The following is a 282,994-nucleotide window of genomic DNA, read 5'->3' as shown; positions in this document are numbered from 1 at the left end:
TCCTTCCCATGCTTGACTTAGTGGTTGATATCTAGTATTATAGCAATTTATCCAATATTAACATTGATAATCTCCCATAACAGTTTCATTTGTCTGGTACCAAACTTTTGATGACTTAAAGATAACATTTCAATATTTATTTTTGCTTTCTTTCTTACCAGAGAATATTTTTTTTTCTTTTTAGGTGAAACTATCATACATTTATTTATTTATTTTTCAGAAAAAATCTATCCTGATATGGAATATGAACTCTAGATACCTAAAACAATCTCGAAGAAGAACAAAGCTAGAAGATGTATATTTTCTGATTTCAAACCATATAAAGCTACAATAATTGAAACAGTGTAGTACTGTTCTAAAGGCAGATATATAAACCATTTGAGTTAAGAAAAAGCCTAGAGATAAATTCTTCCATATATTGTCATTTTTGACAAGGTTTCCATGAACTTTTGGTGGAGGAACTACTGGTCTTTTAACTAAATATTGTTGAAAAATAATAATACATGAAAAAGAATAAAGTTGGACCCTTACCTAACACATATACAAATATTAACTCAAAATAGATAAAAGACCTAAATATAAATCTTAATACTATAAACTTTTAGAAGAAAATCTGGGTCATAAAACCTCACAACATTGAAATTGGCAGTGATTTCTTGGATATGATTTCAATGGCACAGGCAACAAAAGGGTAAATTAACTCCCTAAAAAATAAAAAAATATTGTATATCCAAAGACAATGTAAACAGAGTTAAAAGTTACTGATCCTCTTCCAAGAGTTCCTCCTATGACCCATTTCTCCCTAACTCTCACGTATTAGGGAAAGCATCTGATTTCTTATTTTTTGTGACTGACTAATCTCACTTAGCATAATGTCCTCCAGTTCCGTCCATTTCCCTGAAAATGATGTAATTGAGTTTTTTTAATGGGTGAGTAAAATTCCATTGTGTACATATCCCACAGTTTTGTAATCCGTTCATCTGTTGATGGACATCTTGGCTGGTGCCATAGTTTGGCTATGGTGAATTGTGCAGCTGTGAACATAGATACACATGCATTAGTTTGGTAGTTTGGTTTCTTTTCTTTTGGGTAGATACCCAACAGTGGTAGTATTTTTATTTTATCTTATTTTATTTTTTGTGGTACTGGGATAAAACCCAGGTGCATTCAACGTCTGAGCTACACCCTCAGCGTACTTTTTATTTTTTATTTTTTGAAACAGGGTCTCACTAAATTGCAGAGGGCCTCACTCAGTAGCTGAGGCTGTCCAAGAACCTCTATCCTCCGGTCTTGCCTCCTGAATGCTAGAATTACAAGCATGTGCCACTAGGCCCGGCTGCTTTATTTTATTTTATTTTTATTATCTTTTGAGGTACTAAGGATGGAACCCAGGTACATTCTACCTTTAAGCTATACCCCTAGCCATTTATGTAAATAAATGTAAAGCCAATTTTTTAATCTTTTATTTATTTATTTTTATTTTTTTGGTGGTACTGGGGGTGGAACCCAGAGGCTTTCTACCTCTGGGCTATACTCCCAGACCTTTTTTATACTTTATTTGGAAACAGGGTCTCACTAAGTTGCTGAGAGCCTCACTAAGTAGCTGAGGCTGGCTTCGAACCCGTGTGATCCTCCTGTCTCAGCCTCCCAAACGCAGGGATTACAAGCGTGCACCACCACACCCAGCTTTATCTTTTTATTTTGAAACAAAGTCTCACTAAATTTCAGAGATCCTCACTAAGTAGCTAAACCGTCCACAAACTGCAATCCTCCTAGGAGTCTCAGCCTCCCAAGTACTGGGATTACAAACTTGCGCCACCACTCCCGGCTTCACCTGCTTATTTTTTATTTTATTTTATTTTATTTATTATTATTATTATTTTTTTTTTTTGGTGGTCCTGGGAATGGAACCCAGAGGCTTTCTACCTCCGGGCTACACTCCCAGACCTATTTTATATTTTATTTGGAAACAGGGTCTCGCTGAGTTGTCGAGAGCCTCACTAAGTAGCTGAGGCTGGCTTTGAACCCGTGCGATCCTCCTGTCTCAGCCTCCCAAGCGCTGGGATTACAAGCGCGCGCCACCACGCCCGGCTTTTTCTTATTTTTATTTTGAAACAATTTCTCTCAACCACAGTGCACTGGCTTTGAACCTGAGATCCTCCTGCCTCAGCCTCACAGGTACTGGGATTACAGGTGTGCACCATGGTGCCTGGTCTTTTTCCCCAGCGGGTCTCCCCTATCTGTCTTCTCAGGAGTGGCCCCCTCTGCCCAGTCCCACACGCAGCTGGGAAGCCCCTGTGGCCTGTGTCTTGAGGGGAGGATGGCAGGGAGCCCCGTGGAGGAGGGTGGGGCTGTGATCTCGCTCCCTGGTGCCCTGGCTCCCTGGCCGCCGGCCTGGGGTGGGGATGGGCTGCTCTGAATGGAGCCAGTGTGCAGACAGGAAAAGCAAACACTGCAGTGTGGGCCCCACTGGCCTGGGGGTGGCGGGGCCTGGGTCCTCCTAGCCTCTCCAGCACCCGTCTCCTCGCTCTGGAGGGTCCCTGGCTTCCTGGCCCCTTAGCCCACAGTGCGCCAGAAAAGTGAAGCTAGGGTTTGGGGCGACTCCTCTAGGAGACGCCTTTACTCTCAGCTCCTCTACCCCCTCCCAGCCAGTGCCCTTCCTGCCCAGAGATGCCAGGAAAGTCTGGGCCTGGGAGGGCCCTCTGGCACCTGAGGACTGCCTGACCAGCCCTTTTCAGCAGCAGGAGCTGGACAGACAGTCACCTCGAGCCAACGCCGCCCCAGCAGGGCCATCTGCCTCCTGGGCTGAGGGGGACCGCAGGAGGCCCTGCCCTGGTGAGTGTTCCTCTGGCCGCATAGCCAGGCGGCGAGAGGGGGAGGCTGTCCTTGCTGGGGCTCCCCAGGACCCCACAAGCGCTCTGAATCCTCAGGATTCATGGCTTTTCTGTTTGGACTGTCTTGCCCTTGGTCTGTGGCTGCTGTATGTCACTAGTGGTCTGCTGAGGGGCGTTGAAGGGACTAGAGGTGATCTCTGGGAATGAGGAGTGGTAGGAGGGGTGTAGGACCCCTTGTTTTCAAGCCAACTTTTTTTTAAGATGGGGTTTCATGCCTGGCATGGTGGAGCACACTTGTAATCCCAACATTCGGGAGACTGAGACCAGAGGATCATGGTTTGTGGACAGCTTCAGGTACTTAGTGAGGCCCTCTGCAACTTAGTGAGACCCTGTTTCAAAATAAGAAATAAGCCGGGCGTGGTGGCGCACGCTTGTCATCCCCGCGCTTGGGAGGCAGAGACAGGAGGATCGCGCAGGTTCAAAGCTAGCCGCGCGCGCTGGCTTAGGAGACCCTGTTTCCAAATAAAAATGTAAAAATAGGTCTGGAAGTGTAGCCCGGAGATAGAAGGGCTTACAGGAATCCAAGTACCACCAAAAAAAAAAAAAAAAATAGGGCTAGGGGTACAGCTTGGAGGTAGAATGCCCTGGGTTCCATCCCAGTACAGAAGGAGGAGGAGGAGGAGGAGGAGGAGGAGGAGGAGGAGGAGGAGGATGGGGTTTCATGCCGAGTATGGTGGCATGCATACCTGTAATCCCAGTACTTGGGACCAAGACAGGAGGATCATGGGTTTGGAGCCAGACTCAGGAACTTAGTGAGATACTCAGAAACTTAGGAAGACCTACCTTCCTTCCTTTTTTCCTTTCTTTTTTTTTTGGTAGTAGTAGTGGGGATTGGACTCAGGGTCATTCTACCTTGGAGTTACACCCCCAGCCCTATTTTATTTTTATTTGGAACAAGGGCTCACTAGGTTGATGAGACTCTCACTACTTGCTGAGGCTGTCCTCAAACCTGAGATCCTCCTGTCTCAGCCTCTCAAGTACCGAGATTACAGGCATGTGCCACCATGCTCATCTTGGGAGACCCTGTTTCAAAATAAAAAATAAAAATGACTGGAGGTATACCTCTGAGGTACAATGTCCTGGGTTCAATCCCCAGTAAAAAAGAGAGAGAGAGAAAAAAAAAAAAAAAGATTCTTAACCATGTTGCCCTGGCTGGGTTTGGACTACTAGTCTCAAGAGATCTTCCTATCTCAGCCTCCCCTACAGATGTGTCCACCACAGCCCACCAATACAGACTGTTGTTCTTATTTTTATTCTTATATTTGTGAATAAGAGGCTCCTTCCACATTCTGGATTTATATTTCTTTATTTCTTTAGTGTGTGTGTGTGTGTTACTGAGGATTGAACCTAGGAGTGTTCTATCTCTGAGCTACACCCCAACCCTATTATTTTTTATTTGGAAACAAGGTCTCATTAAGTTGCTGAGCGCCTCCTAAGTTCCTGCAACAGACCTCAAACCTGCGATCCTCCTGTCTCAGCCTCCCAAGTACTGGGATCACAGTATGTGCCACCACTCCCGGCTCACCCTCTGGATTTAAAAAAAAACTCGCAGAATAAGTTCAGAGCAGGGTAGCAGCTCATCCTGGGTGAACAGCAAATCGGAAGAGCTGATGCTCTAGCCCGCCAGGCATTTTTTTAGCTGTATCTGCGAATCTTGGCCACCTCTCTCCTTCCTTGGCCACATCCACAGTTTTGTCCCTCTGAGTTTAAGAGGCTGTTTGGTGAGGAGAGGAGAGCAGAGGACTCTGGACAACACCTCCATCCCCCTCCCTTTCTGTCCGGGCTCCAGGCACCACACCCAGGGCTGAGGCAGGAAGCGGAGCAATCCCTTCCTGGCGCCTCCGCATTGCAGGTCTCCTCCAGTAGCCCCTGGAAGCCATGGTTGGCCTTTGATTATGGATCCCAGAGAACAGGGACCCCTTTGCTCTTGGTATTTAACCAGAGTAGTCCTTCCTGCTGTAACCAAAGCCCAACCACTTCCTAGGAAGCAGAGTCAATGGCTGACTGCGTACCACAGTGCCCAGAAGTGCCCACTGAGAGGTGTCCTGGCCAGTGGCACCTGGCTGGGAGGATCATGCTGAGTAGAAACGGCCAACCTGCGCTGAGCCGAGCCGAGCTCCGCCTCGAGCCTCACTGAATGGAGGAAGGTAGGTTCGATTTTTTTTTTTTTTTTTCGGTACTGGTGATGGAACCCAGGGGCATTCTACCTCCGAGCTATATCCCCAGCCCTACTTTTTTTTTTTTTTTTTTTTTTTTTTGTGGTACTGGGGTTCCTGGAAACCCTTCTATCTCCGGGCTATATTCCCAGACCTATTTTATATTTTTATTTGGAAACAGGGTCTCTTAAGCCAGCTGAGGCTGGCTTTGAACCTGCGCGATCCTCCTGTCTCTGCCTCCCAAGCGCGGGGAATACAAGTGTGTGCCACCACGCCCGGCTTCCCAGCCCTACTTTTTTATACTTTATTTTGAAACAGGGTCTCGTTGAATTGCAAGGGGCCTCACTAGTAGCTGAGGTTATCCGCGAACTGTGATCCTTCTGCCTCAGCCTCCCAAATGCTGGAATTACAAGTGTGCACCACCACATCCGGCCTATTTTTTTTCTTTATTTTGAAACAGGGTCTCACTGAGTTGCAAGGGCCTCACTAAGTAGCTGAGGCTGTCCGTGAACCTCAATCCTCCTGTCTCAGCCTCCCGAATGCTGGGATTACAAATGTGCACCATCATGCCCGGCTAGGTTCGATTCTATAGATCAGAAAGTGGAGGCACGGCAGGGCGTAGCGGTGTACACTAGTAATCCCAGTGCCTGGGAGGCTAAGACAGGAGGATTCATAGGTTCAAAGCCAGCCTCAGCAATTTAGTGAGGCTCTCAGCAACCTAGAGAGACCCAATTTCCAAATAAAAAATAAAATAAAATAAAATTGGACTGGGGGTATATCCTGGAGATAGGATACCTCTGGGTTCAATCCCCAGTACCAAAAAACAAAAAAAAAACAAAAAAAAAACAAAAAACAAAAAACAAGAAAGGAAGAAAGAAAGCACAGAGAGCCAGGGAAAGTCCAAGGTGGCATTCAAATTAATAGCCTGGTTCCAGGGCCCCAAGCCTGTGAATGTTCCTCCACACTCTATAATTCCTAGGTGGAGCTGGGCGTGGTGTCACACGCTTGTAATCCCAGTACTTGGGAGGCTAGGACAGGAGGATGGCAGGTCTGCGGCCAGCCTCAGCAACTGAGTGAGGCTCTCCACAATTTAGTGAGACTGTGTTTCAAAATAAATAATAGAATAGGGCTGGAAATGTAGCTCAGAGGTACAATGCCCCTGGGCTTCATCCCCAGCACCACATACACACACACACACACACACACACACACACACACACACACACACACCCTAGGAGGCCTCCACTGGAGGTCATTGTGTCCAGTCCTCTGCATCTGGGTATCCACCCAGGCTAACCTCTGTTCACAGACAAGAATCAATCTAGTTTTTAAAGGCACCTGCTCCGAGGGTAGAATTTCCCCTGGGGGTAATCAGACATTTATTTATTCATAGCCTTCTGCTGGGAGGGGAGGTCCTTCCACCAGACTCACCCGTGTCCAGCTGCCTCCTCTGCCTCCTCGCTCGGTGTCTTCCCGCCGGAGTAGAATTGGGAGTGAAGCAGCCCGGCCTTGAGTCTTGGCCCTGCAGCCGCCAAGCAGCGTAGCCCTGGCCAAGCCTCTCGACCCCTTTGAGCCTCAGTGTATCAGCGGCAAAGGAGGGAAGCCGGGTGCAGCAGTACCTGCCCATAATCCCGCTACTTGAGAGGCTGAGGCTGGAGGATCACAGGTTTGAACACAGTGTGCAAGGCCTAGCAAGACTCTGTTTGGAAAGAAAAGGGGGTAGCTGGGCGTGATGGTGCGCGCTTAACAATCCCCGCGCTTGGGAGGCTGAGACAGGAGGATCGCGCAGGTTCAAAGCCAGCCTCGCTGGCTTGAGTCCCTTTTTCCAAATAAAATATATATTTTAAAAAGTAGGTCTGGGAAGTGTAGCCCAGAGGTAAAAGACCCCTGGGTTCCATCCCCAGTACCACCAAAAAAAAAAAGGGTAACTTTTTCTACCCCTCTAGCTCAGTGGTAGAATACCCCCAATAAACAAACATAGAGCAGGGTTATGGTGCTAGCCAGAAGGTACCTGGAATTGATTGGTAAATATTTCTTTTAAACCGGGCGTGGTGGCGCACACTTGTCATCCCGGCCTCTGGGAGGCTGAGACAGGAGGCTCATGGTTCTTGGCCAGCCTCAGCTACTTAGTGAGGCCCTTCACAACTCAGTGAGACCCTGTTTCAAAATAAAGAGTAAAATATAGGGCTGGAGTGTAGCTCAGAGATTGAATGCCCCTGGGTTCCATCCCCAGTACTGGGGAGAAAAAAAAAAAAAAGGCACCCTCAGCTCTAATTTTTATTCTTTATTTTGTTTTGTTTTGTAGTCATACATCTTAATTGGATAAAAGATGGGAGAGGCATCCGTGCACACATCACTCATTTAGCCCTTCCCCCAATTCCCACTCCGTTCCCTCCCCATCTTTTCTTTTTTCTTTTTGAGACGGAATCTCCTGTAGTCCAGGCTGGGCTCAACTCCTGGGCTCAAGGGATTCTCCTGCCGCAGCCCCGCAGCCCCCCCTGAGTAGCGGAAACTACTGTCAGTATTGACATGTTTCTGAGCTGGGCATGGTGGCGCATGCTTATAATCCCAGCATTTGGGAGATTGAGACCGGAGGATTCCAGGTTCACAGACAGCCCAGGGGCATTCTACGTCCAAGCTACACCCCAGCCCTTTTTACTTTTTATTTTCAAACTGGCCTCACTGGGTTACTGAGAGTCTCACTACTTGCTGAGGCTGTCCTCAAACCTACAATCCTCCTGTCTCAGCCTCCCAAGTGCTGGGATTATAGATTTACAAATCTCAAAATTTCAAACTCTCTCAAATCCAATTAGAGATTGCTCTATGCTGGGCTTTTTTTTTTTTTTTGGTACTGGGGATGGAACCCAGGGCATTCTACCTCTGAGCTACACCCCAGACCTATATTTTATTCTTTATTTCAAAATAAAAGGGTGTAGATTGGGGATAGAATACCCTTGGGTTCAATCCCCGGTATTTAAAAAAAAAAAAAAAAAGAGGAAGGAGAAAGAGAAAGAAAAGGAAAAAAGGAAATAGGGTCTGGCTAAATTGCTGAGGCTGTCCTCAAACCTGAGATCTTCCTGTCTCAGCCTCCCTAGTACTGGGATTACAAGCCCGGCCTCATGTCTCTTTTTGCTCCCTGCCCACCTCAAGTCCTCCCCTGGTGTGCCCAGAATCCTCGGCTTGGCACCCAGTCACCCTGGCAGAACCCAGGAGCAGAGTGCGCAGAGGTCGCTGGAATGGGCGCCAGGGCCGGCCTCCGGTTCTCAGCCCCGCTCCTTTGTCTTCTGCTTTGTGATGGTAAGCGCCGCTCCTAAATCAGTTCTGTGACACTCTTATTGTTGCCTGGGGCGCAAAGAGTCTAAACTTTTCCCCTGAGGTCAAGAATGTGGCCGGTCCCCAAGCCGCCCAGCGCAGGGCCTGGGTGGCTGGGGGTGGGGCTGGGGCCTCACCCCGAGCTGGGGCAAGATGGGGGGGGAGGGGGTCAACGGGAACAAAACGCTTTGAAATGCCTCCTCTCCATCACTGCCAACATTGTCCGCTGCCCGCGGGGGGCCTGGCACCGCCTCCCGGGGCTCCGGCCCCCAGCCCTGGCCAGGCCGGGCCCAGCATCTGAAAATGGACAGAAGGTTATTGTCCCTTCCCGCAGCCCTTTGTCTATCCCAGTTCCAGATGTCTAGGCTGGGACCAGGGAACTGACCCATGGTGGGCAAGGGGAGGGGACAAAGGGAAAGAGCACGGGTCACTGCATCCTGCGGGGTCGTTCCCAGACCCTGAGACCCCAGCAGCCCAGCCAAGGCACCTTCTGGGCTGTTTAGTCCTGGGATTGTCCCGTCCCTTGCCCTTTCTCCAGACCAGGTTCTGGCCGCTGGAGAGAAGGCACAGGGGTGCAGAGGAGAGCAAGGGGCCTCGCGAGCTCAGGTCGCTGTGCGCTCGGGCACATCATGGCCTTCCCAGCCTGCTCTCCCCTTGTGGGGACCCCTGGACCAGGGGCCATTTGCAAGTTATGACAGAGCTCTCCTGTGCACCATCTCCATCCTAGCCATGGAGATGCCCATGGTGGATAGATGGGCCACCCTGATCCTTCCAGACTCTGGCTAATAGTAATACTAGAGCCGGGCGTGGTGGCACATGCCTGTAATCCCAGTACTTGGGAAGCTGAGTCAGGAGGACCCAAGGTTTGAGGTCAGCGTCAGCAATTTATCAAGGCTCTCAGCAACTTAGTGAGACCTTGTTTCCAAAGAAAAAAATAAAATAGGGCTGCGGTGTAGCTCAGAGGTAAAATGCCCCTGGGTTTGATCCTCAACACACACACACACACACACACACACACACACACACACACACAATTTTTTTAGGCCGGGCATGGTGGCACATGCTTGTAATCCCAGCATTTGGAAGGCTGAGACAGGAGGATCACAGTTCCAGGCCAGCATCAGCTACAAAGAAGGAAAAAAAAAATAGGGGTAGGGGTGTAGCTCAGAAGTAGATGCCCTTGGGTTCCATCCCCAGTACCGCAAAATAATAAATAAATAAATAAATAAATAAATAAATGGCTGGGGGTATATTCCAGAGATAGAAGACCCCTGAGGTCAATTCCCATAATAATAATAATAATAATAATAATAATAATAATAATAATAATAATGGCATGGTAACACATGCTTGTAATCCCAGTACTTGGGAGGCTGAGACAGGAGGATCTTAAGTTTGTGGCCAGCCTCAGCTATTCAGCCACTTAGTGAGGTCTTCCGCAACTTAGTGAGGCCTTTTTCAAAAAATACGGCTGAAGCCGAGCACAGTGGCACACACTTTCAATCTTAGCATTCGGGAGGCTGAGACAGGAGGATTCAGGTTCGCAGACAGCCTCAGCTACCCAGTGAGGCCCTTTGCAACTCAGTGAGACCCTATTTCAAAATAAAGAATAAAAAATAGGACTGAGGGTATAGTTCGGAGGTAGAGTGCCCCTGTATTCCATCCCCAGTATTGCTAATAATAACAATAATAATAAATAATAATAATAATAATAATACCCATAGCGCCCTCTGTGGTCAGTCCTGGGATGACTATTCTACTTGGATTATCCTTTCTATAACAAAAGATAGTATTCCCCCCCCCTGCCATGGTATACTCCTGGCCCTTTTTATCTTTTTGTTTTTTGTTTGTTTTTTTTGTAGTACTGGGGATGGAACCCAGGGGTATTCTATCTCAGAGCTATACCCATCCTAGTTTTTAATTCTTTTTTTTTTTTTTTTTTTTTTTTTGGTGGTACTGGGGGTGGAACCCAGAGGCTTTCTACCTCCGGGCTATACTCCCAGACCTATTTTCTATTTTATTTGGAAACAGGGTCTCACTAAGTTGCTGAGAGCCTCACTCAGTAGCTGAGGCTGGCTTCAAACCTGTGCGATCCTCCTGTCTCAGCCTCCCAAGCGCGGGGATTACAAGTGTGCATCACCATGCCCGGCAGCCCAGAGGCTTTTCTACCTCTGGGATATACTCCCAGACCTATTTTGTAGTTTATTTGGAAACAGGGTCTCACTAAGTTGCTGAGAGCCTCACTAAGTAGTTGAGGCTGGCTTCGAACCTGTGCGATCCTCCTGTCTCAGCCTCCCAAGTGCTGGGCTTACAAGCGTGTGCCACCACACCTGGCCCTTTTTATCTGTTTTGAGCAGGGTCTCACTCTATTAGTGAACTTGCAATCCTCCTGTCTCAGCCTTCCAAGGATTAGAATTACAGGCGAGAGGTCACCGCACCCAGCTTGTAGTACACTATTCTTATCTCCATTCCAGCATTGGAGACAAAGTGGCTGAAAAATAGTCACTTCCCAAAGCCAGGCAGGCAGGAGGCTGTGAAGCTGGGATTCTAGCCCAGGCTGACCGCAGCCACCAGGAGGAGAAATCCACCAATAAATACTTGGAAGGTATTGTGCACAGAGCCGGGCGCGGCGCCCATTTCGGCATCCCGGAGCTGGTGGGGATGTTAACTCCGTCCATCAGGCTCCCCATTTCACAGAGCGGGTCCCTGAGGCCCAAACCAGGGAAAGAGAGCCTGGGCCAGGGGGCTCAGAGAAATTTAAATAGCAGCACTGGGAGGAGGGAGGGGATTCCAGAGCCCCAGACTGTCCAGAGAGTCAGGCTGGCCTGGTTTCCAGCACAACTCAGTGTATTTGGACAAGGGGCTTAATCCATGACTCCGTTTCTCAGTTTCCTGGTTTCTTCCTCCTCCTCCTTTCCTCCTCCTCCTCCTCCTCCTCCTCCTCCTCCTCCTCCTCCTCCTCCTTTCCTCCTCCTTTCCTCCTCCTCTTCTCCTCCTCCTTTCCTCCTCCTTTCCTCCTCCTCCTCCTCCTCCTCTCCTCCTCCTCCTCCTCTTCTCCTCCTCCTCTTCTCCTCCTCCTTCTCCTCTCCTCCTCCTCCTCCTCCTCCTCCTCTTCTCCTCCTCCTTTCCTCCTCCTTTCCTCCTCCTCCTCCTCCTCCTCTTCTCCTCCTCCTTTCCTCCTCCTTTCCTCCTCCTCCTCCTCCTCCTCTCCTCCTCCTCCTCCTCCTCCTCCTCTCCTCCTCCTCCTCCTCTTCTCCTCCTCCTCTTCTCCTCCTCCTCCTCCTCCTCCTCCTCTCCTCCTCCTCCTCCTCCTCCTCTTCTACTCCTCCTCCTCCTCCTCCTCCTCCCTCCTTCTCCTCCTCCTCCTCCTCCTCCTCCCTCCTTCTCCTCCTCCTCCTCCTCCTCCTCCTCCCCCCTCCTCCTCCTCCTTCCTCCTCCTCCTCCTCCTCCTCCTCCTCCTCCTCCTCCTCCTCCTTCTTCTGGGTCTGGGATGGAACCCAGAGGCATTCGGCCTCCGAGCTACACCCCCTGCCCTATTTTTTATCCTTTGTTTTGAACCAGGGTCTCACCGAGTTGCGGAGGCCTCACTGAGTAGCCGAGGCCGTTCTTGTCCTCAGCCTCCCGAGTGCTGGGAGTACAGGTGTGCGTCCCTACGCCCAGCTGCCTGGCGTCCTCTGTAAATTCCCTACATCATAGCGTTGTTTTGAAAATGGATTTACATGGAGTTTCGCGTCGATGGCCCACATTTGTAATCTCAGTACTTGGGAGGCTAAAGCAGGAGGATCGTAGGTTTGAGACCAGCCTCAGCAATTTAGTGAGGCTTTCAGCAACCTAGGAAGACCCTGTTTCAAAACAAAAAAATAAAAAGGGCTGAGGGTATCACTTAGAAGTAGAATGCCCCTGAATTCAATCCCTAGTAGCAAACAAACAAACAAGAAAAGCACAATGGACCGGGCCAAACAGTGAAGTTTAGCTATTATTATTATCATTGTTCTGAATTGGGAACCTAGGGGCTCTCTGCCTTTGAGCTATAACCCCATTCCTTTTTATTTTTTATTTGGAAACAGGGAGACAGGGTCTCACTAAATTGCCAAGGCTGGCCTTGAACCTGTGATCCTCCTGTCTCAGCCTCACAAGTCCTGGGATTACAAGCCTGTTGCCACCAAGCTTGGCCTGATGGCCCTTTGCCCTTGGTCATCGCCTGGGTTCACCTGAGGACAGTCTCTGTGGGGAGGCAGGGGGACAGTTGTTGAGGGAGGTAAGGGTAGCAAGATTTGGTCATTGCCACAGGCTACTCTTGTGGGTCAGGGGACAGGAGAAGGGATGGGCTGGAAAGCGGAAGGGGCCGCCCGGTCTGGAGGAGTTAACAGCTCCCAGGCCCTAGCCCAGAAGGGCTGCCACGCTGCAGCTGAGCAACGATTTTAGCAGAGGAGCCAGGGCTGCTTCCTAATGGGCAAAACAGCTGGCTGCCCAGGGAAAACAGCTGGCCGGGTCCCAGCCAGCCTCCTGAGAGCAGAGGCAGAGCCTCAGCGGAGGAGTGCTCACATCTGGGGTCTTGAAAGAGGAGGGCATGGCCAAAGAGGAGGGTGATCCTGTGGAGACTGTGCGGGTGTTGGGTGTGCCCCTGGAGATGAGAGGGGTGTGGGCAGCTGCTGGCTCCAAGGCCTGGATATGCTTAGTCTAAGCAGACTGGGCAGGGATGCCTCCGGACAGGATTTGGGGGTCTCGGTCTCCCTTCCAGTAGGAAAGGGTTGCCTATGGAGGACAAGCTTCCACTCGGCCCTGCCCTGGTCCCCTTGGAACTGGGCTTGGAACCAGAGGTTGGGGACGGAGCCCTCCTGGGTTGGGCTCCTGGCTTCCATCGGAGCTCACTCTGCACCAGGAGCCGGGCGAGGGCCCATCCTCTAACCAGGACCCTGGGCTTCCTTGGCCACGAAGCAGGACCCGGACGGGTACAGAAGCCCCCAGCTCGGGAGGTGTGAAGCTGGCAGCTGGTAAGAGCTCCATCCAAGCATCCTCCCTGCTTTGGGTCCCCATGCCCAGCCTGCTTGTCTGCCTGGCCATGAGGACGCCCAACCCAGAGGCCAGTGGGTCCCGGGCACCTCCAGGTTGCCCCGTCCATTGGTGGAAAAGCGGCACTTGGGACCTCGGATGAGGTTGGGTAGGTAGGCAGATGGTTAGTGGTGTGTGGCCAGGCTTCTTTGGGCTAGGGCTCCTACCTAGGCCACTGATCTCTAAGTCCCAGAGCCCTGGCGCCTTTATTTAATTTTTCTCTTACTAAGGGGATCCTCTAGCCCTAACCTCCGGGGTTGGCCCCCACGATGTGCCAGGCTCAGCACCCTCTCTCTAGTGAAGGTCATGCTGCAAGGTCTCTGCCAGTGTGGTCAGGCTTTGGCGCGCAGGCTCTCAGCTGGCTGAGGGTCTTGGGGAAGGGGACAGTTCTTATTGGGTCTGTGGTTCTTGACACTGAAGCGAAGGCTGAGGTGCTGGCGCCACCATCTGGCTCTGTCCAGAACTACAAGGGCTGAGGGGCAGAAATTCTGAGTCCATCTGGGTGTTTGTTGGTCTAGTCTGGTTTGGATTCTGCTCAGCAGGATGGGCCCCATCAAATCATTTATTTCTAGGCATGTACCCTACAAGACCCCAAGAATGAGACCTTAGTCCCCAGAGGACAGCAATTTCAAACTTTAGCCTGTGCTGAGCATGGTGGTGCACACCTGTAATTCCAGTACTTGAGAGGTTGAGACAGGAGGATCTCAGGTTTGAGGCCAGCCTCAGCAACTTAGTGAGACTCTGTTCCAGAAGAAAGAAAGAAAGAAAGAAAGAAAGAAAGAAAGAAAGAAAGAAAGAAAGAAAGAAAGAAACCGGATGTTCAGGTATCCCGCTACTTGGCAGGCTGAGACAGGAAGATCACAGGTTCATGGCCAGCCTCAGCTACTTAGTGAGAGCCCCCACAACTGAGATCTTGTTTAAAAAAATATAGACTAGCCAGGCATGGTGGCGCACGCTTGTAATCCCTGCGCTTGGGAGGCTGAGACAGGAGGATCCCAGGTTCGAAGCCAGCCTCAGCTGCTTTGTGAGGCTCTCAGCAACTTAGTGAGACCCTGTTTTCAAATAAAGTATAAAATATAAAATAAGTCTGGGAGTATAGCCCGGAGGTAGAAAGCTCCTGGGTTCTATCTTCTGTACCAAAAAAAAAAAAAAAAAAAAAAAAAGAAAAAAGAAAAGAAAAAGAAACAAGCTGGGCGTGGTGCATTTGGTAGGCTGAGACAGAAGGATAAAGGTTTGCCTCAGCTACTTATTGAGGCCTTTGCAGCTCAGTGAGACCCTGTTTCAAAATAAAAAAATAAAAAATAGAGCTGGGGGTGTCGCTCAGAAGTAGAATGACCCTGGGTTCCATCTTCAGTACCTCAAAAAAAAAAAAAAGAATTGCCATTTCTAACAATTTTCAGGTAAAACTTGATGCTGGTTCAGGGACCATGCTTTGCTGAACTACACAGCCTTAGAGTTTCTGTGAATTTGGCCAATCTTACCTTCGCAGAGTAATTTTGGCGGGGGGGGGGGTAAAATTAAAACAAGCCTCAAGGTATAGCTTGGAGGTAGAATGACCCTGGGTTCAATCCCCAGTGCAAATAAATAAATATCACTTAGGCTGGGCCTGGTGGTGCATGCCTGTAATCCCAGTACTTAGGAAGACGAGACTGGAGGAGTTTATGATTTTTGGGGGGAGGGGCAAAGAAAGAGTAGAAGTGGAGGATGGTGCTTATTGAGTCCTCCCCATCAGTGACCCCATACTTATTTTTTAGGGAGGGAGGTACTGGAGATTGAGCCCAGGGGCACTCAACCTCCATTTTTTATTTTGAAACAGGGTCTCTGTAGGTTGCTGAGGCTGGGCTCAAACTTGCCCTTCTTGTGTCTCAGCCTCTCAAATGCTGGGGTTGCAGGCCTATGTCACTGCACCCAGTAGCCCCTAGGTCTTTCCTCGCAGATGCCTTAAGTTTCTTTCTAAGCCGGGCGTGGTGGCACAGGCTTGTAATCTCAGTACTTGGGAGGCTGAGACTGGAGGATCACAGGTTCAAGGACAGTCTCAGCTACTTAGTGAGGCCCTCTACAACTCAGTGAGAGCCTGTTTCAAAATAAAGAATACAAAATAGGGCTGGGCGGGCATGGTGACACACACCTGTATTCCCAGCGCTTGGGAAGCTGAGACAGGAGGATTGCACAGGTTCAAAGCCAGCCTCAGCTACTTAGTGAGGCTCTCAGCAACTTAGTAAGACCCTGTTTCCAAATAAAATATAAAATAGGTCTGGAAGTGTAGCCAGAGGTAGAAAGCCCCTGGGTTCTACTCCCAGTACGGCAAAATAATAATAATAATAATAATAATAATAATAATAATAATAATAAGGCTAGCTGGGCGTGGTGGCGCATGCTTGTAATCCCCTTGCTTGGGAGGCAGAGACAGGAGGATCGCGCAGGTTTGAAGCGAGCGTGCTGGCTTAAGAGACCCTGTTTCCAAATAAAAATGTAAAAAATAGGTCTGGGAGTGTAGCCCGGAGGTAGAAGGGTTTCCAGGAACCCCAGTACCACACACATACACAAAAAAAAACAGGGTTGGGAGTGTGACTCGGAGGTAGAATGCCCCTGAGTTCCATCCCCAGTACCACACACACACACAAATTAGTAATAATAATAATAATAATAATAATAGTAATAATAAGTCTGAGGATAGAACTTGGAGGTAGAATGTCCTTGGGTTCCATCCCCAGTACTTCAAAAAAGAAAAGAAAGAAACTTTTTTTGGCCGGGGGGCAGTACTGGGAATGGAATCCAAGGGCATTCTACCTCCAAGCTCCACCCCCAGCCCTGTTTTTATTTTTACTTGGCAACAAGGTCTTGCTAAGTTACCACATGCTCAAACCTGAGATTGTCCAGTCTCTGCCTCCTGAGTGCTGGGATCACAAGCAAACACCACCAGGCCTGGCAGGGTTTTCTCCTTTTTTTTGTTACTGTGGTACTGGGGACTAAAGTGGGGCGTTGTACCTCCCGGCTACACTCCAGCCCTGTGCATTTATTTATTTGTTTGTTTGTTTTAGTATTACTAGAGATTGAACCCAGGGGTATTCTATCTCCGAACTACACCTCTACCCATTTTTATTTTTAATTAATTAATTATTTATTTTGGTATTGGGAATTGAACCCAGAGGCAGTATACCTTTTTTATGATTTAAAGAAGTTTATTAAAAAGATAGAAATACAGAAGATAGTTACAGCCCCATGCCAGAATGGCATGGGGGGGGGGGTCTGAGCCAATTCATCCCCCCAGCAGTATACCTTTAAACTACACACACAGCCCTGTTTTTTTTTCTTTTTTTTTTGTTTTTTCTTCTTCTTCTTCTTCTTCTTCTTCTTCTTCTTCTTCTTCTTCTTCTTCTTCTTCTTCTTCTTCTTCTTCTTCTTCTTCTTCTTCTTTTGCTGGTACTGGAGATGGAACCCAGGGGCTTTCTACCTTCGGGCTATACTCCCAGGCCTATTTATATTTTATATGGAAACAGGGTGTCACTAAGTTGCTGAGAGCCTCACTAAGTAGCTAAGGCTGGCTTCGAACCTGTGCGATCCTCCTGTCTCAGCCTCCCAAGCACGTGGATTACAAGCGTGCACCACCACGCCCATATTTTTCATTTTATTTTTTATTTTATTTTTTTGGTGGTACTGGGGTTCCTGGAAGCCCTTCTACCTCCGGGCTACACTCCCAGACCTATTTTTATATTTTTATTTGGAAACAGGGTCTCTTAAGCCAGTATGGCTGGCTTCGAACCAGCGCGATCCTCCTGTCTCCGCCTCCCAAGCGCGGGGATTACAAGCGTGTGCCATCACGCCGGGCGCACGTATTTTTCATTTTAAAAAAGGGTCTTACTAGGTTTCTGAGTCTCACCACATTGCTGAGGCTGTCCTTGAACCTGTGATCCTCTAGTCTCAGCCTCCCAAGTAGTGGAATTACAGGCATCACCACCATGCCCAGTTTGTTTGTTTGTTTGTTTTACTGGAGATTGAACCCAGAGATTGAATCCAAGCTACACCTCCAGCCTGATTTTATTTATTTGGAAACAGGATATTACTAGGTTGCTGAAAGCCTCACTAACTTGCTGAGGCTGGCTTTGAACCTGTGATCCTCTTGTCTCAGGCTCCCAAGTACTGGTATTGCAGGCTTGTGCCACCCCACCAAGCTTATTTATTTATTCTGTGGTTCCTCCAAGCTATACCCCAGCCCTATTTAATTTTTTTTTTTTTTTTTTTTTTTTTGGTGGTACTGGGGGTGGAACCCAGAGGCTTTTTACCTCCGGGTTATACTCCCAGACCTTGTTTTATATATCTTATTTTGAAACAGGGTCTCAGTAAGTTGCTGAAAGCCTCACTAAGTAGCTGAGGCTGTCTCAGCCTCCCAAGAGCAGGGATTACAAGCGTGTGCCACCACACCTGACTATTCTTTCTTTATTTTTTTGGTGGTACTGGGGTTCCTGGAAGCCCTTCTACCTCCAGGCTACACTCCCAGACCTATTTTATATTTTTGAAACAGGGTCTCTTACGCCAGCGCGGCTGGCTTCGAAGCAGCGCGATCCTCCTGTCTCCGCCTCCCAAGTGGGGATTACAAGCGTGCGCCACCAGGCAGGCCTATTTTGAAACATGATTTCACTAAGTAGCGAGGCTGGCCAGGGACATGTGATCCTCCTGTTTTAGCCTCCTAAGTACTGGGATTACAAGCCTGCTCCACCATACCCAGCTATTTATTTTATTTTATTTTCATGGTGCTAGAGATTGAACCCAGGGACATTCTACCTACCGAGTTACACACAACCCCCCCCCTTTTTTTTTCTACAGAACTGGGGACTGAACCCAGGGGCATTCTACTTCTGAGCTGTACCCCCAGCTCTATTTTTCTACTTTTTATTCGTGTGTGTGTGTGTGTGTATGTGTGGTACTGGGTATGGAACCCAGGGGTATTCTACCTCTGAGTTATACCCTCAGCCCTATAGGGTCTCACTGAGTTGCAGAGGGCCTCACTAAGTAGCTGAGGCTGTCCGCGAACTGCAATCCTCCTGTCTCAGCTTCCCGAAGCATGCGGCACCATGCCTGGCTCCAATTTTATTTCTTATTTGGAAGCAGGATCTCATTAAGTTGTTGAGAGCCTCAGTGAGTTGCTGAGGCTGGCTTTGAACCTGCGACCGTCCTTGCTCAGCTTCCCAAGTCCTGGGGCGGACACGCCCATCCTGAAGCTGTGACGGGAGCCTGGTGGAGGATCTGGACCCGGGCTGAAGAGCAAGGCTTCAGGGTTCCAAGCACCCACATACGCACCATGCTGCTTCCTCGCCAGGTAAGGCCCTTCCTCACTGGGCCACGGACAGCGTGCCCTAGTCCTGCACCACTGCCTGTAGGGAAGGAGGCAGGTGGAGGGCCTGAGTAAGTGTGGGGGAGCTCGCTGTCCTCCAGCCCAGTGTTCCCTGGTGCAAGTCAGGCTCTCAGCACGGAGACGCTTCAGATGCATTCCTTTTCTTAAGGGATCCTTACTAAGCCTAATCCTGTTCCCTACTGTCAGCAGCCAGAATTTACCATTGCAGGATCAACTCGGAGGGAAACAGGGTCTCACTAAGTTGCCGAGAGCCTTACTCATTAGCTGAGGCTGGCTTCGAACCTGCGCGATCCTCCTGTCTCAGCCTCCCAAGCGCAGGGATTACAAGCGTGCACCATCATGTCAGGCTTTTTTTTTTTTTTTACTCTTTTTTTCTTTCTTTGAAACAGGGTTTTGCTACGTTGCTGAGACGCTCACTAAGTCGCCTAGGCTGGCCTCGAACCTGTGATCCTCCTCTTTCGGCAACCAAACCTCGGGGCCTCCCTTCCGTCCCAGCAGGTTCCTGGGTGAGGGTGCTGTATCTGCTGCTTTGGAGCAGGACTGGGTCGCCATCAGGGGCTCTGTGATGGCCTTTACCAAACTTGGCCTGAGTGGATTTTGCTCTCTTAAAGGTCAGAGCAACGCTGGCGCCGGCGACCGAGCCGAGGACAGTGACTGGCGGGGAGGCCAGGCACGGATCGCCGCGGGAAGCCGCGCCCAGGTCAGGGGACCCAGCTCCGGGGACCTCTGAGGCCCAGGGGTCGTTCGCGGTCTTCAAGTTCGCGTCTTGGCCCGCCAGAGGGCGCCCCGTCGCCGCGCCCGAGGGTCCCGCCCAGCAGGGTGTGGCCGGACGGCGGCAGAACCGCGATGCCGGACCGTCCGGGTGCAGGGGCTGGACGCTGGACGCTGGACGCTGGACGGCGCGGGAACCGCGATGCCGGGCCGTCCGGGTGCAGGGGCTGGACGCTCTGGGCGCGAGGAGTCGAGTGCTCTCCGGGGCCCAGGCGGCTCCGAGGCCGTCGCCCCGGCCAATCCCTCTGCCCCCCTTCGCCCCATTTTTGGCCCGCGTCGGGAGCAGGTCTCAGGCCCGGGCCCCCTAGTGCCCTGGCTGAGAGGGTGCCCACTCCGCAGGGGGCTCGCCCCGCCCCCGGCCGGCGAGGCCCCGCCCACTCTTAATCCCGAGGCTCCGCCCCCGCCCCAGGCCTCGCCCCTCCACTCCGCCGCCGGAGCCCCCCGGGTCCGCCATGGGTGCCTCCGGCGCCGCCGGTCTGCTCCGGCTGCTGCTGCTGCTGCTGCTGGGGCCGCTGGGGCTGCGGCTGGAGGCTGCGGACGGCCCTGAGCCGCAGCTGCCCACCGTGGTCCTGGCCATCCTGGCCCGCAATGCCGAGCACTCGCTGCCCCACTACCTGGGTGCGCTGGAGCGGCTGGACTACCCCCGGGCCAGGCTGGCCCTCTGGTGAGCGCCCTGGGCTGGGCACCCGCTGAGGCTGCAGGTCGACCCGGGGCACCCGTTCTCCTCCTGGCCCCCTGCTTCTTCTCTTGGGGCCGCCCCTTGGTATAAGTCGGGCCCAGCCCTTCCTGCCCCAACCCTCAGAGCCCAAACGGAACCCCATTGGGCCTTTGAGGGGAGCACCCAGGGACCTCTGGAGTCCCCTGGGACCCCACGTGGCAGGGATGGCCGGACTGGAGGTTCTGGGGGGGCGGGGGTGAGTCTGCGCTGAGATCCGAGTGTACACGGTGTCAGCCCGCGCCCCCCCCCCCCCCGCTGCCAGCCGCTGTGGGTAGAGGGGTTGTCCTGCCAGCCGGGGGCAGGGTCCCCTCCCTGGATTTCCCGATGGTGCCTCTGTACCGCACTGGAACCACTGTGCGGCCACAACCTCCAGTATATAAAAGCCAGAACAGGGAGGAGTCCCAAGCTGAGGTCGGGGATGAAGTCAAAGAGATGATAAAGTGCCCGGGGAGACAGCAGAGTTGGGCTGGGGGTGGAGCCGTGGCCTCCCCAGCTGCCCACAGTCTTGCAGCTTGGGAGTTTGGTTCCCACCCCTGTAGGACATGACACGTAGTTAATCTAAACTTCTGGGAATTGGCTTAAAGGGGCAGCATCACATAAAACCCTGGCTCCTGGCTGAGCCCCCCACCTCTGACATGAGAGCCCCGTCCTCAGGGAGGCTCAGTGCATGGCGTGACCCTTACTACAACTTGCAGAGAAGGCAAGCAGCGGCTCTTTGGTCTAGTTGGGATTCAGAGAGGGAAATAGCCTCTCTTGTGGACACACAGCATGGAAGGAAGGTAGCCAGGGAGTGTGGCAGGTGCGAACCTTAAAGTCATCCTTAAACCCGGGTGTGGTGGCGCACGCTCGTCAACCCGAGACAGGAGGCACGCAGGTTCGGAGCCAGCCCCAGCAATTTAGTTAGGCCCTCCACAACTTAGTCAGACCCTGTTTCAAAATAGAGTAAAGGGCTGGGCGTGGTGGGTCACGCTTGTAATTCCAGTATTTGGGAGGCTGAGACAGGAGGACCGCAGGTTCACTGCCAGCCTCAGCTATTTAGTGAGGCCTTTGGCAACTTAGAACCTATTTCAAAATTAAAGAATAAAAAATAGGGCCGGGGTGTAGCTTGAAGGTTGAATGGCTCTGGGTTCAATCCCTAGTACCCCGTGCATGTGGACACACACACACACACACACACACACACATATGCATATGCACACACACAGAGAAAATAATAATAATAATAATAATAATAATAATAATAAAATAGGGCCGGGGTGTAGCTTGGAAGTAGAATGCCCCTGGGTTCAATCCTTAGTACCACACACAGAAAATTTAAAAATGCACGTGTCTTTACTGTTGGTCGTTACATAGGATAGCTTAAAGGTACAGAGGGAGGCAGTGATGCCCAGAAAGGGAGAGGACTTGTCTGAGATCACGCGGCAGGTCACGGGCGGTTACCAGCTCAGGACCTGGCTGTCCTGCCTCTCCTCTGTAGCAAGCCAGTCCTCCACTGCTCCTGGGAGAGGCCGGCCCCTAGGGTGCGTGTTCTCCGGAGTTGAAGCCGCCTTGGGGTTCAGTCCTTCGGTGGCTGTGCCCCCTCATTCTCTCCCCTTCTGTGTCCCCAGGTGTGCCACAGACCACAATGTGGACAACACCACAGAGATGCTGCAGGAGTGGCTGGCTGCCGTGGGCGATGACTACGGGGCTGTGATCTGGAGGCCTGAGGGGGAGACCAGGTACTGATCCGAGGGGCGACAGAGTGCAAGGGAGATGGGGAACGGCTCTGTCCACTGCCTTACAGAAAAGAAGGCCTCATTTCTTTACCCACGCAGGTCCTACCCAGATGAAGAGGGTCCCAAGCACTGGACCAAAGAAAGGCACCAGTTTCTGATGGAGCTGAAGCAGGAAGCCCTGACCTTCGCCCGGGACTGGGGGGCTGACTACATCTTGGTAAGAATTCGGGCTTAGGCTCAGGCTTCTGGAAGCTGGTAGTATCTGTCGCTTACAGACGTAGTGGTATGACTGAGCCACAGAGCTGGATCTTTCAAAGCCCAGATCAGATGTTGAACTTGGATCCCTATGTTTGAGCTCAGACTAGGTACTAAGCCTGGATCTGTGAGACAGCTCATAGGGTGTATACTGGGCTGAGATCCCAGGGCCAGTGCCAAAGGATAAGCTGAGCCTGGATCCCTGGACTAGAGCTCAGAATGCTGGTCTTGGGATCCACTCCCTAAGTCAGATCTCAGATCAGGTTTGTAGATAACCTAGTGAGGTCTAATCTCTGGATCCAGTCTCTAAGCCAGCGTGCTCCACTAGATCCTTGGTTCAGAAACACATCTACCGGGCTGTGAGCTAGAGCTCTCCTACAGCCCTCCCGTTGATCCTCGGAGCCAGTCTGCGTCCCTGGCAACCTAGAGGGATTTCTCCTGCAGGGAGCCCCTTGAGGGGCTGCAGCCCAGGCGGGCCCGGGCCTATGACATCCCCCTCCCCAAAGTTTGCAGATACAGACAACATCCTGACTAACAACCAGACTTTGCGGCTTCTGCTAGAGCAGGGGCTGCCGGTGGTGGCTCCCATGCTGGACTCCCAGACCTTCTACTCCAACTTCTGGTGTGGGATCACCCCTCAGGTGAGGCGGGGCTCTGGAGGAAGGACTGGGAGAGTGGAGGGCCCTTTGGGGTCTGCGGGCTGTGGAGGGGGAGCCTCTCACAGCACCGAGGACCCCCCCCCTTCCCCAGGGCTACTATCGCCGTACCACCGAGTATTTCCCCACCAAGAACCGTCAGCGCCGGGGCTGCTTCCGGGTCCCCATGGTCCACTCCACCTTCCTGGTGTCCCTGCAGGCCGAGGGGACAGCCCAGCTCGCCTTCTACCCCCCTCATCCCAATTACACGTGGCCCTTTGACGACATCATTGTCTTCGCCTATGCCTGTCAGGCTGCTGGTGAGGACCAGCCCTTCTTGAACGTGCCTTGGAAGCCTCTGGGCCTTTGCACACGCTGTTCCTCTGCTTAGCATGCCCTTCCTCACTCTGCAGTTTCTCTTGTCAAGTGCTGTTTGTCCTTTGGGTCCTAGCCCTTCTCAGATTCACTCTCCTAGCGGGTTAGGTTCCCTTGGGCTGTCCCTGTTGCGGCACATTCCTGTAATCCTTTGCTAGGCAAATATTTATGGAGCATCTGCCATGTGCCAGGCACTGGGGAGACAGTGGTGAGTATCAGGTAGCCCCTACCCTCTGGAGCCTCCAGTTCTTTTTTTTTGGGGGGGGTGCTAGAAATTGAAACCTGCCATTCTAACCTCCAAGCTACACCCCCTGCCCTATCTTACTATTTATTTATTTATTTATTTACTGTACTGGGGATGGAACCCAGGGGCATTGTACCTCTGAGCTACAACCCCAGCCCTATTTTTTATTCTTTATTTGGAAACAGGGTCTCACTGAGTTGTGGAGGGCCTCACTAAGTAGCTGAGGCTGGCCACGAACCTGTGATTCTCCTGTCTCAGTACTGGGATTACAAGCATGCGCTATCATACGTGGCAGTTCTTTCTTGTGTATATGAGGTACTATGGATTCAACCCAGGGCATTTTACTTCTGAGCTATACCTTAGCTCTCTTTTGAGTTTTTATTTTGAAGCAGGGTCTCACCAAGTTGCCGAGGGTCTCACTACGTTGCTGAGACTGGCACCTATCAATCGGATCGGACACAGGACCTGCAGGGCAAGGCTCTGTTTTTCAGGGCCAGAGATGAAGGGCTTGGAAAGCCAGACTGCACACCTTTGTGTTTAGAACAGGTGCTTTCCAGCTGGCAGAGAAGCCCAAAGTCTTGGCCCCTTTGCAACTCAGTGAGTCCTTGTTTCAAAATAAAGAATAAAAAATAGGGCTAGGGGTGTAGTCTGGAGGTAGAGTGCCCCTGGGTTTCATCCCCAGTAACACACACACACACACACACACACACACACACACACACACACACACACACCATACACACATTGGGCAAGGCGTGGTGGTGCACCCTTATAATCCCAGTACTGAGACAGGAGGATCATCGGTTCATGGCCATCCTCAGTTACTTATTGAGGCCCTCTGTAACTTAGTGAGACCCTGTTTTAAAATAAAGATTAAAAATAGGTGTGGTAAAATAGGTGTGATTAAAATTAAAAATAGGTGTGATTAAAGCCAGGTGTGGTGGTGAACGCTTGTAATCCCAGTGCTTAGGATGGTGAGACAGGAGGATCGCACAGGCTCGAAGCCAGCCCCAGCTACTTAGTGAGGTTCTCAACTTGGTGAGACCCTGTTTCCAAATAAAGTATAAACTAGGTCTGGGAGCCAGGTGTGGTGGTACATGCTTGTAATCCCAGCATTTGGGAGACTGAGGACTATGGTTCAAGGACAGCCTCAGCTACTTAGTGAGGCCCTTTGCAACTCAGTGAGACCCTGTTTCCAAATAAAAAATAGGGCTGGGGGGTGTAGCTTTGAGGTAGAATGCCCCTGGGTTCTATCCCCAGTACCAGAAAAAAAAAAAAAAAAAAAAGGTCTTGGAGTATACCTTAGAGGTAGAAAAGCCCCTAGGTTCCACCCCCATTACCACAAAAAATAAAATAAAATAAAAAATAGGTCTGTGAGTATAGCTCCGAGGTAGAATGCCCCTGGGCTCAATCCCCAATCCCCAGTACCATAAAACACTAAACTAAATAGACACCATGCACCTGCCTCTGAAGATAATTACAATATACAAAAGTTTTTGTTTTTGTAGTCCGGGTCGGAAGCCAGGGCCTCGCTAGGCAAGCAGTCCCTCTCACTGAGCTGGATCTCCAGCCCAAAGGAGACAGATACCAAAGGGAAGGCTGCCCCTCCAGCTGCCGGAAGACCAAGTGGGGCGGAGGAGCGCCAGCGCGGGGTCAGCAGCAGTGGTGACGCGGGGACTCGGCGTGGGGCCACAGGGGATGCCGGCATCCCTGGGCTGCAGTCGGCTGCACTTTACCTGCTTTGTTCTGCTCTGTCTTGACTCTCAAGGGCAGGATTGCGTCCGTCTTCCTCACCACCATCTTGGTCACCACCACGGCCTCGGAGCCGGGCAGGCGTGCGAGACGGCTCTGTCAGGGCTCCTTAGGTGCTGTGCGGGCCAGTCCCACAGGGGAAGTGGAGTCCCAGAGAAGACCACCTAGCCCTGGCCGTGCTGGGCCTGGGCCGCCCGGTCCTGCCTCCTCGCCTGGCTTCAGTACGTGCTTGGCCTCTCTACAGGGGTCTCCGTCCACGTGTGCAATGATCACCGTTACGGGTATATGAACGTGGGCGTGAAGTCCCACCAGGGGCTGCAGGAGGAGAAGGTCAACTTCATCCACCTGGTCTTGGAAGCACTAGGTAAGGGCCAGAGCCTGCGCGCCGCCGCCTGCTGGGCCTCCCTGCCTCCCCTCCATGCGCCCTTCCTAGGCTCCAGGCTCAAACGCATCGGGCTTGGGGTTCTAGCCTTGCCCCTAGCTTTTTCTGTGACTGACCAAGCTCTTTTCCCCGCGGGGCCTTGCTTTCCCCATCTCGACCGTGGGGGTAGGCAGGTTCCGTGATCTCTGAGCCTTTCCTGGCCAGTATCTGCTGAGGGGCAGGAAGGAGGCTGGGGGCCGGGACTCCAGGGTGGCTGCTACCCGGAGCCACAGGGATTCACCATCAGGGATGCTTCCCTCTGCAGTGGACGGGCCTCCCATGCAGCGCTCGGCTCATGTGTCTCTGCCCCCTAAGAGGCTCAGCAAGATGGGGTTTGATGAGGTATCTTTCCCAGTCTGTGGGTAGGATTCAGGGGGCTGGTGGGGAGAGCCCCCTCTCCGTTGACCCCTGCTACCCCCGCCCCCTCCACTCCCCACCTTTAGGTCTTTGTCATCAGCCTGGCCCGCAGGCCCAGCCGCCGTGAGCGCATGCTGAGCTCACTCTGGGAGATGGAGCTCGCCGGACGGGTGGTGGACGCAGTGGACGGCCGGTGAGGCTTCCAGGGGATGAGGCCTGGGGGACAGTGTGGGCCATCTGGTATCCAAATAGGGCCTGAGTAAAGCCGGCTTAGGAAGTTCCAGGACAGGTAGATGCAGGACAAGACCCTGCCGCCCCCAGAGGGAGGAGGTACAGGGAGGGCCTAGGCCCTGGGGCCTGGCGTCCAGCGCTGCCCACGTGGCCTCAGGCCCCTGCTCTCACTCCCATTGTATAAATGGCAAATAATCCTGCCTGGCTCGTATGGTTTCTGAAGAGGTCAGGGAAGATTTACCAAGGGCCCGGCACCTAGAAAGTAGCCTCCCAAGTACTGGGATTACAGGCACGCAGCACCACACCTGGCTAGTACTAGTCTTTTTTGGTGGTGGTGGTGCTGGGATTGATTCTAGCTCCACGCTACACCCCCAGCCCTTTTTATTTACTATTTTTATTTTGTTTAATTAATTTATTTATTTGGTGGTACTGGGGATGGAACCCAGGGGCTTTCTACCTCCAGGCTACACTCCCAGACCAATTTTATATTTTATTTGGAAACAGGGTCTCTTAAGCCAGCTGAGGCTGGCTTCAAACCTGCGCGATTCTCCTGTCTCAGCCTCCCAAGTGCGGGGATTACAAGGGTGCGCCACCACGCCCGGCTGGCCCTTTTCATTTTAAAACAGGGGCTCACTAAGTTACTGAAGCTGGTCTAGAAGTTGCGGTCCTCCTGTCTCGGCCTCCCACGCGCGGGGATTACAGGTGTGTGCCACCTCCCCTGGCTAGTACTATGAAGTCCCCGGTGGGTGGGGTGGCCCCAGGCCAGCCATGTTCCCCAGGGAAGGCCAGAGGCCAGGCTCCTCCAGCCACCAGGGTCAGATTGCTCATACGTCTGGAGCTGTTTGCTTTGAGCCTCCGGTTCTTTTGGTTTTGTTTTTAGCAGTGCTGGGGCTGGAGCCCAGGGTCTCGCGCAGGGTTGGCCAAAGTGTATCGCTGAGCCACACACCCCAGCTCTTGACTTGCAGGGTGTCCATGCTCTGCCTGGGTCTCTGCGTCCCAGGTGCTTCCCCCTCAGCCGGCCCCCTGCCCCGCATGCCTCTCTCTCAAGGTTCCCAGGCCCGGTTCTTGACAGCTTCAGGTCACAAGAGTTACAAGCTGAAGCCTCCTTCCAACCGGGCTGCAGGGTGCGTCCCCAGCGTGCACAGCCAGGCCCCTCTGGAGGGTCTGCTGGCGCCTAGCGCCCGTTACGCTGTGTCCCCCAGGACGCTCAACAGCAGCAGCCTCAGGAGCCTCGGCGTGGACCTGCTCCCTGGCTACCAGGATCCCTACTCGGGCCGCACGCTGACCAAGGGAGAGGTGGGCTGCTTCCTCAGCCACTACTCCATCTGGGAGGAGGTGAGGACACTGCCCCTGCGCCCACCCCTCTGGGACCGGAGGGGCTGGCTCCTCCTAGTCACCACTGCTGTTCGCCCAGCGCGTTCCGAAGGCCTGGCCAGCAGCGAGGGCCTTCTCCGAGGACCTCTCATTCATTCTACTCTATGGACTGCCGAGCTCCTGCTGTGTGCAAGTGGGAGGCGCCTTGTTCTGAGAACACAGAGGGGCGCGGGATGAATGCATGCTGGCTCCTTCCTGCAGGAGAAGGGTCTGCGGGTCTGCCTGGGGCTCTGGGACCCGAGAGGGGGCACAGAAGTCAAGAACCGAGTTTGCAGAGGGGAGAGGTGCTGGCTGTTCCCACAGTGCGTACTGGCCCAGGCTGCTGCCTGCCGGGGGTCAGCGCGGGCCTCGCTGTTAGGGGGCAAGCGGGGGGGAAACTGGGGCAAAGGCCTCAAGGAAAGAAAGTATATTCGGGAGCACAAAACGGGAAAGCCCGGGGCTGGGTCCTCAGCCAGCCTCGCCAGAGTGGTGGTCAGTTAGGTGGACATCACTCTAGAGGAGGGAACGAGGCCCCCAAGGTGCCCCCCAGGAGATGGTATGTAGGCTTGTTCCTTCTTCTCCACTGTGTATGTGGGAGTATTGGGGATTGAACCCAGGAGCATTCTGCCTCTGAGCTATATACCCCCAGCCCTTTTTATTTATTTATTAATTTTTTGTTTTGAAATAGGGTGTCAGTAGGTTGCTAAGAGTCTCCCTAAGTTGCTGAGGCTGGTCTTGAATCTGTGATCCTTCTGTCTCAGCCTCCCGAGTACTGGGATTACGGGCCTGCGCCACCAGGCCCAGCTTGCTCGTTTGCTGTTGTTGTTTTGGGTACTGGGGATGGAACCCAGGGGCATTTGACCTCCAAGCTACACCCCCTGCCCTATTTTTTTATTCTTTATTTTTAAAACAGGGTCTCAGTAAGTTGCAGAGGGCCTCACTAAGTAGCTGAGGCTGTCCTTGAACCGTGATACTCCTGTCTCAGCCTCCAGAATGCTGGGATTACAAGCGTGCGCCACCACGCCGGGCTGTTTGTTTTGCATCTGGGTCTCCCTAGGTTGCTGAGGCTATCCTTGAGCCTGAAATACTCCTTTCTCAGCCTCCCACGTACTGGATTAAAGGCCTGTGCCTGCACACGTGGCCGCTGTGCACTCTTTTTTTTTTCCCCAAAAAATTTTTATTGATGCCTTGTAGTCATACACCTTAGTGGGGTACAAGTTGCTGGAGGCTGCATGCACACATCACCCAATTAGCCCTTACCCTATGCCTGCCCCATATCCTCCACCGCTGTGCACTCTCAGTGAGTGATTTCACTTCTCCCAAGGCCTGTCTTCTTGTGGCAGGGGATCATGTTCCTGCTTCCTGGGCATCCTTGAAGATAACCCCTTGGGATATAGCAGTGCTCCATGAGTGTAGCAAGGTGGTGACTGCCATCATCATTCTCTTCGGCAGCCTCGTCTGGGGACCTAGAGGGCCTTGAATGCCAGAAAGAGCCTGGGATGTCAACCCCTGGGCAGCCCCAGCAGGCTTTGAAGTAGCCGCGTGACAGGGCCAGGGCTGAGCACACAGCATCTTAACGGAGGCCGGGCCGAGTCTGTGGGCTTTAGGCAGGTGGGAAGGGAACAGCTGGGTTCTGCAGAGCCATCTCCCACCCCCACTGTGTTCCTATCACAGGTGGCTGCCAGGGGCCTGGCCCAGGTGGTGGTATTTGAGGACGATGTGCGCTTTCAGAGCAACTTCCGGGGGCGGCTGGAGCGGTTGATGGCGGAGGTGGCATCACAGAAGCTCTCCTGGGACCTGATGTAGGCAGCCTGCACCCCAGGGGCAAGGGAGAGGGCTGGCTGGCTGCTTGGTCTGTGCTTCCCGCTTGGAATCCAGGCCCCGGCCCTGTGGGAGGGGGCCCATGACAGCCCAGAGCCCACGGTGACTCCTGGGACCCTTGATGTCACTTGCAGCTACCTGGGCCGGAAGCAGGTGAACCCCGAGGAGGAGGTGGCTGTGGAGGGGCTGCCGGGCCTCGTGGTGGCGGGATACTCCTATTGGACGCTGGCGTACACACTGAGCCTGGCCGGCGCCCGCAAGCTGCTGGCCTCCCAGCCCCTGCGGCGCATGCTGCCAGTGGACGAGTTCCTGCCCATAATGTTCGACCAGCATCCCAAGTGAGGCCGGGGTGGGGCAGGGCAGGGGCGTGGCATCGGGAGCCCCCTCGAAAACTGGGCAGTTGGGGGAGATGGCGGCTGATGGGGCTCTGCTTCAGGTCACCCAAGAGCAGCCCAGGAGTCGGACCCAGCTAAGTGCCAATGCTGGGCTGCCCTCACGGCGGTTTTTTTTTTTTTTTTTTTTTTGCGGGCCTGGGGATGGAACACAGGGGCATTCGATCTCCGAGCTGCACCCCCTGCCCTATTTTTTATTCTTTATTTTGAAACAGGGTCTCACTGAGTTGCAGAGGGCCTCACTAAGTAGCTGAGGCTGTCCGCGAACCGCGATCCTCCTGTCTCAGCCTCCCGAATGCTGGGATTACAAGCGTGTGCCACCACGCCTGGCTCTTTTTTTTTTTTTTTTTTTTTTTTTTTTTTTTTTGGTGGTACTGGGGTTCCTGGAAACCCTTATACCTCCGGGCTACACTCCCAGACCTATTTTATACTTTTTTTTTTTTTTTGGAAACAGGGTCTCTTAAGCCAGCATGGCTGGCTTCAAACCTGCGCAATCCTCCTGTCTCTGCCTCCCAAGCGTGGGGATTACAAGCGTGCCCGGCCCCTCACGGCTTTTTTTTGTGTATGTTTTTTTTTTATTTGTTTACTTTTGCGGTACTGGGGATGGAACCCAGGCGCATTCTACCTCCCAGCTACACCCCAGCCCCATTTTAACTCTTTATTTTGAAATAGGATCTCACTGAACTGCAAAGGGCCTCAGTAAGTAGCTGAGGCTGCCCATGGACCGCGACTGTCTGGTCTCAGCCTCCCGATCCTCTTGGGTTTTAACCAAATGATTTCCCTGTTCTGAACCTTGGTTTCCTAATCTGGAAAGTGCAGACAATGGGGGGCGGCGGGGTGCTGCGGGCGGGGGAGGCACTGTCTCCTGGCTGGTGAGGGCCTTGGGGAGCTCACCTCGGCCACTCTGAGCCACGCTTCCTCCTCACAGTGCAGAGTACAAGGCACACTTCCAGCCCAGGGACCTGCGGGCCTTCTCAGCCCGGCCCCTGCTTGCCGCCCCCACCCACTACGCGGGCGACGCTGAGTGGCTCAGTGACACTGAGACATCCTCTCCCTGGGACGACGACAGTGGCCGCATCATCAGCTGGACTGGCTCCCAAAAGACCCTGCGTGGCCCCCACCTGGACCTGGCTGGCAGCAGCGGGCACAGCCTTCATCCGCACCCCCGGGACGAGCTGTAGGTGAGACTGGGGCCTGGGCTGGCTCCTGCGTTGTGATGTAAAACCGCTGGGGAGACCGTGCAGACCCAAAAGTTGCCAAAAGAAAGTCTTTATTAATCGGTGGTGACAACACCACAGGGTGATTAGTCCTGAGTGCAGCCCAAACCTTTTTTTTTTTTTTTTTTTGTGGTTCTGGGGATGGAGCCCAGAGGCATTCTACCTCCAAGATACACGCCCAGTCCTATTTTTTATTCTTTATTTGGAATCAGGGTCTCACTGAGTTGCAAGGGGCCTAAGTAGCTGAGGCTGGTCACGAACCGAACCGAGACCGAACCGAGATCCTCTGGTCTCAGCCTCCCAAATGCTGGGATTACAAGCATGCGCCACCATGCCTGGTTTATTCTTTATTTTGAAACAGAGTTTTACTAAGTTACAGAGGGCCTCACTAAAGTAGCTGAGGCTGGTTGTGAACTGCAATCTTCCTGTTTTAGCCTCCCAGATGCTGGGATTACAACCGGATGCTGGGATTACAATCGTGTGCCACCACTCCAGCCCATGCCTTTTTTTTTTTTTTTCCTTTTTTCTTTTCTTTCTTTTCTTTCTTTCTTTTTTTTTTTTTTTTTTTTTTTTTTGTGTGTGGTACTGGGGATGGAACCCTGGAGCATTCTACCTCTGAGCTACACCCCAGCCCTATTTTGTATTCTTTGTTTTGAAACAGGGTCTCACTGAGTTGCAAAGGGCCTCACTAAGCAGCTGAGGCTGTCCATGAACCATAATCCTCCTGTCTCATTCTCCCAAATGCTGGGATTACAAGTTTGTACCACCACGCCTGACTCACAAGCCTTTTTTTTTTTTTTTTTTTCTTATTTTTTGCGGGTCTGGGGATGGAACCTAGAGGCATTCGACCTTCGAGCTACACCCCCTGCCCTATTTTTTATTCTTTATTTTGAAACGGGGTCTCACTGAGTTGCAGAGGGCCTCACTAAGTAGTAGCCGAGGCTGTCCGTGAACCGCGATCCTCCTGTCTCAGCCTCCCAAATGCTGGGATTATAAGCGTGCGCCACCACGCCCAGCTGCCAAGCCATTTTTTAGAGCCCTTTTAATACAGAAAAAGTGTAAACTTATGGGTGAAAAGTTCAGATTCTCATAGCAGGTCGTACGGGGTAGCACAGCAGGAGTGGTAGCCAAGCGTAACATTCAGAAGTCACAAAACAGTATTGTGCAGGGCTCAACAAAGCACGTGGACCCCTTCCGTTACACCCACTGGGCATGACAGACAATGACCCTTCTATTATACATGTCCCAGTCCTGACGAAGATGGAAAGTTTCTAGTGGGTTTTTCCTGCAGGTCCAAGTTAAGCAGAAATTACAGAAGCCAAAAGAGCAGTTATGCGTGTCTAGCGGGGTCATCTATATAGCAACATGGCATTGCTCACGCCAAAGCCAAGGCCTCAGATTGGCCCATAACACTCGCCCCCAATGGCAACAGTGCCTAGGTCTCCATTCCTGCCTTCTCGGCTATCTCCTACCCCGTCTTTCTCTCTCTGTCTTCGGCTGTTTCTGCATCGCTCGAGGTTCCTCTCTGCCTGTGTCTGGTGGTTCCTTTGCGTTGGTCGGTGTTTGGCCCCCTCGGATTGCATCTGACTTTGGTTCTTCCTCTTTCTCCCTTCCTGTCCCCTCTGCCCCTGTCCCACCAGGTCCAGGTGGTAACTCCAAAGGAGAATCCAGGAGCAGAGGAGACGCAGGCAGGAGCCGCCCCGGGGGACCCAGATCCAGCGGAGACCGAAGGCTCGGCCCCTCCAGGCTCTGGATCAGTCTTAGTTTGGAAGAAACCACTTGGAGAGGGGTCCCGTTCCCCAGAGGCCACATCCCGAAAGGGCAGGACTCGAAGGCCCCTCAACCTGCGTTGCCTGATTCAGAGCCAGGGGTGGAGGAAGGAAGTGGGTCCTCAGTGGTCAGTTGCACACAGAGCGCGGAGCCCTGCCCTCCCTAAGGACTCAGTCCCTGGGCCCAAGGCCCCTTCTACCTCCACCTTGGCCCCGCCCTGCGACACCTGGGTCTCCCAGCATCTTCCCTGGCCAATGGAAAGAACAGGGAGGTGGAGGTGGACCCTTGCAGACTTGGTGCCCAGCACACAGTAGGCCTTCAATAAAAGCCAGGTGTATTTGCACTTTATATATGGATACATTTTTTGGTGTTGGGTGGGGATTGAACCCAGTGGTATTCTACCTCTGAGCTATACCCTCAGCCTTCTTTTGTGGTACTTGGGATTGAACCCAGGGGCAACATATGAGCTACACCCCCAGTCCTATTATATTATTATTATTATTTATTATTATTATTATTATTATTTTTTTTTTTTTTTACAGTATTGGGGATGGAACCCAGGGGCATTTTTTTTTTTTTTTTGGTAGTACTGGGAGTGGAACCCAGGGGCTTTCTACCTCTGGGCTATACTCCCAGACCTATTTTCTATTTTATTTGGAAACAAGGTCTCACTAAGTTGCTGAGAGCCTCACTAAGTAGCTGAGGCTGGCTTCGAACCTGTGTGATCCTCCTGTCTCAGCCTCCCAAGCGTGGGGATTATAAGCGTGCGCCACCACGTCTGGCTTTTATTCTTTGTTTTGAAACAGGGTCTCACTAAGCTGCAGAGGGCCTACTAAATACTGAGGATGACTGCAAACCTGCATTCTTCCTTTCTCAGCCTGGAAACCCTTCTACCTCCGGGCTACACTCCCAGACCTATTTTATACTTTTTATTTGGAAACAGGGTCTCTTAAGCCAGCGCGGCTGGCTTTGAACCTGCACGATCCGCCTTTCTCTGCCTCCCAAGTGCAGGGATTACAAGTGTGCACTGCCATGCCTGGCCCCAGCCCTATTTTTTTATTTTTTTATTTTTTGGTGGTATTGGGGATGGAACCCAGAGGCTTTCTACCTCCGGGCTATACTCCCAGACCTTTTTTATATTTTATTTGGAAATAGGGTTTCGATAAGTTGCTGAGAGCCTCACTAAGTAGCTGAGGCTGGCTTCGAACCCCTGTGATCCTCCTGTCTCAGCCTCCCAAGCGCGGGGATTACAAGTGTGCGCCACCATGCCCGGCCCCAGCCCTATTTTTTATTTTTATATTGAAACAGGGTCTCCCTAAGTTGCAGAGGGCCTCACTAAATACCTGAGGCTGTCTGCAAATGGCGATCCTCTGTCTCAGCCTCCCGAATGCTGAAATAACAGCATGAGCTGCTGCGTGTGTCTTAATTTTGAAACGGTAAGTTTCTGAGGCTGGTCTCAAACTTGTAATCCTCTTGTGTTAGACTCTCAAGTACTAGTATACAGATGTGTGCGGCAAGCAGCCGCACGTCATACTGTTTAACTCCTGGCTGAGCCTCTTTGCCTCCCCACAGGCCTGGAATGGAGGTCTTCCCTGTCTAGGGATGAGCACTTGGGGGGACCGAGAGGGGAGGGCACCCAGAGGATAGGTCAGGCTACCCTGGCATCAAGTCCTTGCTGTGTAAGACAGGTGCCACCCTCCTGGGCCTTTGTTTACTTTTTTCTTTTTCTTTTTTTTTTTTTTTTTTTTTTGCAGTACTGGAGATTGAACCCAGGGGAATTCTACCTCTGAGCCAAACACCCATTTTATTTTTATTTGGAAACAGTCTTACAAAGTTGCAGAGGGCCTAAATAGCTGAGACTGGCTGCAAATCTGTAATCCTCCTGTCTCAGCCTCCCCAAGTACTGGGATTACAAATGTGTGCCGCCATGCCCAGCTCTTGGTCTACTCTTTGATAGACTGAGGGTGGGAAAAGAAGTATCTCGTGGCTGGGTGGGTATAAAGTGGCTGGGCAGTGAGTACTCACCTCTCTGGTGGGGCTGACATAGCCTTCACCAATGCCATCTCCAGCCTCACTTTCTGGTCAGGGTGAGCCCAGGCCAGATGAAAGCTGCTGATCCCATCCCCCACTATGGCTCTGCACTGGGAGGGACTGGAGAAAACCCAGGTGCCCTAACCAGCGAAGCCACCAGAGGGCGCCAGGTGGCAGAGTTTGGGCCTTGTGGGCCAGGGCACCCTCTGCTGGTGCGGAGTCGACAGTGGGGAAGGAAGAATGGGGCATCTGGAACCTGTCAGTCCTTGGGGTCACCCCCAGCAGCAGCTGGCATCTGGACCGGCCCATCTTGGGAGCACAGGCCCGGCGTGGTCTAGCAGCTGTCTGGGCTGCTTGCTCGGTGGCTGGAGGCGGCAATGGAGATGCACCTTGCTTGATGGTGGCTGCCACACAGAATCCTGGCCCTGGCATCTTCAGGCCTCTTCCTGGGCAACCCTATTCCTTGCCCTCTTCTGTGGCGGCACCTTGACCTGGTGGTGTGAGCACCTCTGTCCTGGGGAGGCCAGCAGGCACTGGCTGTGGTTGGGCTGCCCTGAGCTCCAGGACCTGGCATGACTGAGAAGCACTTTGGGTCAAGCTGTGAGCCTGCAGGTCCATTCTCTCCAAGAGTGAAGACCAGCGCCGGGCGTGGTGGCGCACGCTTGTGCTTGTAATTCCCGAGCTTGGGAGGCGGAGACAGGAGGATCACACAGGTTCGAAGCCAGCCTCTCTGATTTAAGAGACCCTGTTTCCAAATAAAAAATATAAAATAGGTCTGGGAGTGTAGCCCGGAGGTAGAAGGATCCCATCCCCAGTACCAAAAAAAAAAAAAAAAAAAAAGAGTGAAGACCACTGATTCAGATGGCGCTGACGTGGGGCAGTCACTTCTGGGTGTGTCTGCGTGTCACGTGGGATTGGACCCCGGGTTGCTCTACGCTGAGTTACATACCAGCCCTCTTTATTTTTTATTTTTATCTTATTTTGTTTGTTCACTTATTTATTTTGCAGTACTGGGATTGAACCCAGGGGCATTCTACCTCTGAGATACACCCCCAGTCCTATTTTTGATTATCTTGAAACAGGGCCTCACTAAGTAGCTCAGGTTGGCCATGAACCTGTGGAATCCTCCTGTCTCAGCTTCCCAAGTGTGGAGATTACAGGCGTGTGCCACCTTGCCAGCTGAGGGGTCTTTCATTGAGGGGGCGGGCAAGAAGAGGCATGTGAGGGTAACCTCATTCATCAGTCACAAGGTGATTTAGTTGTTCCAGGTCCTGCCAGTTCACTATCTTATCTGAGGTTTCCCTTTTGTTTAAATTATTCAAGGTCAGCCAATAGTGCCCAAGGAGTTAACCCCTTAGTTGCCGGACCATCCCTACTCACTGAGGATAGTCAACAGAAACTTTTGGGTATAACAGGTCTTGTCCTAAGATTCCATATTGAAGTTACATTTTAGCTGGATGTGGTGGTACACATTTGTAATCCTAGTATATAGGAGGCTGAGATAGGAGGATAAAAAGAATAAAAAATTGGACTGGGGGGAAAGCTCCGGAGTAGAATGGTCCTGGGTTTAAGTCCCAGCGCCAGCACCAAAAAAAGAGTTTAAGATGGCCGATCCTTAAAGGGTCCTGGGAGATTTTCTCTCCCAGCTCCTCCTCCCAAGACTTGACGTCTCTCTAGGCACAGGAAAGAAAAGCCAGACCCACTTTGAAGCAGAATTCCTTCTCCCCAGGGCAGTGCTATGGCGGTTGCATCAGGGCCCCGGAGGCCCTGTTCCTGGATAGAAACAACCCATAATCAGGCCCATGGGCAAGTGAAAAGGGAGAAGCTGAGCCCTGAGGACTCCAGTGCCCCCTGCAGGGAGCTGCCCAGGCTGGACCCAGTGCTGGAGCCTGCAGCTCCTCCTTCACCTCTGTTTAGGTCGAACAAAAAAGAAGCACTCATCCATCTTGTAAACTCAGAAAAACATGAGTGGAAAGGAAGCCAGACATGATGCCACATGCCCTTCATCCAGTACTTGGGAGGCTGCGATAGGAGGATCGCAGGTTCTAGGACAGCCTCAGCAAGTAGTGAGGCTCTCTTCAACCCAGTAAGACCCTGTTTCAAAATAAAAATAAAATAGGGCCGGGGGCGTGTCTCTGAGGTGGAATGCCCCTTGATTCAATCCCCAGTACAAAGGAAAAAAAAATTCCTTTTTCTTCCTCATCCCATGGTCTTCATACCTTACAGGTGAGTCTGAGGCCCTGTCTTCAGCACCACGCCCCCTAATCCTGTCCTAGTTCCCTGATCCTGACTTCTTAAGTTGTTGTTGTTTTGTTTTGTTTTAATTGGTACTGCAAATTGAACCCAGGAGCTGGACCCCTAACTCCTTTTTTAATTTTTAGTTTGAAACAGGCCCTCGCTAAATTGCTGAAGCTGGCCTCAATTCTGCGATCCTTCTGTCTCAGCCTTCCAAGTACTGAGGTCACAGGTGTACACTACAGTACTATGCTTGGCTGTCTCTTAGTTGCTGCAGGTCTTCGCTGGGCCCAGTCTCCTGTCTCAGCCTCCCAAAAACTAGGATTACAAGCGTGCGCCACCACGCCGAGCCATGGCTGCTGCTTAGTTTTTCTTTACTTCCTTTCTCTCACTCAGCTTGTGTGTGTTGGGGGTGATGTGACTATGTATATATATATATATATATATATATATATATATATATATATATATATATATATATACATACATAGTACTGGGGGGCATCCTACCTCTAAGCTACACTTCCAGCCTTTTTTTTTTCTTTTCTTCTTGCGGTACTGGAGATGGAACCCAGGGGCATTCTACCTCTGAGCTACACCCCCAGCCCTATTTTTTATTCTTTATTTTGAAACAGAGTCTCACTGAGTTGCAAAGGGACTCACTAATAAGCTGAGGCTGTTTGAGAACCTGGATCCTCCTGTCTCAGCCTCCCAAATGCTGGGCTTACAAGTGTGCGCCACCAGGCCCGGCTCACCTCCAGCCTTTTTTCCTTTGATAGTCACACTAAGTTGCCGAGACGGGTCTTGAACTTGTGATCTTCCCATCTCAGCCTTTTAAGTTCTGGGATTACAGATTCGTGACATCATGCCTGACTTGGTGTGACCTCTTGATCACGAAAGCCCAAAGAGCTGCCCGGTGAGGCAGAACCCTTGTTAAATGGTAAGGAGAGGACAAAACCACATATGCAAAAAATCCCTTTAGGGTGGGGTGGAGAAAGCTTTAATAATTTTGTCTGGTTACATTAGAATGGTAGGCCGTGGGCTCCTTGGAAGCTGGCTGGGAGATGCTGGACTCAGGGTCCCCTTGCACTGGGCTTGGCACGCAGTGTGGACTTCATGATGATTCAGGGAATTTGGGAGCCCTGGGAACTGATCAACGATGCTGTCTTGGGTGTAGCAAAGGGAGATGTTTACAAAGATGTTTGACTTAGCCTTGGAGCAGAAGTTTATCTCAGGCAGAAAGAAGCACATCTCTACCTTTGAAGATGGAACTTGTGGATGAGGGAGGTTGACGATGAGAGAGGATGGGGAGATTAAGGCAATCCCACTGGATTTTTCTCCATGAAAAGGGAGAGTTGGGAGTATGGGAAGAGGAAGAGACAAAAGTTGGTACAAGTCACTGTTGGGAAGGGTCAGGGACATACAGAGGACTTGCCAGATCATGTCCAGAGGATCAGCTGAGGTGGATCTGATCTTTGCAGGACCTCTGATGGCTGGGTTACAAGAGGCATTGGGGAGCCATCACTCACTAAACATGGGGGCGGGGAGGACGGTTTAAGGAATGAGGTGTCTCTCTAGCAATGAAGAACATGGGTAGCCAGTAAGAGTGAAGGCAGAAAAAACAGAATCTGTTTAGGAGAGGGGGGAGTTAGAATTTAAGATTTCAGTGGAACAGTTGTGTGAACCCAGGAGTGCATGGCTGAGGTGCTGGGAAGGGTCACTGGTCAAGGAAGCGAGGCCTGGTTGCTAAAGTCTCCCAGAATCCAGGGCGGCATCGTGAGCCACGTGCCAGCGCCTCATGATTGGCTGACATTGAAGCATAGTCGAGAAGATGGCGGCTCAGGGGGACCCTCATCAGAATAGGTCTGTACAGAGGGCGGCGTACACTGTGCAGGAGGGCGGCGAGGGGCCTTCTCGCGTGTGGGCGAAGACAGAGGTGGTGAGGGAGGCGGACGGAGCCCAGGGAGCGTGCACAAGCCAGTTCCATCTCTGCACGGAGCGGCCGGGGCGCAGGGCTGCATCTCCACCAGCCGCGCGGTTCCGTGGCCCCTCCCGGGCCGACCTCCCTAGTAAAAGAGTCAAAGGGAGCGCGGCGCGGCCCTGGTTCTCCTCCGAGTCCGGAGACCGAGGGGACCCGGGCGGGGAAGATGGCGGAGGGGCAGCGGGCCCTGAACGGCGGGGCGAGCCCGGGCAGGCCCCGGCGGCGTCGCCGGTCGCCCTGGCGACGGGACGCGTGGCCCGGAAGTGGGCGGAGCGTGCGGCGGGGCGGGGCGTCTCTGTGACGCCGGGGGCCGGGTCTAAATGGCGAAGCCCGAGGGGCTCCGGGGGGGGTTTGAACTGGCCAATGGGCGAGCTGCCGACCGGGTGTCGGAAAAGGAGGCGGAAGCGGGGAGGAGCCGCCGCCAGAGCCGGACTGCATCCGCCGCGGCGTCTCCATGGCACGACCCTGGCCACCGACTTCAACGACTTCATAAGGAGGCGTTTCTGGGCGCAGCCGTGTCGCTCCTGGTGAGAGGCGGCGGCGGGCGCCATGGCGGGCGCCGGCCTCGGGCGCGCTCGTCCCGTCAGAACCCGCCGCCCGCGCGGGCCGCTCCTCCTCCCGTAACGGCGGCGGCCGCCTGCCTCTGCTCCGCGCCCGCCGGCAGGGCCGCGCCCTCTCTATGGGCGCAGAGCCCCCCGCCGCCGCCGGTGGGTGGCCGCCCCCGCCCCACGACGGAGGGCCGCCTCTGCCGCCGCTTTGCGTGGACCCCGGCCTCGCCCCGGCGCCCCGAGCGCTGGCCCCGGCCCCTGGGCCCCAGGTCCCCGTCGTCTTCGCGCCTCCCTCCTTTAAATCCATTGGTCCTCCCTGGCATCTGTTCTGCCGGGAACGCCCCTTCTCCTAGGAGACAGTTGCCCCGGCCCCGCCCCGAATATCTCTCCACCTCCCTGCGCGGGTTCCGGCCCCTGGGGGCCCACTTGGGGCCTAGCGGTTCTCTCCCGCCCTCCTCGCAGGCCAGCCAGCCCGCAGGTTTACCCCCTGGTAGTCACTCACCCGCCCTCCGTCCCGGGTGGGGCCTGGCTTGGTGGTCCTTTCCCTAGAAATTCCGTCCCTGACCCTTCCCAGGGAGGCGACCTGTCCCCACTTGCCTGCCGCAGCCCAGCCGGCACCTCGCAGGTCGCTCAGCCTCTCCTATCTCCCCCCCACTTTGGCAGGACAGTTGCTGTGCGACTTGGACAGTAGAGGAGCGCCTCCCAAGTTTTCATCCAACTGCCACCCCCAAAGCTTCCACCCTCCTCTCCTCAGAGAGGACGTTTGATGCCGGGCCCCTGAGATTCTCTTTGACAAGCCCCTCTGGGTCCCCCTGAGCAGAGCCTGCTGACCCAATTGCCCACCTTTGCGGCTTTGATGCCTAACCATGTCTGCCTCATCCTCAGGCGGCTCCCCCAGGTACTGCCAGTGTGGGGGGCGCCTCCGCAGTAGGGCAGGGAAAGGTGGCCACGGGTCCCCAGGCCAGGCTCGCTGGGAGCTCTGCAGCTTTCCTATTCTGTGTACTGAAGTCTGGACCAAAACATTTAAAAATCATTTGTAAAGGGGAGGAGGGAAGAGATGCACACATACCGTCCCAGCTCTCCCTCCCTGTCCTTCTTTACCCAGGTACCACAGCTTCCTGGTATCTATCTTAATAGAGGACTAAGCTCAGAGCCTTGTTGGAAATAAGGCTGGGTGACAGGAGCTGCACGCACAGTTAGCAAGTTGATGGTGGGATCCAGGTGGCCTGATGGCCCTTTCCCAAAGCTGTTGGCTTTAAGCAGCTAGAAATAAGTGGGGAGGGGGAAAACCCTATCTTCACAGCTTTGATATTCCTTGAATAAAATGATTAGGAAGAATATCTTTTTTTATTTTTTATTTTTTGGTGGTACTGGGGTTCCTGGAAACCCTTCTGCCTCCGGGCTACACTCCCAGACCTATTTTTTTTTTTAATATTTTTATTTGGAAACAGGGTCTCTTAAGCCAGCGAGGCTGGCTTCGAACCTGGGCGATCCTCCTGTCTCTGCCTCCTAAGGGCGGGGATGACAAGCCTGCGCCACCACGTCCCGCTAAGTATCTTTTTCTTTTTGACCAAGTTGTGATATACAGACAGGAAAATGCAATATTTTTTTTGTTTTTTTTTGTGTTTTTGGTACTGGGGATTGGGGAAGTCTCCAGCCTTTTTATTTTAAAACAAGGTCTCACCAGGTTGCTGAGGAGCTCATTGGCTAAGTTGCTGAGACTGGCCTTGAATTTGCGATCCTCCTGTCTCAGGCTCCCAAGTACTGGGATTACAGGCATGCACCACCTCGCCTGGTTGTAAAATTGCATTCTAGTTTTTTTGTTTGTTTTTTTCAGTACTGGAGGTGGAACCTAGGGATTCTACCTCCAAGCAACACCCCGAGCCCTTTTTGTGTGTGTGTGTGTGGTACTGAGGGTGGAACCCAGGGGCTTTTCTACCTCTGGGCTATACTCCCAGGCCTATTTTATACTTTATTTGGAATCAGGGTCTCATTAAGTTGCTGAGAGCCTCACTAAGTAGCTGAGGCTGGCTTTGAATCTGTGAGATACTCCTGTCTAGCCTCCCAAGAGCAGGGATTACAAGCGTGCACCACCATGCCCAGCTCCAGCCCTATTTTATATTCTTTATTTTGAAACAGGGTCTCACTGAGTTGCAAAGGGTCTCACTAAGTAGCTGAGGCTGTGTGCAAACCTCAATCCTCCTGTCTCAGCCTCCCAAATGCTGGGATTACAAGTGTGTGCCACCCTACCCGGCTTGCAAAATGCATTTTAAAGTGTTCAATTTTTATGTTGTATTATTTCTCCCAAGAATTTGTGGGGAGGGCAAGGTGATATTTTGGGACTGTCAGGAGCCAAGAGGACAGATCAAATAATCATTCTGATACCCCTACCCATCCTGAAATTAGATGTATTGGCAGATTTTGGAGTGGATTAAATCTCCCCCCTCTCCCCCTCCCCCCCCTCTATGTGTTTGTGGTACTGGAGATTAAACTTGGGCATTTTATCTCTGAGCTACACCCCAGCCTTATTTTATTTTTATTTTTGTATGTTGTCCTGGGAATTGAGCCCAGGGGCATTCTACCTCTGAGCTACATTCCTAGCACTATTTTACGTTTAGTTTGAAATAGGCTTTCACCACCACGTTGATGAGAGTCTCACTACTTGCTGAGACTGTCCTTGAACCTGTGATCTTCTCGTCTCAGCTTCCCAAGTACTGGGATTACAAGCATGGCCCACCATGCCTGGCTTTTTATTTTTGTTTTGAAACAGGGTCTCAGTAGGTTGAGGAGAGTCTCACTACTTACTGAGACTATTTGAACCTGCGATCTTTCTGTCCCAGTACTGCGATCTTCCTCCCAAATACTGGAATACTGGGTACAGACACGTGCCACCGTGCCCAGCTAGATAGGGGTTTTATATGTATAAGCAAGATTAATTAAACATGGCATTAATAACAACTAAAAAAGAACCTCCTATTTCTTAGGCCATTAAAGAGTAGCAAGTGGAATATTTGGAAAGTAGATAATTTTTCATCCTTCTAGGTGAATATTGGAGCCTTAATTTTTTTTGTGTGTGTGTGTGTGGTACTGGGAATTGAACCCAAGGACATTCTACCTTTAAGCCATACTCCCAACCCTTTTTCCTTTTTTATTTTGGTGGTACTGAGGATGGAACCCAGAGGCTTTCTACCTCCGGGCTATACTCCCAGACCTATTTTATACTTTATTTGGAAACAGGGTCTCACTAAGTTGCGGAGAGCCTCACTAAGTAGCTGAGGCTGGCTTTGAACCTGTGGGATCCTTCTGTCTCAGCCTCCCAAGCACGGGGATTACAAGTGTGTGCCACCACGCCTGGCTTATTTTTTGTTTTGAAACAGGGTCTCACTAGGTTGCTTCGTTCTTGCTGAGTTGCTAAGGCTGGCCTCTAACCTGCAGTCCTCCTGTCTCTGCTTTCCAAGTACTGGGATTATAGGTGTGAGATACGATGCCCAGTTTGAGCCTTAATTTTATGAGTTTAATTCTCAGTGACTTTGTTCCTGAGTTGAATCCATCCATCTTTCTTTTCTTTTCTTTTCTTTTCTTTCTTTCTTTCTTTCTTTCTTTCTTTCTTTCTTTCTTTCTTTCTTTCTTTTTGTGTATGTGTGTTTAGTACTAGATATTGAACTCATGGGCATTCTACCTTCGAGCTACACCCCCAGCCCTATTTTATTCTTTATTTTGAAACAGGATCTCAGTAAGTTGCTGAGGTTGGCCGTGAACCTGTGATTCAACTGTCTAAGCCTCCCAAGTACTGGGATTACAGGCATGTGTCACCACACCCAGCTTACTCTTTCTCTTTTTTCCCTCCCTCCCTCTTCCTCCCCCTCTTTCTTTCCTTTTTCTCATTTTTGTGGTACTGGGATTGAACCCAGGAGCATTCTTTGACTCACCTCCAGCCCTATTTTATTTCTTTCTTTTCTTTTTTTTGGTGGTACTGGGGTTCCTGGAAACCCTTCTACCTCTGGGCTACACTCCCAGACCTATTTTATACTTTTTTATTTGGAAACAGGGTCTCTTAAGCCAGTGCGGCTGGCTTTGAACCTGCGGGATCCTCCTGTCTCTGCCTCCCAAGCATGGGGATTACAAATGTGCGCTACCATGCCCGGCTCTTTTTTTTTTTTTTCTTTTCTTGCGGTACTGGGGATAGAACCCAGGGTTTTCTACCTCCAAGATACACCCCCAGCCCAATTTTTATTCTTTATTTGGAAACAGGGTCTCACTGAGTAGCAGAGGACTTCACTAGTAGCTGAGGCTGTCTGCGAACCATGATCCTCTGGTCTTTGCTGGGATTACTAGTGTGTGCCACCATGCCCGGCTTTTTATTTCTTATTTTGAAATAGGGTCTCACTAAATTATATAGGGCATCACTGAAATGCTGAGGGTGGTCCCAAACCTGTGGTCCTCTTATCTCAGCTTCCCAAAGTACTAGGATTACAGGAGTGCACCACTGTGTCCATCCTTTCTTTTGTGTGTGTGGTACTAGGGGTAGAACCCAGGGGCTTTTCTACCTCTGGGCTACACCCCCAGACCTATTTTATATTTTATTTGGAAACAGGGTTTCACTAAGTAACTGAGGTTGGCCACAATACCTGATCATCCTGTCTCAGCCTCCCAAGTACTGTGATAAGCATGCACCAATATGTGCTGCTGGTGCTGCCGCCGCCTCCTCCTCCTCCTCCTCCTCCTCCTCCTCCTCCTCCTCCTCCTCCTTTCTTCTTTCTTCTTTTTCTTCTTGGAAATCAAACCTAGGGGCACTCTACAACCTAGTTATGTTCCCAAATCTTTTTTTTTTTTTTTTTTTTTTGTGGTATTGAGAATGGAACCTAGAGGCATTCTACCCTGTTTTAGGTTTTGGTTTGGAAACAAAGTCATGCTAGGTTGATGAGAATCTCACTGTTTGCCGAGGCTGTCCTTAAACCTGTTATTCTCCGGTCTCAACCGCCCAAGTACTGGGATTATAGGCATGCACCACCACTCAGCCTCTCTCTGTATTTTGAGACAGGGTCTTGCTGAGTTGTCCAGGATGACTTTGATGTGTGTGTGTGTGTGTGTGTGTGTGTGTGAGTTGCTGGGGATTGAACCCAGGGGCATTCTACTTTTGAGCTATACTCCAGCCCTATTTTATTTTTTATTTTGAAACAGGGTCTCACTAAGTTTCTGAGGCTTGTCACGAACCTGTGATTATTCTGTCTCAGTCTCCCAAGTACTGGGACTAAAAGTGTACATCACCACACTTGGCTTGGAACTTTTGATCCTTCTACCTTAGCCTCCACCTTAGCCTCCTGCATCGGGGATTACAGGCCAAGTCATCACATCTGGCAGCTCTGTTCTGTGTGTGTGTGTGTGTGTGTGTGTGTGTGTGTGTGTGTGTGTGTTAGTTACTGGGGATAGAAACCAGAGGCATTCTACCTCTGGGTTATATTCCAGCCCTATTTTTTTATTGTTTGGAAACAGGGTCTTGCTAGGTTGATGAGAGTCTCACTACTTGCTGAGACTGTCCTCAAACTTGTAATACTCCTGTTTCAGCCTCTCAAGTTCTGGGATTACAGGCGTGTGCCACCACGTCTGGCTTTTGTTGCCTTAACCTTAGTCGTTCACCGAGCACTTCTCCAGTTATCTGTGCTGCAGACACTCCTGGGTACTGCCACTGTCCAGATTAGCACCTTGGCTGCTGCTCTCTCCTGTGCTGCCTGCTTTACTCACCTGGCAAGGTGACAGCTGGGCTTCACAACAAAAGGGCACAACACGGGTGATGTGATTACAGGTTAAAAGGCCAGCCGTACAGACACTCTGCCCTCCTTCCACCCGCCTTCTGGGCCCACCGTGTGTGTCTGGGGCTTATTTGTAGGGAGCTGCAGAATTCCGGGCCGCTGTGAACTTGTCAGCCACCACATGCAGGCAGTGTGGGTGTAGGATTGGGAGAGCCCCAGCGGTCCGCTTATAATCTGGTTCTTGTGCCCGGGTACAGGTTTCCATCGTGTGGGAAGAACGGAGTAACGAGTCTCACGCAGAAAAAAGTCTTGCGAACACCTTGTGGCGCACCCAGTGTAACTGTGACGGTAGGTGACATGCTCACGGAGCAGCCTCTCTGACCTGTCACCCCGCCCCAAATGCTTCTGCACGCCTTTTCTAGGAGCTGCCTTCCCCTGCCGGCGGTGTGGCCCGAGGGTCTGCACGGTGCTGTTCTGCATGTTTGCATGTTCTGCTGATTTCTTACAACTTTTCTTGCCTGAGACAAGGCTGCCAGGTGTGAGGAGGTTGTGTTAACATTGTCCTTCCAGGCAGATTTCAGAATCATTAGACACTTTAAAAAAAGAAAACAGAAAAAAAAAAGTCTTATTTATTCTTTTGCAATGCTGGGGATTGAACACAGGGCCTTGTGCATGCTAGGCAAACACTCTACCACTAAGCTATACCCCCTGTCCCTAAAACAACTTTTAAAGAGGACTGAAGGGAGGAGATAGGAGCGGACTGTAGGTCAGGAGTATGTAGCTGGGGTGCTTCCCTGCTCATGGTTTCTTCAGAATCTACGCAACCTTCTCTACCTAGGTATTTCTGTGAGTCTTCTATTTCCACAGTCCCCTACCGGCCTGCCATCTGATTTATTCTGTACCCTAACCTATTTAGTGTATTACCTCGCTAAGCCCATTCCCAGCTGAGATCACTGTGTAGAAGGCCCCTCCTGCTTCTCCGGCTTTGCTGCACTAAGTCCAAGGAGGAGCCATGCCTTACAGCAGGCTCGGAAGGCAATTCAGCTGCGAGGGACCTGGGGCCTGCATTTGGGCTCTCTCAGGGCGCTGGTGGGTCTTGCAGACCCCTCTCGTGGGTGGCTCTGGACCCTCCTGGTGGTCTTCAGCTGGGATTTCTGTGTGAGCCTGCTGAGTGGTACTCCTGCCTTGGTCCCTGCCTGCATGCCAGTAGTGGTAGCTGTCCTGCTCGCTTGGTGGCTAGGCTTTCAGTGGTCCCCAGAGGCTCTGAGCTCTGTTTTTAAGCCCAGTTTACTCGTCCACAGATCAGCCTTTTTTGTGTTGCCCTCCCCTGCCTACCAGAAGCGAACCATGAAGGACCGCTCTTCAACTCCCCCTTTACATGTTCACGTGGATGAGAACACCCCTGTCCACGTCCACATAAAAAAACTCCCGAAACCGCCAGCGGCCAGCAGCCAGGTAGGAGCCTGCCAGTGGGGCGAGGTCACAGCTGTGGATCAGGGCAGTACCTCCCGGCCCAGCCTCCTCGCGCTTCTGACTCCAAAGATTTGGGAGAAACTCCCTCTCTTCCTGAGGCCCTTGCCTGCTTAGAAGGTAGGCACTTGTTCTCTAGCAGCGGCAGCAGCACCTTAGGCAGAAGCAGCGCCCCTCCAGAGTTGGAGACGGATGCCACTGGAGCGTTACTGTGGCCAGCTGGACACAGAGTGACCCTAGGTTTGTCCTTTTCAACAGAAATCTCATAAGCGCGGAATGAAAGGGGACACCGTGAATGTGCGGCGGAGTGTCCGGGTGAAAACCAAGGTACCTTGGATGCCCCCTGGAAAATCATCTGCCCGGCATGTGGGATGCAAGTGGGAGGTAGGCCCATTCTTGTTTAGGCTTTTCTTCTCGGACTGCTCAGATTCTAGCAGGCCTCAAACTCGGTATGATTTAGGGTCGCCTGTAGCTGCTGGAGACATCCTAGGAGGCCCTACTTACTGAGCGCCTTGCTAACCCCTGAAAGTACATGACTCTTTTCGAGTCCTTACAGCACTGTTATGTGCTCGGTCCCGCTGTCCCAGCATGGAGGTGAGGGAACTGATTTGCCTGGATTCTCACAGAAAATAGCAGAGCTGGAGTTAGAAGCCAGGGTGCCTAATTCCAGAAGCTGAACTCTAGCCTCTGCTGTGCGTCTGAGAAGCCAGGTTATCCCCCATGTATCCGTCATGGGAAGCCCAATTAAAGTGCAACACACACACACACCAGTATGGAAACCTCTCTCAGAACATACTGCGTCTGTGGAGGAGTCCCCATTGGGCATCCCACAGATGCCATCAAGCCACTATGGAACAGTCTCCTGGGGACCAACTAATTGTCTTCAGCACTAGTGACCAAGGTGACTGTGTGTGTGGCACTGTAGATTGAACCAGGGGCATTCTGCCTGCAACCTACACCCCCAGAAGTGGTCTAAGTTGTTTAAGAGTCTTACTCCGGGCTAAGGCTGTCCTCAAACCTTTGACCCTCTTGTCTCATCCAGGTACTAACATTACAGGCGTGTCCCACCATGTTTGGCTCCAAGATTTTTTTTTTTTTTTTTTTTTTGGCCATGCGTCAATATGTGTTGCTTGTCTCTTTATTCATCCACCCACCCACTCATCTATCTACTCCCATCTATCCATCTACTCCTTTTCATCTGTGCATCCACTGTCTTATCTGTCCATTCATCCATTCATCCATCCACTGCCCACTGCCCACCATCCACCCACCCACCCATCCATCCATCCATCTGTCGTATGTCTATGCAATAATTCATCTTTTTTTTTTTTTTTTTTTGGCGGTACTGGGGATGGAACCCAGGGGCATTCTACCTCCAAGCTACACCCCCAGCCCTATTTTTTTATTCTTTATTTCTAGTCAATTTCAATGAAAAAATTCAATGATAAGACAAAGCTAAAAACCTTTTGGAGCCAGGCGTGGTAGCGCACGCTTGTAATCCCAGCATTCGGGAGGCTGAGACTGGAGGATTGTGGTTCGCAGCCAGCCTCAGCTACTTAGTGAGGCCCTCCGCAACTCAGTGAGACCCTGTTTCAAAATAAAGAATAAAAAATTGGGCAGGGGGTGTAGCTTGGAGGTCAAATGCGTCTGGGTTCCATCCCCAGACCTTCAAAACACAAACAAACAAACAAACAACCTTTTGGCCATGTTTTAGACTAAGATCTCACTATTGGGATAAGTAGAGGCCCTCTTGAGACTACTTTAAAATGATGATGCCTCATCTAATTTGAAGATTCACTCTTTTTCTTATAGTTTTTTACTTTTAATTAAAATTAGAAATCCCCAAAAAAGTCATATTCTGATGTTTTCTGATGTTTACTATGCCTCATAGTTTTGACTTCCATATTTACCAATTTATGCCTAAAAGACAAAGGGAGTACGTGGTATGTTCAGAAAAAATGAAAAGTGTTCTGATTAGTACAAGAAAGCACAAGAATAATCGGCATTTGGGACTGGGGGTGTTCAGTCGAAGACTTTATACTTAGCATGTATGAGGCTCTGAGTCCGATTCTCAAAGCCCCTCACCGTCCTTATAAGAAGTTTGGAGCCGGGCATGGTGGCGCATGCTTGTAATCCCAGCATTTGGAAGGCTGAGACAGGAGGATTGTGGTTTGAGGACAGCCTCTGCTATTACTTAGTGAGGCCCTCTGCAACTCAGTGAGACCCTGTTTCAAAATAAAGAATAAAGCCGGGCGTGGTGGCACACGCTTGTAATCCCCGCGCTTGGGAGGCGGAGACAGGAGGATCGCGCAGGTTCGAAGCCAGCCACGCTGGCTTAAGAGACCCTGTTTCCAAAAATAAAAAAAATTGGTCTGGGAGTGTAGCCTGGAGGCAGAAGGGCTTCCAGGAACCCCAGTACCACAAAAAAAAAAAAAAGAAAGAAAGAAAGAAAAAAGAAAAGAAAAGAATAAAAAAATTGGGCTGGGGGGTGTAGCTTAGAGGTATTCTGCTCCTGAGTTCCATCACCAATACCACAAGCAAAAAAAAAAAAAAGGATAGCCGGGCATGGTGGCGCACACTTGTAATCCCAGCATTTGGGAGGCTGAGGACGGAGGATCGCAGTTTGCGGACAGCCTCAGCTACTTCGTGAGGCCCTCTGCAACTCAGTGAGACCCGGTTTCAAAATAAAGAATTAACAAAAAAAAAAAAGGGCAGGAGGTGTAACTCAGAGGTCGAATGTCCCTGGGTTCCACCCCTAGACCCGCAAAAAAAAAAAGATTGGAATTAAATGATTAAAATGTTCCTTTATGCCGAGTGTAGTAGCGCCTATAATCCCAGCAGTTGGGAGACTGAGTCAAGAAGATCACAGTTTGAGGATACCCTTAGCAAGTAGTGAGACTAAGAAACCTAGTGAGAAACCCTGTTTCAAAACAAAAGAGAAAATTGGGCTGGGGGTGTAGCCCCCTGCCCTATTTTTTTATTCTTATTTTGAAACAGGGTCTCATTAAGTTGCAGAGGGCTTCACTAAGCTGAGACTGCGAACCACGGTCCTCCTGTCTCAGCCTGCTGAATGCTGGGATTACAAGTGTGTTTCTTAAACACACATACACAAATGCTGTTTTACTTTTTTTTTAAACTATATATGACTCCAACAACAATACTTAATAATATTTGCTGGGTGTGGTGTCACATGCCTGTAGCCCCAGTACTTGAGGAGCCTGAGACAGGAGGACCGCAGGTTCCAAGCCAGACTTGGCAACTTCGTGGCATTCTCAGCAACTTGTGAAACCCTTTTTCTAAATAAATAAAATGGTCTGGGGATGTAACTCCGAGGTAGAATGCCACCAGGTTCAATCCCCAGCACCACAAATAGCATCAATAACAACAAAAATCCCAAATATTAAAGCAATAATATTTATTTACTTATTTTTGGTACTTTGGATTGAACTCAGGGGAATTCTACCTCTGAGCTACACACCCAGCTCTATTTTTTTTATTTTTGAAACAGGGTCTCACTAGGTTAATGAGTCTCTCTTCTTTTCTTTCCTTGTGGTTCTGGGGATTGAACTAAGGGACATTCTATTTCCAGCTCTAATTTTTTTTTTTTTTTTTTTTTGGTACCAGGGATGGAACCCAGGGGCATTCTACCTCTGAGCTACACTCTCAGCCCTATTCTTTTATCTTTATTTTAAAACAGGGTTTCCCTCAGTTGCAGAGGGCCTCACTAAGTAGTAGCTGAGGCTGTCCACAAATCCCTATCCTCCTGTCTCGACTTCCTAAATGCTGAGATTACAAGCATGCGCCACCACGCACAGCTCGACCCTTTTCTTTTTTAAACAGAGCCTCACTGAGTTGCAGGGGCCTCACTAAGTAGCTGAGGCTGTCCGCGAACCACGATCCTCCTGTCTCAGCCTCCCAAATGCTGGGATTACAAGCGTTACCTAACCCAGTTTATTTTTATTAGTTTTATTAGTTTCAGTTATATTTAGGTTTGGAGTTAAGTTTAGGGTAAGGCGTTACCAAACCCAGCTTACTTTTATTTTAAGTAGGCTCTCACTAAGTTACTGAGGTGGCTGCAAATCTGTGATCCTTCTGACTCAGTCTCAGATTACAGGTGTGTGCCACTCAAATTACAAGCGTGTAATATGTACCCAGCTGGTCAGACCCTGTTTCTAAAACAAAAAAATAAATAAAATGTGCTGGGAGTATAGCTTAGAGATAGAATGCCCTTGGTTTCAGTCATGTTAAAGTACATGTGTATGTGTGTGCACGTGCACACACACATACCACAAGAGCTGAGGGTGTTGATTAGAGGCAGGATGCTACTGGGTTCATCCCAGTACCACACAGAAGGAAAAAACAACAAGGTATCACTAATGTGCTGAGGGTCTGACCAAGTTTCTGAGGCTTGCCTCAAACCTGTAATCCTCCTGTCTCAGTCTCTTGAGTACTGTATTATTGGTATGTACCAACATACCCAGATAACATACCCAGATAACACTCTATTTTGTATAACACTTTTTAACTATCTTTTTTTTTTTTTTTTTTTTTTTGTGGTACTGGAGTTCCTGGAAACCCTTCTACCTCCAGGCTACACTCCCAGACACCTATTTTTTATTTTTATTTTTATTTTTTTATTTTATTTTTTTTGGTGGGTCTGGGGATGGGACCCAGGGGCATTTGACCTCCGAGCTACACCCCCTGCCCTATTTTTTATTCTTTATTTTGAAACCGGGTCTCACTGAGTTGCAGAGGGCCTCACTATGTAGCTGAGGCTGTCTGCGAACCGCGATCCTCCGGCCTCAGCCTCCCAAATGCTGGGATTACAAGCTTGCGCCACTACGCCCAGCTTATTTTTTATATTTTTGAGGCTGGCTTTGAACCTGCGTGATCCTCCTGTCTCCACCTCCCAAGCGTGGGGATTACAAGTGTGTGCCACCATGTCTGGCCATTTTAACTATCTTTACATTGCACTTTTTTTCTCTTTGAGATAGGGTGTGTGTGTGTGTGTGTGTGTGTGTGTGTGTGTGTGTGTGTGGTACTAGGGATGGAATCCAGGAGCATTCTACCTCTGACCTATACCCTCAGCCCTAATTTTTATTCTTTATTTTTTATTTTTATTTTTATTTTTTTTGTGGTACTGGGGGTGGGACCCAGAAGCTTTCTACCTCCGGGCTATATTCCCAGACCTATTTTATACTTTATTTGGAAACAGGGTCTCACTAAGTTGCTGAGAGCCTCACTAAGTAGCTGAGGCTGGCTTCGAACCCGTGCGATCCTCCTGTCTCAGCCTCCCAAGTACTGGGATTACAAGCGTGCGCCACCACGCCCGGCTTATTCTTTATTTTGAAACAGGGTCTCACTGAGTCGCAAAGGGCCTCACTAAGCAGCTGAGGCTGTCTGCAAACTGCTGTCCTCCTGTCTCAGCCTCCAGAATGCTGGGATTACAAGTGTGTGCCACCATGCCCGGCTGAAATAAGGGTTTTAACGTGTTGCCCAGCCTGGCCTCGGACCCCTGGACTCAAATAATCCTCCTGCCTTAGCATCCCAAGTAGCTGGGACTAGAGGCATTTACCACCTTACCTGGTCATTGTACATTTTTTTATTAAGGCAGCATTCCATCGTGTGCATATTTGTACTGTTATTTTTTCAACCAATACTATTTTGTCATACACCTAACTCTAAATTTGTTTATTTTTAGTAGTAGGGATTGAACCCAGGGACTTTCTACTTCCAAGCTGCACTCCAAGCCCTATTTTATTTTTTATTTTATTTATTCATTTAGTTATTTATTTTTGTGGTATTGGGGATTGAACCCAGGGGCATTCTACCTCTGAGCTACACCCCAGCCCTATTTCTATTCTTTATTTTGAAACAGGGTCTCACTAAGTTGCAGATGGCCTCATTAAGCAGCTGAGGCTGGCCTAGAACCTGGATCCTCCTGTCTCAGCCTCCCAAGTTCTAGGATTACAAGTATACGCCACTACACTCAGCTCCCAGCCCTATTTTTTCGTTGTTGTTGTTTTTGCAGGTCTGGGGATGGAACCCAGGGCCATTGTACTTCCGAGCTACACCCCCAGGCCTATTTTTTAGTCCTTTTTATGTTTGAAACAGGGTCTCACTGAGTTGCAAAGGGCCTCACTAAGTAGCCGAAGCTGTCCACGAACTGCGATCTTCCAAATCTTGGCTTCCTGAGTGCTGGGATTACAAGTGTGCGCCACAACACCCGGCCTCCAGCCCTATTTTTTATTTATTTATTTTTTGGTGGTACTGGGGTTCCTGTAAACCCTTCTACCTCTGGGCTACACTCCCAGACCTATTTTTATACTTTTTAAATTTGAAAACAGGGTCTCTTAAGCCAGCGTGGCTGGCTTCAGACCTACACGATCCTCCTGTCTCCGCCTCCCAAGCGCAGGGATTATAAGCATTCGCCACCACGCTCGGCTTTTGTTTTGAAACAGGGTCTCACTGAGTTGTGGAGGGACTCACTAAGTAGCTGAGGCTGGCCATGAACCTTTGATTCTCCTGTCAAAGCCTCCCACGTATTGGTATTACAAGTGTGTGACACCATGCCTGGCTTTTTTTTTTTTTTTTTACTTTAAAACAGGGTCTCACTAAGTTGCTGAAGGACTTGTTAAATTTCTGAGGCTGGGCTCAGACCTGTGATCCTCCTACCTAGCTTTCCAAGTATTGGGATTACAGGCATGCACCACCAAACTCTGCCAGCTATAAATTTAAGTATCAATTCACAGTTTTCTTTTTTTATTTTTCTTTTTTTTTATTTATTTTTATTTATATTTCTTTTTTATTTATTTATTTATGTTCTTTTATTCTCTTCGGTACTGAGGATTGAACCCAGGGGCATTCTACTTCTGAGCTCCACCCCTAGCCCTATTTTAATTTTTATTTTGAAACAGGGTCTCATTGAGATGCAGAAGAAGCCCTGTATGGTGGTAAATGCTTATAATCTTAGCATTCAGGAGGCTGAGAAAGGAGGATCAGTTTGTGGACAGCCTCAGCTACTTAGGCCCTCCGCAACTCAGACCCTGTTTCAGAATAAAAAATCGGGCAGAGGTTGTCGCTCAGAGGAGGTCGAATGTCCCTGAGTTCCATCCCCAGACCTGAAAAAAAAAAAAAAAGTTGCAGAAGGCCTCACTAAGTAGCTGAGGCTAGCTGGGAACCTGAGAGCCTCCTATCTCAGCCTCCTAAGTACTGGGATTGCAAATTTGCACCGCCACACCTAGCTAGTTGGGACAGCTGAGACTGGCTTTGCTCCTGAAATCCCTGTCTTAGCCTTCGAACTTCTGGTATTATAGGCTTGTGTACCGCACTTGGCACCCCAGAGTATCTTTTTTTTTTTTTTTTTCAATACTGGGGATTGAACCCAGGGGCATTCTACCTCCAAGCTATACCCCCAGCCCAATTTATTTTTTCCTTTCTTTCTTTCTTTCTTTCTTCTTTTTTTTTTTTTTGGTGGTACAGAGGATAGAACCCAGGAACATTCAATCTCTGAGCTACGCCCCCAGCCCTATTTTTATTATTTATTTATTTATTTATTTATTTATTTATTGTGGTACTGGGGTTCCTGGAAGCCCTTCTACCTCCGGGCTACACTTCCAGACCTATTTTTACATTTTTATTTGGAAACAGGGTCTCCTATGCCAGCGTGCGCAACTGGCTTCGAACCTGTGTGATCCTCCTGTCTCTGCCTCCCAAGCGCGGGGATGACAAACTTGCGCCACCACGCCCGGCTTATTCTTTATTTTGAAACAGGATCTCACCGAGTTGCAAACAAAGAGCCTCACTAAAGCTGAGTCTGTCCTTGAACTGTGATCCTCCTGTCTCAGCCTCCCAAATGCTGGGATTACAAGCGTGTACCACCATGCACAGCTTCCAATTTTTTTTGTGTGTGTGTGTAGCACTAGAGATAGAACTCAGGCATTCTACTGTCAAGCTACACCCCCAACCCTATTTTTATTGTTTATTTTGAAACAGGGTCTTACTGAGTTGCAAAGGACCTTACTAAGCAGTATCTGAGGCTGTCCTCGAACCCAGATCCTCCTGTCTCAGCCTCCCAAATGCTGAGATTACAAGCGTGCGCCACCCCGCCCAGTTTAGCTTCCAATTTTTAAAAATTTATTTATTTATTTTGGTGGTGCTGGGGTTCCGGGAAGCCCTTCTACCTTCGGCTCCACTCCCAGACCTATTTTATATTTTTTTATTTGGAAACAGGGTAAGCCAGCGCAGCTGGCTTTGAACCTGGGTAATCCTCCTGTCTCCGCCTCCCAAGTGCAGGGATTACAAGCTTGTGAGGCTGCTTCCAATTTTTTATTCTTTATTTTGAAACAGTGTCTCACTAAATTGCAGAGAGCCTAACTAAGTAGCTGAGCCTGGCCAAAAACCTGTGATCCTCCTGTCTCAGATTCCCAAGTGCTGGGATTACAAGTACTGGGATTACCATGCCTGGCTCCCCCAGATCTTTTTAAATTTTATTTTGAGATACATTCTCATTAAGTTGCCTAATCTGGCCTCATATTGGGGACCCTCCTGCTTTAGCCTCCGTAGTAGTTAGGATTCCAGGCATTCTTCACCAAGAGTGGCTGTAGTCTTAGGTGATGTTCCGTTGAGAGTGCTGGAATGATGTCTTCCCAGGTGAAGCCCTGGGACCGGCACTAAGCGGTTTGAACTGTTTCTTAGTCAGCCAGCCTCCAATGAACTCATGGCTGAGGTTGGCCTCGCAAGCTCACGTGTCTTCTTTCTTCTGCATCAGAACCCACCTCATTGCCTGGAGATCACACCACCATCTTCAGAAAAGTTGGTCTCAGTGATGCGTTTAAGTGATCTTTCTACAGAAGATGATGACTCAGGTCACTGTAAAATGAACCGTTATGATAAGAAGATTGACAGTTTAATGAATGCGGTTGGTTGTCTCAAATCTGAGGTGAGAGAGGTGGGGATCTGGGACAGCTCTCGCCCCTGGGATGTGCAGGTTAGCCCAGATGGCTTCCCGGTGGGTGGGTCCACGTGGTGGCCTCCATGGAGGTCTCCTTCCTCACTAGTGGGCTGGTGGAGAGGCCTCTGCCTGGGAAGGCAGCTGGGGCCACTTGGGTCCTCACTACACTGAGGAGAGCCCTCTTTGGAGCAGTTAGCTTGCCTTGTGCTCTGCATGGCTCGTCTGCCTGTGTGTCCCTGTGGTATTGGGATGGAGCCCACCTGCAGTCCACCTCTCAGCTACACCCTCACCCCTATTTTTTTCTTGAGTTTGAAATGGTCTTACTAAATTTTCAAAGGTCTAAGTTGCTGAGGCTGTCCTCAAACCTGTGATCCTCCTGTCTCAGCCTCCCAAGTCCTAGGATTACAGGCGTGTACCACCACGCCTAGCTTTGACTTTTATTTTTACTTTTTTTTTTTTTTTTGGTGGTACTGGGGGTGGAACCCAGAGGCTTTCTACCTCCGGGCTATACTCCCAGACCTTTTTTTAAATTTTATTTGGAAACAGGGTCTCACTAAGTTGCTGGAAGCCTCACTGAGTAGCTGAGGCTGACTTCGAACCCATGCGATCCTCCTGTTTCAGCCTCCCAAGTGCGGGGATTACAAGCGTGAGCCACCACGCCCGGCTATTTTTACTTCTTTTTTTTGTGTGTGTGTGGTACTGGGGATCCTGGAAGCCCTTCTACCTCCGGGCTACACTCCCAGACCTATTTTATATTTTTATTTGGAAACAGGGTCTCTTAAGCCAGCGCGGCTGGCTTCGAACCTGCGCGATCCTCCTGTCTCCACCTCCCAAGCGCAGGGATTACAAGTGTGTGCCACCACACCCGGTTTACTTTTACTTTTCTAGCAGCAAATGCAGTCGTTTTAGTGTGTCGGTTATAGAGATGAAGTGACTGGGAAACTGGGTTGTATGCTCTCAGTTTTATGAAAGTTGAATGAAAGCAGAGACACGTCTGTCCTCACTTGCAGAGCTATCTCTTGGGGAAGGGTCAGGAAATGGAACTAAAATCAGAACCCTGAGAGTCGAACGTCCCAAACTAGGAAGTTGGTGGGACTGACCTCAGAGGTCGCGCCCTGACTGCAAAGGCAGGTCCGGGCACCGTCCTGAGAACCTAGTGCTGGCTGCTGGGAGCAGACCTCCTGGCACAGCGCGCATTGCAGGGCTTCTCAGGACCTCCTCCCTCCCGTGCACACCCCGAGCCTCGCTGTGTCGCCGCCAGCAGCTCCCTCCAGCTGACCGCACTCTGTTTCCTCATCTATAGAATGAGAGGAATAGTGTCTCCTTGGAGAGTGTGCGTTTGTGATGTCTCGCTGAGACTGCGCCCATAGGGCCCGGGGCCAGGGCCTGTGTTGCTTTCGATTGGATGGGCCTTATTTTGGTCCAAAGCGTCTGACTTAGTAATGTTGTGTCGGGGAGAGCCTCACGTCAGTGGCCCTTCCCCTTGTGTCTCTGCGCAGGTCAAGATGCAGAAGGGTGAGCGCCAGATGGCCAAAAGGTTCTTGGAGGAGCGGAAGGAGGAGCTAGAAGAAGTGGCCCACGAGCTGGCTGAGACGGAACACGAGAACACGGTGCTGAGGCACAATATTGAGCGCATCAAGGAGGAGAAGGATTTCACCATGTAAGGTGACATCCGCCCAGCCCGGGTTCCTTCCCAGCGCCGGAGCCTGGGAGTGGACAGAGCAGAGCAGATGCAGGGGCGCGAGTGCGGCGCCGGTGTGGGAGCCTGTTCAGCACAGCGTGCGATTCATACTGGGGACAGGAGGACCCCGTGGAGTGCACGGTGCTCGGGGAACTCCTTGAGGAGCCCTACGGGGTGGTTATGATAGGCAGGTGACTGCTGGGGAGGAGAGCTAGGTGGGACCGTCTCGTGGTTGGGCCCCATGGTGGGATGGCGTTTGCCCTTAGAGAAGTGGAAAGCAGGTGAGAGCAGGTGGGCAGAAGGCAAAGGTGCTGCAGCGGTGGCAGGGTCGGTGCTTAGTGGCTACTTTGAAGTGTTTAGAAACACTTTGAGGCAGTTGATGCCATGGAGCCATTTTAAGAGCAGGGAATGGTGCGGCCGTGGTGCGGAGAGTGGATGGAGGGCTCAGAGCCAGATCTGGAGCGGTGTTGAAGCAGGGAGATTGCAAGGTCGAGGCCAGCCCAAGCAACTTAGTGAGGCCCTATCTCAAAATGAAAAAATAAAAAGGGGTTGGGGATGTCGCTCAGTGGTAGAGTGCCCTGGGTTTAACAAAAAAAAGAAAGGAAGAAAGAAAGAAAGAAAGAGAAAGAAAGGAAAGCAAATCTGAAAATGGTGGTTAGAAGCTGTGACAGTGGCAATGATGGGGACTGTCTGAAACAAGCCTGGCCACGGGGGGCATAATGTCGCCTGGTGCTGGTTCCGGGGCAGATGTGACTTCTGGCCTTCGGCCTTCTAGGAGGCCACCCGCCCCTCCCCCACGGTTCCCTGGCAGGAGGGAAGCCTCACAGTGCATTGTGAGGCGGGCCTCAGAGCTCCGAGCAGGCAGGGCCTGCAAGGGCTCACGAAGCCCTTTCTTTCTGGCCCCAGGCTTCAGAAGAAACACCTCCAGCAGGAGAAGGAGTGCCTCATGTCCAAGCTGGTTGAGGCGGAAATGGATGGAGCTGCCGCCGCCAAGCAAGTCATGGCCTTGAAGGATACCATCGGGAAGCTGAAAACAGTGGGTGCCAGGCAGAAGGACCGGGCCCTGGGCTGGGCTCAGAGAGGCGGGGCAGCCGCAGGCTGGGCTTGTGCTTTACGCAGTCATCAGGCTGACTTTATGACATCTCCAGGCTGGGGGAGGGTGCACTTGACTCCCTAGCCCCCACCCCCACTCTCACTTCCTGGGTTTTGACCCTTGAAGATGACCTCTGGTGGTCAGGGCCTCTGAGAAGACCTCATCATGGGTCTCCTGGGATCACAGTGAGGCACGGGATGTGGTTGATTCCTGCAAGCGTCAGCCACCAGGTGTCGTCGTCCTGATTCCTCTGAGCAGCTGCCCACTCTGAGCCTTCCTGCCCCTTCCTCTACCTCTCCCCTCAGCAGGCCCAGCTTCCCCCCAGGAAGCCTGCCCTCCCTCCCCTGGGGCCAGCGCCTCTTGAGTCCCCCAAGGGGCCTACCTCTTGCCCTTCTTGCCCTGCATCGGGTAAGACGTGCTTGTCTTCCAGGAGAAACAAATGACCTGCACGGACATCAACACCCTTACGAGGCAAAAGGAGCTTCTCCTGCAGAAGCTGAGCACATTCGAAGAGACCAACCGCACCCTCCGAGACCTGCTGAGGGAACAGCACTGCAAAGAGGTGAGCTCCTGGGCCGGCTCCGGGCTTGTGGCCTCCACCCGGCCTCCACGGTGCCCCTCGGCATCCGGAGCCCCACTTCTGTGGAAAAGAGGACACGGCTGGGCAGAGCGGCGCACGCCTGTGAGCCCAGTACTCAGAAGGCTGAGGACAGGAGGATCGGTGTGAAGCCAGCCTCAGCAACTTAGGGAGACCCTTAGCAACGTACTGAGACCCTATTTCCAAATAACAAGTAAAATAGGACTGGGGGTATAGCTCAGCTCAGAGGTGGAACACCCTTGGATTTGATCCCCAGTATCACCATGCGCAAATGTGCACATGCGCGTGCACATTAACACACACACACGCACACACAGCTAGGCGTGGCAGTGCATACCTAAAACCCCAGCTACTCCGGAGGCTGAAGCAGAAAGATTACAAGTTCAAGACCATCTTGGGCAATTTAGCAAGACCCTGTTTTGAAATGCAATTTAAAAAGGGGTGGGAGACTGAGCATGGTGGTGCAGGCTTGTAATCCTAGTACTTGGGAGACTGAAACTAGAGAATTGCAGGTTTGAGGACAGCTTCAGCAATTTAGTGAGGCACTCAGCAACCTCTTGAGACCCTGTTTCCAACTAAGAAATAAAATCAAGCCGGGCGTGGTGGCACACGCTTGTAATCCCAGCATTCGGGAGGCTGAGACCGGAGGATCATGGTTTGAGGTCAGCCTCAGCTACTTAGTGAGGCCCTCTGTAACTTAGTGAGACCCTGTTTCAAAATAAAGAATAAAAAATAGGGCAGGGGGTGTAGCTTGGAGGTCGAATACCCCTGGGTTTTATCCCCACACCCGCAAAAAAAAAAAAAATAATAAATAAATAAAAATAAAAAATAAAATAAAATCAGCCTGGGGCTGTAGCTCAGAGGTACAATTCCCAGTACCACACACACACAAAGGGCAGGCTAGGTGGTATCTTAGTGGTAGAACATTCTTTGGGTGAACCTGATACTACCAAAAAAATAAAAAGTACTATTGTTTGATGCCTGACCTGAGAGGGCCAGGGAGAGATTTAAGGCCATCGATGATTTCACATGTGCTACCGTGAGTCGTTGGGTGCTGCTGTAGCTGTGGCCATTTGGCATGGGAAAGTCTTTGGAAGTTGTGAGGAGGGCAGTGGGAGTCAAGGGGCTTCAGCCCACTGCAGGGGGCTCACCAGGTCTGGGTGAGAGGCCACCTGCATTTTTGTGTGTGTGTGTGGTACTGGGGGTGGAACCCAGGGGCTTTCTAACCTCCGGGCTATACTCTCAGACAAATTTTTTATTTTTATTTATTTTTTTGTGTGGTACTGGGGATAGAACCCAGGAGCATTCTACCTCCAAGCTATACCCCCAGACCTATTTTTTAGTCTTTTTATTTTTTGAAACAGGGTCTCACTGAGTTGCAAAGGGCCTTGCAAAGTAGCTGAGCTGTCCTCGAACTGAGATCCTCCAGCCTCCGCCTCCCAAATGCTGGGATTACGAGCGTGCACCACCATGCCGGACTCCTATTTTATTTTTATTCGGACACAGGGTCTCACTAAGTTGTTGAGAGCCACACTGAATAGCTGAGGCTGGCTTCGGACCTGCGCGATCCTACTGCGACTTGTAATCCCAGTACTTGGAAGGCTGAGATAGGAGGATTGCAGGTTTGCCGCCAGCCTCAGCAACTTAGTAAGGCCATCTGCAACTTAGACCCTGTTTCTAAGTAAAAGAATAAAATAGGCCTGGGGGTAAAGATCAGAGGTAGAATACCCCTGTTTTTCATCCCTAGTACTAACAAAAAATTTTAAAAATTACAAATAAATAAAAAATAAAGGAATAAAAATAGGGCTGGGGGTGTACAACTTGGAGATAGAATGCACCTGTGTTCCACCCCCAGTACCACACATACACACACAAAAGTAAGCATTTGGGAGGCTGAGACAGGAGGATTGTGGTTTGCAAACAGCTTCAGCTACTACTTAGTGAGGCCCTTTGCAACTCAGTGAGACCCTGTGTGAAAAATAATAAATAGGGAGCCAGGCATGGTGGCGCACGCTTGTAATCCCAGCATTCGGGAGGCTGAGACTTGAGGATCACGGTTCCCGGACAGCCTCGGCTACTTAGTGAGGCCCTCTGCAACTCAGTGAGACCCGGTTTCAAAATAAAGACTAAAAAAATAGGGACGAGGGTGTGGCTCGGAGGTCGAATGCCCCTGGGTTCCATCCCCAGACCCGCAAAAAAAAGAATAGGGCTGGGGATGTAGCTCCTAGGCAGAATGACCCTCCATTCAACCCCTATTACCAACTAAAAAAGAAAAGTGATGGTCTGCCAAGACCTGTGTATGCAGTGGCACACATCTGTAATCTCAGCTATTTGGGACAGGATCTCTAAATTAAGGCTCCCCTGAACAACATGCTGAGACCTTGGTTCAATAAAAAGTTGAGCCGGGCGTGGTGGCGCATGCTTGTCATCCCAGCATTTGGGAGGCTGAGACTGGAGGATCGCGGTTTGGGGACAGCCTCAGCTACTTATTGAGTCTCTTTGCAACTCAGTGAGACCCTGTTTCCAAATGAAAATATATAAAATGGGTCTGGGAGTGTAGCCCGGAGGTAGAAGGGCTTCCAGGAACCCCAGTACCACACACACACACACACACACACACACACACACACACACACAAAAGAATAAAAGAACAGGACAGGGGGTGTAGCTCAGAATTCCCCTGGGTTCCAACCCCAGACCCACCAAAGAAAAAAAAAAAAAGAAGAGAAAAAGAAAAAAAAAAAGTTGGGTGTAGTGGCACACACTTGTAATCCCAGCATTTGGGAGGCTGAGACAGGAGGATCATGGGTTTGCAGCCAGCCTCAGCTACTTAGTGAGGAACCTCCACAATTTAGTGAAACCTGTTTCCAAATAAAGAATAAAAAATAGGGCTGAGAGCATAGCCCAGGGGTAGAATGCCCCTGCGTTCCATCCCCAGTACTGCAAAGAAAAAAAGAGCAGCTGGGGCTACGTTTCAGTGTAGAGCTCTTGCTTAGCATGTCTAAGACCCCAGGTTTGAATCCTAACACTCAACAACAAAAGCAGTGGCACATTAGAAATAAGGAAATGTTAAAAGGGCAATAGCACGCTGGGCATGGTGGCCATGCCTGTAAGAGACCCTGTTTCCAAATAAAAAATATAAAAAAGGGTCTCACTAGTTTCCTGAGAGTCTCACCACTTGGCTGAAGTTGTCTTCGAACCTGCAGTCCTGTCTCAGCTTCCCAAGTACTGGAATAACTGGCGTGCACTACCACCCTGGCTTGTGTTTGCTGTTTTATTTTGTGGTACTGGGAATTGAATCCAGGTGCATTCTACCTTTGAGCTACACCCTAGACTATTTTAGTATTTATTTTGAAACTGGGTCTTGCTGGGTTGCTAGGGGCTCTCTAAATTGCTGATACTGTCCTTGAGCCCGTGATCATCCTGTCTCGGCATCCCAAATGCTGAGATTTCAGGTGTGCACCACCATGCCAGCTGTGTTCACTTTTTTTTTTGGTGTGGTACTGGGGATGGAACCCAAGTACATTTTCCCTCCCAGCTCTACCCTTTGCCCTGTCTACACCCCTCTCTCTCTCTCTCTCTCTCTCTCTCTCTCTCTCTCTCTCTCTCTCTCTCTCTCCTCCTCTCCCTCTCCCTCTCTCCCTCTCTCCCTCTCTCCCTCTCTCCCTCTCCCCCCCCCCTCTCTCTCTCTGTTACTGGAGATGGACCCCCAAGGGCTTTCTGCCTCTGGGCTACACTACCAGACTTATTTTCTATTTTATTTGGAAACAGGGTCTCACTAAGTTGCTGAGAGCCTCACTAAGTAGCTGAGGCTGGCTTCAAATGAACCCGTGTGATCCTCCTGTCTCCGCCTCCCGAATGCTGGGATTACAGGCGTGCACCACCACGCCCGGCTCTATGTTCACTATTTTGAAATGAGAAAATTTATTCATCTTTTCTTTTTTTTTGCTTCTGAAGTTAGAAATGGAGTTGTTTGTAAATGAAAACAACTCAGCGGAATCAGGTGTGGGCTTACTGTTTAATGACTTGGCTCTCTCCTGCCTTCCTGAAGGATTCCGAAAGACTAATGGAGCAACAAGGAGCACTACTCAAACGGCTGGCCGAGGCGGACTCCGAGAAAGCGGTAACCACAGCGCCCCCTGCCGGCTTTGATGGGTACAGGCAGCCAGGGCCGGGTCCCAAAGCCTGCGGGAGCCCTGCTCCAGCCATTCCTCCAGTTGCAGTCTCATGATGTGTAAAATTGGCTGACTTGCCCCATCCTCTGCTCTGTGAGGCTTGTCTTGTCTGGTTGATCACATGAGAGCTTTAGCTACCAAGGTGGACACCAACATGAGGGACGTAATAAGGACTATGGATTTATAAATCTCTAGGCTGTCTTTTGGGGTTTTTTTTGTACTGGGGATGGAACCCGGGGGCATTCTACCTCTGAGCTACACCCCCAGCCTTGTTTTTTATTCTTTATGTTTTGAAACAGGATCTCACTGAGTTGCACAGGGCCTCACTAAGTAGCAGCTGAGGCTGTCCTTGAACAGTGAACCTGTGCGATCCTCCAGTCTCAGCCTCCCAAATGCTGGGATTATAAGTGTGCACCACCATCAGGCTGGGTTTTTTTTTGTTTTTTTTTTTAAGTGGTATAGGGGTTCCTGGAAGCCCTTCTACCTCCGGGCTACACTCCCAGACCTATTTTTATACTTTTTAAATTTGGAAACAGGGTCTCTTAAGCCAGCAAGGCTGGCTTCGAACCTGCACGATCCTCCTGTCTCCGCCTCCCAAGCGCAGGGATGACAAGCGTGCGCCACCACGCCTGGCCATCACGCTGTTTTAAACCTGGATTTTCATGCCTGTATTATGATTTCCAAACTAAAAAATTACATATCTAACAGGGCGTGGTGGCGCACGCTTGTAATCTCGGTACAAGAATGGGCATGTGGCTCAGTGGTAGAGCGCTTGCCTGGCTAGTGCCAGAAAAGAAAAGGCTCAACAATTCCAACTCTAAGAATCTCCCAAGCAGTATGCTCCATGGAGCCTTAAGTTCTTTAAGGTGTTAGTTAATGGTACAGGAAACAAAAGAGGGGGATGGTGCTGTTATCAAATAAATTGGAGAAACTCTTGGCTTCCTTGAACAAAACCATCAACAGACTTTTTGTTTATTTTGGTATTGGGGATTGAACCCAGTGGCATCCTACCTATGAGCTACACCCCTAGTCCTATTTATTTATTTATTTATTTATTTATTTGGAAACGGGGTCTCACTTGAGTCTCACTACTTGCTGAGGCTGGTCTTAAATTTGCGATACTTCTGTTTCAGCCTCCCAAGTACAGGGATTATAGGGAGTGTGCTACCACATCTGACTCAACAGACTTTTTAATTTTTATTATTTACTTTTTTTTTTTGTGGTACTGGGGGTGGAACCTAGGGTCTTTCTACCTCCAGGCTATACTCCCAGACCTATTTTTATACTTTATTTGGAAACAGGGTCTCACTAAGTTGCTGAGAGCCTCACTAAGTAGCTGAGGCTGGCTTCGAACCTGTGCGATCCTCCTGTCTCAGCCTCCCAAGCGCTGGGACTACAAACATGCACTATCAACATTTTCTTATCCCAAGATTTGGAGAACCATTGATGTGTTAATGTCTTTTTTTGTGAGTGTGTGATACTGGGGTTGGAACCCAGGGGCATTCTACCTCTGAGCTACACCCCCAGCCCTATTTTTTATTCTTTATGTTGAAACAGGGTCACACTGAATTCCAAAGGACCTCACTAAATAGTAGCTGAGGCTGTTCTCAAACAGCTATCCGCCGTCTCATCCTCCCAAATGCTGGGATTACAAGTGTGCACCACCACACCCAGCTGTTAATGTCTTTATAAATCTCCAAGAAAAGAAAAGAGTGTGAAGGTCAGCCAAGTGTGGTGGCATACACCTGTAATCCCAGTACTTCAGAGGTTGAGGCAGAAGGATTGTAGGTTTGAGGACAGTCTCAGCAAATAGTAAGACTCTCATCAATCTAGCAAGGCTCTGTTTCAAAATAAAAACAAAAAGGGCTGGAGGTGTAGCTCAGAGGTAGAATGTCCCTGGGTTCAATCCCTAGTGCCAAAAAAAAAAAAAAAAAAAAAAAAGCGCCAGGCATGGATGGTACTTGGGAGGCTGAGACAGAAGGATCAAGTGTTTGCAGCCAGCCTCAGTTACTTAGTGAGGCCCTCCTCAACTTAGTGAGAACTTGTTTCTTGGATGTAGAATGGTGCTGGGTTCTATCCCCATCACCACCCACAGGCAAAAAGAAATTGTTATTGTGTCTTTTTCATTGTCTCCTTCTCACTTTTTTTATTTTTCCCAGTAGGGAAGATTGAACCTAGGGCCTCCAGTATACCAGGCAAGCACCTGCCACTAGCTAAATCCCCAGACCTTTTTGCTTAGAAACTGTCTTGCTTGATTGCTGAGGCTACCCTGGAACCTGTGATCCTCCTATCTCAGCCTCCCATTCTGTGATTACAGGCATGTACCACCATGACTGCTTTACATTTTTTTTAATTTTTGGTTTTTTATTTATTAGTGCTGCGGATTGAGCTATGACACTGCCTCTGAGTTATACCCCTAACCCTACTATTTATTTTTAATTTATTTTTAATTTTTTTGTGGTACTGGGGATGGACCCAGGGGCATTCTACTTCCTAGCTACACCCCCAGCCCTACTTTTTATTCTTTTTTTTTTTTTTTTAGCAGTACTAGGGATGGAACCCAGGGCATTCTACCTCTAAGCTATACCCCCAGCCCTATTTTTTATTATTTATTTTGAAGCAGGATCTCTGAGTTGCAGAGGGCCTCACTAAGTAGCTGAGGCTCTTTGTGAACCACAGTCTTACTGTCTCAGCTTCCTGAATGCTGGGTTACAAGCATGTGTCACCATGCCCGGCTTATTTCATTTTATTTTATTTTGGGACAGGGTCTTGCTAAGTTGCTGAGATTCTTTCTAAATTTCTAAGCCTGGCCTCAAACTTGTAATTCTCCTATCTCAGCCTCCTAAGTACTGGAATGATAGGCATCCACTACCATGCCTAGCTAGAAAATTTTTTTTTTTTTTTGGTGGTACGGGGGTTCCTGGAAACTCTTCTACCTGCGGGTTACACTCCCAGACCTATTTTTATATTTTTAAATTTGGAGACAGGGTCTCTTAAGCCAGCGTGGCTGGCTTCGAACAAGCGTGATCCTCCTGTCTCCGCCTCCCAAGCGCGGGGATTACACGCGTGCGCCACCATGCCCAGCTTTTTTTTTTTTTTTTTTTTTGGTTGTATGGGAGATTGTATCTAGGGGGCATTCTACCTCTGAGCTATGACCTTAGCCCTATTTTATTTCTTATTTTGAAACAGAATCTTAAGTTGTAGAGGGTCTCAGCATTAAATTGATAAGGCTGGCTGAGAACCTGTGATCCTTCTGCCTCAGTCTCCCAAGTACTGGGATTAAAGGTTTGCACCACCACATTTGGCTACATGCCCCTTGTTTTAAAAAACAAAACAAAACTGCTGCAGGCTGAGCTGAGAGGATCACGGTTCATAGACAGCCTCATCTACTACTTAGTGAGGCCCTCTGCAATTCAATGAGGCCCTGTTTCAAAATAATTCATTTTAGCCGGGCATGTGGCGCACACTTGTAATCTCAGCATTCGGGAGGCTGACACCTGGAGGATGGCGGTTCGCAGACAGCCTCAGCTACTTAGTGAGGCCCTCTGCAACTCAGTGAGACCCGGTTTCAAAATAAATAAAAACATAGGGCAGGGGGTGTAGCTCGGAGGTAGAATGCCTCTGGGTTCCATTCCCAGACCCGCAAAAAAAATAAAAATAAATAAATAAAGAATTAAGAGCCGGGCGTGGTGGCTCATGCTTGTAATCCCCACGCTTGGGAGGCTGAGACAGGAGGATTGCACAGGTTCGAAGCCAGCCTCAGCTACTTAGTGAGGCTCTTAGCAACTTAGTGAGACCCTGTTTCCAAATAAAATATAAAAATAGGTTTGGGAGTATAGCCTGGAGGTAGAAAGCCCCTGGGTTCCACCCTCAGTACCACCAAAAAAATAAAGAATTGAAATTAAAAATTAAAAAAAATAGGGCAGGGGGGTGTAGCTTGGAGGTAGAAAGCCCCTGGGTTCCATCCCCAGTACTGCAAATAAACAAACTAACTAAAATAAATAAATAAATAAATAAATAAATAAATAAAAATCTTAGGAGCCAGGCATGGTGGCGCATGCTTGTAATTCCAGTACTTGCGAGGCTGAGACAGGAAGACGATGCAGGCAGGTTCGAAGCCAGCCTCAGCAGCTTAGTAAGGCTCTCAGTGAGGTCTTAATGAGACCCTGTTTTCAAATATAAAATAGTTCTGGGAGTGTAGCCCAGAGGTAGGAAGCCACTTAGGATGCTGGGTGTGGTGGTGCATGCTCATAATCCCAGGACTTGGAAGCCTGAGACAGGAGAATTTCAGGTTTGAGGCCAGCCTCAGCAACTTAGTGAGACCTTGTTTCAAAATAAAGGAAAAAAAAAAAAAAAACAGGATCGGGTCTGTAGCTTGGAGGTAGATTGCCTCTAAATTCAACCCCAAATGCCACCAAAAATAAAAAAAAATAAAAATAAAAAACCCAACAACTTAGGGCTGGGGATGTAGCTCAGTGGTGGCTACTTAGTATGAGCAGAGCCCTGGGTTCAGTCCCCAGCATTACACACACACACACACACACACACACACACACACACACACACATTTATTTATTTTTGGTAGTGGGGATAGAATCCAGGGACATTCTACCTCCAAGCTACACCCACTTTCTTTATTTTGAAACATGGTCTCACTGAGTTGCAAATGACCTCACTAAGTAGCTGAGGCTGTCCTTGAGCCACGATCCTCCTGTCTCAGCCTCCCGAATGCTGGGATTACAAGCGTGCACTACCATGCCTGGCTCATTCTTAGCTTTGAAACAGGGTCTCAACTGAGTTGCAAAGGGGCTCATTAAGTAGTAGCTGAGGCTGTCTGTGAACCACAATCCTCTTGTCTTAGGGTCCCAAATGCTGGGATTACAAGCATGCGTTACCATGCCCTGCTATACTTTATTTATTTATTTATTTTTGGTGGCACTGGGGTTCCTGGAAGCCCATCTACTTCCGGGCTACACTCCCAGACCTATTTTAAAGGTTTTATTTGGAAACAGGGTCTCTTAAGCCAGCATGGCTGGCTTGGAACCTGTGCGATCCTCCTGTCTCTGCCTCCCAAGCGCGGGGATTACAAGCGTGTGCCACCACACCCGGCTATTTTTATTTTTAAAATTTATTTATTTAAGGGTGTATTCATTCGAGTCACCCCTCCATGCCAGTCTGGTATGGAGCTGTACCTATCCTCTGTATTTCTATCTTTCTAATAAACTTCTTTAAATCTTCAAAAAAAAGTTTATTAATTTAGGCCGGGCGTGGTGGCACACGCTTGTAATCCCCGCGCTTGGGAGGCAGAGACAGGAGGATCACGCAGGTTGGAAGCCAGCCTCGCTGGCTTGAGACCCTGTTTCCAAATAAAAATATAAAAATAGGTTTGGGAGTGTAGCCCGGAGGTAAAAGGGCTTCCAGGAACCCCAGTATAATAATTTTAAAAATTATATATATATATGTATATATATATATATATTTATTTATTTATTATCAGAACTGGGGATTGAACCCAGGGTCATTCTACCTCTGAGCCACACCCACAGCCCTATTTTTTATTCTTTATTTCAAAACACAGTCTCCCTAAGTTGCTGAGGCTGGCCTTGACCCTGTGATTCTAAGTCCTGGGACTATGAGCTTGGGCCACCATGTATGGCACATCAATACAGTCTTTAGGTGCTGTGCGCCAGGGTCTCTGCTATGGGCCGATGTGCTCCAGTGGCCAGGCACTCACATCTCTGTCTCCTTCCTGGGCCGGGCTTCTTTGCCTATCCTAGGGGGCATGTGACCGTGTATGTTTTCTCCCAGCGCCTGCTGTTAATGCTGCAAGACAAGGACAAGGAGGTAGAAGAGCTTCTCCAGGAAATACAATGTGAGAAGGTACTGTCCCGCACAGTTGTGCCTCTCCTGAGCCAGTAGAGCTGCGGGGAGGGAGTGCTGTAGCTGCGTTCACATCTGGCTCCATCACTTTCTCCTCTCCAAAGGCTCAAGCAAAGACCGCATCCGAGCTTTCCAAGTCCATGGAGTCCATGCGTGGGCATCTACAGGCGCAGCTGCGGTGTAAAGAGGCGGAGAACAGTCGCCTGTGCATGCAGATCAAGGTGCCTGCTGCCCCCTAGAAGCAAAGGGGGAGGCGGGTGTGGTCACCTGAGGACCGTGACCTGTCCAGGGCATTTCACCCAGGAAGTGTGCCAGAGGTTTACTGGCAGTTGCTGCCGAAGAACTCGGGCTCCAGAGACAGTGTAGGACAGTAGCAAGAGCAGTGGACAGAGCCCGCGGAGCTTCCCATAGTGGCGAGGTTGGGTGCCGTGCCCTTGGGCCTGTCACCGAGTCCCTTAGGTCCTCAATTACCCTGACTCCCAGGGGAAGGTAAAAGTCCCACATGTTCTCAAAGGGTGTCTGGCCACTTGGCCAGGAGTTCAAAGACGGCCTCCAACAGATTGTTAACATCAAGACCTGATGCCAAGCCAGATGAGGTGGCGCACGCTTGTCATCCCAGCATTCAGTAGTCTGAGTCTGGAGCGTTTGAGACTTAGGTTCTTTGCAACTCAGTGAGACCCTGTTTCAAAAATACAAAGACTAAGCCAGGTGTGGTGGTGCGTGCTGGTAATCCCAGTAGTTGGGAGGCTAAGACAGGAGGAGTCCACTGGTTTGAAGCCAGCCTCAGCTCCTTAGGCTCTCAGCAACTTAGTGAAGCTCTGTTTCCAGATAAAATATAAAATAGGTCCGGGAGTATAGCCTGAAGGTAGAAAGCCCCTGGGTTCCATCCCCAGGACCACACACACAAAAAAAAGAAGACTAAAAAATAGGGCTGGAGGTGTTGCTCGAAGGTACAATGCCCCTGGATTCCAACTCCAGTACCACCAAGGTAAAAAAGATGACCTGGTGCCGTGGGGAGCTGGCGATGGATCGTGGCTCCTGTGACTCCCCTCTGGCCAGGAGAGCCCACAGCCCTCACACAGCTGACGGCCCGCCCTCCTCCCTTGTCTCCTCCGTCCACCTGTGCCCTTTTCTCCGTCTCTTCCCTCCTCCTGCCTCTGCCTTGCCTGCCCTCCCAGAACCTGGAGCGCAGTGGGAACCAGCATAAGGCGGAAGTGGAGGCCATCATGGAGCAGCTGAAGGAACTGAAGCAAAAGGGAGATCGAGACAAGGAAGCCTTAAAGAAGGCCATCCGAGCCCAGAAGGAGCGGGCAGAGAAGAGCGAGGAGTATGCCGAGCAGCTGCACGTGCAACTTGCCGACAAGGTCGGGCTGCGCCAGGCCCGGTGCCCCAGAGGGCTGGGTGTGGGTGGAGAGGTAGCGGGACAATGGATGAACACAAGGACTGTGCTTGTGGAAGGGGTGGGTGCTCGGAGCGGGGCAGAGCTGGGAGGAGGAGGTCTAGTCGAGGGACGTGACTGGAGGGCCTCTGGGACAGTTCAGCCCTGTCAGTATTCTGGGTGATGATGCCTCGTCCAGGATTTGCAGGCAGGACGCATGAGATGCTGGAGGTCAGAGCAGCACCCTGCCACTCCTGGTGCTCTCTAGAGAGGGAAAAGCGTGAGGTTCGGGTTGTGGGGAACGAGGGATCATCTGTGCTGAGCCCAGCTCCTCCTCCCTGCAGCCTCCTCCCTGCAGCCTGGTGTTGATACCAGGGTGATGTGCCTACTGTCCTCTGTTCCCAGGATCTTTATGTTGCTGAAGCTTTATCCACTCTGGAATCATGGAGGAGCCGCTACAACCAGGTTGTGAAAGACAAGGGAGACCTCGAGCTGGAAATTATCGTCCTGAACGAGTACGTGTTTGCATTGGGAGAGGAGGCGATTGAGGGGCTTCAGAGTGGAGGGAGCCAGGGCCCTGAGGGCAGGCTCACAGGTGCTGCTGTGGCCTCTTCTGGTGACAGGTGACTGAGGTGCAGGCAGCCTGAGCCAGGCTCTCATTGGAGCTGGTGTGGGCTCTGGCCCCAGCCCTGGGTTCCTGCCCCACTGGCAGCCAGTCCCGGGGCAGGCTTCTCTGGTCACAGAGGTCCAGGCCTGGCCAGAGTCTGCATAGCATGGGACGTGGCACGCTGGCATCCTCACCCCTGCTCCTGGGGGGTGTGGCAGCTGGTGGTCCCTGTGACCCTCTGCCTGCCCAGGGGGCAGTTGTCTCCAAGGCCTATGGGTCAGCAGCTTGGTGTTGTGGTGTGGGACAGGGGCCTGGCCTCAGGAGACGGTGACTGGACTCACCTTTCTCTCCACTGGCCGACTGTCAGCAGTGACTGTCGCTCACTCTCAGTGTTCGCCATATTGATTTTTTCCTCCTTTTGTTCAAAAATGTCATGGAGGATCCCCTGGATCTCATGCCAGTCAGGCACGTGTGCCAGGTGTGGCAGCCCACCCCTGTAGTTCTGATATTTGGGAGCCTGGTACAGAAGGATCACGTTTGAGGCCAGCACACAGTAACATAGTGAGACCTCGTGTTTCCCCTGCCCTGTACTGCTCCAGTGAAGGAAGTAGGGTACGAGCGCCGTGGAACCTATGGGGTAAGGACAGGTCACGAGGGGCGAGGGAAGCGATCTCGGCTCCCCGAGTCAGGAGAGCCTTGCTTCAGGAAGTGTCTTTGCTGTACTCAAGTGAGCTCAGCCTGTGCCAGGCTGGGCCCTGCACTGTGCTCAGGGAGTTCTCCATTTAATGGGAGAAAAGGATATGTGTGTGTGTGTGTTTATTGAAGATTGAATCCAGGGGCATTCTACTTTCAAGCTAATTTTTAATTTATTTTTGTTGTACTGAGGATTGAACCCAGGGGCAGCTACTTCCCAGCTACTCCCCAGCTCTTTTTGTTTTATTTATTTTACTTATATTGTAGTAGTGGGGATGGAACCCAGGGCCATTCTACCTCTGAGCTACATCCCTGGCATCATCATTATTATTATTATTATTATTATTATTATTATTATTATTATTAGTGGTACTGGATAGAACCCAGGCACCTCTACCTCCGAGTTACACTCCCAGACCTATTTTTTTAAAAATATGTTTTATTAGCCGGGCATGGTGGCGCACGATTGTAATCCCAGCATTTGGGAGGCTGAGACAGGAAGATCGTGGTTCGCAGACAGCCTCAGCTACTTAGTGAGGCCCTCTGCAACTTAGTGAGACCCTGTTTCAAATAAAGAATAAAAAAATAGGGCAGGGGATGTAACTCAGAGGTTAAATACTTCTGGGTTCCATCCCCAGACCCTAAAAAAAAAAATATATATATATATATATGTTTTATTTGGAAACAGGGTCTCTTTAACCAGCTGAGACTGGCTTCAAACCTGTGCCATCCTCCTGTCTCAGCCTCCCAAGCTTGGAGATTACAAGTGTGCGCCACCACGCCCGGCTTATTTTTATTATTTTGAAACAAGGTCTCGCTAAATTGCAGAGGACCTAAGTAGATGAGGTTGTCCTTGAACCTGTGATTCTCCTGTCTCAGCCTCCCAAGTACTGGGATTACAAATGCTTGCCACCACGCCCAGCTTAGTTTTATTTCTTAAAACAGAGTCTCAGGCCGGGTGTGGTCATACACACTTGTAATCCCAGCATTTAGGTGAGACAAGGATTGCGGTGGTGCGCGGCCAGCCTCAGCTACTATTTAGTGAGGCCCTCTGCAACTCAGTGAGACCCTGATTCAAAATAAAGAATAAAAAATAGGACTAGGGTTTGTAGCTCAGAGGTAGAATGCTCCTGGGTTCCATCCCCAGTACCACCAAAAAAAAAAAAAGAAGAATAAAGAAAGCAGGGTCTCGCTAGGTTGATGAGTGTTTCACTTACTTACTGAGGTTGTCCTTGAGCCTGTGATCCTCCCGTCTAAGCCTCCCAGATACCAGGATTATATGCATGTACCACCATCCCTGGTTTGAGAAAACAGATTTTTTTTTGTTTTATTGCCATACTGGGAATTGAACCCGGGGCATTCTACCTCTAACTACACACCTAGCCTTATTTGATTTTTTATTTTGAAACGGTCTCACTAAGTTGCTGAATCCTTCAATCCTCCATCACAGTCTTCGAAATACTGGGATTACAAGCATGCACCACCATGCCTAGCTAGAAAACAGATTTCTAAGGTAGAAGGTTGTGGTATAGATGAGAGAGGGATTAAAGAAGAGTTTTCCTGAGGAGAGAAGTCAGAACTGGGTGACTAGGATTTTGTCAGGTCAAATGACATGTTTTTGCTTGGGGCTAGTAAGTGCTCAGCAGAATCATTTGCTGAATGGTCAAATGTAAGTAAACAATGCTGCTAACATATCTGGGCATGTGGCTTAGTGGTAGTAAGCTTGGCTAGCATGCGTGAGGCCCTGGGTTCAATCCCCAGCACTGCCAAGACCCAAACAACTCCGCACATACTGAACAAAGGTTTTATGACAAATCTGTGGCCACGAGATTGGTGAGCATCTGTGAGGCCACAGTGTCTGGTCTTTTGTGACCTTGGCCCTTCTGAGAGACTGGGGAGAAGGGAACAAGTCCAGGGGGATTGCTTCCCTGTGGAGTTCTCATTGCCAGCTGGGTGTGCACACCCAAGAGAAAGCCAGTTGTGGCACCTTCCCCTGCTATGGGCAGCAAGAGCCTGTGTGCCAACGGCCTTGCTGGTAAGGAATGCCTGGGCATTTTTTTTTTTTGGTGTAATCTCTGACCACCAGCCTAGGAGGTCAGGGACGGATTCCAGAGAATTCTGTCTTTACACCAAGACCCTCTGGGCTGAGAGCCAGGAGGTGCTGGGGGAGCTGGGGACAGCCGGGAGGGACCGTGCCCCTTGTCTCGGGGAGTGTCTTGATCTCCTGGGAGGATCAGAGTGGATATATCTACACTCAACCACTGGCTCATTCAGTTGGTCGTTTCTTTTGTGGTACTGGGGATGGTGCCCAGGGCCTCCCTCATGCCTGCCAGGTGGTCTGCCGCTGAGCTCCATCTCCAGGCCCCGCATACACCAACCTGAGCCATGGCTCATGCTGGAAGTGTAGGTGGCTTCCTGGAGGGGCGGCATGGGAGACAAATCCTGAACGATTTTACCAGGAGGTGGGACGCAGGTGGCAGTGCTTCCCAGAGAGGACGTGGCCTGGGTAGGGACATGGGCTCCCCTCCTCACAAAGACCTGAGTTCCTGAGAACCTGTGGAATTTATCCCGCCTGCTGTCACTTTGCACCCTTCCAGCCGGGTGACAGACCTAGTAAACCAGCAGCAAACCTTGGAGGAGAAGATGCGGGAAGATCGGGACAGCCTGGTAGAGAGACTGCACCGGCAGACTGCCGAGTACTCTGCCTTCAAGCTGGAGAACGAGAGGTTGAAGGTCTGTTGGGAGCTTCCAGTCGAGTGGGCGGAGAGCTGGGGAGGGCAGCGAGGCCAAGGGGTGCAGGCCCGGGGTCATCAGAGTGCCGGAGGGGAGGCGGCGGGGGTTACAGGGAGCACACTCACTGGAGTTAGGGCCCGGACAAGACGTTTCAGTGTTGCCGCAATTCCCGGGGCCAGGAGGAGATGAGGTCCTCACGAGAATGTGGTAATGTGTGTAAAAGGTTTTACATGATGTAGTTAGCTCACTCCCGTGAGATAGAGTTACTGAGTGGAAGGTTAACCTTGGTGCTCTTGGGGGACTGCTGGGTCCCTTGCACACGCATGAATTCCCACTTCACCCTTTCAGTGATGCAGTGATTATCTCCACTAGGGACAAGAGCAAGAATCCAGGCTTGGGGTGTAGCTCAGTGGTAGATTGCTTGTCTAGCACGTGTGAATCCCTGAGTTCAATCCCTAGTACTGCAGAAAAAGAACTGGTGCTTAAAGAAAGTCAGGCTCTATAGCTGGGCATGGTGGCTTATGCCTGTAATCCCAGTACTTGGAAGGCTGAGGCAGGAGGATCGTATATTCAAGGCCAGCCTCAGCAATTTAATGAGACTCTCAGCAACTTAGTGAGACCCTCTTATTCATTCATTCATTCATTCATTCATTTATTTTGCGGTACTGGGATGGAACTTAAGGGCATTCTACCTCCAAGCTACACCCCCAGCCCTTTTTTTATTATTTATTTTGAGACAGGGTCTAAGTTGCAGAGGGCCCAAGTAACTGAGGCTTTCTGCGAACCCGCAATTCTCCTATCTCAGCCTCCCACGTACTGAGATTACAAGTATGTGCCAACATGCCTGGCTTGAGACCTTCTTTCAAAACAAAAATTTAGAGATAGGATGAGATGCTACCAAGGATTGCAGATTCAAAGCCAGCCCTGGCAATATAGTGACAGGTTCAGCAACCTGTCAACCTGGTGAGACCTTGTTTCCAATAAGATAGAAAATTGGATTAGGGATGTAGGTTGGAGGTAGAATGTCCCTGGGTTCAATCTCTAGTACCAAAATAAAAAAATAAAAGGGCTGAGAGTGTAGCTCAGAGATAGAATGCCCCTGAGTTCAATTCCCAGTACCAAACTAAATAGTCAGGTTTCTTAACAGGATTCAGGACTTGCCCTCAGCTGTGTTAGAGTGGGGATTTGAACCCTCGTCTGCTGCTGGAGTCTCAGCTCTTGGCCTATGGAGATGTGCCCTCCCAGCAGCCGGGCCAGAGGTCCTGAAGAGAGCTTGGCACTTCACAGACAGCTTTCATCTTGGTTTTTATTGATCGAGGCAGCAACATCTAGGTTTATTTATTTATTCTTTTTACTGGTATTAGTTATTGCTAGGATTGGTTTTAAATAAATATAAAACATGGAAAAGTATACAAATCTTAGAATTTTCTTATTTATTTATTTATTTATTTATTTATTTGTTGTGCTGGAGGTTGAACCCACAGGCATTCTACCTCTGCGCTGCACCCCAGTCCTTTTTTTTTCTTTTTTTTTTTTCTTCGGTACTGAGGATGGAACCCAGGGTCATTGTTCCACTGAGCTACACCCCTAGCCCTATTTTTTAGTCATTTTCTATTTTGAAACAGGGTCTCACTGAGTTGCCAAGGGCCTCACTAAATAGCTGAGGCTGGCCGTGAACTGTGATCCTCCGGTCTCAACCCCTCAAATGCTGGGATTACAAGTGTGCGCTACCACGCCGGTCCTGTTATTTATTCATTTATTTATTTTTGTTGTACTAAGGGCCTCACTAAGTAGCTGAGGCTGGCTGTGAACCTCAGCCTCACAAGTACTGGGATTGCAAGTGTGTCGCACCATGCCCGGCTGAAATCTTAGAATCTTCATGAAATAAACGCAGTTCGTCTGTCGATCTCCTGGTGACTGTCAGACCCTGTGACGGTGACCTCGGTCCTGACCTGTCACCATAGACCAGTTTGCCCGTTTTGAACTTCATAGGTAGATTTGTATAGTTCAGCTAAGCTTGCGCTTTGGTTTTTTGTTTGTTTGTTTGTTTTTTTTTTTCGCAGATCCTACTGGATTGCACCCAGGCTTGTCTGCCTCTGAGCTCCATACCCACCCCTGTTTTCTCTCTTATTTTGAAAAAGGGTCCTGCTAGGTGGCTGAGAGTCTCCCTATATTGCTGAGGCTGGCCTTGAACCTGCAATCCTCCTGTTTCAGCCTCCCATGTACTGGATTACAAGCATATACCACCAAGCCCTTTTTTTTTTTTTTTTTTTGGTACTAGGGATGGAACCCAGGGTCACTTTACCTCTGAACTATACCCCAAGCCCTATTTTATTTATTTTGAAACAGGGTCCCACTAAGCTGTAAAAGGCCTAACTAAATGGCTGAGACTGGTGGCAAACCTGCCTCAGCCTCCCAAGTACTGGGATTGCAAGCATACACCATCATGCCCAGCTAGGGATTTGCTATTTTGTTCAGGCTGGCCTTGAATTTGAAAACTTCCTGCCTCAGTCTCCCTTCCTTAACCTCCTCCCCAGTAGCTGAGATTACAGGTGTATGTCACTATACCTGGCTCTTTGGCTTTTTGGAATTTCTAGTGGGGTGTGGTGGTGCACGCTTGTGATCCCAGCATTCAGGAGGCTGAGACCGGAGCATCACAGTTTGCAGACAGCCTCAGCTACTTAGTGAGGCCCTCCATAACTTAGTAAGACCCCGTTTCAAAATAAAGAATAAAAAATAGGGCAGAGAGTGTAGCTCGGAGGTCAAATGCCCCCGGGTTCCACCCCCAGACCCGCAAAATACCCAACAAAAACAAACAAAAACCCAGGAACTTCTTGTCAAGCATGTAGCACACTCCTATAATCCCAGTACTAGGGAAGCTGAGACATGAGAATCTCAGGTTCGAGGTCAGCCTCAGCAATTTAGACTCTCAGCGATCTAGTGAGACTGTGTGTGTGTGTGTGTGTGTGTGTGTGTGTGTGTGTGTGTGTGTGTGTTACTGGGGATTGAACCCAGGGGCATTCTACCTCTGAGCTACACCCCAACCCTATTTTTTTTTTTTTTTTTTGGTACTGGAGATGGAACTCAGGGGGATTCTATTTCCAAGCTACACCCCCAGCCCTATTTTTTATTCTTTATTTTGAAACTAAGTTTCAAAGGGCCTCACTAAGTGGCTAAGTCTATCCTAAACCAAGATACTCCTGTCTCAGCCTCCCAAATGCTGGGATTACAACCGTGGACCACCATGTCCGGCTTCCCCAGCCCTAGTTTTTATTCTTTTTTTTGAAACAGGGTCCCACTAAGCTGAAGAGTGCCTCACTAAGTAGCTGAGGCTGGCCATGAACCCACAATCCTCCCATCTCAGCCTCCCAAGTACTGGAATTACAAGTGTGTACCACCATGCCTGGCTTTAGTGCGACCCTTTTGCATAACAAAAAATACAGTGGGCTGGGGTGCAGCTTGGCCGTGGGTATCGTGGTCCATGATTTCTGTTATCTCATCGAAGATGCCCATTTGGATTAGAGGAGGACATTTGTTGACTTGAGAAGCAGCTCGTAATGTATTGTTAGCTTCTAAGGTATGCTGTAGTAAGTACAGCATCATCCCGTTCTTGCTGAAGATTTAAAATAGGTTCAGAACTATAGATATGCAGCCATATCATATGCATTATGAGTCCTATGTCTTGGTTTTATGTCCATGTTTTTTCTTTGGTACTGGGGATTGAACGCAGGGCCTTGTGCGTGCTGGGCAAGTGTTCTACCGCTCCACCACACCCTAGCTGTTCATTTTCTTTAGTGATTTTATATATATTGCTTTTGGAGTAAGAAATGTTATTTATTTGCATCTCTTCACTTGAGTTGGTTACATTTAGGAGTCTTATCTGGAACCTCTCTGAGGAAAACTGCTCTGTGGGTTAGAGGAAGGGCTTTTCCTTTGCTGGTTCCTGGCAGCAGAGTCGAGGGGAGGAGGGCCACCTGGTCCAGAACCTTCCTGTTGATGCCCCTGAGCCTCCCCTTCTAGGCTAGCTTCGCCCCCATGGAGGATAAGCTCAACCAGGCACACATCGAGGTCCAACAGCTAAAGGCATCAGTGAAGAACTATGAGGGAATGATCGACAACTATAAGAGTCAGGTAAGCCACCTGGAAGCCTGGTCCTCTGAGCAGTGTCACCTGCCGCCATCGGGCTGGCGCTCACCGTCAGTCCTCTGCAGCAAGGGCTGGTGGAGGTGGTTCTCACCAAAATTTGGCTCTGCCCAAGATAACCCATTGTGGTGTTGGTCCCTAGGTGATGAAGACCAGATTGGAGGCTGATGAAGTGGCTGCCCAGCTAGAACGCTGTGACAAAGAGAACAAGATCCTTAAAGATGAGATGAACAAAGAGATCGAGGCGGTACTGCTCCCTCCCTTGCTCCTTTCCTCCCCAGTCCAGGTGTCGGGTTGGACGATGTGGCCGTGCCCTGTGTGCCTTCAACTCAGCCTGACTTGGGTGGCAGAGTAACTGACTTTCCCATTAGTGAGCTGGTCCGCTCCTTAGTACATGTTCTCTCTTGTCCTTTCTCCTCTCTCTCTCTCATGCTTTTTTTCTTTATTTTTTGCGGGTCTGGGGATGGAGCCCAGGGGCATTCTACCTCCGAGCTACACCCCCTGCCCTATTTTTTATTCTTTATTTTGAAGCCGGGTCCCACTGAGTTGCAGAGGGCCTCACTAAGTAGCTGGGGCTGTCCTCGAACCGCGATCCTCCAGTCTCAGCCTCCTGAATGCTGGGATGACAAGCGTGCCCACCACGCCAGCTTCTCATGCTTTCTTTCCCCCCTAGTTTTATTCGTTCTCCTCTGAGAGTTTTTAGTTTTTTAGTTTTCTTTTCTTGTGTGTGTGTGTATGTGTGTGTACGTGCACGCGCATATTGGGCTCAAACCCAGGGCCTTGTGGACGCTAAGCACGTGTCTACCATTGAGCTATATCCCCAGCTTTCATTTCTTTTCCATTGTTTTATCAAAACAAAACACGCTCCGGAAAGACTCATATCCACAGGTATAGTAGGTCTTTGGTGTGCCTTTTTTATTCATATGGTGTCTTTATTTTATGCCAACCAAAACGTATCCCTCCCATTCCCTCCCCAAAGAGCCTTATTCTTGTAAAGATGCTTGACTGACCAGAGCATGGAGATCATCCTAACAGTAACCCTGGAGCTGGGCTGAGTCAGGCTCTGCCACTAACTAGTTTTATAACCTTGGGCAGCTCACTATCCCTCCCTAGTTCTCAGTCTTTTTGTTAAGTACAAATACGGACCAACACCAGAGCTATCTTTTTTCCTCTCTTTTCCTCTTTCTTTCTTTCTTTCTTTCTTTCTTTCTTTCTTTCTTTCTTTCTTTCTCTTTCCTTCTTTCTTTTCTCTTTCTTATAGCATTGCATTCCTAGAATAGACCTTAGTCCTGGCTTTACCTGTTGTTAGCTGAATGACCTTGGGCAGATGGCTTGGCTCCTTGAATTCTTAGTATCCTTATGTGGGATAAAAGTCCATAAACTTTTTAGCTTACTGTGTGAATTGAATGAGCTACTACAGAGAACCATCACTGTGATGCCTGGGTCTTGTTGTGAGCTGCATTGTTGCTGTTGTTATTTGATGACTATGTAAAGCAAGGTTAAGTGGTAAGGCGGGCCCAAGTGTCCCTAGAGAGCAGCAGGCACCTGCTTGGTAGCCTGCAGGGAAGGCAGAACACCCACTTTTGCCTGTGGGTTTTGCAGGACCCTCTTGGGACCGTGGGCAGCCCTGCCCTAACTGCAGAGGACTGCAGGGCCCTTGTCAACGGTGGCTTTCTCTCCCTGCTCAGGCACGTCGGCAGTTCCAGTCCCAGCTGGCTGACCTGCAGCAGCTGCCTGACATTCTCAAGATCACGGAGGCTAAGCTGGCTGAGTGCCAAGACCAGCTGCAGGGCTATGAGAGGAAGAACATCGACCTCACAGCTATCATATCAGACCTGCGCAGCCGGGTAAGGGACTGGCAGAAAGGGTCCCACGACCTAGCCCGAGCAGGGGCCCGCTTACCAAGATGAGCTGCACATCCCCCGAGGGAGGACCACTTCCTTTTTCTTGGCTGCTGCTTTCTGGAAGGAGTGAGCTATCATCAGTGCTGTGAAATAAAAGTCTGGTGTGCCAAATGCCTTGTGTTTGCACAAAGTGATTGTAGTTATAGGAGGCGTCACTCGTTTGGAGACCTCGGGTCCTTCTGCAGCTGCCCGGCCCTGAATGCTCTGTCTGCCACCTGCCTCACCCTGCACGCTCTGCCGCCGTCCTCTGCCCCACAGACGGAGACCTCCGCTGAAGCCCAGGCCCGGCTCGCCTTTCTTTCCATCTTCCTCCAGCTTTAACTGCCTCTCCTTGCTCTTCACAGATCCATTTCCTGAGATTCTGTCCAGAGGCAGAAGCAAGCAATCCTTTTCTCCAGAAGCAGTCTGCCCCCAGTGACTGGAACCATGCCAGCTGCCTGTGGCACCCAGGAAACTCCATGCTATTCATTTGCTCTGTGACCTTGAGCAGGACCCTTCCTCTCTCTTGACCTGTTTGCTTGGAGTAATCATAAAAAGAGCTACTTTTTTTTGTGTGTGTGGTACTGGGGATTGAACCCAGGCTACCTCTGAGCTATATCCCCAGCCCCATTTCTTCTTCTTTTTTTTTTTTTTTATACTTTATTTGGAAGCAGAGTCTTGCTAAGTTGCTGAGAGCTTCACTAAATAGCTGAGGCTGGCTTTGAACCCGGGCAGTCTTCCTGTCACAACCTCCCAAATCCTGGGATTACAAACGTGCGCCACCATGCCTGGCTTTTTATTCTTCTTATTTTTTTTTTTTTAATGGTACTTGGAATGGAACCCAGAAGCATTCTACTTCCGAGATAAACCCCCAGACCTATTTTTTAGTCTTTTTTAAAAAAAAAAAAACGGTCTCACTGAGTTGCAGAGGGCTTTACTAAGTAGTAGCTGAGGCTGGCTGAGAACCCAGATCCTCCTGACTCAGCTTTCCAAATGCTGGGATTACAAGCGTGTGCCACTATGCCCGGCTTTTATTCTTATTTTGAAACAAGGTGTCACTAAATTGCAGAGGGCTTCATTAAGTAGCTGAGATTGGCTGCGGACCTGTGGTCTTCTTGTCTCAGCCTCCCAAGTACTGGGATTACAAGTGCGCACCACCACGGCTGGCTAAGAGTTACCATTTTTTAGCACAAGCCCTGTGCTCCAGCTTTCTCTCATTGCATTTCTCCCAGGAACTTGGCAAAGCAGCCTAAGGTCTAGAGGGAGAAGCAATTTCCTAGTGTTGCAGAGCCACCAGGTATCAGTAGGAGTGGAGCCCAGCCAGATCTCCCTGGTTCCTTCTCAGTTGACCCTGAGTACTGTCAGGGCCTTTTGAGCCCTGCTACCTGAGGCTTCTGCATAAGTAGCCCCTGGGTAACTCTTAAAACTTGTCAGCCTGGATCGATAGCTAAGCTGTCATCCCGTTTGCTCCTGTCCCCAGTTAAGGGAAGGATGAGATGAGTGGTACCAACAACATAACCAGAAAGTTCTGTGTTATGTTGTGTGGGCCGCCATCTGCTTCTGCCTTCTGTCTGCCCCATGCCAACTGGGCCTCCAGTGGCCTCTTGTGATCCAGAAGCACCGTCACGGTGGTGGCTCAGCATTCGGCTGGCTTCTCCCAGTGTGGGACAGTCTTTGAAGTGGGTCTGACCTGTCCCTGCTCTTCTCTCCCCTCCAGGTTGTGTGTTGAGCCTTGGACACCTGCTGAGGACAGTGGGCCTCTTTCCTGGGTGTGGATGACAGGTCACAGGGAAAAGGAAAAATTCCTTCATAAACCAGTCTGTGTTCCTGTCATTTTAGATCGAACATCAGGGGGACAAGCTGGAGATGGCGAGAGAAAAACAGCAGGCTTCCCAGAAGGAAAATAAACAGCTGAGTCTGAAGGTGGATGAACTGGAGAGGTTAGAGGCACTCGCTCCCACCTCTGTCCTCTTCCTAGGACCTGAGACTTTCAGCCACTTAGCTGCTTTCTGCTTAGTGTGCGGAAGTATCTGAGGGACTAAAGGCCCTGGAAGGTGCTAGGCAGACCTCAGAGGAAAAGCCACTTCCGTTCCAGTGGTAAGATTGTGGGAGAGAGGAAGGGGTCTCAGCCTGGAGGGATGCTCCCTTATTGCGTAGTCAAAGGGGGTCACCTAGAGGCACCAGCCATCTCAAAGGCAGGCTTGGACCAAGCCCAGATGAAACAGAGCAGCCAGTCCACTGCTGCAGAGTGGAGGGCACTTCCCTCAGTCTGCCTTATGTTGCCAATCTTCCCACCGCCTCTCTGACCTGACTCCGCTCTCTGACTGACTGACTGGGAGGAGTGAGAGGCGAGGCGCACACCTTTCAGAATCAGACGCCCTGGCCTCGGGTACCATTTTGCCACGTGACTGCCTTGTGACCTCGGGCAAATCATTTAACTCCTTTGAACCTTAGTTTCTCATCTTGAGCTAAGATCAAGGCAGGGAGAACAATCTAGCTGATGGAGTTCTTGTGAGTCTTCGTGAGCGGATCCTCGTCAAGGCTTAGCACATTACCTGGCATAGAAAGATGGTTGATATAGGTTAGTATGTATTTGTGAGCTGGTCTCCTTATTTATTTATCTATTTATTTATTTGGTACTGGGGATTGGACTCAGAGTCATTCTACCTCCAAGCTACAACTCCAGTCCAATTTTCTTATTTGGAAACAAGGTCTCACTACATTGCTGAGAATCTCACTAAGTTGCCAAGGCTGGCTTTTTTTTTTTTTTTTTGGTGGTACTGGGGTTCCTGGAAGTCCTTCTACCTCCGGGCTACACTCCCAGACCTATTCTATATTTTTTTATTTGAAAACGGGGTCTCTTAAGCCAGCACGGCTGGCTTCGAACCTGCCTGATCCTCCTGTCTCCGCCTCCCAAGTATGGGGATTACAAGCGTGCGCCACCACGCCTAGCACCAAGGCTGGCTTTGAACCTGCAGTCCTCCTGTCTCAGCCTCTAAGTACTGGAATTAACAGGCGTGCCCAGCATTTTATTTATTTATTTATTTATTTATTTATTTATTTATTTTAGTGGTGCTAGGGATGGAACCCAGGGGCTTTCTACTTCTGGGCTACACTCCCAAACCTATTTTCTATTTTATTTGGAAACAGGGTCTCACTAAGTTGCTGAGAGCCTCACTAAGCTGCTGAGGCTGGCTTCGAACCTGCGCGATCCTCCTGTCTCAGCCTCCCAAGTGCTGGGATTACAAGCGTGCACTACCACGCCCGGCTTCCAGCATATTTTTAAAAATTTATTTGTGTGTGTGTGTGTGTGTGTGTGTGTGTGTGTGTGTGTGTGTGACTGACTGGAGGTTTAATCCAGGGCATTCTACCTCTGAATCATACCCCTTTTCATGTTTTATTTTTGGATGGATCTCATTAAGTTGCTGAAGGCCTTGCTGAGTTGCTAAAGCTGGCCTCAAACAAGTGATCTTTCCTGTCTGAGCCTCTCAAATACCAAGGTTACAGAGGTATGCCACTGTGTCTGGCTTTGATGTCTTTTTTTTTTTTTTTTTGTACTGGGGATTGAACCCCCAGAGCCATTCTACTCTGAGCTGTACCTACAGCCTTTTCTTTTTTAAACAGATCTTCTAGGTTGATGAGTCTTACTACTTGCTGAGGCTGTCGTTGAATTTGCAATCCTCCTGTCTCATCCTCCCAAGTGCTGGGATTACTGGGGTAAACCACTACACCTGCTTCTAGTGTTCTAGTCTCCCCCCCCCTCCCCCCCGATACTGGGGATGGAACCTAGGGACATTCTACCTCTGAGCTACATTCCCAGCCCTTTTTTTTTTTTTTAATTCTTTATTTTAAAACAGGGTCTCACTGAGTTGACAAGGGCTTCACTAAGCAGCTGAGGCTGTCCATGAACTGTGATCCTCCTGTCTCAGCCTCCCAAATGCTGGGATTACATGTGTGCACCACCACTGCCTAGCTCTGGTGTTCTAATTTTTTTTTTTTTTTCTTGCAGTACTGGGGATGGAACCCAAGGGCATTCTACCTCTGAGCTACACCCCTAGCCCTATTTTTTTTTTCTTTATTTTGAAACAGGGTCTCACTGAGTTGACAAGGGCCTCACTAAGTAGCTGAGGCTGGCCACGAACTGCGATCCTCCTGTCTTAGCCTCCCAAATGCTGGGATTACAAGCGTGCTCCGCCATGCCCAGCTTGGTGTTCTAATTTTAAATACAAAGAAATGCTGGGGAGAGATAGTGACTTGCCTGATGTCACACAACTGGTACCCACCAGGGCTATGACTTCGACTTGTTACTAGCTGCCTCCAGAGCCATGTTAGCATCTGTACATGAGGGCTGGAGCCTTTGGGTCCTAGTCCTAGCCTTAGTTTTGGGGGTGAAGGATCTGAAGGGCTGGGAGCCCTAACTACTCCAGGTACTGACTCAACCTGCAGGGAGGCTGGCCTGTGGTCTGCTCCTCGCCTCACCTCCGCTCTGCCCTGCCGGCCTGGGGGATGCAGCTAGGTCCAGCAGGACTTGCAACACGCTTTAAACTGGAAGGCATTTTCGAAGAGCAGTGGGGACAGTGTACACCAGGATGGCGTGGCTGGCTGCCCAATGGCTGGCATGTAAGACGTGCAGTGGTATGCCAAAGTCCCTTTGCTGGGAGAGGTAACAGTGAGCAGCAGAAGTTGAAGGCCTGAGCAAGGAGGGGTGGCACACGGCTGTGATCCCAGTTCTTAGGAAGCTGAGATGGGTGGATTGCAGGTTCAAGGTCAGCCTCAGCAACTTAGGGAGCCCTTGTTTCAAAAAAATAAATAAAAGGGTCTGGGGTGTAAGTCATAGGTATAATGTCCCTGGGTTCAATCTCCAGTACCAAAAAAAAAAGTCAAAGTCCTGGGTTTCGGTGACACGTGCCAACCAGACTGACCGCAGGCCAGTGCCCTCCCCCTGGCACTCTGGGTGGGATGATTCTGGCAGCCCACTTGCAAGCAGAAGGTTGCCGGACTCCGTGAGCTGATGCACGCGGTGCAGCGCACGCTCGGTGTGGGCTTGCTCTTCTGTTCCTCCATGGTCTTCTCTAGCCAGCTGCTCCGGTTGCTCAGCGCTGCGCCATCTGACTGGTCTGCAGCTCGCTTTGGTCTGCTCTGTGGTGCATGGACATTCTTGGCCTGATGAGCTCCTCAGTCCAGGGCTGGCAGCCGCCCCCTGGCCGGGTGGAACAAGACAGGTTGGCGGTTGCAGGGTCTGATTGAGTGCTTCCACTTAGGAAATTGGAGGCGACCAGTGCCCAGAATGTCGAGTTCCTACAGGTGATTGCCAAGAGGGAGGAGGTGATCCACCAGTCCCAGCTGCGCCTGGAGGAGAAAACCCGGGAATGTGGGTCCCTGGCAAGGCAGCTGGAGAGTGCCATTGAAGATGCCAGGAGGCAGGTCAGTCTCAATCCCACTGCGAACTCGCTTTGTGACTGTGGACAATCACTTTCCTAAGCCCATTCCTTCATCTGAAAAGTGGGTAGATAGTAGTACTTACCTCATGAATTTGCTGTAAAAAAGTGAGTAGTTATTTATTGTAGAGGGCATGACACTTTACACATAATTATTCACTTATTTTCTGCCCTCTTGGGTCTCAGGTCTTCCCCATCCTACGTGATGACTCATGCATGGGGCACAGGCAACGGCAGATAAAGTGGGGTCTCAGAGGTAGCCCCCGTAGTTAGCTCATGCCCTGGGGCTTCAGGGAGCCTTGTCTGCCTTGATGTGCAAGTGCCATCTCTGACCACGTATAAGCGTGGCTAGCCTTCTCTCTGCCAGGTGTTCCCCATGTCAGGTCAGCCAGCCCCATCTCTGTGCCTTCCAAGCAGGTGGAGCAAACCAAGGAGCAGGCACTGTCCAAGGAGCGCACAGCCCAGAACAAAATCTTGGACCTTGAGACCCAGCTGAGCAGGACCAAGACTGAACTCAGCCAGCTGCGGCGGAGCCGCGACGAGGTAAGTCATGCTGGCGGGCCAGGGCCAGAAGAGAGGCCTAGACTGAGAGTTGAGCTTTCTTGGGGCCCGTGGCACCAGGTGTTTTTTTTTTTGTTTTTTTTTTTTTTGGTGGTACTGGGGGTAGAATCCAGTGGCTTTCTACCTCTCTGCTATGCTCCCAGACCTATTTTATATTTTATTTAGCAAAAGGGTCTCACTAAGTTGCTGAGAGCCTCACTCAGTAGCTGAGGCTGGCTTCGAACTTATGCGATCCTCCTGTCTCAACTTCCCAAGCGCGGGGATTACAAGTGTGCGCCACCACACCTGGCTCTTTTTTTTTTTTTTTTTTTTAATCAAACATAGTTTTATTGTTCTCATGTAATTTTTCCATGAATATTCTAGGTAGATCCCTTTTTTGTTTTTTAACAGCTCTATTTATATTCTATAAGATTCACTCACTTAGCTGAGTATGGTGGCCCAGGCTTGTAATCTCAGTACTTGGAAGGGTGAGACAGGAGGATTGAAGGTTCAAAGCCAGCCTCAACAACTTAGGCCCTCTATAACTTAGTGAGACCCTGTTTCCAAATTAAAAAAAAAAAAAAAAATAGGGTTGGGAGTGTATCCTGGAGGTAGAACGCCCCTGGGTTCCATCTCCAGTAGCACCAAAAAAAAAAAAAAAAAAAAAAAATCACTCATATTGTACAATTCAATAATTTTTAGTATACTCACAGAGAAGTGCATTTACCACCACAATGTAAGTTTAGAATATTTTAGTTAAGAAATTTCCAAGGTGTTTGCTTGGTGTACACCTGTGGTCCCAGCTACTCAGGAGGCCAAGTTAGAAGGATCACTTGAAGCTGGGCGTGGTGGTACATGCTTGTGATCCTAATATTTGGGAGGCAGAGACAGAAGGATCGCAGGTTCGCAGCCAACCTTAGCTACTTAATGAAGCCCTCCACAACTTAGTAAGACCCTGTTTCAAAACAAGAAATAAAATTGGGCTAGGGGTATAACTTGGAGGTACAGTGCCTTTACATTCAATTCCCAATACCAAAAAGAAAAGAAGAAAGAAGGCTTTTTTTGTTGTTGTTTTTTTTTTTTATTTGAGGGTCTGGGGATGGAACCCGGAGGTTTTTGACCTCTGAGCTACACGCCCTGCCCTATTTTTTATTCTTTATCTTGAAACTGGGTCTCACTGAGCTTCAAAGGGCCTCACTAAGTAGCTGAGGCTGTCGGCAAACCGGGATCTGCCTGTCTCAGGTTCCCGAATACTGGGATTACAAGCGTGCGCCACCACACCCAGCTTTTATTCTTTGTTTTTTTTTTTTTTTTTTTTTTTTTGCGGGTCTGGGGATGGAACCCAGGGGCATTTGACCTCCGGGCTACACCCCCTGCCCTATTTTTTATTCTTTATTTTGAAACCGGGTCTCACTGAATTGCAGAAGGCCTCACTAAGTAGCTGAGGCTGTCCGCGAACCGCGATCCTCCAGGTCTCAGCCTCCCGAATGCTGGGATTACAAGCGTGCGCCACCACGCCCGGCTTATTCTTTGTTTTGAAATAGGATTTCACTGAGTTGCAGAGGGCCTCATTAAGTACCCAAGGCTGTCTGCGAACCGTGATCCTCTGGTCTCAGTCTCTCAAATGCTGGGATTACAAGCCTGCGCCACCATGCCCCGCTAGTAAAGCCTTTTCTCTTCATCTTTTCATTTTTTATTTTTTTGTACTGCATTACATTACTAGGATTACAGGAATATGCCATCACACCCAGCTGATACCTTGTCTTGTCTTTGTGTGTGTGTGTATGCTACTAGGGATTGAACTCAGGGGTGTTCTACCTCTTTGTGTGGGTGTAGGTGTGGTACTGGTGATGGAGCCCAGGGCCATTCTACCTCTGAGCTACATCCCCAGCCCTATTTTTTTTTGTGGTACTGGGGATGGAACCCTTCTACCTCCAAGCTACACTCCCAGATCTATTTTTTTATATTTTATTTGAAAACAAAGTCTCAGTTTTTTTTTTTTTTTTTTTTGCAGGTCTGGGGATGGAACCCAAGGGCATTCAATCTCTGAGCTACACCTCCTGCCTTGTTTTTTATTTTTTATTTGGGAACAGGGTCTCACTAAGTTGCAGAGGGCCTCACTAAGCAGCTGAGGCTATCCACGAACCGAGATCCTCCGGTCTGCCTCCCAAATGCCGGGATTACAAGCATGTGCCACCATGTTCGGCTGAAAACAGGGTCTCTTAACCCAGCAAGGCTGGCTTTGAACCTGCGTGATCCTCCTGTCTCAACCTCCCAAGTGTGGGGATTACAAGCGTGTGCCACCACGCCTGGCTCCCAGCCCTATTTTTTTTTTTTTTTTTTGGTGATACTGGGGGTGGAACCCAGGGGCTTTCTACCTCCGGGCTACACTCCCAGACCTATTTTATACTTTATTTGGAAACAGGGTCTCACTAAGTTGCTGAGAGCCTAAGTAGCTGAGGCTGGCTTCGAACCTGTGCATTTCTTCTCTCAGCCTCCAAAGCGCGGGGATTACAAGCCTGCGCCACCACGCCCGGCTTTTTATTCTTTATTTTGAAACAGGGTCTCATTGAGTTAGAAAGGGCCTCACTAAATAGTTGTGGCTATCCACAAACCACGATCCTCCTGTCTCAGCCTTCCAAATGCTGGGATTACAAGTGTGCGCCCCCGCGCCAGGTGGTATTCTACCTCTAAGCTATACCCTCAGTCCTTTGTATTTTTTGTTTTAAAAAAGGGTCTCATTAGGAGCCAGACAGGAGGATCATGGTTTGAGGGCAGCCTCAGCTACTTCGTGAGGCTCTGGCAACTCAGTGAGACCCTGTTACAAAATAAAGAATAAAAAATAGGGCTGGAGGTGTTGCTCGGAGGTAGAATGCTCCTAGGTTCCATCCCCAGTACCTCAAAAAGAAAAAAAAAAGAGTCTCATTAGATTGCTGGGAGTCTTCCTAAATTGCTAAGGCTAGTCTTGAACCTCTCAAATACTGGAATTACATGTGTGTATCACCACATTCGGCTAAGTGATCTTTTTTATTTTGGTGGTACTGGGGATGGAACCCAGAGACTTTCTACCTCCAGGCTACACCCTCAGCCCTATTTTATAATTTATTTGGAAACATGGTCTCACTACTTAGTGAGAGTCTCACTAAGAGTAGTTGAGGCTGGCTTCGAACCTCTGTGATCCTCCTGTTGTAGCCTCCCAAGCACAGGGATTACAAAATTGCCCATCTGCTAAGAGATCTTGTTTCTTAAAAAATAGAAAAACCAGTCAGGCTGGTGGTGCAAGCTTGTAATCCCAGCATTTGGGAGGCTGAGACAGGAGGATCAGGGTTCAAGGACATCCTCAGCTACTTAATGAAGCCCTCTTCAATTTAGTGAGACCCTATTTCAAAATAAGGAATAAAAAGTAGGGCAGGGGTGTAGCTTGGAGGTAGAATGCCCCTGGGTTCCTTCATCAGACTCAGAAAAAAAAAGAAAAGAAAACCAGCTGGGTGTGGTGGTGCATGCTTGTAATCCCAGCATTTGGGACACTGAGACCGGAGGATTGCAGTTTGTGGACAGCCTCAGCTGCTTCATGATGGATCCCCTTTGCAACTCAGTGAGACCCTGTTTCAAAATAAAGAATAAAAATATACCCAAAACCAGAGCTGGGCGTGGTGGCGCACGCTTGTAATCCCAGCGCTTGGGAGGCTGAGACAGGAGGATCACACAGGTTCAAAGCCACCCTCAGGTACTTAGTGAGGTTCTCAGCAACTTAGTGAGACCCTGTTTCCAAATAAAGTGTAAAATAGGTCTGGGAGGATAGCCCGGAAGTAGAAAGCCCTTGGGTTCCACCCTCAGTACCACAAAAAAGTAAAATAAGAGAAAGGCCTGGTGACGCATGCTTGTAATCCCAACATTTGGGAGGCTGAGACAAAAAGATTGCAGTTCAAGGACAGACCCAGCTACTTAGTGAGGCCTTTTGCAACTTGGACCCTGTTTAAAAATAAAGAATAAAAAATAGGCTGGGCGTTTAGCTCGGAGGTAGAATGCCCCTGGGTTCCATCTCCAGTACCACACACACACAAAAGAAAACCACTGCGTGAGTGTGGTGGACATTTGTAATCCCAGTACTTGGGAGGCTGAGATAGGATTGCAGGTTTGTGGCCAGCCTCAGCTACTGAGGCCCTCTGCAACTTAGTGAGACCCTGTTTCAAAAGTAAATCCCCGGGAGGCGGAGACAGGAGGATCGTACAGGTTTGAAGCCAGCCTCGCTGGCTCAAGAGACCCTGTTTCCAAATAAAAAGATATAAAAATAGGTCTGGGAGTGTATCCCAGAGAAGAGTTTCACCCCCAGTACCACCAAAAATAAATAAATAAATAAATAAATAAAACAAAAACTAGAAGCCGGGTGTGGTGGCGCACGCTTGTAATCCCAGCATTTGGGAGGCTGAGACCAGAGGATTGCAGTGCGCAGACAGCCTCAGCTACTTAGTAAGGTCCTCCCCAATTTAGTGAGACCTTGTTTCAAAATAAAGAATAAAAAATAGGGCAGAAGATGTAGCTCAGAGGTTGAATTTCAGCCCCTTGGTTCCATCCCCAGACACGCAAAAAAAAAAAAAAAAAAAATTAAGAAATTAAAAATATAGGGCTGAGGGTATAACTCTGAGTTAGAAAAGCCCTGGCTTACACACACACACACACACACACACACACACACACACACACACACACACACACACCGTTCCACCAAAAAAAAAAAAAAGGAGCCAGGTGTGGTGGCGCATACTTGTAATTCTAGCATTTGGAGGTAGGCGGTAGGCTAGGCGGAGACTGCAGGATTGCAGCTGAGGACAGTCTTAGCTACTTAGACCCTTCAACTCAGTGAGACACTGTTTCAAAAATAAAAACACTAAAGCCAGGTGTGATGGTGCAGGCTTGTAATCCCAGCATTTGGGAGGCTGAGACCATAGGATCACAGTTCTCAGACAACCTCACCTACTTAGGCCCTTTGCAACTCAGTGAGACCCAGTTTCAAAATAAAGCATAAAAAATTGGGTTCGGAGTGTAGCTTGGAGGTAGAATGCCCCTGGGTTTCATTCCCAGTACTGCAAAAACAAACAAACAAACAAACACACACAAAAAAACACTAAAAAATAGGGCTGGAGGTGTAGCTTGGAAGTACAGAAGTACATTGCCCCTGGGTTCCATCTTCAGTACTGCAAAAAAAAAAAAGAAAAAAGAAAACCAGAACCAGGCATGGTGGCACACACCTGTAATCCCAGTACTTGGAAAGCTAAGATAGGAGTAGTACAGGTTTGAAGTCAGCCTTAGCAACTAAGCAAGGCTCTCAGCATCTCTGTTTCCAAATTAAAAATAAAGCGTAGGCCACCACACCGACATAAAAAAATAAAATAGGGCTGGAGTGTAGCTCAGAGGTAGAATGACCCTAGTTTATTCCCTAGAACCATAAAAACAAACTAAACTCCAGCCTGGTTCTTTGGAGGCTAAGACAGGAGGATCACAGGTTTGCGGCCAGCCTCAGTAACTTAGTGAGCCTTCTGCAACTTAGTGAGACCCTGTTTCAAAATTAAGAATGAAATGGGTTGAAGGGCAGGCATGGTGGTACATGCTTGTAATCCCAGTCCTTGGGAGGCTGAGACAGGAGGATTGCAGGTTTACACTCTGCCTCAGCAATTTAGTGAGGCCTTCTACAACTTAGCGAGTATTTCAAAAGACAAGAGTAACAGGGCTAGGAGTGTAACTCAGAGTTAGAATGCCTCTGGGCTCCATCCTCAGTCACACACACACACACACACACACACACACTCCACCCGATCCACCCAGGAGTCACAAAGCCCCATGCTCATCAGCAGACCTTCCCACGAGCCCCCCAGCCTGGCCCCCTCTTAGGAAGTGCGCTGTCTCTCCTTTCCTCACACGCCCGCACTGCTTCCCTCTCACAGGCTGACCGCCGCTATCAGAGCCGCCTGCAGGACCTGAAGGACCGCCTGGAGCAGTCGGAGAGCACCAACCGCAGCATGCAGAACTACGTCCAGTTCCTCAAGTCCTCCTACGCCAACGTGTTTGGGGATGGGCCCTACGCCACCTACCTGACGAGCTCGCCCATCCGCTCCCGGTCGCCCCCTGCCTGAGGCCACCTGTCTGGGGCTTGGAGCCCTGCCTAATGCCATGGGAACCAAGGAGTTGCCAAGCCATACTTGGAAAGCCTGCTGGTTTTTCCTCTCTTCCAGTTGTGAAGCATGTTCAGGGTCTTGTCATTAGCTACTGACCCCAGAAAAGTCCCTAAAGCGGTCGGGGATGAAGCAGGAAGTAGTTGGTTCTCTTCCCACACAGAATCTTTTAATGACCTTTGCAGGCCTTAAATTTACTACTAACTTAGAGTACCAGATTTCACTCACCATGACTTTGCTAAGACTTTCCTTCCTTTCACAAGAGAACATTTGGGATGGGCTTTCTCCCGCAGTCCTGTTCCAACCCTCATCTCTTTTAGGAAACACACACACACACACACACACACACACACACACACACACACACACACTCTCTCTCTCTCTCTCTCTCTCTCTCTCTCTCCCTCCCTCCCTCCCTCCCTCCCTCCCTCCCTCCCTCCCTCCCTCCCCGGTGTTGGCTGATCTGAACCAGCTGAGCCCTGCCGGGCCTCAGCATCTTCCATTGCTTTTCCCTGGGGGTTTGGTAAGGCGCGCTGTCGCCCTCCCAGAAGGCCCGCCAGGTCATTCGCTCCTAAGCGCGGCCTTCACAGCTGTAATCCCAATCTCATTGGTGTTTGTTTCTCTTTGTATCTCTGGAATGCATTTATTCTTGGAAGATTTGTGTGGTTTTACAAAAAGATTTTATAATTGTAATTATATTTAAGGCTTCTTTGGATGTTTTTCTTTACCCACTCACCATTTCTCCTTTAATAACGATAAAGTGAATGCAGGAAAGAGGGCTGGTAAATGACCTCTTCTTTTTAGCTCAGTTCTGTCCTGTCTCCTTTGTGTGCTTTCACATGATAAATCACTCAATATCTGGAGGAAATATACTTTGTAAGGCACTGCTCCACGTTTTGGGCAGACCACTTAAACTCTCAGGAACAGAATGGGATGTGCTTTTATTTTATTTTTTTTGTTTTGTTTTGTGGCATGGGGGATTGAACCCAGGGGCAGTCTACTTCTGAGCTACACCCCCAGCACTTTTTAATTTTAATTTTATTTTGTGGTACTGGGTATAGAACCCAGGGGCATTCTATCTCCGAGCTACACCCCCAGCCCTCTCTTTTATTCTTTATTTATTTTGAAACAGGGTCTCACTGAGTTGCAAAGGGCCTCACTAAGTATCTGAGGCTATCCGCAAACCACGATCCTTGTCTCAACCTCCCAAATGCTGGGATTACAAGTGTGCAGCACAATGCACAGCTCCCAGCCCCTTTTTTATTTTATTTTTATTTTATTTTTTGGTACTAGGGGTAGAACCCAGGGGCTTTTTTTTTTTTTTTTTAACCTCCGGGCTATACTCCCAGACTTATTTTTTATACTTTATTTGGGAACAGGGTCTCACTAAGTTGTTGAGAGCCTCACTAAGTAGCTGAGGTTTGCTTTGAACCTGTGCAATCCTCCTGTGTCAGCCTCCCAAATGTTGGGATTACAAGTGTGTGCCACCGTGCCCGGCTTTCTCAGCTCTTTTTTAAATTTTGAAACAGTGGCTCACTAAATTGCTAAAGCTGGCCTTGGACCTGTGATCCTCTTGTCTCAGCCTCCCAAGGACTGGGAATACAGGCTGTGTGTGTGTGTGTGTGTGTGTGTGTGTGTGTGTGTGTGTGTGTGACCAGGGATTGAACCTGGTGTCATTCTACCCCTGAGTTACTCCAGCCCTATCTTTTTATTTTTGAAACAGGATCTCACTAAATTGCAAAGCACCTCACTAAATAGCTGAGGCTGGCCCCAAACCTGCGATCCTCCTGTCTAAGCCTCCCAAGTTCTGGGATTACAATCATACACCACCACATCCAGCTCAAATTTTTTGTTTTGAAACAGGATCTTGCTCAGTTGCTTAATGTCTAAGTTGCTGAATCTGTCCTTGAATCTCTGATCCTCCTGTCTCAGCCTCTCAAATAGTGAGATTAGAGGCATGCACCACCAAGGCCAACTTGAACCTTATATTGGCCAAACTAGTAAAAACCTCTTGAGTGTAGTGTCGAGCCAGCTATGTAACTTGTGATGGAAGGGCATATCTTAGAGTCTGTTCCTGGAGGATTTCCCAACAATGTTCTATTTTACTTTGTCAAACATTTTATTAGAGAAAAGTCCAGCCCGGCATGATAGTGCACACTTGTAATCCGGTATTTGGGAGGTTGGGAGGATGGCAGGTTCTTGGCCAGCCTCAGCTACCTAGTGAGGCCGTCCTCAACTTAGTGAGACCCTGTTTCAAAATAATAAGAACCAGGTATGATGGCACACATCTGGAATCCCAGTACTTGGGAGGATGAAAATGGAGGATCTCAGGTTTGAGGACAACCTCAGCAAGTAGTAAGACTCTCAGCAACCTAGCGAGACCCTGCTTCCAAATAAAGAAAATGGGGAGGTAGAATGCCTCTGGATTCAGTCCTCAATATCACAAAAAATAAAAAAATAGAGCTGGAAGCCAGGCATGGTGGTGCACACTCGTAATCTCAGTACTTGGGAGGCCGAGACAGAATTGCGGGTTTGCAACCAGCCTCAGCTACTTAGTGAGGCTCTCTACAATTTAGTGAGACCGCATTTCAGAATAAAAAATAGGGCTGAGGGTGAAGCTTGGAGATAGAATGTCCCTGGGTTCAATCCCCAGTACCACAATAAATAAATAAAATTTTAAAAAATAGGGCTGAGGGTGTATCTCAGAGGTAGAATGCCTCTGGGTCCAATCCTAAGTACTGCAAAAAAAGAAAAAATGAAAAAGTCCAGGGCAGTTTCATGTGGTGCAAATAACTGTAATCCTAGTACCAGGGAGACTGAGATAAGAGAATTACAGGTTTGGAGCCAGCCGCAGCAATTTAGCGAGGCCCTTTGCAATATAGTGAGACCTCTTTTAAAATAAAAATTGAATCTACATGTGGTGGCGCACGCTTGTAATCCCAGCACTTGGGAGACTGAAACAGGAAGATCGCACGGGTTTGAAGCCAGCCTCAGCTACTTAAGCTCATAGCAACTTAGACCCTGTTTCCAAATAAAAATGTGAAAAATGTCAAGCCAGGCGTGGTGGCGCACGCTTGTAATCCCTGCGCTTGGGAGGCTGAGACAGGAGGATTGCACAGGTTCGAAGCCAGCCTCAGCTACTTAGTGAGGCTCTCAGCAACTTAGTGAGACCCTGTTTCCAAATAAAATTTAAAATAGGTCTGGGAGTGGAGCCCGGATGTAGAAAGTCTCTGGGTTCCAACCCTAGTACCACCAAAAGAAAAGAAAAGAAAAATGTCTGTTTTTTTTTTTGGTACTGGCGAAACAGTCTCACTGAGTTGTAGAGGGCCTCACTAAGTAGTAGCTGTCTTTCTCCCAAATGCTGGGATTACAAGCATGCACCACCACGCTTAGCTTGATTTCCTACATTCTGCCTGTCTGGAGATGGAACCCAGGGGCATTCGATCACTGAGCTACATCCTCTGTCCTATTTTTTTATTCTTTATTTTGAAACAGGGTCTCACTGAGTTGCAAAGGGCCTAAGTAGCTGAGACTGTCCTCGAACCGCGATCCTCCCGTCTCAGTCGCCCAAATCTGGGATGGATTACAAGCATGGGCCAACATGCCCAGCCCTACAGTCTTTTTTTTTTTTTTGTGGGTCGGGGGATGGAACCCAAGGGCATTTGACCTCCAACCTACACCTGCGGCCTTATTTTGTATTCTTTATTTTGAAACAGGGTCTCACTAAATTACGGATAAATAGCTGAGGGTGGCCGCAAACCGTGATCCTCCCATCTCGGGCTCCCTAATACAGGGATTACAAGCATGCGCCACCACGCCCCGCCCTACATTCTTAAAGACTGGTATCAGCTTTCCTGAAAGCTGCTCACATTAGCCACAGCGGCACGGCGCCGCGCATGCGCGTCGACGCCCAGGCACGCCGGAGGAGGCGGGGCTTGCGGCCGTTAGGGGCGGGGCCGCGCTGCGTCGCGTGCGCGCCCCGGAAGCGGAAGCCGCGGCCCTTCCCGGCGGCTGATTCGAGGGCTTGTTTTGTCACCTGTGGCGCCTCAAAGAGGCTTTGGCAACGCGGGCCATGCCGTCTGAGGGTCGCTGCTGGGAGACCCTGCAGGCGCTTCGCAGTTCCAACAAAGGTCGCCTCTGCTACCACCGCGACTGGTTGCTGCGGGGCGAGGTGAGCGGCGGCCCCGCAGGGGTGGGCCTGCCGACCCGCAACCGGACCTGCTCTTCCCCGGTCCGCGTCGCGCCCCGCGCGGGAACAGCGGGCGTTCAGGCCCAGCCCCGGCGCTAGTGTTCCCTCCAGTCTATTGTAGCTGTTCTGGGGTGCTTCACTTTAGGAGATGCTTTCCGGTGCGAATGCTTCATTACCACCCAAGCCAGAGTTAGGCGCCTCCTCTGTTGTCAAAGCAACCCTGGCCTCAGGGTCGTTAATGTTCTGTGTATCCCAAGTGCTGGGAGCTCCGGATTTAGCGGCGAGCGGTTAAGATGACCCTCTTCGTGACCGGCCAATCAAATGAGCAAACTTAGATTATTTTGGACGGACCTGGGAAGGGGTCGGGTGTGGCCACTACCTAGTATTTGCAAAGTACTGTACTCGACGTGAAGAGACATCTGGAGACAGCTAAGGCATAACCCTTATCCCCAAATTCTGTCATTCTAGCAACAGATAGGATATTCTGTCTCCTGTGGGAAGTCAGATTCTAAAACTATTTCCCTGTCTTTGAAAGTTTTAAACAATACAGACTCTACAGTCAATACAGGTTGACTCCCAGCATTGTCTGGTGTTTTCAAACCACAAGACTCAGGTTGTGTTTTTTGTTTTGTTTTGTTTGTGGTACAGGGAATGGAATTCAGGGACATTCTATCTCCGAGCTACACCCTCAGCCCCCCCCCCCCCCCAATAATAATAAAAGAGCTGGTAGTGTAGCTTGGAGGTAGAATGCCCCTGGGTTCGATCCGGAGATCGAGAGGGAGAGGGAGAGGGAGAGGGAGAGGGGGGGAGGGGGAGAGGGAGAGGGAGAGGGAGAAGTGGGCATGGTGGTGCACACTTGTAATCCCAGCGCTTGGGAGGCTGAGACAGGAGGATCACACAGGTTTGAAGCCAGCCTCAGCTACTTAGTGAGGCTCTCAGCAATTTAGTGAGACCCTGTTTCCAAATAAAGTATAAATAGGTCTGGGAGTATATCCTGGAGCAGAAGGCCCCTGGGTTCCATCCTCAGTACCACCAAAAAAAGGGGGGGGGTCCTCCTGCCTTAGCCTCTAAAAACTTGGCATTTTAGGCCTGGAGAACTTGCCCCCTCCCCTTTGGAACTGGGGATGGAACTCCGGGGGCTTTCTACACACACTCAGTCCTATTTTTTATTCTTTATTTTGAAACAGGGTCTTATTGAGTTGTTGCAGAGAGCCTCATTAAATAGCCGAGGCTATCCACAAACTGCGATCCTCCTGTCTCAGCCTCCCAAATGCTGGGATTACAAGTGTGCACCACCATGCCCAGCTTTGAACTTGGCTCTTTTAAAGTGGGTTATAAGCCGGGTGTGATAACCCACGCTTGTGATCCCAGTACTTGAGAGACTGAGACAGGAGGATCGCAGGTTCTTGGCCAGCCTCGGTACTTAATGAGACCCTTTGAAACTTGGTGAGACCCTGTTCCAAAATAAAGAATAAAAAATTGGATGGGAAGCGGGCGTGGTGGCACACGCTTGTAATCCCAGCATTTGGGAGGACGAGACTGGAGGATCGCAGTTTATGAACAGCTTCAGCTAGTTAGTCCCTCAGCAACTTAGTGAGACCCCATTTCAAAATAAAGAATAAAAATAGGGCAGCGGTTGTAGCTCAGAGGTCAAATGCCCCTGGGTTCCATCCCTAGACCCAGAAAAAAAAAAAAAAAAGGATGGGGGTGTAATTGGGAGATAGAATGCCCTCTGGGTTCAATCCTCACTACTGGGGAGAAAAAAAAGTTGGTTATAGTATTTACAAATGAAGATCTGGAAACCGAAGCATGCTTACTGTTGCTTGGGTACCATTGCTCTGAGGCCTTCTCAGTGGGCAGAGCTAGGAAATATGTGTGCACGTATCAAACACACATACCCCCTCATGTATATTATTTGGTTTTCACTATGTGTTTTCTCTCTCTCCTTATCTTTTCTTTCCTTTTCTTTTTTGTAGTCCTGGGGATAGAACCCATGGGCACTCCTCTGAGCTGCACCCCAGAGCTATTATTTTTTTATTTTTTATTATTTTATTTTTATTTTTTGTTTTATTATTTTATTATTGTGAGGGCCTTACTAAGTTGATGAGGCTGGCTATGAACCTGTAATTCTCTTTCAGCCTCCCAAGTACTGGGATTACAAGTGCCACCATGCCTGGCGCTCTCTTTTGTTTTTCGTACTGGGGATTAAATCCATGGGTGTTCTATTACTGAGCTATATCCCAAATCCAAATCCTTGATTATTTATTTATTTAGAGACAGTCTTGTTAAGTTACCCAGTCTGGCCTTGAATTTTGGATCCTCCTGCCTGTAATCCCAGCATTTGGGAGGGTGAGACACGAGGATTGCAGTTTGCGGACAGCCTCAGCTTCTTAGTGAGGCCCTTTGCAACTCAGTAAGACCCTGTTTCAAAATAAAGAATAAAAAATCAGGCTAGGGGTATAGCTCAGAAGGGTTCCATCTCTGGTATCGCAAAAAAAAAGTAAATAATATTCTACAGATTGTGTATATGATTATAGTTTACTTCAGAATTTGTTACCTCTTCTATTCCAGTGTTTTACTTTCAAATTTATTTGAATGACAGTATTTAGACATGCTGTAATTACAGTTGTTTAATCTGATTTCTTTTTCTTTTTTTCATTTTTTTTGGCAGTACTGGGGGTTGAACTCAGGGGCATTCTACCTCCAAGTTACACTCCCAGTGCTTTTTTCCCCCTGTGGTACTGAGGGTGGAACCCAGGGGCTTTTCTACCTCCAGGCTATACTCCCAGACCTATTTTATACTTTATTTGGAAACAGGGACTCACTAAGTTGCTGAGAGCCTCACTCAACAGCTGAGGCTGGCTTCAAACCTGGGTGATCCTCTCAAGCACTGGGATTACAAATGTGCGCCACCACGCCCGGCTCCAGCCCTATTTTTTTATTCTTTATTTGAAACAGGGTCTCACTGAGTTTCAGAGAGGGTCACTAAGTAGCTGAGGCTGGCCTCGAACCTGCATTCCTGCTGTCTCAGCCTCCCAAGTACTGGGATTATAAGTGTGCACCACCACGCCTGGCTTAATCTGATTTTCTTTAAGGGATAGTTTTAAGGTCATTATCAAGAAACCACTGTATATGCTTTTCATCTCTAACTGTTAATGTACCAACTTTAGGTCTTTGGTATTTATTTACTTATTTGGGCCTTAGATGTTCACTAAGGTATGTGGTAGATTATGCACAGATCAGAGGACATGCAAGTTGGCTTAACCTCCTCCTTCTCTCTAGGATGTTTTAGAAGAATGTGTATCTCTTCCCAAGCTGTCTTCTTACTCTGGATGGGTGGTAGATCACATCTTACCCTACACACAAGAGAACTCCCTTCCTTCTGAATCATCATCGTCCTTTGGATCTTCGTTCGCCCCAGACCAACCCTTGCTTGTACCCAGATCTCCCGACAGAAGCTCTCCCTTCTCACCAGCATCTCCTGCAACACCAGATGGAGCCCAGGTAAAGTTTATTTAGCTTAAGACCAAAGGTGTAATATTGTCCTACTCACCCTGGCAAAAAGGATTGTGTCTCATTGCAGCTGTTTGTAGGAACAGTGTTTACTACATCATCCCTCAGCGTTCTCTTTATAAAGACTAGGGGGAAGTTTCCCTCTGTTCTTGGAGCCAAAAGAGCAACTAATTTCATGAGCAGATAGGTTTTTTTGTTTGTTTGTTTGTGGTACTGGGTATAAAACCCAGGGAGATTCTACCTCTCTGCTACACCCCCAGCCCTATTTTTCATTCTTTATTTTGAAACAGGTCTCATTAAGTTGCAGAGGCCTCACTAAGCAAAACAAAGGATAAGGAGGAGTTAACTAATTCATATCCCAGAAGTCCAGGAATGCATTTGGAATTAAATCTAAAAGATCAACTTTTCTCTCTCTCTCTCTTTTTTATTTTTTATTTATTTTTTTTATTTTTTATTTTTGGTGGTGTTGGGGGCGGAACCCAGGGGCTTTCTACCTCCAGGCTATACTCCCAGACCCATTTTATATTTTTATTTGGAAACAGGGTCTCACTACGTTGCTGAGAGCCTCACTAACTAAGTAGCTGAGGCTGGCTCCGAACCAGCGCGATCCTCCTGTCTCAGCCTCCCAAGCGTGGGGATTACAAGCGTGCGCCACCACGCCCGGCTCTCTCTCTCTCTTTCAATTAATTTATTTTTTTGTGTATGGTACTGGGAATTGAACCCTTGAACCCAGGAATATTGTGCCTCTAACCTATACCCCCAGCCCTATTTTTTATATTTTATTTTTATTTTTCAGAATTAGGGATGGAACCCAGGGACATTCTACCTCTAAATTACATGCCCACATGCTCAGCCCTATTTTTTTTTGGTGGTACTGGGGGTAGAACCCAGAGGTTTTCTACCTCCGGGCTATACTCCCAGACCCATTTTATATTTTATTTGGAAACAGGGTCTCACTAAAGCCGGGCGTGGTGGCGCACGCTTGTAATCCCTGTGCTTGGGAGGCTGAGACAGGAGGCTCGCACAAGGTTCAAAGCCAGCCTCAGCTACTTAGTGAGGCTCTCAGCAACTTAGTGAGACCCTGTTTCCAAATAAAATATAAAATAGGTCTGGGAGTATAGCCCGGAGGTAGAAAGCCTCTGGGTTCCACCCCCAGTACCACCCCAAAAAAAAAAAAAAAAAAAAGAAACAGGGTCTCACTAAGTTGCTGAGAGCCTCACTAAGTAGCTGAGGATGGCTTAGAACCTGCATGATCCTCCTGTCTCAGCCTCCCAAGCGCGGGGATTACAAGCAGCACCACCACATCCGGCTTTTTATTCTTTATTTTGAAACAAGGTCTCAGCAAGCGTGGTGGTGCCTGCTTATAATCCCAGCATTCGGAAGGCTGAGACAGGTGGACTGTGGATTGTGAACAGCCTCAGCTACTCATGAACAAGGTCAATGTTGTGAAAAGCTCACTAGGTGTTTTTTGTGTGTTTTGTTTTTTGTGGTACTGGAGAGTGAACCCAGGGTCATTCTAATTCTTAGCTATACCTTGAGCCCTACTTTTATTGTTTATTTTATTTTTTGTGGGTCTGGGGATGGAACCCAGGGGTATTTGACCTCCTCTGAGCTACACCACCTGCCCTATTTTTTTATTCTGTGTGTGTGTGTGTGGGGGGGTACTGGGGATAGAACCCAGGGGCATTCTACCTCCAGGCTACACCTCCAGACCTATTATATATTTTATTTGGAAACAGGTCTCACTAAGTAGCTGAAGCTGACTTCGAACCTGCGATCCTCCCATCTCAGCCTCCCAAGTACTGGGATTACAAACGTGCCCCTCCACGCCAGCCCTTTTGTATTCTTTATTTTGAAACAGGGTCACACTAAGTTGTGGAGGGCCTCACTAAGTAGCTGAGGCTGGCTGTGAACCTGAGATTCTACTGTCTCAGCCTCCCATGCCCAAGTACGCTGTTTCAAAATAAACAGGGGTCAAGGTATAGGACGGAGGTAGAATACCCCTGGGTTCCATCCCAGTACTACACACACACAAAGTTGGGACTACGTTTGTTGGCGCACGCTTGTAATCCCAGTTCAGGGGAGACTGAGACAGGAGGATCACGGGTTCACGGCCAGCCTCATCTACTTATTGAGGTCCTCTACAACTTAGTGAGACCCTGTTTCAAAATAAAGAATAAAAAATAGGGTTAGTTCAGAGGTAGAATACCCCTGGGTTCCATCCGCAGTACCACAAAAAAAAGAAAGAAAGAAAGAAAGAAAAAGCCGGGTATAGTGGTTCATAATTCAAATACCAACATTTGGGAGGCTGAGAAAGGAGGATTGTGCACCGTGAGACCCTGTTTCAAAAATAAAGACTAGCTGGGCGTGGTGGCGCACGCTTGTCATCCCCGCGCTTGGGAGGCAGAGACAGGAGGATCGCGCAGGTTCGAAGCCAGCTGCAGGCGCTGGCTTAAGAGACCCTGTTTCCAAATAAAAATGTAAAAATAGGTCTGGGAGTGTAGCCCAGAGGTAGAAGGGCTTCCAGGAATCCCAGTACCACCAAAAAAAAAAAAAAAGAATAAAAAAGTAATAGGGCCGGGGTTATAGCTTGGAGGTAGAGTGCCCTGGGTTCCATCCCCAGTACCACAAAAAAGAGAGAGAGAGATTGAAGCTGGGCTTCGAGCTGGATGGTGCACACCTGTAATTCCAGTACCTGAGAGGCTGAGCTAGGAGGTAGGAGACTTGAGGCCAGCTCAGCAACCTAGTACGACTCTCGACAGCTTAGCAAGATCCTATTTCAAAATAAAAAATAAAATAGGACTGGTGGTGAGTCAGGCGTGGTGGCTCACACTTGAATCCTCAGGAGGCTGAGACCGGAGGACCACAGTTTGCAGACAGTCTCAGCTTTTTAGTGAGGCCCTTTTTCAAAATAAAGAATAAAAAATAAGGCAGGGGGTGTAGCTTGGAGATAGAATGCCCCCTGGGTTCCATCCCCAGACCCGCAAAAAAAAAAAAAAAAAAAAAAAAATAGGACTGGTGGTATCTCTCTGAGGTAGAAACCCCCCGGATTCAATCCCCAGAATCATAAAATATAAATGAAAGGAGTGGGAGGTCGGGTGTGGTGGCGCACGTTTATAATCCCAGCATTCGGGAGGCTGAGACAGGAGGATCATGGTTTGTGAATAGCCTCAGCCACTGCTTTGAGAGGCCTTTTGCAACTCAGTGAGACCCTGTTTCAAAATAAAGAATAAAAATAGGGCTGGGGGTATAGCTCAGAGGTAGAATGCCCCTGGGTTCCATCCCCAGTACCACACAAAAAAAAAAAAGAGAGAAAAAGTTGGGATGTGATCTTTGTCTAGAAGAGATAACACGTACTCTACCAATTTTAGAGCTTATTCTTTTTCCCATCTTCTTTCTGTGTAGGACAAACATGAGTCCCAGCCCTCGGAATCCACAGCTCTTCAGTCCTCCCGTGGGGTCAGAGTGGAAGGCTGCATCCGGATGTATGAGCTGGTGCACAGAATGAAGGGAGCGGTAAGGGAAGCCTTGAAGTATGGCGCTTCACCCTGGGAGCCACGTGCCCGCAGTGTGGGCTCCCCGCTGCACGTCAGTGTGTGCTGCCCGCTGGGCACTCCCGGGGAGGCAGTGTCAGGAGGGCTCAGGAATGAACAGCCCGCGCGAACTCTGGTGTCACCTCCTGGCTTAGGTATTTCACATGCTGCTTTAGGAAAATGACTTAGGCTTTTCCTGGGTCCTGTTTACTTTCCCAAAATTGTAGATGGTCCAGTATCGTCAGATAAGATTGTACTGTGAATATGGGACCTGAACAGCCTCTGAAAACATAATAGCACTATTTTAATTATTTTACTTTGGGTCCACTACTCTGTTTAATAGACTGAAGTATAGGCTGATTCTATAATTGAACATAAACCCAAGCACATTTTTTTTTTTCTTTTGAGGCAGGTGTGGTAGTGCACACCTTATCTCAGTACTTGGGAGGCTGCAACTGAAGGGATGTAGATTTGAGGCCCAACTGAGCAAATTAGATACTCAATGACTTAGTGAGACTGTTTCCAAATAAGAAATAAAATTGGGCTGAAGATGTAGCTCAGAGGTAAAATCCCCAATCTCCAGTATCAAAAAACAAAACAAGAGTTGGGCATGGTGGCACACACTTGTAATCCCAGTACTTGGTACACTGAGACAGGAGGATCTCAGGTTCACGGCCAGCCTCAGCAACTTGGTGAGGCCCTCTGCAACTAAGTGAAACCCTCCTTCAAAATAAATAATAGAGAGCCGGGCGTGGTGACGCATGCTTGTAATCCCCGCACTTGGGAGGCTGAGACAGGAGGATCGCGCAGGTTCAAAGCCAGCCTCAGCTACTTAGTGAGGCTCTCAGCAACTTAGTGAGACCCTGTTTCCAAATAAAATATAAAAATGGGTCTAGGAGTATAGCCCGAAGATAGAAAGCCTATGGGTTCCACCCCCAGTACCACCAAAAATAAAAAATAAAAAATAGGTCTGGCCAGGCATGGTGGCACACACTTGTAATCCCAGCATTTGGGAGGCCGAGGCCTGAGGTTTGCGGTTCGCAGACAGCCTCAGCTACTTAGTGAGGCCCTCTGCAACTCAGTGAGGCCCTGTTTCAAAATAAAGAATAAAAAATTGAGCAGGGGCTGTAGCTCAGAGGTCAAATGCCCCTGGGTTCCATCCCCAGACCCACCAAAAAAAAATAGGTGTGGGGGTGTGAGTTACAATGTTTCTGGGTTCAATTCCCAGTACCACCAAAAAAAACAAAACAAAACACATGAATCCAGGTGTGGTGGTACATGTGTGTACTACCAGTACTTGGGAGAATGAGCAGAAGGGTTTTAGGTTTGAGGACAGCCTCAGCAAGAAGGCCAGACCTTGTTTCCAACAGAAAAAAGGGGGTGGGCTGGGGGTATATAGCCAGTACCCCCTCACACACAAACGGAAACAAACAAAAACCCATATGAGAGCCGGGCGTGGTGGCGCACGCTTGTAATTCCAGCACTTGGGAGGCTGAGACAGGAGGATCGCACAGGTTCGAAGCCAGCCTCAGCTAAAAAGTGAAGCTCTCGGCAACTTAGTGAGACTCTGTTTCCATATAAAATATAAAATAGGTCTGAGAGTGTAGCCCAGAGGTAGAAAAGCCCCTGGGTTCCACCCCCAGTACCACACACACGCATACACAAAAACAAACAAACAAACAAAAAATAAAATAGGGCTGAGGCAGCCGGGCGTGGTGGCGCACGCTTGTCCAGCATTTGGGAGGCTGAGACAGGAAGATTGTGGTTTGTGGACAGCCTCAGGTACTTAGTGAGGCCATTTGCAACTCAGTGAGATCCTGTTTTAAAATGAAGAATAAAAAATAGGGTGTAGCTCCAAGGTGGAATGCCCCTAAGTTCCATCTCTAGTACCACCAAAAAAAAAAAAAAAAAAAAAAAAAAAAAAATATATATATATATATATATATATATCTGAGGCTGTAGTTCAAAGGGTCCTGGGTTCAACCCCTAACCCTGAAAGGAAAAAAAAAAGGATATACAGGATGAGTCCTTTTTATTTTGAAACAGGGCCTCTAAACCAGCCACAGTGGTATATACCTGTAATCCCAGTACTTGGGAGGCTAAGATAGGACACAGGTTCAAGGTCAGCCCCAGCAACATACTGAGGCTTAATGAGCCCTGTCTGAAAATGTTGTTACTGTGTGTGTGTGTATGTATGGGGTACTAGGTACGGAACCCAGGGGCACTCTTATCTCCAAGCTATACCCTAGGCCTATTTTATTTTTTAATTTTATTTATTTATTTTTTTTCCTGTAGGTCTGGGGATGGAACCCAGGGGCATTTGACCTCTGAGCTACACTCCCTGCCCTATTTTTTATTCTTTATTTTGAAACCGGGTCTCACTGAGTTGCTAAGGATGACTGTAAACCCTCGATCCTTCTGTCTCAGCCTCCCAAGTACTGAGATTACAAGCGTGCACCAATGTGCCTGGCCTGTCTCAAAATAAAAAATACCCACCAATCCCCGCTCCTCCTGCCACCTGCCTGTTTCTCTCTGAGCTAATCTAGTAGATTAGCCATCTTTCAGACTCACTTTTATTTCAATATTTATATTTCATATACTTTAGTCTCCATGGTATTAATTTCTATTTGGAGAGATAAACAGAAATTTTTCAGAAAACATGGAAAATTGAAGGATTATTTAAAGGTCTTATGATCACATACAAAATGTAATTCTGATGCTGGGTGTGGTGCCGCACGCTTGTAATCCCCACACTTGGGAGGCAGAGACAGGAGGATCATGCAGACTTGAAGCCAGCCTCGCTGGCTTAAGAGACCCTATTTCCAAATAAAAATATAAAATAGGTCTGGGAGTGTAGCCCAGAGGTAGAAGGGTTTGCAGGAACCCCAGTACCACCAAAAAAAAAAAAAAGAAGAAGAAGAAGAAGAAGGAGGAGGAGGAGGAGGAGGAGGAGACGACTAAGGAGGAGAAGGAGGAGGAGGAGGAGGAGGAGACTAAGGAGGAGGAGGAGGAGGAGGAGGAGGAGACTAAGGAGGAGGAGGAGGAGGAGGAGGAGGAGGAGGAGGAGGAGGAGGAGGAGGAGAATAAGGAGGAGGAGGAGGAGGAGACTAAAGCCAGGCGTGGTGGCATATGCTTGTAATCCCAGCATTTGGGAGGCTGAGACAGAAGGATCGTGGTTTCACAGACAGCCTCAGATACTTAGTGAGGCCCTCCGCAACTTAGTGAGACCCTGTTTCAAAATAAAGAATTAAAAAAAAAAACAGGGCAAGGGGTGTAGCTCAGAGATTGAATGCCTCTGAGTTCCATTCCCAGACCCACACAAAAAAAGGAAAAAAGGGGAAAAAATGAAAAGACTAAAAAATAGGGCTGGGGGTGTAGCTCAAAGGGACAATTTCTTGGATTTCATCCTCATACTGCAAAAGAAAGAAAGAAAGAAAGAAAGAAAGAAAGAAAGAAAGAAAGAAAGAAAGAAAGAAAGAAGAGAAGAAGAGAAAAAGAGCTAGGCCAAGCATGGTGGTGCTTGTCTATAATCTGTAAACTTGGGAAGCTGAGACAGGAATATTGCAGGTCAGCCTCAACAATTTAGCAAAACCCTGTTTCCAAATAATAAATAAAATAGGCTTAGGGGTGCCGGGCATGGTGGCGCATGCTTGTAATCCCAGCTTTTGGGAGGCTGAGACAGGAGGATCGCAATTTGCTGACAGCCTCAGGTACTTAGTGAGGCCCTTTGCAACTCAGTGAGACCCTGTTTCAAAATAAAGAATAAAAAATCAGGCCGGGCCTGGTGGCACAGGCTTGTAATCCCAGCATTCGGAGGCTGAGACTGGAGGATTGTGGTTCGTGGACAGCCTCAGCTACTTAGTGAGACTCTGCAACTTAGTGAGACCCTGTTTCAGATGAAGAATAAAAAATAAGGCGGAGGATGTAGTTTAGAGGTTAAATGCCTCTGGGTTCCATCCCCAGACCCGCCCCCCCAAAAAAAATATCGGACTGAGGATGTAGCTCAGAAGTAGAATGCCCCTGGGTTTCGCTCCCTGTAACACACACACACACACACACACACACACACACACACACACGCACACACACGGCTAGGGGGTATAGCTTGGAGGTAGAATGCCCCTGAGTTCAATATCTAGCACCACCAAAACAAAAAAAAGAGGGGGACTAGGATGTAGCTCAGAGGTAGGATGTCCCTGGATTTAATCCCAGTGTGAGGATAGATGGATGGGAGGGAGGGAGGGGGGAAAGAAGAGCGGGATGAGAAAAGAAAATATAGGATGAAAGTTTAGAAGTACCTGACTGTTTAATATCTTGTTGCTAAGTACCCGTTCCCAGCTATCCTAGAGTGACATAGCCGTACGGATAAAGTAGAAGAGGTTTCTAAATCTGTTGAGGGTCCACCTGAAGTTGGGCTCCTGCAAAGCTCCTGAGAAGTGAGCAGATGGTTCCACGTCCTGAGAGTATTTGTGGGGAGGGCGGCCCAGGGACAGTTGAGTGAGGTGCTGATCCTTTTCAGGAGGGCTTGAGGCAGTGGCAGGAGGAGCAGGAGAGGAAGGTGCGAGCCCTCTCGGAGATGGCGTCTGAACAGCTCAAGCGGTTTGATGAGCGGAAGGAACTGAAGCAGCACAAAGAATTTCAGGACTTACGGGAAGTGATGGAGAAGAGGTGAGTCTCCCTTAATTACAGCTGGGAACATCTGTGCAATCAACTGGGATTCTTTCCCAAGAGAAATCCCAAGGGGAGAGAGTTGATAATACCCAAATAAAACAGGTAACAGCCTGGTGGTGCACATCTGTAATCCTAGTACTGGGGAGGCTGGGACGAGAGGAGCACAGGTTTGTGGCCAGTGTCAGCAACTTCGTGAGGCCCTCTGCAACTTTAGTGAGACCATGTTTCAAATTTAAGAATAAAATAGGGCTGGGGGTATAGCTCAGAGGTAGAATGCCCCTGAGTTCAATCCCCAGTACCACAAATAAATTAGTTAATGAAAAATAAAGCAGACAGAGAAACTTACAATCTTGAAAATGGCTCAGCTTGGGGAAATGACTCATGTAACCCAGTTAGGGAGGTCACGAGAGGGAGAACAGCCTTAGGAAGCATCCTGATTATCCTTCTCTGCCATTTCATGCAGCACCAGAGAAGCCCTGGGCCATCAAGAGAAGCTGAAAGCTGAGCATCGTCACAGGGCCAAGGTCAGTGGCTGGGAAAACCAGTGGGGGTCACATTCCACAGACGGTCATCCCGAGGACCCGGCCCATATCAAGTCGCTGTGTGACTGGCGAATCATTTGCTCCCCTAAGCCCACCTATGGAAATAGGTAACACTTAGAACTTAGCAGCACGGAGAGAGAGGCCAGCAGCGCCTCCAAGACAGCGCCACGTGGCCCTTTCTGTAGATTCTCAACCTGAAGCTCCGAGAAGCAGAGCAGCAGCGCCTGAAGCAGGTGGAGCAGGAGCGGCTGTGGAAGGAGGAGGCCCAGGTCCGCCTGCAGAGCCTCTATGCGCTTCAGGAGGAGGTGCTGCAGCTCAGCCAGCAGCTGGACTCCTCTGAACAGCACAAGGCTGTGCTGAAGGTAGATCTGGCTGCCTTCCGGACCCGAGGCAACCAGCTGTGCAGCCTCATCTCTGGAATCATTCACGCCACATCAGAGGTGAGGGTTTTCAGAAAGACTGTTTGCTGTCTTGAAATGGAAAACCTTAAGGAGTCCTGGTGTTATACACCTGTAATCCCAGCTATTCAGGAAACTGATGCAGGAGAATTGAAATTTTGAGGGTATCCTGGGCAACTTAATGAGATCCTGTATCAAAATAAAATAAAGAACCAGTTTGTAATTCTGTGACTTACGAGGCTGAGACAGAAGGATGGAAGGTTCAAGGTGAGCCTCAGGTACTTAGTGAGGCCCTCTGAAACTTAGTGAGATCTTGTTTCAAAATAAAGAATAAGGCAGGCATGGTGGCGCACACTTGTAATCCCAGCATTCAGTAGGCTGAGACCAGAGGATCGTGGTTCGCGGACAGCCTCAGCTACTTAGTGAGGCCCTCTGCAACTCAGTGAGACCCGGTTTCAAAATAAAGAATAAAAAATAGGGCTGGGGTGTAGCCCAGAAGTCGAATGGCCCTGGGTTCCATCCTCAGTACTGAAAGGAAAAAAAAAAAAAGAGAAGATAGGGCTGGGAGAGCCAGGTGTGGTGGTGCATGCCTGTAATCCCAGTACTTGGGAGGCTGACACAGGAAAGTTACAGATTCAAAGCCAGCTTTAGCAGCTTTAGGAGGCTTTCAGCAACCTAGTGAGACCCTGTTTCTAAATATGAAATAAAATGAGGCTGTGGATGTAGCTTGGAGGTAGAATGCCTCTGGGTTCAATCCCCAGTACCAAAAATAATAGGTCTGGCGGGGTGTGGTAGCGCACGCTTGTAATCCCTGCACTTGGGAGGCGGAGACAAAAGGATCGTGCAGGTTCGAAGCCAGCTGTGCTGGCTTAAGAGACCCTGTTTCTAAATAAAAAATATAAAAATAGTTCTGGGAGTGTAACCTGGAAGTAGAAGGGTTTCCAGAAACACCAGTACTGAAGAAGAAAAAAAAAAGGTCTCAGGGTGTAAATGTAACTGAGTTCAATCCCCAGTACTACAAATAAATAAATAAAAAAGGTTAAACCAGTTGTGGTGCATGCATGTAATCCCAGTACTTGGGAGCCTGAGACAGGATTGCAGATTAGAACCTAGCTTCAGCGATTTAATTATATCTCAGTAACACAACAAGATCCTGTCTCGAAATAAATAAAAAGGAGCTGTGAGTGGTGGTGCACACTTGTTATCCCAGCTTTTGGGACGCTGAGATGAGAATATCGTGGTTTGCAGAGAGCCTTAGCTACTTAGTGAGGCCCTCTGCAACTTAATGAGACCCTGTTTCAAAATAAAGAATAAAAAATAGGGCAGGGGGTATAGCTTGGAGGTCGAATGCCCCTGGGTTGCATCCCTAGACCCGCAAAAAAAAAAAAAATTAAAAAAAAATAGCCCGGCACGCTTGTAATCCCATCATTTGGGAGGCTGAGACTGGAAAATCCCTGTTCACGGACAGCCTCAGCTACTTAGGTCCTCTGCAACTCAGACCCGGTTTCACAATAAAGAATAAAAAAAATAGGGCAGGGGGTGTAGCTTGGAGGTCAAATGCCCCTGGGTTCCATCCCCAGACCTGCAAAATAAATAAAATAAATAAATAGAGCTGGGGATATAGCTTGGAGGTAGAGTGTTCCTGGTTCAGTCCCCAGTACATATATATATATAGTCAGGGGTAGTGGCATAAATTTATAATCCCAGTACTTGTGAAGCTGAAACAAGATGATCATAGATTTACTGCCAGCCTCAGCCCCTTAGACCCTGTTTCAAAATAAAGAAAAATAGAGCTGGGTGTGGTGGCACATGCTTGTAATCCCACTACTTGGGAGGCTGAGACAGGAGGATGGTGAGTTCATTGCCAGCCTTGGCTACTTAGACCCTGCTTCAAAATAAAGAATGAAGTCGGGCGTGGAGGCACACGCTTGTAATCCCAGCCTTTGAGAGGCTGAGACAGGAGGACCCGGGTTCGTGGACAGCCTCAGCTACTTAGTGAGGCCCTCCGCAACTCAGTGAGACCCTGTTTCAAAATAAAGAATTAAAAAAAAAATTGGGTAGGGGTTGTAGCTTGGAGGTCAAATGCCTCTGGGTTCCATCCTCACACCCGAAAAAAATAATAATAATAAAATAAAATAAAATAAAATGGCTGGTGGTGTAGCCCAGGGTAGAACCCCCCTGGGCTTTATCCCCGGACCACACACAGCTACTGAGCAGTGCCTGTCATCTCCTTACCTAGAGGTAGCCTCTGGTAACATTTTTTTTTTTTTTTTGGTGTGTGTTTTAGTGTGTGGTACTGAGAATTGAACTCAGGGGCATTCTGTCTCTAAGCTACACCCCCCAGCCCTATTTTATTTTAATTTTAATTAATTATTTGCAGTACTGGGAATGGAACCGAGGGCCATTCTACCTCTGAGGTACACCCCCATCCCTCTTTTTTATTCTTTATTTTGAAATAGGATCTTAATAAATTGTGGAGGGCTTCAGTAATTAGCTGAGGCTATCCAAGAACCAGGATCCTCCTGTCTCAGCCTCCCAAATGTGGGATTACAAGCGTGTGCCACCACGTCCAGCTTTTATTTATTTATTTGTTTATTTTTTGCAGTGCTAGGGATTGAACCTAGGGGCATTCTACCTCCAAGCTACACCCCTAGCCCTATATTTTTTATTTTTATGTATGTATGTATTTATTTATTCTGCGGTACTGGGGATGGAACCCAGGGGGATTCTACTTCGGAGGTACACCCCCAGCCCTTTTTTTTTTTTTTTTTTTTTTTGTGGGTCTGGGGATGGAACCCAGGGGCATTTGACCTCCGAGCTACATCCCCTGCCCTATTTTTTAATTTTTATTATTATTATTTTTATTATTTTTGGTGGTACTACGGTTCCTGGAAGCCCTTCTACCTCCGGGCTACACTTCCAGACCTATTTTTACATTTTTATTTGGAAACAGGGTCTCCTAAGCCAGCATGCGTGGCTGGCTTCGAACTTGCGCGATCCTCCTGTCTCCGCCTCCCAAGTGTGGGGATTACAAGCGTGCGCCTCCACGCCAGGCTTATTCTTTATTTTGAAACAGGGTCTCACTAATTTGTGGAGAGCCTCACTAAGTAGCTGAGGCTCTCCGTGAACCGCGATCTTCTGGTCTCAGCCTCCCGAATGCTGGGATTACAAGTGTGCGCCGCCACGCCTGTCTTTATATTTTATTTGGAAATAGGGTCTCACTAAGTTGCTGAGAACCTCACTAAGTAGCTGAGGCTGGCTTCGAACCTGTGTGATTCTCCTGTCTCAGTATCCCAAGTGCCATGATTACAAGCATGCACCACCACTCCCAGCTTTCAGCCCTATTTTTGATTCTTTATTTTGAAACAGAATCTCACTGAGTTGCAAAGGGCCTCGCTAAGTAACTGAGGCTGTCCATGAACCTGCCATCTTTCCTTTTTTTTTTTTTTTTTTTGCGGGTCTGGGGATGGAAGCCAGGGGCTTTTTACCTCCGAACTATACCCTCAGCCCTATTTTTTATTCTTTTTTTTTTTTTTTTTTTTTTGTGGTACTGGGGGTGGAACCCAGAGGCTTTCTACCTCCGGGCTATACGCCCAGACCTATTTTCTATTTTGTTTGGAAACAGGGTCTCACTAAGTTGCTGAGAGCCTCACTAAGTAGCTGAGGCTGGCTTCAAACCTGTGCGATCCTCCTGTCTCAGCCTCCCAAGCGCGGGGATTACAAGCGTGCGCCACCACGCCCGGCATTTTTTTATTCTTTATTTTGAAACCAGGTCTCACTGAATTGCAAAGGGCCTCACTAAGTAGCTGAGACTGCCCAAGAACCGCGATCCTCTGGTCTCAGCCTCCTGAACGCTGGGATTACAAGCGTGCACCACCACGCCTGGCTAACCTGTGATCTTTCTGTCTCAGCTTCCCTAGTATTGAGATTATAAGTGTGGGACACCATGCCCAGCTTTTATTCTTTATTTTGAAACAAGGTCTCACTAAGTTGCAGAAGTTCTCACTAAGTAGCTGAGGCTAGCAGTCTTCCTGTCTCAGGCTCCCAAGTACTGGGATTACAAACCTGTGACACCACATTCAGCTTTATTCTTTATTTAGAAACAGGGTCTCACCAAGTTTAAGAGGGTGATAGTGAATCTTTAAAGATGAGAACAGGAAAGTAGTATCAACATAGTAATGGGGCTATTCCATTGACCCAAAAGTTCCATTTTTGTGCATATGCTGACTTGTGTGAGGTATGATTTGGCCCCACAAGGACACCTAGGGAATGGCTTCTGAACGCTCTCTGACCCCTTGCCAGGGCGGCTATCCCACAGCAGAGAACCAAACTGAGGCTGAGCGAGCTCTGCAGGAAATGCGGGAACTCCTCAGGAACGTGGAGCAGGAGATCAGCAGAGCCTACGAAGACAAGAAGAGGCGGGATGAAGAGGAGGCCCGCCTCAAGCTGCAGGCATCACAGATGCAGCAGGGGCCGGGGGCCCACCGGCAGTCGCCGGCCCCCAGTCAGGGGCCAGGAGGGCCACAGAATGAAGGTGGGTTTTGGTGAAGATACAGTTCTGTAACTTGATCCAAGTTTCAGAATGTGAAAAGGTGGAAGAATATGTTTTGGATATTATGTTAAGCTACCGGAAGAACAATTAACCAAAACTTTTTTTGTCTGGGGTTGAACCCAGGAATATTCTACCTCTGAGCTACATCCCTAACCCTGTTTTTTGCAACAGGGTCTTGCTGAATTGCTGAGACTGTCCTTGAACATGAAGACCTCCTATCTTAGCCTCCAAGTACTGCGATTGCAGGCGTGCGCCAGTATGTCTGGTTCTAAAACTTTATTTATTTACTTATTTTTTTAGGTACTGGGGATGGAACTCAGAGGCATTCTAGCTCTGAGCTACAACCCCAGCCCTATTTAATTATTTAATTATTTATTTACTTGTTTTTGCGGTACTAGGGATGGGACTCAGAAACATTCTACCTTTAAGCTACACCCCCAGCCAGGCGTGGTAGTGCACGCTTGTAATCCCCACGCTTGGGAGGCTGAGACAGGAGGATCACGCACGTTCGAAGCCAGCCTCAGCTGTCTTAAGAGACCCTGTTTCCAAATAAAATATAAAATAGGTCTGGGAGTGTATCCCGGAGGTAGATGGCCCCTGGTTTCCATCCCTAGTACCACCAAAAATAAATAAATAAATAAATAAATAAATAAATAAATAAATAAATAAATGCTACACCCCCAGCCCTATTTTCTATTCTATTTTTGAAACTGAGTCTCACTGAATTTAAAGGGCTTCACTAAGTAGCTGAGGCTGTCCACAAATTGCGATATTCCTGTCTCCATCTCCCAAATGCTGGGATTACAAGTGTGTGTCACCACACCCGGCTCCAAAACTTTGTAATGTAATTAATTACATTCAGTTTTGGTTGGTGTGGGTTCTGTCTTCAGATTGCAGCACTTTTTATGAAGATTGAAAGTCTGTGTAATCTAGAAAATGTATTATTCTAGGTATTGCTGCTGCCGAGTATTTTAGGCAAATTACAGATAACATGTTCATTTAATATAGAGGAGAAAACTGGGCGTGCTGGTGTACCATTTGTGATCCCAGCATTTGGGAGGCTGAGACAGGAGGATCACCATTCGCAGACAGCCTCAACTATTACTTAGTAAGGCCCTTTGGAGTTCAGTGAGACCCTGTTTCAAAATAAAGAATAAAAAATAGGGCTGGGGTGTAGCTCAGAGGTAGAAAGCCCCTGAGTTCCATCCTGAGTACCACAGAAATAAATAAAAATAATATAGAGGAGAATCAGAATAGCATAGTGTTTGAGAATGTGGCCCTTGAGCTCCAGTAGTGGGAATCTAGTTGTGTTTACTAGCAGTGTAACCTTGGCAAATTACTTAACCTTCCTGTTTCTTTCTCCATAAATGGAAATAATAGTAGTATCTCCTTCCTACTTTTGTTGTGACCATTAAAGCAGTTAATACATAACTGCGATCCTCTGGTCTCAGCCTCCCGAATGCTGGGATCGCAGTTTGCAGACATCCTCAGCTACTTAGTGAGGTCCTCTGCAACTCAGTGAGACCTGGTTTCAAAATAAAGAATAAAAAATAGGGCAGGAGGTATAGCTCGGAGGTCAAATGCCCCTGGGTTCCATCCCCAGACCCGCAAAAAAATAAAAAAAGAGAAAGAAAGTAGTTAGAACCGTTCCTTGCTCATAAAGCGTGTTCAGTAAATACCAGCTCTTGTGAAAGCCTGCCTTCTGCTCCTCAGACCTCCAGGTGAAGGTCCAGGACAGCACGATGCAGTGGTATCAGCAGCTGCAGGATGCTTCCGCCCAGTGCGTGTTGGCCTTTGAGGGCCTGACCAACAGCAAGGACAATCAGGTGGGGCAGGCGTGATGGTGGGAATTCTCAACTTGATGGGGCTCCCCATAGCCTAACATCCCAAAAGAATATAGCTGGCCAGTCACATTCCTAAGGGCATCTACTCAGTTCTTCAAAAAAAAAAAGAAACTACCTCACTTCATGCTGTTTTCTTCTGGCAGGCCAAGAAGATAAAGATGGACCTTCAAAAGGCTGCCACCATCCCAGTGAGCCAAATCTCAACCATTGCAGGTGGGTCAGGTCCAAAGCGTGGCTCTGAGCTTCATCGTCTTTTTTTTTTTTTTTTTTTTTTTTTCGAAACTGGGGATGGAACCCAGGGGCATTTTTAGTCTTTTTAGTTTTGAGACAGGGTCTCACTGAGTTGCGAAGGGCCTCGCTAAGTAACTGAGGCTGTCCGTAAACCGTGATTATTCAGTCTCCACCTCCTGAATGCTGGGTTTACGAGCATGCGCAGCCACGCCCAGCTTGTCGGCTTGTTTTTTTAATCTCTAAATCTGTTTAGCTGTAGGTTCCTGTGAAAAGAGTATGTTCAGGGCTAGGAAATGTGAAACAGTAGTAGAGCAGTTGCCTAGTATGTGACAGGATTCGGTTCAATTCCCGGCATCACACACACAAGAAAGTCTGTTCTAAGAAATGTCAGCCATTGTATCTGGTATAAATAAACTATATGCATCCTATTTTTTTTTCCTCTTCAGCAGATAGAAGGTAACAGGGTAGTCATTGTTTCTTTGTTGTTGTTGATGGAGTCATTATTTGGTGGGTTTTTGGGGTTTTTTTTTTTGTGTGTGTATGTGTATGTGTGTGTGTGTGGTGCTGGGGATTGAACCCAAGGGCATTCTGCCTCTAATCTACACCACCAGTCCTTTTTATTTTTTAAATTTTCTTAGGGGTTCTGGGGATGAAACCCAGGGGCATTTTTACCTCCAATCTATACCCCCTGCCCTATTTTTTTATTCTTTACTTTGAAACAGAGTCTCACTCAGTAGCTGAGGCCGGCCATGAACTTACAATTCTCCAGTCTCAGCCTCCCAAATACTGGGATAACAAGCATACGCCACCACGCCCAGCTTTTTATGTTTTATTTTTAAACAGGGTCCTGTTAGGTTGCTGAGAGTGTCCCTAAGTTTCTAAGACAGGTCTTGAACCTGTGCTCTTTCTGTATCAGTCTCCCAAGTACTAGGATTAGAAACATGTGCCACCATGCCTAGCTCAGCTACTCCTTTTCACAAGTTCCTTCTCCTCAGCCTTAAGCACATACTTGAGTCTCTCACATGGTAATGTAAACTCCCCTCCATCCTCTAGCTCTTAGCCTTGTTTTCAGATCTTCCTCATATTTCCATTTGGCACTGTTCCCTGCTCCATTCTCTATGAAATTCAGCTCCTTGTGTCTTTCTAGCAGCATTACTTTCCAGGTTCTTCTTAAAATCAACTTAAAGAGAGGGGAGGCTAAGTTTTGCTCAGTTTTAGAGGCTTCGGTGCAGGCCAGTTAGCCCTGTTGCTTCGGGCCTGTGGTAGCACATCAGGCCAGGGTTGGCCGTGGGGTGGAACCCAACTGCTCACCTGTGCAGCCAGGCAGTGAGAGGGGGAGCGAGAGGCACCACAGCCCCTGCAGGGCATACCTCAGTGAGCCAAGCCTTCCACTGGGCCCCAGCTCAGAGGGTTCCTCCACCCCAGTCACACCACGCTGGGAAACATATCTTTACTGCCTGGCCCTTCCAGGGGTAATTCAGGTTCGTGCTATCTCAGGAACCCACTTGGTGTCTCTGAGGATTGAGGAAGGCACGACCCAGGGAGGGAAAAATCATTTTGAGTTAGAGGTGTGACTTATTCCTCTAGGCATATCCACCTGAGCCCATGTGATCGATACCACTACCTAACACCGTTCTTTCTTTATTTGCCATTTATATCACTTAATAATTAGGTTAGCGGGCGTGGTGGCGCACGCTTGTAATCCCAGTACTTGGAGGCTGAGACAAGAGGATCACACGGGTTCAAAGCCAGCCTCGCAACTTAGTGAGGCTCTCTGAAACTTTTTGAGACCCTGTTTCCAAATAAAGTATAAAATTGGTCTCGGAGTATAGCCCGGAGGTAGAAAAGCCCCTAGTTCCACCTTCAGTACCACAAAAAGAATTAGTTTAAACCATTTACCCACCCGCTTGTAATCCCATCTACTTGGGAGGCTGAGGCAAGATTGCCAAGTTTGAAGCCAGACTGAGCAACCTAGTGAGCCCTTGTGTCAAAATGAAAAATGGAGCCAGAGCAGTGGCGCACTCCTTAGTCTCAGTATTTGGGAGGCTGAGACATGAGGATCACAGGTCCAAGGTCAGTGTCAGCAGTTTAGCAAGACTCAGCAATTTGGCGAAACTCTGTTTCAAAATAAAGAAGGGTAGGAATATAGCTCAGAGGCAGAGACCCCTCCGTTCATTCCCCAGTACCATTAAAAAAAAAAGAAAGAAAATGAGCCAGGCATGGCGCACATTTCTAATCCCAGTACTTGGAAGAATGAGACAGGAGAATCACAGGTTCTTAGACAGCCTCAGCTACTTAGGCCCTCTGCAATTTAGTGAGACCTTGTTTCAAAATAAAGAATTAAAAATAGGAAGATCCAGCTGGGCATGGTAGCACATGCTTGTCTGGAAGTATGGCTCGGAGGTAGAAAGCCCCTGGGTTCTACCCTCAAGTAGCACCAAAAAAAAAAAAAAAAAAAAAAAAAAAAGAAATAGGAAGTAAAAAGTAAAGAGTAAAAAATAGGTCAGGGGGTGTAGCTCTGAGTTTGAATGCCCCTGGGTTCCATCTCCAAACCTGCCAAAATATAAATTAAAAAAATAATAAAACGACTAAAAAATAGAGTTGGAGATGTAGCTTGGAGATACAGTGCCCCTGGGTTTCATCCCTGGTACCCCCCCACACACACACACACACAAATTTAAAATAAAAAAGGGCTAGGCATATAGATCGGCATGCCTCAGGTTTAATCCCCATTAACACACACACACACACACACACACACACACACACACACACACAAATTAATTAGTTAATTAACTAATTAATTAGGGCTGGGGGTAGATCTCAGAGGTATAATGCACCTGAGTTCATTCCCAGGTACAAAAAAACAAAGATTGCCATGTTCCTTGTCTGCTGAGTCTTCTCACTGACTGTCTCTGTATTGTGCCCAGGTTCGAAGCTGAAGGAGATCTTTGACAAGATCCACAGTCTGCTTTCAGGAAAGCCTGTCCAATCTGGTGGGCGCTCTGTGTCTGTCACACTTAACCCACAGGGACTGGACTTTGTCCAGTACAAACTGGCAGAGAAATTTGTGGTAAGAATCCCAGAGGCATGGGAAGAAGAGGCTGGTGCACACATTCATTTAAGCCTTTCTCAGGTATTTGTTTAAAGTTATACCCATCTCTGTTGTCAGAAACAAGGCGAGGAAGAGGTGGCCTCTCATCACGAAGCAGCATTCCCCATCGCAGTTGTGGCATCTGGGATCTGGCAGCTTCATCCCAGAGTGGGGGACCTCATCCTCGCTCACCTGCACAGGAAGTGTCCGTACTCTGTTCCTTTCTATCCGGCTTTCAAGGAGGGGATGGCTTTGGAAGACTATCAGCGGTGAGGTTGTTTTTCTCCTTACTCACTTTCCCTGGGGTGATGACTGGAATATAAATAGGATTGGAATTTGTTTTTCTTTTTCTTAGTTCCTCTTATATACCTTGAACCTCAGTTCCTCTTAAATACCTTACATGAAAATATTTTTTTTGGCAGGACGTGGTGGCGCATGTGTGTAATCCTAGCATTCAGGAGGCGGTGCCCGAAAGATTGTGGTTTGCAGACTGCCTCAGCTACTTGGCGAGGCACTGTGCAACTCAGTGAGACCGTGTTTCAAAAAAAAAAAAAAAAGACTAAAAAAACAAAAAAAGAAAATATATTTTTCATGTAAGCCAGGCGTGGTGGCGTATGCTTATAATCCCAGCATTTGGGACGCTGAGATAGGAGGATTACGTTCCCAGACAGCTTCAGCTATTACTTAGGCTCTTTGCAACTCAGTGAGACCCTATTTCAAAATAAAGACTAAAAAATAGGGCTGGGGGTATGGGTTGGAGGTAGAATGCCCCTGGATTCTATCCCCAGTACCACCCAAAAAATAAAAATAAGCTGGGCGTGGTGGTGCATGCTTGTATTCCCTGCGCTTGGGAGGCTAAGACAGGAGGATCACACAGGTTCAAAGCCGGAGGTAGAAAAACACCTGGGTTCCACCCCCAGTGCCAAGAAAGAGAGAGAGGGAGAGAGGGAGAGAGAGAGAAGGGAGGGAGGGCGGGAGGGGGCTAGGGGTGTAGCTCCGAGGTCGAATGTTCCTGGTTTCCATTTTCAGTATCATAAAAAGTATACCTACAGAGGTACTAATATGCAATAATATATGAATAATAATGATAGATATAATAATATAACTTTTATTAATTTTATTTTGGTGGTACTGGGGTACCATGAAAAGTAATTTTTTTTTTTTTTTTTTTTTTTTAGTGGTACTGGGGATGGTACCCAGGGGCTTTCTACCTCTCGGCTACACTCCAAGACCTATTTTTATACTTTTCATTAGAAACAGGGTCTCAGTAAGTTGCTGAGAGCCTCACTGAGTAGCTGAGGCTGCCTTCAAACCTGTGCGATCCTCCTGTCTCAGCCTCTCAAGTACTGGGATTACAAGCGTGCGCCACCATATCTGGCTTTGAAAAGTAATTTCTATTTTTTATTTTTTGTGGTACTGGTGAATGAACCCAGAGACATTCTACTCCCATCCCAATTTTATTTCTTATTTAAGGCCGGGTGTGGTGGCGCACGCTTGTAATCCCCGTGCTTGGGAGGCGGAGACAGGAGGATCGCGCAGGTTCGAAGCCAGCCGCGCTGGCTAAAGAGACCCTGTTTCCAAATAAAAATATAAAAAATAGGTCTGGGAGTGTAGCCCGGAGGAAGAAGGGCTTCCAGGAACCCCAGTACCACCAAAAAAAAAAAAAAAAAGAAACAGGGTCTCACGCCGGGCGTGGTGGCGCACGCTTGTAATCCCCGCGCTTGGGAGGCAGAGACAGGAGGATCGCGCTGGTTCGGAGCCAGCCTCGCTGGCTTGAGACCCTGTTTCCACATAAAAATGTTAAAAAATAGGTCTGGGAGTGTAGCCCGTGGGAGTGTATACTGGAGGTAGAAGGGCTTCCAGGAACCCCAGTACCACCAAAAAAAATACAAAGAAACAGGGTCTCACGAGGTTGCTGAGAGCCTCCTTGCTGAGGCTGTCCTTGAACATGCCATCCCTCTCAGTCTTCCGAGGGCTGAGATTACAGGCATGCGCCACCACGCCCAGTGGAAGGTAATTCCTGATATTTAGTCCTCGTCACGCTGAGTTGCTTCTCCCCGCATAGGATGCTTGGCTACCAAGTGAAGGACTCCAAGGTGGAACAGCAAGACAACTTTCTGAAACGCATGTCGGGGATGATCCGTCTGTATGCTGCCATCATCCAGCTTCGGTGGCCGTATGGTAACCAACAAGAGGTGTGTGCAGAAGGCTCACTGTCAGTAGTGAGACGTTGATCCAGGTGTGAGGACACACACCTGTAACCCCAGTCCTCGGGAGGCTGAGTCAGGAGGATTGCATAAGGGTAGCCTAAGAAATCTAGTAAGGCTCTCAGAAAACTAATGAGACCCTGTTTCAAAACAAAACATTTAAAAAGGGCTAGTGTTTAGCTTGGAGGTAAAGTGCTTAGTACCACATACACACACAAAAGGAATAAAATGTCAGTAAGAATTGGGAGGGAGCTAGGCGTGGTGGCGCACGCTTGTAATCCCCGCGCTTGGGAGGCAGAGACAGGAGGATCACGCGGGTTCGAAGCCAGCACACTGGCTTAAGAGACCCTGTTTCTAAATAAAAATACAAAAAAATAGGTGTCTGTTTCTAAATAAAAATTTAAAAAGGTGTCTGGGAGTGTAGCGCAGAGGTAGAAGGGTTTCCAGATACCCCAGTACCACCAAAAAAAAAAAAAAAAATTGGGAGGGTAGCACCCTCATGTGATTCCAGCTACTTGGAAGGCAGGATCATGAATTCAAGGCCAGCATAGGTCATATAAAAAGAAAAAAATATTAGTAACAAAATAAAAAAAATGAGCCGGGCGTGGTGGCGCACGCTTGTCATCCCAGCATTCAGGAGGCTGAGACCTGAGGATCGCGGTTCGAGGACAGCCTCAGCTACTTAGTGAGGCCCTCTGCAACTCAGTGAGACCCTGTCTCAAAATAAAGAATAAAAAATAGGGCTGGGGTCGTCTCTTGAAGGTAGAACACCCCTGGGTTTCATTCCCAGTACTTGGGGGGAGAAAAAGGGCTTTGAGCTGGTCATGGTGACACAAACTTGGGGGCAGAGACAGGAGAATCACAGGTTCGAGGACAGCCTCAGCAATGTAACAATATTCTGTTTCAACATAAGATAAAGTTCAGTCCCTAGTACGAGAAAAATAAATGAGTAAAATCAGAGTTTAGCTCATGTTACTTTTGCCCTGTAGGATGTACTTGTGCTAGATGTCCTTGGAGTTCAGGTCTATCTCTGAGTAAAATTTGATCAAATTATGGCCAAACTTCTCTACAGATTCACCCTCACGGCTTGAGTCATGGCTGGCGCTGGTTGGCACAGATCTTAAATATGGAGCCTCTGTCAGATGTGACAGCCACCCTCCTCTTTGACTTCTTGGAGGTACGTAATTCACCTTAGGACACTGAATGCGGTGAGGGGCTAAGCCGTATAGAAATGGAGCCTGCTTGCAAGTAACATTGGGCCAGTTGCACCATTTTATTCCCAAGTCACAAGACAAACCTAGGTTTCACTTTTTTGAACAACTGTACTTGCCTTCTCTGTGTGAATTATTATTATTATTATTATTATTTTTTTTTTTTTTTAATTGAAAGAAAGTTGTGAGCCAGGCGTGGTGGCGCACGCTTGTAATCCCAGCATTTGGGAGGCTAAGACGGAGGATCGCATTTGCGGACAGCCCAGCTACTTAGTGAGAACCTTTGCAACTCAGTGAGGCCCGGTTTCAAAAATAAAGAATAAGCTGGGCATGGTGGCACACACTTGTAATCCCAGCATTCGGGAGACTGAGCCCGGAGGATCCTGGTTTGCAGACAGCCTCAGTTACTTAGTGAGGCCCTCTGCAACTCCATGAGACCAGTTTCAAAATGAAAAATAAAAAATAAATAGGGCAGGGGATGTAGCTTGGAGGTCAAATGCCCCTGGGTTCCATCTCCAGACCTGCAAAAAAAAAAAAAAAAAAAAAAAAGAATAAAAAATAGGGCTGGAGGTGTAGCTTGGAGGTTAAATGACCCTGGGTTCCATCCCCAGACCCGCAAAAAAAAAAAAAAAAAAAAAAAGTTGTGTTTTCTAGCTTAAGTTAAAAGAGGTACTAGAAGCCAGGCATGGTGGTGCACGCTTGCAATTCCAGCATTTGGGAGGCTGAGACAGGAGAATCTGGATTTGCAGACAGCCTCAGCTACTACTTAGTGAAGCCCTTTGCAACTCAGACCCTGTTTCAAATTAAAGATTAAAAAATAGGGCTGGGGGTATAGCTCGTAGGTAGAATGCCCCTGGGTTCCATCCCCAGTACCGCCAAAAAAAAAAAAAAAAAAAAGAGGTATTAAAGCCAGAAACAATGGTGAACACCTGTAATCCCAGTACTTGGGAGGTTGAGACAGAAGAATGGATGGCAGGTTCAAGGATCGTCTCAGCAACTTAGTGAGACCCTATTTCCAAATAAAAATTTCCTACCACACCCAGCTTAAAAGAATTATTTATTAAGACCTGACAGCTGAGAGAAGAGGATTGCAGGTTCATGGCCAGCCTCAGCTACTAGTGAGGTCCTCTGCAACTAAGTGAGACCATGTTTCAAAATAAAGAATAAAAAGCCGGGCGTGGTGGCGCACGCTTATAATCCCCGTGCTTGGGAGGCGGAGACAGGAGGATTGCGCAGGTTCGAAGCCAGCGTGCTGGCTTAAGAGACCCTGTTTCCAAAAATAAAATAAGTCTGGGAGTGTAGCCCGGAGGTAGAAGGGCTTCCAGGAACCCCAGTACCACCAAAAAAAAAAAAAAGAATAAAAAATCGGGTTGGTGGTGTATAGGGCGTAGCACGCGGTAGAATGCCCTGGGTTCCATCCTCAGCACCGCCAAAGAAAGACCTGGCAGTCTCGTGAATGAGTGTATTGCTGTATAAATGCTTAGAGGACAGCTGGACCTTCCATTTATTCCTTTATTTAGATAGCTTTGAAGCGTTATAACCAAACAAAATTTTTTATTTTTATTTTTGTGGCACTGGAGATAGGACTCTGGCATTTTACCTCCAAGCTACATTCCCAGCCCTATTCTATTTTTATTTGGAAACAGTCTTGCTAGGTTGATGAGTCTCACTACTTGCTGAGGCTGTCCTTGAACCTGCGATCTTCCTTGTTTCAGCCTCCCAATGCTGGGATTACAGGTGTGCACCACCAAGCTTCACAGCTAAACAGATTTGTACTGAGGGAAAGGCAAAGGGGTTTCTCCTGCTTTGTGGATCTGGCCTGTGGGTGGGTATCCTCTTTCACTGTGCTTGCTCTTTCCTGTAGGTGTGTGGGAATGCCCTCATGAAGCAGTACCAGGGCCAGTTCTGGAAGATGATACTTCTCATCAAAGAGGAATACTTTCCGAGGTATCTAGCTCATTGACAAGGGAGCTGGGAATTTAGTTGGTAAAACTCATAAACCAAGTGTTATATAGTATTTTATATTCACATTAAAAATACTAGGGGCTGGGTGTGGTGGCACACGCTTGTAACCCCAGCATTTGATTGTTTGTTTTGGTGGTACTGGGGATGGAACCCAGGGGCCTTCTACCTCCAGGCTACAACCCCAGACCTATTTTATATTTTATTTGGAAACAGGGTCTCTTAAGCCAGCAGAGGCTGGCTTCGAACCTGGGTGATCCTCCTGTCTCAGCCTCCCAAGCGCAGGGATTACAAGCCTGCACCACCACACTCAGCTTAACCCCAGCTTTTGAGAGGCTGAGACAGGAGGATCTGGCTTTGCAGCCAGCCTCAGCTATTTAGTGAGGCCCTTTGCAACTTAGTGAGACCCTGTTTCAAAATAAAGAATAAAAAATAGGGCTGGGGGTATAGCTCGGAGGTAGAATGCCCCTGGATTCCACCTACCAGTACTGCAAAAAAAAAAAAAAAAAAAAAGCTAGGAGCTAAGCCGAGCATGGTGATGCACACTTGTAATCTCAGCATTTGGGAGGCTGAGAAAAGAGGATCGTGTTGTGTAGACATTCTCAGCTACTTAGTGAGGCCCTTTGCAACTCAGACCCTATTTCAAAATAAGGAATAAAAAAATAGGGCTGGGAGCCGGATATGGTGGTACATGCTTGTAATTCCAGTATTTGGGACACTAAGACAGGAGGATCACTCCAATTCAAAACCAGCCTCAGCTACTTAAGCTTTCAGCAACTTAGTGAGACCCTGTTTCCAATTAAAATATAAAATAGGTCTGGGGATATAGCCCAGAGGTAGAAGGTCCCTGGATTCCATCCCCAGTACCACCAAAAAAAAAAAAAAAAAAAAAAAAATAGGGCTGGGGGTATAGCTCTGAGGTAGAATGCCCTTGTGTTTTATCCCAGTGCCGCAAAAAAAAAAAAAAAAAAAAAAAATACTAGGAGCGGAGCGTGGTGGAATGTGCTAGTACTTGGGAGCCTAAGGAAAGATTAGGATTATAGGTTTGAGGCCAGTTACTGCAGTATAGTAAGGCTCTTAGCAACTTAGTGAGGCTCTGTGTCAAAATAAAAAATAAAGTGGGCCGGGCAAGGTTGCGCACACTTGTAATCCCAGCATTTGGGAGGCTGAGACAGGAGGATCGCGGTTCACAGACAGCCTCAGCTACTTAGTGAGGCCCTCCGCAACTCAACAAGACCCTGTTTCAAAATAAAGAATAAAAAATTGGGCAGGGGGTGTAGCTCGGAAGTTGAATGCCTCTGAGTTCCATCCCCAGACCCACACAAAAAAAATAATAATGAGGGTGTGGTGGCACACGCTTGTAATCTCAGTATTTGGAAGGCTGAGACAGGAGAACCACAGGTTTGTGGCCAGCCTCAGCTGCTTATTGAGGCCCTACACAACTTAGTGAGACCCTGTTTCAAAATAAAGAATAAAAAAAAAAATAATCCTCGCGCTTGGGAGGCGGAGACAGGAGGATCGTGCATGTTCGAAGCCAGCCGTGCTGGCTTAAGAGACCCTGTTTCAAAAATATAAAATAGGTCTGGGAGTGTAGCCTGGAGGTAGAAGGGCTTCCAGGAACCCCAGTACCACTAAAAAAAAAAAAAAAAAAGAGCTAGGTATTGTGGAGGTCCTCTACAACTTAGTGTTTAACTTAGTGTTTCGGGCAGGGGATGTAACTCAGCTCTATTTTTTTATTCTTTATTTTGAAACAGGGTCTCACTGAGTTGCGAAGGGCCTCGCTAAATACCTGAGGCTGGCTATGAACTGCAATCCTCCGGTCTCAGCCTCCCGAATGCTGTGATCACAAGCCACCGCGCCCAGCTTTCCCCTTCACTCTTAATCTACAGGGTACCAACACTTCTCCAGAAGAGTTGTCAGTCATATTTGAGATGCACTTGTCTTTTTTATTTCCCTGTAGAATTGAAGCCATCACAAGCTCAGGACAGATGGGTTCCTTCATACGCCTTAAGCAGTTCTTGGAGGTAAGATGGCCTTAGCCTAACATGTCCCAAATTATTGGCTTAGAACACACCTTTGTGTCTGACAAGTCTTAGTTCTCCAAACACTAATTGTAGTTCTCTTCCTTTGAGTTTTTTCAAACTTTGCTTTTTTTTTAAACAATTCTTCCTTATCTCTGGACTAAGGGCTGCCATTGTATGTTCTTTCTACATATTATTCTCTGTTTTGCCAATGAAGCAGCTATCCCAAAAGATAAATAAGGTATATTTAATCAATCTTTTTTCACCACTACTTTTTTTGTGTATATGGTACTAGGGTGGAACCCACAGGCCTTCTACTTCCAGGCTATACCCCCAGCCCTATTTTATTTTTTATGTGAAAACAGGGTCTTGATCAAATGCAGAGAGCTTCACTAGGTTGCTGAGGCTGAAGTCAGGAGTGGTGACGCACGCTTGTAATCCTAGCATTTGGGAGTCTGAGACAGGAGGATTGTGGTTCGAGGACAGCCTCAGCTATTTAGCAGGGCCTTCTCAACTCAGTGAGACCCTGTTTCAAAAATAAAGAGACTAAAAAATAGGGCTGGTGGTATATAGCTCAGAGGTACAATGCCCTTGGGTTCCATCCCTCAGTACCACTAATAATAATAATTAATAATAATAATAATAATAATAATAATAATAATAAAGGCTGGGGTGTAGCTCAGAGGTAGAATGCCACTGGGTTCCAGTTCCATCCCTGGTACTGCAAAAGAAAAAAAAAAAGTTGCTGAGGCTGTCCTTGAATCTATGATCCTCTGTTTCAGCCTCATAAGTATTGGGATTATAGGCATGTGCCACGACTTTATTTATTTATTTATTTAATTATTTTATTATTTTTTGGGGGGGCAGAACTGGAATGAGCCAGGTGTGGTGGCCCACCCTTGTAATCTCAGTATTGTGAGGCTGAAACAGGAGGATTGCAGGTGTAAGGACAGCCTCAGCAATTATTGAGACTCTCATTACCCTAGCAAAACCCTGTTACTAAATAAAATTATAAAATAGGTCTGGGGGTATACCTCAGAGGTAGAATGAATGCCCCTGAGTTCAATCCTCAGTACCAAAAAAGAAAGAAAGCTGGGCGTGGTGGCACACGCTTGTAATCCCAGCATTTGGGAGGCTGAGACCGGAGGATCGCGGTTCGCAGACAGCCTCAGCTACTTAGTGAGGCCCTCTGTGACTCAGTGAGACCCTGTTTCAAAATAAAGAATAAAAAAAAAAAAAATAGAGCAGGGGGTGTAGCTTGGAGGTCAACTGCCCCTGGGTTTCATCCCCAAACCTGCAAAAAAAAAAGAAAGAAAGAAAGAAAGGAACTGGGCATGGTGACACACACTTGTAATTCCAGTACTTGGAGGCTCAGACAGGAAGATTGCAGGTTTGCAACCTGCCTCTGCAAATACTGAGACTGTCATCAATCTAGCGAGACCTAGTTTCAGAAAATAAACATAGAGCCGGACGTGGTTGCGCATGCCTATAATCCCCGTGCTTGGGAGGCTGAGACAGGAGGATTGCACAGGTTAGAAGCCAGCCTCAGCTACTTAGCCTGTCAGCAACTTAGTAAGACCTGTTTCCAATTAAAATATAAAATAGGTCTGGGAGTATAGCCCGGTGGTAGAAGGCCTCTGCGTTCCATGCCCAGTACTACCAAAATAGAATAATAATAAAAAATAAATAAAAATAAAAGTATGTCTAGGGGGTGTACCTTGGAGGTAGAATGCCTCTGGGTTCAATCCTAGTACCACAAAAAAGAAAAAAAAAAAACTGGGGAATGGACCCAGGGTTGCTCTACCACTGAGCTGTATTTCCCTCCCTTTACTTAATTTATTAGTGCGACTAGAGAGTCTACCCATGCATATTCTACCTGAGCTATTCCCCTACACCGCCTTTTACTGTAATACCAGGGATTGAACCCAGGGGCACTACACTGTGAGCTACACCCTCGTGTCCCCCTTTAGGTGGTGGTTCTGAGGACTGAACCTAGGGGCATTCTACCTCCGAGCTATACCCAGCTCTTTTTTTTTTTTTTTTTCTTAATTTGAAACAGGGTCTCACTAAGTAGCTGAGGCTGTCCGCAAACCACGATCCTCTAGTCTCAGCCTCCCAAATGCTGGGATTACAAGCGTGTGCCACCATGCCCAGCTTATTATTATTTTTTTAATTGGGTCTTGCTAGGTTGTTGAAAGCCTCACTACATTGCTGAGGCTGTCCTTGAACCTGTGACCCTCCTGTTTCAGCCTTTCAAGTCCAGAAATTTTAGGTAGAGTGCCCCTGGGTTTGATCTCCATAAACACACACACACACACACACACACACACACACACACACACACACACACACACACACGGGTTGAAAATATAGCTCTGAGGTGGAATGCTCCTGTATTCAATTTCCTAGCACCAAAATAACAATAATAATAATGATGATGATGATGATGATGATAATAATAATAATAATAATAATAATAAGAAGAAGAAGAAGAAGAAGTAGTAAATTTAAAATGGTTGAGGCGTAGGTCAGTAGAGTAAAGCATCCCTGGGTTCAATCCCCAGCAGTGCAGAAAATTAGTAAAGAAGGGATCCAGGAAGGAGAAGGGAAGGAAGGTAACTGTTTTCTTCATCTCTCTCTAACCAGAAGTGCTTGCAGCGCAAGGAGATTCCTGCCCCCAAAGGCTTTCTGACCTCCTCCTTCTGGCGCTCCTGATGTGACTTCCTCACCCACCATCACCATTATGTTGCAAAGAGGCAATAATAAAGCAACTGAAGACAGCTGTGTTTGGAAGAAGTCATGTCAGGTTTAGAAATGTGTCAGTGTGTGTTTTATATTTGAACCACGTGACTAGGAGAGGAGATTTTGTGAATCACAAAGTCTTGGTCCCTTTGCAGACGTAATAGCTCCTTAAGTCATTCACATGACACAGTAGATAACATCGGCCTTCCTTATTGTTGCAGAAGTTACCAGCAGAGTGCTTAGTAGCTGCTCGTGTCCTTTATTTCCCCTGTCTCTAGTACCTTTAGGAGGTTGTCCATACCTTAGCCACTTCCCCGTGAGCTAGACTGAGCTTGCCATTTTCCGTCTCATGCCCTCACCTCACTCCTGTTCACATGAATTCCTAGGAAGAGAAAGAGTCCTAAAATCCCCTTCAAAGCATCGTTTAATGCTTGAGGCCAAATCTTCACATGCAAATCTGGGTTGTGGGGGTTTTGCCTTTCTTAGCTTGTGAAGGAATTGTAAATGCAGAGAAAATGTGTGCTGTAGTCCTGGAATGAATCCCAGAGCATCATGGGTAGCTGGGTGTCTGGATCAGGGCTAGAGACGTGGTATTTTGAGCTAAGGAGCACGCTTTGTCCTCTTAATTTGGAACTCTGCCCTTTAATATCTGGGGATACATACACCAGAGTAGGTGCCTTTTTTCCCTTCAGTCTGAATTAAGATGAACCTGGATGGAATTTAGAGAATTATACATGAATTGAGCATCTATAAACAGCAGTGAATTGGTGTTAAAAAAAAAAAAAGATGTTCAAGAGGAATTGAGAACTGCTTTATATTTTTTTACATTTTCTGAGTAATGAATGATGATTAATTTGCCTGGCTGAAAAGCTATTGCAAAAGTCTAAAACTCGTGTATTCAGATAAAAATTTAGATTTGCTTTATGGAAAGACTCATTCTCATATTCTGCAGAGGCAGCCACGTAAAGTCTGTCCCTCGTGTGCTAAGTGCATTGTGGGGGAGTGTATTCACTGGTCCTCAAGTAGCTTGAAGGAACCAGTTTTGTGGATTGCTGACTACAGTGCCAAAAGATAAGTAATAAAGCTTGATTTAAAAATAAAAAAACATTTTGCTGATATGTAGTTGATTCAATATGATCGATTTTCTGTGCTTGAGCCTTGTAAGTCATTAGAGGTATGTTAGTACTCAAGTCTAAGTATAGAGTTTTTGGGTTTTTTTGTGTGTGGTACTGGGGATGGAACCCAGGGGCATTCTACCTCTGAGCTACAACCCCAGCCCTATTTTTTATTCTTTATTTTGAAACAGGGTCTTACTAAGTTGCAGAGGGCCTCACTAAGTAGCTGAGGCTGTCTGCAAACTCAGATCCTCCTGTCTCAGCCTCCCAGATGCTGGGATTCCAAGCATGTACACCACTGCCGGCTTGGTTTGTATTACTTTCTTTTTGTCTTCTTGACTGTCACCTTGAGAAAATTGTTTCTTTTCTGTCATTCTTTTTTTTTTTAATTACGTACCAATAACTTACTATATTACCTAGCAAGAAGAGATGTGAATGGCTTAAGGTATAGCTGAGTGAAAACATAGCATGTGTAAGGCCTTGGATTTGAATTCCCATACACCCCGCCAAAAAAGAGATGTGCAAGTATTAAGGTCCGTCAGTGTCCATGCACTGGAGTGAGCACTGGAGTTCTCCCAGGCTTTATTGACTTTGAGGTTTTGTGGCCTTGGGTCGTTCATTCACCTGCTCTGAACCTCTATCCTCACGTGCAAAACACAGGAACTGGACTTGCCCCTGTAACTAACTTTCTTTTTCTTTTTTTCCTTTCCCTCCTATCTCAGCTGGGATTACAAATGTGCACCACCACATCTGCTCCCTGTAACTTACTTTCTTTCTTTTTTTTTTTTTTTTTTGTGGTACTGGGATGGAACCAGGGGCACTCAAACTCCAAGCTACACCCCCTGCCCTATTTTTTATTCTTTATTTTGAAACAGGGTCTCACTAAGTTGAAGTTGCAGAGGGCCTCACTAAGTAGCTGAGGCTACTCCTGAATGCTGGTTTACAAGGGTGCGCCCCCACGCCCCATCGAATGCTGTCATTTTCTTTGTGCTGTGGCAGGGGCAGGGGCAGGTTGGGGAACAATGAATTTAGGAAGAGGGGCTGTTGAGGATTAGGTCTCAGTCAGCGTGGGACTCTTATGCAGAATTCAGAAAGGCATCCCTTCAAGATACTACCACCCTCAGCCGGGCGTGGTGGCGCACGCTTGTCATCCCCGCACTTGGGAGGCTGAGACAGGAGGATTCCGCGGGTTCGAAGCCAGCCTCAGCTACTTAGTGAGGCTTTCGGCAACTTAGTGAGACCCTGTTTCCAAATAAGATATTTTTAAAAAGGTCTGGGAGTATAGCCCGGAGGTAGAGAGCCTCTGGGTTTCACCTCCAGTACCACCAAAAAAAAGAAAAAAAAGGATACTACCACCCTCTGCTGGAAAATTGGCTTTTCTTTTCTTTTTTTTCTTTCTTTTTTTTTTTGTGGGTCTGGGGATGGAACCCAGGTGCATTTGACCTCCAAGCTACACCCCCTGCCCTATTTTTAATTCTCTATTTTGAAACCAGGTCTCACTGAATTGCAAAGGGCCTCACTAAGTAGCTGAGGCTGTCTGCGAACCACGATCCTCTGGTCTCAGTCTCCTGAATGCTGGGGATTACAAGCATGCGCCACCACACCTGGCTACCCTGCCATACATATATATATATATATATATATTTTTTTTTTTTTTTTTTTTGCGGGTCTGGGGATGGAACCCAAAGGCATTTGGCTTCCAAGCTACACACCCTGCCCAGTTTTTTATTCTTTATTTTGAAACAGGCTCTCACTGAGTTACAGAGGGCCTCACTAAGTAGCTGAGGCTGTCCGCGAATTGCGATCCTCAGGTCTTAGCCTCCCAAATGCTGGGATTACAAGCGTGCACAACCTCTCCCAGCTCCCCTGCCCTATTTTTTTATTCTTTATTTGGAAACAGGGTCTCACTGAATTGCAGAGGGCCTCACTAAATAGCTGAGGCTGTCCGCGAACCGTGATCCTCCAGTCTCAGCCTCGCAAATGCTGAAATTATAAGGGTGTGCCAACATGCCCAGCTCTAATAGAGCCTCACTAAATTGCTGAGCCTGGCCACAAACCTGTGACCTTCCTGTCTCAGCCTCCCAGCTACTGGGATTACTAAAATGTGCTACCATTTTCGATTTTCTTTCTTTTTTTATTTTTTGGTACTGAGGATTGAACCCAGGGGCATTCTACTACCTTTGAGTTAAACCTCCACCCCTATTATATTTGTTTCTTTTTTGCAGTACTGGGGATGGAACCCAGGAGCATTCTACCTCCAAGCTATACCCCTAGCCCAATTATTTATTTATTTATTTATTTATTTATTTATTTATTTATTTATTTATTTATGGGTCTGGGGATGGAACCCAGAGGCATTTGACCTCTGAGCTACACCCCCTGCCCTATTTTTTATTCTTTATTTTGAAACGGTCTCACTAAGTTGCAGAGGGCCTCACTAAGTGGCTGAAGCTTTCCATGAATCTTGATCCTCCGGTCTCAGCCTCCCGCATGCTGGGATGACAAGTGTGCGCCACCACACCCGGGTCTCTTATTTTATTTTATTTGCAGTACTGGGGATGGAACCCAGGGGCATTCTACCTCTAAGCTATACCCCAGCCCTATTTTTTATTCTTTATTTTGAAACAAGGTCTCATTGAGTTGCAAAGAGCCTCACTAAGTAGCTGAGGCTGTCCCCAAACCACGATCCTTTGGTTTCAGCCTCCTGAATGCTAGGATTAAAAGTGTGTGCTACCACACCTGGCTCCAATTTTTTATTCTTTATTTTGAAGCAAGGTCTCATTAAGTTGCAGAGGGCCTCACTCAGTGGCTAAGGCTGGCTGTGAATCTGCCGTCTTCCTCTCTCTGCCTCCCAAGTACAGAGATTACAAGTGTGTGCCACAATGACCCTTTTTTTTTTTTTTTTTTTTTTTTGCGGTACTGGAGTTCCTGGAAGCCCTTCTACCTCCAGGCTACACTCCCAGACCTATTTTTATATTTTTATTTGGAAACAGGGTCTCTTAAGCCAGCATGGCTGGCTTCGAAACAGCGCAATCCTCCTATCTCTGCCTCCCAAGCGCGGGGATTACAAGTGTGCGCCACCATGCCCCATTTTTATTTTATATTTTGAAAACGGGTCTCAAGCCGGGCGTGGTGGCGCACGCTTCTAATCCCAGCATCTGGGAGGCTGAGACCGGAGGATCGCGATTCGCGGACAGCCTCAGCTACTTAGTGAGGCCCTCTACAACTCAGTGAGACCTGGTTTCAAAATAAAGAATAAAAAATAGGGCAGGGGGTGTAGCTCAGACGTCAAATGCCCCTGGTTCCATCTCCAGACCCGCAAAAAAAAAAAATTAAAAAAAAGTAAATGGGTGTCACTAAATTGCTGAGGGCCTCACTTAGTTGCTGAGGCTGGCCTCCACCCTGCAGTCTTCCTCTCAGCCTCACAAGTCCTAAGATTAGAGACGTGTGCCACCACCAGTTCGATATCCACTGGAGTGTCGCCTCAGTGATCATGATCGCTCCATATGGGTGCTAGTATCAAATTCCTTGCTGTAGAATGCTAGGAGCTGTTCGATTTTCAACCCAAGCACTCATATGTCTGCTTGCTTCCTTTCTAGCCTGACCTATTTTCTCCAGCTAAGTGTTTCTAGTTTTGTTATGTCATTGTCCTATATTATCTTAGAGCAAATTTGATGGTGCATTGAAAAGTACAATAGAACGGAGCTTTACAGACCCACTCTGTAGAAGAGTGGGCTTTCCCACCCAGGTGCTGAGAGACATAATTAGTTTTAGCCATTGCAATGGTTTGGGTTTAATCATTTTTAGTACTGGGGACTGAACCTAGTAGCATTCTACCTTCAAGCTACACCCCCAGCCCTTAGCCCTGCAAATTTCAACACAGGCATCTGCACTCCTTTCTCCCTGTACAGGAGCTGACAGGGAAGGATCGCGCTGGCACGGGGACTGCCGCACCTCGTCCCCAACATCCTCCTGCAGTGTCAGAGCTGGCCAGGCAGTGGCACAGACCTTCCAACACAGTGACTGGGTGAACCTGGAGAAGGACACTAAGTTAAATAAAACACTTGACACTGAAGGACATGGTTATACGTATGGCCCTGCAATTGTTAGATTCACAGAGGCAAAGGAGAAAGTGGCCAGCAGGGACTGGGGTAGGGTGGCCCCTTACCACGGAAGTTACTGTATCATCGGTAAGTTACCCCTCAAGGGAATGAGGAAGTTCTGGAGATGGGTGGTAGTAACAGGTGCACAACATTGTTAATGTACTTTTTTTTTTTGGGGGGGGGGGTCTGAGGATGGAACCCAGGGACATTTGACCTCCGAGCTACACGCCCTGCCCTATTTTTTATTCTTTATTTTGAAACCGGGTCTCACTGAGTTGCAGAGCCCTCACTAAGTAGCTGAGGCTGTCCGCGAACCACGATCCTCCAGTCTCAGCCTCCCGAATGCTGGGATTACAAGCATGTGCCACCACGCCCGGCTGTTAATGTACTTAATAAAGAACAGTCACTTAAAAATGGTTAAATCTCCCAGGTGTAGTAATCTCAGATGGAGACAGGGGAATTTCAGGTGAAGGCCAGCCTCAACAACTTAATGAGACTCTATTTCAAAATAATTTTTTTTTTTGTGGAACTGGGGTTCCTGAAACCCTTCTACCTCTGGGCTACACTCCCAGACCTATTTTATATTTCTATTTGGAATCAGGGTCTCCTAAGCCAGGGTGGCTGGCTTCTAACCTGCGTGGTCCTCCTGTCTCCGCCTCCCAAGCACTGAGATTACAAACCTGCGCCACCACACCCAGCTTCACAGACACCTATTTTTTATATTTTTATTTGAATACAGGGTCTCTTAAGCCAGTGAGGCTGGCTTTAAACCTGTGTGATCCTCTTGTCTCCGCCTCCCAAGCACGGGGATTACAAGTGTGCACCACCATGCCTGACTCAAAATAAAAAAAATTTTAAAAGGAGCTGGAGTGGGCGTGGTGGCGCACGCTTGTAATCCCAGCAATCAGGAGGCCGAGACAGGAGGATCGCGGTTTATGGACAGCCTCAGCTACTTAGTGAGGCCCTTTGCAGCTCAGTAAGACCTTATTTCAAAATAAAGAAGACTACAAGTCTGGGGTTGTCACTTGGAGGGAGAATGCCTATGGGTTTCATTCCAGTACCGAAGGAAAAGGAAAAAAAGCTGGAGGTGTAGCTCACAGCTAGAATGCCCCTGGGTTCAATTCCCAGTACTAAGTAAAAAAAAAAAAAATGTTAAATCTAGTTGGGTATGTTGATGCATGCCTGTGATACCCACTACTTGGGAGGTAGAGACAGGAGGATTACAGGTTGATTTTGTGTGTGTGTGTGTGTGTGTGTGTGTGTGTGTGTGTGTGTGTGTGTGTGTGTCTGGGGATAGAATCCAGGCATTCTACCTCTGAGCTACAACCTCACCCTACTTTATTTTGAAACAGGGTTTGGCTGAGTTTCTGAGAGTCTCACTAAATTGCTGAGGCAGTCCTTGAACCTGAAATTCTCCTGTTCCAGCCTCCTAGGATCACAGGTGTGCACTACCACGCCCAGCCAGGATTCCAGGTTAGAAGTAAGCCTTAGCAATTTAACAAGACTGTGTTTCAAGAAAAAAAAAAAATAATAATATAGGACCCAGCCGTGGTGGCACACGCGTGTAATTCCAGTACTTGAGAAGCAGAGACAGGAGGATCATGCAGGTAAGAAGCCAGCCTCAGCTACTTAGTGAGGCCCTCTGCAACTTAGGGAGACTCTTGTTTCCAAATGAAATACTAAATAGATATGGGAGTGTAGCCTAGAGGTAGAAAGCCCCTGGGTTCCATCCCCAGTACCACAAAAAAGAAAAAAAAAAAAAAAGTACATTAACAATGTTGTGCACCTGTTACTACCACCCATCTCCAGAACTTCCTCATTCCCTTGAGGGGTAACTTACCGATGATACAGTAACTTCCGTGGTAAGGGGCCACCCTACCCCAGTCCCTGCTGGCCACTTTCTCCTTTGCCTCTGTGAATCTAACAATTGCAGGGCCATACGTATAACCATGTCCTTCAGTGTCAAGTGTTTTATTTAACTTAGTGTCCTTCTCCAGGTTCACCCAGTCACTGTGTTGGAAGGTCTGTGCCACTGCCTGGCCAGCTCTGACACTGCAGGAGGATGTTGGGGACGAGGTGCGGCAGTCCCCGTGCCAGCGCGATCCTTCCCTGTCAGCTCCTGTACAGGGAGAAAGGAGTGCAGATGCCTGCGTTGAAATTTGCAGGGGTAAGGGCTGGGGGTAGAGGGTCTCTCCTAGGAAGAGTGGGTGACTTTCCACACTGGAACATGACAATTAGTGTATTTCCTAATAGTTAACTTTTTTTTTTTTTTTTTGCAGTACTGGGGATGGAACCCAGGGGCATTCTACCTCCAAGCTATACCCCCAACCCTATTTTTTATTCTTTATTTTGAAACAGGGTCTCACTGAGTTGCAAAGGGCCTCGGTAAGTAGTAGCTGAGGCTGTCTGTGAACTCGGATTCTCCTGTCTGTCTCCCAAATGCTGTGATTCCAAGTGTGCACTACCACGCTCGGCCCTTTTGGTGTGTGGGATTGAACCCAGGGATATTCTACTTCTGCGCTACACCCACAGCCCTTTTTATTTTGAAACAGGTTTTCTTTAAGTTGCTGAGGCTGCCCTTGAACCTGTGATCCTCTGCCTCCCTAGTACTGGGATTTCAGGCATGCACTACTCTGCTTGGCTAACAGTTGACCTTTTGAACAACTTGTACTGGAACTACCTAGATGCTTAAGGTGACTGTGTATGTAAAATCTTCAGAGGACTGCTCAAACTAGAAGAAGATGCTTAGAATTCAATTTTACCATCATCTCAGGAGACCAGGAGAGATGTGACTGAGAATCTGTAGCTGACCAGTTATGTGTTTTTTTGCCCCCCCTCCCTAAATTTCTCTTAGAAAACAAAGAAGGTCATTCTCTGCTTTATCCTTTCCTGTCCCCAAACCCAAGAGAGTGGTAGGCATATGCTGAGATTGGTGGGAGGGAATAGAAGAAGGCAGACAAGAGAAGACGACATGAAGAATGGCTTTTTAAATATCCCATTTCCAGTGCCAAATGCAGAATGGGGTGGGTGAGTGAGTGGGAGCCAGAAAGCGCTGGGTATACTGTTTCTTGGCTATGGCTCAGATCAGACAAGGAGGAACAAATAAGATTTTAGTTTCTGTATCAAAACAGAGCTCTCTCTTAGGTCTCCAGTTTGTTTTGTATTTGACAGAAGGAGTAACCCCCCACCCCCATTTCACTATGGAGTCAGGGTGACTGAAAAAAAAAACAACAACCCGTAGTTCTGAGACGCATCCTTTGTTGGAGCAGATCTTAGAAATTTGGGGTGGCTAAGATTGTGTTAGCCATTTTGTAACCAGAGCTAAATATCTGATTAAAATGTTTGCTGTTTCTGGCTGGAGAAGAGGCCACAGACACCAGCCGCTGCTTCCAGAAATGTATAACCCAGGGAGCCTTGTTCCTGGCCCCTGTTTTCTCTGCATAGAAGATTGCAGGAAATGCCTCTCAGCTCCTACGCCTTCCTCCTGCTTCTGTGAAGCTGTCTTTGGGGTGTGGCTACTCCCTTTCTCTCCACTCCAGTGGGGAGGGAATAGGGAATTTTCCCCTCACTATTATGGTTGCAGTCAGGGCAGTTTAGAAAACAGATTGTAGATCCCAGGCCCAGAAGCAGCAGCCCCACTGCAGAGGCCTGGGAAGCGCAGGGCTGGGCCCGGGCCCAAGTGCTGGTGCAACGCCCAGTGCCTTTATATTTATTTAAAGAGGAGGGCTGCTTGGTAACCAGGAGGCTGAAGCCTTCCTGAGTGCAGAGCTCTCAGTCTGCCTGGCTACACAGGAATGAGCTGGGTGTTACTCTCAATGGCTACGGCCAGCTGTCCCAGAAATGGGGTAGAGAAAGGGTTTTCTAACCAAAGGCTTACGGCTGCAGTTTAGGGCCAGGCCTCTGAACTGCCAGGATGGTAAGGAACAGAAACTGTTGGAATCTTGTTTTTCTCTTCTTACAACCCCAGCCTCCACCTACACCAGAGTTCCTCCCCCTGTTTTTTTCTTTTTTTAAAAAATTTTTACTAAGCCGGGCGTGGTGGCGCACGCTTGTAATCCCAGCATTCGGGAGGCTGAGACCAGAGGATCGCGGTTCGGGGACAGCCTCAGCTACTTAGTGAGGCCCTCCGCAACTCAGTGAGACCCGGTTTCAAAATAAAGAATAAAAAATAGGGCAGGGGGTGTAGCTCGGAGGTCAAATGCCCCTGGGTTCCACCCCCAGACCCACAAAAAAAAAAAATTTTTTTTACTGAGGATTGTGAACCCAGGGGCATTCTACCTCCAAGCTACAACTCTATTCCTTTTTATTTTGAAATAGAATCTTGTGAAGTTGCTGAGGCTGGCTTCAAACCTGCAATCCTCCTGTCTCAACCTCCTAAATACTTGAGATTACAGGTGTGAGCCCTGGGGCCCCAGCTGCTGATTCCCTTTTCTAGTAGAAGGCAGTAGTTCCAAGGGTTCGGGCCCAAATCCTAACTTTTCTCATTGCTAGATCTCTTCCATAGGGCAAAGGATCTCACTTCTGTGTCGGGGTGCTCATTTGTAAATAGGGAAAATAATATCTACCTCCTAAATTGATTGTAAAAACTAAAAAGTAGCCAGTGCAGTGACACATGCCTGTAATCTCAGAACCTGACAGCCTGAGACAGGAGGATGCAAATTTGCAGGCAGCCTCAGCAATTTACTGAGTCATAGTTTCAAAATAAAAAGAAAAGCCGGGTGTGGTGGCACACAGGCTTACAATCCAGATTCGGTACTTGTGAGACAGGAGGATTGCAGGTTCAAAGCCAGCCCCAACAATTTTGTGAGGCCCTCTGCAACTCAGACCCTGTTTCAAAATAAAAAATAGAGCTGGGTGTGTAACTCCGAGGTAAACTGCCTCTGGGTTCAATCCCCAGTACCACATAAAAACAAATTAATTAAAAATAAAATAAAGAAAATAAGAAATAAAATCGGCCAGGGGTATAGCCCAGAGATAGAATTCCCCTGGGTTTAATCCTCAGTACCACAAAACAAAAATTTAATATAATGGTAACAGATGAACCGGGTGTGGTGGCACTCTCTTGTAGTTCCAATACTTGGGAAGCTGAGACAGAAGGATCACAAACAAGTTCGCGGCCAGCCTCAGCAATTTAGTGAGGCCCTGTTTCAAAATAAAAGGATAAAAAAGGGCCGGGTAAGCTGGTCATGGTGGAGCACGCTTGTAGTCCGGGCATTCAGGAGGCTGGGACAGGAGGATCATAGTTCGTGGACAGCCTCAGTTACTTAATGAGGGCCTTTACAACTCAGTGAGACCCTGTTTCAAAATATAGAATAAAAAATAGGGCTGGGGATGTAGCTCAGAGGTAGAATGCCCCTGGGTTCCATCCCCAGTACCGCACCAAAAAAAAAAAAGAAAAAGAAAAATGGGCTGGGTGTGTAGCTCAGAGGTAGAATGTTCCAGGGTTCCTTCCTCAGTAAAAAAGTAAAGATAACACATGACTAGCTGGTGCCTAGTACACAAGGAAAGTTCAATCAATTGTCAGAAAAGGAAACTCAATGGCTTGTTTACGAGATACACCTCAAGCGCCCTATTCCACTGGCGATCAGTGAGAAAGCTTTTGCTGCAGGAATATAAGATCATTAACTCTCCAAACTCTGTAATGACAGACTTATGGCTTCAATGAGTTCTTATTTTTTCTGATCCGGATTTGACCTTTTTTCTTATCACCTTCTCCAACCCGGAGCCCCAATTCATCTTCTTTTTCTAGACCCCAGCCCCCAGCAGAGCAGGCCGACGTGCGCCCCCAGAGCCAGCCTTCTCCTGGCCGAGTGGACAGGAAGAGGAGCAATCTGGTGACCTCACCCTAGGGACGGGGCTTTTTCCGGCCGGCCGGGGCGCGCAGCATCCCTGGCCAGACTGCAGCGCTCGCCCCTGCCCCGCCCTTCGCTGCAGCCTGGATTCCTCCCAGGGGCGGAGGGGTGCGGTGCGGATCCTCCGCAGGGCCGACCGGGCGGGGCGGGATTGGAGGACCCAGGCTGCGGAAAGGGAGGCGCGCCGCCAGGGCGGAGGCCGCGACTCCACTGCACCAGCGCCGCCCGCCGCGCGCGCCCGCTGCCCCGCACGGCCGCTCGGCTCCTTCCGGACGCGCTCGGCGGCGAGCCCGCGGGAGCCCCGCCCCTTCCCAGCCTCCGACGCGCTTCCCCGCGCTCGCGCCCGCGCGTCGCGGGAGCGCGCCCGGCTGCCTATAAAAGGGGCGGGGCGCGCGCGTCGCCGCCACTATCCGCTGCGGAGCGAACGACGCCGAGCCAAGGCCGCGGAGGCGCCTCGTCTCTCAGCACCCCCAGCCCGGCGTGCCCGCGCCCCTCGCCCCGAGAGCCGGTGAGAGGGGCCGCGGGAGCGCGGGGCGGGCGGGCGGGACCCCCGGCAGCCGCCCCCGGGAGCCGGGCACCCCGGGCGGGGCGGGGCGGGGCGCGCGCGGACAGGTGAGCCGGCCGGGCCTCCCGCTCCCCGCGGCCCGGCAGGCCCCCGCCCCCGCCGCCGCCGCCGCCTCGGGGTCGCGGAGCCCGCGGGGAGGGCGCCGGCGCCGGAAGGTCACCGCGGGGAGGGGGCGAGGCCGCCGGCCCCCTCCCCTCGCCCGCCCGGCCCCGCCGCAGGTGGGTGGGGGCGCCGCCGCCCGCGCATCCCCGGGGGGGTCCACCTCCACTGGCCGCGTTTCCGGCCGCGGGTGGACGGGGCGCCCGCACGGAAGGGCTCCCTGACCTCAATTCTGTTCTGTACGGCCCTCCCTCCAATGGCAGAAAGGTCGGAGATGGGCCGTGGCCTCCTTTCCTTGTAATGAACATTTCTTTCCTCCCCAATTGTGATCTCCTTGAAAATAATGGGTAGATGCGGCTCTTGCTTGATAAGAGGTCCAAATCAAAGAACTTAATATCTTAGAGTTCTTTTGTGTGAGAAACTGGGCCATTTTAAGTCGAGGGCAGTATATTATTTGTCAAAAATTGTACAGCCACGCCAGTGTGGGATGATAGAGCAGTCTTTTGTTTGGAAGCTGTCCCTGCGAATTGTATTAGACGCTTCACAAAGAAAACTGCTTTTAAAAGCCTCTCTTAGGTGCTGGAATAAAATATATTTGAAATAAGGGGCACGTTAAAGGGTTGGATTTGTTTTAAATGAAAGGCACGAATAGCCCAGAAAGCCGAGTTGAGATGATTCTTGCAAGACTACACCACCTTGTCAGATCTCTTTTATGTAACAGATCCGAAAATATTTAGGCCTTTTGTAGTGCCTTCATCATGGTATTTTAGAAAAACGTACCGTCATGTCTGTTCAGGAAGAATAGAAGAAGAGAGACCATATGAAGTATTTTCATAATGTGTTAAGAAATTGCGTCGTCATAGCAATTGGACTTAAGTAAAGCAGAATGTATCAAAGATGGAAGGGTGGGGGTGTCTTGCAGCCAAGAAACAAAATCTTAAGAATAGCAGCAGGAACAGTCGGCTGTATGAAGCCATGGAACCAGGGTTCCTACTCCTGAAACAAGTCACTTATTTTTCTCTCTCATATGCTGCTAATGTCTTAGATTTTGAAAGGTCAAGTTGAAGTCAAAGTTTAAAAAATGTGCTGCAGGGGGGAAATGTGCTGCATTAATGGCCTCTGCAGGAAATTAACAATAAGCCCTTTTTAGTAACTGGGCCAATAATTACTCAAAGGGACCCTCAAAGTGTGTTAACTGTTATCCAGGGACCTAGGTGGAGAGAATTGAAAGGAGGGTTTGCCCTGTACTGGAGAATGTGAAGCAGTTCTTATGGTAAACGTATTCTCTGATATACTTTGGGTTTTGGCAGTGTGTATTGTGTAATCTAATTGGAGATACCGATATGACACAGGCCCCAATATAAACCCATCAAGCAATCTAATGATGGTTTAGGTGGAGAGAGCTGTTGTAAGTATCTTTGGTTCCTTGGGTTAGAATTTTCTCTACTTTTCTTTCCCTGCCTTCATCCCAAAGGGTGGGGCCGCTGCAGATCCTGAGAAGTGGATCTCGGGAATAGTTCCCTCCTGTCGCTGCTGAACCTGCGTAAGGACAGAGGGTCAGAGGGCCACCTGGCTTTGTAATGAATCCTCCATGGGCTATGCGAGAACTCCACTAGTTATGCACGGCCCTTCTGCTGCAGCCCATCAGCTGTGGCCTTACAGTAGAAGAATGCAACGCCCCAGTGGCAAATGCTGACTCCAGGAATGCAGAGGAGGTCCGCAGAGCTGATCACTGGGTACCAGTTCTCTGGAGCAGCTGTGCAGTGAACCTTCTCCTCTCCACCTCTTTTTTTTCTTTGTACAAGGAATTGAGCCCAGGGACATTATACTGCTGAGCAATACCCCCAGCCATTTATTTATTTACTTATTTTATTTATTAGGGTACTGGGGATTGAATCAGGGACATATACCTCTTAACTATACCACGAGCCCTATTTTATTTTGGGGGGGGCACTGGAGATGGAACCCAAGGGCATTCTACCTCCGATCTACACCCCCAACCCTATTTTTTATTCTTTATTTTGAAACAGGGTCTCACTGAGTTGCAAAGGGCCTCACCAAGTAGCTGAGGCTGTCCGTGAACCACAAGAACCACGATCCTTCTGTCTCAGCCTCCCAAATGCTGGTATTACAAGCGTGCGCCACCACGCCCAGCTATTATTCTTTTTTTTAAATCAGGGTCTCACTAAATTGTAGAGGGCCTCACAAAGTTGAGGCTGGCCGTGAACCTGAGTTGTCTCTTGTCTCAGCCTCCCAAGTATTGGGATTACAAGTGTGTGCCACCATGTCCGGCTTTTTTTTTTTTTTTTTTTTTTTTTTTTTGGAAATGGTTTCACTAAGTTGCTGAGAGAATTTCTGAGACTGACTTTTTTTTTTTTGTGGTACTGGGAATGGAACCCTTTAGACCTAATTTTATATTTGAAAACGGGGTCTCTTAAGCCAGCGAGGCTGGCTTCAAACCTGCGGGATCCTCCTGTCTCCGCCTCCCAAGTGTGGGATTACAAGTGTGCACCACTACACCCTGCGTGAGACTGACTTTTAATCTATGATCCTCCAGTCTCAGCCTTCCAAGTATTGGAATTACAACCATACCCAGCTCTGTCCACCTTTTTTGCTTTTTTTTTTTTTTGTGTGGTACTGGGGTACTGCGGTACACACACATCCCACATCCAGCCCTATTTTTTATTCTTTATTTTATTTTATTTTGCGGTACTGGGGATAGAACCCAGAGGCATTCTCCGAGCTACACCCCCAGCCCTATTTTTTTTTATTCTTTTATTTTGAAACAGGGTCTCACTGAGTTGCAAAGGGCCTACATTGTAGCTGAGGCTGTTGGTGAAGCACAGTCCACCTGTCTCAGCTTCCCAAATGCTGGGATTATAAGAGCATACCACCACACCCAGCTCTTTTCTTTATTTTGAGACAGGGTCTCCCAGTATTGTAGAGAGCCTCTTTTGCACCCAGCTTCTTTTGCATATTCTTCTTGTACCAGTTTTATTGTTTGTTTATTTTGCGGTATTGGGATGGAACCCAGGGGCATTCTACCTCTGAGCTACACCCCTGGCCCTATTTTTTACTCTTTTTTTTTTTTTGAAACAGGGTCGCACTGAGTTGTAACTTGTACCAATTTTAAACAGGAACTAGTATTAAGGAAGTTAACCTGAACACTACAAGTAGTTCTTTCTTGTTTGAGAGGTTTTTTTTTGTCCTGATAATTTAATAAAATTATACTCATTACTGAAGAAAGGGGATTTATTGGATTGTCTAGTCCTGGGGTTTTTAATTTATCAGATGCAGATTGGGGGGAGGTTAGTTTTAAAAGTGTATTTAAGATGGGCATAGTAGCACACGCTTGTAATTGCAGTACTTGGGAGGCTGAGACAGAAAGATCAAAGGTTCACAGCCAGCCTCAGAACTTAGTGAGGCTCTCCACAACTTAGTGAGACCCTACTTAAAAAAAAAAAAAGCTGGGTGTGGTGGTACACGCTTGTAATCTCAGCATTTGGGAGGCTGAGACAGGAAGAATCCTGCAATTCGAGGACAGCCTCAGCTACTACTTAGTGAGGAGGCCCTTTGCGGCTCAGTGAGACTCTGTTTCAAAATAAAAGAATAAAAAATAGGGCTGGGGTGTATCTAGGAGGTAGAATGTCACTGGGTTACATCCCCAGTAGTGTAAAAAAAAAAAAAAAAAAAAAGAGCTGGGAATATATTTTAGAGGTAGAATGCTTCTGGATCTCTCAACTACCACCAAAAAAAAAGAAGAAAGGGCTGGAGTTGCATTTTAGACATAGAGCATGCCTCGGTTCAATCCTCAGTAACACACACACACACACACACACACACACACTATGTTCAGTATTGTTACTTTCACAGAAGGGGAAACCGAGGCCCCAAAGAGGATGTGGCTTGGCCATGGCAGCACATTTAGATGGTAGTGACTGCTAAGACCTGGGAACTTTGGTTCTCATTTCACATTTTTAAATTTCTGGTAGGATTTAGAGTGTCAGAGGGAATGCTCTGGGAAAATGTCTGAAGTTTAATTTTCACCTGTATCCGTATGTTTCTACAGATCTGTTTTCTTCGTTTTGAAATGATTCTGTTCCCTTTGCCCTTAGAAGCTTGTTATCTTGCTCTCCCCCCTCCCTCTTTAGACTCCACATTCCTCCACCATGTTGTCATCGTTTCGTAAACGCAGAGTTCAGGTATTTGTCCAGCATGCAGAAAATGTGTTGCCTTTCAGTTTTGCCTGGCTTGCAGTGAAGACACATTTGTGTCAAAGAGGTTGAATGATCCAGAGAGGGGAAAAACCCTGCCTGCATGACCTTTCTGTAAACAGATTGGTTAGGGTTTGTTTGGGTTTTTAGTGTTTATGATCAGAAGTCTTAGTATATTTAATATTTTCAAAGCCTATTTTTTAACTTTCCTTTTTCTTTTTAAGGCATGAATATATTAATTTCTTATTGCCATCCCAGTGTTTGCATGTAGTGTTTGCTGATTTTTTTTATTGATGGCTACTTGGTTCTAAAGAACCAAGGGACTAAGGAGATTATTCTAGACATTTGGAAAAATTATAATCTGAAAATATAGTATAAATAGTATTTTTTAAATCTGAAAGATACTGTAAACTTGGGTTTGTTTCCTCTTCCATTAACTTATTTCTTCTGCTACAATCCTATAATAAAATAGAGCTTACATTTTCTTTTTTTTTTAAAGATATCTCTATATTTTATTTGTGTAGTTTTGAGTGTTAAAATTGGACCTTTTTCAAAAAGGAAAGAAATGCTTAATGTTATTGTCTTGGTATCCTAAAATCAGAAATAAAATTTTTGGAAATTTTTAGTGAATATAGGTGATAAATCCAAGGCAGGCCCTTTTATAAATCAGACCTGTTATTTAAATGAGATTTATAAAAATGGGCCACATTATAACTTTTCCCTGTTTTGAATCTTAGTAACAATATGTTTCACTTAAATACCTTTTATCTGAATTTTGCAGGTTAAAAGGTAAGTAGCAGCAAGATAGTATGTGGGAAGCATTCAGAAGTAAGTGTTCTCCACATGCTCTGCGTTTCTGATTGTGATGCAATGCAGTATGGATCTTTTGCTTTCTTAAAGCTAAGTCCCTGCTCACCTCTGCAGAATTGTGCTAATTGAGTTGAAATGAATTAATCAATTTGAAGGCTGACATGCAGATCACAGTCCTGATTGGAATGTGGTTTAAGCAAAATATTTGTTGTTTTTATTTATGTTGTTGGGAGTCTTACTTTGTGTATTATTTACCTCTCTGCTTACCTTCAGATCTGCCACTAAAATCTGCAGCTAAGCTGGTTTTGAGTTAATTTGTTTGATCTGAAAATCAACTGGTATACAGTTTTATGAGTGCTAACCGATTCTTTGGTGGTTTGTTCTCGGGGAGAGCCCTTCTACTTCCATGGATGTAGTTCTCTTGCTTTGCAAATCTAAAAGTTGGTAATAGGCTGGTTTTCTAAGCCATGACAAAAAGGTATTGCTAGTTCTGCACATTTGGGCTCTGACTAAGCAACAAAAATAAAACTGATGAATGGTTTCTGTGACCTTTTGCCTTGGGTGATGTTTATGAATTTTTCTATAGAGCCAAGTCCATTTGTCCTATTAGTCTCCAAAAATCCTCTTCTTACAAAACAATATAGCTGGTGTCCTGTCTGCAAACTGGTGTCATTTGTAGTTTTCCAAGTGTCCCTGACATCCAGCACACCAAGTCACCTGGTAGAATGGCCATCCCATTGCCATTCATCTTCATTATACATTATTTTCTCTTTTGGGATTCCGTAGAGACACTGATTGCTGAATTCTTCACTCCCTGAGATCATTGTGAAGGTGTCCACTCACTGCAGGTGCCAGGTTTGCAGAGTCCAAAGCATTTGACCTTTGGTTTGAAATGTTTGCATTTGCAGTCTGTCGTGTTGCTTAACACAGTGTGAATCCCACCCACGGCCTCTCCCACTCCCCAAAGTACATACATCCCCTTGTACAACTGGCATGTAGCTTCTGTAGATTAGGTGAAAGCATTTTACATTCCCTAAGTACCAAGAACTGATGGAGCAGCTGTCTCTTGGCATTCATCAGGAAGACAGATACTCATGTCAAGATTCTTTCAGTTGATAGTGTGTATAAGTTTGTGTTGGATATGAGGAGTCGTGTTATATCTTCAGATTTAATTAGAAATTTCTAGCTAAACTTCCTATCTTTAGAACTTGCTCTTTGTACCCAGAGAACTGGCAGTATTGTAAGAACGCTGACAAGTCCTTTTTATTTATTACAATAGAGGACATAGTTGTAATTCCTGTTTTATTCCCCTGAGATCAATTCACATTACTTGCTGAATCAATGCACCTAAGATTTGACTGCTGCATTGCAGCATTTATAAATAACCTGCAAAATTAGTCTTCCCTTAATAATATTTGCAAAAGTATAACCTTTTCTTTCAGTTACCTTAAATGGGACATCATCCTTACGCATACAGAGAATATACTTAGCGTTTTGTTTCCTCTCCATTCTCTGTGTACATGCATTTGATTGGCAAAATCAGAGTTGATCTGTTGCTTTGAGATAAGCAGTTGAGGAAGCCTCCAGTGTTGCAGTTTTTAGGTAGTTAGTGGAGTAGATAGATAGGCTGGCTGGTAAGGTTGGAGATGTTTTGTTTTTACAACACAGTCTTCCTTTCTAGTGCTTTCAAGGTGTTAATCCCATAAAGCTGAGAATAGCCAGAACATTCTCTGCAGAGTCTGCCTTATCAGACTGCTGCATATTGCCAGGGCTGGGGCAGGGTTCTTGCAGTATGCAGCCTTAGTCATGGAAGGAATGTGGTATGCACACAGTCCAAGAATTCCAGAAACTTTTGACAGTTTTGGGTGAGAGATTGTAACACTTTTGGGTGGCGGTAGTTCTTGGTGATATTTATGAAAATTATCCCTTGTTTAATGTAGTCTGTGGAAAAGACCCTTTTACAGGAGTAAAAAGAAACCGGGACTCTTGGCAGATAAACTAGAGACAGCTTCCTATCAGTTAAGAGGAGGAAACTGTATGTTCAGTACTAGGAATTGAACCCGGGGGCATTCTGCCTTTGAGCTACATTCCCACCTCTATTTTATTTTATTTAATTAATTAATTTATTTATTTATTTATTGCGGTTCTGGGGGTAGAACCCAAGGGCATTCTACCTCCGAACTACACTCTCAGCCCTATTTTTTAAATTCTTTTTTTTTTTTGAAACAAGGTCTCACTGAGTTGCAAAGGGCCTCACTAAGTAGTAGCTGAGGCTGTCGGCTAACCGCTATCTTCCTGTCTCAGCTTCCCAAATGTTGGGATTACAAGCATGTGCCACCATGCCCGGCTACTATTTTATTTTTTGAAACAGGTCTTGGTTAGTTTGCTGGGAGTCTCCCTACATTGATGAAGGTGGTCTTGAACCTGCGATCCTCCTATCTGAGTCTTCAAGTACTGGGATTACAGGCATGCGCCACCATGCCCAGAAACCCATATTCTTTTTTGTTGACTCCTGTGATCTTGCAAATGAAAATCTGAATGCCAACAACAGTGGGAGCATATTGGTGACTTTCAGAATTCCATTTCCCCAGAGACAGCCAGTTGTGGCTTGGCAGGGCTCCCACCTACTGACGTCAGCTATCTACTGCAGGAAAGAAAAGTCCATTATTGCCTGACCAAAGCACTTGGTATAGAATTGACTTGTTCTACTTCACTGGGGCGACAAAGAGGGCCTTTTAGGTTGTTAAATTTCAGCTGGGCTTCACTGGACTGTCTTGCTGGATTGGTAGGGTCAAATTACCAAGTTGGGTCCACTCAGAGAGAGTTGCTCAGGTGGAACCTTTGCAGTATTATGATGGAGATTCTTCTTTTTTCCATGGTAAAGAGATGCTCCCAAATGTGGTTTCTTCAAGGTATTCATAGCAGCTAAGAGATTCTAGAAATATAGTGTATCCTGTGATAAAAGACAGGAAAAATCCCATACACTTTAACCCTGAAGACTTAGACACCTTTTGGGGACTCATATGAAGTATATTTGGTATTCCATATATAACTACCGTCCCCAGAAAATTTTCTTATTTTTTTGTGTGGTGCTGGGGATTGAATTCAGGGACATCCTACCTCCGAGCTACACCCCCAGCCCCTCCTTTTTTTTTTTTTTTTTTGTATTTGGGAACAGGATCTTGCTAAGTTGCTGAGAGCCTCGCTGAATTGCTAAGGCTATCCTCAAACTTGAAGTCCTCCTGTTTCAGCTTTCCAAGTACTGGGATTACAAGTGTGTACCATCATGGCTGGCTCAGAATATTTCTTTATGAGAAATGTTTTTAAGCAAGCAGTTAGATGCATAATTTCTGATGTTTTTCCATCTCTTCCCTCACCCCCATATTGGGATCGAACCCAGGGCCTCACACAAACTAGGTAAGCAGTGGCCCACTGAGCCACACTCTCAGCTCGTATTTTCCATCTTAACTGCGCCCCTAGGAATGAGACAAATGGAAGTACGTAAGTAAATAATTCTAAGCCAAGAACAGTGGTGCACACTCCCAAGTACTCCCAACCACACCCAATACTTGGGAGTCTGAGACGGGAATCTCAGGTCAGCAAGTAGTGAGACTCTCAGCCACCTAGTGAGATGCTGTTTAAAAAACAAAAATAACCTAGTCGTTGGTGGCACATGCTTATAATCCCAGTATTTGGGAAGATGAGATAGAAGGATCACACAAATTCAAAAAGTCAGCCTCAGCTACTTAATGAGGCTCTCAGCAACTTAGTGAGACCCTGTTTCCAAATAAAATATAAAAACCGGGCGTGGTGATGCACACTTGTAATCCCAGCATTTGGGAGGCTGAGACAGGAGGATTGCGTTTGCGGACATCCTCAGCTACTACTTAGTGAGGCCCTTTGCAACTCAGTAAGACCTTGTTTCAAAATAAAGAATAAATAATAGGGTTGGGAGTGTAGCTTGGAGGTAGAATACCTCTGGGTTCCATCCCCAGTACCACAAAAAAAAAAAGAAAGAAAAATTTTTTGACATGGTGGCACATGCTTGGGAGGCTGAGACTAGAGGGTGGCAGGTTTGTGGTCAGCCTCAGCTACTTAGTGAGATCCTCTTTCAAAATAAAGAATGAAAAATAGAGCTGGGGGTTTAGCTCAGAGGTAGAATACCCCTTCGTTCAATCCCTAGTACCGCCAAAAAAAGAAAGAAAGAAAGAAAGAAAGAAAGAAAGAAAGAAAGAAAGAAAGGAAGGAAGGAAGAAAGGAAGGAAGGAAGGAAGGAAACTGATTTGAGCCACAAGTGGTGGTGCGTGATTGTAATCCCAGTACTTGGGAGTCTGAGACAGGGTTGTAGGTTCAAGGACAGTCTCGGTGAGACTGACTCTCATTCTCATACACCTAGCAAGAGAGAGACCCTGTTTAAAAGTAAAAATAAAATAAGGCTGGGGGTATACCTAGGAGGTAGAATGCCCCTGGATTCTATCCCCAGTAATACACTCCCAGACCTATTTTATACTTTTTTATTTGGAAACAGGGTCTTCTAAGGCAGTGTGGCTGGCTGGCTTCGAACCTGCACGATCCTCCTGTCTCCACCCAATCCCCAGTAATACACACACACACACACACACACACACACACACACACACACACACCAGTTCAGCTGGGCATGGTGGCACACACCAGGTATTGGGAGGCTGAAACAGGAGGATTGCAGGTTCAAAGCCAGCCTTGGCAACTTAGGGATGCTCTGAGCAACCTCATGAGACCCTGTTTCCAAATAAGAAATAAAATCAGGCGAGGGGTGTAACTTGGAGGTAGAAGGCCTCTAGGTTCAATCCCCAGTACAAAAAAAAAAAAAAAAAAAAAACCCCAAAAAAACCCTGGCTCTGTGTTTATCTCAGTGGTAGAACACTTGCCTAGCTCGTGCAAGGCTCTGGGTTCAATTCCTTCCATCCCCAAAAAAACAAAAGCCAGGCGTGGTGGCATACCTTGTAATTCAGTACTTGAGCGGCTGAGTCAGGAGGATTATGGGTTTGAGGCCAGTTTCAGCAATTTAGTGAGACCTTGTTTCAAAATAAAAAATAAATTAGGGCTGGCGCTCTAGCTCAAAGGTAGAATGCCCCTGGGTTTAATACCTAAAACAAAACAAGAAAGACTTCACACTACTATACTGACTGGTGGAGTGGGCAGTAAGAGAAGAGTGTACTCCCTGCCCGGGTGGAATTCAGCTGGAGGAGACAACTGGAAGGTGTGAAGTCACACCGAATCCCTGGTAAGCATGGTGTGCAGTAGTGGTAGTACTCGTCCAGCATCAGCCAGGCCGGTGCACACAGGTTGCAGTGTCAACCAGTACTGCCTGTGGTAATTAAGTGTTATTAAGTTTCTCAAGGTCACCACAGTTTTCATATAAGGACTTTTGAACACTCTTTTAAGAATACAAGTTAAAGCCGGGCGTGGTGGCACATGCTTATAATCCCAGCATTCAGAAGGCTGAGACCGGAGGATTGTGGTTTGCGACAGCCTCAGCTACTTTAGTGAGGCCCTCTGCAACTTAGTGAGATCCCGTTTCAAAAATAAAGAATAAAAAATAGGGCAGAGGGTGTAGCTCAGAGGTCAAATGCCCCTGGGTTCCATCCCCAAACCCACAAAAAAGAAAAAACAAAAATACAAGTTAAGCTGGGCATGGTGGTACAAGCTTGTAATCCCAGTGCTTGGGAGGCTGAGATAGGATCATGCAGGTTCAAAGCCAGCCTCAGCTACTTAGTGAGGCTCTCAGCAATGTAGTGAGATCTTGTTTCCAAATAAAATAAAATAGGTCTGGGAGTATAGCCCGGAGGTAGAAAGTCCCTGGATTCCATCCCCAGTAGCACACACACACACAAAAGAATAGAAGTTATATCCAGGTGTGATGGCACAAATTTATAATCCTAGTAATGGGGAGACTGAGACTGGAGGATTGCAGGTTCTTGGCCAGCCTCAGCTACTTAGTGAGGCCCACTGAAACTTAGTGAGACCTGTTTCAAAATAAAGAATAAGCCAGGTGTGGTGGCACACACTTGTAATCCCAACATTTGGGAGGCTAAGACAGGAGGTTCGCGGACAGCTTCAGCTATTTAGTGAGGGCCTTTGCAACTCAGTGAGACCCTGCTTCAAAATAAAGAATAAATAGTAGGGCTGGGGGTGTAGCATGGAGGTAGAATGCCCCTGGGTTTCATCCCCAGTACCACCAAAAAAAAAAAAAAAAAGAAAAAGAAAATAATAAAAAATAGGGTTAGGTGTGTAGGTCGGTGATAGAATGCCATTGGGTTCAATCCCCAGTACTGAAAAAAAAAGTTATTAGCCAGCTTTGGTGGTGCATGCCTATAATCTCAGTATTTGGTAGGCTGAGACAGGAGGATTGTAGGTTTGAGGACAGCCTCAGCAATGTAAAAACCCTGTTTCAAAAAATAAAATAGAAGTAGGGTGTGATGGCACACATTTGTAATCCCCGCACTTGGGAAGCTGAGAGAGGAGGACCGCACTGCTGGGCAAGGTGGCACATGTCTATAATCCTAGGACTTGGAAGGCTGAGACTGGAGGAAAGCAGGTTTGAAGCCAGCCTCAGCAATTTAGTGAGGCCCTCAGCAACCTAGTGAGACCTTGTTTCCAAATAAGAAGTAAAACCAGTTTTGGGATGTTGTTTGGAGGTAGAATGTCTCTGGGTTCAACCCCACTCCCCCCTCATAAATAAAAATAAATAAAATAGAGCTGGGGGTATAGCTCAGAGGTAGAATGCCCCTGGGTTCTAGCTTCAGTACTCCCCACCCCTGTCCCACTCACATACAAAGAAGAGAAGATATTTCAGGGTAAGGAGATAGCTCAGTGGTAGAGAGCTTGTCTAGGTGCAAGAGGCCCTGGATTCAGTCCTCATTTTCTGTCAGTCACAGCTGTGCAGTGGGATACAGAACTCTGCCTTCCTGAGGTCCACCGGTGCTACTGAAGAGCAGCTGCTTTCTCCCAGGACCCTCCAGGTGCTCCATCCATGGATGGTAATTCAGACTCACTCAGGGTTGATGCCCAGCTGTGTAGCTTTAGTCAGCACGCTCTTCATTTGCCTTTCTCATCACGAGTCTATTATTTACCTAGATAGAATTCTAGTTTTACAATATGGGAAATGAAAACATTATTATTATTATTACTATTATTATTATTATTATTTTCCTTTGGTGGTACTGGGGTTCCTGGAAGCCCTTCTACCTCTGGGCTACACTCCCAGGCCTATTTTATATATATATATATATATATATATATATATATATATTTTTTTTTTTTTTTTTTAAACAGGGTCTCTGGCTGGCTTCAAACCTGCGCCATCCTCCTGTCTCTGCCTCCCAAGCGCAGGGATTACAAGCGTGCGCCACCACACCCAGCTAAATGAAAACATTATTAGCAAGCCCTTTCGGACCTCTTGGCAAGTAAATTCAGATAGCTGCATAGCAGGTACAATATTTGGAAAATATGTGGCCAGTTAGTCAAGAAAAACTTTTTTTTCTTTTTTCCTTTTGGTGTGTTTGTGTGGTACTGGGAATGGAACCCAGGGGCATTCTACCTCTGAGCGACACCTCCAGCTCTATTTTTTTTTTTTTTAAACTAGGGTCTCACTGAATTGTAAAGGGCCTCACTAAGTAGCTGAGCCTGGCTTTGAACCTGAGTAATCCTCCTGTCTCAGCCTCCCAAATGCTGGTATTACAAGTGTACGGCACCACGCCCGGCCACTTTTTTCTATTTTTGAAACCCAGTTTCAAAATAAAGAATAAAAAATCGGGGTGAGTTGTAGCTCGGAGATAGAATGCCTCTGGTTTCAATGCCCAGCATATCTATCTATCTATATCTACCTATCCCCCCCCCCCCCGCTCTCTCTCATGCGTGTGCACGTATGCACCAAACCTCAGGTACTTAGGGAGATCCTATACCTTATACAAATAAAACATAGTGCTGGGGGTATAGGTCAGAGGTAGAATGTCTCTAAATTCAATCCTTAGCACCACACACAAAAATAGATAAATATAAAAAATAAATATAAAGTAGGGAGCCAAGTGTGGTGGCACATGCTTATAATCTCAATACTTGAGAGGCTTAGAGGATCGCAGGTTGTTTTTTTTTTTTTGTTTTTTTTTGTTTTTTTGTGGTATTGGAGATGGAACCAGGGGCTTTCTACCTCTGGGCTATACTTCCAGACCTATTTTTATATTTTATTTGGAAACAGGGTCTCACTAAGCTGCTGAAAGCCTCACTAAGTAGCTGAGGCTGCCTGCGAACCTGCGCGATCCTCCTGTCTCAGCCTCCCAAGTACTGGGATTACAAGTGTGCGCCACCACGGCTGGCTAGGGTTGCAGGTTTTACCACAGTCTCAGCAAATAGTGAGATTCTCAGCAACCTAGCAAGACCCTGTTTCAAAATTAAAATGGGGCTGGGGTGTAACTCAGAGGTAGAATGCCCCTGGGTTCAATCCCAGGTGCCACACACACATAAAAATAAAAATCTAAAAGTAAGGCTGAAATTAAAGTACAAAGGTAGAACATTCCTGAGTTGAATACGTAGTACCTCCCTGCTCCATAGGAAAGAAAGAAAAATAACAGGTAGAGGTATAGTGAGTTTTTACAACATCCTCCCCCAAAAATACAGCATAGTGTGATTTTCTTTCAGTTGTGCTCATTCAGATGGCATCAAGCGTGTTCATTGCCCAGGCTCTCAACAGCATGAAGACTTGGGAGTGTCGATATTTTGGAATACCTGAGAAGTTAGCTACCTTGTGTAGACAAGTTCTTTTGATTATTGATGTGAAGTACTCTGTTGTTTTGTAGTTACTCCTTTCAGCTGGGCTTGGTGGTGCAAACCTTGGAAGTACTTGGAAGGCTGAGACAGGAGGATTGCAGGTTCACGGCCACCCTCAGCTGCTTAGTGAGGCCCCAGCAACTTAGTGAGACCCTGTTACAAAATAAAGAATTAAAAATTGGGCTGGGGGGTATAGCTCAGAGGTGAAATCCCCTGGGTTCCATCCTGGTAGCCCCACACACAAGAACAACAACAACAACAATAATAAATTACTTTTTTCATTGAATAATAGACAAAGATCTGGACTGATTTAAACAAGAATAAATTCAGCCAGGCGTGGTGACGCACGCTTGTAATCCCCGCGCTTGGGAGGCTGAGACAGGAGGATTGCACAGGTTCGAAGCCAGCCTCAGCTACTTAGTGAGGCTCTCAGCAACTTAGTGAGACCCTGTTTCCAAATAAAATATAAAATAGGTCTGGAAGTGTAGCCTGGAGGTAGAAGGCCCTTGGATTTCATCCCCAGCACCACACTCACACACACAAAAAGAATAAATTCATTCTAATAACCATGCAATGAAACACAGAGACTAGATGAAATTATTTTAGAATGGATTTACCAATAATTATCTGAATATCAATGTTGGTGTTTCCTTTAAATTCACAAAGCCATTCTAGAATTGACAATATAAACATAGTTCTTATTTGGCATGGTAGCACATGCCTGTAATCCTAGTTACTCAAGAAGCTGAGGAAGGAGGATTGCAAGTTATAGGGCAGCATGGGCAACTTAGCACATCTCTGTTTCAAAATGAAAGATAGCTGGGCATGGTGGCACAGGCTTGTAATCGTTGCATTTGGGAAGCTGAGACAGGAGGATCGTGGTTGGCGGACAGCCTCAGCTACTTAGGCCCTTTGCGACTCAGTGGTAGAGCGTCCCAGGATTCTGATCTCAGTACCAAACAAAGAACAAAAACATATTTCTTTCAATTTTTTTTTTCATTGGGTTCATTGCCAAGTTTGCTGGGCATCCTCTGAGAGTTGTAGGTAAATAGGTGTTGTAGGAGTGGATAGTTGTTTTTAATAAAGGGCTTCGTTGTTCAGTCCTTAGAAGAGACCGTCGTTTCCGTTCACTTGTCTGCTAGGGTTTTCTGATCATTTTTTCTTTCCTTTAGACAGCCTAATGCCATGGAGTCTGTCTTGGTGTCTTGTGCTTATCTCAGGCCATTCTGTATTTTCAGAAAATGGACCCAAGCGGGGTCAAGGTGCTGGAAACAGCAGAGGACATCCAGGAAAGACGGCAGCAGGTCCTGGATCGATACCATCGCTTCAAGGAGCTCTCAACCCTGCGGCGCCAGAAGCTGGAAGATTCCTATCGATTCCAGTTTTTCCAAAGAGATGCTGAGGAATTGGAGAAGTGGATTCAGGAGAAACTTCAGATTGCATCTGATGAGAATTATAAAGATCCAACCAACTTGCAGGTCTGTTTGATCTTCCAGAGATTCCTGGCAAAATTCAGGGGTCCCTGTAGTCTTTTCCAAAATTAGACAAAGAACTGGGAGTGTGGCTCAGTGCTAGAGGGCGTGCCTAATGTGGTCCTGGGTTCTAGCCAGCACCAGAAAAACAAGTTGGACCAAGAGATTGGGCAGAAAGAAGGAAGTAGATCACACATAATAAAGGACTGACACAGTCTTTTTTTTTTTTTTTTTTTCCTTTTTTCTTGCGGTTCTGGGGATGGAACCGAGGAGCATTCGACCTCTAGCTATACCCCCTGCCCTGTTTTTTATTCTTTATTTTGAGGCAGGATTTCACTAAGTTGCAGAGGGCCTCACTAAGTAGCTGAGGCTGTCTGCGAACCATGATCCGTGTTGTGAATAAATATGAGTGTATAGTTCAGGGATGAACTATTAGCATGCTGAGAAAACCCAGTACAGTTCTGTATTTCTAGAAGAAATTGGATGTCTGTGCAAACTTTTTTTTTTATGATGGTACTGGGGTTCCTGGAAGCCCTTCTACCTCCGGGCTACACTCCCAGACCTATTTTATATTTCTGAAACAGGGTCTCTTAAGCCAGCGGGGCTAGCTTCGAACCTGCACAATCCTCCTGTCTCCACTTCCCAAGCGCAGGGATTACAAGCGTGCGCCACCATGCCTGGCCATTTTTTTTTCCTGGTAGACAAAATTAGGATATTCTGTAGTATCTTCCCTCTGCAGAGTTTGAGGTTCTCATGGGCCACACTTCAGAAGGATGATAGAGATGTAATTGGTGTATCTGAGTTGTTGAGCAGTTAGAGAAGGCTGAGTGACACCTTCTGGACTAGAGGGAGTGGGATCCATAGGGGAGGAGTGATGGGGCAGGAGATGAAAGTGCCTGCGTGCACTGGGCTCACTTGACACTCTCCTCCAGGGAAAGCTTCAGAAGCATCAAGCCTTTGAAGCCGAAGTGCAGGCCAATGCAGGAGCCATTGTCAAGCTGGATGAGACTGGAAACCTGATGATCTCCGAAGGGCATTTTGCATCTGAAACCATCCGGGTAAGTGTGAGCTGATGAGTGGCCTGGTGTGGATGGCCTTGCCTGGCAGGAGGGATGTGGGTTTGTGCGTCCAGGTCAATTTGGGTTCCTCAAGTGATAGGCATTTTTAGCTTTCCAGAGAATCTGTGTAGTTTCCTAAAGGAGTTACCCACAGAATATGATTCCACACGAGTATAAACCAACATGTATACTTACAGGAGTAATATTCTTTTGATGAAATTAGAAGATTGTGTCAATTCACTTTTTTTAATTTATTTTTTGTGTCAATTCACTTTTAATTGTTATAGATGGTAATTGAATGGGAGAGAATATTAGCGAAATTGGTGAGTTTGCAGGTTAAGATAGAAGATAAATAGAAGCAATCATAGGCACTCTGTAGAAAGCTTTCTGCTGAGAAGCTTGCTGTCTGGATCTGGGTGGCTCTTGAAGGGGTTCGCTGAGGACTAGGTAGCAAGCCAGTGAAGGCCCAGGCCTAAGAACTAAGCTACAACATGGTGATGTGACCAGCATTGAGGCTGGCACTCTTAAACGCTTTGCTCTGGCTTGTTTTGCAGCTGGGACAGTAATTGATCTTTCCTTGCTTCGTTTCGCATTCCTAACACCAGCGCGTTAAGGGAAAACAGACCTCTTTTATGAGGAGTATACACATAAGTTCCTCATAAGTAATGCTTTTACTGTCTTTGATACACCTCATATCTTGCTACATATTTTGCTTGGTTCTTTGCCTCCAAGGCCACATCCTTTTGAGGGCCCAGCCTTCTCTAGGCTTTCACCTGTCAATAATCCTCAAGATTTAGGTGAAGGCTGCATCCTTCAGCCTCAGCTAGAAATGTTTCTTCCCCTACTCTTCCCTGACAGATACTGGAGGTTTCGCTCCCTTTGGATCTAGGCTAGCTTGGTTTGCAACAGTAAACCTTTGCTGTCTCACATTTGTTCTGCTCTACCCTACAGTCTCGTCAAAGACTTGCAGTTAGCCCGACGCTTATGATTGATAATTAATAATTGCTAGTAATGATTGTAAATAGGAAATAAAAAGTATAAATAGGAAATGTCATATGACCAACTGTTAAATTATATTGAACCCATTTGGGCAATGTTACACATCTCTGCAATTAAATAGAAATGTTTTCTTCCTGTTTCCCCACCATTCTGTATAATATTATAGTAAATGAAATCAACCTGGTAATTTTTTCTTTGATAGAAGTTGTTTTCTGCCGGGCGTGGTGGCGCACACTTGTAATCCCCGCTCTTGGGAGGCAGAGACAGGAGGATCACGCTGGTTCGGAGCAAGCCTCGCTGGCTTAAGAGACCCTGTTTCCAAATAAAACAATATATAAAATAGGTCTGGGAGTGTAGCCCAGAGATAGAAGGGCTTCCAGGAACCCCAGTACCGCAAAAAAAAAAAAAAAAAAAAAAATTGTTTTCCCAGTGTGAATATGAGAATAAGACCCAAGTGTTTGGCTTCAGTAATTAATCCTGGGGGAGGACCCAAATCTGATTTTATTCAGGACTATTAGTAGCTTGTGCCTTATTTGATGATCTTATTAAAGCAATATTAAAAATACTCTTCAGTACTGTTCATTGAATAGAGACAGACACTCTTCTGTTAGACACTTTGAGTAGCTATTGGACATGTGGTCAATCCCTAATCTTCACAGTAACTATGCAAGGTGGCCATTATCTCCATCTTGTGTAAGGGCAGAAGCTGAGGCTCAGGGAATTTTCAGTAACCTGCCCAAAGTCCCGCAACTAATAGATGACACAACTAGAATTTCAGGGCACTCCTCTCTTTTCCCAGGCACAGTTCATTCTTTTTTTCTTTTCCCAGCCTATATTTTGTTCCTATTGTCGCTCCTTAACTTTTCAGTCACCTACCTCTCTGAAAGTTTTAGCTGCTGGCTCATGTCCCTGTTGAGGAACCTCCCTGAGTCAGAAGCAGGCTTTCCTCTTCACCGTGTCCACTGTTGGTGTCTCTGAAGTGCACCTGCCTCCTTGCCCACTCATGCTCTCAAAGAGAAGCCTGTGAAGCTGGACTCAGGCCTGCAGTATTTACAAGATCAGACACACCAGGGATGGGGAGATTGTTCCAGTGACAAACAGCCTTGCCTGAGTCTTGAGTATGTGAAAATGAAACTTGTGAGACTGACAGTGAAATTGAGGAGAGAGGTTTTCTCTAGTCTCTGCCACCTCGTTCTAATTTGAGTAGAAAACGCTCTGGTTACCCCACATTGGTCCTCACAGTTACCATGGTGATCCTGCCGTGGCAGTTGATTCGCCCCAACCCAGCAACTTAGTTTGGCAGGCAGCATTAGCACGGAGGAAGGTGGGTGGTGTGGAGGGCTGAGTCTGTGTTCTGCATAACCTGTCTATCACTGGTTTAGACTTTCACACCGTACCGGACTGCGTGGCGCCCCATAGTCACCGCCACCCACATCGGGTCCCACATCCGAGTAGGTGGAGTACTGGCTTGCTGTTGGTTGCCGTGGAATGCCTTTCACCTCCTCCTGGCGGCAGTGCAGCCTGCCCCCGGGTGGAAGTGAATTGAGTGAGTGCTCCTCCCCACTGCTTTCTCTGGGAGACCCCACCCACGTTGACTGTCCCCTGGCTCTCAGGGCTGTGTGTTCTTTCTGGGAGTGGCATCTCAATGGTGGGTGGATCCCAGACTCTGTTCCCGTTCATGTGTGAACCTTCCTGTTGGGTTTACCTCTGCCTGCCAGTGTGACCCGGAAGCCCCAATATCTTGGCTGTGCACAGACCACACAACACCAAGGATGGAGCAGAATACTGGAATGCAGCACAGAAGTTTAAATATGAGCATTTCCTCCAGTTTTTAAGTCTTTACTGGACTTCTGCTGTGAGCACCCAAGATGCTGGGAAGTGAATATGTTTGCCCTGTGGTTGCCACTTAGGAAGTTTGAATTAAGCCTTACTTGAGATTACAATATATATATGTGTGTGTATCTATCTATCTTTTTTTTTTTTTTTTTTTTTTGGTTGTATTAGGGATGGAACCCAGGGGCCTTCTACCTCTGGCTACACTCTCAGACCTATTTTTTTATATTTTATTTGGAAACAGGGTCTCACTAAGTTGCTGAGAGCCTCACTAAATCGCTGAGGCTGGCTTTGAACCTGCACAATCTTCCTGTCTCAGCCTCCCAAATACTGGGATTACAAGTGTGTGCCACCACACCCAGCTTCATGACTATAACTTGGTCATCAATGCTCCAAACCTTTTTGGTAGCATGATATTTGAGGACCCTATCTTTTCTATTTTTTTTTTTTTTTTTTTTTTTTGGTACTAGAGATTAAACCCAGGGGCATTCTACCTTGAGGTGTACTCCCAGCCCTATTACTTTTAATTTGAAAACAAGGTCTCACATAGTTGCTGAGGGTATCACTAAGTTGCTGAGACTGGCCGCCAACCTGAAATCTTCTTATCTGTGTCTCCTAAGTACTGGGATTAAAAGTGTGTGCCACCGTGTCTGGCCCAAATCCTTTTTTAAAAATTACTATTATATTTTGAAACAAGGTCTTTCTGAGTTGCTAGGGCTAACCTCAAACCTGTAATCTTCCTATCAGCCTCCCAAGTACTGAGATCACAGGCATGAACCACTATAATAATTAGAGAGAGAGAGAGAGAGAGAGAGAGAGAGAGAGAGAGAGAGAGAGTGTGTGTGTGTGTGTGTGTGTGTGTGTGTGTGTGTGTGTGTGTGTGTATGGTACTGGGGATTGAACCCAGGGACATTCTACCTCAAGCTACAGCCCCAGCTCGATATTTTTTATTCTTTTTTATTTATTTATTTATTTTTTTTTATGGTACTGGGGTTCCTGGAAACCCTTCTACTTCGGGGCTACACTCCCAGACCTATTTTATACTTTTTATTTGGAAACAGCGCCTCTTAAGCCGGCAAGGCTGGCTTCAAACCTGCCCGATCCACGTATGCCACCACGCCTGGCTCTATTTTTTATTCTTTATTTTGAAACAGGGTCTCACTAAATTGTGGAGGGCCTCACTAAGTAGCTGAGGCTGGATACAAACCCATATCCTCCTATCTCAGCCTCCCAATTACTGGAATTACAAGTATGTGCCACCACGCTCATCCCCAACCCAATTTTATTATTTGGAAACAAGTTTTTGCTAGGTTGATGAGAGTCTCACTACTTGCTGAAGCTGTTCTCGAGCCTCCAATCCTCCTGTCTCAGCTTCCCAAGTATACAGAGTACATGTGTGTGCTACATACCCGGCTTCAGTAATTATAATTTAACATTTTCCTAAAGTAAACTAGACCAAACTAGCCTGGCATGGTGTGTTGTCACTTGCCTATAATCCCAGTACTTGGGAGGCTGAGATAGGAGGATGCCAGGTTCCAGACCAGCCTCAGCAATTAATTAATTAATCTTTTTTGCTGTACTGGGAATGGAACCCAGGGGCATTCTACCTTCAAACGACACCTCCAGTTCTATTTTATATTCTTTATTTTGAAACAGGGTGTCACTAAGTTTCAGAGGGCCTCACTAAGTAGCTAAGACTGTCCGCAAATCTCCTCCCGTCTCAGCCTCCCAAATGTTGGGATTACAAGCGTGCACCACCATGCCTGGTCAGCCTGAAGAATTTAGTGAGACTTAGCAAACTAGCAAAACCTTGTTTCAAAATAAAAATAAAACTGAGCATGTAGCTTACACTTGTAATCCCAGTACTTGGGAGGCTGAGACAGGAGATAGCAGGTTCACTGCCAGCCTCAGCCACTTAGTAAGTCCCTCTGCAAATTAGTAATACCATGTTTCAAAATAAAGAATAAAAAATAAGACAGGGAGTGTAGCTCAGAGCCAAATGTCCCTGGGATCAATCCCCAGAAACTGAACCTGAAGGATTGCAGATTTGAGGCCAACCTCAGCAATTTACTGAGGCATCCTGCAACTTAGTGAGACCCTGTTTCAAAAATAAAGAATAAAAAATAGGGCTGGGGGTGTAGCTCAGAGGTAGAATGTCCCTGGGTTACATCCCTGGTACCTCAAAAAAAAGAAAAAGAAAAAAAAAAAGAATAAGCTGTGCATGGTGGCACACACTTGTATTCCCAGTACTTGGGAGGCTGAGACAGGAGGATCATAGGTTCGAGGCCATTATCAGCAACTTAGGTCCTCAGTAACTTAGTGAGACTCTGTTTCAAAATAAAGAATAAAATAGAGCTGGGTGCAACTTGGAGATAGAATGCCCCTGAGTTCAATCCCAGTAACAGAAAAAAATTTTTTTTTTAAATTTAGGGTCCCATGAGGTTGGCTTTAACTTGTCAGAACTCTTTGGAAGAACCACTCCCATTGTAATCTAATTAAATTATTTTATTATTATTATTATTATTATTATTTTTTTTTTTTTTTTTTTAACCTCTAGACTCGTTTGATGGAGTTACACCGCCAGTGGGAATTGCTTTTGGAGAAGATGAGGGAAAAAGGAATCAAACTGCTGCAGGCCCAGAAGTTGGTGCAGTATTTGCGGGAGTGTGAAGACGTGATGGACTGGATCAGTGACAAGGTACATTTGGAGAGGCCAGGTTTGGTAAGCCTTCCCCTAGAGAGTGCAGAGCCTGCCATGGTCTGCTGCTGAGCGCCAGTGTGGCACAGATGTAGCCAGGTAGGAAGAAAGGTCGCAGTGGGGCTGCTGTGTCTCCGGCTGCTCTGGAGGGACCTCGCCTCTGTCACTGTGAAACCTGGGGTCTCTGGGTCAGAGTTCTCTGAGAGGACCAAACTCAGGACCTGTGCACACACAGCTTCCCTTAGAGCTGCCGTGGCCCATCTGTAATGCATCCTCTCCTGAGAAGTCCTGGGAACCTGTTACCAGTTGTTGGCTGGTAACTCTAGCTCTGTCTTGGTCCCTGAATAGGAAGCAATTGTGACTTCTGAGGAGCTGGGCCAGGACCTGGAGCATGTGGAGGTTCTGCAGAAGAAATTTGAAGAGTTTCAAACAGATTTGGCTGCTCACGAAGAAAGAGTTAATGAAGTGAACCAGTTTGCTGCAAAACTCATCCAGGTAATCAGCAAAGTGCAACATCATCCTGTTAACCTTACAGGATATTCAGAAGAAAATTTTGATGATCACTAAGTGTGTCTGAGTGAGAAAGTTTTTACAGATATACTGAAAACTCTGCTTAGATGTAAGTAACTAAGGCCCCATACTGATTCCTCCTAATGAGAACATGCTTGTGTGTATGGTACTAGGGATTGAACTCAGAGATCTTACCTCTGAGCTATGCCCCCAGGCCTTTTTATTTCTTGTTTTGAAAGAGGATCTTGCTAGGTTGCTTAGAGTCATGCTGTGTTGATAAGGCTGAACTAAAACCTGCAATCCTTTTTTTCTCAACCTCCTAAGTATTGGGACTATAGGTGTATGCCACGAATACATGCTTTTTTATTTATTTATTTATTTATGGTGGTATAGGGATTGAATCCAGGGCATTTTATTTCTGAGATACACCCTCAGCCTCATTTTATTATTTTATTTTGAAACAGGGTCTCATCAAATTATTTAGGGCATAAACTGCTGAACGAGGCTGGCTGCTAACCTGCTGTCCTCCTGTTTCAGCTTCCCAAGTACTAGAATTGCAAATATAATCTACCATGCCTGGCTTGAGTACATGCTATTTCTTTCTCTTTCTTTCTTTCTTTCTTTCTTCCTTTTTTAAAATTTTTTTATGGTTTTTTTGTAGTACTGGGGATGGAACCTAGGGTTATTCTACCTCTGAGCTCCACCCCAGCTCTATTTATTTTTTCTTCTTTTTTTTGAGGGTCTGGAACCCAGGGGCATTCGACCTTTGATCTACAGCCCCTGCCCTATTTTTTTATTCTTTGTTTTGAAATCGGGTCTCACTGAGTTGCAGAGGGCCTCACTAAGTAGCTGAGGGTGTCCACAAACCACGATCTTCAGGTCTCAGCTTCCCAAATGCTGGGATTACGAGTGTGCATCACCATGCCTGGCTTTTTATTCTTTATTTTGAAACAGGGTCTCCCTGAGTTGCAGAGGGCCTCACTAAGTCGCTGAGGCTGGCCGCGAACTGCGATCCTCCCGTCTCAGCCTCCCAAACGCTGGGGTTACAAGCGTGCACCACCATGCCCAGCTTATTTTTTATTTTTGAAACAGGAACTTAGTAGGTTGCTGAGAGTCTCAGTACGTGCTGTATGTCCTTGAACCTGGGATCCTCCTGTCTCAGGCTCCCAAGTATTGGGATTACAAATATAATCTACCATACCCGGTTTCAGTATATGCTTTATTTATTATGTATGTATTTATTTATTTAAGGAATGCTGGTTGTTCTTTTTCTTTTTTATTTTACTTTATTTTATTTTGAGGCTCTGGGGATGGAACCCAGGGGCATATGACCTTCAAGCTACACCCCCTGCCCTATTTTTATTTTATTTTATTTTTTATTTATATATTTTGGTGGTACCCAGAGGTTTTCTAACTCCAGGCTATACTCCCAGACCTATTTGATATTTTATTTGGAAACAGGGTCTCATTAAGTTGCTGAGAGCCTCACTAAGTAGCTGAGGCTGGCTTTGAACCTGTGCGATCCTCCTGTCTCAGCCTCCCAAACATGGGGATTGCAAGCATGCGGCACCACACCCGTAAATTTTTTATTTTTAAATAGAGTCTCACTAAGTTGCAGAAGGCTTTACCAAGTAGCTGAGGCTGAGGCTGTCTACAGGTGATCCTCTGGTCTCAGTCTCCCAAGCCCTGGATTACAAACGTGTGCCACCACTCCCGGCCATTCTTTCTCTTACTCACTAACCAGAAAAAGGAATCAAGTACCAGCCCTACTTTTTATTCTTCTTTTTTTTTTGTGTGTGTGTGGTACTGGGGGTGGAACCCAGGGGCTTCTCTACCTCTGAGCTATACTCCCAGACCTATTTTATACTTTATTTGGAAACAGGGTCTCACTAAGTTGCTGAGAGCCTCACTAAGTAGTTGAGGCTGGCTTCTAATCTGTGCGAACCTCCTATCTCAGCCTCCCAAGCACTGGGATTACAAGTGTGAGCCACCATGTCTGGCTTATTCTTTATTTTGAAACAGGGTTTCACTAAGTTATGGAGGGCCTAGGTAGCTAAGGTTTGTTATGAATCTGCTATCCTCCTGTCTCAGCCCCCCAACTACTGGAATTACAAGCATGTGCTGCCATGCCCAGCACATCTATAAATTTAGAATCTGTACCTCTCAAAGTCCTACCCCAAAGCAAAACCCTTTATTTTCTGCTACTTGATATCTTTGAAATGGGAGAATAAAAAAGAAGCTTCTGGAATTGCACAGTAGGCAACAGGGAAAGGTTGTCTTGCCCCTCTTGGGCTGGAGAGCTACCAGTAGTAGAAGCTCATTCCACTGAAGGTTCCCAAGAGAGCCCAGGAACCTTCAACAAAAAGGAAGGAAAGGGCAATTGGCACTAGTGGACTTCTGCCAATACTAAGCAAGCATTCACCACCACACCCTTGTCTGAGAAACCAGAATGCCTGGCTTTAGCAGCCCAATAAAAACTGTGCCCACCCCACCCAAAAGTGGGTGGGGAAAACAGATCAAATGAACTCTGCCCTTCCTGCCTAAGACCACAGTTAAAAAGCTAGTACTAGCTGAGCCTGGTGGCACATGCTTGTAATCCCAGCATTTGGGAGGCTGAGACAGGAGGATCTGGGTTCACGGACAGCCTCGGCTACCTAGGGAGGCCATTTGCAACTCAGTGAGACCCTGTTTCAAAAATAAAAAAAATATCCGGGTGTAGTGGCGCATGCTTGTAATCCCAGCATTTGGGAGGCTGAGACCCAAGGATTGCAGTTCGCGGACAGCTTCAGCAATTTAGTGAGGCCCTCCGCAACTCAGTGAGACCCTGTTTCAAAATAAAGAATAAAAAATTGGGCAGGGGGTGTAGCTTCGAAGTCAAATGCCTCTGGGTTCCATCCCCAGACCCACAAAAATAAAAAATAAAAAATATCAAAAATAGGGCTGGGGTGTATCTTGGGTTCCATCCCCAGTATTGAAAAAAAAAAAAAAAAAGTACTGCCAGGTGTGGCACACGCTTGTAATCCCAGTACATGGGAGCTGAGACAAGAGGATTGCAGAGAGACCCTGTTTCCAAATAAAATATAAAATAGGTCTGGAGTATAACCCGGAGGCAGAAGGCCCATGGGTTTCATCTGCAGTACCATACACACACAAAAAAAGTAGGGGTGGGGGTGTAGCTCAGAGATAGAATGCCCCCTGGATTCAATCCCCAGTACTACAATAAATTAATTAAATAAATGTATAAATCTGGGCATCATGGTGCATGCTTGTAAATCCCAGCATTTGGGAGGCTGAAACAGGAGGATGTGGTTTGCGGACAGCCTTAGCTACTTAGTGAGGCCCTTTGCAATTCAGGGAGACCCTGTTTCAAAATAAAGAATAAAAATTAGGACTGGGAGGGTAGGCATGGTAGTGTAAGCTTGTAATTTCAGCATTCGGGAGGTGGAGACTGGAGGTTCACTATTCCCAGACAGCCTCAGCTGCTTAGCGAGACCCTTCACAACTCAGTGAGACCCTGTTTCAAAAACTATAAAGACAAGCCTGGTGTGGTGGCCATGCTTTAATCCCTGTACTTTGGAGGCGGAGACAGGAGGATCACAGTTTGTGGCCATCCTTGGCTACCTAGTGAGGCCCTCTGCAACTTAGACCCTGTTTCAAAATAAAGAATAAAAATTAGGACTGAAGGTGTAGAATGCCTTCAGAGTTAGAATGCCCCTGGGTTCCATCCTCAGTACCGCTTAAAAAAAAATAAAAAGACTAAAAAATAGGGCTGGGGGTGTAGCTCAGAGTTACAATGCCCCTGGGTTCCATCTCTGGTACTGAAAAATAAAAAAATAGGACTGGGGTTGTAGCTCAGAGGTAGAATGCCTCTGGGTTCCATCCCTAGCACTGCAAAAAAAAAAAAAAAGTGTATAGTTCTGCATCATAGCTGGTACTTGACTATTTTTCTGGTTAGGGATTAAGAGAAAGAATGATCAGCATTCCGTAGCAATCCCTTGCCTTTTCCCAGAGACAGTGAGCCGCCCCAGGATTCTGCTGGAGAACATCAGGCCAGCCCCATGATCCTACAGGGGATCCCCAAACCCTAAAATGTTTCACATGTTATCTTTAATTAAAACACAATAATAAAATGTGGTTGGGGTGAAGGGTACTTTTAAAAAAATGTCTCTAGTCTCAAGCCAGGTACAAACCCTTGAGCATTGAGAATTATGTGTATTGGCAACAAGTCTATTGAATATTCCAAATACCAGATTTCAAGCATTTGGGGAAGAGGGGTGCATTGACAAAGCTTGTATAATGTTGGAGCTAAAGTATTTGTTTGTACCTCTCTTGGAGGTATAATGCTCCTGGGTTCCATCCTCATTACTGCAAAAATAAAATACACACACACACACACACACACACACACACACACACACACAAGTGTTTGGTACTGATGCACATAATTTTATTTATTTATTTATTTATTTATTTATTTATTTATTTATTGTGGTACTGTGAATGGAATCCTGAGCATTCTACCTCTGAGCTACAATTCCAACCCTTTTTTTTTTTTTTTGCGGTACTGAGGGTGAAACCCAGGGGCTTTTCTACCTTTGGGTTATACTCCCGGACCTATTTATTTTTTTGGTGGTACTGGGGGTGGAACCCAAGAACTTTCTACCTCCGGGCTATACTCCCAGACCTATTTTATACTTTATTTGGAAACAGGGTCTCACTAAGTTGCTGAGAGCCTCACTAAATAACCGAGGCTGGCTTTGAACCTGTATGATCCTTCTGTCTCAGCCTCCCAAGCGCGGGGCTTACAAGCATGTGCCACCATGCCCGGCTCCCAGACCTATTTTATAGTTTACTTGGAAACAGGGTCTCACTAAGTTGCTGAGAACCTCACTAAGCTGAGGCTGGCTTCGAACCCGTGCGATCCTCCTGTCTCAGCCTCCCAAGCACTGGGATTACAAGTGTGTGCCACCATGCCCGGCTTCTTTTTATTTTTTATTTATTTATTTACTTATTTATTTTTGGTGGTACTGGGGTTCCTGGAAACCCTTCTATTTCTGGGCTACACTCCCAGACCTAATATATATATATATATATATATATATATATATATATATATATATATATATATATATATTTTTTTTTTTTTTTTTTTTTTGTGGGTCTTGGGGTGGAACCCAGGGGCATTTGACCTCTGAGCTACACCTCCTGTCCTATTTTTTATTCTTTATTTTGAAACCGGGTCTCACTGAATTGCAGAGGGCCTCACTAAGTAGCTGAGGCTGTCTGCGAACCGTGATCCTCAGGTCTCAGCCTCCCGAATGCTGGGATTACAAGCGTGTGCCACCACACCCGGCTTGGAAACAGGGTCTCTTAAGCCACCGCGGCTGGCTTCTAACCTGCGTGATCCTCCTGTCTCCACCTCCCACGTGCGGTGATTACAAGCGTGCACCACCACGCCTGGCTCTTTTTAATTTTGAAACAGGGTTTCACTGCTTTGCAAAGGGCCTCACTAAGTATTTGAAGCTGTCTGCAAACCACAGTCCTCCTGTCTCAGCCTCCCAAATGCTGGGATTACAAATATGTGCCACCATGCCTGGCTCCATTATCTCTTTATAGACTAACCACACTACTCCAAGGGATGGATAATGATCTCCCCTCCCTTTTTTTTTTTTTTTTTTTTTTGTGGTACTGAGGATTGAACCTGTTTATTTATTTTTTGTACAGTACTTGGGAATTTAAACCAGGGGTATTCTACCTCTGAGCTACACATCTAGCTGTATTTTATTTTTTATTTTGAAACAGGGTCTCGCTCAGTTCAGGTGTGCTGGCTTTAAACCTGTGATCTTCCTGAGCCTCCCACGCACTGGGATTATCGGAGCATACCACCACACTTAGCTGACAGTCTCCCCTTTTTGTTTTTGGTTTTGTTTTAGTTTGTTTTGGGGATGCTGGGGATGGAACCCAGGGGCATTTTACCTCCAAGCTAGACCCCCAGCCCTACTTTTTATTCTTTATTTTGAATCAAGGTCTCACTGAGTTGCAAAGGGCCTCACAAAGTAGCTGAGGTTACTCTCAAACCTAGATCCTCCTGTGTAGGAACCTCTCAAATGCTGGGATTACAAGCCTGTGTCACCATGTTCAGCTCTGCCCCTTTTTTTTTTTTTAATTAAAAATTTTTTTTTCTGGTAATGGGGATGAAACCCAGGGGCATTCTACCTCCGAGCTTTACCCCCAGCCCTATTTTTTATTTTTTATTTTGAAACAGGGTGTCACTGACTTGCAGACTGCCTCAATAAGTAGCTGAGGCTATTCTTGAACTGCAATCCTTCTGTCTCAGCCTCCCAAATGCTGGGATTACAAGCATGCACCACCACACCCAGCTCTCTGCCCTTTTTTATATAAGAAACTGAGTTCTCTCGAGTTGAAGTTCACTTTATTTGACACAGATCATTGTTCCTTCTGCTAAAACTTTCTTTACAGTGATGATTTTTCCAGCACAAACTTGAAAGAACCAGCCTCAGAGTAATTATTTGGAGGAGCTAGAATTGTCAGGCAAATCTGGTCTCCTTTACTCCCCCTTATGTAGGAACAGCACCCTGAAGAGGAGCTGATCAAGACCAAGCAGGATGAAGTGAACGCAGCCTGGCAGCGGCTGAAGGGACTGGCTCTTCAGCGACAAGGGAAGCTCTTTGGGGCTGCTGAGGTTCAGCGCTTCAACAGGTACTAACCCAGCGTGGGCTATGGGTGACGAGCACCTGCTAGGAAGGCCTTGGTGAAGTAGCATGTGCCGACAAGCTACAAGAGCGGAGCAGGTCTTGGCCTGTGTGGGCTTCCTAGTGGTCCTGGACAGGTCAGAGGCGTGGATTAACTGGGGCTTCTGTTTCATAGGGATGTGGATGAGACAATCAGCTGGATCAAGGAAAAAGAACAGCTAATGGCCTCTGATGATTTTGGCCGAGACCTGGCAAGCGTTCAGGCTCTGCTTCGGAAGCACGAGGGTCTGGAGAGAGATCTTGCTGCTCTAGAGGACAAGGTGAGCTTTGAAAGCAGCTGATTCTATAAGTTTCCCAGGGTCAGGAGAGCAGTTCTCACTGAGAGTGTTTCTAGGTCAAAGCCCTGGGGGCCGAGGCTGACCGTCTGCAGCAATCCCACCCTCTGAGCGCCAGTCAGATCCAAGTGAAGCGAGAGGAGCTGATTACAAACTGGGAGCAGATCCGCACTCTGGCAGCCGAGAGACATGCACGGCTCAACGATTCATACAGGTGGAGATGATCCCCCAGTGCTTAACAGCCAGAATCGTCTGACTGTAAGAGAGAGGGGGGAAGCCAGAGTGAAGGGTCAATTCTGAGAAAGTTTCTATAGAACCTTTCAGGTATTGCTTACTAAAAAATGTAGGCTTGATGTGGTAGCGCACGCCTATAATCCCAGTACTTGGGAGGCTGAGACAGGAGGATCACAGGTTCATGGCCAGCCTCAGCTACGCAGTGAGGCCCTCAGCAACTTAGTGAGACCTTGTTTCAAAATAAAGAATAAAAAATGGGGCTGGGGAGGTAGCTCAGAGGTAGAATGCCCCTGGGTTCCATCTCGAGTACCTCAAATAAAAGAAAAAGAAATGCAGATCACTTTTTTTTACCTGGAAACTGTATGGAGTGTAGGATATGTATGGTATTCATGGCTTCGTCAGTTCTTTCATCCTCTATCACTTCATTATGATGACTGATAGACATACCCCCTTAACTGTCTAAGGATGACATGAAATATCCTATTATAAGATTAAGTCAAGGATTGGAAGGGAAATGAATACTTGTTATTGACTTGGTGTTGACCCTGGGAATAACAAGGAAGTTAAAAATATGGAACAGTGCTGGATGTGGTGGCACATACTTATAATCCCCGTACTTGGGAAGCTGAGACAGGAGGATCACAAGTTCCAGACTTAGCTACTTAGTGAGGCCCACTGCAGCTTATACCCTATTTCAAAATAAAGATTAAACCAGATGCCAGGAATGGTGGTGCAGGCTTGTAATCCCAGTACTTGGGAGGATGAGACAGGAGGATCACAGGTTCTCAGCCAATTTCAGCTACTTAGTGAGACCCTGTTTCCAAATAAAGATTAAAAAGCCAGGCACAATGGCACATGCTTGTAATCCCAGTTTTGGGAGGCTGAGACAAGGATCGTGGTTCGTGAACAGCCTCAGCTACTTAGTGAGGCCTTTTTTTTTTTTTTTTTTTTTTTGGTGGTACTGGGGTTCCTGGAAGCCCTCTACCTCTGGGCTACACTCCCAGACCTATTTTTACATTTTTATTTGGAAACAGGGTCTCCTAAGCCAGCGCGTGTGGCTGGCTTCAAACCTGCGCGATCCTCCTGTCTCTGCCTCCCAAGCGCGGGTATTACAAACGTGCGCCACCACGCCCAGCCCTTAGTGAGGCCTTTGCAACTCAGTGAGACCCTGTTTCCAAATAAAGAATAAAAAATAGGGCTAGGGGTGTGGTTTGGAAGTAGAATGCCCCTGGGTTCCATCCCAGTACTGCAAAAAAAAAAAAAAAAAAAAATGAAAGAAAGAAAGAATTTTAAAATAGGGCAGAGGGTGTAACTTGGAGGTAGAATGCACCTGGGCTCAATCCTCATTTCTGCAAAAAAAAAAAAAAAAAAAATTATATAACACACACACACACACACACACACACACACCAGGTGTGGTGGCACAAGCCTATAATCCCACTACTTGAGAGGCTTAGACTGGAGATTGCAGGTTCAAGGACAGCCTTAGCAAGCCTCAGGAACCTAGCAAGACTCCGGTTTAAAAAAAAAAAAAAAAATTGGGCTGAGGGGTGTAGCTCAGAGATAGAATGCCCCTGGTTTCAGTCCCCATAACCCCCCCACACACACACACACCTTAAAAATGTGTCTGAAGCTGGGCGTGGTGGCGCACGCTTATAATTCCCGCGCTTGGGAGGCTGAGACAGGAGGATGGCACAGGTTCGAAGCCAGCCTCAGCTACTTAGTGAGGCTCTCGGCAACTTTGTGAGACCCTGTTTCCAAATAAAGTATAAAAATGGGAGTGTAGCCCAGGGGTAGAAAGCCGCTGGGTTCCACCCCCAGTACCACACACACACAAAAAAAAATGTGGTTGAAGATTAGGGTATCATAGGGATAGACAGAACCTGTTTCAAAGGATTGATTTCAGCTTTTTCTTGCTTTCTTTTTAGAGTGGATTGAGAGAATTTTCTGTTTGCCAGGACTAGTTGGACGCTTTGTTATATGTCTGAGCACATAGAATTCAGCGTGTCAGAGAGTTCATCTTCTCTCCAAGGGTTCTCCACCAGCAACATCTGACATGTACCATGTACCTTTGTTTTCCCAAGGCTTCAGCGTTTCCTTGCTGACTTCCGTGACCTCACCAGCTGGGTGACTGAGATGAAAGCCCTCATCAATGCTGATGAGCTAGCCAATGATGTGGCCGGGGCTGAGGCTCTGCTGGATAGGCACCAAGAGCACAAGGTAATGTTGCCAGGGTCTTCCAGAAGGAAAAACATTAGCCTGGGATGGGCTAGTACATCACTGTCTAGGAGGCCTTTACTCGGAGTAGTTGGACTGTTTTTCACAGGTGGCTTTCATTGTAAGGCTTGTTGGTAGTTTTGGTTGTTTTTCTTGTTTTGTTTTTTGTTTTTGTTTTTGTTTTGGTGGTACTGGGGATGGAACCCAGGGGCCTTCTACCTTTGGGCTATACTCCCAAACCTATTTTTTATATTTTATTTGGAAACAGGGTCTCGCTAAGTTGCTGAGGGCCTCACTAAGTAGCTGAAGCTGGCTTTGAACCTGCGCGATCCTCCTGTCTTAGCCTCCCAAGCACGAGGATTATAAGCGTGCGCCACCACACCGGCTTGTTGGTAGTTTTGTGTGTGTGATACTGAGGATTGAACCCAGAAGTGTTCTCTCTCTCTCTAAGCTATATCCTCAGCCTTATTTTTTTTTTTAATTTTTTATTTAGAAACAGGATTTTGCTAAGTTGATGGGAACCTCACTGAGTTGCTTAAGGCTGGCTTCAAATCAGATCAGACAGGATGTCTCAGCCTCCCAAATACTGGGATTCCAAGCGTGTACCACCATGCTGGTTGTGTGTGTGTGTTTATGCTCCTGGGAATTGAACCCAGTTCTACTTGCTATAAGTGAAAAGTTCTACCTTGCTGGAGTGTGCTTCTTTTCTTTCGGGCAAGGGCCACAAAATTGAACCCAGGGACTTGTACATTGTAGGCCACTGCTATACCATTGAGCTATATCCCTAGCCCTTTAAAATTTTTATTTTGTTTATTTATTTTTGTGGTACTGGGGATTCAACCCAGAAGCATTCTACCTCTAGGTTATACCCCCAGTTCAATTTTATTTATTTGAATAAAAGGACTCGATAAGTTGCCAAGGCTGGTTTCGAACCTGTGATCATGCTGTCTCAGCATCCCAAGTATTGGGATTACAAACATGCACCACCACACCCGGCTTTGTTTCTCATTTTTGATGTTTCAGTTTGACTTGTAATGATTATTTGAAACTTACCAACTTATTTTTCTTTTAAAAATTGCTGAAAATAGCCAGGCGTGGTGGCGCATGCTTGTAATCCCTGCGCTTGGGAGGCGGAGACAGGAGGATCACGCAGGTTCAAAGCCAGCTGTGCTGGCTTAAGAGACCCTGTTTCCAAATAAAAAAGTTCAAAAAATAGGTCTGGGAGTATAGAAGGGTATCCAGGAACCCCAGTACCACCAAAAAAAAAAAATTGCTGAAAATAAATTGTGTCTTTCTCCTACAGGGTGAAATTGATGCTCATGAGGACAGCTTTAAGTCTGCAGAGGAGTCTGGACAGGCCCTACTGGCCGCTGGTCACTATGCTTCAGACGAAGTGAGGGAGAAGGTAAGGGGTGAAAGGAGCTTCTAGAGAGGAAGCCAGGCCCTGAAAGCTCTTACCCGCCTCCAACTGTCCAGATGTGGCCCTCACCATCACCAGTGAGGACACTTAGCCTGAGTTCCTGCCTGCAAAGGACAGTTTTTCCCTTCAGAGGTCTAGACAGGTGTATACCCATTAGTCCAAAAGATAGTGTCTTTTATTTGGGACATGCATGAACAGGACTTAGCAGAGAACACAGTTCTGTTTTAGTAGTTGGAGCAAAGAGGGAACAAGTTTTTGTTTTTATGTGGGATGGGGGTCCAGTGGGAATTGAACCCAGGGGCATTCTAACTCTGAGCTACATCCCCAGTCCTGTTTTATTTTATTTATTTATTATTATTAGCTGGGCGTGGTGGCACACGCTTTTAATCCCAGCGCTTGGGAGGCTGAGACAGGAGGATCGCGCAGGTTCAAAGCTAGCCTTAGCTACTTAGGCTCTCAGCAATTTAGTGAGACCCTGTTTCCAAATTAAGTAAAAAATAGGTCTGGGAGTGTAGCCCAGAGCTAGAAAAGCCCCTGAGTTCCACCCTCACCACACACACCAAAAAAGACTATTATTATTTTTTTTTTTGGGTGGGGGGATGGAACCCAGGGGCATTCTACCTTCAGGCTACATCCCCAGCCCTGTTTTTTAAATTTATTTTCTTTCCTTTCCTTTCTTTTCCTTTCCTTTTCTTTGTTTTGTTTACAGTAGTGGGGGTAGAATCCAGAAGGATTCTTCCTCCGAGCTACACCCCCAGCCCTATTTTTTTTTTTATTCTTTATTTTGAAACAGGGTCTCACTCAGTTGCAAAGGGTCTCACTAAGTAATAGCTGAGGCTGTCTGCGAACCACAATCCTCCTGTCTCAGTCTTCCAAATGCTGGGATTATAAGCGTGCACCATCATGCCCAACTCTTAATTTTTTAATTTTGAAACATGGTCTCACTAAGTTGCAGAGGGCCTCATTAAGTTGCTAGGGTTGACCACAAACGTGCAGTCCTGTTGCTTCAGCCTCCCAAGTACGTGCACCACCATGCCTGGCTTAGAAACACGTTTATATAAAATGAGTCTAGATTCATGAATTTATTTAACCGAGTTTTTGGAGCACCCACTCAGTTAACATTTCTCAGTTGAGAGCTCCCCATTGAGAAGGCAAGAGAGAGCCCTTTGCTTCCTCCTACCAGTCTACTTAGCAGGATGTGTATGTGCTGCTGGGGATTAAACTCAGGGAAATTCTACCTTCGAACTATACCTCCAATCCTATTTTACTTTTTTTAAATTATTTATTTATTTATTTATTTATTTTTCAGCTCTGGGGATGAAAACCAGGGGCATTTCTACCTCTGAAATATACCCCCAGCCTTATTTTTTATTCTTTATTTTGAAACAGGGTCTCACTAAGTTGCAGAGGGCCTCACTAAGTAGCTGAGGCTGACCACAAACCTGTGATCCTCCTGTCACAGCCTCCCAAGTATTGGGATTACAAGTTTGTGCCACCACCCCAGCTCTTTATTTTTTATTTGAAAAGCAGGATCTCACAAAGTTATTGAGAACCTCTTCAAGTTTCCAAGGCTGGCTTCAAACCTGCAGTTTGCCTGTTTCAGCCTTCCAAGTACTGGGATTATGGGCATTTGCTGCCATACGCGGCCTACTTAGTATTTTTTTTTTCCTCTCAAATTTTGCAGTTCTGAGGATGGAACCCAGGGGCATTCGACCTCCAAGCTATACCCCTATCCTATTTTTTATTCTTTAATTTGAAACAGGGTTTCACTGAGTTGCAAAGGGCCTCACTAAGTAGCTGAGTCTGTCCACGAACCACACCACGATCCTCTAGTCAGCCTTGAGAATGCTGGGATTCACAAGCGTGGGCCACCACACCCAGCTACTTAGTATTTTTACTTAAAATCATTTGTGAAAAGGTGACAGTAAAGTCTAGTCTGAACAGAGCCATCCCTTTTATGTTTAAGATACATATATAAGCTACTAAATATTATTTATTTATTTATTTATTTATTTATTTATTTATTTATTTATTTTGTGTGGGTCTGGGGATGGAACCCAGGGGCATTCAACCCCCGAGCTACACCCCAGCCCTATTTTTTTTTTTTTTTTTTTTTTTTTTGTGGTACTGAGGTTCCTGGAAACCCTTCTACCTCCAGGCTATTCTCCCAGACCTATTTTTATATTATTTTTATTTGGAAACAGGGTCTCTTAAGCCAGCAAGGCTGACTTTGAACCTGCGTGATCCTCCTGTCTCAGCCTCCCCAGCGCTGGGATTACAAGCATGCGCCACCATGCCCGGCATTATGTATTTTTTAGACAGGCTTACACATAAAACTGTGTGTAATTTTTCCCCTTTGGCAAATTGGAAAAAGGCCTGAAGGTTAGCAGGAGAACTAGAATCCCCAGGGCAGCCATGTGAATAGCCAGAAGACATAATGCACAACTTGTTTTTTGTCCCCAAAGCTGACCATCCTCTCGGACGAGAGAGCTGCCCTGCTGGAGCTGTGGGAGCTGCGCAGGCAGCAGTATGAGCAATGCATGGACCTGCAGCTCTTCTACCGCGACACGGAACAGGTAGACAACTGGATGAGCAAGCAGGAGGTAGGTAACCTGATGGAGCAGGAGCCTTGCTGATCAGGAAGGGACGGGATCTGTTTCTCAGGTGGTTGGCTGAGTTGTTTCAGCTCTGAATCACGCTAAATGGGGCAAAGAGACTTGAGCAAGCTTCTGTCAGCATCCTTCCTCACTGAGATGGCTAGGGCCCTTGGAAAAGGCCCCAATATTTCAGATTAATGGGAGCTAAATTTTTTTTTTCATTTTTACTAAAGAGATTGGTTTTGTTCTTATATTTAGCGTTTTATCTAAATCTAACAAGCAGCAAAGGTATTTGGAAAATTTACAAGATTTCAGGATGTTGCAGGCTTTTTTTTTTTTAATGCTGGGATTGAGCCAGAGTCTTTTTTTTTTTTTTTTTTTTTTTTTTTTTTTTGCGGGTCTGGGCCAGAGTCTTTTTTTTTTTTTTTTTTTTTTTTTTTTTTTTTTTTTGCGGGTCTGGGGATGGAACCCAGGGGCATTTGACCTCCGAGCTACACCCCCTGCCCTATTTTTTATTCTTTATTTTGAAACCGGGTCTCACTGAGTTGCAAAGGGCCTCACTAAGTAGCTGAGGCTGTCCGCGAACCGTGATCCTCCGGTCTCAGCCTCCCGAATGCTGGGATTACAAGCGTGCGCCACCACGCCCGGCTTAGAGCCAGGGTCTTGAAAGCTAGGCAAGTGCTCTACCACTGAGATACATCCCAGTCCTTATGGACTGATTTTAAGTAAATTTGAAAGGACTTTAGACTTTCCAGAAGAGATCTCATAAATTTATCACCCATAGAATCTCTTTCCTTTTTCCTTATTTTGGCCAAAATATCCTTGGCTTTTGAGTCCTAGAACAGGACATGATTTTTCTTTTTTTTTTTTTTTTCCAGGGACATTCTACCTCCAAGCTACATATCAAGCTCTATTTTTAACTCTATTTTGTTTTTATTTATTTAATTATTTTTTCTTGCAGATCTGGGGATGGAACCCAGGGGCATTTGACCTCCAAGTTATACCCCTTGCCCTATTTTTAATTCTTTATTTTGAAACAGGGTCTCACTAAGTTGTGGAGTGCCTCACTAAGTAGCTGAGGCTGTCTGCAAACTGCGAGTCTTCAGTCTCAGCCTCCCAAATGCTGGGATTACAAGAGTGCGACACCATGCCTGGCTCTTAACTCTTTATTTTGAAACAGGGTCTCACTAAGTTTCAGAGGGCCTCACTAATACCTGAGGCTGGCTGCGAACCCATAATCCTCCTGTCTCAGCCTCCCAGATACTGGGGTTACAAGCGTGCCACCACACCCAGCAACAGGACATGATTCTAAACCCTTGTTTCTTTCCACAGGCTTTCCTATTGAATGAAGACTTGGGGGATTCCTTGGATAGTGTGGAAGCGCTTCTCAAGAAGCATGAGGACTTCGAGAAATCCCTTAGTGCCCAGGAGGAAAAGATTACTGTAAGACTCCTCTTGTTTTCACAGGATCCGTAGAGTAAGCAGAAGTCCCTTCGTTTCCTATAAGGTTTCTAAGCAGAACCCTTTATTGCTCTGATGAAGGAGCAGTGTGCAAAGGACATCTGGGGATACTTAGTCTCATGATGATGCCATGCTGTCTTGTTGGGTACGCAACACAGCTTCATAGAAAGAAATCACTTGATGTAAATCTCCAAGTTGAGACTTAACTTTAACTACAACTAGTCCAGGAGTAATGTGACATATGCTCTTCCTGTTGTAAACACCTTAGAAGCAAGAATTGGAAGGTTGACTTTTATCTAATGTTTGTACAGAGTTCATGCTGTAGTCCATATCTTTGGGCTTGAATGGAGCATAGCCTTCTTCTATTTGGCTCATAACTTTATGTCAATACCAACTGTAGCACGTGAACCTCTACTGGTGTGGACAGTATGGAGTGTTCTTTGACCTAGCTGGTTGTTCTTTCCTCTAGAGGCCAGGCTGAGGAACAGTATGCTCATGGTGACCTCTCACCTTCCTTCCTAGGCACTGGATGAGTTTGCAACTAAGTTAATCCAGAATAACCACTATGCGATGGAAGATGTGGCCACACGCCGAGATGCTGTAAGTTTCCAGGTTTTTTGTGCTTCTTTCTTGCTGTATCCCTTTCAAAACAGTTGGTATAAGTCAGTGTTGAGTAGGACATCTTTTGGGGAGCAAGAACTGGAGATTCACAGGGATTTCTGTCTTTTAGCTGCTGAGCCGCCGCAATGCCCTTCATGAGCGAGCCATGCATCGCCGGGCCCAGCTGGCCGATTCCTTCCACTTGCAGCAGTTTTTCCGTGATTCTGATGAGCTCAAGAGTTGGGTCAACGAGAAGATGAAAACTGCCACAGATGAAGCTTATAAAGTAATACACTGTTAGCATTGTCATGTGGTGCTTGGGTTAAGCTAAACTCGGCTCTTATAAACAAATTTGAGCTAAAGAAAAAGTAGAGCATTCCACAACTGCACTATTTAACAAAATGAGTTTTTTATGCATCGTCCCATAAAATTAAGTATGCAGTGTCATCTGATGTTCTCAAGTTCCAGATGGGATGCTCTTTCTTTCATTGGCAGGACCCATCCAACCTACAAGGGAAAGTACAGAAGCACCAGGCCTTTGAGGCAGAGCTCTCAGCAAACCAGAGCCGCATTGACGCCCTGGAGAAAGCTGGGCAGAAGCTGATAGATGTCAACCACTATGCCAAGGACGAGGTGGCAGCGCGCATGGATGAGGTCATCAGTTTATGGAAGAAACTGCTAGAAGCCACAGAACTGAAAGGTGGGGGAAATGTTGCACTGGTGATGACAGGAATGTGGAGAACTAGATACACCTTCCTAGTCAAGTGCTGTAGGGATACAAGCCACCCGGGAGGAGGGTGACGAACGTGGGCTTAGGGAGCACGTCCGCTGTAGGAGTTGCTTGGCTTGGGTGCTCAGTGCTTTGCTCATTTGGGAAGTGTAGTTGAGTGTGCTGGCTGGTGGTGAAGCCTAAAGGGAATGAATTTTCATCGCTGAAAAAATCAAACTTTGGCATAAATCCAGGGCATTTAATAATTCCCAAGTGCACTAATCTCATGAAGTTAGAAAGCTTTCCAGACAGCTTTCATTCAGGCGCTAGAACTTAGATTATCAAATGAGCTGGCTGACTAGCCCCTTGTCAGAAAAATTATTGAGCTTCTCCTTATTTTTATTCAGTGCTCCCTTATTTTGCCCAAAAAGTTATTACCCCCCCCGGATTGTTCTAGTGTTACTCCTCCCCTACCCTGGGGGGGGTGCTGTTGCTGACTTCGGGAATCTGCTCTAGAACATGGGGCAGACCTTTCAGCTTAGGTTTTCCCTTATCTTTGTAGTAAAAGTGAAGCAGTAACTAAAATAACGAGCCCTACCACTTCACCAGTGTACCATAGTTCATGAGCAATGTCAGCAGAAAGATCATGTAAACCAGTAGCAAATTAAACTTGTCTCCTTGGACAGGAGTAAAGCTTCGTGAAGCTAACCAGCAACAGCAATTTAATCGCAATGTCGAGGACATTGAATTGTGGCTGTATGAAGTAGAAGGTCACTTAGCTTCGGATGATTATGGCAAAGACCTGACCAACGTCCAGAACCTCCAGAAGAAGCATGCCCTGCTGGAGGCAGATGTGGCTGCGCACCAGGTGGAGTATGGCCTGGGTCTGTAGCTGGGAACGGGGCTGCAAGAGAGATAGGAGGGAAGAATAGCAAGAAACTTAAGATGAAACTAGTGCTGGAAGAGTTGGCATGTATTTGGTTGTCTTAAGAATTCTCTGTTGCTTGGCTCACATTTATTTTTGTGGCACTGGGGATTGAATACCCAGAGGCATTTTACCTCTGAGCTAAATCCCCAACCTGATTTTTTTCTTTTTTTTTTAGTTTTCTTTTTTTTCTTTTCAGTACTGGGAATGGAATCCAGGGACATTCTACCTCTGAACTACATCCCCAGCCCTACTTTTTTGTAATCCCAGCATTTGGGAGGCTGAGACAGGAGAATCACGGTTTGCAGAAAGCCTCAGCTACTTAGTGAGGCCCTTCACAACTCAGTGAGACCCTATTTCAAAAAAAAGAATAAAAAAATAGGGGTAAGGGTATAGCTTGGAGGTAGAATGCCCTTTGGGTTCCATCCCCAGAACCACACACACACAAAAAAAGAACAAAGTAATGAAGTCAGCCTTGAAGTTCCTGAGTATAGTTATATAACACTGATTCCAGCTTTTTGTGTGTGTGTGGTGCTGGGGATCGAACCAAATGACATTCTACCTCCGAGCTACACCCCAGATCAATTTTCTGTTCTTTCTTTTGAAACAGGGTCTCACTGAGTTACAAAGGGCCTCACTAAGTAGGTGAGGCTGTCCATGAACCTGCGATCCTCCTGTTTCAGTTTCCCAAATGCTGGGATTACAAGAGTGCGCCACCATGCCCAGCTGATTCCAGCTTTTAAGGCTTTGTCCTTTTCTGTTCTCAGGATCGAATTGATGGCATCACCATTCAGGCTCGCCAGTTCCAGGATGCAGGCCATTTTGATGCTGAAAACATAAAAAAGAAGCAGGAAGCCCTTGTGGCTCGCTACGAGGCTCTCAAGGAACCCATGGTTGCCCGGAAGCAGAAGCTGGCAGATTCTCTGCGTTTGCAGCAGCTTTTCCGTGATGTGGAAGACGAGGAAACGTGGATTCGAGAAAAGGAACCCATTGCTGCGTCTACCAACAGAGGTCAGTGTGCCTGCACCAGGTAGGGTATAGCAGAAAGGGAGCACGCACCAGCGGGCCAAGGCCAAGAGCACTCGGGATCTGGGAGTGACAGTTTGGTGCTGACTTTTCTCTTTGTGGCTGATGACAAGGGAGTGGTCTCTGCTTTCAGGAAAGGATTTGATTGGAGTCCAGAATCTGTTAAAGAAACATCAAGCTTTACAAGCAGAAATTGCTGGACATGAACCCCGCATCAAAGCGGTGACACAGAAGGGGAATGCCATGGTGGAGGAAGGTGAGTGACTGGTCCGACAGCAGCTTGGCGTGGGGCCGAGTCCTGTCCCCATTCCTTCCTGTGTGACCTCCACTAGGCCTTGCCCATGCTGGGCCTGGACTTCTCACCTGTGAAGCAGGGATGCAGTAGGGAGGGCAGCACCTCCTCATGTAGTTGTGAGGATTGAGTTTAAGGGCCTGAGAGTGCCTGCACATGGAAGTCTCAGGAACTCACGGTGGTACAGTTTTTATTATTTCTTTATGATAACATCACTAATGCCAACTTTCAGTGTCTGCTTTTTATGGTTTCAGTAGCAGAGAGTGAGGCAGTCTTTTGAAGTGTTGGAGTCTGCCTGTCCTTAGCAATGCAGCTTTGACGGGGCAAGGCTCGCTCGCTGTGCTTCTCTGCCGTGTCTGGACTTGCCTTGTCTGCCCTTCAGGCCATTTTGCTGCAGAAGATGTGAAGGCCAAGCTCAACGAGCTGAACCAGAAGTGGGAGGCACTGAAAGCCAAAGCCTCCCAGCGACGACAGGACCTAGAGGACTCGCTGCAGGCCCAGCAGTACTTCGCTGATGCTAATGAGGCTGAGTCCTGGATGCGGGAAAAGGAGCCCATTGTGGGCAGCACCGACTATGGAAAGGACGAGGACTCTGCAGAGGTAACTGAACGCAGGAACATCTTGCTTGCCAGGGAAGTGGGCCAGAGCTCAGAGTGGGAAGCAAGTCAGGAAAATGATGGTGCAGGGAAGGTGCAGCATCACAGCGATTATGTTGTAATGTGTTTGGGTTCCTGTTTTTTCTCTTTTATTATGGAAATTCAGTCTGAACTAAAGGAGAGAAGAGACTCTCTGACACCTCCAACTTTTTTTTTTTTTTTTTTTTTTTTGTGATACTGGGGATGGAAGCCAGGGGCATTCTACCTCTGAGCTACACCCCCAGTAGCCCTATTTTTTTATTCTTTATTTGGAAACAGCGTCTCACTGAGTTGCAAAGGGCGTCACTAAATAGTAGCTGAGGCTGTCCGTGAACCTCGATCCTCCTTGTTTCAGCCTCCCAAATGCTGGGATTACAATTGTGCACCACCATGCCTAGCTCCACAGCCCTGATTTTTTATTCTTTATTCTGAAACAGGGTCTCATTAAGTTGCAGAGGGCCTCACAAAGTAGCTGAAGCTGTCCATGAACCTGCGATCCTTCTGTTATAGCCTCCCAAGTACTGGGATTACAACTGTGTGCCACCATGCCTGGCTCACCTCCAACTTTTTTTTTTTTAGTACTGGAGGTGGAACCCAGAGGCTTTCTACCTCCAGGATACACTCCCAGACTTATTTTATATTTTATTTGGAAACAGGATCTCACTTAGATGCTGGGCAGCCTCACTAAGTAGCTTTGAACCTGTGCAACAGAACAGATGACACGAGAGGCAAATGTTGTTAAAAGTTGGAGGTGAGCCAGGCGTGGTGGCGCACACTTGTGATCCCAGTACTTGGGAGGCTGAGACAGGAGGATCATGCAGGTTTGAAGCCAGCCTTGACTAAGTAGCTGAGGCTGTCCGCAAACCATGATCCTCCGGTCTCAGCCTCCCAAGTACTTTAGAGGCTGTGACAGGAGGATCCTAGCTTTAAGGCCAGTCTCAGCAACTTAGCAAGACCTTGCTTCAATTTTTTTTTTTTTTTTTTTTGATCCGGATTCTATCTTACTTCATTTTTAAGTTTTGAAACAGGCTGGGCGTGGTTGCGCACGCTTGTAATCCCAGCATTCGGGAGGCTGAGACCAGAGGATCGCGGTTCGCGGACAGCCTCAGCTACTTAGTGAGCCCTCCGCAACTTAGTGAGACCCTGTTTCAAAATAAATAATATAAAATAGGGCAGGGGGTGTAGCTTGGAGGTCGAATGCCCCTGGGTTTCATCCCAGAGCCATGAAAAAAAAAATGAAGTAAGATAGGAATGGGTGTAGCTTAGAGGTAGAATGATGCTGGGTTTAACCTCCAGGACCCCCCTTCCCAAATATAAATACAGAGCCAGGCGTAGTGGCGCATGTCTTAATCCTAGTACTTGGGAGGCTGAGACAGATGGATCATGCAGGTTGGCCGCCAGCCTCAGCTACTTAGGCCCTCAGCAACTTAGTGAGACCCTGTTTCCAAATAAAATATAAAATAGGTCTTGGAGTATAGCTCATAGGTAGAAGGCTCCTGGTTCCATCCTCAGCACCACAAAAATATATATATTAAATAAATAAATATACACACACACATACATACATACATACATACATACATACATACATATATTTTTTTCTAAATTAAATGGTATGGGGGGTACTGGGGATGGAACCAAGGCATTCTACCTCTGAGGTACACCCCAGCCCTATTTTATTCTTTTGTTTTATTTTTATTTTTATTATTTTTTGTGTGTTTGGTACTGGGGATAGAACCCAGAGGCTTTCCACCTCTGGGCTATACTACCAGCCCTACTTTATATTTTATTTGGAAACAGGGTCTCATTACGTTGCTGAGAGTAGCTGAGGCTGGCTTCGAACCTGTGCGATCCTCCTGTCTCCACCTCCCAAGCGCTGGGATTACAAGCATATGCCACCACATCCAGCAAATTTTCACCTTTAAAGAGGGAAGAGCTGGGCGTGGTGGTACACCCTTGTAATCCCAGCATTCGGGAGGCTGAGACTAGAGGATCACGGTTCGCGGGCAACCTCAGCTATTTAGTGAGGCCCTCTGCAACTCAGTGAGACTCTGTTTCAAAAAATAAAGAATAAAAAATAGGGCAGGGGGTGTAGCTCGGAGGTCGCATGCCCCTGGGTTCCATCCCCAGACCTGCAAAAAATAAAATAAAATAAAGAGGGGGAAAAACCAGGCGCATTGGTACATACCTGTAATCCCAGCTGAGGCATAAGGATCACAAGTTTGAGATCTCCATGAGTAATTTAGCAAAACTGTCTCATATAAAAATGGCTGGGCAAGCCAGGCATGGGTGGCATACACCAGTAACCCTAGTACTTGGGAGGCTAAAACAGGAAGATCGCAGATTTGTTGCCAGCCTTTGTAATATAGCGAGACTCTCAACAACCTAGTAAGATCCTGTTTAAAAACCCAAAATAAAATGTGCTGCGGTATAGCTCAGAAGTAGCTCTTTTTGTTTAATCCCACAGAAAAGAAAAAAATTAGCTGGGAATGTACCTTCTTGCTAGAGCATTCGCCTGGTATCTATGACGTCCTGGTTTATTCTCTTCTGCCACAAAATAGAGTGAGCAGAGGGCAAGATGCGTGACTTCTGTGGCCGAGATGGGCTTCTGAGGGAGGGAGCTGGCTGTGTGGCCCTGCGGACAGGCTTGGCTCCACCTAGGTGACATGTGTGATTCTCCTTTCAGGCTCTACTGAAGAAACACGAAGCTTTGATGTCGGATCTCAGCGCCTATGGCAGCAGCATTCAGGCCTTGCGAGAGCAGGCTCAGTCATGCCGGGTAAGCACCTGTCAGTTACAGGTTGCATAGGGGTTGAGGCGGAGACAAGGAAAGTTGTGAGACCCAGATACATGTCATGACTGTAGGCAGTATTCTTGTGACATGAAAATTTACTGTGAGGCACTTTAAAATGAGATTTTTCTTTATTTCTTTATTTTAATGGTATTGGGGGCTAAACCCAGGGGCATTTTACCTTTGAGCTACACCCCCAGACATATTTTTTGTGTGTGTGGTACTGGGGATGGAACCCAGGGGCTTTTCTACCTCCGGGCTATACACCCAGACTTATTTTATGCTTTATTTGGAAACAGGGTCTCACTAAGTTGCTGAGAGCCTCTCTCAGTAGCTGAGGCTGGCTGCGAACCTGTGCGATCCTCCTGTCTCACCTCCCAAGTGCTGGGATTACAAGCGTACGCCACCACGCCCGGCTTAATCTTTTTTTTTTTTTTTTTTTGGTGGGTCTGGGGGTAGAACCCAGGGGCATTTTTTTTTTTTTTTTCCGGGTTTAGGGATGGAACCCAGGGGCATTTGACCTCCAAGCCACACCCCCTGCCCTATTTTTTATTTTTTATTTTGAAACAGTGTCTCACTGAGTTGCAGAGAGCCTCACTAAGTAGCTGAGGCTGTCCACGAACCGCGATCCTCCGGTCTCAGCCTCCTGAATGCTGGGATTACAAGCGTGCGCCACCACGCCTGGCTTTTCCCTGCACTATTTCTTATTCTTTATTTTGAGACAGGGTCTCACTAAGTTGCAGAGAGCCTAAGTAGCTGAGGCTGACCGCAAACTGCAATCTTCCAGTCTCAGCCTCCCGAATGCTGCAATTACAGGCGTGCGCCACCACGCCCGGCTTATTCTGTATTTTGAACCAGGGTCTGTCTCACTGAGTTTCCAAGGGCCTCACTAAGCAGCTGAGGCTGGCCCTCCTGTCTCCTCCCAAGTACTGGGATTACAAGTGTGCCACATCATGCCTAGCTCCTAAAATGATTTTTTTTTTTTTCCCAGTACTGGGGATGGAACCCAGGGCCATTCTACATCTGAGCATCTGAGCTACACCTCCAGCCCTATTTTTTAGTTTTCTTTTTTTTATTTTTTATTGTTTTGAAACGGTCTCACTGAGTTGCAAAGGGCCTTGCTAAATAGCTAAGGCTGTCTGAGAACTGTAATCTCTGGTCTTAGCCTCCCGAATGCTGGGATTACAAGCCTGTGTCACCCTGGTAGCATGCCCGTCCCCAGCCCTATTTTTTATTCATTTTGAAACAGAGTCTCACTAAATTGCAAAGGGCCTCACTAAGTAGCTGAGGCTGTCCTTGAACCACCGTTCTCCTGTCTCGGCCTCCTAAATGCTGGTATTATAAGCGTGCGGCACCACGGCTGGTGTGAGATTTTGAAGAGAAATACCTTGACTTAGATTTTATTGGTGGCCAGGCGTGGTGGCCCACGCTTGTAATTCCAGCATTTGGGAGGCAGAGACCAGAGGATCTCGGTTTGTGGCGGACAGCCTCAGCTACTTAGGCTCTTCACAACTCAGTTGAGGCCGTTACAAAAAAGTAAAAAGACTAAAAATAGGACTGGGGTTTTAGCTGCGAGGTACAATGACCCTGGGTTCCTGGGTTCCATCCCCAGTACCACACACACAAAAAAAGATTTTATTGGTAGCTTCAGTGAAGAGTTCTCATAAATGTGAATTCAGTTCAGCTGTTGGAATTGGATTCTGTGTCACTGTAGACGACACCACAGCTGCCCTCTCATTGTGTTTGTTCTTCCTTTGGATTTTCAGCAACAAGTGGCCCCCATGGATGATGAGACTGGGAAGGAGCTGGTCTTGGCTCTCTATGACTATCAGGAGAAGAGCCCTCGTGAGGTCACCATGAAGAAAGGAGACATCCTCACGTTGCTCAACAGCACCAACAAGGCAAGGCACAGGAAGCAGACCCTCGAGTTTGCTGTCGGCTGATTTTGCCTGCTTAGAATGTGAAGAGATGGAAGCTTCCTTGTGAATCTCCCGCTTAGAGCTAGGCATGGTGGTGCATGCCCATAATCGCGGTCTTTGGGAGGCTGACATAGGAGGACTGCGGGTTCTGGGACAGTCTCAGCAATCTAGCGAGGCCCTATGTCCAAATTAAAAAAAAAAAAAAATAGGGCTGGGGCTGTATTTCAGAGGTAGAATGCCCCTGGGTTCAATTCCGTGTGTGTGTGTGTGTGTGTGTGTGTGTGTGTGTGTGTGTGTGTGTCTCACACACACACACACACAATCTCCCACTTAAGATACATTTATCCAGTGTAATGTATAGTCAGTAAGTGCTAAATCTGTCTTCTGCAAATAGTGTAGAGAATCGCTTTCGGGTATCTTTTTCACAATTGAACACCTCAAGGAAAAATTTTTTACCTTTTGTGCTACAGTCTGGTGCTCTGTAACTTGAATGTATTTATTTATTTATTTATTATTTTTATGATACTGGGGATTGAACCAAGGGGCATTCTGCCTCTGACCTATACTTATCCCAGCCCTATTTTTATTTCTGGAACAAGGTCTCACTAGGTTGATGTGAGTCTCACTGCTCCTGAGGCTGTCCTTGAATCTGTGATCCTCCTGCTTCAGCCACCCAAGTACTATACTTACAGGCATGTTCCACCATGCCTTCCTGAATCTGTTTTTTGTTGTTGTTTCTGTTATGGTTTTTTTGTTTGTTTGTTCTCTTTTGTTTCAAGCCTAGGGATGTAACCCATAGCATGGCATGCTAAGCAAGCACCTACCACTGACCTACCAGTCCCTACCTTTTTTGTTTGTTTGTTTGTTTGTTTGTTTGTTTTTGTGTGTGTGTGTGAAACGGGATGGAACCCAGGGGACTTCTACCTCTGAGCTACACCCCCCGACCTATTTTATATTTTATTAAACAGGGTCTCCTTAAGTTGCTGACAGCTGCTGAAGCTGGCTTTGAACCTATGCGATCCTCCTGTCTTAGCCTCCCTTGGGATTACAAGCGTGCACCACCACGCCTGGCTTTGTTTTTGTGTGTGTGTGTTGTGGGGGGATATTGGGGGTGGAACCCAGAGGCTTTCTACCTCTGGGTTATACTCCCAGACCCATTTTATATTTTATTTGGAAACAGGGTCTCACTAAGTTGCTGAGAGCCTCACTTAGTAGCTGAGGCTGGCTTCAAACCTGCGCGATCCTCCTGTCTCAACCTCCGAAGCCCGAGGATTACAAGTGTGCGCCACCACGCCCGGCCTTTGTTTTGTATTTTGAAACAGAATCTCACTAAGTTGTGGAGGCCTAAGTTGCTGAGGCTGGTAGTCCACCTGCGATCCTCCTTTCTCAGCCTCCCAAGTACTGGGATTACAAGTGTGTGTCACCACGCCCAACATACTGATATAATATTAACTTACTGAATACTGAGTGACAGATGTGGCATGTGGCTTCCATGTTGGGCAGCAGAGTTTTGGAGTGCCTGAATGAAGGTCTTGCTGACTGGTGTGATAGCTAGCATTGCTGCTTCACCCGTGACCCTCTCTAGGGCAGAGTGACTTTGATTCTGCAATGGGCCTCTTACAACGAATAGAGTTGTCTTGTGTGCGTGTGACATACACATGCACACATACAAATACACTGACCTGCAAGGATGCTCCCTCTCCAAAAAATGGCTCTGCTTCTACCTCTCTTCCTTTTCCCTCTCAGGACTGGTGGAAAGTGGAAGTGAACGATCGCCAGGGTTTTGTGCCAGCTGCATACGTGAAGAAGCTGGACCCTGCCCAGTCAGCCTCACGGGAGAACCTGCTGGAGGAGCAGGGCAGCATCGCGCTGCGGCAGGAGCAGATCGACAACCAGTAAGGGGCCTGCGGTCGGCACCAAGGCGAGGGCCACTCGGGGCTCAGGCCGTGCCGTGTGGGTGTCGGCAGCATCCCAAGGCCTCGGGCCCAGCTGCCTTCCTCTTGCTCTCCCCAGCTGCTTTAACCCACCCACCTCCCTGGTTGAGCCCCAAGTCTGACTGACACCCTCACCTCCTTTGTTTTGTTCTTCCGTGTTGCTTCTTTTTTCTAAATGACATTTTTCTAAACATTGGCCTCTTAACCTTTGTTTTTCGGTTCAAGATGCTTTTCGAAATGGACTTTCAGATTTTCCACTCCTCAGCTCTGCCCCCTCTTTGACTGCTGAGAGAGCTTCTCTCCTGAGGCTTTGTGTTCTAAGGATGGAATTTATTTTTTATGAAATGACTATCATTACAAGAGTTAAGCTACCAAGTAGACTTGTGTCCCTCCTTTAAAGCACATCTCCCTCCACTAATCAACAACAACTTGGGAGACTTGGGAAGTGTCCAGAACATACGTGCCATTAGAGTTCAGAATAATGGAACTGCTTTGATGTGAGTGATGCTTGCAAAGACTAGAAGTTACTTACACAAGTTCAGACTTGCTACCTGTTGAGAAAGAGAGGTTTGGGTTTGTGTTCTTACCAGTGGCCTGGGTCGTAAATATAAGTTGTGGTTAAATATTTGTGGTTAAACCACAATTACCTGGTTAAATTGGCTATTAGAATCAGTAATATTTCTTTTCAAGTCCCTTTTCTCCCCTGGCCTTGTTCTATGAGGTTAACAGTGTTGCAGTTCAGGAAAATCTGCCTTTAGCATGATAAACTGTCAGGAAAATGAAGGTGAACTAACCCTCTAATTTAGTTTTTCTGCTCTTTCTTTGCTGTGATTTTATTCATGGCCTGGATTCCTTCTAAGAGCTTTTGAATGACTCCTCAGTTTCCCCACTTTAAGCATCCACCATCATGGCACCAGCCGAAGCTGCCGCTTTTCATTCCTGTGGATTAACCCCACTAATTCGTGCATGCTTTTGCTGTACCCCCTCTGTGCAGGACACGCATAACTAAGGAGGCCGGCAGTGTATCTCTGCGTATGAAACAGGTGGAAGAACTGTGAGTAGGCTGACAGCCTCGCTGAGCACCCTGTGTCCACTGCTGCTCCTGTCCATTCTCCCTCTGCCGCTGCTCTCGAAGGCACTGGTCCATCTAGGAAGATGAGGTGGTGGGAGGGCCTGCATCTGTGCGGCAGCTCCGCTGGCAAGGGGAGAGTCTTGTGAAGCTGTGTTCGTGGATGACTGCTGCTCTTGTCGGTGGCTTCCGTGTGCAGCTCTGTGTTGGGAGTGGTGTTGGTTTCCCTCTCCTTGCTCCTGTGGTGAACAGTGATTATCAGCAGCAAACATAAAGACAATCTTATAGCATTCTTTGGTAGGAAGAAAATTTAACACCTCTTAGAGGGCTCAGATTCTCAGTAACTCTTTATAGTTCTGTTGGAGAGACTTAATGGTGAGGTAGATTTTTCTTTAACTTTTATTTATTTTTTTACTGGAAATTGAACCCAGGGACATTCTACCTCCAGGCTATACTCCCAGACCTTTTTATCTGTTCTGAAACAACAGGACCTTGCTAAATTGCTGAGGCCGGCCTCAAACCTGTAATCCTCCTGTCTCAGCCTCCCAAGTACTGGGATTAGATGATAGGTATGCACCAAAATGTTTGGCTTAACTTTTTTTTGTGTTTGGTCCTGGGATTGAAACCCCAGGGGCATTGCATCTCCGAGCTATACCCCCAACTATTTTATTCTTTATTTTGAAACAGGGTCTCATTTAAGTTGCAGAAGGCCTCACAAGTTGCTAAGGCTGACCATGAACTTGTGAACTGTCTCAGCCTCCCAAGGACCGGGGTTACAAGTGTGTGCTACCATGCCCAGCTCCTTAACTCATTTTTAAATCAAATTTCTCATTCTCGTGTCTTTTTTTTTTTTTTTTTTTTTTTTTTTTGGTGGTACTGGGGTTCCTGGAAACCCTTCTACCTCCGGGCTATACTCCTAGACCTATTTTATATTTTTATTTGGAAACAGGGTCTCCTAAGCCAGCGCTGCTGGCTTCAAACCTGCGCAACCCTCCTGTCTCCGCCTCCCAAGCGCGGGGATTACAAGCGTGCGCAACCATGCCCACCTCTTTCTCATGTCTTTAAAGAGAGTTGGAATTTGGCTTTTTGTATTTTAATTTCTAAGGGTTTGAATATAGTCTTTGGTTCTTCCTAAGTCTTTTAAGTAATGAAATGATATACATGCTCTGTACTCTACCTGATCTTCTAAAGTTGCCACAGCTTTCTGAAAAACAAATATATCACTTTATAACTGTTCTTCTGATTCAGAGATACACACATCCTTTATGAGGCACTTATGAAGCCCTGTGTGCCTTCCCCCACCTGGTAGTGCTTGGAGAATAGTGATGAAAAATCCATGTGTACGTTATGCAAACCCATCTCATCTCTCAGCTGTCGTCGCATGAACCCTTTGTTTCTATGCTAAGTGCTTTATTTCAGTCATTTGTGGTCATGACATTAGCAGTGTAAAAGTGACCTGGGAATAGAATGCTTGGCTGTCACAGCCACCTGGTTGTGAAAGATGCAGCGTGCTTCCCTCGAAGGCTGTAGTTTGGGTACTTAGAGTCCTCATCGTCATGCTCCGGTCCTTTGTCACTAGGGCACCACCATTGCAAAGTCATGCCCTGGATTGCATCCTGGAGAAGCCTAGGGGCTTGCCTCTGTTCGCTTCTGTAGGCGGTCACCGTCTAACTGCCTCCCTCGCCCTTGTCACCCTCTTGACTTCAGATACCATTCTCTGCTGGAACTGGGTGAGAAGCGGAAAGGCATGTTGGAGAAGAGCTGCAAGAAGTTTATGTTGTTCCGAGAAGCGAACGAGCTGCAGCAGTGGATCAGTGAGAAGGAGGCTGCTCTGACCAATGAGGAGGTCGGCGCCGACTTGGAGCAGGTGGAGGTGCTGCAGAAGAAGTTTGACGACTTCCAGAAGGTACAGAGTCTTAACAGCTGAGCTGAAAGATGCTTAAAAGATTTGGTTCTTTCGATTTTCACCACAGATTACTGGAATGAAAATCATGCATATTATATTTTATTTTCTGTACAGATTATAATTCACTATTTGCAACTTTTTTTTCCAGTGCTGGTGATGCGTAGCTATTTTTATTTAGTGTTTTTTGTGGTACTGAGGAATTAAACCTAGGGGTGTTCTATCTCTGAGCCCTTTTATTTTTTATTTTGAAAGCGGGTCTCACTGAGTATTGCCCTTAAGCCTTCAATCCTCCTGTCTCAACCTCCCAATTACTGGGATTATAAATGTGGGTCACATCACCTGGCTAAATTGTTTGTGTGTGTATTTTACTGGGTATTGAACCCAGGGGCATTCTGCCTTTGAGCTACATCCCCAGGGCTATTTTATTTTTTTTTTGAAACAGGGCTTTACTAAATTGCTGAGGCTGTCCTCAAATCTGAGATCCTCCCATCTCAGTCTCCCAAGTACTAGGATTACAGTTGTGTGCCACCACATCTGGCTCTGAGTAGCTATTTTTAAATTGCTATAATAGAATATTTTCTTAGTCCACTTTAGTTTCAAAGAAAATATGCTGTTTTCTCTTCATGTTGTTTTAAGAACTTTTCTAAACGGGATGGGAGTATATCTCAGTGGTAGAACTCTTGCCTTACATGCATGAGGCCACAGGTTCCATCCCCAGTACACATGCCCCTAAAAAACCACTTTTCTATTAAAATAAAAAAGTATTCTTTTAGCCAGTATGGTAATGCATGCCTGTAATCCCAGTACTTGGAAGGTTGAGACGAGGGTCACAGGTTTGATGACAGTTTCAGTAAGTAGTGAGACTCTCATCAACCTAGTGAGACCCTGTTTCCAAATAAAAATAAAATATGGCTGGAGTTGTAGCTGAGAGTTAGAATACCCCTAGCTTCAAGCCCCAGTGCTACATTTAAAAAAGTTCTTGCCAGGCATGGTGGCACATGCTTTTGTAATCCCAGCTCTTGGGAGGCTGAGACAGGAGGATCGCACGGGTTCGAAGCCAGCCTCGGTTATTTAGTGAGGCTCTCAGCAACTTAGTGAGACCCTGTTTCCAAATAAAGTATAAAATAGGTCTGGGAGTATAGCCTGGAAGTAGAAAAGCCCCTGGGTTCTACCCCTAGTACCACCCCCCAAAAAAAAAAAAAAATTCTTCTATTTGTTTTTATTATTTTTGTTTTTGTAGTACTAGGGATTGAACCCAGAGAGGTATTCTAACTTTCAGCAACATTTCTAGCTCTAGTTTAGTTTAGTTTAGTTTATATTTTCAGTTTGAAACAAGGTCTCACCAAGTTGCTGAAGGCCTCAACAAATTGCTGAGGCTAGCTTCAAACCCGCAATTCTCCTGTCTCAGCCTCCCAAATAATGGGATTACAGGCATGTGCCACCACACCCAACCTCCATTCCCTTTTATTACTGAATAATATTCCATTGTATGGAAGCTGAGCGTGGTGGTGCATGCTTGTAATCCAAGCATTTGGGAGGCTGAGACAGACAGCCTCAGCCACTTAGTGAGGTCCTTTGCAACTCAGTGAGACCCTGTTTCAAAATAAAGAATAAAAAATAGGTCTGGGTGTGTAGCTCGGAGGTAGAAATTCCTGGATTCCATCCCCAGTACTAAAAAAAAAAGAAAAAAAAAAAAAGAAAGTCAATTGTATGATATATTACATCATTTATACTTTTCTCACTTTAAGAATATTCTTAGAACCAGTTAAAATATGAAGATAAGGAGAACTTTTCTCCTTATGGTGAATATGCATTCAAGATTAGTCACATTTTAAAAATTGTCAGCAGGGCATGGTGGTGCACGCTTATAATCCTAGTACTTGAGAGGCTGAGACGGGAGGATCTAGGTTCGTGGCCAGCTTCAACTACTTAGTGAGGCCCTCCACAACTTAGTTAAACCCTCTTTCAAAATAAAGAATAAAAAAAAAAAGTCAAGCTGGTGGTGTAGCTTGGAGGTAGAATGCCCCCAGCACCGCAAAACAAAAAAGATTGTCTTTCCTGGATATGGTGACACATGCCTGTAATCCCAGTAGTTGGGAGGCCGAGACTTTTTTTTTTTTGGTGGTACTGGGTTGGAACCCAAGGACATTCTACCTTTGAGCTATACCCACAGATCTGTTTTATTCTTTGATTTGGAAATAGGGTCTCTCTAAGTTGCAGAGTCTGGTCTGGATCCTGCGATCCCACTGTCTCAGCCTCCCAACTCCTGGGATTACAAGTGTGCACCACCCTGCTCGACTCAAAACAAGTTATAAAAGGCTACATTTAACCAGATGTGGTGGAGCATGAGAGGCTGAGAGAGGAATACAGGTTTGAGGAAAGCCTCAGCAACATAGTGAGACTCAGCAACCTAGTGAGACCCTGTTTCAAAATAAGAAGTAACAAGAGGAGGAAAAAAGGTCTACATTTGATCAGAGTAATGTTTCTTTATATGTACGTAGTGAAGTAAATTTGAGACTTATTGCTTCCAGTGCACTATTGTTTTCATTTTACTTATTTTTTGGTACTGGGGATTGAACCCAGAGGCATTCTGCCTTTGAGGTACACCCTAGCCCTGTTTTATTTTTATTTTTTGATACAGGGTCTCACTGGTTGATGAGTCTCACTACTTGGCTCATTTTCTTACTTGTTTTATAGTGGCAGTTAGGATTTCTTGATCTAGACCCATAGAGGGAAGTAGACAGTCTACGGGATACCTGCGGGACACATCTTATAGACTCAAGCCATCATTTACGAGTATCTGTGGCCCTCTCTCCCTTGACTTGCTTATGGGTTTAGTTATTGTGGCTTTTGTTTTAAAGGATCTGAAGGCCAATGAGTCCCGGCTAAAGGACATTAACAAGGTGGCTGAGGACCTGGAATCCGAAGGTCTGATGGCAGAGGAGGTGCAGGCTGTGCAGCAGCAGGTGGGTGTCTCCCTTTTGGACCAAAGCTTTGTTTCCATCGGGCTGCAGCGTGGTGTACCTTCAGAGCCCCACGAGCAGTGTTTAGAGTCCAGAGCTATGGCTCAGGTGGAGGTCCAACCTTCTGTGTGCCTTAAACCTTATAACAGCTGGGTTTGGTGGCACATGCTTATAATCCTAGTACTTGGGAGCCTAAGATAGGAGGATCACAGGTTCTTGGACCAGCCTTAACAATTTGTGAGTCCATTTGCAAATTATTGAGACCATGTTTCAAAATAAAGAATAAAATAGGTCTGGGATTTTAACTCAGAGGTAGAATGCCCCTGGGTTCAATCCCCAATATCACCAAAAAAAAAAAAAAAAAAAAAGGAAAACATGTATAACTTGCCTTTATGCAGTGGAGGGTTCCCATGTTCTCCCTCAGCCCATTTAAAGCTCTGTATGTTTGTAATCCCCTTACCTAATGGCAATTTCATGAGTTCCTTAAATAAATAAAATGTTTTGCATATAAAGACTTGAAGTTCTGCCAGCCAGTTAGGCTAGCATATTTTTTGTAACTCTCCTATGTTTCCCAGTCTGGTAGTAGTGAGGTTTTGAGAAGTTTGTTTTTCCTTTGATGATAACATTGGTTTCTGTCTTTGTAGGAGGTGTATGGCATGATGCCCAGGGTAAGTTACAGGCTCTGTGTGCAGCTTGAACATGAGAAGGTTGTACATCTTGCAAAGAGCATGAAACCAAGAGCACTTCCTGAGGATTTTGGTTCTTGATCTTCACAAACCCTTTTGTGTATAAAAATCTGTGGAAAAGAAATTTCCACAGATATAAAAAGGAAAGCTGGTTATTACATTTTCTCCATTTCTTCTAGTGGATTAAAAGAAAATTAAAATTTTTTCTATTTGTTTGCAAACTCTTCCCCACCACCCTTGGAGTTTGCTGCTAGCCGGTGGTGCACATTTTAGTTAAAGAGAGGGTATTGCTGTTTTCCTCATTTATCTGTGCTCCCCTGGGGAAAGTGAGTGTCCTTGACAGAAAGGGTCAGGTGCAGGGTGGCTCCACGTTTGGCTGCATGCTCCTAACTCTTTACTCTTTGAACAGGATGAAACAGATTCCAAGACGGCTTCCCCGTGGAAGGTAAGGACTCCTTTGCAAGTTATTGTTTCCAAGAGTTTTGTAGGAATATACAATATAGTTTGTCTTTTATGATGTACCTTTTCCTGAATGTTCAGCTTTTCTTAACCTTTGATCATCTCTGGACTTGCTTGGGCTGGCTTCTTCCAAACTTGTTGAATACTGTCATCTCTGGAAATGTAACATGTGACACGGAAGCAGCGTGCTTGTGTTCACATGCTCAGTATGGGTGGAATGGTGGTGCCAGAACACATCTCGCTGGGCATGGTCCCCGAAGGGAGGCAGTCCAGTCGACATGCTAAACCCAAGATGACTAAAGAGGTCAAGGAGAATAAGCCTCCCATTCACCAACTGCCTTACTCCACCCTCCTATGGCCTAAGAAAAGCTTCTTGGGAGATTCAAGATCCTGAGGTTTGAAGGGAGGAGCGAGTTGTTAAGCAACTGCAGTACACACACTCAGGCAGTGAGGTGTGTTTGACCAGAGGCACAGCTCTGGCCAGGGATACAGGAAGGAAGGTGTTTTTGGTGTGTGTGGGGGGAGGTACTGGGGGTGGAAACCAGGAGCTTTTCTACCTCCGGGCTATACTCCCAGACCTTTTTTTTTATATATATATATATATATATATATATATATATATATATATATATATATATATATATATATATATATATACTTTATTTGGAAATAGGGTCTCACTAAGTTGCTGAGAGCCTCACTAAGTAACTGAGGCTGGCTTCGAACCTGTGTGATCCTCCTGTCTCACCCTCCCAAGCATGGGGATTACAAGCATGGGCCGCCACGCCTGGCTAGGAAGGAGGTTTTATGTATCATGTTTATAGATTATAGCAAGTTCTAGGATCTTAATTTTTCTCATATGGCAAAATTTGATCATCGGTGACTGGATGGAAAACAACTACTTATCTGACCACTCAGTAGAGTTTTCTGGCACCACCAACATTCTTTGTTTTTGTTGGGTTTTGTTTGTTTGTTTGTTTGTTTGTTTTGCAATACTGGGGATGGAAGCCAGGGGCATTCTACCTCCAAGCTACATCCCCAGCCTTATTTTTAATTCAGTTGAGGCTGACTTCAAACCTGCACAATCCTCCTGTCTCAGCCTCCCAAATAGTGGGATTATAAGTGTGAACCACCATACCCAGTTTACCACCAACATTCTTTCAGAATGTGTTTTTTGGTGGGGGGTACTGGATATTCAACTCAAGGGTGTTCTCTCTCTCTGAACTATATTCTTAGTCCTATTTTATTCTTTATTTTGAAACAGGGTCTTATTAAACTGCTGAGTCTGGGCATGAACCTATGATCCTCCTGTCTCAGCCTCCCAAATACTGGGATTACAGGCATGTATCAACACGCCTGGCCTGATTTTGATCCCCCCCCCACCCCGGTACTAAGGGTAGTACTCAGGGGCATTCTACCTCTGAGCTCCCCAGCCCTATTGTTTTATTCTTTATTTTGAAACAGGGTCTCACTGAGTTGCAAAGGACCTCACTAAGTAGTAGGTGAGACTGGCTGGGAACCATGATCCTCCTGTCTCAGCCTCCCAAATGCTGGGATTACAAGTGTGCACCACCACCCCCGGCTTTATGTCTTTATAAATACCAACACCTCCTGTTTCTGAGAAGGCTTACAGAAGTGGGTTTGTCTTCTGGACCTTGCACACACACCCACAAATCACCTGGGAGGTTCAGTGGGAACATCTGAAGAGCTTCAGCCCCCTGCACCCAAACTGAGCCCTGCCATCTCATGGCATACTTAAAGGGTTATGTGCTTTGAGGTTCTAAGGTGTTTCAGGTTGTTAGAAATATCTTCATTGTTGAGAAGAAATTTAATTCCGTGGCTTGTTTCTTTTTAACTCTGGTGCAGCTCTTGCCCTTCCATCGGGAGGCTGCTTTTACAGAGAGCAGCAGCCCTGTGACTGCATCAGACATGGAGTTGATTATTACTTCATATTCCTGTTTGAACAATCAGGTGCCAGCAAATGTTCTATAGTATGGACAAGAAAAGGCACTAAAAAAATCTATTTTTCTTTAAAAAATATTTTTTTTCTGTCCAATCTATTATAGCTGTGATTTTCACACTCTCTTCATCAGGGTTGTTTTGTTTTGTGGTGCTAGGGTTTGATCTCAGGGACATTCTACCTCCAAGCTACACTTCCAGCTCTTTTATTTCTTATTTTGAAACAGGGTCTTGGTAGGTTGCTGAGAGCTTCACTAAGTTGCTGAAGCCAGCTTAAACCCTGTGAGCCTCCTGTCTCAGCCTCTCAAGTACTGGGATTATAGCCAGCACCACCACGACCTGCTTCATCATGGGGTTTTTTGTTGTTTTTTGGGGTTTTTTTTGCGGGTCTGAGGATGGAACCCAGGGGCATTTGACCTCCAAGCTACACCCCCTGCCCTATTTTTTATTCTTTATTTTGAAACAAGGTGTCACTGAGTTGCAGAGGATCTCACTAAGTAGCTGAGGCTGTTCGCAAACCGCGATCCTCCAGTCTCAGCCTCCCGAATGCTGGGATTACAAGCGTGCGCCACCACGCCCGGCCATCGTGTTATTTTAATCATGACACGGGGCCTGATTGTGAACTTTGGGGTTTCTCCTGCCTTTCTAGTGGTTACTGACATTTATTAATGCCTCTGCTCCATATGTTGCTAGTATCTCTTTTAATTTGATTGACCACTGGTGCTTAATGAGTGGCACTTGCAGCTCAGCTCTGTCCCTTAGTTGGCAGGAAGTTGATTGGTTTTCCTTCTGCTCTTTTTTAGTCTGCTCGTCTGATGGTTCACACTGTGGCCACCTTCAACTCCATCAAGGTAAGAAACAGTGTCCTGCTGGTCCCCTGCGTTTCCTCACTCCCCTCCTCCCTATCTGCAGCGGGGCCCTTGTCCTTGTCAGCCAGGCCAGCTGCGCATGTTCCCACTCTCCTGAGTGCCCTGGGCTCAGGGCTGCGGCGTGGGTTGGGTGATTTTCCTGGTCAAGAACTCGCCAGGTTGTGCAGTGCTGTGGGCTGTCCCTTCTCTTTTTAGCAGGATGGGAAAGCAGTGATTCCTTCCTGTCTCCCCTGCATACTCCTGCACTCGCTCTCCCCAGGCCAGCTGTGGCTCCAGGATGGTGCTGGGCGAGTGTCAGAGTAGGACTCTGGCATTTCCCCATTCAGCATTTACTCTCGGGGCGGGAGTCACGGGCCAGGCACCAGGCTAGTCAAGAGGGGACGTGTTAGCTGTGCCTTTCCTGCTGCGTCCAAGGGATCTCCTGGGTTAGGCATATGGGGAGGATCAGTCATCAGATCGGCTGGTTTTGACTTTGGAATTTTGCTGTTGTATATGCGTTTATCAACTGGGAAGGTTGGAAACAGGAAGTTATATGTACCCTAGTGCTTCTTTATAGTTTCCCCAAGGCCTGGTTGTGGGTGTGACCCAGGAGGGTGGGGGCAAGACTGACACTGCCACCCTCCGGCAGGAGCTGAATGAGCGCTGGAGGTCCCTGCAGCAGCTGGCTGAGGAGCGGAGCCAGCTCCTGGGCAGTGCCCATGAAGTACAGAGATTCCACAGGTGAGGGGCCAGTGCTGGGCTGAGGGAGAGCGGGATGGGACTGTCTGCCTTGCACAGATGGCTTGGGCTTGTTGACTGGGACCTCGTGTGCCGCCAGTCTTGCTGGTATTTATGCTCCAGCACTGAGGCTCATACTGATGTAGGAGGGATACTCAGCAAATTTTGCTGAGAATGAATGTGTGTTCTTTCTCTTTTTTTTTTTTATTTTTTCTGCGGGTCTAGGGATGTAACCCAAGGGCATTCGACCTCCGAGCTACACCCCCTACCCTGTTTTTTTATTCTTTATTTTTTATTTACCTACCCTGTTATTTTATTCTTTATTCTTTATTCTTTATTTTATTCTTTATTTTTATTTTTTTATTCTTTATTTATTCACTAAGTTGCAGAGGGCCTCACTGAGTAGCTGAGGCTGTCTGCGAACCGCGATCCTCCGGTCTCAGCCTCCCAAATGCTGGGATGACAAGCGTGCGCCACCACGCTCGGCTAGTGTGTGTTCTTTCTCTGTTTAGAACAATTGGTGATCACCACTGACAGATGTACAAATGCTAGCCAAAGGAATTTTTCCTGTTTGTCTTCACACCAAGGTAGGCATTCTCAGCATTTATTAACCCAAAAATGTCACCTACAGAGATGCTGATGAGACCAAAGAATGGATTGAAGAGAAGAATCAGGCTCTAAACACAGACAACTATGGCCACGATCTGGCCAGCGTCCAGGCCTTGCAGCGCAAGCATGAGGGCTTCGAGAGGGATCTTGCGGCTCTCGGGGACAAGGTGAGCGCCGCCCGGGTCAGGTGGAGCCTCCGCTCTGCACAGCAGAGCTTCCTCTTTTGTGCTGTCTCACCACTTTCTTCCCATAGGTAAATTCCCTCGGTGAGACAGCGCAGCGCTTGATCCAGTCCCACCCCGAGTCTGCAGAAGACCTTAAAGAGAAATGCACCGAGTTGAACCAGGCCTGGACCAGCCTGGGGAAACGCGCAGACCAGCGCAAGGCCAAGCTGGGCGACTCCCACGACCTGCAGCGCTTCCTCAGTGATTTCCGGTAAAAACCAAGTGTTGCTCAGCGCTCTGGAGCGTGAACCTTCCTTGTAGTGTTCTATGGTTGTTGTTGTCTGGGGATTGGGCCCAGGGCATTGTGCACGCTGAGGCAAATGCTTTACAACTGAGCTCTTTTGTATTTTGAGAGTTTTGCCAGGTTGCCATGGAAGGCCTGGAACTTATGATCCTTCTGCCTCAGCCTTCAGAGTAGCTGTAAGAACAGGCACGCACCACTGCATCTGACTTAGTTTTGAAATAAGGATCTACGTTGCTAGAATTTATAATCCTCCTGCCCCAACCTTCTGTGTAGCTGGGATAACAAGTCTGCACCATTACACCCAGCTATAGTAGTCATTTTTATTATGGAGTAATACCTGCTCAATATAAAATACTCATAGATTTATGAATGCCCAAAAGTCCAAAATAAGTTGGTTTCCCTATTTGAGTGTACACACACATACAACACACTCTTCTCAATACTAGCCTCCAAATCCCCTTCCCAAATGGTACTGTGTGTGTGTGTGTGTGTGTGTGTGTGTGTGTGTGTGTGTGTGTGTGTGTGTGTGTGGGATCGAAACCGGGGCATTCTGCTACTTTTAAACTACACTCATAGCCTGGTTTATTTATTTATTCATTTATTTTGTGGTACTAGGAATGGAACCCAGGGATATTTTACCTCTGAGCTACACCCCCAGTCCTATTTTTTGTTCTTTATTTTTGAAACGGGGTCTCACTGAGTTGCAGAGGGCCTCACTAAGTAGCTGAGAGGCTGTCTGTCTGTAAACCGTAATCCTCCTGTCTCAGCCTCCCAAATGCTAGAATTACAAGCGTGCGCCACCACATCTAGCTCCTGATTTTATTTTTATGTTGAAATGGGGTCTCACTAGGTTGCTGAAACTAGTCTTAAACCTGGTATCTTCATGTCTCAATTTCATGAGTACTGGGATTACAAGCATGTGCTACCACATCTGGCTCTTAGACATATTTTTTTACTTAATGTAGATGTGGCTTCTAGTCACTTTTTTTTTTTCTAGGTCTGGGGATGGAACCCAGGGGCATTCTACCTCTGAGCTACACCCCCTGCCCTATTTTTTATTTTATTTTAAAACGGTCTTGCCGGGCGTGGTGGCGCACGCTTGTAATCCCCGCGCTTGGGAGGCGGAGACAGGAGGATCGCGCAGGTTCGAAGCCAGCCGCGCGCGCTGGCTTAGGAGACCCTGTTTCCAAAAATGAAAATGTAAAAATAGGTCTGGGAGTGTAGCCCGGAGGTAGAAGGGCTTCCAGGAACCCCAGTACCACCAAAAAAAAAAAAAAAAACAGGGTCTCACTGAGTTGCAGAGGGCCTCACTAAGTAGCTGAGGCTGTCCGTGAACCGCGATCCTCCGGTCTCAGCCTCCTGAATGCTGGGATTACAAACATGTGTCACCATGCCCAGCTAGTTGATAATTTTTCATCTAGAAGAGTTTCAAAGCTGTAGGTATATTGAAAGAATAACACAAAGAGTGACTGTGATGCTGTAACCACCAGTTTGTGACATTCTCATTATCTCTGGGCACTTTTGTTTTTTGAATACCTTGCAAGTATGTTGCAGATCCCTGACATTTTTCCTTGAGCCTGTAAGTATTAGACATCTCCAAACAACAATGGCATTCTGGCCGGGTGTCGTGGCTCACGCTTGTAATCCCCGCACTTGGGAGGCAAAGACAGCAGGATCGGAACCAGCCGCGCTGGCTTAAGAGACCCTGTTTCCAAATAAAAATATAAAATAGGTCTGGAGCTGGGCATGGTGGCGCATGCTTGTAATCCCCATGCTTGGGAGGCAGAGACAGGAAGATCAAGTAGGTTCGAAGCCAGCCACGCTGGCATAAGAGACCCTGTTTCCATATAAAAAAAGTATAAAAATAGGTCTGGGAGTGTAGCCAATGGGAGTGTAGCTGGAGGTAGAAGGGCTTCCAGGAACCCCAGTGCCACCAAAAAATAAATAAATAAGTAAATAAATAAAATAGGTCTGGGAGTGTAGCCCGGAGGTAGAAGGGTTTCCAGGAACCCCAGTACAACACAAAAACAAACAATAAAAAAGACATTCTGCATAACTACATTTTCATTATTACACCACAAAATCTAATATGAACACAGTGATATTTAAGCCCATATTCAATTTTTTTAGTTATCTTCAATATACATTTTATAACTGGGTCTTTTTTTTTTTTTTTTTTTTGCGGGTCTGGGAGTGGAACCCAAGGGCATTCAACCTCCAAGCTACACATCCCTGTCCTGTTTTTTATTCTTTATTTTGAAACTGGGTCTCACTGAGTTGCAGTGGGCCTCACTAGGTAGCTGAGGCTGTCCGCGAACCGTGATCCTCTGGTCTCAGCCTCCCAAATGCTGGGATTACAAGCGTGCGCCACCACGCCTGGCTTATAACTGGGTCTTATGTTTGGTTCAGGTCTAGTCAAGGATTGCTAGAGCTTTGGTAGTCTTGTCTTAGTCTCCTTTAACTTACAACAGCATTCCTGTTTTTTTCTTTCATGATATTTTTGAAGAGTCAGGATACTTGTTTTATAAAATGTCTCATAATCTGGTACCTCCATCTTTTAATGACTGTAGCATTTCATGGAGTGGTGATGGGTGACTTGCTTCACAGTACCTGTTTAGGTGTGTTTTATGCTCTTTAACAGTATTCTTACCCACACACACGTCGGTCATGTGGTCTCTCGCATTTCCTCTGCGCGGATGGAAGTAGGCAGATCTTCCCCTTACCAAGACTAAGGTGGACTATCTCAGTAGTTTTGTTTTTTCCCTCTTTGTTTGAGACAAAGGTCACATAACATACACTTAGCTGTTTTTGCCTGTGTATGTATGGTTTGGGAATTGAATTACCAGGGGCATTCTACCTCCGAGCTATACCCTCCAATTGTTTTATTTTTACTTTGAAACAGAATCTTGCTAGGTTGATTAGAGTCTCACTACTTGCTGAGGCTGGTTTCAAACCTGCAATCCTGTCACTGCTTCCCAATACCAGGATTCCACCTGGTACTTGGTGTAATGAAGCCACGCCCGGCTCCAGTTAGCCCTTTTAAGTTTGTGATTCCGTGGCACTTAATGCGGTGACAGTGCTACGCAGCCCCCTTCTCTCTAGTTTGGGAACTTTCCTCACTCTACAGCATAGGTCCTCAAAGTGGGCAGTATTGTCCTCCTGAGGACACTGGAACAAAATATAGAGACATAAAAGTATGCAAATTTGCCATTGCATCTTTCTACTTACTTGCTTAAAGAAGGCAGATTTCAGGAGGGGCTACTGAGTATTTTCTTTTTGCAAAGAGGGTGGTGGCACACCAGATAAGCTTGGTGACCTATGCTGTAGAGTAATATTCCCTCTCCCCTAGCTAACCACTCTTCTCTTCTCTTCCCCTAGCCCCTGGTAACCTCTCATGTGCTTTCTATCCCTGTGTATTTACCTATTCTAGATATTTTCTTTAAAAGTAATCATACTATACGGCCTTACACACTCATTACATACTTTGTTTGTTTGTTTGTTTGTTTGTTTGTTTTGCAGGTCTGGGGATGAAACCCAGGGGCATTTGACCTCCAAGCTACACCCCCTGCCCAATTTTTTATTCTTTCTTTTGAAACAGGGTCTCACTGAGTTGCAGAGGGCCTCACTAAGTAGCTGAGGCTGGCTGCGAACTGCGATCCTCCAGTCTCAGCCTGCCAAATGCTGGGATTACAAGCGTGCGCCACCACACCTGGCTTCTTACTTTTTTCTTTTTTTTTAGTACCAGGATTGAACCCAGGGGTATTCTACTTCCGAGCTACACTCCTATACTTGTTTTATTATTTTTTATTTTGAGACAGTGTCTCACTGAGTTGCTGCACAGGCTTGAACCTGTGATCCTCTGTCTCAGCTTTCCAAGTACTGGGATTACAGGTGTAAGCCACCATTCCCAGCTTCATCACACACCCTTGTGTTGGTGAGAAGCTGAATTAAATGTTTGCACAGAGGCCGGACGTGGTGGCGCACGCTTATAATCCTAGCATTCAGAAGGCTGAGATAGGAGGATCGCAGGTTCATGGACAGCCTTAGCTACTTAGTGAGGCCCTTTGCAACTCAGTGAGACCCTGTTTCAAAAAAATAAAAAGATTTTAAAAATTGGACTGAGGGTATAGCTCAAAGATAGAATGCCCTTTGGTTCCATCCCCATTTCCTAAAAAAAAAAGAAAAAAAAGTGCACAGGCTTAGCACTTCAAGAAAGGCTGTTTATATTTGAAGCTGTCATAAACTTAATCATAACTATTGCTTCTGTTAGAGCTAGTTTTTTATTTTGGTTTGCTATTTTATTTTTTTTTGGTATTGGGGGTTGAACCCAGGAGCATTTCATCTCCAAACTATATCCCTAGCTTTTTAAATTTTTTTGTTTTGAAGCAGGGTCTTGCTTGGTTGCTTAGAATGTTGCTAAGTTGCTAAGGTTGTCCTCGAACCTGTGATCCTCCTGTCTCAGCATCTCAAGTACTGGAATTATAGGTGTGTGCCACTATGCCCAGTTTAGAGCCTGTTTTTCTATAGGGTGCGTGTTAGTTGTAAAGCTATTCCTGTTTTGTTGTAAATTCTGGCTCTCTTTAATATTTGAACGAGAGGTTTGCAGCCCTTTGTTCAGAAACCCATCCCCATACAATAGATAAATATCCTGAGGCAAGAACAATGCAGTTGTGCTCTCCCAAGCTCTAGGGTCTGCTTGCTGGAGAGGATAATAGCAGTTCTTCTTCAATTTGTTTCAGGGACCTCATGTCTTGGATCAATGGAATGCGAGGATTGGCATCCTCTGACGAGCTAGCCAAGGATGTCACTGGAGCCGAAGCTTTGCTGGAGCGGCACCAGGTGGGGCGCCTGCCTGCTGAGCCTCCTTACCCCAGCCTGCTGCAAGCCAGCAGGGGGACTCGTTTGGGCACCTTTGGCAGTTATCTGATCCCTTCTCTCCCCTTGGCAGGAACACCGGACAGAAATTGATGCCAGGGCTGGCACTTTCCAGGCATTTGAGCAGTTTGGGCAGCAGCTGTTGGCTCACGGGCACTACGCCAGTCCAGAGATCAAGGAGAAGCTGAGTATTCTCGATGAGGAGCGAGCAGACCTGGAGAAGGCCTGGGTTCAGCGCAGGATGATGCTGGATCAGTGCCTCGAGTTGCAGGTGTGTGTGCTCTAGGTGTCTGAGCAGGTGTTTCCTTGCTGAAGGCCCCATCTCTCACCTGCCTGTCTGCTCCATTAGCTGTTTCATCGGGACTGTGAGCAAGCTGAGAACTGGATGGCTGCCCGGGAAGCCTTCCTGAACACTGAAGACAAAGGAGACTCCCTGGACAGTGTGGAGGCTCTGATCAAAAAACACGAAGACTTTGACAAAGCTATTAATGTCCAGGTGAGGCCCTGTACCATGGAATCTGAATCTGGGTTTTTCCTGATAAGTATCTCCATTTGTTGGCTAATTCTTATTTCCTTTCTTAACATTTAGAATAAAAAGTAGTTACCAACATAGTTATCTAAGCTAGAGAGCTTTGGATGTTTCATTATATTAAAATATTTAACATTAAGCTGGGCGTGGTGGCACATCCCAGTATTTGGGAGGCTGAGATGGGAGGATTGCCGGTTCGAAGACAGACTCGGCAAGTTGTGAGACTTTCATCAACCAAGTGAAACCCTGTTTCAAAAACAAATATAATATAAAAGTAGGGTTGGGAGTGTAGCTCAGAGGAAGAATGCCCCTTGGCTCAATCCCCAGTACCACATAAAAGTAAAAAATAAATGAAGTTGGGCATGTTGGCACACTCCTGTAATCCCAGTACTAGGGAGACTAAGATAGAAGGACTGCAGGTTTGTGACCAACCTCTGGAACGTAGCAACATAGCAAAATTCTCAGCAACCTAGACTCTGTTTCCATGCAAAAAAATAAAAAAGAGCTGAGGGTGTAGCTCATTAGCAGAATGCCCCTGAATTCAATCTCTAGTACTAAAAATGGAAAGAAAAAAAATTAGCATTAGGAGTCAGGCATGGTAGCACAAATTTGTAATTCCAGTACTTGGGAGACAAGAATATCACAAGTTTGAGGCCGAGCTCAGCAAGGTAGTGAGACCCTGTTTGAAGTAAAAAAAAATTAAAAGAGATGGGTTGTAGATTGGAGGAAGAATGCCCCTTGTATTGGCTTTAATCCCCAGTACCAGGTATAAATATGTATGTATATATGTATGTATGTAGTATTAGGGCTGCGGTGTAGTTCAGTGATCGAGTGCCTGCCCCCAAGTTGGAGGATCCATAGCACTGCAGAAAACACACACATACCAAAAAAAAAAAAAAAAAAAAAAAAGCAATCCAGGCACACACCTGTAATCCCAGTGTTTGGGAGGTTTAAGACAGGAGAATTATAGGTTCAAGGCCAGCCTCAGCAATTTAGTGAGACACTGTTTCAAAATAAATAAAATAGGGCTGTGGGTACAGCTCAAAGGTAAAATGTTTCAGGGTTTAATGCCCAGTAGTACCACAAAAAGCAAAAACAACATTTTTATTTTTTACTTTTTTATTTCTACATTTATTTATTTATTTATTTATTTATTTATTTATTTATTTATTTGCTGTACTGAGGATAGAACCCAGGGGCATTCTACCTCCAAGCTATACCTCCAGCCCTATTTTTTATTCTTTATTCATTTATTTATTTTGCGGGTCTGGGGATGGAACCCAGGGGCATTCAACCTCTGAGCTACATCCCCTTCCCTATTTTTTATTCTTTATTTTGAAATAGGGTCTCTCTAAGTTACAGAGGGCCTCACTAAGTAGCTGAGGCTGTCTGTAAACTGCAATCCTCCAGTCTCAGCCTCCCCAGTGCTGGGATTACAGGTGTGTGCCACCACACCCAGCCTTATTCTTTTTTTTTTTTTTTTTTTTTTTTTTTGGTGGTACTGGGGTTCCTGGAAGCCCTTCTACCTCCAGACCTATTTTTACATTTTTATTTGGAAACGGTCTCCTAAGCCAGCGCACGCACAGCTGGCTTCGAACCTGAGCGATCCTCCTGTCTACGCCTCCCAAGCACGGGGATTACAAGCGTGCGCCACCACGCCCGGCCCCCTTATTCTTTATTTTGAAACAGGGTCTCACTGAGTTGCAAAGGGTTGTACTAAGTAGCTGAGGCTGTCCACGAACTCAGTTCATATTTAAACAGATGTAACTGCAATCCTTCTGTCTCAGACTCCCAAATGCTGGGATTACAAGCATGCGCCACCATGCCCAGCTCTAAAACAATTTTGTGTGTGTGTGTGTGTGTTGTGATGCTGGGGGTAGAACCAGGGGCTTTCTACCGGGCTATACTCCCAGACCTATTGTATATTTTATTTGGAAACAGGGTCTCACTAAGTTGCTACCTCACTAAGTAGCTGAGGCTGGCTTTGAACCTGTGCGATCCTCCTGTCTCAGCCTCCCAAGCACGGGGATTACAAGCGTGCGCCACTATGCCTGGCTTAGAAAAAAATTTTTATTGCCTACTAAAAAATAAGCAAAATAGTATTGTACCTCCAAGGAATGCCTCTATATTTATGAAAAATAGAGACATAATTTGGTTAAAACTCTAGGGGTTGTGGGTGTATCTTAGTGGTAGGGTGTGTGTTTAGCCTGTGTGAGACCTTAGGTTTAATTTCCAGTATAACCCGGCAATGTGGCCTACCCCCTTTTTTTCTTTTTGCGGTACTGGGAATGGAACCCAGGGGCATCCTACCTCCGAGCTACACCCCCAGCCCTATTTTTTTTTTTTATTCTTTGTTTTGAAACAGGGTCTCCCTTAGTTGCAGAAGGCCTCACTAAGTAGCTAAGGTTGTCCATGAACTGCAATCCTCCTATCTCAGCTTCCAAAGTACTGGGATTACAAGCACCACCATGCTTGGCAAATTCTGATATTTTTGAGGTTTGTTTGTTTGTTTTTTGTTTGTTTGTTTGTTTTTGCGGGTCTAGGGATGGAGCCCAGAGGCATTTGACATCCGATCTATACCCTCTGCCCCATTTTTTATTCCTTATTTTGAAACGGTCTCACTGAGTTGCAAAGGACCTCACTAAGTAGCTGAGGCTGTCTGCGAACCGCGATCCTCCGGTCTCAGCCTCTCAAATGCTGGGATTACAAGCGTGTGCCACCACGCCCAGCTTTTTTTGTTTGTTTGTTTTCTGCATAAAACGAGATTTTTTTTTTTTAAGCCCAGCTATTTTTTGTTTTTTGTTTTTTTTTTTAAAGCCCAGCTATTTTTGATGTTTTAATAAGAGTTTTGAGCTGGGCATGGTGGCACACATTTGTAATCCCAGCATTTGGGAGGCTGAGACAGCAGGATCCAGGTCCACAGATAGCCTCATCTACTTAGTGAGGCCCTCTGCAACTCAATGAGACCCTGTTTCAAAATAAAGAATAAAAAATTGGGCTGGGGCCGGGCATGGTGGCGCATGCATGTAATCCCCGTGCTTGGGAGGCGGAGACAGGGGGTCGTGCAGGTTCAAAGCCACCTCCCTGGCTTAAGAGACCCTGTTTCCAAATAAAAATAGAAAATATAGGTGTAGCCCAGAGGTAGAAGGGTTTCCAGGAACCCCAGTACCACCAAAATACACACACACACACACACACACACACACACACACACGTATGTGGCTGGGGTATAGCTTGGAGGTAAGATGCCTCTGGGTTCCATCTTTTTTTTTTTTTTTTTTTTTTTTTTTGTGGTACTGGGGGTGGAACCCAGAGGCTTTCTACCGGGCTATACTCCCGAACCCATCTTATATTTTATTTGGAAACAGGGTCTCACTAAGTTGCTGAGAGCCTCACTAAGTAGCTGAGGCTGGCTTTGAACCTGCGCGATCCTCCTGTCTCAGCCTCCCAAGTGTGGGGATTACATGTGTGCGCCACCACGCCCGGCTTTGGGTTCCATCTTTACTACCACACACAAAAAAAATTCATGTGGCAAAACTTTGTGTGTGTGTGTGTGGTACTTGGGACACCCCTAGCCCTATTTTTTATTCTTTTATTTTGAAAAAAGTCCTCGATGAGTTGCAGAGGGCCTCACTAAGTAGCTGAGGCTGTCCGTGAACCTCCATCCTCCTGTCTCACCACCCAGATGCTGGGATTACAAGTGTGTGCCACTACCAGCTACATGAAATGTGTTTTTGTTGTTGTTTTGTTTTGTTTTGTTTTTCAGGTCTGGAGATCGAACCCAGGGGCATTCAACCTCTGAGTTACACCTCCTGCCCTGTTTTTTATTTTTTATTTTTATCTTAAAACAGGGTCTCACTAAATTGTTGAGAACCTCACTAAGCAGCTGAGGCTGGCTTCGAACCTGTGTGATCCTCCTGTCTCAGCCTCCCAAGCACAGGGATTACAAGTGTGCGCCACCACGCCCAGCTTTACATGAAATATTTTAAAGGAGCTGGGCGTGGTGGAGTATGCCTGTAATCCCAGTACTTAGGAGGCTGAAACAGGAAGATCACAAGTTTGAAGCAAGCCTCAGCAATTTATCAAGGCCTTCCACAACTTAGACCATTTCCAAAATAGAAATAAAATTGGGCTGAGGGTATAACTTGGAGGTAGAATGCCTCTGGGTTCAATCCCCAGTACCAAAAAATTAAAAAATAAATAAAATTAAAGGACGAGAAAACATTTTATTAAAAATCTGAGCCAGCCAGATGTGGTGGCTCACGCTTGTAATCCTAGTATTTGGGAGGCTGAGACCAGAGGATCACAGTTCGTGGATAGCCCCAGCTACTTAGGCCCTCCGCAACTTAGACCCTATTTCAAAATAAAGAATAAAAAATTGGGCAGCAGTGTAGTTCGGAGGTTGAATGCCCCTGGGTTCCATCCCCAAGCCCGCAAATACATACATACATACATACATACATACATACATACATACATACATACTCTGAGGTTGAATGCCCCTGGGTTCCATCCCCAAGCCCGCAAATACATACATACATATATACATACATACATACATACTCTGAGCTTGCCGGGCTGGTGGTGCATCCTTGCAATACCAGCATTTGGGGGCAGAGATAGGAGGATCGCAGTTTGAGGGCAGCCTCAGCTACTATTGTAGGTCCTTTGCAACTCAGTGAGACCCTGTTTCAAAATAAAGAATAAAAAATAGGGTTGGGGATTTAGCTTGGAGGTAGACTGCCCCCTGGGTTCCCAGTACTGCAAAAAAGAATAAAGAAAAATTTCTTATAACCTTTTCCTATTATGAAGCCTAATTTTTTGTGTGATATTTATTACTGCTCTACTCCCTGCCCCACCCCAGTGTGACCTGGAATCTTCCTGAGTTAAACTCTACTCTGGTCATGATTAAAATCAAGCCTTCGTCTGGCTTTTTACACTCCTGCTTCTAAAGTGTCTGTGTATTCTGATCCTGTCACCAGCCAGTTCCCAGTCACCCAGAATAACCATTCTCTGCAGAAAACTAGCAGTCTAGGAAGGCCCAGTGCAGGCCCTCAGCCTCACACTTTTGTCCTCCCACAGGAGGAAAAGATCGCCGCCCTGCAGGCCTTTGCCGATCAGCTCATTGCTGCTGGCCACTATGCCAAAGGAGACATTGCCAGCCGGCGCAATGAGGTCCTGGACAGGTGGGTGCTGAGTGGCTGAGTGTCCTGGTGTGAGAGCCCAGCCTGCTGTGTCCCAGCTTCCTTCCCTATAAGGGACCTTTACCTTTGCTTTTGTGGCTTCACTTCCTCAGGTGGCGACGCCTGAAAGCCCAGATGATTGAGAAAAGGTCAAAGCTGGGAGAGTCTCAGACCCTCCAGCAGTTTAGCCGGGATGTGGATGAGATCGAGGCCTGGATCAGTGAGAAATTACAGACAGCAAGCGATGAGTCGTACAAGGATCCCACCAACATCCAGGTGAGCAGAGCTCCAAAGTGGCCCTGCGGTACTGAGTAGATTCTGTTAAGTATGGAATGTAAAGAGGATGCACTTGTAAAACAATCTCCTTGCCCTTGTAGAGCGGATGCAATAGGTTAATAGAGCCCCTGGAAAGCCGCACTAGATGGCTAGAGCCCCCAGCAAGCTGCCTTCCTTGGCTGTCTCTGTCAAAGCCATCTCTGCTGTAAAGAGCCCAGGGACCCTTCCTGTTTACCCTTCCCAGACCCTGAGCTGCCCAGGGGAAGTGTGGCAGCAGGGCGAGGCTCTGTGTAATAGCAATACATGCGTTCACACCAGTGTACTGAACTCTTGTTCTTTTAATCTGTTTTTGTAGCTTTCCAAGCTGCTGGTAAGTGTTTTATGTTTTTAAGAGTTAATAGATATGTGAGCTCTGGTTCTTGTCCCTCTCTGTAGAGTACTGTTCCTGTGGTCACACATGGTCCGCTGGTGTCTCCTCATCCATCCTTTCCATTTCTAATCCTCCATCACATTCCATCCACGTGTCCCTGTGGGATGTGGCTTCCTGTGTAATTAGCCTGCAACCCCACCCACTCCGCTCCCCAGTTCATCACATAGACGAGTTCTGCATGGTGTTTGATTTGGGAGGCAGCAGTTGACGGCTTCCTTTCAAGGGTGCTTCTTTTGAACATGGAAGGAGCGGCTTTTCAGTATGGACTTGTCTCATCTTGCTGTGGCTCTTGGCGTTGGGCATCCCCACAGGTGGGCACTGTGACCTGGTGCAAGTTTAAGTGCACACCCAGTCTTGCATCCAGAGGTGCTGGCCACTGCAGCTGGAGCGCAAAGAGAGGCATGCTTCCAAATCTGAGAGGAACAGAGCTGGAGGTTAAGAGCAAAAGGAAATGTCTCCCTCACACTAACTCAGAGGTTGCATAAGTGGGTGGGAGGAACAAAGCTGTAAGAGAACGAATGGGAGGTGAGCCACAGAGTGGTCAGAGCAAGACACAGTGGGGAACTGACTTTTGTCACTGTTTGGATCAGGAGAGTGGGGTTCATGACAGGCACATCGTATTGGTGCTGGCTGAGGCAGCGCGGGCAGGCTGGGGAGCAGCACCCTCTGGCAACTGTTGCCTCTGAAATGAAACATCTGATGCAGAATCCTTTTCCAGCTATACTGCTCTTTTTCTTTCAGTGTTCCCCCAATAATGCTCTCCCCCGAGATGCTGCATTTCTCACCCTGCCAAGTGTTGTTCCCAGAACTGTGCTGCAGCTGCTGTGTCCTTGCAATTGCCGCTTGTAGTGCTTCGGTGCCTTGTGTCTTAATGAATCCTTAAAAGCATAGCAGGCCCCCAGCTCTCTCTTCCTAGGAAAAGTAAATTTCAACCTGGCATCAAGCCTGGGTTTTGACAGTAGTGCAGTGTTTTGATTAATGGCAGCTACCAAGTGGTACACCAGCGGAGCCAAGGTCTAGAGCCACTGTAGACTTGTCCTCAGTCAACAGAAGGACAAGACCAGCCGTCAGATATATCGTCGTATATGATGGCATAGATGATGAGATCTCCCCATGCATGCTATTTGTTAGAGCTTCTGTCCAATAAGGACAAAACCATGGATGGAAATTGACATAAAAGCATATTCAGGATGGGCATGGTGGCCCACGCTTGTAATCCCAACATTCGGGAACTGACACAGGAGGATCGCGGTTCACAGATAGCCTCAACTACTACTTAGAGAAGCCCTTTGCAACTCAGCGAGACCCTGTTTCAAATACAGAAAAAATAGGCCAGGGGTATAGCTTGGAGGTAGAATACCCCTCGTTTCCATCCCCAGTACCTCAAAAAAAGTATATTCAAAACAGAATTTGGTCATTGTTATGTTCTACCAAATGTTAGAGTCTGTGTAATTTTAGGTCTTAGCTCCCAATGACCTAGAACAGCAGCCTCTTGGACTGACTCAGTTCCCCTAACCCTGAGCTGGTGTACTTTCTCCTCTGCCCCAAACCCTCGCTGAACTCTCCACAGAGTGAGCCCTAAGACATTTCGCACACTCTGTGTTGCCATTATAAATATGGTAACATGTGGCCCAGTTCTTGAAGTTTCCCACCACTCCCTCCCTCCTGAGTGCCCCTCTGCCTTAAAGATGTGCCTTGCAGAAGCTGGCTTTGAAAAGTGGTTATGGTATTTTCAGAGCAAGCACCAGAAGCACCAGGCCTTCGAAGCAGAGCTACACGCCAATGCCGACAGGATCCGCGGGGTCATTGACATGGGCAACTCCCTCATTGAGCGCGGAGCCTGTGCTGGCAGTGAGGACGCCGTTAAGGTAGCGCGGGTCTCCTGGCCTGGGAACATAAAGGGACCAGGGCTTTGGGCGGCACTCTAGGTGGAGCGTGCCAGTGGGAATGCCCCCTGTAAGTGTTTCCACTTCCTCTCCATGTTCTCCAGCCGGACTGGAGGGAGAGGGCTTTTTATGTGTTTCCCCATCCTGATGGCTCCCTTTTCCTCCCTAGGCCCGCCTGGCTGCTCTAGCAGACCAGTGGCAGTTCCTGGTGCAGAAGTCAGCTGAGAAGAGCCAGAAACTAAAAGAGGCCAACAAGCAGCAGAACTTCAACACTGGAATCAAGGACTTTGACTTCTGGCTCTCCGAGGTGACGTGCGGCAGCTCTCCCTTCCCTTGCACAGGGATCTCCCATCGCTGGGGTCGAGGGCACTCAGCAAGCCCAGAACTGTGGAAGGCAGGGCCCCCAAGTGCACTTGAATAGGAGTCCTCGCTACCGGGTAGGAGTGACGCTGTGAGAGGGGCGAGCAGAGGAAATGAAGGTTTGGAGAGGAGAGCGAGGTCCGGTGGGACTGTGGGGTCTCGCAGGTGAGTGTAAGTTTTTAGAGACCGCCACTGCTAACACTCAGGGCGCTTCTATGTTTTCGTGAGTGTTGTAGATAGTTGAGCTCACAGTTTTTCATTATTGTGCATGGGAAGTGTTATCCCAAGTCACTGCAGATCCTTCCCAGTCGTATGAGTGACTGGGGCAGTCCCTCATGGAGCTGCCGTAACTTGACCGTTCTCGTGCTGCTGGATGTCCAGGTGCCCCGCTCCGTGGCTCTGTCTGCTGCAGTGGCCATCTTTGTGTCTTACTCCTTGCTCACACTGCTGCTGCTTCCCCAGGGGAGCTTCATCACAGCAGGCTGCTGTGCTCCTCGCCCTTGCCCCCGGCCCTGGGCCATACTGTCTAAGCCAGCAGGCTCTCGAGTTGCAGTGCTTTGGCAGAGGAAGAGTGACAGGCTGAGCAGACTGACCCAGCTGCGTAGGCATAACAGTAACCCCTGGTTGAGAGACCCGGATTAGCAGCTGGTCATCCTGGGCATTCCAGAAAACCACCACACGCACTATACTGTAGCCCTTCCCTTTGCTTTTCCATTGCCAGGTGGAGGCCCTTCTGGCATCTGAAGATTATGGCAAAGACCTGGCTTCCGTGAACAACCTGCTGAAAAAGCATCAGCTGCTAGAGGCAGATATATCGGCCCATGAGGTAAGCTGTGGCGGTGTGAGGGGAGCTGAGAGAACAGGCAGCCCAGGTGTCTGTCGTGAACTTCACCAGCTCACGAAGTGCTGGATCGATCAAGGAGGGAGAGTGATTGACGGCTGGCACCTGAGGCAGCAGCTCTCAAGCCTGGTGGTCTCGGGGCTATTATGCTCCTTCCAATTATTAATGACCTATGAGAAATTTTGTTTATACAGATTTTATCAGTACTCACCATCATTAAAATGAAGTACTTTTTGCGGTACTAGGGATAGAACCTAGGGGCATTTTTACTCTTTTCCTTTTTTTTGTACTGGAAATGGAACCCAGGGGCATTCTACCTCCAAGCTATACCCCCAGTCCTATTTTTTAGTCTTTATATTTTTTGAAACAGGGTCTCACTGAGTTGTGAAGGGCCTCCCTAATTAGCTGGGGCTGTCTGCAAACCGCTATCTTCCAGTCTCCGCCTCCCGAATGCTGGGATTACAAGCGTGCGCTACCACACTCGGCTTATTTTAGTCTTCATTTTGAAACGGTCTCACTGAATTGCAGAAGGCCTCACTAAGTAGTAGCTGATGCTGGCCTTGTACCACGATCCTCCTGTCTCAACCTCCCAAATGCTGAGATTACAAGTGTGCGTCACCACGCCCAGCTATTCTTTATTTTATTTTTATTTTTCTTGCGAGTCTGGGGATAGAACCCAGGGGCATTCGACCTCCGAGCTACACCCCCTGCCCTATTTTTTATTCTTTATTTTGCAACAGGGTCTCACTAAGTAGCTGAGGCTGCCCTTGAACCGTGATCCTCCTATCTCAGCCTCCCGAATGCTGGGATTACAAGTGTGTGCCTCCATGCCCGGCTTTTTTTTTTTTTTAAACAAGATCTCACTAAGATGCAGAAGGCCTCACTCTGTGGCTGAGGCTGGCCTCACACCCAGATCCTGTTGTCTCAGCCTCCCAAGAACTGAGCGTGAGCCACAACAGCCGTTTAATTTTTATATTTATTTATTTATTTATTTATTGTGTGTGTGGTACTGGGAATTGAACCCAGGGCAGTCTATCTCCAAACTATACCACCAGACCAATTTTATTTTTATTTGGAAACATGATCTCACTGGGTTATAGAGGTCCTCACTAAGTTGCTGAGGCTGGTTGCAAACCTGTGATTTTCCCAAGTACTGGGATTGCAGTTGTGCACCCTTCTATTTTTTTATTTTGAAACAGTTTTTTGTTTGTTTGTTGGTTGGTTGGTTGGTTGGTTGGTTGGTGGTACTGGGGGTGAAACCCAAGGGCTACATTACCAGACTAGCCGAGGCTAGCTTTGAACCTGCGTGATCCTCCTGTTTCAGCCTCCCAAGTACTGGTATTACAAGTGTGCACCACCATGCCCAGCTTGAAATAGATTTTTGCTAAGTTGTAGAGGCTGGCATTGAACCTGTGATCTTCCTATCTTGGCCTTCTTCTAAGTACTGGAATTATAGGCCTGCCCACCCACATTTAGCCATTTTCTGCTTTTTAAAGGATGTTAAGGAAAGCCAGGCATGGTGGTGCACACTTGTAATCCCAGCATCCGGGAGGCTGAGACCGGAGGATCGCGCAGGTTTGCGGACAGCCTCAGCTACCTAGTGAGGCCCTCTGCAACTCAGTGAGACCCGGTTTCAAAATAAAGAATAAAAAATAGGGCAGGGGGTGTAGCTTGGAGGTCAAATGCCCCTGGGTTCCATCCCCAGACTCGCAAAAAAATAATAAAATAAATAAATAAAGGATGTTAAAATAGGGGTGAAGCTTGGTTGTGGAACTTGTTTTTAGCACACAGAGATCCCTCCATCCCCAGCACCAAAAAAGATGAAAGTAAAAACTAAAGGATGCTGTTAGTGAAGCAGCATTCTAACTGTGGGCAGGAGGCAGTGAAGAGTCAGTCTCTGCTGGTGCGGTCTCTGCTGTCTAGCTGCAAGGCAGGCGCCAGCATCCCACACCATGCTCTGCACCATCAGCACAGGTGTCCACACAGTCTAAAGCACATCATGTCTTAGCATCATTACAAAAATAGCCTTGACGTCACAGAGTGCTGTGGGTTCACATAGGACACTTTGGGTCCACAGGCTCCACACCTCAGTAAGGAATTCCTAAATTGTTATTTGCAAGCAACTATTTAGGGAACACCCAGGTTTCTGATCATCCCCCCACCCCTGCCCAGGATCGCCTGAAGGACCTGAATGGCCAGGCAGACAGCCTGATGACCAGCAGCGCCTTCGACACCTCCCAAGTCAAAGACAAGCGGGACACCATTAATGGGCGCTTCCAGAAGATCAAGAGTATGGCGGCTTCCCGGCGAGCCAAGCTGAGCGAGTCCCACCGCTTGCATCAGTTCTTCCGGGACATGGATGACGAGGAGTCCTGGATCAAGTATGTACTCTTGTAGCTGCATGTTCTGGGTCCTCTGGGAGTCCTGGAACCTCTAAGAGGGCAGACGCATGGACTGCCTGGAGAGGTAAAAGGCTTCCAGCTTCCCTGGACCATGGGAAAACAGAAGTGTGGTAAAAAGGGCTATGGTCCCAACCCTGCCACACAGTTCTTCTGTGGCCATCTGAGTATTCAGTGGTGCTGGTCAGCAAAGGCCCCACAGTACTGGAGATCCATGCTGGTGGGGGCCCTGCCCTTTAGGTCTCAGGGAATGTTGTAAGTTTGTTCTGATTTGAGGAAGATCACTTCTTCAAGGAAGGAGAGTTGACTTTTTTAAATCTTTCCAAGCCGGGCGTGGTGGCGCACACTTGTAATCCCCGCGCTTGGGAGGGGGATACAGGAGGATCACACAGGTTCGAAGCCAGCCTCACTGGCTTAAGAGACCCTGTTTCCAAATAAAAATATAAAAATAGGTATGGAAGTGTAGCCCGGAGGTAGAAGGAACCCCAGTACCACCAAAAAAAAAGGCAACTCAAGAATTGAAAACTGGGCATGGTGGCGCACACTTGTAATCCCCGTATTCGGGAGGCTGAGACCGGAGGATCGTGGTTCGTGGACAGCCTCAGCTACTTAGTGAGGCCCTTCACAGCTCAGTGAGACCCAGTTTCAAAATAAAGAATAAAAAATCAGGCAGGGGGTGTAGCTAGGAGGTCGAATGCCTCTGGGTTCCATCCCCAGACCTGCCCCAAAAAAAAAAAAAAAAATCTTCTCCATCCTTCAAAATATCAGTTTAGTTGAGAGTTATGGCACACACTTAAATCCCAGTTCTAGGAGACTGAGACAGCAGAATTGCAGTTAGAGGCCTGCCTTAGCAAGTTAGCAAGGTGCTCAGCAATTTAGACCCTGTTTTAAGAAGAAGGAAAAAAAGTCTATCCCAAATGATATAGCCTATGAATGAACACTTTTGGCCCTTTTGTTTGTTGTATTTGCTACTGGGGATTGAGCCCAGGAGTGCTCTACCATAGAGTTACATAGTCAGTCTTTTATTTTTTATTTTGAGACAGGCTCTTGCTAAGTTGCCCATGCTGGCCTCAAACCTTCAATCTTGCTGCCTCAGCCTCCTAGATAGCTGGGATTAAAGGTATGTGTCCCCACTCCCTGCCAAATAGACCACTTTTCTTTTGTGTGTGTATGAAACCCAGGGGCTTTCTACCTCCAAGCTATACTCCCAGCCCTATTTTATTTACTTTTATTTTGAAACAGGATCTCCATAGGCTAATGAGAATCTCAGTACTTGTTGAGGCTGTCCTCAAACCTAAATTCTCCTATCTCAGACTCCCAAGTACCTTTTTTTTGTGTGTGTGGGTCTGGGATGGAACCCAGAGGCATTAGACCTCCAAGCTAGACCCCCTACCCTATTTTTTATTATTTATTTTGAAACAGTGTCTCACTAATTTGCAGAGGGCCTCACTAAGTAGCTGAGGCTGTAGGTGAACCACAATCCTCCTGTCTCAGCCCCCCAAATGCTGGGATTACAAGCATCCGCCACCTCCTAAGTACTGGGATTACAGGTGTGCACTAATACACCTAGCCTTACAGACCACTTTTAAGAACACCTTGCAAGCCAAGCATGGTAGTGCACGCTTATAATCCCAGTACTTGGGAGGCTGAGACAGGAGGATCGAGCAGGTTCAAAGCCGGCTACGCTGGCTTCAGAGACCCTGTTTCCAAATAAAAATATAAAATAGGTCTGGGAGTGTAGCCTGGAGGTAGAAGGGCTTCCAGGAACCCCATTACCACCAAAAAAAAAAAAAAAAATCTGATGTAAAAACCGGGCGTGGTGGCACACACCTGTAATTCCTGTACTTGGGAGGCTGAGACAGGAAGATCACACAGGTTTGAAGCCAGCCTCAGCTACTTAGTGAGGCTCTCAGCAATTTAGTGAGACACTGTTTCCAAATAAAGTATAATATAGGTCTGGGAATATAGCCTGGAGGTAGAAAGCCTCTGGGTTCCACTCCCAGTACCACAAGAAGAAAAAAAAGAACTGATGTAAAGCCAGGCGTGGTGGCACACGCTTGTAATTCCAGCATTCGGGAGGCTGAGAGAGGATCACAACTCTTGGACAGCCTCAGCTACTTAGGCTCTCAGCAATTTAGTGAGACCTTGTTTCCAAAATAAAGTATAAAATAGGTCTAGGAGTATAGTCCAGAGGTAGAAAAGCCCCTGGGTTCCACCCTCAGTATCACAAAAAAAAAAAAAAAGAAAGAAAGAAAGAAAGAAATTTAAGACCCAAGTGTGGTGGCACACGCTTGTAATTCCAGCATTTGGGAGGCAGACAGGAGGATTGCCATTCACGACCAGCCTCAGTTACTTAGTGAGGTCCTTTGCAACTCAGTGAGACCCTGTTTCAAAATAAAGAATAAAAATTAGGGCTGGGGGTATAGCTCAAAGGTAGAATTCCCCTGGGTTCCAACTCAAGTACCACCAAAAAAAATAATAATTTTTTTTTTCTTTTTGGTGGTACTGGGGGTGGAACCCAGAGGCTTTCTACCTCCGGCCTATACTCCCAGACCTATTTTATATTTTATTTTGAAACAGGGTCTCACTAAGTTGCTGAGAACCTCACTAAGTAGCTGAGGATTGCTTTTTTTTTTTTTTTTTTTTTTTTTTTTCGGCCTATACTCCCAGGCCTATTTTATATTTTATTTTGAAACAGGGTCTCACTAAGTTGCTAAAAGCCTCACTAAGAAGCTGAGGCTGGCTTTGAACCTATGCAATTCTCCTGTCTCAGCCTCCCAAGTGTGGGGATTATAAGCATGCGTCATCACACCCAGAAAAAGAAGTAAATTTAAGAAATTGGGCTTGGGTTGCAGCTCAAGGTAGAAACACCTTTGGGTTCAATCCCTAGTACCACAAAAAATAAATGACGTGTTAACAGCCATGATGGCAGACACTTAAAATCCAGAACTTGGGAGGTTAAAGCAGGAGTGCAGGTTTGCAGCCAGCCTCAGCAACATAGTAAAGCCTTCTATAACTTAGTGAGACGCTGTTTCAAAATAAAGACTAAGCAGGGGCATGGTGTCCCACACTTGAAGCCCTGGTACTTGGGAGGCTGAAACAGGAGAATCATGGGTTTCCGGCCAGCCTCATCTACTTAGGCCCTCTGCAACTCAGACCCTGTTTCAAAATAAAAAGAATAGCAGGGCGTGGTGGCGCACGCTTGTAATCCCAGCATTTGGGAGGCTGAGACCAGAGGATTGCGGTTTGCGGACAGCCTCACCTTAGTGAGGCCCTCTGCAACTCAGTGAGACCCGGTTTCAAAATAAAGAATAAAAAATAGGGCAGGGTGTGTAGCTCAGAGGTTGAATGCCCCTGGGTTCCAATCCCAGACCCGCAAAAATAAATAAATAAATAAATAAATAAATATAAAAATAATAAGCCGGGCATTGTGGCACATGCTTGTAATCCCAGCATTTGGGAGGCTGAGACAGGAGGATCACGGTTCGCAAGTCTGGGAGTATAGCCCAGAGGTAGAAAAGCCCCTGGGTTCCATCACAGTACCAAAAAATAAGTATTAGTTTAGCTGGGCATAGCGCCACACACTTGTAATCCCCACGCTTGATAGGCTGAGACGGGAGGACTGCGCAGGTTCGAAGCCAGCCTCGGCTACTTAGTGAGGCTCTCAGCAACTTAGTGAGACCCTGTTTCCAAATAAAATATAAATTAGATCTGAGAGTTTAACTCAGAGGTAGAAAGCTTCTGGGCTCCACCCCCAGTACCTCCCCCCAAAGAAAAAGAAGAAAATAGGGTGGGAGGTATAGTTCAGAGGTAGAATGCCAAAATCCTGGTGAGTTCCATCCCCGGTACCGCACACATGAAAAGAAATGATGTACGTAGGCTGAGAGCTTGGCTCAGTGATAGAGCACTTGTCTGACGTGCGTGAGACCCATGTGTATAGTACTGGGGATTGAAACTAGAAGCATTCTACCTCTGAGTTACACTCCCAGTCCTTGTTATTTTGAAACATTGTCTGGCTGAGTTACTGATAGTCTCACTGGTTACTGAGACTGACCTCCAACCTACTATCCTATTTTAGCCTCCTATGTGCTGGGATTGCAGATTTGCACCACCATACCTGGCTACATACCTAAATATCTTTATGTGTTTGCATGGATATGGTGGACGTGTGATTAATGATGTCCATGAGGGCAGTGCGCTGCGAGCCCCATCCCCAGTACAGTGCTAGCCCTCTGCAGACCCTGAGCTCTCGGATGCATTGCCCCTCCTTGATACGCACGTGGAGGACAGTGGAGGCTCCTGGGCATGTAATCAGGAAACAGCCTTCTGGTTTTTCAAGAAATTAGCAAGGCTTTTCCTGAAGAGATGTGTAAAAATGGTGAGGATGTCTGTATTAATGGGGTCATTTCACATTACCATGTGAAAATGAGGAGGTAGAATGCCCCTGGATTCCATCCCCAGTAACACACACACGCGCACACACACACACACACACACACACACACACACACACACACACAATAGGGCTGGAGTGTAGCTTGGAGGTAGAATGCCTCTGAGTTCAATCCCCAGTACAGCCAAAAAAATAGAGTTAGGATTGTTGCTCAGAGGTAGAATGCCTCTGAGTTTCATCTCCAGTACCGCAAAAAATATATAAATAAAAAATCGGGCTAGGGGTGCAACTCAGAGGGAGAATGCCCATGTGAAAACAAGGAGGTGGCTGGGCATGGTGGTGTACCCCTGTAATCCCAGTTCTTGGAGGCCAAGACAGGATCACAGGATCAAGGACAGCCTCAGCATGTAGTGAGACCCTGTGTCAAAACAAAAGTGGAATAGGAAGCTGGGCGTGGTGGCGCATGTTTATAATCTCAGTACTCTGGATGCTGAGACAGGAGTATCACAGTGCAACAGCCTCAGCTCCTTAGTGAGGCCCTTCACAACTTAGACCTTGTTTCAAAATAAAGAATAAAAAATGGGGCTGGAGTGTATGTCAGAGGTAGAATGCCCCTGGGTTCCATCCCTGGTACCTTGAAAAGAAAATGAGGAGTTACAGAGACTGACCCCGCTGTCTCTGTCCTCCAGGGAGAAGAAACTGCTTGTGAGCTCTGAAGACTATGGCCGAGACCTCACAGGTGTTCAGAACCTGAGGAAGAAGCACAAGCGGCTGGAGGCCGAGCTGGCTGCCCACGAGCCGGCCATCCAGGTGAGGAGGCACCTCTGGCCACGAGGACTGCGGGGCGGGAACAGGCCTGGGAGGGGCACGAGCACCTGCCCAGAAGCAGGCCCCGGCAGCGCTGCCCACCACTGATCTGAGCGTGCTTGCGTGCCAGGGCGTCTTGGACACTGGGAAGAAGCTGTCCGATGATAACACCATTGGGCAGGAGGAGATCCAGCAGCGTCTGGCCCAGTTTGTGGAGCACTGGAAGGAGCTGAAGCAGCTGGCGGCCGCTCGGTGAGCACTCAGACCAGGGAGTGTGTGGTGAGAAGTGCCAGGCCTGGGCCTCCTGCAGCTTCTAGACCTCCTGGGCACATAAACACCAGCTGCCTTGCTCCAGAGCCACCTCTGGCAGGCTTATGCTAAGCTGGTCCTGTCCTGTGAATCTGGACCCCACATAGCATCCCATTGTCTCATGTCTGAAGAATACTCTGCCCGCTTTATATCCCATGGAAGTTAAGACCAGACTTCCTGCAGCTCCGCCTCATGAGGGTTTTAAAGCTCATGTTAACTCTGAAAATTTAAGTGAGAGGAGATTGATTGCTCTTCCTGTCTCCTATAACCAGGGGTCAGCGACTAGAGGAGTCCTTGGAATATCAGCAGTTTGTAGCTAATGTGGAAGAGGAAGAAGCTTGGATCAACGAGAAAATGACGCTGGTAGCTAGTGAAGATTACGGAGATACTCTTGCTGCTATCCAGGTTAGGAGAAGTGAAAATGGTACCGCATTCTCAGTGGCTTAAAACAGCAGGCAGGTGCTGGCTCACGGGTCAGAAGAGCAGAGCTCTGAATCATGACACGGGCTGCCGTTCGCCACACCTTCCAAGGGGACCCCTCCCTTGCATCCTTGGCATCTGCCTTGCATCCTTGGCATCTGGCAACAGCACTCCAGAGTCTGTTTGTTTCTACATGGCCGTCTTCCTTGGGCATTCTCCATATGCCAGTCCAATTGGATTCGAGCCTGCCTTAATGATCTCATCTTAAACTTTGCACACTCCATCCACAAAGACTTATTTCAGCCTTCACAGGCACCAGAAGTTAGGTGCAGCTCAGCCCAAGGCACACTCACACCCCACATTGGTTACCAGGTGCTGCATGATAGCCTCCTTAACGCTCAGTGGTTAAAAGCAGCAGCAGTTTCTTTTTGCCTGGATTCTGAGTTGGGTGTTTCCTCTGTAGCTTTCACTTGGGATCCTTCATGCAGCTGCATCCAGGCAGCGAGCAGCTGAGCACCCACCCAGATGGCCTCAGTCACAGCTGGCAGCGAGGCTTGGCTTTCAGTTGGGCTTTCTCAGTTTCCCTCTGCAGAGCTTCGCGTTCAGCCACGAGGCTTCCTCTTGCAGCATTTAGAGAGGCAAAGGGAGATGCTGCGGAGTGTCAGGAGATCACACATCCTCACTGCGTCCTGGTGTCAGAATTGGTCCCAGCTGGGCGTGGTGGCGCGTGCTTGTAATCTCAGCATTTGGAGACGGAGAATTGCAGTTCACAGACAGCCTCAGCTACTTAGCAAGGCCCTTCGTAACTTAGTGAGACCCTTGCAACTCAGTGAGACCCTGTTTCAAAATAAAGAATTAAAAAAATGGGGCTTGGAGTGTCACTTGGAGTGTGGTATTGGGTTCCATCCCCAATACCACAAAAAGAAAGGGAAGGGAGGAAGGCGGGGAGATCCGGGGGTATAGCTTGGAGGTAGAATGTCTTTGGGTTCCCTTCCCAGCACAACAAAAACAAAAAAATTTTCAAGAACCTAGTGAGACCCTGTTTCAAAACAAAAAATGAGCTGGGTATGGTGGCACCCATTTGTAATCCCAGTACGTGGGAGGCCAACACAGGAGAATCACCATTTTGAGGACAGCCATAGCAAGTAGTGAGGTTCTCATCAACTTAATGAGACCCTGTTTCAAAATAATAAAATAGGGCTGGAGGTGTAGCTTGGTGTTAGAATGTCCCTGGGCTCTAGCCGGGCGTGGTGGCGCACGCTTGTAATCCCAGCATTTGGGAGGCTGAGAATGGAGGATCGTAGTTCACGGACAGCCTCAGCTACTTAGTGAGGCCCTCTGCAACTCAGTGAGACCCGGTTTCAAAAGAAAGAATAAAAAATTGGGCAGGGGGTGTATCTCGGAGGTCAAATGCCTCTGGGTTCCATCCCCAGACCCGAAAAAAAAATAAAAAATGTCCCTGGGCTCAATCTCTAGTACCACAAAAAATAAAAAGGGCTGGAGATGTAGTTCAGTTTTGGAGCTCCCCTGGGTTCAGTCCCCAGTCCTGAGCTTGATCAGCAGGTGCTTAACTAAGAAAGGCCTCTCTGGCTGCACACTGCCAGTTCTTGCTGCATCCTATTTTTTTGTTTGTTGAAATTGTTTTCTTTGTTTCTATGTTAGTATACTGCTTAGTTCTCTTATTCCCACCTAGACAGGAGTGTGAGGGTAAGGGCTGCACATTTGTTCTACCCTAGGGCTTACTGAAGAAGCACGAAGCTTTCGAGACTGACTTCACTGTCCACAAGGATCGCGTGAACGACGTCTGCACTAACGGACAAGACCTCATTAAGAAGGTGAGCCGGCCCGGTGGGAAACCCTCTTGCCTCCCAAGACATCTGTGCACAGTGCCGCAGCAGCCCGCAGAGCTCGCTGCTCCAGTATTCACCTAACAGGTGTGCTGGAGACCAGTACTTGGGGCTGAGACAGGAGCATCACAGCTACTTAGTGAGGCCTCCGCAACTTAGTGACACCTTGCTTTTATTATTATCAATAGTTTTATTATATATAATTATATATAGTATGTTATACATAAATATATAATTATAATATAATTTTTTATTATTAAAAATAAAGAATAAAAAACAGGGATAGGAGTATAGCTCAGACGTAGAATGCCCCTGGATTTCATCCCCAGTACCATAAAAAAATAAACAGAAGTCGGGGGTGGTGGCACATGCTTGTAATCCCAACATTTGGGAGGCTGAGACCAGAGGATCGCAGTTTGTGGACAGCCTCAGCTACTTAGGCCCTCTGCAACATAGTGAGACCCTGTTTCAAGATAACGAATAAAAAGCCAGGCGTGGTGGCGCACGCTTTGTAATCCCTGTGCTTGGGAGGCAGAGACAGGAGGATCGCACAGATTCGAAGCCAGCCTCAGCTACTTAGTGAGGCTCTCAGCAACGCAGTGAGACCCTGTTTCAAAATAAAATATAAAATAGGTCTGGGAGTGTAGCCCAGAGGTAGAAAGCCCCTGGGTTTCACCCCCAGTACCACCAAAAAAAAAAAAAAAAAAAAACCCCAAGAGCAAGGGGTGTAGCTTGGAAGTCAAATGGCCCTGGGTTCCATCCCCAGACCTGGGGGAAAAAAAAAAAAAGAAGCATCTGTCTTGGTTTCTTTTTGACATTAGCATTCCAAAAATGTTGTTTTTAGGCCGAACGTGGTGGCGCACACTTGTAATCCCAGCGCTTGGGAGGCTGAGACAGGAGGATCATACAGGTTCGAAGCCAGCCTCAGCTACTGAGTGAGGCTCTCAGCAACTTAGTGAGACCCTGTTTCCAAATAACATATAAAAAAATAGCCGGGCATGGTGGTGCAAGCTTATAATCCCAGCATTTGGGAGGCTGAGACTGGAGGATCTCAATTCATGGCCAGCCTTAGCTACTACTTAGTGAGGCCCTCCGCAATTCAGTGAGACCCTGTTTCAAAATAAAGAATAATCCGGGCGTGGTGGCACATGCTTTTAATCCCAGCATTTGGGAGGCTGAGACCAGAGGATCGCTGTTCGCAGACAGCTTCAGCTACTTAGTGAGGCCCTCTGCAACTCAGTGAGATCCGGTTTCAAAAATAAAGAATAAAAAATAGGACGGGGGTGTAGCTCGGAGGTGGAATGCTCCTGGGTTCCATCTCCAGACCTGAAAAAAATAAAGAATAAGCCGGGCGTGGTGGTACACACTTGTAATCCCCACGCTTGGGAGGCTGAGACAGGAGGATCACACAGGTTTGAAGCCAGCCTCAGCTACTTAGTGGGGCTCTCAGCAACTTAGTGAGACCCTGTTTCCAAATAAAATATAAAATAGGGCTGGGGGTGTAGCTGAGAGGTAGAATGCCTCTGGGTTCAGTAGTTCAGTCTCCAGCACAACAACAACAAAAAAAGCCACCAGTCAGAGAGGGTGATATTACAGTCTTCACATATGTCCCTCCAGATGCTGTATCTGCAAGTATATAGATAAGATAGCTTCCTAGATACCTCCCCCCCCCCCCCCGTGGTACTGGGGATAGAACCTAGAACCCAGGGGCATTCTACCTCTGAGTTACAAACCCAGCCCTGTTTTTTTATTCTTTATTTTGAAACAGGGTCTCATTGAGTTGCAGAGAGCCTCACTAAATATCTGAGGCTGGCCATGAACCGTGATCCTCCTGTCTCAGCCTCCCAAATGCTGGGATTACAAGCGTGCGCCACCACACCCAGCTCCTAGATACCTGTTTAATGGATTGCATCACTCTATAAATTATCCAAAACCTGGCTGCAGTGTAGAATGTTTCTGAAATCTATCATTTAAATGGCCTTTTCCAGAGAAAGCAAAAATTAAAGAGTCTCGGTGCTCTCTCAGCGGAGAGGCCAAGGCTGTTCACAGGCCAGTCACCTGGGTGCATTGATGGACATCCCCAGTACCACCACACAGATACACACACACAAAAATAATAATAGTAGTAGCCGGGCGTGGTGGCGCACGCTTGTAATCCCCGCGCTTGGGAGGCTGAAACAGGAAGATCGTACAGGTTCAAAGCCAGCCTCAGCTAGTTTAAGAGACCCTGTTTCCAAATAAAATATAAAATAGCCCTGGGAGTGTAGCCCAGAGGTATAAGGCCCCTGGGTTCCATCCCCAGTACCACCAAAAAAATAATAATAGTGAATACATCATTGTAACTCAAAAGATCAACTGTTCCTTGTTTGTTCTTTAGCATTAATTCCCAGAAGTAGCACTGTTGTACACCCTTCATCCTGAGGCTGCACTCTGACCTTGGAAAGCCACCATGGCCCCCCACTGGGCAGTGGCCCATGTAACCGAAATTAAGCCCCTTCCCAAGGACACAGGTCTGTGGCTGCAGGGAGGCGAAGCTGACAGGTGTGTTTTTTTTTCCGGTCTAGAACAATCATCATGAGGAGAACATCTCTTCCAAGATGAAGGGCCTGAATGGGAAGGTGTCCGACCTGGAGAAGGCCGCAGCCCAGAGGAAGGCCAAGCTGGACGAGAACTCGGCTTTCCTCCAGTTCAACTGGAAGGCTGATGTAGTAGAGTCCTGGATCGGTAAGCAGTTTCTCCGTCTCCCAGGCCGGGAAGCTCATTTCCAGAGCCGCACCTGGTGTATCCCCATGTAGTTGGCTTTCTTCTGCAGGGAAGAAACTGATCAAATGCAGATCAGAGAGCTTGCTCCCAAAACTACCACAGCAGGGCCCAGCACCAAGCTGGCACGAGGGCCAAAAAAGAGGGCTGTGAACCCTGACGCAGCAGCACCCCAAGGCAGTCAGGCCACACCAGAACTACCCACTAAGCCAGGTGTGGTGACGCACCCTTGTAATCACAGCATTTGGGAGGCTGAGACTGGGGGATTGAGGTTTGCAGACAGCTTCATCTACTTAGTGAGGCCCTCTGCAACTTAGACCCTGTTTCAAAAATAAAGCCGGGCGTGGTGGCGTACACTTGTAATCCCTGCACTTGAGAGGCTGAGACAGGAGGATCGCACAAGTTCAAAGCCAGCCTCAGCTACTTAGTGAGGCTCTCAGCAACTTAGTGAGACCCTGTTTCCAAATAAAATATAAAATGGGTCTGGGAGTATAGCCCAGAGGTAGAAAGCCCCTGGGTTCCACCCCCAGTAACACCAAAAAAATAAAAAATAATAAAAAACAGGGCAGGGGGTGTAGCTCAGAGGTCGAATGCCCCTGGGTTCCATCCCCAGACCCACCAAAAAAAAAAGAACAACTACCCATTAGGTACCCTGGCCAGAGTGCCGTTCAGCCCCAAGGTGAGGGGGGCATGATAGCGGCATCCATGAGACTTGGCAGCTAGAAGGACCTCTCTTGGCTCAAATGGAGGCCAGTGCCTGGGGTTGGAGAGAAGCCAGCTGATGCTGGATCAGAGGCTCTCAATAACTTTGAAATTTCAATGTAAACCAAATAATGGTGTGCCTCAGTCCCCTTGTTTCCTGTTTGAACCCTTCTCACTGCACCACAAAGGAGTGGAGTAGTTTCCATACTTGGTTTTCTAGGTGAGAAGGAGAACAGCTTGAAGACAGACGACTATGGCCGAGACCTGTCTTCTGTGCAGACCCTCCTCACCAAGCAGGTCGGTATGGATGGCCACTTGTAGGTGCCTGGTGGTCAGTGTCCTTCCTTGAGATGCTGGGCGGTCTCTGGGAAGGCCCTGGATTCAGCAGGGAGCAGGTCTGGTCTTGATTGGGTACAGCAGAGGGCACTGAGGACCCAAGTGCAAGGGAGGGATGTGTCTCTCTGTCCAGCCAGTGAGGGCAGTGGGGCAAGCCTTCCTAGGCCCACTCACTAAAGGTAAACAGAAGGGGGGGGGGCAGTGTATCTGAGGAGCCTGGGCCATGCCGGGGTGCAAGAGTGTTACAGCTCCGCAGCTCGTTGGATGGGTGCCCGGAGGCCAAGAGGGCCCTGCTGTAATCTGTGGTCTGAGGCAAACAGGAAAGGAGAGAGGTGTGACCGAGTGCCAGCGCCCACCCAACATAGACACTGGAGGACAGATGTTAACGCTGTCTGAGCTGGCATCAGGAAGAGCAAGTCCTAGCCTCACTGTGGTCACTAATTGGCTTGTCACTCCTCATTCTAGGAAACCTTTGACGCCGGCCTGCAGGCCTTCCAGCAGGAGGGCATTGCCAATATCACCGCCCTCAAAGATCAGCTGCTGGCCGCCAAGCACGTCCAGTCTAAGGCCATCGAGGCCCGGCACGCCTCCCTTATGAAGAGATGGAGCCAGCTTCTGGCCAACTCGGCCACCCGGAAAAAGAAACTGTTAGAGGCCCAGAGTCATTTCCGCAAGGTGAGTGTGAGTCCAGGTAAGGCTCAGCCAGCCTAGGGTTGGGCAGGCAGACCCAGCATCCCTCTGCCGTCCTGTGCCATCGTCCTAGCAGGAGGCACAGGCCTGGAGTCAGCCGCCACCAAGGCAGACAGGACCTCTGCCTTCTCAGAGCTGCCTCCACAGCCACAGACGGCTGTAGACGTGCACTGAGGGCCAGGAGGAGAGGACAGCTGGGCGCGGTGCAGAGCATGGAGCCTTTTCCCCAGCAGGCCATGTGTGCCTTGTTTCTAGGCGCCCTTCTGCCCTCACACCAGCTGCTGCCCGGCCACTTTCCTTACTTGATCCTTCTGCTTCCAGGTGGAGGATCTCTTCCTGACCTTTGCCAAAAAGGCTTCTGCCTTCAACAGTTGGTTTGAGAACGCAGAGGAGGACCTGACGGACCCTGTGCGCTGCAACTCCCTGGAGGAGATCAAAGCCCTGCGCGAGGCCCACGAGGCCTTCCGCTCCTCCCTCAGCTCTGCGCAGGCCGATTTCAACCAGCTGGCTGAGCTGGACCGCCAGATCAAGAGCTTCCGTGTGGCCTCCAACCCCTACACCTGGTTCACCATGGAGGCCTTGGAGGAGACCTGGAGGAACCTGCAGAAAATCATCAAGGTGCGCCTCGTGCTGCCCGTGGCCCTCACAGGCTGCTAACCTCCAGCCCTCCCTGGTCCCCAAGGAGCAATTTACTGTCTGTTCAGCTTCAGGATGGTACTTCCTGCCCCTCTCAGATTTAAGCCGCTCTGGTTAGGCCCCGAGAGTAGAAACTTGTCCATTCTGAGCCCCTCTAAGGGGAGGCTCAGGACCCGGGTGAAGCTGGCATCTGCCTCCCTTGGTCTCAGGAGCGAGAGCTGGAGCTGCAAAAGGAGCAGCGGCGACAGGAGGAGAATGACAGGCTGCGCCAGGAGTTTGCCCAGCACGCCAACGCATTCCACCAGTGGATCCAGGAGACCAGGTGCCTGCCCTCGCCGCACCCCTGGGGAGCATTATGGTCCCTGAGTGTAATCCCCGGGCCCCGCCCAGGTCACGAAAGCTTTGTTTGAAACCCAGGGCTGCCTTGGACAACTGAGAAAAGCTTGGCCAGCCCAGGCTGACTCTGGAGCCAGAAGGGTGGGTGATTAGAGTGGCATTCTGCTGATCTGTTCCCCAAAGATTAACTTCCAGGTGTTCTGAGTCCCCACAGCAACCCAGCGACCACCAGTACAGGGTCAGACAGAACAGGACTGATGGTAGAGCCAGGCGTGGTGGCACATGCCTGGAATCCCAGTAACTGGGGAGGCTGAGACAGGGGGATCACACACCTAGCAATTTAGTGAAACTTGCAACAACCTAGTGAGATCCTGTTTTAAAACAAAAATAGAAGCCGGGCATGGTGGCGCACGCTTGTAATCCCAGCATGCAGGAAGCTGAGACAAGAAGGTCAACGTTCGCAGACAGCCTCAGCTACTTAGGCCCTTTGCAACTCACTGAGACCCTGTTTCAAAATAAAGAATAAAAAAATAGGGCTGAGGGTGTAGCTCAGAGGTAGAATGCCCCTGGGTTCCATCCACATTTGTTACACACACACAAATAAGAAAAATAAGTAAAGGGCTGAGGGAAGCTGGATGTGGTGGCGCATGCTTGTAATCCTAGTACTTGGGAGGCTGAGACAAGAAGATGGCAGGTTAGTGGGCAGTCTTACCTACTTAGGCCCTCCACAACATAGTGAGAGTTTGTTTCAAAATAAAGAATAAAAATTAAAGCCAGGGGGTGTAGCTCAGAGGTAGAAAGCTTCCTGGTTCTGTCCCCAGTATAACACCACAGGCATACACATGAATGGTACTGATGATGTTTTTTCTTTCTTTCTTGGTCTTTTCCGTGCCCTCCTCCCAATTGCTGCTGCATTTGGACACCACCTTGCCTCCTGGCTGCTCGGATCTCCGCAGAACGTACCTCCTCGATGGGTTAATATTGTCTTCTTTCTCCGGGCTCGTGGTGTGGTGGTGTCTTGTGTGCTTGTCCGTCCCCTGGTCCCTGTGGCCTGGCTTGGAGAGGATTCTGGGAGGGCCTTTCTGCCCACCTTGTCTTTGTCACCTGACAAGGAGTGCGTGCCTTGCCTGCAGCCCACCATTCCCAACAGGGCCTGCAGTCTGAGGAGGGGGTTACTGCTGCACTTCTGCTCAGATCCCCAGGGTCCTGCTCAGGAAGGAAATGGGACCGAGCAAGAGGCCGGAGCTGAGCCCCGTGTCCATAGCCACTGGGATGGACTGGACTTGTTTACCTGTTCACTCAGTGTGTCCAAAGAGACCATATTTAGCCCCCAGGTGGTTTGTGGGCACAAAAGTGGATGAGAGCCTGGGTAGTCAGTCCAGCTGACGAAGAAGCTACACAGCCCCCAGGGCCCAGGCAGCCCTCGCCTCTCCTTGGGAGGAGGACAACCACAAGTATTTCCCCAGTGGAAGACAGGATCGCCCAGCATTAACTGCGTGGTATGGAGACAGGGCTTGGAGGAGCCCGAGAGAGGAGCAGGGCGCTTCCCCCAGTCCTACCTAGCAGGGGATCGCAGCAAAACTGGGGGCCTCTGTCCAGGCTGCCGACGTCAGGGGGGGCCGAGGTTCTGCAGACAGGAAAATTAGGCTGGTGACAGTAGTGACAGGAGAAAGCTGCCCAAACCAGGCTGCACGCCCGCCCCGGCGGAGGTGGGGACACGCCCCCCGCTCTCCCCGCCCACATCGCTGCTCTTGGTCTTGTCTTCGTGTGGTGCCATGCTCCCTCACCTGTGGCTCCTCCCAAGCCCTGTCCCGCCGCGCCCGCTGCCACTGTGAGCTGCCCCGAAGTGGCCCACCTGCTCCAGGTCCCTGCCCGGGGCCAGGTCGCCCTTGCCTGCGCGCGGCCCACTGGGCCCGTGGCCCGTGTCTGTCTGGGATGCTCTCGCCTCGCCTCCTGTGGTGTATTCACTTGGTTTCTTCTCTTTGAATAGCATAGCGTATCGTCGGGTCATTCGTGTCTATCAGTATGAAGTTGGGGATGATCTATCTGGAAGGTTTTTCTCCTCTTATTTCTCTTCTTCCCTCACTGTGGTTTTGCCAATGCACTCTGGACTCCCCAGGCAGCTCTGCTTTCTGACTAACCCTCGCCCGGCTGCTTGGGAAGGAGGGTCTGTCCTCCTGCTGCACTGGCCCCACCTCCTGCCCCAGGTCCTGGAGGCCCTTTCCCCTGGTGACCGGGTGTGTTGTGAGTCTCCCTGCTGGGGTAGGAGGAAGCCTGGGGCCTTGCCTCGCTAGAGCACTGTGGGAGATTTCGGAGCTCACCCTGGCTCACCGGGTTCACAAGGGTAGGTCGGGGCAAACTTGGCCGCACCCCACCGCGGCCATGCGCACTGTGTGAACTTGTCCCTGCACGTGACCCCAGCTCGTGTGTTGTCTGTGTCCACTGGGGGCCTTCTGTGATCTTGAGTCGTCATAGGGAGAGAGCAGGTTCCCCTGAACCCTCTGCTCCTCAGAACTTGGCCCTGGTTGTGTCTATGTGGTGGGGCCTGAGCCCAGGCTTCATCATAGCCACTCCCCTCCTCCATTGGGGTTAGAACCATGTGCAGACCTGTACCTGGTCCTTACCTCAGCACGGCTAGAACCAGGCGCCTGCTCACCTGAGGGCCGTGCGCCCTCGGTGTGGCTCCCCTCCTCAGGAGCCTGCAGCGGGCTCCGCAGGGCTCCGGTGTGTCAGGCTCTCAGCCTGCCCTCTGCCCCAAGGTCTCTCATCCTTCAGGGCTACAGAAAGGCCATCAGGCCTGCAGTGGCTCTGCTCCCAGGGGGAACAAAACTCAATTCCCAAGTGACCCCTCCAGCGCCCTGCTTGGCTGGAGCTGAGGAGCCACCTGAGAAAGGGTCCTGGCCTGAACATTGTGTCTCTGAAACAGGAGAAATGTGGCCTGCCCCCACTCCAGGGCCAGCCGGGAAGGACAGCCAACAGCAGCTAGCCTTTGTTTCCTTAACTAAACCAGGACTGCAGGCTGCCAGGCAGTTCACCCAACAGGGACGTTAATCTAGAGCTGCTGCTGTCTGGTGAGGTCAGGCCTCTCCCTCACTCTGCCTCTGTGTTTAGGTCCTGCATGGTCGAAGAGTCAGGAACCCTGGAATCCCAGCTGGAAGCTACCAAAGTGAGTGCCCCAGGGCTCAGCCCTGCTCCTGCCCCTGCCTGCCTGCTGTTCCTTCTGGGCTTCGTCAGGACCCACATGGGCGGGCTGTACCCTTTTCCCCTGGTGGCTCAAAGCAGCCTGGGACTTGTCATCTTAAAGCTGTTGGCGGCCGCTACCCGCAGCCGGGCTTGAAAGGGAGCGGCCCTCTTGTCCATGGCGTGTGCCGTTTCCCCAGCAGGGTACTAGCTGGTTTGTGAGTCTCGGGCTGGGCCTGAGGCGGAGAGGGCAGCTGCACAGGCTCCTGGGGCAACTCTGGGGGAGAGCTCTGTCCCACGTGTCTCTGCCCCCACCCTGCAGCGCAAGCACCAGGAAATCCGAGCCATGAGAAGTCAGCTGAAGAAGATTGAGGACCTGGGGGCCGCCATGGAAGAGGCCCTCATCCTGGATAACAAGTACACGGAGCACAGCACAGTGGGCCTGGCCCAGCAGTGGGACCAGCTGGACCAGCTGGGCATGCGCATGCAGCACAACCTGGAGCAGCAGATCCAGGCCAGGAACACAACAGGTGTGACCGAGGAGGCCCTCAAGGAGTTCAGCATGATGTTCAAGTGAGTAAGGCCTCTGCGCGTGGGGCTGCGGGGCAGCCTGGTGGCGGGGCCCGCGTGCTTAGCTGCCCATGGCTTTGTGCTGCAGACACTTTGACAAGGACAAGTCTGGCAGGCTGAACCACCAGGAGTTCAAGTCCTGCCTGCGCTCCCTGGGCTATGACCTCCCCATGGTAGAGGAAGGGGAACCGGACCCAGAATTCGAGGCCATCCTGGACACCGTGGACCCCAACAGGTAAGCGCAGGGATGCCGGCGGACACAGCCTTGCCCTGGACCCCTGCCACCCTGCTCACCGCACTTGCTCCCGTCCCCAGGGATGGCCACGTCTCCCTGCAAGAGTACATGGCTTTCATGATCAGCCGCGAAACGGAGAACGTCAAGTCCAGCGAGGAGATTGAGAGCGCCTTCCGCGCCCTGAGCTCTGAGGGGAAGCCCTACGTGACCAAGGAGGAGCTCTACCAGGTGCGGCCTCGGCGGGGCGGTGAGGTGCCTGGGCAGCTCAAGCCACAGGCTCTGCTGGGGTTTGTGGCAGTCTTGAGTCTCCACTGGCGAGCCCACCCTGGCCAGGTGCCCGCCGTTTTATCCCTTTTTTTTTTTTTTTTTTTTTTTTTTTTTTTTTTTTTTTTTTATGGTACTGGGGGTGGAACCCAGAGGCTTTCTACCTCCAGGCTATACTCCCAGACCTTTTTTAAAATATCTTATTTGGAAACAGGGTCTCACTAAGTTGCTGAGAGCCTCACTAAGTAGCTGAGGCTGGCTTCGAACACATGCGATCCTCCTGTCTCCGCCTCCCAAGCGCGGGGATTACACGCGTGCACCACCACATTCGTTGTGGAGCAAGGTCCCTATCTGCTCATAGAAACGGCCCCCCGCCCTTGGGCAGCGGCCGGGCTGACCATGCCTCTCCCCCTCCAGAACCTGACCCGGGAACAGGCCGACTACTGCGTCTCCCACATGAAGCCCTTCGTGGACGGCAAGGGCCGCGAACTCCCCACCGCCTTCGACTACGTCGAGTTCACCCGCTCGCTCTTTGTGAATTGATCTCAGCTCGTAGGCTGGCTTGACCCACATGCTTGCCCTGCCGTCGCCTCGCTGCATGTCCACTCCTCTGTGCTCTCAAGGAGAATATTCCAGACAGTGTTACTTTCCAGTGTAACCGTAAGCCTGTGCTTAGCTTGGGTAAGACTTAGTAGAAAATGGTGCTTCAATAAACCGCTTCTGGTCCAATCACTATCACATGTTGCGTGGGGACCCAGATCCGTGTGAGCCAGCTGCCCTCATTCCGACTTAGAAAAACTATACAGCTGGTTTAGTCCTTCTTGTCCCCCCACACCTTTTCTGTTTTCATGTAAAAGACAAATAAAGGACTCAACTCCCTCTAACGGCGTCCTTCCTTTCATTTAGCCCGGCACAGCCTCGCCCCTGCCCCTGTGGCCTCAGGTGGCCACCTCTGCTGCCAGCTGGTCCAGGCCCTCGGTTTCCCGGGGCCCCTGCTCAGTGAACGAGGTGCTCAGCCGCCACACCTTCACCACGCCCTTGGCGTCACCAGCAGCCAAGAGCTGGGTCTGCTGGTGGTTAAACTCGAGGCAGTAGACAGGGCTTCCGTCCTGGGTTTGCACGATGGACGCTGTGGGTTTCTGGGAGCTTTTCTGGAGATCAAACAGCTGCACATCACCTGGAGAAAGAGGTTTGGAAACTAGCTGCCACAGCTCACAGCTCACAATACGGCTGGTGCTGGCACCTGGGCCTCCCTGCGTGCCTCGCGGCTAGTTTTCTGGGTAAAAATCTTTGTACACAGTCTCCCCATCTAGGATTCCAAGTGTCTACTGAGCCCATCAACCACTTTAAGGGATCCACACCTGGTGGCCTTTTCTTACCTTCCCCAGAAGCAGCTGCAAAAACCAGGGGGCGCACAGGGGACCAGCGCACGGCAAACAGGTACTTGTGGGACAGCTGCAGCGAGGTCAGGGGCTGCGCCTGCAGCACGGAGTACAGGTGGACGTGGCCGTCCGTCCCCGCGCTCAGGAAGAGGTTCCTAGGCAGGAGAGAGGCCAGGGGCTTGGCCTGATGTCCGTGGGGCTGCCCCCGACTCCTCCCAGGCTCTCAGCTCAGAAGCCTCCTTGGCCCCCAAACCGGTGAGTCCGTCCTCAGTAGAGAAGGGACAAACCGGGCTCAGATGGGGGAAGAATTAGGACGCAGGTGCGTGGAGAGGGTCTACTGCATGGCCCGGCGCCTGGAAGTCAGCAGGGTGGGGACCCCGGGCCTCTCCTACCTGTGGAAAGGGGAGCAGCTCACAGAGTAGATGGGACCACCGTGGGGGGAGAAGGTGAACTGCGCCGGAGCCCGCAGGGGCACGGAGCTGGGCGTGCGCGTGAGGGCCGCCTCTTCTGCTGCCAGGGAACATTTGAGTGGGAAACCGCCTTCCGTGCCCAGGATGAAAAGGCTGGGGTCGAAGCTGGAGAAAGACGCCGCCGTGGCGCCCACCTCAGTCTCACCCCGGGAAGGCTGTAGGAGAGCAACAGGGTCAGGACTGAGGGCTCAGCGCACGGTCCCGATGGCCAGTGGGCCGTGCTGCGGGCTGCCCGGGCTGCGGGGGCTGGTGCTGGCGCCCACCTACCTTCTTCAGCTTGGTGCTTCGTGGCAACTGCTGCATGACCACGGCGAAGCCCCCGGTGAGCTGCAGCTGGCCCCCGCCGGCCCCCTGCCAGAGCAGCACCTTCCCGTCCGTGGCCACGCTCAGCACCTGGAAGCGATGACCATGCCTGGGCTCAGGCAGCCAGACCACCTAAGACGACAGTGGAGCGAGATGGGCAGAGCAGAGCCCCCAGCACCAGGCTCTGCCGGGGAAAATAGGCCATCGCGGGTGGTAGGAGCAGGGGCTGAGTCCCTCCACGGCCCCCGCGGGGGCAGGTCAGCGGCCAGTGCTCCCCAGGCCCGCAGGGCTCCTCCTGTTCTGCCCTCTCCCCCCAACAGCCCAGGGCCTCACCTGGTACACGGGGTCTGTGTGGGTGTCATCCGTCAGGCCTGTGCGCCAGAGCAGCGGGTCCTCGGGGCGGCTCAAGTCCCACACCAGGACCTCGCCACTGTACAGCCCTCCTGTGGGGAGCACGGGCCTGGCCATCAGCTCAGCCAGAGCCGGGCCCCGCTGAAAACCATCCGCAAAGAGGAAAGTCCCATTCCCGGGCAGGAGCCCCTCCACAACAAGCAGAGGCGGCGCTGAGAGCCTGCCGCCGGCTCACTCCACCCCCCGCACAGCCCCCACTCGCAGCGGCCCTTCCCAGGTCTGCCCCCCCCCCCAGGGAGTCAGGGCAGCCTGTCTCCTCCACGCAGGCCCGCCCAGCCGGCCAGGGCCGGGCAGCTCACCCGCGATATAGGAGGGCTGAGTGGGGTGGAAGGCCAGGCACATGGCGGCGCTGGGCACCTCCACCACCGCCGACGGCTGCCGGGGGCTCAGGCCTCGCCGGTCCAGGTTCCAGGAGCACACATAGGACTTGAGCGTGCTCCAATCCCCGTCATCCAGCCTGCACGGGACGCACTGAGCTGCCCCTGCGGCTCCTGTCGCCTTCCCAGCCCTCCCTCAACCCCCATCATTGCTTCTCTTCCCATCACACCCTCCTACTGAGTGTCCAAGAGGAACAGGCTCCGGCCTGGGCCCCAAGGACAGGCTGTTCTCTAGAAAGGGGGCCCCAGCCCCCAGGGACAGGCCCAGGCAGGGGTGGGCTGGGAAACCAAGTGCACAGGGAAACGGCACCAGAGAAACGGCCGGTGGGAGAAGGCCGGCTGAGGCTGCGCTGCCCAGTGGGCAGGTGGCCCCAGACCTCGGCCCCACCCTGCTCTCTGGCTGCCCAGCCAGCCTCGGCGGGATGCCCAGAATGACCAAGCTCTTGGGGCCAACCTCCCCCATGCAGCTGGGGAGACGGGCCCAGGTGGGGGTCTTCCGCTGCCCCCCCACCCCAGTGGCCACTCACCGGCCGTAGGCACAGGCCAAGACGGAGCCAGTGGTGTTCCAGGAAACGCTGGTCACGTGCAGACCCTGCCCCTGGGCGGGCGGGTAGCCCAGGGTGTGCAGGCAGGTCACCTGCAGAGACAAGCCATCCCCACCTCAGGCCCCAAAGCCACCCAGCAGGCGGCCTGTGGCCACCTAGGAAAACTGCGCACACCGCTGGTGCGGCAAGCCTGTAACCCATTCTTGAGGCTGAAACACAGAATCGCAGGTTCAAGCCTCAGCAACTGTATTTTGTTGTTGTTGTTGTTGTTGTTGTTCGGTGGTAATGGAGATGGAACCCAGGGGCTTTTCTACCTCCAGGCTATACTCCCAGACCTATTTTATACTTATTTGAAAACAGGGTCTCACTAAGTTGCTGAGAGCCTCACTAAGTAGCTGAGGCTGGCTTCGAACCTGGGATCCTCCTGTCTCAGCCTCCCAAGCGCCACCACGCCCGGCTAGCAAGCCCGTTGTGAAATAAAAAACAAGCCAGACTTGTAGTCCCAGCATTTAGGAGGCAGAGATTGGAGCCTAAGCTACTTAGTGAGGCCCTTTGCAACTCAGTGAGACCCATTTCAAAAATAAAGAATAAAAAAAAAAAACCAGGGTAGGGGGTGTAGCTTGGAGATTGCCCGAGTTCCATACCCAGACCTGAAAAAAAAATGGCAGCCAGGCGGGCTGGTGCACACCTGGAATCCCAAGTAGGAGGCTCAGACAGGAGGATCACAGGTTCAAAACCAGCCTCAGCAACTTAGTGAGACCATTTACAAAATATATATATATAATAGGTCTGGAGGTACACCCCCGAGGTAAAAGGCCCATGGGCTCCATCCCCAGGACCACACACACACACACACACACACACACACACACACACACAAAACCCTAACCCCCAGCACCACACACACTTAAAGCTCACACCAGGCCTTCGGCAGTCGGGCGCCTGCCCGGCAGAGAGAGCAAACCCACAAGCCCCTCAACATTCCAAAGTCCCTGACTTCAAAGCCTCTGCTGTCACCAGGGCACTGAGCGAACCCAAACACCCAGGGTGCAGGCTCCAGCGGCAGCTCATAGCTGTGTGGCCCTGGGCGAGTCACGGAGCCTCTCGGAGCCTCCTCCACAAAGTGCAGACCACAGGGTACTGCCCGCAGAGCTGTCTTTGCTTCTTTCTTTCTTTCTTTCTTTCTTTCTTTCTTTCTTTCTTTCTTTCTTTCTTTCTTTCTTTTTGTGTGTGTAGTACTGTGGATGGAACCCAGGGGCATTCTACATCTGAGCGACACCCCCGGCCCTATTTTTTTTTGCGGTACTGGGGGTGGAACTTTCTATCTCCAGGCTATATTTCCAGACCTATTTTATATTTTATTTGGAAACAGGGTCTCACTAAGTAGCTGAGGCTGGCTTCGAACCTGTGTGATCCTCCCGTCTCAGCCTCCCAAATGCTGGGATTACAGGCGTGCGACACCACGCCCAGCTGTCTTATTTTTTGGTGGTACTGGGGGTGGAGCCCAGAGGCTTTCTACTTCCAGGCTATACTCCCAGACCTTTTTTATATTTTATTTGGAAACAGGGTCCCACTAAGTTGCTGAAAGCCTCACTAAGTAGCTGAGGCTGGCTTCGAACCCGCGCGATCCTCCTGTCTCAGCCTCCCAAGCATGGGGATTACAAGCGTGCGCCACCACGCCCGGCTCCTTTTCCTTATTTTGAAACAGGGTCTCCCAAATTGCTGAGACTCACTAGAGCCCAGGATCCTCTCGTCTCAGCGCCGCTGACTAATTTATTCTTAGAAAACTCATCTCAGTACCTGGCAGAAAAGAAGGGATCGGGGAGTGCTGGCTGGAGCCGAAACTATTGCTGCCGGGCTGGAGCAGGAGCAGCCCAAGGCAGGGAGGGACCCAGGGGGGCGCCGCGCCGGCAGCCCCTGCCCTACCGTGTGCTGCGGCTCCGTCCAGTTCACCTCGAAGCCGTCAAAGGCGTGGCTCTGCCAGTTCTTGTTCAGCTCCCGGATGACCATGGCCTCCACCCTCCGGAGGAAGGCTGCGAGCCGGGCGCTGTCCTGGCGGGCGGCGGGCTGTGTGGCGGGTGGCGCGGGGGCCTCCGTCTGCACCTGGGCATCCACCTGCTCCCGGACCTGGGCCGCCGCATCCGCGGTGGCGATGCCGGCCGTCTGGCAACTTTTCTAGGAGTGAGATCAAAGCCGGCATCAGCTTGGCCTGCGCTGTGCTGTCACCGCCAGCGCCCGCCCCGCGCCAGGGGACTCGCTCCCGGGCCTCACCGCTGCCAACCGGCGGGCCACTGGGCCTCTACCCCAGCTGTGGTGATTGGTCAGGATGGCCATGTGACCCTAACAGGCCAATGAGCACCTGCCCCAGGACTTTTGATGACAGTCTTTAGGCAGGTAAAGTACAGCAGGCGGGGCCATGCCTGTAATCCCAGTACTTGGGAGGCTGGCAGGAGGATCACAGGTTCAGGGCCAGCCTTGGCAACTTAGCGAGGCACTCGGCAACTTCTTGAGACCCTGTTTCAAAATAAAAAATAAAGCCAGGCCGGGCGTGGTGGCACACGCTTGTAATCCCCACGCTTGGGAGGGTGAGACAGGAGGATCTCACAGGTTCAAGGCCAGCCTCAGCTACTTAGTGAGGCTCTCAGCAACTCAGTGAGACCCTGTTTCCAAATAAAATATAAAATGGGTCTGGGAGTATAGCCCGGAGGCAGAAAGCCTCTGGGTTCCACCCCAAGTACCACCAAAAATAAAAAATAAAAATAAAGCCAGGCATGATGGCTTACGCTCATAATCCCAGCATTTGGGAGGCTGAGACAGGAGGATCTCAGTTATCGGACAGTCCCAGCTACTGAGTGAGGCCTTTGCAACTCGGTGAGGCCCTGTTTCAGAAGAAAGAATAAAAAAGAGGGCTGAGAGTGTAGCTCAGAGGTAGAATGCCCCTGGGTTCCATTCCCAGTTCTGCACGCACACGCACACACACACACACACACACACACACACACACACACACAGCCAGCTATGGGCAGAGGCCCCACACTGACCAGGTGTGAAGCGCCGGCGGCCGCAGAGGGCACACTTCCACAGCATCGGGGCCAGCCTCCTGGTCACGTGACCGCACCTCTGGGCACATCGGGGCAGAAAGCAGCCCATAGAACCTATGCCCACCAGGCGACAGGTCAGAGGCCAGACGTACCTCCTCCACTCTGATGCTGCGACTGCAGGGGCTGTCCTGGTACTGTCTTAGTCTTCCTTTCCTCTGAGCTACACCCCCAGCCTTGTTTTTTATTCTTTATTTTGAAACAGGATCTCACTAAGTTACAAAAGACCTCATTAAGTAGCTGAGGCTGGCCGAGAACCTGGGATCCTGCTATCTCACCCTCCACATACCAGGATTACAAGCGTGCGCCACCACGCCCGGCTCCGCCACAGCCTTTCCATCTCTTCACAGGTGCCCAAAACTGCGTCACCAGCCAGGTGTAATATTGCACACCTGTGAGCCCGGAACTGGAGAGGCTGACCCAGGTCGATCGGTCATAAGTTCAAAGACAGCCTCGACAAGGCAGTGAGACGCTCCGCAACCTAGTGAGATCCTATTTCAAACAAAAAATAAAACCTGCTGGGGCGACGGCTCGGAGGTTGAATGCCCCCGGGTTCAACCCCCAGTACAAAAAACATAACTGTCTCACCAAGCCAGGCATGGTAGCACATGCCTGTAATCCCAGTACTTGGAAAGCTAAAATAGGAGGGTCACGGGTTCAAGGCCAACCTCAGCAACTTACAGACTCGGCAAAAGGGCGCCACCAGCCCCAATTTAACACCATGCTCCGGCAGGGAGCGCCACACTGCAGAACCTGAGGAGGCCAAGGCTGCAGTGCCAGGAAGACACCGGGGACTGTAAGGGCCAGAGGAGGGAGCTCAGGCCCACTCAGGGCAGAAGGGAGGGCAGGCCTGAGCACAGGACACCCCAGGACGAAAAACTCAAAAGAGCCTGACGCTTGTGATCCCAGCATTCGGGAGGCCGGGACAGGAGGCTCGCACTTCACAGACAGTCTCAGCTACGATCTCCACAACTTAATGAGACTCTTTCCAAATAAAGAATAAAAAATAGGGCAATAAATAACTAAATAAAATAGGACGGGGATGGAGCCTGGATGTAGAATAGCCCTAACCTCAATCCCAAGTAACACAAAATAATAATAAAAAAATAAACAAGGGCTGTTGGTATATCTCAAAGGTAGAATGACTCAGAGGGTTCGTCTCTATTACTGCAGAAAAATAAATTTAAAATCTATTACTAAACCGAGCATGGTGGTGAGAATCTTGCACTTGTAATCCCAGATTCTCACACTTGTAATCCCAGCACTTGGGAGGCTGAGTCAGGAGGATCTCAGTTCAAGGACAGCCTCAGCTACTTAGTGAGACCCTGCTTCAAAACAATCAGCTGGTGCTTGTAAGTAATCGGCCTTCGGAGGCAAAGACAGGAGGACCTGAGGATCGCTGAGGTTCGAAGCCAGCCTCGCTGGCTTAAGAGACCCTGTTTCCAAATAAAAAATATAAAAATAGGTGTGAGAGTGTAGCCTGGAGGTAGAAGGGTTTCCAGGAACCCCAGTACCACCAAAAACAGAAAAAAGAAAAAGAAAAAATAGGGTTGGGGGTGTAGCTCAGAGGTAGAATATCCCTAGGTTCTATCCCCAGACCCACAAAATAAATAAAAAATTTAAAAATAATTTCAAGCCGGGCGTGGTGGCGCACGCTTGTAATCCCCGCGCTTGGGAGGCAGAGACAGGAGGATGGCGCAGGTTCGAAGCCAGCCACGCACACTGGCTTAGGAGACCCTGTTTCCAAATAAAAATGTAAAAAATAGGTCTGGGAATGTAGCCCGGAAGTAGAAGGGCTTCCAGGAACCCCAGTACCACAAAAAAAAAAAAAAAAAATTAAAATATATTTTTTTGGTGGTACTGGGGGTGGAACCCAGAGACTTTCTACCTCCGGGGTATACTCCCAGGCCTATTTTATATTTTATTTGGAAACAGGGTCTCACTAAGTTGCTGAGAGCCTCACTAAGTAGCTGAAGCTGGCTTTGAACCTGTGCCATCCTCCTGCCTCAGCCTCCCAAGCGCGGGGATTACAAGCGTGCGCCACCACGCAAGGCTCTAAAATAATTTTTAAAATAAACCATAAGCCGGGCATGGTGGCGCACGCTTGTAATCCCCGCATTCAGGAGGCTGAGACTGAAGGATCGCGGTTTGCAGACAGTCTCAGCTACTTAGTGAGGCCCTTCGCAACTCAGTGAGACCCGGTTTCAAAATAAAGAATAAAAAATAGGGCAGGGGGTGTATAGCTGGGAGGTCGAATGCCCCTGGGTTCCATCCCCAGACCCGCAAAAAAATAAAATAAAATAAAATAAACCATAATATCTGTACACAAAAAAGAAAGGTGTTAGAGTGAATCAATGATTCCCAACCTGGAATCTTCTAATAGCTGGATCTTCAGCAAGCAAAAGCTATTTTGAGGGTTTTCTTGTTTTTTGCTGTACTGGGGATGGAGCCCAGGGGCACTATATCTCTGAGCTACACCCAGCCCTATCTTTTCTTCTTTATTTTGAAACAGGGTCTCACTGAGTTGCAGAGGGCCTTACTAAGTGGCTGAGGCTGTCTGCGAACCGTGATCCTCAGGTCTCAGCCTCCTGAATGCTGGGATTACAAGCGTGCGCCACCACCTCCAGTCTATTTTGAGTTTTGTTTTGTTTTGTTTTTTGCGGTAATGAGGATGGAACCTAGGGGCATTCTACCTTCAAGCTATACCCCCAGCCCTATTTTTTATTCTTTATTTTGAAACAGGATCTCACTGAGTTGCAAAAAAACCTAAGTACCTGAGTCTGGCCTCAAACTGTGATCCTCCTGTCTCAGCCTCCCAAATGCTGGGATTACAAGCATGCACCACCATGCCCGGCTTATTTTAAGTATTTTGTAAAAGTCATATCTGAGTATTTTTTAAAGGTCAATATGACCTTTAAAAGTGCATGAATCATACACTTACCTGCAGGGGGATAAACAGGCTGAATCAAAGTGACCAGGGTTTGCTTGTGGCGGGAACTATTCCCACGCAGCACAGCACAGCAGGTACTGTTCCTGCACACTGCTAGGCCTTGGGAAGACACTATCCTCAAAAGTGACTTCATAGCCGGGCGTGGTGGCGCACACTTGTCATCCCCGCGCTTGGGAGGCTGAGACGGGAGGATCGCGCAGGTTCGAAGCCAGCCTCAGCTACTTAGTGAGAGACCCTGTTTCCCAATAAAGTATAAAATAGGTCTGGGAGTACAGCCTGGAGGTAGAAAGGCCCTGGGCTCCACCCCCAGTACCACAAAAAAAAAGTGACTTCATGGAGTGTCTTACCTCCAAGGCACTCCACTACGTCACTCCCTCTCTCTGACATAGTGCTTTATAATTTGTCTCTTCTTTCTAACTTTGTAATAATAAAAAATTGCTTAAATTTACAGCAAAAATAAAAAAAAAGTGACTTCATGAGGTGTCACTTGCATTGCCGAGGACCTCCGCTATCTGCAAGATCAACAACCCAAGTTGTTTCCTCTGGGAAAAAACTCAGCATCCTGGGACCCAGCTTGTTCTGCTGGCTCCTTACTGCGCTGACCCTCTGCCATCACCTGGGACCTCTCCCCTTCCCTCCGTCCTCCACAGGCCTCCCGCCAGCTCAAACAAATGTCACAGCTGGAAATGCTGCTGCCCATCTGCAGCCTCCCGGAGGCTGAGGCTCAGGCTGAGACAGACAGGCGCCTGGCCAGCCTCAGCAACTCAGAAACCCCTGCAACCTAGTAAAACCCCCCACCGTTTTGTTTTTTTTTTTTTTTTTTTTTTTTTTCAGTACTGGGGAAGGAACCCAGGGCATTCTACCTCCGATCTACACCCCCTGCCCTATTTTTTATTATTTTGAAACAGGGTCTCACTGAGTTGCAAAGGGCCTAAGTAGCTGAGGCTGTCTGCGAACCGGGATCCTCCAGTCCCAGCCTCCCAAACGCTGTGACTACAAGCCTGTGTCACCACGCCTTATTTGGGGGAGGGGGGAGCGGTCAGGAGATGGAACCCAGAGACATTTGACCTGCGAGCCACACCCCCCTCCCTATTTTTTATTCTTTATTTTGAAGCAGGGTCTCACTAAGCTGCAAAGGGCCTCACTAAGTAGCTGAGGCTGGCCTCGAACCGCGATCCTCAGGTCTCAGCCTCCCGAACGCTGGGATCACAAGCGTGCCCCCACCACGCCGGGCTCCGCGGTTACTTTTTGCGGATAACATAAAAACAGACCGCGTGGGAGGCTGGGACAGGAGGATCGCACAGGTTCAAAGCCAGCCTCAGCTACTTAGTGAGGCTCTCAGCAACTTAGTGGGACCCTGTTTCCAAATAAAATAGAAAAAGGTCTGGGAGTGTAGCCTGGAGGTAAAAAGCCTCTAAGTTCCACCCCTAGTACCACCAAAAAAATAATAAATAAAAACAGACAGTGGAAAGCCGGCCCACTCTCCGCCCGCGCAGCCCCAGCGCCGCTCACCGTCTCCCCGCGGATGCCCTGGGCACCCCTCCACAGCGAGGGCACGGACGCCACGCCCAGGGTCTCGTCCTGCAGCGGCCCGGGCCGCTCCGGCCGCTCGGCGCCCTCTGCCCGGCCGGTCGCCAGCACGCCGGTCCCCGCGCGGCCCTCCCCCGGGCTCCGCCGCGGCTGCAGGCGCGTTGCCATGGTGACGGCCCGCCCTCCCGCGCCGGCGCAGTAAGCCGCGACCTTCGCGCCCGGAGACCGGAAGGAAAAGATGGGCGAGGTGAAGCTGGTGGCGCCATTTTTTTGACTGGTCGTGGCGCATTTCCCCGAGGCCCAACAGGGGAAAAATGAATGATCCTTTTCAGCTGGGAGGACGTGCATATCTACTCTCGGCCATCTTATTCTCAGCAGGGACACGCTCGAGGCAGGCGCAGAGGCTCCTCCACCAAAGAAGTGCGGAAGTGATCACGGGTGCCAGGCTCAGAGATGGCGCCGGGCGCCCAGGCGCGGGCAGAGCCGGAGCTGGCGGGCGCCGAGGTCCAGGGACCCCGCCACGCGCCCCCGGGCCCAGCCCCGCGCCAGCGCGGCCCCCGACGCCGCCTCTCCTCAGTTTCTGCCTGCTAGAGTGATAAAAATGGCAGAAGAGCATCCCCAGTGGAGATGAATAGTTGGGCTCAGATGAGGAAGCGCACCAGTATGCTTGCTGGGGAGGCCGAGACGGGAGGCTGGCCCATTATCAGCCAGCCTCTGCTGCTTGGGCCCCGCAACTTAAGTGAGACCCCGTTAAAAATAAAGAATAAACGCCGGGCATATCAAAATATGTGAAACGTTTATTAAAATATTTTACTAACAAAGTGCATCTCTTTCCTTCTACATATATATTAATTTTGTCATTGCACTGTCAATAAATAATGGAACTAAGCCAGACGCGGTGGCGCACACTTGTAATCCCCGCGCTTGGGAGGCAGAGACAGGAGGATCGCGCAGGTTCGAAGCCAGCCTCAGCTGCCTTAAGAGACCCTGTTTCCAAACAAAAAAATGTAAAAATAGGTCTGGGAGTGTAGCCCGGAGGTAGAAGGGCTTCCAGGAACCCCAGTACCACCAAAAAATAATAATAATAATAATGGAACTATATGAATATATTAAATCAAAATATGTGAAACATTTATTAAAATATTTTTACTAACATTAAAAAAAAAAAAAAGGCCGGGCCTGGTGGGCACACGCTTGTAATCCGGATTTGGGAGGCTGAGACAGGAGAATCCCGGTTCCCCAGCAGCCTCAGGGCCTGTGCAACTCATTGAGACCCTGTTTCCAAATAAAGAATAAAGAGTAAGGCTGGGGGTGTATCGGAGGTAGAATGTCCCTGGGTTCCATCCCCAGGATTGCAAAAAATAATTTTTTTAAAAAAAAGATGTATCGGGCATGGTGGCACACCCTTGTAATCCTAGCATTAGGGAGGCTGAGACAGGAGGTTCACGGTTTGCAGACAACCTCAGCTACTTGGCCCCTTTGCAACTCAGTGACACCCTGTTTCAAAATAAAGAATAAAATAAAGGGCTGGGACTGGGCACAGATTTGTAATCCCAGCATTCAGGAGGCTTAGACAAAAGGAACGCCGTTCACAGAGGACAGCCTCAGCTACTTTGCAACTCATTGAGACCCTGTTTCAAAATAAAAAATAAAAAAAAATGGGCCGGGGTTAGCTCAGAGGTAGGATGCCCCTGGATTCCATCCCCAGTACTAAGAGAAAAAAAAAAAAAAAAGCTTGTTAACTGAATTAAAGACAGACACAGTTGCGCAGGCCTCTATATAATTCCAGAACTCCGGAGGCTATTAAAACAGGAGGATCACATATTAAAGGTCTTGTGTGTGTGTGTGTGTGTGTGTGTGTGTGTGTGTGTGTGTGTGTGTGAGCTCAAGGGCATTCTACCTTTTTCAAAACAAAAAAACGACGCCAGGCTTGGTGGCGCACACTTGTAATAATTCATTCAGGATGTTGAGACCTGAGGATAGTGGTTCACGGACAGCCTCAGCTACTTAGTGAGGCCCTCTGCAACTCAGTGAGACCCTGTTTCAAAATAAAATATAAAATGGGTCTGGGAGTATAGCTCGGAAGTAGAAAGCCTCTGGGTTCCACCCCCAGTACAACCAAAAAAAAAAAATTTTTTTTTTTGCAGGTCTAGGGATGGAACCCAGGGGCATTCAACCTCCGAGCTACACCTCCTGCCCTATTTTTTATTCTTTATCTTGAAACAGGGTCTCACTGAGTTGCAGAGGGCCTCACTAAGTAGCGGAGGCTGTCGGAGAACCATGATCCTCAGGTCTCAGCCTCCGAAATGCTGGGATTACAAGCGTGCACCACCACGCCCGGCTCCCAATTTTATTTCTTATTTGGAAACAGGGTTTCACTAAGTTGCAGAGGGCCTTGCTAAATTGTCCAGGCTGGCTTTGAACTGGTGATCCTCCTGTCTCAGCCTCCGAAATACTGGGATTACAAGCGTTTCAAGCATGTGCCCATAAGCGGCCGGCTTTAGTTTTTAAATTTTATTGCTGGGTATTGTACCTCCAAGCTATACCCTTACAATTTTTTTTTTTTTTTTTTTTTTTTTGTGGTACTAGACGTGGAAACCAGAGGCTCTTCTATCTCCAGGAAACACTCTCAGACCTATTTTATATTTTCTTCAGAAAAAGGGTCTCGCTGGGCATGGTGGTGCATCCTTGTAATCCAAGCATTAAGGAGGCTGAGACCGGAGGATCGCGGTTCGCGAACAGCCTCAGCTACCTAGTGAGGCCCTCTGCAACTCAGTGAGACCTGGTTTCAAAATAAAGAATAAAAACAGGGCAGTGGGTGTAGCTCGGAGGTAGAATGCCCCTGGGTTCCATCCCCAGACCCGCAAAAAAAAAAAAAAAAAAAAAAAATTTAAATAGGGCAAGCCGGGCATAGTGGCACACGCTTGTAATCCTGGCTCCTGGCGCTTGGGAGGCTGAGACAGGAGGATCCTGCAGGTTCAAGGCCAGCCTCAGCTACTTAGTGAGGCTCTCAGCAACTTAGACCCTGTTTCCAAATAAAATATAAAAAAGGTCTGGGAGTATATAGCCCAGAGGTAGAAAGCCTCTGGGTTCCACCCCCAGTACCACAAAATAAATAAATAAATAAATAAATAAATAAATAATAATAAATAGGGCAAGAGATATAGCTTGGAGGTCAAATGCCTAAGGTTTCCATTCCCAGACCCACAAAAAAAAAAAAAGAAAGAAAAAGAAAAAAGAAAAGAAACAGGGTCTCACTCAGTTGCTGAGAGCCTCACTAAGTAGCTGAGGCAGGCTTCAAACTTGTGCGATCCTCCTGTCTCAGCCTCCCAAGTGTGGGGATTACAAGTGTGTGCCACCACGCCTGGCTCTACCCTCACCATTTATTCATTTGTTCATTCATTTATTTATTTGGTGGTGCTGGGGATTGAATCCAGGGAAATTCTACCTCTGAGCTATACCCCAAACCTTATTTTAATTATTTATTTATTTATTTATTTATTGTGGGTCTGGGGACGGAACCCAGGGACATTCTACCTCCAAGCTACACCCCCTGCCCTATTTTTATTTTTTATTTTGAAACAGGGTCTCACTGAGTTGCGGAGGGCCTCACTAAGTAGCTGAGGCTGTCCACGAACCGCGATCCTCCAGGGTCTCAGCCTCCCAAATGCTGGGATTACAAGTGTGCGCCACCATGCCCGGCTATTTTATTTTATTTTATTTTTCGGATCTGGGGATGTAAACCAGGGGCATTCAACCTCTGAGCTACATCCTCTGCCCTATTTCTTATTCTTTATTTTGAGACATGGTCTCACTAAGTTGTGGAGAGCCTCACTAAGTAGCTGAGGCTGTCCACAAACCGCGATCCTCCAGTCTCAGCCTCCAGAACGCTGGGGATTACAAGCGTGCGCCACCACGCCCGGCCCAAAGCCTATTTTACTTTTCTTTCTTTCTTTTTTTTTTTTTTTTTGCGGATCTAGGGATGGAACCCAGGGTCATTCGACCTCCGATCTACACCCCCTGCCCTATTTTTTATTCTTTATTTTGAAACCGGGTCTCACTGAGTTGCAGAGGGCCTCACTAAGTAGCTGAGGCTGTCCGTGAACCACGATCCTCTGGGTCTCAGCCCCCCACTCAATGCTGGGATTACAAGCATGCGCCACCACGGCCCGGCTTCTTATTTATTTTTTATTTGAAAACAGGGTCTTCCTCTGGAGGATCGCTGTTCTCGGACATCCTCAGCTACTTATGAGGCCCTCTGCAACTTAGTGAGACCCGGTTTCAACATAAAGAATGAAAAATAGGGTTGGAGGTATAACTGGGAGGTCGAATGTCCCTGGGTTCCATCCCCAGACTCGCAAAAAAAAAAAAAAAAAGAGAAGACGAAGAAGAAAGAAGAGAAAAAGAGAAAGAAAAAAGAAAGAAAGAAGAAAAAAATAACCAGGGTCTTCCTAAATTGCAGGCAGTCACACTAAGTTGCTGAGGCTGGCCTTGAACCTGCAATCCTCCCATCTCAACCCACTCTTGTGTTCTGTAATAGGGTAATAGGGTCTCACTAAATTCTTGTGGCTGGCCTCAAACCTGTGATCATCCCGTCTCAGCCTCCCAAGTATGAGGATCACAAGCGCGCAGCACATGCCTGGCTCAAGTTTCACTTAATTTTTGTGGTATTACAGATTGAACCCAAGACATCCAATCTCTGAGTCTTAGGAGGCTGAAGCGATTTAGGGAGACTCAGAGCAATCTAGTGAGATGCTATTAAAATAAATAATAAGCCGGCGTGGTGGGCACGCTTGGAATCCCAGCATTTGGGAGGCTGAGACTGGAGGATCGCGGTTCGTGCAAAGGCTCAGGTAGTTAGGAAGGCCCTCTGCAACTCAATAAGACCCTGTAACTCAGTAAGACCCTGTTTCAAAATAAAGAATAAAAATAGGGCAGGGTGTGTAGTTCAGAGGTCAAATGTCCCTGGGTTCTATCCCCAGACCCACAAAAAAAAAAAAATAAATAAAATAAAATAAATTAAGGGCATAGCCAGGCGTGGTGGGGCATGCTTGTAATCCCCGTGCTTGGGAGGCTGAGACAGGAGGATCACACAGGTTCAAAGCCAGCCTCAGCTGGTTTAACAGACCCTGTTTCCAAATAAAATATAAAATAGATCTGGGAGTGTAGCCCGGAGGTAGAAGGCCCCTGAGTTCTATCCCCAGTACCACCAAAAAAAAAAAAGGGCTGGGAGCCATGGGAGCCAGGCATGGAGGCGCAAGCTTGTAATCCCAGCATTTGGGAGGCTGAGACTGGAGGATCGCGGTTCTTGGACAGCCTCAGCTACTTAGTGAAACCCTTAGCAACTCAGTGAGACTCTGTTTCAAAATAAAGAATAAAAAAATAGGGCTGGAAGCTGGGCATGGTGGTGCACGCTTGTAATCCCCGCATTTGGGAGGCTGAGACAGGAGGATCGCGCAGGTTCGAAGCCAGCCTCAGATACTTAGTGACGCTCTCAGCAACTAGTGAGACCCTGTTTCCAAATAAAATATAAAAGTAGGTCTGGGAGTATAGCCCGGAGGTAGAAAGTATCTGAGTTCCAACCCCAGTAGCACACACACACAAAAAAAAAATAGGGCTGGAGGAGGTAGAATGCCCGTGGGTTCAATCCCCCAGTACTGCAAAATAAATAAGTACATAATAAAATAAAAATAAATTAAAATAAAATAAAATAGGTCTGGGGGCGTAGCTTGGAGGTAGAAGGCTGCTGGATTCCATCCCCAATTCCACATACAAAGTAAATAAGTAAATATCAATTAATGAATGAATGGCAGCTATCATCCATCGCCACCCAGGGCACATGTGAACAGATAACAATATTCTGTTTTGGAAATTTCTTCCTTCCAGAGGTACCAGGCCTCAGGGTCACAGAACATCTGGCTCTCCCTCCCGGAGACGGTCAACTCTCAGGTCGGGTACGGGGAGGACATTCAGTAAGCCCCCAACTCCCCTTTGCCTGTTCTGGAAGGAAGTTTGCAAGAGTACTCACGGTTGCCTAGCAACACCCCTGGGAATCCAGGAAGCTACAACTTGGAACCTGGAGAGGAGGAAAGGCGGGCCTTGGATGCTTGAACTGCAGCTGACACGTGCTCTGGTGCTGCACTAGGTCATTAAACCAGAGTCTAAGCCACCGGGCCACTGGGAGTGCTGGGACACACCTGTGATCCCAGTACTTGGGAGGCTGAGACTGGAGGATCTCAAGTTTAAGGCCAGCCTGAGCAATTTAACAAGAGCATGTTAAAATAAATAAATAAATAAATAAATAAACAAATAAATAAATAAAGCTGAGCGTGGTGGCATTAGGGAGGCTGAAACAGGAGAATTGCAATTTGCAGACAGCCTCATTTACTTGGTGAGGCCCTTTGCTACTCAGTGCGATCCTGTTTCAAAATAAAGAATAAAAAACAGGGCTGAGGGTGTAGCTTGGAGGTAGAATGCCCAGTACAGAAAAAAAAAAAAAAAAAAAAAAAGATAGGTGTGGTGTCACATCCCTATAATCCCAGTACTTGAGAGGCTGCTGAGACCAGAGGATTGCAGGTTCAAGGCCAGTCTCAGCAATTTAGTGAGGTCCTCAGTACCTTAGTGAAACCATGTTTGAAAATTTAAATAGGCCCGGCTGGTGGCGCATGCTTGTAATCCCAGCACTCAGGAGGCAGAGACCGGAGGATTGCGGTTCTTGGACAGCCTCAGCCACTTCGCAACTCAATGAGACCTGTTTCAAAAAATAAAAAGATTGAAACAATAGGACTGGGGGTGTAGCTCAGAGGTACAATGCCCCTGGGTTTCATTCCCAGTACTGAAAAAATAAAAGAAAGAAAAGAAAAACAATAAAATAGGGATGGGGGTGTAGCTTGGAAGTAAAATGTCCCTGAGTTCAATCTACAGTACAAATAATTTAAACAAAAAATAGTTGGGTGTGGTAGTACTTGGGAGGCTGAAACACAAAGATTGCAAGTTCATAGACAGACTCAGCAGTTTGGTTTTTTTTCCGGTACTGGGGATTGAACCCAGGGCATTCTACCTCTGAGTTACACCTCCAACCCTATTTTTTCTTTATTTTGAAACAGGGTCTCACAAAGTTTTAGAAGTTCTCAGGAAGTAGCTGAGGCTGCCACAAACCTGCGATCCTCCTGTCTCAGCCTCCCTGGTACTGGGATTACAAGCATATGCCACCATGTCCAGCTCCTATGTTTTATTTGGAAACAGGGTCTTGTGAATTTCCCGAGGACCTCACTAAGTTGCTGAAGCTGGCTTTGAACCTGTAATCCTACTGTCTCAGCCTCTTAAAATACTGGATAAGAATATAAGTGTGTTGCCAGGCGTGGTGGCGCACGCTTGTAATCCAGAGCTTGGGAGGCTGAGACAGGAGGATCTCACAGGTTCGAAGCCAGCCTCAGCTACTTAGTGAGGCTTTCAGCAACTTAGTGAGACCCTGTTTCCAAATAAAATATAAAATGGGTCTGGGAGTATAGCCTGGAAGTAGAAAGCCTCTGGGTTCCACCCCTAGTACCACCAAAAAATTTAAAAAATAAAAAAATAGAATAGAAGTGTGTACTACCATATCTGGCTATATTTTATTTTGTATGTGGTGCTGGGAATTGCACTCAGGGGCATTCTACCTCCAAGTTACACTCTCAGCCCTATTTTTTATTTTATTATTATTATTAATTATTATTATTATTATTATTATTAGTGGTATGGGGGGTGGAACCAAGGGTTTGTTTTTTTTTTTAAACTACGGGCTATCCTCCCAGACCTATTTTATACTTTATTTGGAAACAAGGTCTCACTAAGCTGCTGAGAGCCTCACTAAGTAGCTGAGGCTGGCTTCGAACCCGTGCAATCCTCCTGTCTCAGCCTCCCAAGCGCGGGGATTACAAGCGTGCACCACCACACCTAGCTTATTTTTTATTTTGAAACAGGGTCTTGTTAGCTTGATGAAAGCCTCTATTTGCTGTGGCTGTCCTCAAACCTGCGATCCTCCTGTTTCAACCTCTCAAGTCCTGGGATTACAAGTGTGTGCCAATGCACCAGGTTTACCTCCTGCCCTTTTAATTAATTAATTAATAATAATAATAATAATAATAATTATTATTATTATTATTATGTGTGGTACTGGGGTTCCTGGAAACCCTTCTACTTCCGGGCTATTTTTTACTTCTACTCCCAGACCTATTTTTTAATACTTTTTTAAATTTGGAAAGAGGATCTCCTAAACCAGCACAACTGGCCCTGAACCTGTGTGATCCTCCTGTCTCCGCCTCCCAAGCGCGGGGATTACAAGTGTGTGCCACCACGCCTCTTTATTATTTTTTTGTTTTGAAATAAATCCTTTCTAGGTTGTTTAGACTCTCACTAAACTGCTGAGGCTGGTCTTGAACCTGCTGTTATATATGTCTCACGGCACCATGTAATGTTAACTAGTGAGAGATTTTAAAATTCTTCTGGCTGGGTGTGCTTAAAAAAAAAAAAATCTGGCTGTAGTGGTTCATACTTGTAATCCCAGTACTTGGGAAGCTGAGACAGGAAAATCTCAGGTTTGTGGCCAGCCTCAGCTACTTAGTGAGGCTCTCTGCAAGTTAGTGAGACCCTGTTTCAAAATAAAAAAAATAAAATATAGGACTGAGGGTAGAGCTTGGTGGTAGAATGACCCTGGGTTCAATCCCTCCACCCCCCCACACACAATTATTCCACACAATTTTAGACCTTGCTTATCTGCTTGGAAAGCATTCAAACAGAACGCACAAGTGGGAATCCAGGAGGTTTATTTTGAGAAGGGAAGGCGCCATTAAAGAAAGGCTCTGAAGAAAAGGGTTGGGGGAAGGATTATATCCAAAACGAAGCCTCTGGACCAGCTGTTCTCTGGGATAGTAAATGGCCCAGAGTCTTCCATGTGTTGGGTTTTATTTTATTGTGGTACTGGGTGTGGCTACCTCTGAGTTTTACCCGCAGCCCTATTTTATTTTGAAACAGGGTCTAAGTTGTGCATGGCCTTGATTAATTGTTGAGGCTGGCTTCAAACCTTCAGTCCTCTTATCTCAGACTCCCGAGTACTGGGATTGCAGGTGTATGCCACCACTCCAGGTTAAAGAGAATTGTTCATTGTTTTTGGTCCTGGAAATGAAACCAGAGGCATTCTACTCCAAGATGCACCCCAGCCCGATTTTATTTATTTGGAAACAGGGTCTCACTGGGTTGCTCAGAACCTCTCTAAATTGCAGAGTCTGGATTTGAACCTGGGGTCCTCTTAGCCTCTCAAGCAATGGGATTATAAATATTTGCCACCCCACTATTTTTTTTTTTTTTTTTGGTGGTATTGGGGGTGGAACCCAGAGGCTTTCTACCTCCAGGCTATACTCCCAGAACTTTTTTATATTTTATTTGGTTACAGGGTCTCACTAAGTTGCTGAGAGCCTCACTAAGTAGCTGAGGCTGGCTGCGAACCCATGCGATCCTCCTGTCTCAGCCTCCCAAGCGCGGGGATTACAAGTGTGCACCACCACGCCCGGCTTTTTTTTTTTTTTTTTTTTTTTTTGCGGGTCTGGGGATGGAACCCAGGGGCATTCGACCTTCGAGCTACACCCGCTGCCCTATTTTTATTCTTTATTTTGAAACAGGGTCTCACTGAGTTGCAGAGGGCCTCACTAAGTAGCTGAGGCTGTCCGCGAACCGCGATCCTCCGGTCTCAGCCTCCCAAACGCCGGGATCACAAGCGTGCCCACCATGCCCGGCGGCCACTATTCTTGTTTAGGTGTGGTGACGCACATTCATAATCCCGGCATTTGGGAGGCTGAGACAGGACGATTGGGGTTTGCGGCCAGCCTCAGCTACTTAGTGAAGCTCTTAACAACTCAGTGAGATTCTGTTTCAAAATAAATAATAAAAAAATAGGGCTGGAGTATAGGTCAAATGCCCCTGGGTTCCATTCCCAGTACCAAAAAAAAAATAGAAATAGGGTCTCAATTGGGAGAGCCCCACCAAGTTCCTTAGTCAACCTGTGATCAAACCTGTGATCCTCCTGGGATTACAAGTGTGCCACCCTGTATGACTAAACCCAGGTATTCTATCTCTGAGTTACACCCAACTTGTTTTACTTTTGTATTTATTATTTATTTTGTGTGGTGCTGGGGATTGAACCCAAGGGCATTCTACCTCCAAATTATACCCTCGGCTTTTTTTTTTTTTTTTTTGGTGGTACTGGGGTTCCTGGAAACCCTTCTACTTCTGGGCTACACTCCCAGACCTATTTTAATATTTTATTTTGAAACAGGGTCTCTTTTTGAACCTGCGCAATCCTCCTGTCTCTGCCTCCCAAGCGTGGGGATTACAAGCCTGCGCCACCACGTCCCGCTGTCAGCTTTATTTTTAATAATTATTTTTATTTTGAAACAGGGTCTCACTAAGTTATGGAGAGCCTAAGTAACTGAGGCTGGCTGTAAATCTGCTACCCTCCTGTTTGAACCTCCCAAATACTGGGATTACAAGCCTGTACCACCATACCCGGCTTTATTTTTTATTTTGAAAAAAGGGTCTCATTAGGTTGCTGAGAGTCTTGTTAAGTTCCGGAGGCTGTCCTTGAACCTGCAATCCTCTTCTCTGCCTCCCAAATACTGAGATTACAGGAACGCACCACCCTGCCAGGCTCTTTTTAATTTTTTAATTTTATTTTTTTAATTTTTAATTTTTGCAGGTCTGGGGCTGGAACCCAGGGTCATTCAACCTCCGAGCTACACACCCCTGTCCTATTTTTAATTCTTTATTTTGAAACCGGGTCTCACTGAGTTGCAGAGGGCCTTACTAAGTAGCTGAGGCTGTCCTTGAACCAAGATCCTCCAGTCTCTGCCTCCCGAATGCTGGGATTACAAGCGTGCGCCACCACGCCCGGCTCTTTTTAATTTTTTATTTTGAAACAGGATCTCGTGAAGTTGCTGAGCGTGGAACCTCTGATCGTAGGGTCTCAGCCTCCCAATTCTGGAATTACCGGTGTGTGCCACCACGCCCGCTGGGAATCCCTTTTTTCAACTTTCCATCTAAGCCGGCTGGGAAAGGAGAAGGTTGGGAGGAGTTCGCCAGATAAGGGAGTGGGGGTGGGGTGGCCGAAGAACGTTCTAGGCAGAGGTGAGGCCGCAGCACATGGTTAAGTCTTCCGGGGACCCAATGGATAAAGAAAAGAGGACGCGCTCTCAGTGGGGCTGGACTGTCTTTAGGGGAGCTCTTGGACTGGGCAGGGAGAGGGGCTGGTGTTCCCCGTGGAGAGCCTGGCTAAAACACTCAGAGCAGCTCTTCCCAAGGAAAAGCTGCCCCCTCCTCTGCCGCCCCGAGTGCCCCGCAGAGAGGCTGGGAGCGGGAGAAAGAAATTCCTCCGGATTGGAGGGAGGGCGGGGCAGGGGAGGGCAGCGAGGTGTGCGAGTCCCACTGTCATGTAGATATTCCTCCGGGCTGGGCGGCTGCTGAGCTGATTTAAACCCTCAGCACCTGGGGCTACCTCTGTTCTCCAAGCCGAGCTGGGGATCCCGAGAGTTCGCTCCTGGCTTCCCTGGCGGCATGGCCCCCAAACGCCAGCCTTCACTCTCGCCCCAAAGGAAGAAGCCCAAGCTGCCTCCCGCCTCCCAGCCCGCAGACACCTCGGCCTCTCCTGGCTTGCCCAAGGCCGGTAAGTCTCTAGGCTCCATCTTACTGGAGATACAGGAGTTTGCAAGGGTTAACTCGGATTTTCTTTTCCCCCCATGCTTTTTTTGTGTGTGTGGGTCTGGGGATGGAACCCAGAGGCATTCGACCTCCGAGCTACACCCCCTGCCCTGTATTTTATTCTTTATTTTAAAACAGCGTCTCACTGAGTTGCGAAGGGCCTCACTAAGTAGCTGAGGCTGTCCGCGAACCGCGATCCTCCAGTCTCAGCCTCCCGAATGCTGGGATCACAAGCGTGCTCACCAGGCCCGGCTGCCATCCTTCTTGAGATGTGACCCCAAGCTCCCATGAAGGGTTTTCAGCCTGGGGTGCGTGGATTAGGTCGATGTGAGAAACAGCCAACAGGCCTGGGCTGGGGAGTCCAAGGGAGCTCACCCCTGCCCCCAGCCCAACACCAAGGCCAAATCCGGCTCTCCAGCTTACAATGCTCTCTGCTGGGGCACCTCGTCCAGGCGAGTGGCACCGCCAGCCCGCGGCTACCCCCCCCCCCCCAGCCGAGTTCACCAGGCCTGGGGTCCCAGCCTCCTCAGCTTCTGAGACCTGGCCCCCTCTCCAGCTCTAGCCGCCTCCGCCAGCCCACATTCGGCCTAAATCACCGCCACCGCCTCCTCCCAGCCTGGCAAAGCCAGTCACGTGGCCGGCTCCCTGGTAAAACCCTCCCTAGCCTCCAAGTGGCCCTCCAGGTATGGGCTCAGACTTTTGCTCTGGCTCCAGGTCCCAGCACGCTTCAGACACGCCAAACGAGAGGCCTTGCTCTGGCACCCCTAACCTCTCCTCCCCACCTGGGGCTTGGCCTGAACCCCCAGTTGCCCCCTGCAGGGCCATTCCCCTGCCTGTGTACATCCCTCCTGAGGGGGCACTCCCTAGCTCCCGGGAAAAGTCACCCCTGAGCCTCAGCACTTTTATGTCAGGTGCCCCCTCTGCTCTGGCTGCACCCAGAGCCACCCCATCCTGGCCTTGTTTCTTTCTATCGAAATTACCAGTTTTTAGCCGGGCATGGTGGTGCACGCTTGTAATCCCAGAATTTGGGAGGCTGAGACCGGAGGATTGCAGTTCGTGGGCAGCCTGAGCTACTTAGTGAGGCCGTCTGCATTTTAGTGAGACCCTGTTTCAAAATAAAGAATAAAAAAAACAGCCGGGCGAGGCGGCCCAGGCTTGTAATCTCCGCGCTTGGGAGGCGGAGACTGGAGGATCGCACAGGTTTGAAGCCAGCCACGCTGGTTTAAGAGACCCTGTTTCCAAATAAAAAGTATAAAATAGGTCTGGGAGTATAGCCCCGAGGTAGAAGGGCTTCCAGGAACCCCAGTACCACCAAAAAAAAAAAAAAAAAAAAACCAGGGCAGGGGGTGTACCTTGGAGGTCAAATGCCCCTGGGTTCCACCCCAAGACCTGCAAAAAAAAAAAAAAAGAAAGAAATTACCAGTTTTAACTTGGGCGTGGTGGCACGCGCTTGTAATCTCAGAATTTGGGAGGCTGAGACCAGAGGATTGCAGATCACAGACAGCCTCAGCTACTTAGGCCCTTAGGCAACGTAGGCCTTTATTTTGAAATTAGAAAATAGGGCAGTGAGTGTAGCTCTGAGGTTGAATGCCCCTGGGTTCCATCCCCAGAGCCGAAAAAAAAAAAAAAAAAAGAAAAAAAGAAATTACGGGTTTTAGGCCAGGCCTAGTGGCTAGTGGCGCACGCTCATAATCCCAGTACTGGGGAGGCTGAGACGGTATGATTGGGGTTCGCGGCCAGCCTCAGCTACTTAGACCCTCTGCAACTTAGTGAGGCCCTGTTTTAAAATAAGGGATAAAAATAGGGCTAGGGGTGTTTGTAGCTCGGAGGTAAAATGCCCATGGGTTCAATCTTCTGTACTGCCAAAAAAGAAAAAGTGAAACTTGGAGGTGTGATGAGCTGGGGGCTGAATTTCTCGGGCAGTGATCTTGGGCATGGCTGGGGCTAGCCCACTTGTGGAAGGGACACTGGACTCCTGGGCCTCCTGAGCTCCTGTGGACCTGTTGATTGACTTTCCTGGGTCTAACAGTGTGGTACTACTGTCGGGGTGTGCAAGCCATTTTGTTAGGTAGATGACGTGATCTGTTTTGTTAGGTAGATGACGTGATCTGTTTCCTTCCTTCTGTATGTAGTAAGATGGGTTCAGTAGGCCTTTCTTTTTTGCAGTACTGGGGCTGGAACCAAGGGGCATTCTACCTCCAAGTCATAGCCCCAGCCCTTTTTTATTTTAATCTTTATTTTGAAGCAGAGTCTCATTGGGGTACAAAGGGCCTAAGTAGTAGCTGAGGCTGTCCTCGAACCGCGATCTTCCTGCCTCAGCTTTCCCATGCTGGGATTACAAGCAGCGTCACCAAGCCCGGCGTAGTTCCTAACGCTTGCTCCTTTGAGCCAACCACTGGCGCACAGTCAGTTCTGTTGAGATGGGTGGTAGATTCCCTCCCACCGTGAACAGCAAAATGTGGGTGAGTCTCTTACCTCTTTGCATTTAGTTCCCAAGAGAAAGACCAGAAGGAACGGCAGGGTGCAGCCACATCCCTCTAAATAAGGCTGATGCTGTCCTGTGGATACCGGTGAAAAAGGCCAGCACAAAGCTGTCTACCCCACGGTGCGCAGGACTGCAGCCCGTGCGGAGCCTCACTTTACAGATCAGAAAAACCCGGAGAGCGGGCGTGGTGGCGCACGCTTGTAATCCCCGCGCTTGGGAGGCTGAGACAGGAGGATTGCGCAGGTTCGAAGCCAGCCTCAGCTACTTAGTGAGGCTCTCAGCAGCTTAGTGAGACCCTGTTTCCAAATATAAAAATAAGTCTGGGAGTATAGCCTGGAGGTTGAAAGCCTCTGGGTTCCGCCCCAGTACCACACGCACACAAAAAAAGATAAAAGGGCGGGGGAGGCTGGAGGCTGCTGGAGGAGTTCAAGGCCATCCTAGCTGAGGTGTCTGGGCTGCTGACTGCGGTGCTTCTGCCTCTTTGAAGGAAGTGGGGAGAGGGAGGAATTCTGAGAGCGAGGTTGAGAGGCCAAGGACAGAACACGGAGCCCCCGGTGTTGGGGAAAGACCCTAACGGGCTCCTGTGCACGCGCACGCACGTGCTTACTCAGCTCAGCTATCTCCCGGCGCCCACGCCCGTGTTGTTTACTGGAAACTCTTGTCCTTTTGCTTTCTCTTTCTCTCCCATTCTAGGGCGCTCCTTACCGTGCTCTTGAGAAGAGCTGGGGAAGCTGGGCTGCTGGGAGGTTGGGAGGGAGTCTTGTCCACTGCCTAATCCGAAGGCACTGTCTCGGTGCCCCCTGCGGATGCTGGGGAAGCAGGTGGATTAGGCACTTCAGAGGCTCTGTAGGTAGCTGGTATCAACCTGTGGGGCAGGCTTTGTGGATGAAAACAGCAGCAGTGTTTTTCAGACCAGCTTTTGTCCCAGAAGCAGCCCTTGAAGTCTACTTAGTTGGGTGTGACTTGCATCTAAAAAGAAAAAGGAAGCCAGGCTTGATGGCCCATTCTTGTAATCCCTGTACTTGAGAGGCTGAGACCTGAGGTTCACAGGTTCAAGGACAGCCTCTGCAAGTAGTGAGGGTCACTGGGCGTGGTAGTGCACACTTGTAATCCCAGCGTTTGAGAGGCTGAGACAGAAAGATCCTGGTTCACGGACAGCCTCAGCTACTTAGTAAGGCCCTTTGCAACTCAGTGAGACCTTGTTTCAAAATAAAGAATAAAAATTAGGGCTGGTGCTGTAGTTCAGAGGTAGAATGCCCCTGGATTCCATCCTAATAATAATAATAATAATAATAATAATAATAATACCTTAAAGCCAGGTGTGGTGGCGCACACTTGTGATCCCAGTGCTTGGGAGGCTGAGGCAGGAGGATCACACAGGTTTGAAGACAGACTCAGCTACTCAGCTACTGTTTTCAATAAAGTAAAAAAATAGGTCTGGGAGTATAGTCCAGAGGTAGAAAAGCCCCTGGGTTCCACTCCCAGTACCGCAAATTATTTAATTAATTAATTAAAAAACTAAAATAACTTAGACCCTCCACAACTTAGTGAGATTTTGTTTCAAAATAAATAATAAAAAATAGGGCTGACAGAGGTAGAATGCTCTTGGGATTGGTCCCCAGTAAAACATACACAAATAGAAAATTAGGGTCACATCACTGTTAGTAAGGGGTAAATTTGGCTTTATATGTAGGTGTGTACATTGTCACAGTATCAAATTAGGTCCCATTAAAAAAAAAACTGAGGGTTGGGGGGGTGTTCAGTGCCCACCATGCATGTGACCCTGGTTCAATCCCTAGCACTGCAAAAAACAACAAAGCTTATCTGTGAACTGAGTACACAAAGATTTACATTGTATTTTGTGAGGATTTTGTAAAAAAAAAACACTTGCAGTATCACAGCCAGTGGCCCCTGTTACTACTCAGGAGGTGTGGCAGAGTCCCCAAGTCTCTTTGCAACTCTGTTAACATTCCAGCACTGGTTTGAAATAGGCCATGGAGAAAGTTTTTACATCACTGAAATCAACAGATGCTACAAAGTGTACGGGTTGCTGGTTGTCAAACATTTACCACTTTTATCATTGCTACGAATGATTCCGTTAAAGGGCCTCTCAACAGCAGGGCACCTACCTATCCCAGTGGTAGAGTGCAGGCCCTGGGTTCCACCTCCAGCACCACCCCTCCAAAAGAAAAGGCCTTTAAAGCGCTGCTCCGACTGCAACAGATGTGAATAGAGCTGGACTGGAAGGAGAATAAGGTTTAGAGGGAAGGAGTGTTCCGAGAACACATGTGCACTCCCTAATCGTGACTTGTATGCTACTTAGTTAATCTTTTTCGATCACCACCATGGACCGTCTCGAACATTAAAGGCCAAGATTGAGCTTTAAGGGCTGATAGTAAAACCTGAGTGCTGGATGTCAGACAACTCAGCCGCAAGATCTCGTTACAAACACCCGGTGGGGGGAGATTTCAGGCTTTTCCTGGTCCACGTGTTGGGGCCCTGGAGAGTCCAGTGAACTGGGAAGCCTTGTTTAAACAGAAAGGCCTGGGACCTTAGTGGCTTAGGGCTTTAACTAAACCTCGATGGCCCGTTCCTTAAGGTTCAAGGAACTTAACCCGGCGTACAGCACCCGGGTCCGCCGTCCCGCCTTCAGGGCTGGAGCCCGCTGCCAGGCAGGAGCTGGGTGCTCCGCACTGGGCGCTGGGTGGGCCCGAGGCACCTGTGGGTGATCGTGGCGCCTTCGCGAGGACCGAGTGTGACAACTTTCGACGTGCCTAGCTTCCTAACAGAAGCGGGTCCCGATAAGGGAGGGTGACTCGATTTGGGCGAGGTTTGTATTAAAACCCAGAAACGGCCGTGCGGGGGCCTGGACGGCTTCCGGCTTCGCACACCAGCCCGGGCGTGCGTCCCCGCGGCAGCTCCTCCAAGTAGAAAGTGGGGCGGGGGCCTTCTTCCTTCCCCCTCCCGGCCCGGGGCGGTTCGCGCCCGGATGTGCGGCCGGGCGGCGGCGGCGAGCACCCGCGCCTGCGCCGCCCCGCGGGGAGGGGCCGCCGCTCCGCCGCCACGTGACGCCGCGGCCCCGCCCCTCGCCGCGCGCGCTGCCCCGGGTCGGCGCGCAGGGCGGGGGGGGAGGGGCGCGCGCCGGGGCCGCCGTACGTCGCGGCGCCGCTTCCTCCCGCCTCTCGGCGGCCGGGGTCCCCGCAGGCCCCGCCCCCGGCGCGCCCGGCCAATGGCGAGGCGGCGCGAGCCTCCGGGCCGGGGGCGGGGCCTGCGCGGGCCCGCGCGCCTGCGCCCTGCGCCGCCCTCGCTGCGAGGAGGGGGTGGAGGAGGAGGCGGCTCGGGAGAGCGAGCAGCGAGCCGGAGCGCCGCGCGCCAGGAGCCCCGCCGCCGCCGCCGCCGCCGCCTCCCTCCGCCGCCTCCCTCCGCAGCAGCGCCGCGGCCGGGGCCCCGCCGCCGCCGCCGCCTCCTGGTCGCCGGGCCGCGAGGCCGCGGAGGAGCAGCGAGCGAGCGAGCGAGCGCGGGCGGCGAGCGGAGGAGCGAGCGACGCCGGGAGGAGGCGGCCGGAGCGAGGGCGCCGCGCGTGGCGTGAGGGGAAGCCGCTGCCCGCGCCCCTCGCCGTCCCTTCTCTCCCCTCCCCGCGCCCGAGCGAGCAGCACCATGTCGGCGCCGGCGGCCAAAGTCAGTAAAAAGGAGCTCAACTCCAACCACGACGGGGCCGACGAGACCTCAGGTGAGCGCGGGCGCGGCGGGGGCCGGCCGCGCCGCCATCTTCGCCGCCCGCCCGGCCGCTGGCCGGCGGGGCCCGGGGGCCGGCGGCGGGCCCGGCGCCCTTTCTTGCGCCGGCGGCGGGCCTGGGTGGCGCCGCGGCGGCGAGGCGGGGGCGCTGCGGCCTGCGGCGGCGCGGACCCCCGCCCTCGGCCCTCCCCCTCCTCCGCCCGCCCTCCCTCCCGAGAAGCCTCTTTATTGTGCTCCGCCATGATGCCTCGCTCCCATCAGCCGCCGCCGCCGCCGCCACATGGTGCGGCCTCCGCGCGGCCCGCCGGCCCCGGCCCCGGGCTGCGGGGCGGCGGGGCCGGAGCACGCGGCCCGGCCTGGCCGGCGAGGATGCTCCGCCGCCCGGCGCGCTCCACGTGGGCGGCCCCGGGCGCGCCGAGGGTCCGGCGCGGCGGCCGAGCACGCGGGGCCGGGACCGGCCGGGCCGGACAAAAGGGCCTCCCGGGAGCCCAGCCCTCGCCGCCCGCGGGCCCCTGACCTCACTCGGCCCCAGCGGGCCGCCGTGGAGGTCGGGCCGCCCGCCGGCGGGAGCGGAGGGAAGGTCAGGGTGGAAGCCGGGGCGCGCACCCCGGGGCAGGGCCGAGCGTCCGGGCCGTGAGCTCCGCGGGTGCCGCCTTTGTCGGGGGGTCTGGCTGTGCCCCTCGAGGGGCTGCGGAGAAGAACCTTGAACTTGGTGCGTTGAGCTAGGTGAGGGCGTCAGGGTCGTGGCTTCGTCTTCCTATTGGAGCCAGCCGCGGGAACTGCTCCGGTGCAGATGCACGAGGTGACAAGTAGGAAGCATCAAGCGTTTCTGAGGAAGGCCACTTGACGATAGACGATTTTATCAGAGAAACCTCAACTGGGAATCTTGTGCGGAAACTCTAAAAACTGCTAGAGTGAAACGTTTCCTGAGTGGGCTAGCAGATCCTGTGACTGGTAAATGGGCTCCTAATGAGGATAATTTGTCAGCTATATGCGGGAACACGTGTAGAGCGTGCCTTGTGCTAGACACTTTAGAAACACTTGTCCCGTTCTTCACGCCGTCGACTGTTAAGTCAACCGCAGGAAGATTGGCTTATCTTACACTTAGTATTGAGTCTTATGCTCCCTTTTTTGCAGAAAAAGAACAACAGGAAGCAATTGAACATATCGATGAAGTACAAAATGAAATAGACAGGTAAAGTCTTTGTTAATTTGGAGAAGTTTTGTGACGTGTATCTAATAGCCTAGACATCTTTGAAAAGGTGGTCAATTAAATCAGTATTCACTAAGGGAAGATGATTATATCTTGGTAGGAAATGCCACCTCGGTTCACTGCTGTTTTTCTATGAAATGTTTGTTGAGTACCTTGACCCTGCAATGGTTGGCTTTGCTTTTAAAGGCTACGAATTTAAAAACTGGTAGTGTAAGGATGTTGATGGTTGAGCATTATGGTAACAGTGTTGTTCTAACTTGCCTTGTAACTTTGTTACTTGATTAGCACCTTTGCTAGGAATCTTACTTTAGAGAAACAATTGGAATCTGCCTGAAAATAGGGTAAATGAAGTAAAGTACAATGTTACCAGAATACTCTTTGGGGGGACTGTTACACTTCTCTTGTATAAATTGATAAAGTTGACATCTCAGTTTGGCTATTAAAGTTATTTTGTACAGTCCTAAAGTGAATAAGTGTACATTCTGTAGTCTCTAGCCATTTGTAAAATAACCATTCTTGTCAACATTCTTTTCATTTGCTTTAGACTTAATGAACAAGCCAGTGAGGAGATATTGAAAGTAGAACAGAAATATAACAAACTCCGCCAACCATTTTTTCAGAAGAGGTCAGAGTTGATCGCCAAAATCCCAAATTTCTGGGTAACAACATTTGTCAACCATCCACAAGGTACGTCGTGGGCAGAGCACTGTTAGAGGAAGATGGGATGTTTCCTAAGTTGGAGGGAGGAGCCTTGGTGATAACTTGTGACTAACTTTAATTACTTGATTGAAAATAGTAATAGCTCTGGCACTGAACATTTTGGCTTCCACTTGTTAGGAAACGAAAATGCTCACTAGATGTGGAAATCTTTTTAAAAAGAGATCGCTTAACGTTCGCTTCCTTAAACTTGATCTGTAATGTGTCCTAGTGTCTGCACTGCTTGGGGAGGAAGATGAAGAGGCACTGCATTATTTGACCAGAGTGGAAGTGACAGAATTTGAAGATATAAAATCAGGTTACAGAATAGATTTTGTAAGTTTTTATGTTCTTGTCACTGTAGAAATTAATTGGAACTTGGATTAGAAGAGCTGCTTGTATTAATTTCTTAATCCTTTATTTTAGTATTTTGATGAAAACCCTTATTTCGAAAATAAAGTTCTCTCCAAAGAATTTCATCTGAATGAGAGTGGTGATCCATCTTCAAAGTCCACTGAAATCAAATGGAAATCTGGAAAGGTAGGCTTTGGAGAATTAGTGAACAAAAATAATAGTTTGTAGCCAGATGTGGCACCCCCTGTAATTGTAGTATTTGGGAGGCTGAGGCAGGAGAATCATGGGTCCGCAGCCTTTCTCAGCAATGTAGGGAGGCTTCCAGCATTCTGTTTTCCAGTTAAACAGTAAAATAGGCAGGAGGGTACAGTTCATAGGTAGAATGCCTCTGGGTTCAATCTCTAGCACCACAAAAATTTTAAAAAGAGGCTGGGCATAGTGGCACATGGTTTTTAATCCCAGTACTTGGGAACCTGAGACAGAAGGATCACCGGTTTGAGGATACTCTCAGCAAGTAGTGAGACTCTGTCACCCTAGCACGAACCTATTTCAAAATAAAAATAGGGTTTGGGGTTACCTTGCTTCTGAGTTCAATCCCCACTACCTGAAAAATGAATTTAAGAAATAGGACACTGGGGCTGTAGTTAGGTAACATATCCCTAGTTCAACCCCCAGCATAAAAAATATTCTGTTCACATATGTGTTTAAGTTAATAAGATCTAATTTGTGTGGGTGTGGTGCTGGGGATGGAATCCAGGGGCATTCTACCTCTGAGCCACATCCCCAGCCCTATTCTTTATTCTGTATTTTACAGTCTCACTGAGTTGCAATAGGCCTAAGTTGTTGAGGCTGTCAGAAAACCATGATCTTCCTGACTCAGCCTCCTGAATGCTAGGATTAAAGCATGTGCCATTGTGCCTGGCTTAAATTTTCATACTGTATTAATGCTAATAGTTGTCTTCTGATTATAAGAAAAACTCAGTTGGGTGTGGTGACACACCTCTAATCCCAGTACTTGAGAGACTAGACAGGAAGATTGCAGATTCAAGGATAGCCTCAGCAATTTGGGCTAAAGTAGGGCTGGGACTTTAGCCTGGAGATAGAAGGTCCTGGGTTCTACCCCAGTACCACAAAAGGAAATAAAAAGCTAAATTTGGTTGATAATCTGGGGAAGCAGTCTTATAAAAGACATACTTATCTTTCTTCTATACTTTTTTTTTTTTGTGGTTTAGTTGATGGTACTGGGGGTGGAACCTAGGGGCATTTTGTCTCTGAGCCACACCCCCATCCCTATTTTTTATTTTGAGACAGTCTCACTGAATTGCAAAGGGCATCACTAAGTAGTAGCTGAGGCTGGCCCTGAACTGAACTTTGATATTCTTGTCTCCACCTCCCAAGTGCTGGGATTACAAGCACGTGCCACCACGCCCAGCTCCCTTTTTTGATAATTGGGGGTGAACCTAGGAGTCTTTCAGAGAGCTATGCTGCCAGCCCTCTGTATTTATTTATTTATTTACTTTTTGTGGAACCCAGGGGCTTTCTACCTCTAGGCGATACTCCCAGACCTATTTTGTATTTTGTTTGGAAACAGGGTCTCACTAAGTTGCTGAGAACCTCACTAAGTATCTGGGGCTGGCTTCGAACATGCGTGATCCTCCTGTCTCAGCCTCCCAAGCGCTGGGATTACAAGCGTGCGCCACCACGCCCGGCTATATTTTTTATTTTGAAGCAAGGTCTAAGTTACTGTGCACTTGTAACTGTACATTTTGTAATGGTTTTAGACACTAATTGTATACTATAGTTCCTGTTCTGATGATGACATTTTGTGTTGTGCTGGAGATTGAACTGAGGGGCTTTCTCCAACTAAGCCTCACTCTTCGCCCTAGGTTAGTGTTTGTGTGTGACTGAGGATTGAACATGGGGGCATTCTACCTCCAAGCTACACTTCCAGCCCTAGTTTTTATTTATTTTAAAGCAGGCTCTCACTAAATTGGAGAGGGCCTCACTAAGTCTAGCTGAGGCTGACCATGAACCTGCAGTCCTCCTGTCTCAGCCTCCCAAGTACTAGGATTACAAGTGTTTTTCACCACACCCAGCGACCTTAAAAATAACATCATCATCATCATCATCATCATTATGTACTGGGATTGAACCCAGAGGCATTCTACTTCCAAGCTATACCCCCAGCCCGATTTTATTTATTTGGGAACTTGGTCTTTTTTCATTGAACCCAAGGCATTCTACCTTCGAGTTATATACCCAGCCTTTTTTTTTTTTTTTTTTTTTTCTTTTTTGTTTTGTGGTACTGGGGTGGACTGGAGCTGAGAGGCTCACTCAGCTGAAGCTGGCATTGAACCTCCTGTCTCAGCCTCCCAAGCACAGGGATTACAAGTGTGCGTCACCACGCCCGGCTTCCAGCCTTTTTTTTTTTTTTTTTTGTGGTCTGGGGATTGAACCTAGAGGCATTCGATCTCTGAATTACAGCCCCTGCCCTATTTTTTATTCTTTATTTTGAAACAGGGTCTCACTAAGTTGCGGAGAGCCTAAGTAGCTGAGGCTGAACCTGTGTGATCCTTCTGTCTCAGCCTCCAAAGTACTGGGATTACAAGCATGCGCCACCACACTCGGACCGGCCTATTTTGAAACAGGCTCTCACTGAATTGTGGAGGGCCTTGCTAAATTGCTGAGGATGGTCACGAAGCTCCAGTCTCAGGCGTTCAAGGGCTGGGATTACAAGCATCTACCACCACGGCTTACTCACCTTTGGCCTTTTGTTTTGAACAGGGTCTCACTAGGTACTTCAAAGTACTGGGATTACAGGTGTGAACCACCACACCTACTGGGGTGATTAGTTTTAAATTGGCACGCCCCTTTAATCCTAGTTCTCTTGAAGGCTAAGACAGGATTACAGGTTCAGAAACCCTCAGCAGCCTAGTGAGACTGGAGTAGAATGCTTCTGAATGCACACATGCTTGCCTATATGCATGTATGTGCATGTAGTGAACAATCTGTAGGGCATTAGGTGTTGTGAGGATTAATATCAAGAGTTCCTTCCTTTCATTTAGGATTTGACGAAACGTTCAAGTCAAACACAGAACAAAGCCAGCAGAAAGAGGCAGCATGAGGAGCCAGAGAGCTTCTTCACCTGGTTCACTGACCACTCTGACGCAGGCGCAGATGAGTTAGGGGAGGTCATCAAAGACGATATCTGGCCAAATCCCTTGCAGTACTACTTGGTGAGTCCTGGAGATTGAGTTACTCAGGGCCGCACTTCTTGGCAGAAAAAATAGTTCTTAAGGCAACCCTTTATTTCTCTGTAAGGTTCCTGATATGGATGATGAAGAAGGGGAAGGAGAAGAAGATGATGATGATGATGAGGAAGAAGAAGGACTAGAAGACATTGATGAAGAGGGGGATGAGGACGAAGGGGAAGAAGATGAAGATGATGATGAAGGGGAGGAAGGAGAGGTAAAAGGAAGTTGGCCAGACCCAGAAGATAGTCTAAAGATTTCACTGTTTGGAGGGTGTAGTTGAGAAAATGAGCCGCCTGCGGTGGCACGTCCTTGTAATCTCAGCACTTGGGAGGGTGAGACAGGATCAAAGGTTCAAAGCCAGCCTCCTGTAACTCAGACCCTTGTTCTTTTTTTTATTTTTTATTTTTGCAGTACTAGGAATGGAATCTAGGGGTATTACCTCTGAGCTGTACCTCCAGCCCTATTAATTCATTTTGAAACAGGGTCTCACTGAGTTGCAAATGGCAAAACTAAGTAGCTGAGGCTGTCTGAACTGCTATCTTCCCGAATACTGGAATTACAAGCTTATGCCACCACTCCAGGCTGAGACCCTATTTCCTAATGAGATAAAATTGAATTTGAGCTGGAGGTGTAGCTTGGAGGTAGATTGGCTCTGGATTCAAATAAAAGTGGAAATGAGCCGGGCGTGGTGGTGCTTGGGAGGCTGAGACAGGAGGATCGCACAGGTTCGAAGCCAGCCGCACTGGTTTAAGAGACCAAATAAAAGTATAAAATAGGTCCAGGAGTGTAGCCTGGAGGTAGAAGGGTTCCATCCCCAATACCACCAAAAAAAAAAAGTGGAAACGATAGCTCATTTTTATCTTGTCTTAACTGAGGCTCCATTTTTATTTATTTTTGTGGTACTGGGGGTGGAACTCAAGGGCTTTCCTACCTCCAGGCTATATATACTTCCAGACATTTCATACTTTATTTGGAAATGGTTTCACTGAGTTGCTAAGAGCCTCACTAAGTAGCTTCAACCTGCGCAGTCCTGTCTTCGCCTCCCTAGTGTGGGGATTACAAGCGTGCGCCACCACGCCCCGCCACCCTCTTTATTTTGAAACAGGGTCTGAGTTGCAAAGGGCCTCTCTAAGTACCTGATGCTGTCTGTGAACCGCGATCTTCCTGTCTCAGCCACCCCAATGCTGGTATTTACATGTGTGCCACCACGCCTGGCTTAATTGAGGCTACTTTTCTAGTTGGTTCTTATGACCACAAACGCTGCTCTTTCCCTAGCCAGTACTTAACAAGAGCAGGATGGGTATAGCCCGTGGTCAAGTTCAGATATATTTCCCTAGTTGAGCAGCATGCAGAGCTAGGAGTGCGAGCGCACTCTTGTAATCCCAGTGTTAGGAGGCTGAGGCGGGTGGCCTGCAGGTGTGTGGCTGGCCTCAGCTACTTAGTGAGGCCCTCTGCAACTTAGACCTTTTTAAAGTAAAAATAGGGCTGTTGATGGAGCTCAGAGGTAGAATGCTCCTGGGTTCCATCTCCAGTACTGCAGGGGGAAAGGCATTGTGTAGTTGGTGTAGTGGTCCAAGCTCATAATCCCAGTACTCAGGAGGTTTAGGATGATTGCAGGATTGAGGGCAGCCTCAGCAAGTAGTGAGACTCAACTTGGTGACGTTGTTTCAAAAATAAAAATAGAGCTGGAGTGTAGCTCAGATGTAAAATGCCCTGAAGTTTTGTGCCCCCCTCCCCCCATTATGGTGCTGGAGATTGAATTTGTATGTAGGCAGTCTACCACTCAGCAACATCTGAACCTAAACTACAAAAAAATGTTTTAGCAGTTAAATTGTGGTAAGCTGGGTATGGTGGAGCACACTTGTAATTCTAGTTCTTGGGAGGCTGATATCAGAGGATCACAGATCCTTAGCCATACTAAGGAGCTTAATGAGACCCTGTTTAGGTCTCTGCTCAATGATTGGTTAGCATTGAGAAGTTACTTATCTCAAAACTATATCTTTTGTGGAACTGGGGATGAATCCAGGGAGATTCTACCTTCAAGCCACATTCCCAGACTTATTTTTATTTTGAAACAAGGTCTTGCTAAATTGCTGAGGCTTCAATCCTGTCTCATCCTCCCAAGTACTGGAATTGGTAACATGAGGAGTGTTCTTTTCTTTTTTATGTTTTTTTATTTGGAAACAGGCTCTCTTAAGAGAGGCTGGCTTTGAACCTGCGCGATCCTCCTGCCTCTTCCTCCTCCCAAGCACGGGGAATACACGCATGCGCCATCATGCCCGGCGAATGTTCTTAATTTGATTCAGATTGATAGATAAATTTGGAAAATTGAGTGCTTCCAGAATACAATGCCCTCATGTTTCATAGTGGTTCATTAGGATGGTAGTATGTCCAGCATGGTGGCGTATGATTATATTCCCAGTACCTGGGATGCTGAGACAGGATCACAAATTCAAGGCTAGTCTCAGCAATTTAGGAATTTTCTGTTTCAAAATAAATTAGTAGCCAGGCATGGTGGCACATGCCCGAAATCCCAGTATCTAGGAGGATGAGACAGGATTGCAGGTTTGTAGCCGGCCTCTGCAATTTAGACCCTGTTTCAAATTAAAAGAATAAAATAATGAGCCGGCCCTGGTGTAATCCCAGCATTCAGAAGGCTGAGACCAGAGAAACACAGTTCACGGCCAGCCTCAGCTACTTGTGAGGCCCTACCGCAAGTTAAGTGAGACCCTGTTTCAAAATAAAGAATAAAAAATTGATCTGGCGGTGTAGCTTAGAGGTCAAATGCCCCTGGGTTCCATTCCCAGGCCTACAAAAAAAAGAAATGAAATGGGCTGAAGCTCAGACAGATGGGATGGCCCTGGGTTCCATTCCCAATACCACAGTCACAAAAAATCAGTAAAATGGGGCTTGAGGTATAGCCCAGACAGAAAGCCCCAGGGTTTAATCCCTGGTACTTTAAAAGAAATAGGGCTGAGCCGGGCGTGGTGGCGCATTCAGGAGGCTGAGACCAGAGGATCGCGGTTCGCGGACAGCCTCAGCTACTTAGGCCCTCTGCAACTCAGTGAGACCCAGTTTCAAAATAAAGAATAAAACATAGGGCAGGGGGTGTAGCTTGGAGGTAGGATGCCCCTGGGTTTCATCCCCAGACCGCAAAAAGAAAAAGGGCTGGAGTGTAGTGTACCTCAGGAGGTGGAGATGGCCTCCGTTCAGTCCCCAGTATCCTTGTAATTAGCCCTGAAGATTAACTGCCTGCTTTCTCTTTCAGGAGGATGAAGGAGAAGATGATTAATTGAACACTGATGGATTCCAACCTTTTTGTTTCTTTTTTTTTTTTTCTTCTTTTTTTTTCCAGTCCCTGGGAGCAAGTTGCAGTCTCTTTCTTTCCCCTTCCCCACCCCTTTGTGCTCAGTCGCCCTGTTCTTGAGATCTCTTTTCTCAATACCGTCATTCTCAACTTATTTTGGGGGGAAAATACCTTGCGCAGAATACAATGGGAAGAGAATCTCTACACCCTTCTGTTCTAAATTCATTTTTATCCCTGTCAACAAAAACTGTATGGAATCAACACCACCGTGCTCTGTGGGAAAAAGAAAACCCGCTCCCTCGGCTCTGCTGGGGCTGGAGGGCGCGGGGCCCTGTGTAGTAGTGCATAGAATCCTAGCTTCTTTCCTCCTTTCTCTGTATATTGGGCTCAGAGATTACACTGTGTCTCTATGTGAATATGGACAGTTAGCATTTACCAACATGTACCTGTCTACTTTCTCTTGTTTAAAAAAAGAAAAAAAAACTTAAAAAAATGGGGATATAGAAGGTCAGCAAAGGGTGGGTTTGAGATGTTTGGGTGGGTTACGTGGGCATTTTGACAACATGGCTTCTCCTTTGGCATGTTTAATTGTGATGTTTAACAGACATCCTTACAGTTTAAGATGACACTTTTAAAATAAAATTCTCTCCTAATAATGACTTGAGCCCTGCCACTCGATGGGAGAATCAGCAGAATCTGTAGGATTTTATTTGGAATTGACATTCTCTATTGTAATTTTGTTTGTTTATTTTTAAATTTTCTTTTTTGTTTTCACTGGAAAGGAAAGATGATGCTCAGTTTTAAACGTTAAAAGTGTACAAGTTGCTTTGTTACAATAAAACTAAATGTGTACACAAAGGATTTGATGCTTTTCTCTCAGAATAGATGTACTATGACCTTCGAGTTTGACTTGTTATAATATCATCGTCAAACTTTGTCACCCTAACTTCGTATTTTTTGATACGCACTTTGCAGGATGACCTCAGGGCTATGTGGATTGAGTAAAGGGATTGAATCAATGTCTTAAATGTCTCCATAGCTGGGAAACATGGCTACAAATTAGCTGTTGGTTTCTGAAAATGCTCATGTCATTTGGGATACGAGAAACTCAAAACTGAGTTGTGAGTTGTACCCTTGATTTTTATCTCAAATTGGCAGTTTTTAAAATAGACCTTTATTTACCTGGATATAATAAATTATGCCTGCCACCACCACCAAGCAGACCTGGTGCTGTAATGCCAAGTTGTACGTGGGACAATTGCTGGCATGTCTTCATTGACACACTAATGTGGCCAAGAAGATGGCTCTCAGAGCAAGAAGTTTGGGCTGGTGGCCAGGAGCACGTTTTGTCTCAAATCCCAGGTACCTAGCATAAAGCGCTCAAATGCCACTGTGTGAATCTGGGTGGGATGACGGACTGCGCTCTGCTCAGTGTCACTGTGCAGAGAATAACCTTTTGGGAAGCTACCTAATGCATAAGCTTTTTAATGCTGTAAAATATAGCTGAAATTAAATGCCACTTTTTCAGAGGTGAATTAATGGACAGCCTGGTCAAATTCAAAGCTTTTTGATGTATAAAACTTTATATATGGAACTATTCCATCAATAGGCAAAGTGTAACCAAAACCTGTCTAGATGGATAGTATGTAATTTCTGCACAGGTCTCTGTTTAGTAAATACATCACTGTATACCGGTCAGGAATCTTGCTCCAATAAAGGAACATAAAGATTTTTTTTTGGACTGGGGTTATTCGCCTTGTTTTGTAGAGAAATGTTACTTGGTTTGAATTTGATGGTACTCAAGTTTAGTGACTGGGGGAAGGGGAATTCTACTCAAATAGATTAGCAGTGATTAGAATATGGGTACTTCTGTATGCAAAGGACTGATCTGGTTGGCATAAAACTTAAGGACAAGCCGGGCGTGGTGGGCACGCTTGTAATTCCAGCATTTGGGAGGCTGAGACCTGGAGGATCGCGGTTCGCGGACAGCCTCAGCTACTTAGTGAGGCCCTCTGCAACTCAGTGAGACCTGGTTTCAAAATAAAGACTAAAAAATATAGAGCAGAGGGTGTAACTCAGAGGTCAAATGCCCCTGGGTTTCACTTCCAGACCCACAAAAAAAAAACACTCATGGACAAATTAACACTTTTTTCTCCCCTTTTTCAATTTGGTTTTGCTGCCCATGCTGGTCTCAAACTTGTGGCTTTGGCTGGATGTGGTCTGGCACACACTTGTAATCCCAGTACTTGAGAGGCTGAGGCAGGAGCATTGAATTTTCACCATTTTAGCAAGGCTCCGCTATTGCTGAGATTTTCCTTTTTTGCAGTACTGGGGTTGACCTCCAAGGCACACACACCCCACAGCTGGATTTTTCATTATTTTGAAACGGGATCTCACTGAGTTGCAAGGGCCCTCATTAAGTAGCTGAGGCTGGCTACAAACCACAATGCCTCCCAAATGCTGGGATTACAAGCTGCATCACCACGCCCAGCCTTGCCCAAACCTATTTTTTACTTGGAAATGGGTTCTAAGAAGCTGAGACCGCCTGGGAACCTGTGATCCTCCTGTCTCAGCCTCCCAAGTACTCGGATTACAAATGTGCGCACTCCCACTCCAAGCTTGTCGGCCTTTTGAGTAGCCATATAGAGGCCATTGCCCCCAACTGTAAAGTCCTTTTTGGGGGATGTCAAGTTGGGAGCCTTAAAGCAGTTGCTCCCCTCCCTGTCATTCTCTTCTCCAGTTGTCAAGTCTTGTGAGGGGACGGGGTTGTAGGAGCGTGGTGAGCCACTCCTGGAATGCCATGCTTAGAGTGAGACAGAATTGCAGGCTAGAAATCAGCCTCAGGTTAGATACTCAGAAGCAGCCTAATGACATCCTGGGTTTTTTGTTGTTGTACTGGGGAAGGAATACTGAGGCATTTTATCTCTGCTATACTCCCAGCCCTATTTTTCATTTTGAAATGGTCTAAGTTGCAGATGTCCTCACTAGTGAGGCTGGCTGCACAGCTGTGGTCCTGTCTCAGCCTCCTAAGTGCTGGAATTAGGAGTGTGCCACCCCACCTGGCTTTTGCCCTTATAAAATGGGCTGGGGACAGTTGCATGGCTCCTAAAAAGGTATGCTTTTGACTTGGATGGGTTTGGGGAATATTTTGTGCATCAGAGGACTCTTAACAATTGTGTCTCTGGATTCACCTGGTAATCTATCACTAGTGCTGTGTAATAGCTAGTTTAGCCAGGTGGTGCTCACTGGGAATCCCAGTACTTGGGCAGCTAGGACAGGAGGATCACAGTTAGAAGCCAGCTTCAGTAGCACAGTGAGACCCTTTCCAAGGGGGGAAAAAAGCTGGAGGCATACCTTGGAGGTAGGGTGAGGCCCTTGGGTTCAATCCCCAGCAGCACGTGTGGGTGTACACACACACGTAGTTTTCCCTTGGCCCCAGAAAGTTTTTTTTTTTTTTTTTTAGATTATACTATAAAACTTTGGTACTGGGGTTCCTGGAAGCCCTTCTACCTCTGGGCCACACTCCCAGACCTATTGTATATTTTTTAATTTGGAAACAGGGTCTCTTAAACTAGCGCGGCTGGCTTCGAACCTGCGAGACCGTCCTGTCTCCACCTTCCAAGTGCGAGGATTACAAGTGTGTGCCACCACGCCCAGCTATAAAACATGAGTGTCACAAAAAGGTAGTTCTCTTAGAGAATAAAGACCTTAATTTTTTTTTTTTTTTTGTGGTTCTGGGGATGGAACTCAGGGGCGTTCGACCTTTGAGCTATACCCCCTACCCTATTTTTTATTTATTTTGAAACCGGGTCTCACTGAGTTGCAGAGGGCCTCAACTAAGTAGCTGAGGCTGTCCGCGAACTGCGATCCTCCGGTCTCAGCCTCCCGAATGCTGGGATTACAAGCGTGCGCCACCACGCCCGGCTTTAGACCTAAATTTCTTTGTAACACAGACAAGTTTGTTTTATGATTTTACCTCCAAGCTATGCTCAGTTGTGGAGGGCCTTGATAGGTGGTGCCCTTCTGAGACAAGTTATTTTACGGTGCTGGGGATCCAACCCAGACCTTCACACACCGGATAAGCACTTTATTCCTGATACAATTTTTTTTTTTTTTTTTGTGGTATTAGGAACTGAACCCAGAGGAATTTTACCTGTGAGATATACCCTCAGCCCTATTTTATACTTATTTTGAAACAGGGTCTCCTTAAATTGCAGAAGGCCTTACTAAGTAACTGGCCACACACCTGCAATAATCCTGTATCAGTCTTCCAAGGACTGGGATTACGGGTGCCGCCAGGCCTCCTGGGACTTTTTGCAGTGCTGAGGATTGAACACGAGTGGGCCACCACACCCCACTCAGACAGTCTCATAAAAGTTGAGTGTGGTGGTATTCTGCTGTAATCCCAGACTTGGAGGGCTGAGACAGGAGCATCGCAGGTTCATGGACAGCCTCAGGAACTTAGATGCTATTTCCAAATAAAGGATGAAAAATAGAGCTTGGGATATAGTTCAGAGGTAGAAAGCCCTGGGGTCAATCCACAGCAAACACACACACACACACACACACACACACACACACACACACACACGTGAATAACTGCACTTTCAAGAGTGCCCCACCCCAGCAGTGACAGCTCTGAAGCTGAGTTTACATATTTTGATATTTTGTGATGCTGGGGATTGAACCCGAGGGCACTCTGCCACTGAGCTATACTTCCAGTCCTTATTTTACTTTTTTTTTTTTTTTTTTGGGAACTGGGGGTTGAGTCCAGAGGCATTTTACCTCTGACCTAAACCCCCAGCTTTATTTTGAAACAGGGTCTCCCTAAATTGTTGAGGCTAGCCTCGAAACTTCAATCCTCCCCTTTCAGCCTCCTAAATACTGGAACCACAGGAGTGCGCCACCACGTCCCGGGCTTTATTTTTTGTTTGTTTTGATGTTAGAGATTGAGCCCAGGGCATTCAACCACACACACGCAGCCCTATTTTTTAACTTTTATTTTGAAATGATCTTACTAGGTTGAGAGTAACTACTTGTTAAGCTGCCCTCCAACCTATGATTCTCCTTTCAAGTACTGGGATGACAAGTGTTTGCTACCACACCTGGCTGTTTACTTTTTTTTTTGAACAGCTTCTAAGAAAAAGGGCCGTAGTTTGTGATAAAACAAAAATAGTTCAGCAGACTGTTATTTTATTTGTGGTACTGGAGAGTGAATCCAGGGGCATTCTAACAGTCCTATTTTTTATTTATTTTGAGACAGTCTTACTAAATTGCAGAAGGTCTCACTAAATTACTGAGGCTGACTGCAAACCTGAGATTCTTCTGTCTCAGCCGCCCAGTACTGGGATAACAAGTACACTGGCTTTACCAAGGAGTTTTTATTTTATTTTTTATTTTTTTGTGGTATTTGGGGTGGAGCCCAGAGGCTTTCTACCTCCAGGCTATACTCCCAGACTTTTTTTTATACCTTATTTAGAAATCAATTCTCACTAAACTGCTGAAAGCCTCACTGAGTAGCTGAGGCTGGCTTTGAACCTGCGCGATCCTCCTGTCTCAGCCTCCCAAGCGCGGGGATTACAAGCGTGCGCCACCACGCCCGGCTTACCAAGGTCTTTTTAAATGAAGGGTAAGTGAGCCAGGCGTGGTGGCGCACGCTTGTAATCCCAGGGCTTGGGGAGGCTGAGACAGGAGGATCGCGCAGGTTCAAAGCCAGCCTCAGCTACTCAGTGAGGCTTTCAGCAGTTTAGTGAGAATTGATTTCTAAATAAGGTATAAAAAAAAGTCTGGGAGTATAGCCCGGAGGTGTAAAAACCGTTGGGTTCTGCCCCAGTACCACACACACACAAAAAATAAAATACAATGAAGGGTATGTGGCCAGGTATGTTGGCACACTCCTGTAATCCCAGTACTTGGGCGGCTGAGACAGGAGAATCTCGGGTTCATGGCCAGCCGGCAATTTAGTGAGTGAGGCTGTCATCAATTTAATGAGACCCTGTTTCAAAATAAAAAATACAGCTGTGGGTGTAGCCTGGGGGTTGAATGCCCCTGGGTTCAATCCCTAGCACTACATAAAGTAAATAAGTAAACAAAAAGTAAAGAGCTAAACCGGGTGTGGTGACGGTTTGTAATCCCAGCATTTGGGAGGCTGAGACGAGGATGTGGGTTCAGGAACAGAGTCGCCTGGGGTGGGAGCGCACGCTTGTCATCCCAGTATTCTGGAGGCTTAGGGTTAGGGTTAGAGGATCGCGGTTCGCGGACAGCCTCAGCTACTTAGTGAGGCCCTCTGCAACTCAGTGAGACCTGGTTTCAAAATAAAGAATAAAAAATAGGGCAGGGGGGTGTAGCTCGGAGGCCGAATGCGCCTGGGTTCCATCCCCAGACCCGAATAAAGAAAGAAAAGGAAGGAAGAAAGAGAGAAAGAAACTAGGCCGGGCATGGTGGCTCACACTTGTAATCCCAGCATTCGGGAGGTGGAGACCGGAGGGTCGCGGTTTGTGGACAGCCTCAGCTACTTAGCGAGACTTTGCAATTCAGTGAGACCCTGTTTCAAAAAAATAAAAAATGCCGGGCATGGTGGCGAACGCTTGTAATTCCTGCGCTTAGAAGGATCGCGCAGGTTTGAAGCCAGCCTCAGCTGGCTTAAGAGACCCTGTTTCCAAATTTAAAAAATATATAAAATAGGTCTGGGATTGTAGCCCGGAGGTAGAAGGCCCCTGGGTTCCATCCCCAGTACCACCTAAATAAATAAATAAAGAGACTAAAAAAATAGGGCTGGGGGTGTAGCTCAGAGGTAGAATACTCCTGGGTTCCATCCCTGGTGCCGCAAATAAATAAATAAATAAATAAATAAATAAATAAATAAATAGACTAAAATTAGAGCTGGGCATGTAGCTTGGAGATACAGTGCCCCTGGGTTCCATCCCCAGTGCCCTCCCCCCCCACCCCCCAAAAAAAGCACTGTGTGTGGTGGGGCATGGTAGTGCACACCTGTAATCCCAATACTTGGGAGGCTGAGACAGGAGGATCACAGGTTCAAAACCAGTCTCAGCAACTTGGTGAGATTCTGTTTAAAAAATATATTGAATACAGTTTGGAGTGTAGCTCAGAGGTAGAACACCCCTGGGTCCAACACCCAGCATCACACACATGCACTCACACACACACTCAAAGTAAAAATCAAATGGTGTTTTGGCCCATGCCTGTTACCCAGTGGGGAGTCTAGGACAGGAAGACTGCAAGTGTGAAGCCAGCTTCTGCAGCTCACTCCCCAGGCTCTCAGTAACATTACTAATGAGACCTTGTTGCAAACAGAAAAGTAAAATAGGGCTGGGGGTGTAGGTCACAGGTAAAATGCCCCTGGGTTCCATCCCCTGTGCCATAAAAAAAATCAAAAGCCGGGTGGTGACGCTTGTAATCACAGTACCTGGGGTCTGAGACAGGGGCATCACAGGTGCATGGCCAACCTCAGCTATTTAGTGAGGCCTTCCACGATTTACATCATGTTTCAAAATAATAAAATATAAGGTTGGAGGTGTAGCTTGGAGGTAGAAGTCCCCTGGGTTCAATCCCCAGTATCGCAAAAATAAAATAGGTCTGGGAGTATAATTCTGAGCTAGAATAGCCCTCAGTTCCGTAAACAGGCCGCCCAGGGCCTGTGATGACGGGTCTGCGCGTGTCTCCTGAACCAAATCCTCTGCCTCTGCCTCTGCCTCTGCTTATGTTATTCGCTTGATTTTTCCATTGTAGGACAATCCAGGATCGTCTCTGGCTTGTCAGTTTCACTTTTTTCTTTACTTTTTTGTTTTTTGTTTTGGTATTGGGAATTACACACAAACGTGGTCTCTGAAGTACATCCCAGCTCTATCATTTATTATTTATTTACTTACTTACTTATTCCTTTTTTTTTTTTTTTTTTCAGTACTGGGAATTGAACCCAGGGGCATTCTACCTTCGAGCTACACACCCAACCCCAATTTTTTTTTTATTATTATTATTCTTTGTTTTAAAACAAACAGGGTCTCAGTAAGTTGCGGAGGGCCTCACAAGTAGCTGGGGCCTTCCCCAAGCCTCATCCTCCCTCTCGGCCTCCAGGATGCTGGGGTCCCAAGCTGCGCCCCCACGCCCGGCTCAGTAGACTGAATGGGAACACGAATGTGTGTGTCCTGTCCGCGCGCTCACAGTGACCGACGCCCAGACAGGGCGCAGGAATGCGGAGAGGCGACAGGTCTGGAACGAGCCCCTCACGTCCCCGACCTGGCTGGCCCTTGGGGACGGGAGCCCGTTTGTGGCGGGCGGCGAGGAGGGGGCGGGCGGGGCCGGAGGCCCGCTCCAGACCGAGACCCCGGCCGGCAGGGGGCGCCGCAGGTGCCGTCCCGCGAGCGCGGCGGGGCGAAGCTCTGGGGCCGGCGGCCGGGGCGCCCTCCATCCACTGGAGGGGCCGGGGCTGCAGGGGCTGCAGGGGCTGGAGGAGCCGGGGCTGGAGGGGTCGGGACTGGAGGAGCGGGGTCTGGAGGGGCCGGGGCTGGAGGAGCCAGGGCTGCAGGGGCCGGGGCCGGAGGAGCCAGGGCTGGAGGGGCCGGAGGAGCCAGGGCTGGAGGGGCCCGGGCCGGAGGAGCCATGGCTGGAGGGGTCGGGGCTGGAGGAGCGGGGTCCGGAGGGGCCGGGGCTGGAGGAGCCGGGGCTGCAGGGGCTGCAGGGGCCGGGGCTGCAGGGGCTGCAGGGGCTGGAGAAGCCGGGGCTGCAGGGGTCGGGGCTGGAGGAGCGGGGGCCGGAGGGGCCGGAGGGGCTGCAGGGGCCGGGGCTGCAGGGGCTGCAGGGGCTGGAGGAGCCGGGGCTGCAGGGGTCGGGGCTGGAGGAGCGGGGTCCGGAGGGGTCGGGACTGGAGGAGCGGGGTCCGGAGGGGCCGGGGCCGGAGGAGCCAGGGCTGGAGGGGTCGGGGCTGGAGGAGCCAGGGCTGGAGGAGCCGGGGCTGCAGGGGTCGGGGCTGGAGGAGCGGGGTCCGGAGGGGCCGGGGCTGGAGGAGCCGGGGCTGCAGGGGCTGCAGGGGCCGGGCGGGCGGAGAGGATCCGCGCGCTGCTCCGCGCGGCCGGCAGGCGGCGCTGTGCCCGCGTCGGCGCCCGGCCCGGGAAGTTTCAAGTTTGAAAGTCGGGCGGAGGGGCCGGGGCTTCCGGAGCGGAGCGAGGAGAGGAGGCCCGAGGGCGGGCGCGGCGCCATGGCGGAGGGGTGGCCGCGGCAGGTGAGCCCGGCCCTCGGCCCCGCTCCCGCTCCCGGGGTGACTCTAGTCCGGCCGCCCCGGGCGCGCCCGAAACCTGGGGCGCCGCGGCCGGGAGTGGTGGGCACGCCCCGGAGGACGCCCGGCCGGTGGGCACCGGGAGGCTCCGGCTCAGAGCGCGCAGGGGCCGCGTCTGCCCCGAGCTGGCAGTAGGTGTGCGGTGGGCCCAGGGCCAAGACTGCACGCGCGTGTGTGCGTGCGTGCGTGCGTGTGTGTGTGTGCGCGCATGTATGGGGTCACTGTGTCTCTAAGGAGGGAGAGGTGTTGTTCTACCCCAGCCCCCTGGGGAGTGGGACCGGGGCATTCGTGTACAAGGTAAGGGTTCCGGTGCACAGCAGAAAGTGAGGTGTGTGTGCGTGCGTGCGTGCGTGTGTGTGTGTGCACACGCGCCCGTGAACGAACTGGGGCCTCTGATACAGGAGTGGCTGTCTGTGGTGTTTCCAGCCCACAGCAGCAAGCCATGGGGTGCTAGACAGGGGCCCTGAGG

The 282,994-nt window shown here is 48.2% G+C and overlaps 7 protein-coding genes across 24 annotated transcripts in view; 6 read left to right on the top strand and 1 right to left on the bottom strand.

Moving 5' to 3' along the window:
* Positions 1-19,990: 19,990 nt before the first annotated feature.
* On the top strand, positions 19,991-30,988 carry CERCAM (cerebral endothelial cell adhesion molecule; the record flags this gene model as incomplete). Its single annotated transcript, XM_080708488.1, has 12 exons — positions 19,991-20,202; positions 21,864-21,974; positions 22,071-22,188; positions 22,733-22,867; positions 22,977-23,181; positions 25,477-25,596; positions 25,919-25,995; positions 26,097-26,203; positions 27,444-27,576; positions 29,269-29,396; positions 29,550-29,753; positions 30,736-30,988. 12 exons carry the CDS (start codon positions 19,991-19,993, stop codon positions 30,986-30,988), a joined length of 1,803 nt encoding a protein of 600 aa, XP_080564614.1.
* Positions 30,989-38,890: 7,902 nt separating this feature from the next.
* Positions 38,891-92,734, top strand: ODF2 (outer dense fiber of sperm tails 2; the record flags this gene model as incomplete). Of its 10 annotated transcripts, none has more annotated exons than XM_080709408.1 (21): positions 39,404-39,567; positions 45,596-45,686; positions 46,677-46,793; positions 47,067-47,135; positions 55,579-55,749; positions 57,261-57,421; positions 58,349-58,478; positions 58,966-59,097; positions 63,185-63,256; positions 69,117-69,188; positions 69,293-69,409; positions 70,367-70,552; positions 70,972-71,081; positions 74,464-74,599; positions 78,620-78,730; positions 78,885-78,989; positions 80,431-80,589; positions 82,465-82,565; positions 85,887-86,049; positions 86,481-86,606; positions 92,546-92,734. In XM_080709408.1, the coding sequence occupies 21 exons, from the start codon at positions 39,404-39,406 to the stop codon at positions 92,732-92,734; spliced, it is 2,682 nt and encodes an 893-aa protein (XP_080565534.1). The 10 variants fall into 10 exon arrangements, with proteins under 10 accessions (XP_080565540.1, XP_080565534.1, XP_080565532.1 ...); XM_080709406.1 differs by having other exon boundaries at positions 47,067-47,192; XM_080709410.1 differs by lacking the exon at positions 39,404-39,567 and adding an exon at positions 40,455-40,486 and having other exon boundaries at positions 47,067-47,192.
* A 4,111-nt stretch (positions 92,735-96,845) lies between these two features.
* On the top strand, positions 96,846-129,456 carry GLE1 (GLE1 RNA export mediator; the record flags this gene model as incomplete). Of its 2 annotated transcripts, none has more annotated exons than XM_080709404.1 (16): positions 96,846-96,944; positions 100,245-100,466; positions 103,881-103,991; positions 108,528-108,676; positions 109,143-109,203; positions 109,407-109,661; positions 113,922-114,153; positions 115,885-115,997; positions 116,159-116,228; positions 119,177-119,319; positions 119,419-119,609; positions 121,406-121,535; positions 122,620-122,724; positions 124,623-124,705; positions 126,681-126,744; positions 129,388-129,456. In XM_080709404.1, the coding sequence occupies 16 exons, from the start codon at positions 96,846-96,848 to the stop codon at positions 129,454-129,456; spliced, it is 2,097 nt and encodes a 698-aa protein (XP_080565530.1). The 2 variants fall into 2 exon arrangements, with proteins under 2 accessions (XP_080565530.1, XP_080565529.1); XM_080709403.1 differs by having other exon boundaries at positions 119,144-119,319.
* A 15,930-nt stretch (positions 129,457-145,386) lies between these two features.
* On the top strand, positions 145,387-235,939 carry SPTAN1 (spectrin alpha, non-erythrocytic 1; the record flags this gene model as incomplete). Of its 6 annotated transcripts, XM_080708482.1 has the most annotated exons (57): positions 145,387-145,419; positions 156,288-156,527; positions 157,454-157,579; positions 162,969-163,109; positions 163,458-163,604; positions 170,206-170,339; positions 170,508-170,652; positions 170,727-170,881; positions 172,986-173,121; positions 174,422-174,523; positions 177,004-177,141; positions 178,468-178,578; positions 179,119-179,196; positions 179,327-179,482; positions 179,692-179,896; positions 180,592-180,773; positions 181,598-181,841; positions 181,990-182,112; positions 182,531-182,748; positions 185,470-185,562; positions 187,341-187,475; positions 189,240-189,388; positions 190,422-190,481; positions 192,204-192,402; positions 195,264-195,368; positions 196,010-196,033; positions 196,461-196,496; positions 199,273-199,320; positions 199,967-200,058; positions 200,687-200,831; positions 200,918-201,099; positions 205,872-205,971; positions 206,081-206,278; positions 206,357-206,503; positions 211,619-211,722; positions 211,833-211,995; positions 212,351-212,365; positions 214,162-214,293; positions 214,481-214,618; positions 215,393-215,497; positions 217,685-217,893; positions 222,994-223,114; positions 223,242-223,363; positions 223,693-223,825; positions 225,577-225,675; positions 228,252-228,411; positions 229,370-229,446; positions 229,951-230,160; positions 230,497-230,793; positions 231,021-231,133; positions 232,104-232,121; positions 233,138-233,200; positions 234,259-234,313; positions 234,650-234,900; positions 234,986-235,132; positions 235,213-235,360; positions 235,814-235,939. In XM_080708482.1, 57 exons carry the CDS (start codon positions 145,387-145,389, stop codon positions 235,937-235,939), a joined length of 7,533 nt encoding a protein of 2,510 aa, XP_080564608.1. The 6 variants fall into 6 exon arrangements, with proteins under 6 accessions (XP_080564608.1, XP_080564610.1, XP_080564609.1 ...); XM_080708484.1 differs by lacking the exon at positions 233,138-233,200; XM_080708483.1 differs by lacking the exons at positions 145,387-145,419; positions 233,138-233,200 and having other exon boundaries at positions 156,291-156,527; positions 230,497-230,811; positions 230,982-231,133.
* A 395-nt stretch (positions 235,940-236,334) lies between these two features.
* Positions 236,335-246,671, bottom strand: DYNC2I2 (dynein 2 intermediate chain 2; the record flags this gene model as incomplete). The annotated part of the gene is made up of 9 exons (XM_080709504.1): positions 246,445-246,671; positions 240,811-241,059; positions 238,867-238,976; positions 238,262-238,419; positions 237,885-237,994; positions 237,516-237,683; positions 237,171-237,403; positions 236,776-236,933; positions 236,335-236,573 (listed from the first exon to the last, which is right to left on the bottom strand). Exons 1-9 carry the CDS (start codon positions 246,628-246,630, stop codon positions 236,335-236,337), a joined length of 1,611 nt encoding a protein of 536 aa, XP_080565630.1. The 5' UTR covers positions 246,631-246,671.
* Positions 246,672-258,045: 11,374 nt separating this feature from the next.
* SET (SET nuclear proto-oncogene) lies at positions 258,046-273,418 on the top strand (the record flags this gene model as incomplete). 3 transcript variants are annotated; one of them, XM_080709665.1, is made up of 8 exons in its annotated part: positions 258,046-258,154; positions 265,547-265,604; positions 266,167-266,309; positions 266,551-266,654; positions 266,745-266,858; positions 269,738-269,908; positions 269,994-270,140; positions 273,195-273,418. In XM_080709665.1, 8 exons carry the CDS (start codon positions 258,046-258,048, stop codon positions 273,216-273,218), a joined length of 870 nt encoding a protein of 289 aa, XP_080565791.1. In that variant the 3' UTR covers positions 273,219-273,418. The 3 variants fall into 3 exon arrangements, with proteins under 3 accessions (XP_080565791.1, XP_080565792.1, XP_080565793.1); XM_080709666.1 differs by lacking the exon at positions 258,046-258,154 and adding an exon at positions 264,332-264,404; XM_080709667.1 differs by lacking the exon at positions 258,046-258,154 and adding an exon at positions 264,650-264,692.
* A 5,686-nt stretch (positions 273,419-279,104) lies between these two features.
* PKN3 (protein kinase N3) overlaps positions 279,105-282,994 on the top strand; it is a gene marked incomplete at both ends in the record, with an annotated part of 14,899 nt that continues 11,009 nt past the window's right edge. The window contains 3 exons of the mRNA XM_080708875.1: positions 279,105-279,114; positions 281,417-282,167; positions 282,518-282,656. Of these exons, the coding sequence (XP_080565001.1) occupies positions 279,105-279,114; positions 281,417-282,167; positions 282,518-282,656 (900 nt within the window). The remainder of the gene's footprint in view (positions 279,115-281,416; positions 282,168-282,517; positions 282,657-282,994) is intronic.

This window comes from Muscardinus avellanarius (assembly GCF_963383645.1).
Source record: "Muscardinus avellanarius genome assembly, chromosome: 13".
In the NCBI taxonomy this organism is placed as follows: domain Eukaryota; kingdom Metazoa; phylum Chordata; class Mammalia; order Rodentia; family Gliridae; genus Muscardinus; species Muscardinus avellanarius.
The sequence above is the reverse complement of the archived record's forward strand: the minus strand, read 5'-3'. Positions and strand labels throughout refer to the sequence as shown.